At 38.7% G+C, this 254479-nt stretch overlaps 2 protein-coding genes and 1 pseudogene across 3 annotated transcripts; 2 read left to right on the forward strand and 1 right to left on the reverse strand.

Annotated features, from left to right (window-relative positions):
• Positions 1 to 12975: 12975 nt before the first annotated feature.
• On the forward strand, positions 12976 to 15639 carry LOC132427873 (structural maintenance of chromosomes protein 6 pseudogene; annotated as a pseudogene).
• A 13588-nt stretch (positions 15640 to 29227) lies between these two features.
• On the reverse strand, positions 29228 to 66770 carry DCAF17 (DDB1 and CUL4 associated factor 17). 2 transcript variants are annotated; one of them, XM_060016599.1, is made up of 14 exons: positions 66339 to 66770; positions 65797 to 65900; positions 60270 to 60360; positions 56516 to 56652; positions 55674 to 55752; positions 54580 to 54669; positions 51652 to 51756; positions 51085 to 51190; positions 45413 to 45555; positions 41307 to 41416; positions 38146 to 38236; positions 37346 to 37429; positions 35002 to 35157; positions 29229 to 34216 (listed from the first exon to the last, which is right to left on the reverse strand). In XM_060016599.1, exons 1-14 carry the CDS (start codon positions 66462 to 66464, stop codon positions 34049 to 34051), a joined length of 1590 nt encoding a protein of 529 aa, XP_059872582.1. In that variant the 5' UTR covers positions 66465 to 66770; the 3' UTR covers positions 29229 to 34048. The 2 variants fall into 2 exon arrangements, with proteins under 2 accessions (XP_059872583.1, XP_059872582.1); XM_060016600.1 differs by lacking the exons at positions 65797 to 65900; positions 66339 to 66770 and adding an exon at positions 60681 to 61131 and having other exon boundaries at positions 29228 to 34216.
• Positions 66771 to 66981: 211 nt separating this feature from the next.
• Positions 66982 to 219377, forward strand: METTL8 (methyltransferase 8, tRNA N3-cytidine). Its single transcript, XM_060016601.1, has 14 exons — positions 66982 to 67200; positions 86756 to 87128; positions 98146 to 98324; positions 102057 to 102211; positions 119878 to 119969; positions 129897 to 130267; positions 131645 to 131694; positions 136685 to 136748; positions 137947 to 138086; positions 142766 to 142872; positions 143023 to 143088; positions 143830 to 143993; positions 159421 to 159540; positions 219288 to 219377. The coding sequence occupies exons 3-14, from the start codon at positions 98313 to 98315 to the stop codon at positions 219330 to 219332; spliced, it is 1386 nt and encodes a 461-aa protein (XP_059872584.1). The 5' UTR covers positions 66982 to 67200; positions 86756 to 87128; positions 98146 to 98312; the 3' UTR covers positions 219333 to 219377.
• Positions 219378 to 254479: the final 35102 nt, after the last annotated feature.

Consider the following 254479-nt stretch of genomic DNA (forward strand, 5'->3'; position numbering starts at 1 on the left):
GGAGATTGGCCCCCCGCTCTGGCGGTGGAACCCGCCTCTACCACTTCCCTCACCTGAAGGTCCCAGAGTCCAGCCGCCCTAAGAGGGCAGCAAGGAAAGATTTCATCTGTATTTGGCACAGCCTGAGGAGCCCCAGTGTGAGAAGAGGCAGGAAGTAACTCTCTTCCAGACTTTACCAGACTAGGGACACCATCCCCTGCCCCATCACTACAGGGCCAGGTGCCAGCCAACTGAGGACACCCCTACAAGCAGAGCCCGCCGACATTATTCAAACTATCCAACGGTAAGTTTGTTCCACCTGCTTGTCTTGCTTCGCCCATTCTTTCCCTTGAAAACCACAACAAAAACTGACCGCAGTTCCCTTCTCTGCCTGCTCATCTTGCTGTGGTGCTTCCCTGTGTGGCCCTGTGTGGCCCTGTATGGCGCGCTGTGCCTCTTGCTCCTAGGGCACTGTGAATACAAGAAAATAACTTCTTCCTTCGTGGCAGTCATTTTTGTGTCTGTGTGTCCTACTACACCTGCTCAAAACAAATCCCAGCACATTTTTAGAACACAGACCTTGGAAGAACAGCAACAAATAAGACCAAATCCTCACCCTGAAGGAGTTTATGTTCTAACCTTGGCTTTATAAATTTGCATGGGGAGGAGTGCTCTAGAATAAAGAGAACCTAGGTGGGATCAAGCCCCTTTCCTTTCTTCTTCACCTGGTTATTTCCTGCTAACCTATGGAATAAAGGTGGTAGATGAAAATTGGGGAATTGAGGAATTTATCCTATTTCTCTTCTGTCTGGATGAATGCCTGAGCTAAATGCCACTCCTAATGTCTGGGCTGAGGAGATAGGGCCATTGTAATTTTATCTTGCCAGATGATTAGAGAGATGCAAGGTGATTAGGAAGAGATACGAATCTCTTTCCTAAGTGCTTCCTGTTTCTCCAAACTCAAATGGGATGATGATGGAAGCGATTTCAAAAATTAAGTGGGGGGCTTCCCTGGTGGCGCAGTGGTTGAGAGTCTGCCTGCCGATGCAGGGGACACGGGTTCGTGCCCCGGTCTGGGAAGATCCCACATGCCGCGGAGCGGCTGGGCCCATGAGCCATGGGCGCTGAGCCTGCGCGTCCGGAGCCTGTGCTCCGCAACTGGAGAGGCCACAACAGTGAGAGGCCCGCGTACCAAAAACAAAAACAAAAACAAAACACACTCCTGGACTGACTGACAGACTGACAAGGTTAGAATAGAGAGCCTAAAATCAAGTCAGAGAATTAGCAAAGGAAAGAATGCTCTGGAACACTTTTCTTGTAACCAAGCTTTCTTCCACATAAATCAAATTTTACAAGCATATTGGACTATTTGGATGGGACTTTATAGTACGTGAAGAACTGGGTTATACTATTATTAACGAGTAGCCAAAAACATTGTTTACTTTTGGAGAACTTTTATGGGATGCTTCCTTGTTTGGCTGTGTAATAATAGGAATAAGTGCTCTAATTACAGTCTTCTCTGTCACTGATGCATTTTTTTTAAAGGGTGTTCACAGACGGAGTGTCTCAGAAATATATTTCCAGAATTTTGGCTCACAGATGTCAGGATTTTATTAAAGTATGAAGGGATCGTGTCCAAAAAAGAACTCTGAAAGCAGACCAGAGAGGCTTTCTTAATTGGCCAAATATTTCACTAAACAAATTTTATCTGCAAACAGCTTAGACAGACCTCAAACATTCTTAGACCTCAAAAATCTTGCGAAACCTTGATTATAATTTCTGGTAGCAGGTAAAGCTCTTTTTTAAAGAGAAAACCCAAATGATATAAGTCCAAATTTTACTTTTGTACCAAAATAAATTTAGCATGGCTTCTGTCATTTATATGTTGCTCCAAGCCTAGAGCCTTGAGATTCCAGTCAACACGAAGCAGTTTGGAATAAGTGAACATACATTGTTCCAGGATTTCAATCTGCTGTGTAATCAGACAATTTACATGGGCCCAAAACTGGGAGGCAGTTTGCTGATCTGTGACAGGACGGCTTCAGACTAGTCTGGGGTTCTTAACCGGATGTCTATGGATAAAACCTGAATGGGAGAAAAACTGCACCTCTATTTTCATTAACTTTGTAACTGAAATTTAGCAATTTCTATAATTATGAATGCAGACAAGCTCCACTACTATTCGCAGTGGCTGTGATTTTGTCACCAATAAAATCACTGATATTCTCATGTCCCATGGAGAGCTGTTGCAGGTATCTCAACTTTCCATTTGTGCTCAGCACCTCTTCAGAGTAACAACAGTTATTAAGCCTGCAGCTAGATCTTGTAATGCAACAAGAATGAAGCACATATACCATTGTACCACAAATTGTTCTTTTTTAAAATTTTGATAACTCTTCAGTATAGCTGGTTTCTTTGTAATCCCATGTTTTAAAGAAGATTGAGAAGGCCAGTAGTGACAATGGATACTGTAAGGAAGAATCTTCAAATTATTTACTATAAACCTAATACTTTTTTATTTTTCAGTATTTCCCCATTATTTTGAACACATAGAACTAGAACTCCTGATAAAGATAAAATGATGTGCAAATGACTTTTTAAAAACTGAAGTATAGTTGATTTACATTGTTGTATTAATTTCTGCTGTATAGCAGAGTGATTCAGTTATAAATACGTATACATTCTGTTTCATATTCTTTTCCATTATGGTTTATCTCAGGATATTGAATATAGTTCTCTGTGCTATACGGTAGGAACTTGTTGTTTATCCATTCTATATATAATAGTTTGCATCTGCTAATCCCAAACTCCCAGTCAATCCCTCCCCCACCTCCCCTCCTGCTTGGCAACCACAGGTCTGTTCTCTATGTCTGTGAGTCTGTTTCTGTTTCATAGATAGATTCATTTGTGTCATATTTTAGATTTCCACATATGTGATATCATATGGTATTGCAAATGACTTTTTTTTCAGCTTTGTTATATTTATCCAAAGGGTGAATCAACTACAGAATAAAGCATTTTTAGCATTAAGAAATCCAATGTTTTAAAATCTTTTTTCCTTGCAATTCTGTTTATTACAATTTTGTAATCCTGAAGAGATTCTCTTATCTGAAGTTTTTCAGGAATTCACATATTTTGCATGATATCTGATGTGACTGGTAATAAAGTAGTAGCTATGCAATGAAGCTACTTTGCAATGAAGTAGTAGCTATGATCATAACCCTCTTGCAATCTGAAAACAACAGGGATTTTCTTTTCTGTACAGGCAGCTATGAAGTTTTCAGGTAGTAACTGTCCATCTGAAAGGAACTGGTCATCTTTTCCTTGATCAATTAGTATATCCAGCTGATCACGTGGATAGGACTTCACAAGATGGGTAGCATCATTAGCCTTCCAGCAAATGACTTTTGAATCCCATTTTTTAAACTTTTCTGTTCTATATTTTATTTATTTATTTATAGTTTATTTTTTATTCATTTACTATTGATATGTAACATTGTATTAGTTTAAGTATATAATAGAATGATTTGATATATGTATATAATTACAAAATGATTACCACAAGTTTAGTTAATATCCATCACCACACATAGTTGCAAATTTCTGTTGTTTTTAGATGTGTCTTTTGTAAGCAGCATATAACTGGATTTTTTTTAAAAAGTCAGTTTGTGGAGAGACAAGTGATGAAGCAATTACAGCAAATATTAATTGCAGAATCTAGGTGCTGGGTCTATGGGTGTATACTGTAAAAGTCTTTCAACTTTTCTGCACGTTTGAAAATTTTCATAATAAAATGTTAGGGAAAAAGTCACTCTGCTAGCCTTTATCTCTTAATAGGTGAGTTAATCTATTTATATTTATTGTGATTATTGATATATTAGACTGATTCCTACCGTTTCCTTTTGTGATTTCTGTTTACCACATAGGGTGGAGAAAAGTACCTTATGTAGATAAGCTATTGAGACATTTGGAAGACTCATTTCCTCCTGAAGAAAAGGATTTTACCTGTAATATTATTTTTATCAAAAAAATGATTAAACAGAGGCACAGAATGTTTAAATAGTTTACCATTTTCAAAAATTACTTTTTCTCCACTATCATGGGACAAAAGCACCTCCTGCATGTGGAAAGAAGAGAGGTCAGTGTTCTAGGTCCTTGCTACTTAAAATGTGGTCTTTGGACCAGCTTGTTAGAAATGCAGAACTTCAGACTCTACTGCAGTCTTCCTGAATCATAATCTGCGTATTAATAAGCTTCTTAGGTGGTTAGTAAGAAATTTAAGTTTGAGAAGCATTATCCTAGGACAAAAGCACTACCTCAAGATGCTTAACACCTGACAATCACAACCTAATGACCACAGCCTGGCCAGCTGTGACTCTCCCAGATGCTTATCTAATGCCAGGGACAGGGGTCTGTGTTTCTCTAAGGATCTGTGTCTCAAATCAGTGAGATTTTAGGAAGGCTAGCAGCTATCCTGATAGGCTTCCTTTAAGAAGTCTGACTATATTTCTTGTATAAATGCTATGGCTTTTTTAAAAAAATTGACTCATGTTGGAAAACAGGGTGAGATTTGGGGTTCTTAAATGGTTTTATCATCACTGGAGAACCTGGTAAAACTTTAAGGTTCTTAGTGAAAATGTATGCACAGGACGATGACCAACACATAGAAGGTAAAATGGCGTTTTACAATAAGCTAATTATGACCCAACACCTCAAAGTAGAAATCTGGTATGCTGAGCTAGAATCATGTGAAAGTCTCCTTTTTCCTAAAGTATGCTTTGAGCTCTTTCCACATTCATTCAATCAAAATAACCTCTCTCTATAGAAAGATTTAGAGATTCTCTCTCTGTATATCTGTCTATACCTACCTATCTACATCGATCTGTCTCTATCATCTATTTATTATCTACCTATCTATCTATCTATCTATCTAAGAGAGAGATGCCAGACACTATGGTAGGTGCTGAGAATATAACTGAGCAAAAATTGACAAAGGTCTCTGTCCTCATGGAACTCACAGTCCTCTCCAAATACTAAACTTGAATTCTGGACCTGAAATCATCTCAGCTGTGAGGAAAAGTAGATCCAGTGCCTGCTTCTAGCAGCAGGGGAATGGAGCCACAGGGTGAGAGAGAATGTGGAAGGGAGATATTCGGGCAAGGGTCATTCCTCAAGAACTGACCTTTTACTGAGCTTTAAACACATGAAACCTCTATCCCTAGAAAACTCAGCCCAGTCATTGTCCAGGTTTCTGACTAACCAATCAGCAACTCCTAGGGGATGAGATAAAGATGGAGATTGAGGGAGAAAGCATAGGAGACGTCCTTGTCTAGAATTTAAAAATAAGAGATTGCTGTATTGTCTATAAAAGTCTAAGACAGGGCTTCCCTGGTGGCGCAGTGGTTGGGAGTCCGCCTGCCGATGCAGGGACCCTGGGTTTGTACCCCGGTCCGGGAGGATCCCGCATGCCGCGGAGCGGCTGGGCCCGTGGGCCGTGGCCGCTGGGCCTGCGCGTCCGGAGCCTGTGCTCCGCAACGGGAGAGGCCACAGGAGTGAGAGGCCCGCATGACGCAAAAAAAAAATAAAAATAAAAAAATAAATAAAAGACTAAGCCATTTGCTATACAGAAAAAAATTAGTTCAATGTTCTAAGAGTCTATTATGTGCCAGGACCTTGGGACCACATCTGTGAACCAAAAAAACAAAGCAAAACAAAACCAAAACCAGTCCAGTGCCCTTTTAAAGTTTACATCCTAGCTTACATCCTAGTGACTAGGATTGAGGGAGTGCAGGTTTCCCCTAAAGAGTGAAATATGTTATGTTAATCTCCAGGTTCCTGCCAAATACCTCGAGAGAGGTCAGTCTCTTGGATGAAAGCCAGGGTTAGTGCTGTAAGGCAGTCCCAAGCAGACAATGTCATATTCAAAGATATAGATTCTTGAGTTTTATATTGGAGTCCAGCTCCCATCTGGCAGGTCACAAGACAGCACCCTCCATGTGGGTACAGAGTAGAGACCAGAGAGTGAGGAATCTGGGCCAGGTCGCTAGCAAGTTATACCCATCCTTTTGGGCTCAGGCCTTCTCACAGAATGTGATAGGGACGAGGCTTGTGAACTCAGAAGGTAGGTAGGATCATTATTGTATAAACTCAGGTGATTTCTTTTTCTTGCTTTCTTTCCACAGTTTTAATTTAATTAATTTATTTATTTGTTGGCTGCATTGGGTCTTCATTGCTGTGCACGGGCTTTCTCTAGTTGCGGCGAGTGGGGGCTACTCTTTGTTGTGGTGTGCGGGCTTCTCATTGTGGTGGCTTCTCTTGTTGCAGAGCATGGGCTCTAGGTGCACAGGCTTCAGTAGTTGTGGCACTCGGGCTCACTAGTTGTGGCATGCAGGCTCAGTAGTTGTGGCACACGGGCTTCGTTGCTCTGTGGCATGTGGGATCTTCCCGGACCGGGGCACGAACCCGCGTCCCCTGCATCGGCAGGTGGACTCTTAACCACTGTGCCACCATGGAAGCCCCCACCATAGTGTTTTAATCAAAACTTTGTATTTATACAACCGGGTACAATGATAATTGTGTTGTGAACATAGGTTTATGGACATAAATATTCTTTTACATCCTTTGTAATATATTCTAATGTGTAGATATACCATAAAATTTTAACCATTTCTGTACTGTTAGACAGTTAGGTCATAGTCTATTCTTTATCGTTATAAATAACACTGCAGTGAAAATCTATGTAGTTAATTTTTGGCACATATTCTATGATGACTTTGTACTGTGTCAAGTAATCTGGACTTACATTTCCCAGAACCCCCTGCCCTGCATGGTTCTGAGTTAATGAGAGCCATAAATTTTTTTTGCATGAGATTTAGATGGTGGAAATGAAGCAGCTGTCATACTTACACCTGGAAGACTGGTGTAGGGTCAGGCACTGTCAGAGCTCATGTACATCATCGTGGATCATCTTGTTAGAGGGGCCAGCAGCCAGGCCTGTGGCAACTCCAGCTAGTTCTTCATGGGATAGTACCTGGGCCTCACAGATCCAGCTCCCACCAGATCTCCTCTTTCAACCTCTCCAAATCTTGGCCCAGGCACATGTGCAGCCCTGTGGTGAAGTGCACTCAATCTTCTAGAAGTCTTCCACATCACTGAAGTTGGATGTTTGGAAGCAGTGAGAGGCAGGTGCAAGTTCTGGTTCCAGCCTTTTGATTTTAGCTCATCCTGTGGCTTCCAGTTTGTCCCCACTCTCTCCTACTTTACATGCATCTTCCTGTCCTAATTGCTGCCCTGCCGACTTCAGGCTTGGCACCAGGTGAAGAGCCGCAGTCTTGCACAGACTGCACAACCAGCTTCCACAACTGTATAAGGTCTAATCTCTATACAGATCTCACTATGTCACTCATAAGTGGTTCTGCTTCTCTGATCAAACCCTAATTGACACTCATTCATAACTATTTCTTTTGGATAAATTCCTAGAAGTGCAAAAGCCGGGTGGAGATAGTTCTTTTTATGTTCCTTAAATATTTTTTTGGTTCATGTTTTTTATTTAGTGAAATCTTTTTTGGAAAAATTCTAGCTTGTTTCTACTTTATTGGGAAGACTCAAAATAAGGTATTTTTGTCCACACTTGCACCAGAACTTTAATGGCAGAGCACTGGACCAGTGGGCTACAGTGCCCATGGCAGTAGCAAGAATCCAGAGGAGGTGAAATTCAGAAGGAGGTGGCCAGACCCACTTGCTGAATCACCTCCTGATGACACCCCAAGGTGACAAAACCTTTAAGATTCCCTTTTTCGTTAAAGACATGACAATTTCCTTTATGGTTTATCTTCTTAGGCTGGAGTCCTGTCTCTGAATCCTTAACCATTGGTAGACTTTGCCTGTTCCAACTGTCTCCATATACCTATTTGGACAACCATTTATTTATTTTTCCTGCATTACCAATATCTATGTTTGGTCCACCTGCTGGGACATACTATCGATGCAAATGGTATCATCTAGGTTTATACAGTGCATGATCTGAACAGCTATATTCATGAGTTTTACGTTACCCCAGGTTGCATCTGCCTGTTGCTGACTTGATCTTTCTGTAGTTTGTGGCCATAGCTTTTGGATAACATGTTCTGTCTGCTGGCTGGACATCCACCCATAGCCATCATCAGGTCAGTTCCCTCAGTGTTTCCCCAGCTAGAAAGGCAGATTAACTCTAGGAATCAGCAACTATAAAAATCAGTGCATCCCAGACCATTGTGGACCAGGCCACTCCAGGTCCAGCTGTGTTCCAAGCTGCAACAAACTTAGCTTCTAGAAGCTCCTCCAAACCCATCTCTTAGGTAATAAATTTGCATTTGAGGTACATCAAGACGATTACTTAAGTCTAAAGTGCTAAAACAAGATTCTAGTAATTTCCTGGCTCCCCTCCTGTGACATCATAAAGGCTTTCCTTGCTTATGTACAGAGTCATAAAAGCCACTGGGTTTGAGGACTTTGATTTGGGCAATCTCCACTATAACAGCAATTTCTGGCAAAGACAGTACCTGCCAACGATGAAATGAGTATGGTATTTCTTTTTCATGTTTCTCATGTTTGCTCTGACTCAAATTTTGCCCATATCTGTCTGTGTGGGAACAGTCTTTATTAGGGGGGGCAATTAGGTACTAATAATTTTCTTTTAATTTGCATGATTCACCCAGGCTAAACTCATGGGAAGGTGTTTTATGGAAATATATAAGGATCTGGAAGTCCAGCCTTAGCTCTCTAGTTTGACATAGACATTAAAACTGAGAAGAATAACTCCATTTACTCTGTCCCTCAGTAGTTTTCCAAGATTAAACTTAGAACAGTATACATTGATTCTAGAGTGGTATGGTTTGGAGGGCAAGGATATTTGCCATCAAACTTAAATTTTTGGTGGGAACCTTTTAAGTGATGCTTCCCTGTAAGCACTAGAATGACTATTATAGTTATTCGGAATGTCCTCTTTATTACTAAAATCTAGCTCCAAAGAATGAGGGGCTAGTTTCTTTGGATGGTCTCCATCACTTGCATCTTTCATACATCAAAAGTGAAACTTAGAACAGAATGATAATTCTACTAATATCCGGGAAGCAGACTTAATCAGAAAGTTTTGTACATTTGAGCTGCTTTTATCTGTTGGGCAAGCCACAGTCTTTCTGTGCCTCACTTTTTATCTAGGATGAAGTAGGGGAATAAACCAGGTATTCTTTGCAATTCCTCCAATCTTAAAATAACTTCATCTTTAAAAAATGGTATTTACCTGTGGCCCAAATGTTTAAAATGTCTGTTAGTGTTTTCCAAGGGCAAGTGCTAAGGAGTACATATATTGCAAAGTCAATAATTTTAGATTAACTGTCAGATTTTTTAACCATAGTGTTAAGGCTATATGCTTAGTTTGGATATACTCTACAGGAGAATTGTTAAATGCTTGTGCAGTTTAATTAAATATAATTTAATCAGTGGCTCAAAAATAGGAAGTGTAAGAATATATTCTACTGGTCAAATACACATAAATTATCAAGTTGCCAAAGACACCAAAAGTCTTTGAAGTAATGTGAGAGTGTGAACTTGCTTTACTTTGAAGATACTTTGCATTAGATATGCTAGCGTCCTAAATCAGAAAAACTGGATGACATGAAAATCCTTTTCCCTTGTTTGCTTCCAAAGGAATTTACTACTATTATTCGAAAACAAGAACAGAGTTCAGTTTCAATTAACAGTGTACTAAGTTAATGATTAGTGTTTATATTTTTAAGTTTCAGCTATATTAAAGTTTATGAATGCTGAAGAAGCTGGGCTAATATTATATCATAAAAATGTCATTGAAAGTGCAATTAGCTTTACGTGCAGAGGAAATAAGATAATGGAATCTGTTGCCCATTTTAGCTGTGGACCTTCAATTCCGTGACATCTAATCTATTAAAGGACTTCAGATTTGCATACTTATTTAAATTAATTTACAAATTCACAAATTAATTAAGTAGATTAAAATTTCAGCAGTAATAAATCTTTGTAAAGCTTGGTTCTTCATAGAGAAAGAAAAACAAGATAATCTTTCATATGTAAAGAATAACGCTTGGGGCAGTTCAGACTTGCTTTATGGTACAGCACTGAACAGTTTTGCTTAATATTCCCCGTGTACTTACAAAGTTCTACTTTTTCTCCAAACCCCATAAAATCTTCTTTTTAATGAGTTCAGTAAAATATCTAAATTGCAACACTGCATCTATATACTTTGTCAAAGAACATTGTGGTATATTTCCTTAAAGTTGCATAAAGCAAATATTCTATGTACATTTCAGTACAAGACCTTGCAAACTTTTGGATTCTTAAAAACTACCTGGAAAACGCAACAGAAAAAAAAAAGGCAAAGACTAGGAACATTATAGTTCCAAGAAAAGGAAACACAAATTTCTCTTAGCTGTATAAAAAGGCACTCAATCTCACCAACAGTAAAAGATACAAATTGAAATTATGAGATATTATTTTCAACTATCAGATGGATAAGTATAAAAGGTTTACAATGCATTTGATGAGAATGTGGAAATATAGGCATGCTCCTACATTTCTGGAGTTTAAATTGATACAAACTCTATGCTGGGGGTTGAGGGAGGGTACAGGATCTAGTAGGTCTATCTCTAGGAATTTATAATACAGATATACTCAGGTGTGAAATGACACTGCAGTATTGTAAAAATAAATAATTGGATAGAATATAAAGGTCCACCATTGGGGACTGGTTAAATAAATTTCATACAATAGATCATTATGCAGCCTTTTAAAAGAATGAAAATGCTCTGTATGTACTGACCTGGACCAATATGCAAAATATATTGTGAAGGATTTCCAAATGGTGTGGTGACTGATTAGGTTCACAGAGGCGCCCTTCTGCTAAGGAACAACTAGACCTTGGATAGGACCTGTCTCTTTGAGGCATTGTTGGTCTCTCAAGAGATAGGGGAGGTCTCTGAAGGCCCTCTCACTCCAAAAATCAAAATAAAACCAGAGTTGTTCTGAGGTAAATGAGGATAGTGGTAACACTGCTATCAGGATACTGAGGCTTTGGCCAACACAAGGTTGGGAAGGATGAACTGAGCCAAGACCCTGAAGTGATCCCAGAATGATGGCTTCTTTGGCTACACAAAAATCAGTTACAGATAGATTAAAGCCTAGATAAGAAAGGCAAAACTATAATGCTCTTAGAAAAGAATCGAGGAGAGTATCTTCATAGCCCCAGGACAGTAAAGAATTTATAAAAGAAGATGCAAACAGTAACAACTATAAAATAAAGATTGATAAATTTAACCACATTAAAATTAAGAACTTCTGTTCCTCAAAAGACTCCATTATTATTAGGTATTAGAGGAAAAAGAAAAAGAAAATATAGGAGAAGGTATTTGCAATACATATAAGCAGCAAAGCCTAGTAAGCATTACTATTACAAACTGATAGCACAAATCAAACAGAAAAATGGGTAAGACTTTAACAGGTACTATACAAAAGGTGATATCCAAATGATCAATAAACAGACATCCTCCTTAGTAATTAGGGAAGTACACATTAAAACTAAAATGGGATACACACCTATCAGATTGGGAAGAAAGTTAAAAGTCTGACAACATTAAGTGTTGGAGAGAAAAACAGAACAACAGGAACATCCAAACAATGCTGGTGAGATTGTTAACTGGTATACTCTTCCTGAAAATATCATGTGGCATCCAATAAAGCTGAACATATATGTACCCCCGACCCAACAATTTAAATCCAAGATCTATACCTTAGAGAAATACATGCAGATGTGCATCTGGATGTATGTACAAGAATGTTCGCAGCAGTATTGTTATTAATTGGCCTAAACTGGAAATCACCCCAAAGCCCATCAACAGTAGAATGGGTAAGTAAATTTTGACACACCTGAACGTTATACAGTAATAAAAATCAACTGAAATGCAACAAAAGGAACAAGCTGGAGATACATAAATGAATCTTATATACCTAGTGTTGAGTAAAAAAGCAGAACACAGAAGAGTATATATGATGTGATTATATACTTAAAGTTCAACAAGAGGCAAAAGTAAGCCCTTTTGTTTCGAAATGCACACAGAGGTAGTACATTTATAAAGAAAAGCAAGGAAATTAATCAGGATAATGGTTACATCCTGGGGAGAGATACAATTGTGAGCAGAAAGGCACACACATGTGGTTTCTCGAGTGCTAATAATATTCTATATCTTGACCTGGAGGATGGGTTTTGTTGTTTTGTGGTTATTTTTTGAATTATGTTTTTTTCCACGATGCATGTTATACTTCACAGTTTAACCTTTCAAAAAAGGAAGTAAAGGAAATCACTACTAAGATAAACAAGCCACAAGAGAGTGCCAGGAATGAACAGGCAAATTCTAGGGGAAAGTAGAACTTTTCAAGTGTAAATGGAAAATTAAGCAAAACTGACCAAATGCTGAACCACAAAGCAAGTCTCAACAAGTTTCAAAGAACTGAAATGATACTGAGCATATTCTCTGACCACCGTGGAATTAAGCTAGAAATAAATAAAATTTTAAGTAGAAAATTCACACATTTGTAAATTAAGAAATACATTTCTACATAGTGCATTGTTCAAACATTGAAATCATTAAGGATATTAGAAAATATTTTAAGCAGATTAACACTTGAAAGTACAACCTGTCACAAGTTGGGAGATGCAGTAAAAGCCATGCTGAGAAGGAAATTTACAGCATATAAAATGCACATATTAGGAAAGAAGGAAGACGGAAAAACTTATGATCTAAAAACATGTCTCATGAAATTAGAAAAACAGCAGAGGCAGGTGCAGAGCACCGGGCAGCACGCGGTTCCAGGGGGCCAATGGCGGCCAGGCGAGGCCAGGACGCTCCCAGAGTAGCCTTAGCATAGGGTTGCACCGCGACAGTCCCACTGATTGGTTCCTTGAGGAGACTTCGTCTTGTTTGAGACCTGATGGCCAAAAGAGAGGAAGAAAACTTCTCTCCTAAAAATGCCAAAAGACTGAGACAAGAGCTGGAGGATTCTGATAAAGTGAGGAAGATGAATGTACAGTTTCTTTCACTAATGATACTTCTACTTTGCAGGAGAAGTTGGGATAATTGAGAGTATTCAGCTAAGAAACTTCATTCCATGCTTACACCCTTTAAATTTGGTTCTAATATCAACTTTGTTGCTGGCAACAATGGAACTCAGCAGCTGTCTCAATAACATCAAGGAACAGTGGAGATGATGCCTATAAAACAAATGCGTATGGTGACTCTACAGCTGTGCGAGGTCTCATCAGCATGGACGGAAGTTGATCTTATAAACTAAAAAGTGAAATGGAAACGTGGTTTCTACTAGGAAAGAAGAGCTAATTGCAGTTAATCCTAGCTTACATCCTAGTGATTAGGACTGTTAATCCAGTTTCTGTTTTAACACAAGAGATGAGCAACCAGTTATAGCTGTCTAAAATTGAGGGAGACAAATACAAATTCTTCATGAAAGCAACCCCACTTGAACAGATGAAGGAAGATTATGTATACATTATGGAAACAAAGAACAAAGGAGTAGATAAATCAAGGAAGAGTAATTTACTGAACTAAAGTGCCAGTGTTTAGAGAGAGAAGACGTGTACAAAGTATTGCTAGTGTAAGTACAATGAAGGCTAATTTAACGTACTTGAAATGTGAAATGCCTTGGGCAGTGGTCAATGAAACTGAAAAGCAAGTGAGTGCTATCAGAGATAATATAAAAATTGGAGAAGATCGTGCTGCTAGACTTGACAGGAAAATGGAAAAACAGCAGGTCAGACTTAATGAAGCAGAAAAAATACAAGGATATTCAAGATAAAATAGAAAAGATTAGTCAAGAGACAACTGCCTGAACACCAAAACGTATGGTATTGAAAAGAGATGTTACTCCTAAGAAAAGGGCCTATAATGAAGCTGAAGTTTTATATAACCATTCCCTAAATGCATGTTGAACATTAAAGAAAGATGATGAGTAGCTTTGCAAAAGAATTGAAGAACTAAAAAAAGTACTAATCAACCTTTGGAACTGGAGCAGCTGAAAAGGCAAAAAAATTATCTTAGTTAAAAGAGAGTGTAGGGCTTCCCTGGTGGCGCAGTGGTTGAGAGTCAGCCTGCCGATGCAGGGGACGCGGGTTCGTGCCGCGGCCCGGGAAGATCCCACATGCCGCGGAGCAGCTGGGCCCGTGAGCCATGGCCGCTGGGCCTGCGCGTCCGGAGCCTGTGCTCCACAACAGGAGAGGCCACAACAGTGAGAGGCCCGCGTACCGCAAAAAAAAAAAAAAAAAAGAGAGAGTGTAACCTAGTGTAACCTAGAGATTGTCATACTGAGTGTAGTAAGTCAGACAAAGACAAATATCATATGCTATCACTTATATGTGAAATCTAAAAAAATGGTACAAGTGAACTTATTTGCGAAACAGAAATAGTCACAGGTGTAGAAAACAAACTTATGCTTACTGGGGGGAAGAGGGGGAGGGATAAATTGGGAGATTGGGATTGATATATAAAATAGATAACTAATAAGGACCTACTATATAGCACAGAGAACACTTCTCAATACTCTGTAATGATCTATATGGGAAAAGAATCTAAAAAAGAGTGGATATATGTATAACTGATTCACTTTGCTGTACAGCAGAAACACAACTTTTTAAATCAACTATAATCAAATAAAAATTATATATATTAAAAAGGAGAGAGTGTAAAGGCCTTACAGGATCAAGTAAGTTCAATCAAGAGATTGAACAGTTTTAGCCATAGAAAAGAACAAAGAGGAACATACCAGAATTGAGAGAAGAATTAGATGTGAAGTATATGCTGAACTATAATCAGCAACAACTGAAAGAACTGAAAGTAATACTGATCGACTAAAAGGATTTGACCCTCATGGTCCAACTCTTCTCAAAGCCAGAGATGATGCTTATAGATGTGGACATTTTACCTATAAACCCATAGGCTCTTCAGGAGCTTGCATTCATCTTTGGGACCCTGAGCTTGCTCTGGCTACTGAACCTTGCTTAAAAGGACTTCTGCAAAGCTATTGTTGCCATAATCATGCTGATGAAAGAATGCTTCAGGCACTGATGAAAAGGTTTTATTCACCAAGCCACAGATAATATTTTCTGAGTTTTGGAATAAGACGTATGATGTTAGACACAGAGCTGCTTATCATCCAGTTTCCAACAGTTCTGACAGATTTAGAAATAGAAAATGCAGTTGTTGCAAACAGCCTGACATGAGAGGCATAGAGACAGTGCTACTAGTCAAAAATAATTGTGTAGCTTGTGCAGTAATGCAGTCCCAAAGCTAGCCAAGAACTGTAGCTTTTACTGCTGATGGTGATCAGGTTTTTGTGGGACATTATTATTTATCTGAAAATATAAGACCTAAGTTTCTAAGCAGAGATGTGGATTTATTTCAAACTGACTTGGAGGAGGATGAAAATAAGTAAGCCCAGATATTAAATCTTCAGCAAGATTTGTCTATCCTTGGAAAGGATATTAAACACAATGAAAATTTTCTTAGAAGGTGCCAACTACATTATAAAGAGTTAAGATAAAAATAAGAAAAAGTATTTCTAAAATGTGGGAACTTGAGAATATAGAAGAACTCCAGTCTACAGATGTTGCAACTTTGGAAGATGAGCCTCAAGAAAATAAAATGAAAATGAAAATAGTTGAGAAAAATATGGAACAACAAAAAGAAAACATGGAGCATCTTAAAATCTGAAAATAGAAGCAGAAAACAAGTATGATGATGCAATTAAACTGAAAATTAATCAGCTAGCAGATCCATTTAAGGATGAATCAAACCCTGATGATTCTGAAGTGGATAACCAAAAACAAGAGAAATGGCATTTTGAAGAAAAACAAAAAGAACACTTGGATACTTTAACTAAAAAGAAATAAGAGCTAGATATGAAAGAAAAAGAACTAGAAGAGAAAATGTCACAAAAAAGGAAGATAAATCTGCCCAGAGCAGATAGAAGAAAAAAAATTCTGCATCGATTCTAGATAAAGAAATTAATAGATTAAGACAAAAGATATAGGCAGAACATGCTAGTCATGGAGATCAAGAGGAAATAATGAGGCAGTACTAAGAAGCAAGAGAAAGGTGTCTTGATCTGGATAATAAAGTAAGGACTTTTGAAAGGTTTATTAAATTACTGGAGAAAATAAGAACCCATAGATATGAAACATATTAACAATTTAGAAGGTCTTTGACTTTACAATGCAAATTGTACTTTGACAACTTATTATCTCAGCCAGCCTATATGTGGAAAAATGAATTTTGACCACAAGAATGAAACTGTTACTATATCAGTTCAGCCTGGAGAGGGAAACAAAGCTCCTTTCAATAACATGAGGGCCTTCTCCAGAGGCGAATGTTGTTGTTGGTGGTGGTGTTTTGTTTTTTCCATGGCTTGCTTCATTCTTTCCCTGTGGTCCACTACTGAATCTCCTCTCAGATGCCTGGATGAGTTTGATGTCTACATGATATGGTTAACCAAAGAACTGCAATGAACATGAGACTCAAGACAGCAGACTCCCAATGTTTCAGTCAATTTATCTTGCTTACCCCTCAAAGCACGAGCTCACTTCTGTCAAGTAAACTGATTAGAATTCTTTGAATGTCTGATCCTGAAAGAGGACAAATCACATTGCCCTTTAACCTGTGACTCAATAGCAAGAAGACCAAAGTTGATTTGTACCTTAAATGCTATGTCCTCATGTTGAAAGATTTGCAAAGGGAAAAAATTCAGGATTATTTGATGAAATAAAATGAAACCAAAGATATTCTTAAAAAAAAAAGCTCCTTTATACATCTGACCACAATAAATTATGTAAATAAGCCTAGAAAACCAACTACAATCAGCCATTTAAAATTATTTTTACTTTACTTTGAGAAAATCAATTTCATAGTACTGGTTTTAAATCTTTTTGGTTTTTTTAACTGTCTACTTTTATAGTGTTTTTTCAGAAGTAAAATTTTGTAATTACTTACATATCTGTTTAGTTTGGGTTCATTTCTATAATATTTTGTAAGAATTAAAAGTTTGAGCATCTGGGGAAAAAAAAGAAAGAAAAAGAGCAGAAATAAAACCCAAAGAAAGTGGAAGAAAGGAAAAAATAAAGATAAACGTAGAAATTCATGCAATAAAAACATACATATAATGGAGAAAATCAACACAGCTAAAAGATAGTTCTTTGAAAAAAGCTAAGGAACATAATAAACTTCTTGTGAGACTGATCAGGAAAAAAGAGAAAATATCTTACCTTACCTCAGCCTGGATCAGCTGTGAACTGAACTTTCTGGCGTTTTACATGTGCTTACCATTATTACAAATCGTTTAGATATTAAAAGATCACAAAAGGATATTATAAACAAACTTTATAATTTTGAAAAATTAGATGAAAGAGATTTCTAGCAAGACCCAATTCTCCAAAATTGACACAAGAAGAAAGAGAAAACCAGATAATTCAGTAACTCTTAACTAAATTGAATCTGTAATTTAAAGCCTTCTCAATGAAAGGAAGGGTTTGCTTCTATTATTAGTATTTTGTCTTTGTCATTGGTCACCTTTTCCTTCTTTACACGTCTAATAATCTTTTATTATATGACAGACTTTATGTGTAAAAGAAGAAGGCTCCAGCTGATATCTTCCATTAGTGGAGGGTCCCCCTTTCCTCAGTTAGACAGATAGACTGAAGGACAGATCACCTCAATCCAATCAGTGATTGAGTTGGGTCAGGGCTTTTAATTGAGAGTTTATAGTCTCTGATTCTTTAGCCCTGTAGTTCTGTCCTTCAGAGGTTTGAGCTTAGCTCTTTGCATACAACCCCATTGTTACGGGCTAAATTGTGTCCCCCATCCCCTCTCAGCTCCAAATTCACATGTTGAAGTCCTAACCCCCAGTAATCAGCATGTAACTGTATTTGGAGATAGGGTCTTTAAAGAGGTAATTCAGTTAAAATGAGTTCATTAGGGAGGGCCCTAATCCAATATGATGGATGTCCTTATAAGAAGAATTAGGACACAGACACATATATAGAAAGAAGACCATGTGAAGACACAGGGAGACCACCATAACCCAAAAGCCAAGGAAATAGGCCTCAGAAAAAACCAACCCTGCTGACACTTTGATCTTGGACATATAGCTTCAGGAATTGTGAGAAAATAAACTTTTCTAGGCTACCCAGTCTGTGGTACTCTGTTATGGCAGCCCTAGCAAGCTTATTCACCCATGTATGTATACCTGAGGGAGAGACTAGTTGTGAATTTGTGAAAGCCTCCTTTCCCTAGAAGGATTTTTTTTCCCCAAGCACCACAAGACAATGGGAGATCACAATCTGCCTTTCTGGCCAGCACCCAGCCTCACATCACCCTCAGGAAATGTCTCATGGGGAAAACCAGCCTTGCATTTGGGCTCTTCCAGTTTCTAATAGGTCACAACAGCTCTGTGTGATTGTCAAAAATTCTTCTGGCTTCTTTTTCTTCTAGTACAGTCTCCCTGTTTAAGTCAAGCCCACCAGGGAAGAAAACAATCATTAGCTTACCTAGGATGGGTTCTTACTGTTCTGGAATTTTAGTTCACCCATTCCTCTTTGTTCCATGACTCTCTGATATCTTTACAAATATAAATTTGCAATTTATCCATGTTATTTTCTAGTTGTTGCAACAAAAACATTGGAATACTGCAAATTAATATATCCTACCGAGAAGTTAAGGTTTTCATTAAACAAACGAATCCAGCAAAATATAAAAGGATACATCACAACCAAGTTGAGTTTATTTCAGGAATATGATTGTTTCAACATATAAAAATTAATCAGTGCAATTCACTACAGTAACAGAAGAAATGAGGAAAAATCATGATTATCTTAATGATGTAAGTATTGATAAAATTCTACATGTAGTCATGAAAAAAACCTCTTAGCAAACTATAGATAGAAGGAAACATCTATAAATTGTTATAGGGTATCTACGGAAAACAAAACTACAGGAAACATGGTACTTAATGGTGAAATGTTAAAACTGTTCACTCTGAAATCAGGAACACACTGGAGATCCTAGCCAATACAATAAGGCAAGAAAAATAGAAAACAGTGTTAAAGATAGAGGAAATAAAATTGAATTCTTGGGACTTCTCTGGTGGCTCAGTGGTTAAGAATCTGCCTGCCAACACAGGGGACACAGGTTTGAGCCCTGGTCCAGGAAGATCCCACATGCCATGGAGCAACTAAGCCCATGCACCACAACTACTGAGCCTGCACTCTAGAGCCCACCTGCTGCAAACTACAGAGTCCATGCGCCTAGAGCCCATGCTCTGCAACAAGAGAAGCCACCGCGATGAGAAGCCTGCACACCACCACAAAGAGCAGCCCCTGCTTGACGCAACTAGAGAAAGCCCGCCCGCAGCAACGAAGACCCAGTATAGCCAAAATATAAATAAATAAATTTAAAAGAATAAAAGGGGACAATTATATTAAAAAAATTGAATTCTTTGCATTCTTAGAAAATAAAATCCACAGATTGATATTAGAATTATTAGATGAGTTTAACAAGTTTACAGGATACAGATTAGTATGCAAAAATCAATGGAACTTCCCTTGTTGAGCATCAAACCATTAAAAAATGAAATTTAAAGATACTGTTTACAATAGCATCAAAACATACCAAACACCTAGTAATAAATCTAAAGAAAGATGTGCAATATCTCTATACAGAAAACCTAAAAACATTTCTAGAGAAATTGAAAATGACGTAAATAAATGGAGGGATATACTATGTCAATGTATTAGAGGACTCAAAATAGTAAAGATGTCATTACTCTCTGGGTTTATCTATAGAGTCAACGTAATCCCAATCAAAATTGCAGTGAGTTAATTTTTGTGGAATTGACAGATGGATTCTTTTATTTATTTATTTATTTATTTATTTTTGGCTGCGTTGGGTCTTTGTTGCTGTGCACGGGCTTTCTCTAGTTGCGGCAAGCAGGGGCTACTCTTCGTTGCGGTTTGCAAGCTTCTCGCTGCAGTGGCTTCTCATTGCAAAGCACGGGCTCTAGGTGCGTGGGCTTCAGTAGTTGTGGCACATGGGCTCAGTAGTTGTGGCTCGCTGCCTCTAAAGCACAGGCTCAGTAGTTGAGGTGCACGGGTTTAGTTGCTACACGGCATGTGGGATCTTCCCGGACCAGGGATCGAACCCATGCCCCCTGCGTTGGCAGGCAGATTCTTAACCACGGCGCCGCCAGGGAAGTCCCTGACAGGTAGATTCTAAAGTGGAAGAGTAAAGAATATGTCAAGGGTCAAGAATAACCATGACACTCCTGAGAAAGAAAAATATGTGAGGACATACTCTACTAAATATTAAGATATAAATCTACAGTAATTAATACAGTATGATATTGGTGAAAATATTGACAAATAGACCAATGGAATGGAGTAGAGTCCTTATATAGACATCTGGTTTATGATAAAGGTGTCATTACAAAAGTGGTGCTGGATCAATTAGATTTTTCTATGAAAAGGGAAAGAAAAGAGACACCCCGCCATCTCACACTATAAGCAAAAATCAATTCCATATGGATTTTAGCTCCAAACGTAAAAGAGAAGTATGAGAGACAGCCCAGACACAGACTCAGAGAGTGCATGAGAGAGAGATTTACTTCTCACTTTTGAACATTTTAAAATTCATACCTGCAATGGAACAGTAAGGTGCCCTGTTACAAAATATCTGAGTGACACTGAGATATAGAGGCTGACAGTAACTGGTTCTTTGAAGAGATCTAGACCCCTTTCTTGAAATACAGACCCAGATTTAGGAGAGACACCATCAGAAACCACTTCAAACTAAGTTCCTTCCCTTGTGATAAGGAGCTTGAGGCCAAGGAGCTTCAGTGAGCTGTGATTCCCAGGTTTCCTGTTCTCAGTCATATACTGACACAGACCAATCCCAAACGGGGCATTTTCAGCTGCTTCCAACACCTTGGATCCTACTTCACTAAGGACATTCCCTACTCCTCATAGTCTTTCATGAGTCTGTACTATTTTGCTGCTAAAAAAAAGAACTCAGCAAATTCCCCTCCCTCCTGATTAATCTGTTGATTTTACTTGGAACACCAATATATTTTTCAAAACTTCAAAGACGAGTAAATGTTCTAGGTATTAACTCCAGTACTATACCCCAAATGATATTGTTTATTAGAATGACTGTCAGTGACTATGCACTTTTGAACTCACCTAAATATAGCATTTTCCATCATCAGAATTTTAGATTAACATCAGAAGATACAAAGTCTTATTTCATTAATCTGTATGCAATTTTAGTATTCATTGACACGGACATTTTATTATTACCTGCACTTCCTTGCCTAACATACGTTTCTTCTAGCAGGTATCAATAGCTGTTAAAATGCATCTTGTTTTATTCCTATGTCATTAAAAGCACAATTAACAACGCTGTTCTTTGAAGATAGAGCACCTAATGAGTTCAATGATCAAACTCATGAGATAGCCACAGAAGCTGCTGTGTCTCAATGTTTTAGTCCTTATTAGCAGTCACGTCCCTGCGATGACTCAAAAGCATTCTTAGACACTTCTGTGTAGTCTACTAAGTTTAAAATGGGTAACAGGGGGACTTCCCTGGTAGCACAGTGGTTAAGAATCCGCCTGCCAATGTAGGGGACACAGGTTCAAGCCCTGGTTGGGGAAGATCCCACATGCCGCGGAGCAACTAAGCCCGTGTGCCACAACTACTGAGCCTGTGCTCTAGAGCCCGCAAGCCACAACTACTGAAGTCCATGCACCTAGAACCTGTGCTCCGCAACAAGAGAAGCCACTGCAATGAAAAGCCCATGCACCGCAGCAAAGAGTAGCCCCTGCTCACTGCAACTAGAGAAAGTCCACACACAGCAACAAAGACCCAACGCAGCCAAAAATAAATTAATTAAAATAAATAAATAAATAAATAAAATGGGTAACAGATATTTATCATAATACATTATCAAAATTCTAAGATAGATTCTGAGACAGAAAAAGTTGATAATTGATCAGAAAGTCATACAAGCTTATATCACAGACACTATTTTGTTGTCACCTATTAGAGTCAATATTTATAAAATAACAGGTATTAATCTCACTGATCATAGAATGTGTATTCACTCACTGTAGGACCATGTGAAAACCACAACCACCTCAACTTTGGGGAAGTAAAAATATTTAAGATAACCCACCAGTGGGCCTGAACTGATATGCTGGCAGTACCTTGTTTCCCCCGCGCTTCCTTTTAGGAGTAGATGAAATCTTATTCCTCTAGCTCTAAGTGAAGCCAGTGGCTGGGGCCTGTTTCTCTCATCAACTCTTACTGGGAATGAACTCCCAGCAACATCCCTCCTAGCCCTCATGCTCACCCCTCCCAGGGCAGTCCCCAGCCTCGAGTTTGTGAATAAACTTAGAATCAAACTGCCATTTGTTTTCCAGGTAATAGATGGAGGAATAAAAAAGTAAGTAGTGTTAACATTAAATTCCATTCATCCAAATATTATAGATTAAACAGTCAACTTAAATGATGAAAAACTCTTGGAAAAAAATAGGAGTAGGACTTCCCTGGTGGTCCAGTGGTTAAGAATCTGCCTTCCAATGCAGGAGAGCCGGGTTCGATCCCTGCTCAGGGAACTAAGATCCCACATGTCTCAGGGCAACTAAGCCCGAGCCCACAAGACACAACTAGAGAGCCCACATGCTGCAACGAAGATCCGGCGTGTCTCAACTAGGATCCGACGCAGCCAAATAAATAAATATTAAAAAAAAATAGGAATAAATTTTCATGACCTTAGATTAGGCAATTGTTTCTTATGACATCAAGAGCAAAAGCAACAAAAGAAAAAACAGATAAATTGGACTTCATCAAAATTAAAAACTTTTATGCTTCAAAGGACACCATCAAGAAAGAGAAAAAACCACCTACAGAATGAGAGAAAATATTTGCAATTCACACATCTGATAAGGGACTTATATCCAGAATATATAAAGAACTCTTACAACTCAACTATAAAAAGACAATCCCAAAAAAAATAATAAAAAAAAAGACAATCCCATTAAAATGGGTAAAGGATTTGAGTAGATATGTCTCCAAAGAAGATATAAATGGCCAGTAAGCACATGAAAAGATGCTCAACATCATTAGTCATTAGGGAAATAAAAATCAAAGCCACAATGAAACACCACTTTACACTCACTAGTATTGCTATAATAAAAAATGGAAAATAACAATTGTTGGTAAGGAGGTGGAGGAATTGGACCTCTTGCATACTGCTGTTGAGAATGTAAAATGGTTCAGCTGCTGTGGCAAATAGTTTGGCAGTTCCTCAAAAAATTAAACATAGAGCTACCATATGACCCAGTAATTCTACTCCTAGGTATGTATCAGGAGAATTGAAAACATGTAGCTGTACAAAAACGTGTACATAAATGTGTATAGCAGCATTATTGAAAATAGCTAAAAATTGGAATCAACTCATCCATCAAGAGATGAAATGATAAACAAAATATATTACATTTATACAGTGAAATGTTATTTGGCCAAAAACAGGGATGGAGTACTGATACATGATACAACATGGATGAAATTTTGAAAACATTACGCTGAGTGAAAGAAGTCATATACAAAAGTCCACATTTTGCATGATTTCATTTATATAAAATGTCCAGAAGAGGCAAATCCATAGAGACAGAAAGTAGAGTAGCAGTTGCCAGGGACTGAGGGAAAGGAAGAATGGGAATCACTGCAAATGTGTATAGGGTTTCTCTTTGGGGTGATGAAAAGTTCTAGAACTACATAGTGATGATGGTTGCACAACTTTGTAAATATACTAAAAATCACTGAATTGTACACTTTCAAAGAGTGAATTTTATGGTATGTGAATTATAGCACAATAAAGCAGTTATTAAAGATCAATATCTTACTGTACAGCAAAGGGAACTATATTCAATATTTATAATAACCTATAATGGAAAAGAATCTGAAAAATAATATATATGTGTGTAACTGAACCACTTGCTATACACCTGAAACAAACACAACAATGTTAATCAACTATACTTCAATTAAAAAAAAATCAGTATCTCCCAACTATTAAAATCAAACTATCAAAATAAATCAATAAGGCTTAAATTTTTTAGAAAGAATAAACAAGTTCTATTATCTGACATTATTGAGGAAGGCTGGCTGGTCAGTTAACTTAAAAAGTTAATTAAAAAGGAAATCATTGTATAAAGATATACATAACTTGCAAAGATTTTATTCCAACTTAAAATATAAAAGGGTACATTCATTTAACTATCTTTGATATAAGGCCAAGAAGTTTTCTTTAGGTTTGATTTTGCTGATTGGTGTTCTCTCCCATCTTTCTGGCATAAACCACACTCACTGGATATCATTTCCAGAACTGGTATTTTTAAAGCAGACCAGAACCCAGAGATACAAGTGAAGAAATCTGAGTCCAGAATCCTTCCATTTTTTTTCAGTTCCCCCTTTTATCAGACACCTTGTACAAAATCAAATTCTGTTGGCCTCACCCCTCTCTTCTTCCAGCCACTGCTACCAACACCATTCTGTGTGGACTCTGCAAACTTCATGCTGGCACAACCTGCCTAACGACCTCACTCATCACTTTTCTCTGAGTTCCCCTTGGTTTCTGTCCATTGATGTCAAGGTGAACTCAGCCTTGTGCAGTCTGGACATTCAGGGGAATGATGTTCTGGGGATGAGCTTTGAAGAGTGGCAGATGATAAAAACTGGGGGATAGATTATTCTCCATTTTTCCCCATCTTGTCCCTCACATACTGCCCAGGGGCAGTTCATGTGCCTTCTCAGAGGTTGATTCATGAGATTAAGCATTTAGTTGCACTTAGCCAGCTTGATACTGGATTTCCTTCTTTTTTTTTTTTTTTGCGATACGCGGGCCTCTCACTGTTGGGGCCCCTCCCGTTGCGGAGCACAGGCTCTGGACGCGCAGGCCCAGCGGCCATGGCTCACGGGCCCAGCCGCTCCACGGCATGTGGGATCTTCCCGAACCGGGGCACGAAACCGTGTCCCCTGCATCGGCAGACGGACTCTCAACCACTGCGCCACCAGGGAAGCCCTGGATTTCCTTCTGTATCTGCTTCATTCCTCTTGCTCTTCATTCCTGCAGGGATTTCACTCCTTATCAAAGAAGTAGCACATAGGCTTTGCTTCAGGCTCTGTTTTTGAGGGAACCCAAGGCTAAGACATCTCTCAATCTTTCACAGCTACTTTGTCCACTCCTTATTTGACAGAAATTTTTAGTGACCTGATTATAACAAGTCTTTCTAAAGCATTTAACTTTTTAATAGTAAAAGCAAATTTTTCTTTTTAATACTCACATTTCATGGATTAATGTAATAAATTATATAATGACAGTAAAACACATAACTGGCAAAAGAGGTTCTTTAGAAACACAGTTGGCCCTTGGTATGCTGGAAAGCAGTCATGAGTTTGCAGATTAATTTCTTTGGGTCTTTGTCCATAGCAATTTACATTAAAAAAATAGAAATATAGTTGATTTACAATATTGTGTTAGTTTCAGGTATACAGCAACATGAGTCAGTTATATATATGTACCTTTTTCATATTTTTTTCCATTATAGGTTATTACAAGATTTTTTGTTTAATTTTATTTTTCTGGCTGTGTTGGGTCTTTGTTGCTGCATGCAGGCTTTCTCTAGTTGAGGCGAGCGGGGACTACTCCTCGTTGTGGTGCGCAGGCTTCTCATTGCAGTGGCTTCTCTTGTTGCGGAGAACAGCTCTAGGCGCGTGGGCTTCAGTAGTTGTGGCACGTGGGCCCTAGAGTGCAGGCTCAGTAGTTGTGGCGCACAGGCCCAGTTGCTCCACGGCATGTGGGATCTTCCCAGGCCAGGGACTGAACCCGTGTCCCCTGCACTGGCAGGCGGATTCCTAACCACTGCACCACCAAGGAAGTCCTATTACAAGATTTTGTGTTATACAATAAATCCTTGCTGTTTACTTTATTTACAGTAGTTTGTATCTGTTAATCCCATACTCCTAATACCTCCCCCCATTTCCCCTTTGATAACCATAAGTTTGTTTGTGAATCTGTCTGTTTTGTACATAGATTCATTTGTATTATTTTTTAGATATTCCACATATTAGTGATATCACACAATACTTGCCTCTGTCGGACTTACTTCACTTAGTATGATATACTCTAGGTCCATCCATGCTGCTACAAAAGGCAGTGTTTCATTCTTTTTTTATAGCTGAGTAATATTCTATTGTATATATACTACATTTTCTTAAACCAATTGTCTGTTGATGGGCACTTAGGTTGCTTCCTTGTCTTGGTTATTGTGAATAGTGCTGCTATGAACACTGGGATACATGTATCTTCTTGAATTAAGAAGATTAAATTAATTTCGTCTTTTCCGGATATATGCCCAGGAGTGGGATTGCTGATCATATGATAGTTCTATTTTTAGTTTTTAAGGAACCTCCACACTGTTTTCCATAGTGGCTGCACCAATTTATATTCTCACCAACAGTGTAGAAGCTTTCACTTTTCTTCACACCCTCTCCAGCATTTATTACTTGTAGACTTTTTGATGATAGCCATTCTGACTGGTGTGAGGTGATACCTCATTGTGGTTTTGATTTGCATTTCTCTAAAATTAGCAATGTTGAGCATCTTCTCATGTGCCTATTGGCCATCTGGATGTCTTCTTTGGAGAAATGTCTACTTAGGTCTTTTGGCCTTTTTTTTGAGTTGTATGAGCTGTTTATGTATTTTGGAAATTAACACCTTGTCAGTTGTATTGTTTGCAAATATTTTCTCCATTCTGTAGGTTGTCTTGTCATTTTATTGATGGTTTCCTTTGCTGTGTAAAAACTTTTAAGTCTGATTAGGTCCCATTTGTTTATTTTTGCATTTATTTCTACTGCCTTGGGAGACTGACCTAAGAAAATATTGCTACGATTTATGTCCCAGAATGTTTTGCCTGTGTTCTTTTCTAGGAATTTTATGGTGTCATGTCTTGTATTTAGGTCTTAAAACCATTTTATTTTTGTATATGGTGTGAGGGAGTTTTCTAATTTCACTGATTTATGTGTAGCTGTCCAGCTTTCCCAACACCACTTGCTAAAGAGACTGTTTTCTCTCCATTGTATATTCTTGCCTCCTTTGTTGTAGATTAATTGGCCATAGGTGTGTGAGTTTATTTCTGGGCTCTTATTCTGTTCCATTGACCCATGTGTCTGTTTTTGTGCCAATACCATGCTGTTTTGATTACTGTAGCTTTGTAGTATAGTCTGAAGTCTGGGAGAACTATGCCTCCAGCTTTGTTCTTTTTGCTCAGGATTGCTTTGGCAATTCTGGGTCTTCCTTGTTTCCACATAAATTTTACGATTATTGGTTCTATGTGAAACATGTCCTGGGTATTTTGATAGGGATCACATTAAATCTAGAGTGCTTTGGGTAGTATGGCCATTTTAACAATATTAATTCTCCCAATCAAAGAGCATGGGATATCCTTCCATTTCTTTGAATCATCTTAAATTTCTTTTATCAATGTTTTATAGTTTTCAGTGTATAGGTCTTTCACCTCCTTGGTTAAGTTTATTCCTAAGTATTTTTTTGATGTAATTTTAAACAGGATTTTTTTTTAAACTTTCTCTTTCTGATATTTCATTGGTAGTACAAAGAAATGCAACAGACTTCTGTATATTAATCATGTATCCTGCTACCTTCCTGAATTCATTTATTAGTTCTACTAGTTTTTATGTGGAGTTTTTAGGGTTCTCTATATAGAGTATCACATCATGCAGATTAATTTTGTTTGGCCATTTTGGGAAAACAGTTTGGAAGCTTCTTAAAAAGTTAAGCATATACCTAAACCTATGGCTCAGTCATTCCCTCCTTGGTATTTACCAAACAGAAATAACATATATGTCTGTCCATAAAAATTTGTATGCAACTGTTCATAGTAGCTTTGGTTGTAGTAGCCAAAAAAGGAAAATAACCCAAATGTACATTAACAGGTAAATGTATTAACAAATTGTGATTATATACATATAATAGAGTGCTACTCATCAATAAAAAGAAATGAACTATTGATACATGCAATGCAGATGGATCTCAAAGTAACAAAACTGAGTGAAAGAAGCCAGAAAAAAAAGTACTTACTATGTGACTTCATGTATATAAAATTCTAGAAAATTCAAACTAATCTAAAGTGACAGTAACAGATTAGTGGTTGCCTTGGGAAGGGGGAAGGGAACAGAGAGGCAAGAGGGAGGGATTACAAAGGAGCAAGAGGAAACTTCTTGGGGTGATGGATGTATTCACTATCTTGATTGTGGCAATGGTTTCATGGATGCATACATGTCAAAACGATCAAACTGTATTATTTAAATATGCATAGTTTACTGTATGTACATTATACCTCAATAAATTTGTTAAGAAAACTAAAAATTTACACATGGCAAACAAACACATAATGTGCTTACTATCATTAGTTAATAAGGAAATATAAATTAAAACCACACAGAGATCTAATATAGTTACTGGGGAAAGCATAAAGGTTGTTTAATATGCTTTCCTATTAGCATCAAAAATTCACCTGATTTAGAAATAACATGAACTCATAATTATTATAGGAAAAGGTCATATTCTGTTTTATTACAATGTTTTGGTGCCATCCTGTCCAGCTCCAGCAGTCATGTGGAAACAGTCTGACATGTCCCTTTAGCAACCTAGGTTTTTCCTAGGTTGGTCTCCATTAAGGCAAAAGTAACTGGTGAGCAATGTATTCCATGTTTGAGAAAGAATAACTCAACCTGAGTTTTAGGTTACCTTAACTATTATCACAAAGAATGTTTTCAGCCGTTCCTTGTAGGGGGTGGTGTTAAAAAAGATGAAGGGATAGATCTGACAAGAGGGCTACTCTAGGCACAAGTATTATAGAAACAATCTAAGTATCAACTGGAAATGATTACACACCCACCAAAAATACTAAGATAAAAACGACAAACACAAATGTTGGAGAAAATGTGGAGTAACGGTAAGTCCCCATTGTTGAAGGCACGTAAAATGGTACAATCCTTTGGAAGAAAGGTCTGGCAGTTTTTTATGAAACTAAACATACACCTACCTTAGGACCCAATGATTCCACCCTTAGACGTTTACTCAAGAGGAATAAAGACATGTGTTCATAAAAAAAATTGTATAAGAATGTTCATAGCAGCTTTATTCATAACAGCAAAAAAAAAAAAGAAAGAAAAGTGGAAACAGCCCAGGTGTCCATCAACAGGAAAATGGAAAAAAACAAACTGACATATTCATACAAGAGAATATTCAGCAATAAAAAGGAATGAACCACTGATACAGGCAACATGAATTAATCTCAAAAACATGCTGAGTGAAAGAGGCATTATGCTTTGCATGATTTCATTTATATGAAGTTTTAGAATAGAAAAATTTAATCTGTGAGGCAAAATAATCAGAACAGTAGTTACATCTGAGAGTTGGGGTAGGGAATGACTGGGAAGGGGCATGAGGAAATTTTCTGGCATAATTGCAATGTTCTAAATTTTGAAAAGGGTTTGGGTTACACAGGTGTATGGATTTGGGAAAAATTAGCAAATTTATACTTAACATTTGTGCATTACACTGCATGTGAATGTACCTTAAAAATGAAAAAAATGAAACCATACTAAACCCTACTTAATGATATGCCTTTTGAAGTATTAGGGGGATATATACTGATGTCTGCAATTTATTTTGAAAAGCATCATAAAAATAACATGGATGGATAAGTAATAAAACATGTAGAATAAAATGTAGAATCCATGTGGTTGGTATTTGGGTATTTACTGTAAAATTCTCTCAATTCTGCTGTATGTTTGAAAATTTTTATAATAAAACGATTAGGAAAAGCCAGTTGGTCTTATATTTCTATTATCTATCCTTGGCCTGAAATAAATTATCCTTTCTATAGGATAGAGACTCTATAGAAACACAGGGACCGGAAATTAGCCCTGCATAATCCCTGGGATTCTAAAAGGTAAGTCATACATGTAAACATTGTAAGAAAGGTAAGAAAACATATTAATTATTGAAAAGAAAATCAAGTTACATTAAGAGTAATTACTAATACTGGTGTTTATTATCACCACAAACAAGATGAGAGTACCATTTTTTTGTATCTTTTTAAAAACTGACTTTTTTCAGCCATTGCATGAAGAGCCATCTTTTTCTTTTTTTTTTTTTGCGGTACGCGGGCCTCTCCCTGCTGTGGCCTCTCCCGCCGCGGAGCACAGGCTCTGGACGCGCAGGCTCAGCGCCCATGGCCCACGGGCCCAGCCACTCCGCGGCACGTGGGATCCTCCCGGACCGGGGCACGAACCCGTGTCCCCTGCACTGGCAGGCGGACTCTCAACCACTGCGCCACCAGGGAAGCCCAAGAGCCATCTTTTATGTCAAGTTATATACATGAATAGGCCAATTGTGTCTCATCCAAAATCTGTCCAAAATTCGGATATCTAATCATTTTTTAAAAAGACTTTTAAGCATTTTCGTATATACCCAATGTTATCATTGTTAACATGCTACATATGGAATAAAATAACATCCTTTGCCTTTTGAGAGCTTTAGAGGAAATCTGGCATAAGTTTGTGTCAAACAAATCTGAATGTGTTTCCCATCTCTGCACTTACTAGTTGTAGGCCCTTGGGCAAATTAACTTCTGTAAGCCTCACTTTCCTCATTTTACAAATGAGGAAGAAAAATGGTAGTTCATACCTCATACGGTTATTTTGAATGTTAAGTGAGACAATTCATTTTACATGTATCACAGTGATTGGCAGATAGAAAGCACTCAATAAATATGCTATCATTAAGAAAAAAGTGTGTACAAGAAACAAAACATTTAATTGATGGAAAAATGTGGAACAAAACCTTAGTTTATTTAAATAGAACAGTATCATCTCCTCACAAGGTAGTTCAAATAGCAACTACAATAGGATTTGTTTTGTTTTCTCTCTGAGTTGCGAGAAATGTTTTAGAAAGTCAAAGAACAATAATCTTGCTGCACTGATACTGTGAGAATTCAGACCCTTAGATCAAAGAGAGAAATGCAGAAATATACCTCTCATCAGCTTAATATCTGGACCATCTAAAAGAAGCTACCCTGTTTCACCCAATCTTGCATTAAACATTCAGAAATGTCACCCATATTGTTTTATGCCTGTCACTAGCACCTGTTAAGTAGGCTGGCACATAGTTAAAGCCTCTAAAATAGTCAGATAGAGAGGAGGGTTAAGGAGGGGCAGGAGGATATTAACTACCACTTCCCTCTGCCCTCAGGAGAACAGCAGTCTCATGTCTGGCAGGCGGCGGAATGAGCAGCTGCTGCCACTGTAGGGAGCTGGGAAGCCAATAATTTTGGGGGAATCATGCTCTATTGTTTCCTGCTATGTCTGTTACCTGTGCATTTACCACATTCTTTGTTATCTTCTTTATCTTTTGGCACCCTTTTTATTAACCTTCTTGTTAACAATCACGCAGTCCACATTCCCACATGGTGTTACAACTGGCTGAAACTAAGCAGTAGCAGCTTAATTAACTAAGCAGTAGCAGCTTGTCCCTTTAGTTGGGGCATAGCTCTCCTATTTGTTACACTGTCCACAACTCCCTATTGTCTTTCACACTAGGTGCATTTCCTGCCTGGCCCATATGGCATGTGGATCCAGGTCTAGTTTGATTTGGGCAGCAGTGAGACAATAGGCGTTTCTTAGTGCTCAGTTCCTATCTTGACTGGAAGTATTCCACCCAACCCTGCCCCCACCAAAAAAGCAGCCAAGAATCTCAGATAGTTCTCAGATGCCTTTCTGAACAGATGAGTTCCTTCATAAAAAGAAGGCAATGACTTAGAGAAAGGTAAACTCAACAAGCCTGCTTTTTAAAAAAAAATCTGACAGAATTGAAGTCTTAAGACATCCTTTTCTGAAACACTTTTGGAAATGGAGAGCAGGCTTTCTGCCTTTACATAGCACTGCATTTGCTTTGAAACCCACCATACTGGTTTCTTTTCTTTTCTCTGATATTTATCTATTTCCTCTTATCGAACCTGTTTCAAGGTATAAATTCACTGGGCAGGACTATTTAGATATAGCTCATGTCTAGTTGGAAGTCTGGGGCAATATCTAGCACATCATAACTATTCAGCTATACATAACTGTGCTTTGTAATCACAATCATGTCTCCGAAATACTCTGACTTCAAATATTATATTACATAGTACTATTAAATATGCATAAAACAAGAATGGATTTTTCAACTTGTAGATATAAAAGTATTAGAATTTAATATATGAAGATAGTTTTATCATCTTCCTCATGAGGTAATCAATCACTTTTACTTTCCCAAGTGGTTATTATACATAAGTGCAGATTCAGAAAGATTTATTTTTAGCCAACATATAAATATTTTCCCTTATTCTAAAATGTTAGCAATCTTCTTTTCTATTGCACAAAAGACAGTTTTAGGCTTTATTTTTTTTTAATTTATGGACTCTGCTACTAATTTCTAGACTTTTGGAATAGCTAACGCCTTTCTCTCACCAGCCCTGTTGATCATAATTAGCCTGAAATTTATCTGCAAACTTCAAGGGCAGAACAGGGCAGAATTCACATTGTTCTTAACGTGGCATAAGGCCAAAACTGAAGGAAAAACTGGAGGATTTTGATGTAAATCATCCAAGCTAATATCCCATATTTTAATTTTAAATTTGAATCAGCAATGATTTTTACTGCTGTCTCCTCCCCTTCTATTTTTACTAGTTATTCTTTTGAGCCTGAATCAGAGAAATGTGCTAAACATATGTATTGCAAGCAACTGGATTTTTCAAACAGGAACCACAAAGAAACATTTTCCTCCCTTTACTTGGGTTGCTTTTATTTAACATTCTGAAGAATGATTATCTGAGTTCAAGGATCATATTTTGATCAGTTCTAACAAAGAAGAAAAAATACTCATCTCACAGCTAAGATAGAGCCGAAACCTTTTTCTAGTTGCCAGTCAGTTTCCAAGCTAGTAAGAACTCCTGGGACTTTATCTACTCTTCTACAGGGAGCAGAGCTGGTACAACCCAGGATACCTTTATCTTATTGCCTAGGTATGAAAATATTGCCTAAGCAGAACTGGAAGACTCACCAAATAAATAGAAGAGTGAAATGAATACAACATTCTTAGATGTATTAACAGCTAAACAGCCTACATATGAGAAAAAAAATTTCACTTACAGTTTGCTTGAAATCTTTTACATTAGCCTAATAGAAACACAAAAAACCAATGGGAACATCAAACCAAGAGAATAAAACCATGGAAGAAAAGATATTGGGGAACTACAGCCAATTCCTGATACTATATACAAACACAAAACATATATACATATACATTTTTTTTTAACTGTGATGACACATTTTTGGCTCAAAGTATTATTTCATATTATAGATCTCACTTTCCATCCTTAAACAAAGTTTGGGTGAGAGGATACAGGATTTCTTGATTTCTTTCTGTATCTTTTGTATCTTTCTTTTTATCTCTCACCCTTAGTTTTACTAATCAAAATCCCAGGCCATCCTTTAACAACCACGTTAAACACCTACTCATCAATGACCCTCTCCCAATAATTAGAATTAACCTTTTGCTCTGCTCTTCAATGTTTTATATTTGCATCACCACCCGCCTAAAAACTGCAAAATGTTAGACTTCTTGGGATGTCACTGTAAAAAATCTCTACATAAAATGAAGTACTCACCACCTTGTATGGCAAGAGTTTAAAAAAGAAGTCACAGTCATCTGAAGTCAACACAAGACCTTTTCTGGAAAATACTGGAGAATATGCTATGCAGATAATAAAAAGGAGGACTGGACGTGGCTGCTGGGGTGTTTGGCTAGAAGTCTCAGAAGTTACATCTCAAAATTTAAAATTATTGCAATCTTTTTTACAACTTCTGTTTGTGGTTTCTTCTTCTTCCCCAGGGTCACATACCATCTGGTAAACATAGCAGCTGAAGACCCTGCTGGGTTTCTGTTCTATGTGTAGTACCAAGTCTCTGTCAAAGTAAACTTCGTGGCTATATGTCTGTAACGAAAACAAAGGCAAATGGAATCTCCTCTTCACATAATCATATTCACTGCTGAGTCATTAAAATGTCACAGCGTCTATGCTAGGGATGTTCAAATATATACTTGGAGGCAAAATAGCTGCCAGAAATAGTTTATTTTTCATTATTTGTGGATATGCAGATGACTTATGAGAAAAGCATTACACAAAATGTTGAGAATGAAAAGAACCCTGGACTTAGGAGTCTGAACACCCAGATTCTATTGCCAACATTGCCACTATTTCACTTGTGACCGTGGGCAAGTTGCTAAATCTTTCAGGTTCTCCATTGATAAAACAATAATTGGGTAAAGTAACATCTACTGTTCTTTATAACTTTTATATTCTATAATACTTAGAAGAGCAGACAAACGCTTCTAAGAGTGCTTGAAAACCCTACACGCTTAGATTTGTCTCTATTAAATAACTGTGGGGATTTGATACAGTATATTTTTATTTTTTAAAACATTACCAAACTTATAAAATAGGAGAAAACTAGACTATGGTAAGGAAATAGACAGCATGTCTCATGAAAAAAGCATAAAACTTTATCTTTAAAGCCATTGGTAAGGAGAAATTCTCATCCCTAGAGGAGAAAGTCTAAAGAAGTACTCATTTTGTCCTGCATGTAGGATGATAACCTCTTCCATGTGGTCACTGGTATAGGTGAACCTGGACTGACGTGAACACAGTAACATCTGTTCCAATAAATGTCACCTATAAAGGAAACTCTTACAACTTTGTATTCCATGGACTCTACTCACCACATCCCATGACTCCACGAGTGGAATGCTTTTAAGTAAAGTTCCATATTCATTACAGTGGAAATCCAGGTGAGCTTTTCCTTCAGCATCTATTTGAGTAACAGCTACCACAGAAAGCAAATCTAACTCATCTTCATAGTCCACAATTTTGAAAGTCTTGGGGAATAGATAAGGCAAAAGAAAAGAGGGGCAAAATCCAGTTAGGATTATTTCTACGTTTGTGGCTTAACTACTATTTATAAAAATATGTAGAAAGAAAAATGAATGGGTAGGAGCATAGATAGAAATGTGTTTCCACTTATCTGCCTAGTAAAATAACAGTCTCAAGATTTTTAGGACTCAAGAAGTATCCTACAGATTTTGATGAACACAACCAAGTCTATGTAGATCTCAGCCAAAGTATAACTGAAATCCTCTATTATGACAGCAAGCCAGAGTGTCTCCAAATTTGAAAGAGGTATTCAACTGCTGACACTGACAGGTGTGTTCACTGGTTTCCACATAGGACTAAATATATAAAACTCAGTTCTAAAACTTGAAGACTTCCCACTGTGCTCGGAAGGTTCTCATACCAGAAAAACACAAGTCATTTCAAGAAGAACTGATAGCCCATCATATACTATTTATGACCCTATTTGCCATCCTTTTTAAAAAAAACCCTTTCTTAGGGAATTCCCTGGTGTTCCAGTGGTTAGGACTACATGCTTTCCATCCCTGGTCGGGGAATTAAGATCCTGCAAGCAAAAATGGCTGCTAATACTTGAGGGAGAATATTAGGAACAGAAATCCAACCCACAGAACAGGACTGGGATAAGAGACGTTAGTTAGAAATGATTAATGATGGTAAAGACATTAAGAGAGAAAAATCTAACCCCAGAACTCTGTCTCAAGGACGAAAACCTGGGATTCCAACAGTCTCATGGGGAAGCAGATCTATGCTCACCCATCCAGGGATGGCACATCTTGACAGGCACAGCAAGTTTCTCTTAATCACCAAATACTAAACCTTCACTCACATTTGGTCAAATTGCTTTTTAACCCATTTACATTTTCTGCCTTTACCACCTATGACATAAAAATTTACGTAGATTTATTACCAGTGATTCCTTTTAATTTACTTTTTGCCGTAATCTTACCTTGGGCAAACTTCAAAAGGTGACTTCTTGCCTGAGTGTCAGTAATTTTATAGATTTTAGTCACAACCCCTTTCAACTTTTCCTTTACAGGTGAAAAGTTTTTGTTTTCTAATCTCACAATGCAGAGTATCTTTCTCTTTGCTACTACCTTCTCCCTTCTTAAGTATTCTTGCCACTTTTTGGTAACTTTGGCATTTTTTTTTTGGTATTTTTTTTTTGAATACAGTTTTACCTACAGGGTAGGAAGCTTTCTGCTTTGTTCTCGATGGTTCAAAAGAATAAATATATATTTGGTTCAAAAGAATATATATTTTTTCTTTTTTGAGAGTAGCCACATACTGTGCCACCTCCAACCTATTTTAAAAGATTTTCAAAAACTATCCTTAGGGCTTCCCTGGTGGCGCAGTGGTTGAGAGTCCGCCTGCCGATGCAGGGGACACGGGTTTGTGCCCCGGTCCAGGAAGATCCCACATGCTGCAGAGCGGCTAGGCCTGTGAGCCATAGCCACTGAGCCTGCACGTCCGGAGCCTGTGCTCCACAACGGGAGAAGCCACAACAGTGAGAAGCCCGCGTATTGCCAAAAAAAAAAAAAAAACAAACTATCCTTAGAGATCTACTCAATATTTCTACTTAGAAATGGTCATATGAACTATATAGTTATAGAGTCTAAAGGGATTCAGTATTTACGCAAAGGCTATATATTTGAAGTATGAACACTTTGAGTTGATTTCATAAGTAATTCCAGTGCTTTTTCTTTTTTAAGAAAAGGATAAAAATGTATTAGCTTAGTGACTGGCAATGTCAAGTTGAGGCCAAAGGCTGAACTGATTTACCACACCCTTACACCCTCCTCCTCTGGCTCATGAACATTAACAAATACATCTATGTCTAGTAAGTGAAAAACAAGGCAAAAGCCATAGTCATCAAGATGTAACTCAATAATTTTCTATTAAGAGATTTCCCTAGGAAGTGTGCATATCAACAAAACAATAAGCTAATAATAGTGTTTTCAAATTATTTCGGTCCTATGAAATCTTCTGCAAACAAAATCTTAAGAATAATTCCAATATTAAAAGAGAGGAGACAGAGACACATCGGTTCAAATAGCACACACAATCCTGCAGACTAAGGTTGCATGGAGCTCCCCAACCTCTACCCCAGGGCAAGTTCATACAAGCTTAGTTTATTATTTCTGGCTAAAGTAATACCTCTTGTTCTGGGTCATCATCCAGAAGGTTAAAGCTTTTTTTTACCACCCGTCCAGAAGCTGTAACAGTGGGTAAGTTTTCATTCTATCATATGGAGAGAAATAAAAATATATGACAAGTCCTATTATGTAGTCAATGGCAAAACTGTATTAACGAATTTGTTAACTAACCAACCCTTCTCTAACATCCACAATTCTTTCCTCAACTGAGAAAATTCTGAACCAGATTTTGGATCCTCCAATTAATAAAAATACTTTATTAAAGTTTTTAATGGATAAAATACCAAACTAGAAATACAAAGGTTACAGATTTGTTACTTCACCTGCCCTTCTGATTTCTGCCTTAGTATAGTACAGCAAATAAAGAGTCGATCTGCTTTTGGAAATTTCCCTCTGCATGATTTTCTTCAGGCTCTTAATTTGTATGCTAAAGACAAAGAACCATTTGGAGTCAAAGAATGGTGTGTAATTTTTTAAAGTTTATATCTAACCTTTCTTACCCTAAGTGTGCACAATTAATTAAACCCAAAGGTTGATAATTCATCAATAAAAACTTAAAGAGAAACCCAGAAAGGAAACAGAAATAAGCAAAAGATAAAGTCAATATAATCAGCTCTCTTCAAATCTCATAGATATTATACATGGGGCTAAGACTAGCTACCCATGTAGACAAAATGAACAGACTTTTATAGAACTGTGCTTTTCTTTTCTGCCACACTAAAAGAGAAATACATTTGCATATTATATTCTTATATAGAAAGACAGTGATATACAAAGGATTTTAAAGTACTCCTGACTTACTTTGTTCTTCTCCCTGTTGGCCAAAATGACAAAATCTTCAGAGATCTGATGCTGGGCACTATTATTTTCTACTTCACTTAGCTTTAAAACTCTGAAAAGGTAAAAAGGATTCTAAGAACCTAAGATCTTAACACACCATCAAAATGTCAAAGTTGAACTAATGAAAAGAAACTTAACAAATGAAAATTATGGTAACAACACTGAGTTAGTTCTCTTCTCCTCCTGATTAGTCCAAAATATTAATGTCTGATAACTTAAGTGTCCATAAATTTCTTCAAATTTAGAGATTCTGTTAAACAGAAAAACAGGATATGTGACAACAGGTGCTACTGAAGTAGGTAATGCAGCAGCTTGCTGAGGCTTACACTATCTTCCAAACTGGCTTAATGAAAGTTACTCTAAAGAACCTCCTCTCTACCATCCTGCAACAGGTCTTCAACATTTCAGCTTTAACAATGGCATTATAGTAGATATTTACATTTTTATTTCTGAAGATAGAATGAGGTATCAATGAACAACACTCAGAGTTAAATATAATATAGACTGGACTGGCAACTAAGTTCTAAACCGAGAGTTTTCATAGTAGAGTAGTATTTTAAAACTGCAAATGACTTAATTCTTTTCTTTTTTCTTAAGGTTATATTTAAAGATTTGAGTTTTCTGAGTGCAAATGACCTCACGGATCGAGCTTATTAAGCAAGTGAAAGTAAAAGAATATTCTCACCACCTACACAAATCTGTTCACAGCATTAACAAGCATCAAAAGCACAATGTCCTCAAAGCTTAAAGTCTCAAATGCAGGCAAAGAGAACAGCAGGGAGAAGCAGCCACTGTGGCCAGAGAGAGCTGGAGGCCTTAGAGTTTGCCAGAGACAAAGAAATCAGATTACATTTTAAATTCCTTAATTAGTTATCTTAATTAGTGCCAATATTTAAGAGTGCCTATCTTTTAAAACCTAGCAAAAGGGCACACACTCTTTGTGGACCTTATTTTCTTAAACTCAAACTAATATAAAAGATGTGTGGTAACAAACATTAAGAGTAAGGTTTATTGGGCTTCCCTGGTGGCGCAGTGGTTGAGAGTCTGCCTGACGATGCAGGGGACACGGGTTCATGCCCCGATCCGGGAGGATCCTACATGCCGCGGAGTGGCTGGGCCCGTGAGCCATGGTCGCTGAGCCTGCGCGTCCGGAGCCTGTGCTCCGCAACGGGAGAGGCCCGCGTACCGCAAAAAAAAAAAAAAAGAGTAAGGTTTATTAAAGCTGACCATACTTTTTATGACTTTTTATAAAAGTTCATAATCTTTTTTCATTAAGTCCCTTCATCCTCCTTATAACTGATTCAGAGTAGACGAATTATCATGAAGCATACAAAATAAAGAATGCAGACACTACTCCTCTTATTCAACAAATACTTACTGAGCACCTACTCTGTATTAAGACCTATGCTCAGTGCCAGGGTTACAGGTGTCAACAAGATAGACTCTCTCCCTATCATGGAGCTCATGATTCCCAACCTAGATATTCAAACAGATAATCATACAAATAATTAATTTAAATTGCTGTAGGTGCTACAGAAGATTATATAGTGGGTAGAGTGAAAATATGATGGGGCAGCTAATCTAATGAAGGGTGCCAGGGAAGCACTCTTTGAAAAAGGGACATTTAAGGGGGCATAAAATATGAATAGAAATTAGGCAAAACAGGTAGGGGAAACAGACTTCAAATAGAGGGAACAGGTCCTTAGCTTTGTGAAAAGACAGCATGACTGAAGTAAACTGAGTGGGAAGAATCTTTTAGACCAGCTAAGTATGTTGGTCTTTATCTTAAGCGCAATAGGAGGTCATAAAAAGGTTAAAACAGAATTCACTTGGTTAGGTTTTTGTGTTTGTTAATGTTTCTAAAAATCACTCTAGCTGCTGAGAAGAAAACAGACTTAAAGAGTAAAAAGTAGATCCTTGGGAGTCCGGTAAGAAGGCAAATATTATAGTCTAGGCTAGTGATGACAATGATCTGACCAAGGTGGTGACAGTGGCCAAGGGCAGAAAGAGGCAGATTTAAGAAATGTTTAGTAGCAAAATAAACTGGATTGATGGGATATATGGTGCGTGTGTGTGTGTGTGTGTGTGTGTGTGTGAAAGAGAGAGACAGAGAGAGAGAGGGAGAGAGAAAATGCAAGTGAGTGTTTAAGTACACGTATACTGATGAAAGACAAGAAGGTAAGAAAGTGTCAACAATGATTCCAGACTTATGACATAAACTTAGATGAGAGGTTTGTGCTAAGAGAAATTTTGGAGTTTTGGTGTATACAGGATCTTTAAAGCCAAGGGAATAAACAGGAGAATCAAGCAGAAAGGGAACGAAGAGTGAGAAAAGAGGGTCTAAGTCCTGAGGACTTAAAGTCTGAGTAGAAGATAAAGAACGTGGGCTTCCCTGGTGGCACAGTGGTTGAGAGTCCGCCTGCCGATGCAGGGGACGCGGGTTCGTGCCCCGGTCCGGGAAGATCCCACATGCCGCAGAGCGGCTGGGCCCGTGAGCCATGGCCGCTGAGCCTGTGCGTCCGGAGTCTGTGCTCCACAACGGGAGAGGCCACAACAGTGAGAGGCCCGCGTACAGCAAAAAAAAAAAAAAAAAAAAAAAGAAGATAAAGAACGTGAATGGATACTAAGACAGACAGATCAGAGAGGGAAGAAAATATTCAGGAGCACTGTGGTGTCAGGGAAGCCAAATGAAGAGTGTTTCAGGGAAGGAGAGGTCAACTGTGTGGAAGATGTGGGTAAACTAAATACAACAAGATTTACTTCAAACAACCTGCTGCTTCTCCAGCAGTAAGGCTGTCTTTTAGAACAAAGATAAATCATCTCTCTCATTAATCCTGGAGAATGAATTAAGACCTGATGAGGATGAACCAATATGTAATCTTTTCCTCACACGTCATCTATCATCCAACAAAGAACTTACTCAAATGTAATATTTACAAACAGTAATGATGAGGTTGAAAGAATAAAGTCAGGTTTTCTAGATGCCATTCTCTGAGGAAGCACCCTACAAAAAGTTAATTATTTCCACAATTTGCTCAGTAGTTAGCTGGCAAAAATAAAGATGCCAATAAATACTACCAAAGGCTACTTTTAACTTTAAAGTAACTAAGGAAAATACTCACTTGACCTGATTTGGGCCAACATGTATTATTCTACCAGAAGCATCAGGATGGAAATAGATCCAGTCAGATTCTAGAGAACAACACTCCATTTCTTGGACCCCGTTTTTTGCCTGAAATTGGAATAAAATATTGAAAATAAAAATTAAGGAAAAATAAAATAATTTTTCCAATCCAGCATCAGTGATAGATCAGTAAGTCAAAAGTAAAGGAAGAGAAAACATTAACCAGCTGAACTGGGATGTGTATTAGGGCTGAATTAGGACACTCAAACTTGAGAAATCCAGAACATTTAAATTCAGAAATTTCATAGATGCACCATGCACTATATATTATAGCTCACAAATAATAAGTTACCATATCTCAAGCACCTAATGTATGTCTGGCACTGCATTAGATGTTTTATACTCATTATTTCTTTTGATCTCAGCAATACTTGAAGCATATATTGCTATCCCCATCTTATGGATGAGGAGACTGATGCACAAAGAGGATAAATCATTTGCTTAGTATTCAGCACCTACTAAACAGCAGATTAGACTCCAAAGTCCATGCATTTTCCATTATTTAACTCTGCCATAATTATGTACATGCAGTCCCCCACAACATCCTTCTCCCTTCCCTATCCTTAACAAACTGTCAATCAGAAGAGTAGATAGCACAAAAATAAACATGCAACCAAACAGGTCATACAATCTCCTTGCAAAAGTCAGATGTTAAACTCTAATGCTGAGGAAACGGTCTAATACTGCTTAGCACTTAAGGTAAGTAGAGAGATTGATTTCATAGTAGTATATTTATACATTAAAATAAAGAAAAAGATACCTCCATATGTGATCACATATGTAATAAATGTTTTACCTTATACACAGGAGCACTGGGGACTAATACCAGCATGGATATATCAACTTCACTGGCTTTATCCAAGTCACTTAACTTAATTTTTCCAATGTAAAATGAAATGATGTCATCTTTCCTATTAGATACTCATAAAAGTTTCTGATATATAAAATTATTAATTCCATTAGCATATACTGACAGGACACAATGTTTAAGGTATCACACTAGGCACTAAACATAATCCTTGTCATCAAGAAGCTCATATTCAAGAAGGGAGATAGGGGCTTCCCTGGTGGCGCAGTGGTTGAGAGTCCGCCTGCAGATGCAGGGGACACGGGTTCGTGCCCCGGTCCGGGAAGATCCCACATGCCGCGGAGCGGCTGCGTCCGTGAGCCATGGCCGCTGAGCCTGCGCGTCCGGAGCCTGTGCTCCTCAACGGGAGAGGCCACAGCAGGGAGAGGCCCACGTACCGCAAAAAAAAAAAAAAAAAAAAAAAAAAGAAGGGAGATAGAAACAGAAATAGAATAAGGCAGTGTAGAAAACAAAGTGGTCAAGCTATGCACAGGATATTATCAAGCATCCAACCCAAGTAAGCAGAATTTCAGGAGCCCGAACTCTGCCTTGAAATGAGAATAAAGTGGCTAGAAAGAAGAGACAGCAAAATCAAAAGCACAGAAGTGTTGATCCATTTAGCATGTATATGCACAAACACGAGTAGCAGATAAAATTAAATTGAGAAGTAGAGTGTCCAGCCATGAGACTGGAGAGGTAGGCTGAGGTTACATCACAAGTGCTTTGTATGCCATGCTTTTTTAAAAACTGGAATTTAACACATTTTAGGTATCAAATTAGCACATGCATTTTAATTTTTTAAGAATTTTTATAAGTATCCTAACAATTTCTAATAGAAATGGTGGTATTACTGCATTTTACATATAAGAAAATCAATACAATTAAACATCTTTGTTGCAACCACTAAAACAATGTACATTTTGGCATCAGCTCCAAATGCTCCTTTGTTTAATATAAAACTTTTTTTTTTTTTGCAGTATGTGGGCCTCTCACTGTTGTGGCCTCTCCTGTTGCGGAGCACAGGCTCCGGACGCGCAGGCCCAGCGGCCATGGCTCACGGGCCTAGCCGCTCCGTAGCATGTGGAATCTTCCCAGACTGGGGCATGAACCCGTGTCCCCTGCATTGGCAGGCAGACTCTCAACTACTGCGCCACCAGGGAAGCCCACTATAAAACTTTTTTATGCTGTGTGTGTATGTATGTGTGTGTATATATATATATATATATATATATATATATATACATACACACACAAAAAAAAACCCCATATCTTTCTTTCTTTAGGAGACTATTCTCTTTATTATAATATCTAAATACAACATGCAAAAGAAACATTATCTCTCTTTGTGTTAAATACTAGGCAGCATTATTATCAGCTTCTGTAGTTTTTATTATTTGCTCAAATGCTAGTTTAAAGCTCAGTTTAATAGAAAGCTATGAATCATTTTCTGAATTCTTCAGTTTGCCTACATGTATGTTTTTGGGTTATGTATTTTTCTGACTGACAGGTGGGGAGGTAATGCACATATGCATCATTAAGGTAATATCACCTCAACAAAGTTGTTGAGCAAAAGGACTGAAAACTCCCCTGGATTTAGCAATTATTTATGAATATGTTGAAATAAGATCTGACTAAATGTTATAATCAGTAATCATACAAGGAGAATACTTGACAGGCATGCTTGATGTAGATGTTGAAGGCCATTTTGTACACACACATAAAAGAATATGTATTATCAGTTCTTGTATAAGAAGAATATGTACTAAATGTCTAGAATGTGAACTGTGCAGGGTTTGACTAGATAGAAAAGTTCAGCAAAAAAGAGATGTGGGGCTTCCCTGGCGGCGCAGTGGTTGAGAGTCCGCCTGCCGATGCAGGGGACGCGGGTTCGTGCCCCAGTCCGGGAAGATCCCACATGTGGTGGAGCGGCTGGGCCCGTGAGTCATGGGAGGCCCGCATACCGCAAAAAAAAAAAAAAAAAAAAAAAGAGATGTGACAGGTCCTGGTGGCTGAAGGATGTCCACTGCTGGGAGGTGAATAATCAAACCACAGACTTGTGGGAAACAGTCCGCATTTGTAAAAGAGGATGTCACTGGGCTGGGCCAAACAGGAGCTCCCACATGTGATAGGTTAATGAGAAAATGGAAGGGAAGAATGCTCCTGCAAAAAGACAAACAAACAAACAAAAAATGAGAACACACTATACACCATGTTCCCTGGTGGCCATGACACCAAAGGAAATAGATAAATGGACCCAAGACTGTGTACGTCTTCGGTGTGGTGAAAGGTGACCTGTGACTCTCAAAGCCACTGGGTCCAACAGTGACTGATGGAAAAAGATTCTGGAAGAGAAGCATGTGGAATAAGCTGAGTCTGCCTCATAAAAAGTTCATTTGATGTATCAAGAGGCTCCAGAAATAAACTAAACTAAATCAGCAATATAAAACAAAGATAGAACCCCCCTCCTCTGCGCACTCACTCTTGTACTTATCTCAATCACTGTACTTAACGGACTGCATCTTATTTCCCTACACATTTGCTTTCTTTTGAGAGTGTAAGCAACTTGTGGGAAGAGAATGTGTCCCCAGCCAAGTCTGGCACACAGTAGGCCCTCAATAATGTTTATTAAATGATAAATCAATGCCTAAGTCATTTTTAAAAAGAAAAATTAACTCAAGGGGTAATTTTTTGTCTTGTCTTGCCATATACCCTTTCTTTCTATTCTGCCATATATAACTTTAAAATATCCTTGAAAACTCAAAGTGTTTCAGTGTTTATACCATGACCAACAGAGTTCAATCTGGTTCTGCTCTAGAGAGCCAAGAGCAACAAACCATGAAGAAGCAGAACCAACTACACACTCCACCAGTAATTTCAGAGGCAGCCTGAATACATTCCATCAACGATTCCCACTATGCAGCTTCAGAGATGTTTAAATGGGATCAAGGAGATGGTAAGGACAAAAAACCTAATAAATCTTTGGTGTCCTGAGAATTTTCAAATGTTAATGTTTCAAATTCTGGGTAGCACATACAAGTGTTTGCTATATTCTTTGTACTCTCCTGTACTTTACGTTGTTTACAAATTATTAATACAAACAAAAAAGTAATTCTTAGGATTGTGGACCTATTAGAGAAGTAGAGAATAAAGAATTTCTGATATAAATTTACTACTGAAGTCTGACCACCTTGATTTACCAAGGAATTGTCCTTTAGGGCACAAATATGGAAAACTCCTTTTTGTTTCTTCTTATTAGGTGTGATAATGTAGTGCCAAGGATGGCCTCCAATCTGAAAAGCATTCTCCAGGGAGGACACCTCAAAGAGCAGTGGTGGTGTATCTGCAGAGATAGACAAAAGGAATGTATTAGCTCCTTTATTCTGGTAGCCTTGGATCATTCATTAACTGAACCTCAACCTTTGCACGCATCATCTATGAACTTCCACTAATGAAAAATTACTATGTTCAAGGAAAGAAAATACAATCAGGAAAGATGCTTATTGCTTATTTCCATAGTCTTAAGAAAAGAAAAATCTGATAGGAAACAACTGTTAGGTTATGAGTCAACTTCCCAGACATCCGTTTTCAGGATATGTGTGACATGCAGCTGGATGGAGATAAAAAATGGGCTGAAGGTGCTTATGATGGCAAAAATGACAAAGTATACCTAACAAAAGCAGCTGCCATTTAATAAGCACCGGCTATCTACAAGGCTTGGTTAGATACTATTTCCATCTCTCGTAACAATCCAACAAGGTATTAGGTCTAATACTTCCTTCAAATGTGAGGAAGAGAACCTTCATATTCTAGACTAACCGGTTATATTTAGCAAACTTTACAAAAGAAGTGTTGCTTAAGATTTCCACTTCTGAAATAATGAAAAGTAACCACTTAGGATGGGTCCTGTTACCGTGGAAGCTTTATCAAAGGATAGCCACTACTACTAGTATAATCATTAGACAAGTTAATTTTAAGGTAGTTTAGATACATCCAGTCAGTCACTGTCTGTTGGAGACTGACAACACAAAAGAACTATCTGTTAGTGCTTCCTAGTCTTCTTCTTTGATGACAGTTAATTTTATATAGAGCATAACAGACTTACTTTTGGAGACATGTATAAATGGAAGGTAGTGCTGCTTATGAAGACCAGAATTCCTTTGGGGCAGCCCTACTGAAATACCACATGGTCTGTTTGTGAAGGTGACTAATCAGAGTCCTTTGTTTATGCCTCTAACTTGAGAGTTTAATCTTTGGCTTATGAGGCCACCACTGTCGGTAAAGGGACTTGTCTTAGGGAGACCATTCACTCAAAAAATCACATGTTACATATAGAAGTGTGTGCCTTATTAGGTTTCTTCATAAGGGCAATTTACTACTTAAAGCTATACAAAGAGAACAACAAATAATGAAAAGTGAGTTTACAAACTGACAATCTTAAGGAGAAAGAAGAGATAAGTATAAACATATCAACTATATTTAAAGTACCTTTTTTTTAAAACCTTTTAAGAGAAGGGTAATATTCTTAATATATAAAGAAATCCTTTTTAAGTAATAAGAAAATGATGGACACCCCAATAGAAAAATGGGCAAAGGACATCAGTTGGTAAATTGTGAAAGGTACATAAACATCATGTGTGATAATATGGTGGCTACCAAATGATGGTGGATGAGGAAAAGAAGAATTATAAAGAGAAAAAAATACAATTAGAGTTTGAATTTGGGGTTAAAAATTTAAGTAGGTATGTTGTAGAGAATATAAGGTAGGAATTCAAAATAGGAAAAAAAAATCAATGCAAAAAGATGTATTTAAAAAGAAATACTTTTCCCAGCAGTTGCTAAAAATAGCCCAAAAGCACAGCATGACTCTGCTCACCACAACCCTGGTGGGTCCCCATTAGCCCCAAGAGCCCAAATTTTGATCTCTAATACTATTCTCAATTGAAAGGGCCTAGGAGTTCTCAGAGAATGGCTGATTCCATGTCTTGTGATGAGGAAATTTTAGGATCATTAATAATTACAGGAACATTCTTATATTATTTATAATCACAGAAAATTAAAAACAACCTAAATGTCCATTGTAAACTGGTTAAATAAATTTACAGTTCATGCGTTTAATGGTACATAAGTTGAGATTTTAAAACCTTGAGGAGCTTAGCGTGTGCACATATATACACAGGACCACTCTTTGGCAAAGGTAATATAAGTACTGCATTCAAAAAGCATCAGAAGAAATATAATGAAAACTAAGTTTTCCTTCCATCTGTATCCCTCAAAGATAACTACTATTTATCAGTTTTCTGTGTGCCCTTCCAGATATTTCAAGCAATCCTAAAGGCATATACTCATATATCTATACTTTTAATATATGCATATGAATACTTAACACAAATGAGGTTTTTTATATACATAGTTTTGCACTCCTTTTTTTACTTACTAATATATATTGGAAACTTCTCTATACCAGTGCAAAAAGAATTCCTGTTTCTTTTTAACAATTAAGTTTATGACATAGCCAAACAATCATAGAATACTAATGTCACCTATCAATGTATCAATATACATTGTTTCCAATCTTTTGCTGTTAGAAACAATGTTGTAACTGTACATTTGTCATTTTGTACACATGTGAATGTATCTGGGATAAATTCCTAAAAATGGAATTGCTCAAAGAATATATGCATGTAAAATTTTGAAACATACTGACCAATTGTCCTCCCCAAGGGACTCCAATAATAAATGAAAGTGCCTTTTCTATACTCTCACCAACCCTGTTACCTAACTTTTTGATATTTGAGAATCTGAAAAGAAGTATCTTATGATAGTGTTAACTTGCGCTTCTCTTATCAGTGACGTTGGGCTTTGTCCTCCCCAAATTAAAAGTCATTTATATTTACTCTTCTTCTGAACAATATCCTTTGCTCATTTTGTTGTTGTTTTTGTAGTCACTTCTTCTTACTGGTCTGTAGAACTCATATATAAGGAGGAAATTACCCCTTTACAGTGTATGTTGCAAATATATCCTGTTCGTTGTTTGATTTTTGAGTTGGTTTATGTGTGTGCTTTTGTTTTTTACCTTGCAGCACTTTATTTTTATGTAGCCAAATTTGTCAATCCCTTCTTTAATGGCTCTGCATTTGTGTCAGAAAGCTCTTCTCAACTCTGAGATAAAAAGATTCTCTAAGTTTTCTTATAGAACTTTAAATCTTTGATCCATCTATTATTTCTTTTGAAGTAAAGAGATAGAACTCTGACTTTGTTTTCATAAGACCATCTATTAAATAATCTAGATGGAAATTAATATTTGTAATATATTAACATTTAAAAGTGGGTTAGGCTACAGATATATGCAATAATATGCAATGAATCTCAAAAATAATATGGTGAGTGAAAGAAGCCAGATAAAAAAGTACATATCATATGCTTCCATTTATATGAAACTCCAGAAAACTAGAGTGAAAGAAAGCAGGTTCATTGGTTGCCTAAGGCGGGGGATGGGGAGGGAATTGACTGGAAAGGGCACAGGGGAACATTTTGGAGTGATGAAAAGATTTTAAATCTTGATTGTAGTAGTGGTTTCATGGATATAAACATTTGGCAAAACTCAAATTGTACAGTTAAAATGAGGGCATTTAAGTGCATGTAAATTATACTTTGAGTTGTTTTTTTAAATTATTTTATTTTATTTTAATCATTTTATTATTTCTTTTCTTTTCTCTGTTTTTGGCTGCACCGTGTGGCTTGTGGGATTTTAGTTCCCTGACCAGGGATAGAACCTGGGAGCCCAGCAGTGGAAGCACGGAGTCCTAACCACTGGACCACCAGGGAATTGCCATTATTTAATTCATTCATTCATTCATTCATTCATTCATTATTTTTTTAAAAAGCAAGTTATGAAAGAGTATTCACAGTATGATTCTTTTTTGGTTTCAGACATATATACATTACAAGATTACCAAAAAAACACACTGAGGTGATAACAGTTAATTCTATGCAGGAGGACTATGAGTATTTTAAACTTTCTCTGTTTATCATTATTTCCTAATTCTTCTGTAATGAAAATGAATTGCTTTGCATTTTTTAAAAAAAGTTATTTACAGTTAAAAGGAATAATTTTGTACAGAGCTTAATGATCCTGAAAAACAAATCTGTAGAAATGAATAGGATTTCAGTCAATATAGTCTGAAAAAATACTCAAAGTTTCCAACATAGTATGCTACTTTTCTAAGCTAAATGTCCAACAATTGCTGTATTGTTTTACAATGGCATGTGATATCACAGATATTTTCAAATGTTATTATTTTAAAGTTGATAAAAGTGAGGCCCAGAGAGGTTAAGTAATTTGCTCACTATCATAACCACCAGTTAGTAGTGGAATTTCACTCTTACTAGTAGCAGAACAAGATTGTGATCCCAAATATAGTCTTCTCTCTACAGACAGGGACCAAAATCACAGCACAATCAAAGGCTCTATGAGCTTTCTTTATCACCCTGTTCTTTGCTTTATTTGCTTACTATCTGCATTTCAATGAGAACAATGTACCATTTGGGGAAACTCTCTTCAAAATAATACATTGTAGTTACTACTGGAGCCTGTAGTTTTAAAATTCTTAATAGATTCCTGCTAGCATATTTGTATCAAATATAGGAGGTATTGCTGAGGCTGAGTTATCACAGAACTGCCTAATTCAGCTTGTCCAAGACATCTAAAACCCCGAGTAATTTTTAGAATATTTATTTTGAGTTTCTTGAATAATGGCTATACTGGACTGTTTTTATAGTCTGTCATTTACTAATAAAAAGAACATCTCCTTTCTCACAATTAAATCTTTCATTTGTTTCTTGATCTGTTGATGATGTAATGTTAAATAGTAATAATAGAAAAAAATTACTGTCTTATTTTGACCCACGTTAGAAAAACCTTTGGAGTTTCACCTAAATATGTGATGTTTATTGGTTAGAAGTAAAAGGAAATATCCTCAATATGACAAAGAATGATTCTTTTTTAAAAAAATATTTATTTATTTAAATTTATTTGGTTGCCCCAGGTCTTAATTGCGGCAGGCGGGCTCCTTAGTTGTGGCATGTGGGCTCCTTAGTTGTGGCATGCAAACTCTTAGTTACAGCATGCATGTGGGATCTAGTTCCCTGACCAGGGATCAAACCTGGGCCCCCTGCATTGGGAGCCTGGAGTCTTAACCACTGTGCCACCAGGGAAGTCCCAAGAATGATTCTTAATGAACCAAGACTAAAGATAAACAAATATTAGGATAACAAAATATATTATCTTTTTAAATTTATTCATATCAGTTTTACATCTGTCTGCATTAAATAATTCTTGTATTGCTGAGATGAACTCTGGTCAGTCATGGTTTATCTAACACACATTGCTCAATTTGAGTAGCAGTTCATTTCCTTTTAATAAACTGCTGAATTTGATAAGCTAATTAAATATAGAACATTTTTATTATATTTATAAAATTATGTATAATTTTTTTGTGCTTTGTTGATCTTTAAGTTGGGTAAATTTCACAGAATTGTAAAATTTTAAGTTATAAAGGAACTAAGATGGTATCATTTGCTGCAACTTATTATTCTGCAGATAAGGAAATCACGACCAGAAAGGTAAAAGTAACTTGCCAAAGGCAACAGATCTCTGGCTAAGCAAGGTCCAGCATCCCCAGGCCTTTATCTAAATGAATAACAGATTTTTGTGAATGCCTATTCAAAAGCAAAGAATACTCTGCATAGGAATAAAATGAATTAATTTATAATTAAATCATGCAAAAAACATTTGGATGATTACAATTAATAACTATTAATATGACCACTTAATTTTTAAGGTGAAGAAAGTACTATATAGTAGCCATACCTGTGATTTTAATATTACAAGGAATGCCAAAAGGAGCCTCTCCTACAGTTCCAGTAGTCCCACCCCATCTGCATGCACACCCTAAGTCAAGTTTCTGTTGCATGAACTAAAAACAAAACAAAACAAAAATGGTGGCTTTAGCACCTACTTATTTGCTGTCTGGAGAGAGAAAAAAATCAAATTCACATGTATATGACAGAGGAAATGTCTTTATTTATTCAAGGGCCTTTCTGTTTATTTTCCCACCCCTCTTTTAAAGGTTACTTTGTCTTTCTGCATTTGTACAGTTTTGTAGAGTTGAAATCTACACAGTGCCTTACTTTAAAAACATCTCATTAAAAAATTCATACCTCAGTCCTATCAAGGGGGGAAAGTGGCGAGGGGGGTGGTGGTGGTGGTGTGATGAACTGGGAGATTGGGATTGACATGAATACACTAATATGTATTAAATGGATAACTAATAAGAACCTGCTGTATAAGAAAAATAAATAAAAATTCAAAAAAAAATTCATACCTCAGTCCAAATCTCAAGTTAATTTCAATATGGCAAATTTCAGTTTTCTCTACCTGTTCAGTGATGGCTTGGAAGCTATAAAGTCTGACCAGTCCCGAGCTGTACATCACAATCAGTATTCCATGAGACAAGGTGGCATCTGTTACGCTCCCGAAAATCTGAGGGGAAAGGTAGATATCACCTGAGAAAAGACCAGAAGGCCAATCCTCTGAGTTTCAGAGTGGTTTGTCCATCTGTTTAATATTCAGGCCACCACTACAACACTGCTGCCTAGCATTATAACTTAATTATAATTTAGAAACTGGAAGCTAAGGTGTTATTAGGGCAGAGTGGTAAGCCACTGGGGTCTCAAACTGAAGCACTAATGGGAGTGTAAGACATACCCCTCAAAATGATGCAGCAGCATACATTTGCTTCACAGTCTTGTCAATATCTTTTAATAACAAATCCTCTTCCTCATGGACATAGGTGTAAACTGAGTCCATTTAATTCTACCACGCAGAATATGCACGGCAGAATAAATACAGGGACCTATTCTTCATAAAATGTTATTTATAAAGGGACATTTTTTTAGCTGGAGGTGAAAAGATTGGGTCTAAGAAAGTAATTCTAGTAAAAAATAGCCTACTCGAGAATTTTATCATTACCTTGTTCTTTAAATATCTAATACTGTTAAAACCGAACATGTTAAAAACCAAATACATCCAGAAACATTTAGCCTAGCTAACCTTGAGGAGCTTTGGCTCATTGTTCCCTTTCTGTCTCTGTTCTATGTACTGGATCCTGTCATGATGCTCCATAGAGCTCTAAAAAGAACTTGATTCTGTGCCTATTTTAATATTTAACAAAAGCCAACTAACATAAACAAATATTCATAGCAATGAAAGAACAAGTACCCCCGCTCGCCACAACTAGAGAAAGCCTGCATGCAGCAACGAAGACTCAATGCAGCCAAAAATAAATAAATAAAAAAGAAAGAACAAGTAGAAATTCAGTGAAAATCTGTTTCTGTTTCTACTCAAGACAAATCATTTAGTAAAGATTTACTACCCCAACAAACAGCTTAAAGTACATTCTGAGCCTGGCCCGTAGGTAGTCTTATTATGCATGGTAAGTGAAAGATAAACGTCAATTTCAAATAACTGTAATCAAAATCAAATCCCTCAAATGATTATCTCGAACATGTAAGAATAAGTAGAAACAATTTATGACTTTGCTAAGTGTTCACTCCTATTGTAGACTGTAATAAGTATACACACTTAATCCACAAGCACAAAGAGAACAATTACACTTATGAGCTGTGTTTTCTGTCATCTCTTAAAAGGATAATCATGGTTTGCCTTGCTCTTGACTAGCCTATGACTTTTTATTCCCTGATCCTCATTCCCCAATTTGAAAGGAGGATTTGTTTAATTCAAATGTATTTTCAGATGATGAGTGCTATAATAAAGTAGCCACTCTTATTTTAAAATTTGGTTTAAACTCTGGAGTCAAATCTAAGTTCAAATTCCAGCTTCTCCATTTACTACCTTTAGGATTTTGGTAGCTGCTTAACCTCCTAGTTAAATACTTTATATGTTACACTATTATTATATGTCGTAAAATATTCAAAGTGCCTGATACAAAATGAACAATTAATAAATAATTAGTTCTTTAGTCTTTATGCAGTTTAGTATATTATGCTTATATAAAACTTTTAAAATACATTCATCTTGTTTGCTTATAAGTATTAGTGGACCCTCAAGACCTGGCCTCAATAATGCTTCAGGTGCTTAATTAAAGACTAGTAGAATAGACCAATAAATAACTATTCACCCAAACTAAGTAACAATTTTTTTAAAGGAAACTAGCAAACTATTGATTCTTTTACTCAGAGGAAATATGTCCTTTCTTTCTTCCCAAATAACCACCCCACAAATCAAGAACAATGGCAACAACAATAAAACCCAACACTGGGCTTCCCTGGTGGCGCAGTGGTTGAGAGTCTGCCTGCCGATGCAGGGGACACGGGTTCGTGCCCCGGTCTGCGAAGATCCCACATACCACGGAGCGGCTAGGCCTGTGAGCCGTGGCCGCTGAGCCTGCGCCTCTGGAGCCTGTGCTCCGCAATGGGAGAGGCCACAACAGTGAGAGGCCCGTGTACCGCAAAAAATAAAAACAAAACCCAACACTGAATGAGTTGAAGAACTTACATATTTAATTATAAGACTTGTTTATATACCATAAAACAAGTTTTAGATCTATACTTTGCAATTAAAATGAGGCACTTTGTTGCAGCTTTTTACCTTTATGATCATTTTTAACAAGCTTTGGAATATTCCCAATGAAAAAAATATTTTACTCATTTCATAATTTTATAGAACAGTGGTTTGTTAATGACTGGTACTCAACACTATCCACCTGAAAAGCATAAAAACATGCAGAAAGGGACTTCCTTGGTGGCGCAGTGGTTAAGAATCCTCCTGCCAATGCAGTGGACACAGGTTCTATCCTTGGTCCGGGAAGATCCCACGTGCCGTGAAGCAACTAAGCCCGTGCGCCACAGCTACGGAGCCTATGCTCTAGAGCCTGCGCGCCAAAACAACTGAGCCCATGTGCCACAACTACTGAAGCCCACATGCCTAGGCCCATGCTCCACAACAAGAGAAGCCACCACAATGAGAAGCCCACACACTGCAATGAAGAGTAGCCCCCAACACAACTAGAGAAAGCCCATGCGCAGCGACGAAGACCCAAAGCAGCCAAGAATAACTAACTAACTAACTAACTAAACATGTAGAAAGATGAAGGGACTATTAGACTCTCGTCCCACATCAAATGTTCTCATGTATTTTGATATGAAATAAACTAAATCAGCAAGCTTTGTACAGTCAAGGGAACATTTCCAATCCAAACACCTAATAAACAAATAATTAAACAATGATATTACACCTTATTGTCAAAAAATTAGTATTACAATTAAATCAGAAATGAGTTCCTACCTTTTTGTTGATCTCCAGAATCCCTATGAGTGAAAAAGGTAGCACATGGAACACTGCAAGGTACAGCAAAACAGGTTGTTGAATGCCTGCCTAAAAGGAAAGACTAAAATCATAGGCAGCTCTCAAGAGTATTTTAAAACTGCTGTTTTCCTAGTGGTTACCAGTGGGGAAAGGGAAGTGGGGGAGGGGCAATATAGGGGTAGGGGATTACGAGGTACAAACTATTATGTATAAGACAAACTACAAGGATATATTGTACAACATGGGGAATAAAGCCAATATGTTATAAGAACTATAAATGGAGTATAACCTTTACAAATCATGAACCACTATATTGTACATCTATAACATATATCATACATCAACTATACTTCTATAAAAAGTTTTTTTAATTAAAAAAATAAAAACACTGTTTTCATGAATTAAAAACACTCCTCTATCTATATTGCAAAGTTACTTAAACAGGAAGGGCTGCATGTTCAAAATATGTCCACTAAGCCTTTAGTCCTTCAGATACTACAAACTGCATATACACACAAAAATCTATAGAAGTAAGTATAACAGTAAACGTTTCTTAACAACAAAATATATTTTCCAAAAACATACTTTATATACTGTATAACAAAATATATTTATATACTATATAATAGATTATAATATAAATTAATATATTGTATTATATTATTATACAACATGATTTATACTGTGAATTGGAATTCTAATAATCAAGGGCCTAATCAAGACACAGAGTTATCATGGTCATATCATTTAGCATTACAAACAGTATTACACTAACATGAGAAAATAGAAATAGAAAAAAGTATCAACAATTAAAACTCGAGTGATTTCTCTGCTTGAAGAAGATATCTCCTTTACTCTGAAGAACAAGGTTCAAATTTCTTTCCGTTATGGAATATAAAATAATCTGTGGTATTTCCCCAGAGTGGCTTGAAGGGAATTGCCTAAATTTGTGGTAAACAACTTTTATAGCATGCTTCAGAAATCAAAGATAATTAGTTCTTTCATAACAAATTTTCAGACAAATTCCTCTGGAAACAAATTCTTTATTTTATTGAATGTTTAAAGATGTCTACCTGCTGGGCCAATGCTGAGCCTTTGCTCTGAGCTGACTTGACTGCAATGACTTCTTGAGGAGTGTCCCAGCTCAAGTATCTTTTAAAAGAATAAAAAGAAATTTATTCATTTGGGTCAATTTCCTTATACTTAAAATAAAAATATAATAGATATTTTAAAAGTGAACAGTTTTTCAGTTACTTAAATTATAAAAGCAAAGCAGTTTATTTTAAAAACAAGTAACTAACTAAAAGAATTCCCTTGGATCCTTATACGTATTTATTCCTATTTTTAAATATATATATAATTTTAATCCTTCTAGAGTCTCAGTGAATAAAAATTATATTTGATCTGTCAGTATTCAAAACTTAGAAAACAAAAAACCATTCCTGATTTAAAATGGAAGTTACAAAAAGCATTGAAAATGTTACATTCACATTTTGCATGCACATATTCATTCCAAAAATTTATATCTAATTTATAAAATTGCTAGTTAAAAATTAACAGTTCTTAGATTATATTACGTAGGTAATTTAACTCAACAGACCAGCCTTCAGAAAAATCTACCATAAAATACATCCTACATATAAAATACTATTTGTAAAAAGTAAATTTTTTAAGAAAGGGTATCTGCCAACTACTAGAGGTTAGTTACTTATGAGGAATACAAAGATAAATGATAAAAGGTCTCCATCCTCAAATCTTCAAAAGTAGTCATGAGGAGAGAAAAATAGAATAGGTTTTTAAACTGAGATCTATGTATACAATGGAAAACTTAAAAAAAAAAAATCTTGAAATATCCCAGGCCACAAGTCTCAATTTTTCATAATAAAATTTTAAATAACAAAGTCACACTTAATACCTGAATTTGCAATATGAAGCAAGATATATTTTCTCAAGGACTTTTCCTGTAGTTGCTGATATACGAAGTAGCCAATTATGAGCAGTCAGTGCTATGAGTGAGGATTTATAATCTGATGTATTGGGAAGCATTTCTCCCTTAAAAAAAATGAGGTATAAAACTGAAACTCCACAGTCATAAACAATCTGCAGTAATCCATATCCAAAGAAAACAGCTAAACACTTAAAGAAGTAGTCAAATAAGTAAATTAAAAAAGAACTATTAATGCACAAATAAAGAATTAAGACAAGGAAAGATTAAAATCATGAATAATTATTTTCATCATTAATTTATTAAGTGAGTTTGTTCACATGGAGTGCTTCAACAGTACCTGAAATAACTGATTACTTATTAAGTATTAATCATTAAGTATTCAACAAATGTTAGCCACTCAGTATCATAATAACAACAGTAACAGGAGTACTACTGATGCTGCTGTGATAACAATAGCAACAATAACAGTTCTTTTTTTTTTTTTTTTTTTTTTTTTTGCGGTACGCAAGCCTCTCACTGTTGTGGCCTCTCCCGTTGCGGAGCACAGGCTCCGGACGCGCAGGCTCAGTGGCCATGGCTCACGGGCCTAGCCACTCCGCAGCATGTGGGATCTTCCCGGACCGGGGCACGAACCCATGTCCCCTGCATTGGCAGGCGGACTCTCAACCACTGTGCCACCAGGGAAGCCCCAATAACAGTTCTTAAAACTATGTATAATACCATAAGCAATTAAGAGTCATCTGCTAGAATAGATGTTTCTTTATTCTTGTTTTCCTTTTGATAAAAGTTAAAATGGCAAAAGAGCAAATTATCCCATTAGTCACTGTGGCTCTACTCTAACCTCAAATGAAAAGCTAAAATCCAGAATCAAGGCAGCCAAAGAAGAAAAGAATCAGACCTAATTTTAAAGAGAACCTCTGTCTCCAATGGATTACCCCCAACAAAGGGAGAGGACAGCTGCTTGGGCGTACCTGCCACTGAGGGGTTGCCATAAGGTGGAAGACTAAGGCAGAAAGAGAAAGAGAAGCCAAGGGTTCTACTTTGATTTATAGAATAAAAAAGATGTTCTAAGGGGAAAGTTAAGAATAAGGAAGTTGAAATTACTCTTATATTGCTTGGGCTGAAGAGTGAATAGAAAAGAATGTAAGTGTAGTTATTTTATTTATACTCCTAAGGTTTGTCTCCCCTTTCAAATGTCAGGGAAAGAAACAAGGTTTTTTTGTTTGTTTCTTGGGGGGGTGTGTGTGTGTTTAAGCTTATTAGCTACTGAAGTCTTACACTAAAATCACAGGCAATGATGTAAATATTTTTATTCTTTGGTGTCTTACATAAGTATCACCTCATGGAGTTTTTAAAAATGTACCATTTATACCTTGCCTACTTAAAAAAACAAGGATTAAGTAGCATACATAATAGGTTCAAGCTATTTTCCTAAACTAAAAGTTGTATTTCACACATTATCTCAGAGAAGAAGGGTGCTAGTTTAAATGTAGTTTCACATCAGTATGTTAATACAATATGCTTTGTAGTTTTTCTTAGTGGAAAATCTTGCTCCACTTCAAATAAGAATGAAATGTTTAAAGAGAATTGAGATTAGGAATTTGGTTACTAGAAACTTTATTTTTGCAGGATTGCTCTAAATTTTTGGTGTTCTGCACTGGTGTCTTCAAAATGTTTCTCAGTTAGGAAATCTGTCATCCTCTTCCCCTCACCAATGAGACTGGATTAAAAGGCTTTAGATGTGGGGACACAAAAGTTATTTTTAACTTTCAATAAGGAGTTGGGGAAGAGAACGTAGATTTAAAGCTTCCTGATTTTTAAAAAGGAGACTTCTATGAAAAGAAAGCAACTGTCCAGGGAAAAAGAAAGCAGCAGCTCTGGAAAACTACAATTTTATGTAAAAACAACTGTTTAAAAAAAAAAAGGAATTTTAATAATAAATGCAAAGCATAGTCTCTTAACCTTTAAACATTATTTTTGGTCACATATTCTATTTTTCCTAAAAAATAAACAGCCAGATTCACAGACCTGATTAGTTTGTTGTAGTACTTTTTTTCTTTCTTCTTTTTTTTTTTTTTGGCCACACCAGACATCATGTGGTATTTAGTTCCCTGACCAGGGGTCGAACCCGTGCCCCCTGCAGTAGAAGCGAGGAGTCTTAACCACTGGACCACCAGGGGAGCCCCTGTTGCAGTACTTTTTTTTTTTTAAACATCTTTATTGCAGTATAATTGCTTTACAATGGTGTGTTAGTTGCTGCTGTATAACCAAGTGAATCAGCTATATGTATACATATATCCCCATATCTCCTCCCTCTTGCGTCTCCCTCCCCACCCCTCTAGGTGGACACAAAGCACCGAGTTGGTCTCCCTGTGCTATGCAGCTGCTTCCCACTAGCTAGCTATTTTACATTTGGTAGTGTATATATGTCCATGCCACTCTCTCACTTCGTCCAGCTTACCCTTCCCCCTCCCCGTGTCCTCAAGTCCATTCTCTATGTCTGTGTCTTTATTCCTGTCCTGCCCCTAGGTTCATGAGAACCTTTTTTTTTTTTTAAGATTCCATATATATGTGTTAGCATACGGTATTTGTTTTTCTCTTTCTGATTTACTTCACCCTGTATGACAGTCTCTAGGTCCATCTACCTCACTACAAATAACTCAGTTTCGTTTCTTTTTATGGCTGAGTAATATTCCATTGTATATATGTGTTGCAGCGCTTCTTAAGTGTTTCTTAGAACACTGATCCTATGGAAAATTAATATTTAAAAATATATCTCAAAATAGGAAGTTCTATGATCAAAAAAGCTGGGAAAACGGTTTGACAATCACCATGAACAGTAGTATTATTGTAAGTATTAATAGTATTAAAGGCTCTGAGAAGTAATTCTATAAATAAACTTGTTTAACCCTTTAAACAACCTAATTCTCCCAACTCCTCTAGCAATTATAAGATGTTAACATCTTATGAAAACGGTGTTCTGAAAAAATATACACTGGGACAATGCTGATCTGATGGAATGAGCTTATCTATTATTTTATTATTTTTATTTTTATCTTATTATTTTCCTAAAAAGATTCATAGAGGAAACCCGTAAGAATCCACTTTCAAAGAGTCACATGGGCTTCCCTGGTGGCGCAGTGATTGAGGGTCCGCCTGCCGATGTAAGGGACACGGGTTCGTGCCCCGGTCCGGGAAGATCCCACATGCCGCGGAGCGGCTGGGCCCGTGAGCCATGGCCGCTGAGCCTGCACGTCCGGAGCCTGTGCTCCGCAATGGGAGAGGCCACAACAGTGAGAGGCCCGCATACCGCAAAAAAAAAAAAAAGAGTCACGTAACATAACTGTTGCCCTAAATAAATATTTTATTGTCTCAATATATTAAGTAGAATAATCTCTTAAACGCTAAGAATAACTATAAACTAGCTTATATTGCTTATGAAACTTTTAATCAGTTCATAACTTTTTCTAGTTTTCAAGATTTACAAATGGTATTAAAAGTTAAAAATATATTCATAGTATTAATATATAATTTTTTAGGACAGGAATTACTTGGTGAGGAAAAATGATAATCAAAAGATATGCTCTCTTCTTGATTCCTTTCAAAGTTTAAGAATCACTATGATGCCTAAGTTTTATTTCTTTATGCAGTACATTAACAATAATCTGTTCTTCTAGGCTAAAAATGCTTTAGAAATAAGTGCTCTAAAAACAAATCTTACCACTGGGCATTCCCATAATAAAGCATCCTCTATTTTTTCTGATTTGGAACATTTTGGCATTTCATAAAGTTTTCTTGGCTCTGATGCAACGCTGGGGAAAAAAAAAAAGATTATTCTTCTTCATAAATGAGGTAGTGTTTGCTCAGATTTGACGGTTTTGTTTTTTTTTAATTCAGAGATTTGGAATACCAAAAATACAACTTGCTACTTTGTTTTCCTCTTCTTGATTAAATGTTAACATTTTTTTTTCTGATCACAAAATTCATAATACACATTCATAGAAAAAAATCTAAAATACATAATAAATTAAAATAAATTATAATAGTACAAAACTACCCAATTAACATTTTGGCTCAGTATTAATATCTTGGTTCATTTCCCTCTAGCTTTTCTTTATATACACATACCCACCTGCTGATCACTTTCCAAAATTGGAGCATACTGAATTCTTTCTTTATTCTTTAACATTTAATACGAATATCTCTGTTGAATTCCACATTCATAAACTGTTATTCCAACATCATAAAATGAAAATTAATTAGATAAAGAGTTCCTTTATTTGCGATGCAAATTAGTAGATAATAAAGGAAATACCCTTTAAGGCTTTTTTTTTTACTCCCAAGTTGTGTTTCAGAAAGGTTGAATAAGCTTATACTTCTGTCAATATTGAACACTATATTTTTGATATGAAAAATAGTCTCTTACCTTTAATATATACTTCCCTGATTACTACTAAGAGGTGTACATAGATGTTTTCATTTTTTTAAACTCATGAACTTTAAAATTAAACTACTATTTAGAAACAATTTTTAGGGTGACAATTTTATTCAACTTTGATGTACTCTCACTGACTCAAAGGTTTAAACCAAACAGAATTTCACAGGAATGAAAGCAACCTCATATATGATTCTAACCTATGGGTAAAACACCCCTGAATGGAATATTAAAGAACTCCAATGGTATTTACCATTGGATCACCAATCAATGCCACTTACCCTGATTTTTTAAAAATTTTCAATTAAAGCAGCTATCTCTAAATTGGAAAAGTTACAATACGGGCATTAAATGATACCAAAGAATTACTGTTAATTTTGCTGGGCATGATAATGACATTATGATGATATAAGAAGATGTCCAGATTTCCACTTCTAGCATGAGAGTATGAGGAGCTCTATGGACATGCTCCCCAGTAAAATGGTGAGAATTATAAAAGGACAACTAATTAAAGTCTCTGGAAGTGGTCCTAGAGGCATATAACAAATGAAAAAACATTTACTCAAAAAAATCTACTAGAACTCAGTAAGAACAGTAAGAGTCTATGGTGTTTGAAATAATATGTGCTCCCTCTCCACCATTCTTAGCTCAGCAAGATGAAAACTCTACTCCAGACTGGTACAGCCAAGAGCACAGGGCTCCCTCAACCCCCGGCTCCTAGAGGGTTACCTTCCCTCGAAGGGTAGAATGACAGCATTTTCCATCCAGCCTCCACCTCCTCGTTGCTGGGCCTGGGTTCTAGGTTAGTGCAGTCAAGAGGTGGGACTCCCTTCTGCCTAGCCCCTACTCATGGGACGGAGGCTCTATCTTGGGCCTGCCATGCCTAAGAATACTGGAGCTCTGATTACCCTTATCCCACCTCATAAAGCAGTGGTTCCACATTGAGAGTGGCAAGAAAATCCGAGGCTAATGTCTGCCCCAACCCCATGTGCTCAGCTAGAGTAAGGGAGTCATTCAGAGGCAAAAGTGCCACTGACCCTCTCCCCCCACCAGCTTGAGAGCCTTGGCTTGAAGATTTTGCCTGGCGGAGAAGCAGGCCATAAAGCAGATAGCTCCAAGTCTCTTCCCAGAGAAACTGACTTCATTTGTAACAGAGTGAGAAGTTCTAGCCTAAGAGCACTCTCACAACCAGTGGAGGCTGTGATGAAAGGCAAATGAGTAGAGATCTGTAGATTCACTGGCCATACAGGCTAAACTGTAGGCTGGTTAATTTGCTGGAGAGAACCAGAAAAAGATTGCTAGGACGAGCCCTCCAGGGTCAGAACAAATCTCAAACACTACTTAAAAAACCATTGTCTCTAACTTCTGGTTTCTGGTCCATCAGTCATGTCCTCACAACAAGAAAATAGCTAAGCAAACTGAAAATCAACAACTCTTATTAGTTACATCAGATAATTGAGGTCAGAGGGCAAATTGCTGCCCCCAAAACTGGAGAGAGAGGTGGATACCAAGAATCACAGCTTACTAGAAGCAAAAACCCAGGAGCAAGCCGCTGGAGTCAGTACTGGGGAGACAAAAACAAGAACACCAGAGAAAATTTTAGGCTCTGACACCTACAGCGACAGCAAACAACAAACACAGCCTAACTCCTAGCCAGATAAATATTAATCTCACTCTAAAGACCTATTTACTACAATTCCTTTTACCCAATACATCATGAACTTTCAACAAAAAATTGCAAGGCATGCTAAAATGCAAAATACGAAGTTTAAAGAGACAAAGCAAGTGTGAGGACCAGACAAGTTATGGTGGAGGTTTCGGAATTATCAGATTGGGAACTTAAAATAAATATGATTAATATGCTAAGGACTCTAATGGAAAAAGTGGAGACATGGAGGAACAGATGGGTAATTAATCACAGAGAAAAAATCCTAAGAAAAAATCAAAAGGAAATGCTAGAAATCAAAAACACCATAATACAAATGAAGAATGTCTTTGATGGGCTTATCAGGAGACTGGACACAGTTGAGGAAAGAATCAGTGATCTTGAACATACGTCAACAGAAACTTCCCAAACTAGAAAGAAAAAAGAATGAAAAAAGCAGAACAGAACATCTAAGAACTGTGGGAAATTGGAAAATGTGTAATGTACACAAAATGGGAATACCAGAAGGAGAAGAAAGAGAACAAAACAGAAGAAATACTGAAATAATAATGGCTGAAAATTTTCCAAAATTAATGACAGACACCAAACCACATACATAGGAAGCTTACAGAACACCAAGCATGATAAATACCAAAAAATCTATACCTAAGCATACCATATTCCAACTGCAGAAAATCAAAAACAAAGAGAACATCTTGAAAGACGGTAGAGGGAAAAAAATCACCTTACCTACAGATGAACAGGTTAAGAATTACACTGGACTTCTCTTCAGAAACCATGCAAGCAAGTAGAGAGTGGAGTGAAATATTTAAAGTGATGAAACAAAACAAACTCCCACCAACCTAGAATTCTGTATCCTGAGAGGTTATCCTTCAAAAGTTGAGGAGAAATAAGACTTTTTCAGACAAACAAAAATTGAGGGAATGTGTTGTCAGTGAACCTGCCTTATAAGAAAGTTCTGCCTTAAGAACTCAAAGAAGTTCTCCAGAGAGAAGAAAAATGATATAGGTCAGAAACTCAGATTTACATAAAGAAAAGAAGAATGTTAAAGAAGGAATAAATAAAGATAAAATAAAATCCATTGTTTTTCTTATACTTAATTGATTTAACTGATAAAAAGGTGTTTATAATAATGTATTCAGCAACAAGGTATTCAATGATTATAGCTTATGGATAAGTAAAATGTATGACAGCAATATTATAAAAGACAGGAGGGAGGAATTAGAAACACTCTGTTATAAGGTAGCTGCACTACTCATGAAGAGAGTAGGAGAAAGTGACTTGAAAGTGACTTAGATTAGTTGTAAATGTATACTGCAAGTTCCAAGGCAACCACTAAAAAGTTTAAAAAAGAAATATAACTGATATGTTAAAGTGGAGAGAAAATGTAATCATATAGGATGCTCAGTTAAAACCAGAGAAGGCAGAAACAGAATAAAAGACAAAGAAACAAAGAAAGCTGGAGTAGCCATATTAATTTCAGACACAGCAGACTTTGACAAGGAAAATTATCAGGGATAAAGAGTGGCATTAATGTGTATGCATCTAACAACAGAATGTCAAAATATGTGAGACGAAAACTTACAGAACACAAGGAAAAATAGACAAATCCACTAATATAGTTAGAGACTTCGAAACAACCTCTATCAGTAACTGACAGATCCAACAAGCAGAGTCCATAAGGATATAGTTGAACTGAACAGTACCATCAATCAGCTGGGTCCAACTGACATCTTTAGAGTACTTCATCCAACAACAAGGGAATACACATTCTTCTCAAGCCCACGTGAAACATTCACCAAGATAGACCACACTCTGGGCCATAAAGTATACTTCAACAAATTAAAACAACTAGAAATAATACAAAATATGCTCTCAGAACACAGTGGAATTAGATTAGAGATCAATAACAGAAAGATAGCTGGAAAATCTCAAAATATTTGGAGATTAAATGACACATTTATAATTAACACAAGGATCAAAGAAGCTCTCAAATTTTAAAATGAATATACAGTGTATCAACATTTGTGGGATGCAGCAAAAACAGTCCTTAGAGGGAAATGTATGGCATTAAATATATATATTAGAAAAGGAGAGGTGTTTTTGGGTTGGTGAACACATGGAGATTCAGGAAGAGTGGCAGGCTCAGAGAGCATAGAAGCTCTGCGCTCCTTCCCATATACACTGCCCTATGCATCTCTTCCATCTGGTTGTTCCTGAGTTATAAACTTTTATAATAAACTGGTAATCTACTAAGAAGCCAGTCACACACAAAAACCCATATTATGTGATTCAATTTTTTGAAATGTCCAAAACAGATGAATCTATAGAGACAGAAAGTAGACTAGCAGGTGCATAGGGCTGAGGGTGATGAAGGTATCCTGGTGATAGCTAAAGGGTACAGTGTTTCTTTTTGAGGTAATGAAAATGTTCTAAAATTAACTGTAGTGATGTCTATATGAACCATCAGTGGTTCATCAAATTCATTTTCATTCAATTTCAAGGAAGTAAAAATCATTGCATCGTACACTTTAAAATGGTGAATTCTTTCTTAAAAAAGAAAAAGAAAATGGCCATATTTTTTTAGAGAAGCAAACTTAAGTACGGCATGATGTTTGGAATATGCTTTAAAATATTTAGCAAAGGAATAAAGGAAAAGGGGGTGGGAAAAGATAAGCAAATGGCAAAATCTTGATCCTTTTTGAATCTAGGTAATGAATATATGGGGTTCACTATGCTATTCCCTACTTGAGCAAGTTTGAAAATTTCCTTCTAAAACAAAGGCAAGTAGTTTCAAAACAAAACACAGAAAGTCTTCTCTAAAACATCATCTAATTAGTAGGTACCTGGATCTCTTGGCTCTGGTATCTTTTAAGCAGAATAAAATACTACATTGTACTCAGCAAACTGTCATTTTGCCTGCAATATAAATTTGCTTTAAGTTGGTGTTTACAAGAATAAAACCTCAAACTTTAGATTTAACAAGATTTTAAAATTACATGTATTTTACCCCCTACCCTTATTTTGGACCGATTTCTCCATTCTCCTATTTCACTAAGCACTAATGTAGGCATGTGTTTCTATAAAAATTAGAGTTAAGATCAACAGTCAAATGAATTACAGCAAAAACTTTCACCAAAAAGATACCTGCTGACACAGCACCGATAGTTGTCAAAATATATTCTTCCTCTCTCATAGGCTATAGGTGACTTGGAATGAGTTGTCCAAACATTCTTAAACTTAGTACTTTCCTGAAAGACACAAGGAATTTCGATTTAGCAAATAACTCCTAAGTTTCTACTGTGCACCAATTTTAAGTTGGATAGTTACATTTACAGTTTTCAAAGTAATTTCATGTACGTTCTTAAAAAAACATTATGTTCAATTCTTCCTCACTCTGCCTTCACGTTTTGGCTTAAGTGGGGTGACCAATTTTTAGAAAAAAAAACTGTCTGCAATAAGACATAAGAAAGTTAAAAGTAAAAGCATGTGCCGGTTCTATTAAAGGCTATTTACTAATCCTCCAGGTTCAAGGCCTGGATCACCTTGCCCATCAAGGGTGATCTTAAAACGGGGCTGTATTGCGTGAAAACTGCACCCCTGCCGGAAGCTTGACTCCCACCCCTAGCCCCACCCTCCGCCAATCGCCCCGCTGCCCTTGGTTCGGCTCCCGGCCGGCGGGCGGTCACCTGGCACACCAGCGCCCGCAGGATACCCAGGTTCGTCCTCTGCACCACGCCCGCGTCCCGAGAGAAGAAGCCCAGCGCCCGGCGACTCAGCCTGCGGCACACGTTGGGCTTCTGGCTTGGGCCCATGGAGGTGCGGGCCGGTGGCGGAGTTGGCAGGGCCCAAGAGGGGTGCGCCCCTCACTCCGACGCTGGGCAGGAGCCGCTACCTCCGAACCTCCAGGCCCCAGCTCCCCGAGGGGCCCAGGAAAAGCTGACACCCGGAGCCGGGCCGGGGGCGCACGGCAGTGACGCGAGGTTAGGCAGAGCCGGCGCCGCCCGAGACCGGGCAATTGGGAAGGAAAAGAAACTTCCTTCCTGGCTGGCCCCTCAAACGCTCTCCGGCTCCGGACCCGGCGGCCGGCACTGCGACGACCGTAACGCGCGGTCCGCCGGAGCCGTTCCCTCACTGGGAAATGTAGTTCCCAGTGCCCTCGGAGGCATCTTGACTTCTGTCCAGAACTACAACCCCCACAAGGCAGCGGGGAGCGAGCGCTTGCCCCGGCCCCGCCTCCAACCGGCCGCGGCCCCGCCCGGCCTTGCCTCCTCTGGCCCCGGCGGAGGCTGCGCCGTAGGGCTGGCGCGCCTTTCCGGCTCAGCACGCGGCGCCAAGGGAGAACCCTGGGGGCGCTGTGCTGCAGCCTCTTGGTCCCCGTTACCTGTTCAAGCCCTGCGTTCAGGGGTGCGTCCCTTGCCGCCCCGGTACCCTTACGTCTCTCAGCCCCCGACTTTTGCTCTGAGAGGCCCTGACCGGGCGCCGAGAGGGTGGCGGTGTCGTGTGCTACCGCCCCTCTCCCTCGAAGGCAGCGTCCAGTGCTAAAGAAAGGTACGCCCTCGGCTTTCCCTTCAGTCACGCGTTGGACGTTGTGGATGAGGTGTACGGTTAAACCTTTTGGGTCCGTAAACACTATGCTTTTGTTATTATGAGTTAGTGGTGAAGGTGCTGGCATTCCCACCAAACTAGAGTTGAATTATTTTCCCGGAGGCCCGCCCTTTTGTGGTCCGCAGAGACGCAGGCTGGTTTTGCGATAATTGCTGCATTGTCCTTACTCGCCTTTTTTTCCCCTCCTTATCGGGAATGAAATATGAAATATTTACATTGTTATTGAACTGCCTAGGGTACTCCACGTTGATTCCTCTAAGTAAAAGATAACTTTGTGACTAGCCCTGCCTGTAGGGTCAAGGTTCCTGTCATATCCTCAAGGGCTGGGTCATTGAGGATATGACATTCCTACCACACTAAGGTTTCAGTAATCATGCACCAGACGAGGGCCCTTGCTTTGCTTTTAAGTGCCTTGAGGGTGGTGTCTTTGCATCTCCCACGTGGCCTCTTGTTCAGACGTGGGCTAGGGAGTGATTGCATTTGACTGACAGAGCAAAAAGTACAATACTGGGTGAGTGCATTGGTTTTAAGTGTTTAGGAAAAATTTGTCATATCTCTTTTTAACTCTGCTGAATTTCCTTTAGGGCCTGGGCTTTTGCTGATTTTTTCATGACTTATTTACAGCATACTGTGGAGTGCTTTGTATATTTTTAGAGAGCGCTATAATAGTTAATTTGGTAATTCATGAATGCAGCTGTCACTGAGAAAACGAACCCAGAAAAGATAACTGGGTTTTCTTTGGCGAAAATGAAATTCAAATCATTGCTGAATTGAATTGATCACCTCTTTTTTTCTCCTTCCCCTTCACCCCAACTTGTTTGTCTCCCCGTGGTCTGTATCTCACCACCAAGTCACCCAAGGGACAGTCATCCTAGATGCCCTCTTTTCTGTCACCCTCAACCAAGTGCTTTTGATTCTGTTATCCATCTCCTCTTCATATCCCCCCCGGAGTAATTTAGGGCCTCACCATTTTATCACATTATTATGTTAAGTAGCCTCCTTTCTGCCTTACTTAAATACTTTCAATTCCAATCCTCCTCACTGCTGCCAGAGTGATTTTTCTAAAGCACAAATCTGTCATTTCCCTATTTAATCTTTCAGTAGCTCCCCGTCACCCAGAGCAGAATTTCTCAAACCTAAGTAGATACCTAGGATTCTCTATGGTGAGCTTAAAATATGTTCGGTATAAATGGTTGTACATTAAATGAAGCAAAACTATAAAACAAATAAATTCTGATGAATGCTTATTTATTGTTAACAATGAGACTGTTTTTGCTGGACCTATCATGCTCTAAAAAGTAAACCTTCACTGTCCTCCAGGGCATAAATTCCTTACAGAAAGGCCTGTCCGCATTGTCCTTGTGTTGAGAGATTACTCAGTGACTTCACCTCTTTTCTTTATTTAAACCAGTGTAAAAATCTTCCTTTGTTCATTGTGTCATGATTTCATTTGACCTTCACTTGACAAATATCATTTACGTAAAAGTCTCCATGTCTCTCATTAAACCTGTGCCGATGATAAACCACTTGTTTGCCAGTGCAGTCCTAAACACAAACATGTGAACTGAAATCTTGTGACAGCACTGTAATCAATTAAAAGGTAGTCATCCAGGTGATCCAGAGTATCCTTTTGTTCAAAAAAATTTTTTTATTTAGATTCTTAACAAATTAAAAATAAAACGTTTCTCTAGAGAAATCTCATAACCTCGAGGCTACATAATACGAATTTCTCGAGGTCAGTATAGGTGCCTTATAGGACAAAATCTGAATGCCTTAGTATAGTATACAGGGCACTTTACTATCTGCATCTTGCCCACATTTTCAGCTTCACCTTTGCCCGTCCTTCACATTTGCTGCTTTTTTTTTTTTAGAGTCTGTACTTCTTAAAAAAATTTATTAACTTATTTATTATTTTTGGCTGCATTGGGTCTTCATTGCTGCCTGCGGGATTTCTCTAGTTGTGGTGAGCGGGGACTTCTCTTCGTTGTGGTGCGTGGACTTCTCATTGTGATGTCTTCTCTTGTTGTGGAGCACGGGCTCTAGGTGTGTGGGCTTCATTAGTTGCAGCATGCAGGCTCAGTAGTTGTAGCGCACGGGCTTATTGCTCTGTGGCATGTGGGATCTTCCCGGACCAGGGCTCCAACCCGTGTCCCCTGCAATGGCAGATGGATTCTTAACCACTGCGCCACCAGGGAAGCCCCACATTTGTTCTTGTGCTTCTGACATGTTGCCTACTTGCTCAAGCCAGGGTGCCTTTACATTTAAAATTTTCTTTGTCTGGAGCACACTTCCTTTCCTCTTATCTGTTTATCTCAAGACTCATCCCAGGTATCACAGCTCCACTCACACACTTTTCCCGACCCCTCCATCTTCTAACATATTAGAAGAGACAAGGCAAGTTATAGCCTTGCCTCTTCTAACACGTTACTCTGCATACACTGGTTGTGGCACTATATTAGAATTGTTGTTTGCCTGTCTTCCCAACGTTTGTGTTTAGAGAGGTCCATTCATTCATTCAACATACATATGCAGTAACCACATTTTAGGCAGTGTGCTAAGGATGCATATGTATGTTGAATGAATGGGCTATTCTAAAAACAATGTTGTACAGATTCTGTTGTCAGCAACTAAGTACTTTTAACATAGAATCAGATTTAGTCTTTATTCTTTAAATAAGTAGGAAACCACAATATTCATAAAAAGAAATAACTTTTTAAAAACTTTAATCCCTTGTTATAAAGCAGAAACTAACCATTGTAAAGCAATTATACTCCAATAAAGATGTTAAAAAATAAAATAAAAAATAAACCTATGGGAATCAATCAATAAATAAAGATTCTTTTATTCACAAACAAACAACAAAAACTTTAATCCCTAACAGTTCTACCTATAAAGTAGATATTTTCTTGTTGAAGGTAAAATGTCATGAATCGATATCCCTAGGTTAAGATTTGGAAATGACTTCTCTTAATTTGGGGCATAAAACAAACATTAGTTCTTTTTTTTTTTTTTCATTCTGTGTCTGTGTGATGTTTAGAGAATACTTAACCATCCTTGCCATGATACTTTAAAGACAGAAAAGAGGACACGTGAGTTCAGAAGTTAATAAAATGCTTTTTGTTCACATACGTCATTTAAAGAGGCATAACAGAATAAATGTATAAAACACTCTGGTTATTAAACCTGAACATTTGTTCAGAGACAAAGAAATTTGAACCAAGGCCACAAGAGGTCATTCATTCAACATGTAATTATTTTCATCTACAATGTGCTGGCAGCTATTTCGGCATAGGGTATAACAATGAACAGGGAACAAGGTCCTCACGTGTTGGGAGAGATAGACAATACATAGATTTTAAAAATAAGATTTTCAGGTAGTGATAAAGTGCTGAGAAGAAGAGAAAACAGAGTGATGTGCTCGACAGTGAGTGGTTGAGAGCCCTACTGTACCCAGATGGTCAGGAAAGGCCTCTCTGAAGAGTGGAGTTTGAACTGAGCCCTGAATGATGAGGATGAGCCAATCTGCATGAACTAAGATTAGAGTAGTCTAGGCAGAGGGATGCTCCAATTCAGGGTCCCTAAGGCAATCACAACGTTGGATTATTCTAAAATTATGAGAAGGCTAGTGTGATTCTTTAGTGTGCATGAGGGAAGTGAACTTGCCAAGGTAGGCTGGGACCAAGTCACATCGGGTATAAGGAATTTTGGATTTTATTCTGTTGTGATGGGAAGCCATAGGACACTTTGAAGAAGGAGTGTAATGTGATCTAATTTGTTATAATAAGGTCATTGTGGCTATAGTGTACTGTAGTGGCACAAGGAGATGGTGGCTGTTGCATTGGTCCAGATAAGAGATGATAGATGGGGGCTTCCCTAGTGACGCAGTGGTTGAGAGTCCGCCTGCCAATGCAGGGGACGCGGATTTGTGCCCCAGTCCGTTAGGATCCCACATGCCGCGGAGCGTCTGGGCCCGTGAGCCATGGCCGCTGAGCCTGCGCGTCTGGAGCCTGTGCTCCGCAACGGGAGAGGCCACAACAGTAAGAGGCCCGCGTACCGCAAAAAAAAAAAAAAAAAAAGAGATGATAGATGGACTAGAGTGGTGGCAGCAGAGATGGAAAGAAGGGAACAGATTCAGGATATATTTATTTTGAAAGTAGAACTGACAGGATTTCTGATGTAGTAGATATTAAAGATGAAGGAAAGAGTCAAGTGAAATCATGATAAAGCAGAACCACAAATCAACATCCCCAAATTCCCCAGAACAAATGGAAAGCTGGGAAATACTCACGATGTGCTGTCAATGAAAGATGCCAAGATTTCATTAAATGTACACATTAGCATTATAGACATTAATGCTGGAGAATGTTAGGATTTGTTCTATGGCTGGGGCATGTGGGAAGAGAGGAATAAAATCAGGTCCCAGAAGTAGGCAGGGGTCAGAGCATGTGAGCCCATGGCAATGTGATGGGAAAAATCTCTGGAGTGATATTACATTCCCTTAAAGAGATAGTTAGGTACAGCATCAGGACAAGAGTGAAGTAGAGAGACCAGTTAGCAGGTAATTGTAGTAGTTCAGGTGAGAGTGAGTCACTTTTGGAAATTTATTTTGAAATTATTGAGGCTTTTAACCATAAATTTGGTTCTTTTATTTTTTCTCTGTATATTTTGATGATATATATCTGAACATGTAGTAGATTCATTCATATACAAAGTCCAGAAAGATTTAGGTTTAAAGGATTGATAGTAAAGTTTACAAACTATTCCTCTTATTTAAAAAAATATTTTATTTATTCAAAAGAATATGTATAGGTAACATAGCATAATATGTAAATAATAATTATAAAATGAATACCCAGATAGCTATCATCAACTTTAAAAAAACAGAACATTACCTAAAACTTTGACATCTCCTATGTGTCCATCGTTGTTCCTGGATCCCTCTTTCTTCTTTATATAAATAAAACATTAAGTTTTGAATGTTTTTGAACATCATATAAATTGAATCATACTGCATATATGTACTCGTCTACAAGTTGTCTATTTTTGCTTCAGCATTACACTTGACAGAGTACCTGTAGTTCATTTCATTTATTTTTACCAATATATAGTATTTCATTGTGTGAATTTACTACAATTTATTTATCCATTTTCTACTGGCTGGGCTTTTGTTTCTTTTGGGCTTTTTATTCCTAGAAAAGTGCTTCTATAGACCTTAAACCTGTGTTTTGGTACACACATTAAAAAAGGTGTTCTTTTTCTATTGCTGTGTAACAAATTACCCCAAACTAAGCACCTTAAACTAACACCCATTTATTGTCTCTCTTTTTTTTGTACACCGATGACTACTTGTCCCAGAGCCATTTATTGGAGGGGCCCTCATTTCTCCACAGATCTGTAGTGCTAACTCTGTTATATATCGAGTTTACATTCATAGTGTATTTCTAGGCTCTGTTTTCTGGTCTATTCTATTTTTCTCTCCCTGGGTTAATGAATACCTGACCACTTTTATAATAAGCCTTTCCAGCTGGTACAGCAAGTCCTCTACCTTATTCCTTTTCTTCAGGAGGATCTTATTTCTTTTTTGCAATTGCACTTTCATATACATTTTTAAATCTGCTTAAGTTCTACAAAAACCTTACTGGAATTTTGATTGGGATGACATTAAATCTACCTATCAATTTGAAGAGAACTGACATCTTTACCATATCAAATTATCCTATCTCTGAAGACAGTATGTCTCTCCATTTATTTAGATCTTTTTAGTGTCTTTTAATGAAATTTTATAATCTTTTTATTAATGGATTGCATATTTTGCAACTTTCTAAGTACATTATATTTTTGGTCAGTGTTGTACATGGTGTATGTATTTTTTTAATTAATTTTTTTGTGGGGGCTGCATTGGGTCTTCGTTGTGTGAATGGTATATTTTCAAATTAGGTCTTCTCACTATATTTTTGCTAGTATGCAAACATGCAGTTGTCTTTTTGTATATTGATCTTATGTTTAGCAACATTGTTTTTGTATATTGATCTTTTGTTTGCCAACATTTATCTTTAATAGCAATAATTGTCATTTGTAAGGTTTGGGGGATTTTTCTACATGGATAATCATGTCCTCTGGAAACTGTGACAGTTTTGTTACTTCCCTCTCAATTCTTTTACTTTTTTTCCTCTTTCTTTTCTTACTATGTTGGCCAGGATCAGTGCAGTGTTGAATAGAACCAGTGATAATGGACATCCTTGTCTTATTCATGTTTATAAATGGAATACTTCTAATATTTCACCATTAAGGATGACATTGTAGGTTTTTGGTAGCTACCTTTTATCAGGTTAATGAACTTCTCATCCATTCCATATTTGCTAAAAGTCTTGTTCATTTTATTTTTAGTCATGAATGGGTGTTGAATTTTATCAAAGACTTTGTCTGTAACTGCTGAGGTGATAATATAATTTTTTTCCTGTAATCTGATAATGTGGTAATTACATAAATATATTTTCTAATGTTAAACCAAACTTGAGTTTAGATAAGTTTTGGTGATGTGTTTTGTTTTTTAAACACTGTGGAATTTGGGCAACTGCTGGCTTCATTGCTCTCGCAGCTCTTTGGATCTTTGCTAGCTTTTGGTCTCTGAGGGTTTCTCTTTCTTTCTTGCTGGCTCACTGATGTATCGATATTTAACAAGATATATTTTTTAATGTATTTGTCCAGGCTTTTGGGAATATTTTATAGCAGAAAGGTTTTGGGGGTATCAGGCTCACCAAATTACCAGAACAAGAATTCTACTTTCTCATATTTTTAGTGTAAAAGCTTCCATTAATGTAAGATACGATCACTTAGCACCATTTCTGTCTTCTCTTCTTCTTGTCTGTGTGCACAACCATGCCTCTCCCTGCTGAAATCAAGGAAGTGGAGTTGTATGGTAGAAAGAGCATCACATCAGGAGTCACAAGGCACAAGTTGTAGCAGCATCACATAGTGAAATTTTGACTAAGCCATTTACTCTGTTTCCTTCAATCATCTGCTAAGTGGAAACGGGATTGAAGTGAATCACATGAATTTATAAACATGAACACACTGTTGTAGAGAGTTTGGGGAAGAGAGAAGGTTGATTAAGTAGCACAGAGCATTGTTCTTTTTTTAGGGTAGAGAAATTTTGTATGATACTGTAATGGATACATAACACTGTGCATTTCTTTTTTTTTTTTTTTTTTTCTTTTCCTGTAGTGCCATGCACGGCATGCAGGATCTTAGATCCCCAACCAGGGATCAAACCCATGCCCCCTGCATTGGAAGCGTGGAGTCTTAATCATTGGAGTGCCAGGAAAGTCCCAGACTATGCATTTATTAAAACCCATATAGCTTTACAGCACAAAGAGTAAAACTTAATGTATGCAAAATTTAAAAAAGAAGGGGAAGGGGGGTTCCAGGATATAATGCAGACGGTGACAAAAGAATCTAACTGTATTACAAATGTATGCGGTGATCTCACTGAAAGGGGCAAGAGAAAAGGTGCTGACCTAAGTAACTTTGAAAATGAGACTATAAGACTAAAAGCAGTAGGAACTATACATAAGCGCTGTCCTCTAGTTGATAAAAGTTTCCCACAGAGGTATGGGTTAATAATTCTGAAACTACTACACATGAGTACTGGAATTAAACAATTAATAGCTGCATGGTGGATGATGGCAACCAGATTTCTTACTGTTGGAGTGGGAGGTTATAGACAACCAAGTGGGGAAGGCTAGAATGATCCATGTGGTAATGGATTAGAGTTGGAGACATTAGTATAAACTCTAGTTAGCGTACTATAGATACAGATGGATACATATGAAACATTTATAGATAAAGATATGTGTATATGCATGGTTTAGTATACACACATATGTTTCCTTGCTTTGTCAGTTGAGAGGGCCTAGAAGCAAGGACAGCGTAGTAGCAAAGAGCACACCCAGCACCCAGACCATTCTCCAATAAAAGGAACACACACTCTATTTATTTAATAAATTATTTTATTTTATTTATTTTTGGCTGTGTTGGGTCTTCATTGCTGCACACAGGCTTTCTCTAGTTGCGGTGAGCGGGGGCTACTCTTCGTTGTGGTGCACGGCCTTCTCATTGCAGTGGCTTCTCTTTGTTGCAGAGCATGGGCTCTAGGTGTGCAGGCTTCCATAGTTGTAGCACGCAGGCTCAGTGGTTGTGGCTCGCGGGCTCTAGAGCGCAGGCTCAGTAGTTGTGGCGCACAGGTTTAGTTGCCCCGCAGCATGTGGGATCTTCCCAGACCAGGGATTGAACCCATGTCCACTGCATTGGCAGGCAGATTCTTAACCACTGCGCCACCAGGGAAGTCCCAACACTCTTTAGAGGAAATGGCTGATTCTAGGACTGGATCAAGGAATATACAAGAGTCTGCAAAGTCTTGTAGTGCCAGAAAGTAAAGAAGTGCTCAAAAATACAATGATGGGAATGTGTCAAAAGGATATAGGAAACAACAGAAAGAGCTCTTTTTTTTTTGCGGTACGCGGGCCTCTCACTGCTGTGGCCTCTCCCGTTGCGGAGCGCAGGCTCTGGACGCGCAGGCCCAGTGGCCATGGCTCACGGGACCAGCCGCTCTGCGGCATGTGGGATCTTCCCAAACCAGGGCACGAACCCGTGTCCCCTGCATCGGCAGGCGGACTCTCAACCACTGCGCCACCAGGGAAGCCCCAGAAAGAGCTCTTAATTGGCAAAGCAGGAATAGTTTGAACAACAAAATAAAGTAGTATTGGGTTATAACCCAAAGTTTAAAATAAATATCTATGAGACTGTACTGATATAAACAAGTGATTGAACAAATAAATGGGGGAGAAGAAACAAATCTCCCTTGCAAAAACATTCCAAATAATTTATGTAGACACTTCACCCTTAAAAAGGTGGAGCATAACTCCCCTCTCCTTAAGTGTTGCTGTGCATAGTGACTTCCTGCCAAAGCATATGGTATGGAAAAGAGGGGGGTTGGTAACTTTACAGTAGAAACCTGTCAGTCACTACCTCAGCCAATTTATCAAGGTTAACATCAACAGTGGTGAGTCATGTTCATACCACGTACCCTTGATATGATGTGATAAGAATGGCACTTTACCTCTGTGGTTTTCCTCCCTAAAGCCCATAACCCCAGTCTAATCATGAGAAAAACATCTGATGAATATTTACTGAGAGGTATTCTAAAGATAACTGATCAGTACTCCTCAAAACTGTCAAGGTCTTCAAAAACAAAGAAAGTTTGAGAAACTGTTAGAGCCAAAGAAGAGCCTAGGGAGACTTGATGGCGAAATGTAATGTGGTGTCCTGGAAGGAAGATGAGCTCAGGTACCAGCCTGCCTGGGTTCAGATCTCAGCCTCACTACTTATTAGTGTGTGAACTTGGTTACCCTAACTAGAATTACTTAACCTCTATGTGCCTCAATTTACTTATCTGTTAAATGGGTTCTTGGGGGGACTAAATGACTTAATATATGTAAAGCACTTAGAGTAATGCCTGGCACATAGCCAGCACTGTATAATTGTTTGAGTCTATTATTACTACTTTGCTTTGCTCTTTAGCTTTGGGGATCTCTGTGATTATAGCTGAATTTCAATGACTCTCCTTCAGCATACTGAGTTTTAGCTTGGCACTCTGACAAAACAGTATTCATAATGTTTTGCTTATAAGGGAAAAATTATCAAGATGGTAAACATTCAAGAGAAAGTAGGACCAGAATTTGAGGATTCCCAACCCCAGTTTCCTGCTACATATATATAGTATTGACTGAGTGAATGCAGAAGCCATGAAACCTGACAGGATACTTTTTATGGGCCTAGACATGCCAACATAGAGATTCTGAAGTTAACTTTGGTTTTCAGTAGATTCCTTATTAAAATATCCACTTCCCTTGTTAAACTGATGTTCTTTTAGGACAAAGCACTACCTGCAGTGCAAACCCCTCAGATTTAGGGTTTAGTACCTAAAATTTTGGTGATATTTGAAACAAAATGGAATGAATGTATTATAGAAACATATGTTTTAGGCCTTTTACTTCTCTGCGTAGAATACATACCAACTCTTCAGAAAACCCCTTATAGATCAGCAGCTCAGGTAGAATAGAGCTCTGAGAAGAACGTAGAATTTGGAGTCAGGAGACCTGCTTGGAGTGTGGGTTCTTGTAGCTGTGTGATCAAGGCCACTCATTAACCCCTTTGAGCCTCAGCTCCCATCTGTAAAATGGTGATAACAGAAATGCTTGCCCTGCCTTCCTCCCTTGCTTATAGAGTTGTTGTAAGGATTAGGTGTGAAAATGAATGTGAGAGCTCTTTGTAAGTTGTAAAACCTGTACAAGTATTATTTGTTATGATAATCTCAGGTTTTCAACCAGAGTAAAATTCTCATGGAGCTTTATAGTCATATTAAGTGTTGCAGTCATCTGCCCACCTTTACTTACTTATTATGTAATAAAATGAAGTCATTCGAATTTAAGATGCTTTAGATGGTATATTTTCTCATAGGACTTTAGTTGTTACGATGTTTTTCTTTGGTGTAACAAAGGAAGGCATTGTTTTAATCTGGAATTGTCTCTTTGAGGCGGCAGTTTCAGGAAATGTTTTCCAAACTCTTCACTGAAATTGGCTGTATAGAGACCACAAAAGTGTCTTCCTGTCATTTAGAAGTTGTCTCCTACAGACACAGACCCTCTTGTCCTGGTGTGGAGCTGACCAGCAGAGGGTGCACAAGCTTTCCCAGCAGCTAGGCTGGGCAGACCTGACTGGTGCCATCTGTGTGTGCTGCCTGATGATTAACAAGTACTATAAATGAAAAGGTTCTAGCACATCGGAAACACAGTTACCAAATGGAAAGAGACAGCAGCCATAATGTCACACAGCAGTGTAGGAAGCACCTCCCTAGTTGGTGAATAGGAAGTTTCTGGATAACTGGAATTTGATATTCTAATGTGGTTTTATTTGTCTGTTTTACACCTTCTCCTGCTACTCTTTGCTTTTTCCAATTTCTTTCTCTTTCCAGCTTTTTTACCCCACCTTCTCAGCATCTGCAATTGTCTGCCTCACCTGGTCTAACAAATTGGGGTCTTTTAAAAGTAGCCTTTCTTTGGACTTCTTTGACCCTAAGGTATTTGGGTCCTGAATCCAGCCAACTACAGCATTCTGTCTGGGTCCCACTAACCAAACTCTTACAAACTCCATGGCATCTTTTCCTCCATGGAAATGGGTGACCATCAGAAAATTTTGTAACCTTTTAGTGTTACTGTCACTACTGCCCGTATCTTCTTTTTTTCCCCCTTCCTTCCCAAGCGTGGATAGTATATAGTTACTGGTTTTTAAAATATTTTTATATTTTCTGATTATAAAAGTAATTTGAGTTTTCTCGAAAGGAACATTTTGAGACACATTAAGAAGAAAATATAAGGATCTCCTTGAGCCTTTCAGTCAAAGGGAACTACCATAAACTCTTCCAGACTTTCTCTATGCATACACATAGGTGTTGGTATGTGTATTAATTTTTTAAAATGAGATCATACCATAGGTACTCTTTTGTACCTTTTTTACTCTACCTAATAAATCATGGACTTCTTTCCATATCAACAACTTTAGGTTTTTAGCAACATTCTAAGTAACTACATAATTTTCCTTTATATAGGTGTACAATAATTGAGTCCTCTAAAGATGAATATTTGGATTGTTTGCAGTTTTTCAGTATAATGCTGTGACAAATCCTTAATATATTCTTCTGATTATATTCTTAGGATATATTTCTAGAAATGGAAATTTCCATCAGATTTCTTCTTTAAAAATGTTCATGTGTATTGCCAAAGTTCCCTCAGGAAAGGTCTCTTGGTACAATCTCCCTGGCAATGCGTGAGGATGCTTGTTCTTGCACACCACTGATCACAACATTTCACCTTTGCCAAAATGATGGTCAGTAACCCATTGCACCAAATTTTTTTTTAATTGGTGGACTCTCTGCTCTCCATGTCACCCCAGAAAATTAATCTATGGCAGCAGTTCTCAAGTTTTTTGGTCTCAGGACCACTTGACACTCTGAAAAATTATAGAGGCCCCCCCAAGAGCTTTTGTTTATATGGATCATAGTTATCATTATTTGCTGTATTAGAAATTAAACCTAAGAAAAAATTTAAATATTTATTTAAGTCCTTTTAAAACAATAATAAACCTATTGCATATTAGTATGAATACCCTTTTTATTAAAAGTATTTTCCAAAAGAAAAAAATTAGAAGAGTAGGATGGTTTTACATTTTTGCGTATCTCCTTAATGTATGGCCTAAAAGAAGATGGCTAGATTCTTATATTTGCTTTTGCACTGTCTATTATGATATGTTGTTCCAGTTGATATATATGAAGAAAATCTGATCTCACACAGATATATAAGTAGTTAGAAAGGGGCGGAGTACTTTAAAAGTCTATTCAGATGAGTGTGAAGAATCTCCTTTAATACTACACTAAATCCCAGTAAGTGGTAGCTTCTTTTTTTAATTAATTAATTAATTTATTTATTTATTTATTTTTGGTCGCGTTGGGTCTTCGTTGCTGCGCGCGAGCTTCCTCTAGTTGCAGCGAGCTGGGGCTTCTCATTGTGGTGGCTTCTCCTGTCGTGGCTCGCGGGCTCTAGGCTCACGGGCTTCAGTAGTTGTGGCACACAGGCTTAGTTGCTCCGCAGCACGTGGGATCTTCCTGGACCAGGGCTCGAACCTGTGTCCCCTGCGTGGGCAGGCAGATTCTTAACCACTGCACCACCAGGGAAGTCCATGTGTTAGTTTCTTAAAGGTTAATTGCAATATAATATTTGAAATCAAACCTGTGAACTTTTTCTACTCTGTTACATTAAAATCCATTGGTCTGTCTTGCACTTTGAGTGGATCTTTTACCCATGCATGATTTTGTGATATCATATGTTGGCCATCTGGAAAATATTGGTTCACTGAGTTGTGCACGTCTTCCAAATGTTGACACATTTCATTGTACAATATCAAAAATACTTTATTCTCATCAGAACAGTGTTTAAGTGTCAGCAAGCTGTTAAGCTCACAGTGGTGGACACAGGGTTTCCAAAATTCTAATTTTTGCTTGAAAGCTTGAATTTTATCAATGGCAACAAATGCTGTCAGTTGTTTTCTTGACAGGCTTACTTTGTTTTTGAGAAAATGCCAAAGTAAAAATGGGGTTCCATGAAAACAGTCTTCATTGCTTCATCAAGGATATGCTTAAGTGAAACTGGTTTTTTCTTTTTTTTCTTCAAATGCATGGTTGGTAAAGAAGGCATGACCTCTAGTATAGTTTGGTGCCACTGCCTTGATTCAGACCAAGGTCCCAGCAGTTTTATCCACCACTGCCTGTACACCATCAGCGCAAATGTCACCACAGTAAAAAGGCAAATAACATGTTGATGGTATTGTGAAAATAATTCTGACCTTTTGCAGACCCACTTAAAGTGTCTTGGGGGCCCCTAGGGATCTGTAGACCACACTTAGAGAACCTCAAAAGGTCTAAGGTAATCATAGGAACTCATTCTCTTACCAGAGACTGGTTTAGGAATAGTTTGTGACCCAGTTCTGGCCAGTGAAATCTGCGAGCAAGTCTGTTGAAGAACTTGTGAAAAAGTTTCCTCATCACTAAAAAGAGGCATAAGAAAGAGATGATCCTTTTCCTGCTCTGGATATTGCCATGCCAGTGTGATGCCTGGAACTGCTGCAGCTGTTTTGTAGTTAACAAAGCGAACCAGCCTTAGAATGAAGGTGATGCTATTTAGAGCAAGATGGAGAAATGGCATGAACCTGGGTCCTTGATGACATTATAGAACTGAAACCATACCTGGAACTTGCCCAACCTCTGGACTTAGTTCTGAGAGATAACATGCTCTATTTATTTGAGCCAGTTTGAATAGTGTCTTCTGTTACTTGCAGTCATAAGCATCCCCCAAAGTTATTTATTATTAGTGTGATGAACATTTTTAAGTGTTTAGTGGCCATTTGCATTTCTTTTGTGAATGCTTATTGATGTATTAGCACATTTTCTACTGAGGTCATTTCTAATTATTTTCTAAACATTCCTTATATATGAATCATATTAACACATTCTAATATTTTGCATTTATTTCCGTGAGTGTCTTTTATAGTATATCATCCTGTACATTCCTATAGCAATCAATTAGTCTTTTTCTTTTATATTTTATGGCTTTGGTATAATGTTTAAAAGAGTCTTTTCTACCCCACTTTTTAGTAAGTATTCACCTATATTTTTTCTAAGCCTATAAAAAGTATTTTTACATTAAAAACTTTAATTCATCTGGAATTTATTTGGTGTTAGATAGAATAGGGATATAACTATTTTTTCTGAATAGGTAGCCCCTTCTTAATACGCTTCTTTGAATAGGCCAGTCTTAACCTACTGATTTGAAATACTAGCTTTATTACAAATGGAATTCTTATATATAATTTGACTAGTTTCTGGACTTTTTATTCTGTTCTAGTGCTTTGACTGTATATCCTGGCACTATAGACATGGCCAGGATATATTTGCTTTCTAGAGTATGGTAATGTATGGAAGGGCAAGGACTACCCCAACCCTCCTTAATCCTACGCCACCACAATCAACAGCACACATTTCCCCTGCAGTATTTTCTTGGTACTTTCTGCATGTTTATTATTCCAGATGAACTTTAAAATTATTTGTGCAAGTTCCCCAAAGACATTTTTGGAACTTTGATTGGAATTACTTTAATTTTGGCGAGAATTTACATTTTTTGTTTGTTTGTTTTTTGCGATACGAGGGCCTCTCACTGTTGTGGCCTCTCCCGTTGCGGGGCACAGGCTCCGGATGCGCAGGCGCAGCGGCCATGGCTCACAGGCCCAGCCGCTCCGCGGCATGTGGGATCCTCCTGGACCGGGGCACGAACCTGTGTCCCCTGCATCGGCAGGTGGACTCTCAACCACTGCGCCACCAGGGAAGCCCTACATTTTTTTTACAATATTGAATCTTCAGCTCCAGAAACCCATGTACTGTCTTCCTATTTATTAAATTATCTTCCATGCTCCTCTGTAGAGTTGTATAGCTTTCTTAATATCAGTCCTGTACATTTCTGGCTAAATTTATTCCTAGGTATTTCATATAATTTTTTTGTTGTAATTGTAAGAGGGCTCTTTCCCCCTGTATATTTTCTATTTTTATCAATATTAAAAAAAAAAACTTTAAAAAATCTAGCTCATATTTCCAGATAGTTTTGGCTTCTCAAAACAGAATAAGCACAATGGATACTATCATTTGTGGCAGTACAGTGTGTACTATGTGCACTTGATTTATGAGGTATGACTGTTTGAGACTGTTTAAGGAAACAGAACATACCAGAAGCTATATCTTAATGAATATGATCTTTCCAAGCTGGTTATGTTGAGAATATGTACATTTATGGCAACAAGAACAACTTAGTCTAAAAACAACAAAAGGTATATATCCTAAAGCAAAAATATTGCCACCACTGAGGATATGAAAAAGAATCAATTAGCTTGCTATGAGGACATTATCTGAAAATAATGTTTTCAAAGATGTTTTACTGTTATTGGAATAAATAGTAATCTCTTAAGGTGATTTATTTGAAAGGACAACATTTATTTTGATGTAAAGTTGTAATTTTTAGTTAAACAACATACCTTTATAGGCACACCTTATGTTATCAGGTGGCAACGAGATGGCCGACAGGTTTTTGTGTTTGCTATTGTTGTTTTAAAAGAATCATTTAATCAGATTGTTTTTTGTATTAAATAAAATTCCAGTTGCCCCAGGCATTATGGATTGGCAGTGTTTCAGCTGTTTGGGAAAATGGAATTTGCCAGTTTTCTAAGATCATCTAAAATAAAGAAACAAATTTCTTTTCATCCACATTATGGATTTTGAAAGCATGTGTAGTCTAGGCTGGTATCTTAATCACCAATTAAAATGCTCCTGTGGAAAATGTGGTTCTGAGCTCTTAACAGCTGACTTACAAATGGTCTTAGAAATCAGACCTTTTATAGATTGAAGATTACTATGGTTTCTTTACATATTGTGGTCCTTGGAAGTTAAAACTATAATTAACATTCTCAATTATTCTCAAGCAACTTGCTGTGGCATTATTATTCACGGGCTATTTGTTTTAATCATTCTTAAATGTATTGGTATTTTAGTTTATGTAATTTCTGAATGAGTTTATTATATGTTAAGTAAAGAGTGCTTGAGTTTTTTTTTCTTTGGGTGAGGAGTCTGACTCTAGGTCAGAATCATATGTGTGATCTTTCAGGCCTGGCAGTTAGCAATTAAGACTTTTCCTGCAAGGCCTCATCGGGAGAAGCTGCCATCCGCACACCAGAATTGGTATACAGCCAGTGCACTGCAGTTTTCTGTAGGGATTCCAGTCAAGCCTTCCCCCACCCACCCCCCGCCCTGCCTCTCCCCACTCTGTGTGGCCATGCTTTTATGTATATCTGCATTCTGATAAAGTGAATGCATATGTGGGGACCCACAAAATGGATGTCACGCCAGTGGCCTAGTCAAGGTCACATTTCTAAACCTTAGTCAGCCTGCCCTTATGGGAAACACCTGTCAAGGAAACCTAACATACTACAATCACAATCCTCCAACCTCATTTTAGCTAGCTCACCTTACCCTAGAAAACAGGACCTGCTAGCCTTATAAGGAGATCCCTGACCTTCTAGGCAATCATGCTGTTTCCACATTGCCTCTTCTAATGTACTATAAAGCTTGCTCTTGCCCAAAATCCCCTGGGAAGAGTGTTCCACTGCTAGTTTTTTCATTTGACAATTCCTAGACCAGATGCCTGCATTCAGAGGACTCCTTATTGGGGGCCTCTGCGGAGACCCTTTCTCCACTTTGGCTCAGTACCATTCCTCTCTTAGCTCTTCCCTTCCTCCTAAACCCCCCACTCTGCGCCGGTCCGTGCGCCCACAAAAAGGCATTAGCCTCTTTTTCAGGGGTCTGAGGCAGTGAGACAGTTTCCCCCATCTTTGTTGCATCCACTCGATCCTTGCCTGGTGTCATTCCACAGGGGAAAATGGAACACTGGGGAGCCGGTGCCTCTTTTTGCCTCTTGTTTACACTGTTATGGTAAGTAAAAGCTTGATTGCTACTTTCACAGTTTGCCTTTTTGTCAAATGGGCCACCTCAATACTTGATTGCTCAATACAGGGAAGTGGGAATGGGGTTCCTAATTATTTGTGATTTTCTTTTTCTTTTTCAAGCTTTAAGGGGTGTCTTTTAGAAATGTTTCTGGAATTCACTGAATAATAGTTTGACTTTACATTTGTGAAACACTATGTCGTTTATAATGTTCTTTGTAAAAACTTTGTGACTTAGGAATTATCTCCATTTAAGAAATGAGCCTTAGGCAGAGTAAGTGACTTTCTCAAAAATCATGATTAATGGATCGGCTGTACCATGACTTAAACTTGAGGCTTATTCTGTTCTCAGTTCAGCACTTTCTTGGGAAGTTGGGACTACTTTAGGGCTGAATAATAAGCATAGCACATCAAGTAGGAAGCTTGATCCTGTGGTATTAATGAAGCCCTAGGGAAATTGTAAGGAGAGCCAGACTAACGGTAACAACAGTAATATCAACTAAAGTTTATTGAGCACTTACCATGCACCTAGCACTATGCTACATTATGCTAGATAGATCACCTTCTATAACCCTCCCATATTTTGCAATAATCTTATTAGTCACATTTTATTGAGGAAATTGAGGTTAACAAAGTTAAGTATCATGTTAGAGGTTATATGGTAGTAAGTGGCAGATCCTGGATTCAACTTAATCCAAACCCTTTGCCTCTTCACCTGAAATTGTTTTCCAAGGAGAATTGAGGTGATTCTGCCCTACTTGGAGTATTTCTGCTGTTAAGGAAGAGTGGGAGAAGAATTCTCTGGAACAGAATCTTCTAATGCTGTATTTCTCAATGTTGAAAAATATATAAACCTTCATTTAAAGGAAAAGAATTCTCAGACCCCTGAGTTGATATTTTACTATATTATTAACACAAATCTGGTTATAAGCTCCTTGTACATAGAGCTATTATTCAACTATAAAATCAAAATAAGCACAAATACAACCACAAAGCCAATAAAATTCAAATTAACAACATTATAACGTGACTGCCGATGTTTTACCAAAACTAAATTGCAGCTCTCATTATAAACAAGGTACTGACCACCACCACACAGGTTCTTTGGACTTCATCCCATCTGTACTGTGTGTGCTATGTGTCTTCTCAATTCCCTCACCACTTTTCTCAACTCAAAATACTGCAGAATCGGGCTTCCCTGGTGGCGCAGTGGTTGAGAGTCCGCCTGCCGATGCAGGGGACACGGGTTCGTGCCCCGGTCCGGGAGGATCCCACATGCCGCGGAGCGGCTGGGCCCGTGAGCCATGGCCGCTGAGCCTGCGTGTCCGGAGCCTGTGCTCCGCAACGGGAGAGGCCACAACAGTGAGAGGCCCGCATACCGCCAAAAAAAAAAAAAAAAAAAAAATACTGCAGAATCTTTTTACAGTGTGCTGTGTACTCAGATGCATCATTTCTATCTTATATCTGTGCTACTTGTTGCAACAAGATCATAAATGCACCTATAGGCACTGAAATCAAGTAGCAGTTATACATTTGCTCCTACTGATTTTATTTTTTAGATTATCATAATAAATATACAATTAAAAAAGTTGTCATAGGATCTTAGATGTGTCCAGTGGGGGATTGATCCTGAGGAGCAAAGGATGGAGATTTATTATAATGACCTGCTGAATATTAAAATGAGGTGGTAGTTGGGGGTCCATATTTCAGCTTTTTGTCCATGCTAAAATGTTTCGTTTTCCTAGGTGTTCATGGCCTTGTGGTTCTCCCACACTGTAAGCATCTCTCATTCAAATAGGATTTCCTTCTCCTTGTTACAGCATTACTGGTTTTTGTTACTAGGTGACATAGGTTAAACTCAGAAGGCCTAATTACTAACCAGTACCTTCTGTCTGTCTTTTCTTCCCCTTGTTTCTGTTAAACCCAGACTTCAACCACATCAAGTTCATCAACCTTCCCCAATCCCTCCTTCTCCTCTCTCCTCTTTATTTTTAAATTTCTAGTCATTTTGGGATTTTATGGTCATTTGTTATATTCTCCCTCAATTCCACATCCTAAATCACCATTACTTTCTGTACCACAAGCCTAGACAGGCCTAATCTAGGTAAAACCACATATTTTCCCCTCAGACTGCCTGGTGGTAGAGGAAATCACATAACTGCTATATTATTTAGGTTACTTTTGGTTGGAGATAACAGAAAACTCAGACTGGCTTAAACAATTAAGGGAATATATTGGCTCAATAACTGAAAAAGCCAGATGTGGGACTGGCTTCAAATGAAACTTAATCTAACTAATTAACAATGGGACCTAACTTCTTTTTATTTTCCCAATTTTCCTTCTTCAGAGTTGGCTTCATCCTAAATGTGTACCGTGCCATCATCCTTAGGCCAGGTAGCTTCAAGATAGCTTTTGTCATGGACTGAATTGTGTCCCCTTCCCCCAAATTCATACGTTGAAGCCCCAACCCCCACCATGTGACTATATTTGGATAAGGCCTTTGTGGAGGAAATAAAAGTTAAGTGAGGTGATAAGGATGGAGCCCTAATGCAATAGAAATGTGTCCTCATAAGAAGAGAAAGAGATACCCAAGATCTCTCTTTCCACAAGCATGCAAGGTGGAAGGCCATGTGAGGACACAGCAAGAAAGTAGCAAGAAGGACCTCACCAGAAACCAACCCTGATGCCACCTTGATCTTGGACTTCTAGCTTCCAGAACTGTGAGAAAATAAATTTCTACTGTTTAAGCCACCCAGGCTGTGGTATTTTGTTAAGGCAGCCTGAGCTGACTAATACAGCTTTCAGTAGCTCCAGGGCTTCATGCTTCCTCTTTCACGTGTAACAGGTATGAAAAATCATCTTTGTCCCAAAATCTCTAGCACTAGACCTAAGAGGTGCACTCTGTTGGCCAGATTTAGTCTGATGCTCACCTCTGAACCAGTCACGATGCCCACAGATTTGGAATGTACTGATTGGCTCAGTGTAGGTTATGCAGTCCATCTCTGGCTTCAGCCAGGTCCACTGTGGCTTCTCTGCAAACTCATAGATCCCAGGTCCATGAGCTACTAGAAGTGGGGAGTGAGTACTCAGGAGGCAGCTAATAAATGATCACTAATTTGAGTTGCAACTTCACGTGGGCCAATTATGTTGTTCACATTACTTTACTCAAATGTTGTTAGTTTCCTTTCTCATTTTTTTTCCTGTTCGTTTTCTCAGGTTCCCTACCTTGCAGCCTCTTACTTCACAGAGAGCATTGGGAAAGGGTTCTCTTAACAATCTTCCCTTCCACTACAAACACACCTGTTCTCACTCATCAGAGGATGAGATTGTTCTTGATGCCTTACATGGATAACATGTTTTCTGTGTACTTATTCCCCCTCCCTACCTCCCACTTCTGGAAACTTGTTTGTCAACAATCCATCTCTTTCCGCTATCTTCAGTCTATTTTGTTTCCGACACTGGGTTTTCTCTCATCCTACAAAGATACTTAGGATTCTTTGCATCTAAACAAATACTTCTTTGACCTAGGGAATCCCTTAAGATAAGGCCCAAGTTCTGTTTTTTCTTCGCTACTGCCTATCAGAGTCCTCTACATTTACTACCTCCCCTACCCCAGTGACCTACTTATTCCTAAAGCCTGCATTCTGCCAGCACAGCCAGGATTCAAATCACTTTGATAAAGGTCATAATTGATCTGTGCCTTCAAAACCAATTATTTATTTTTAGCTTCTCCTTTTTTAATGTTCTTTAGTATTTGATCACATAAACTGGTTCCTCTTCCTCTACCTGACTCCTAAGTTTTGTATTCCCTTGAGTTCTATCTATCTCCTTTTTTTCTTGATCAATTCATCATGACTTCACCCACCAACCTGTAGACCAGGGACTTGTCTCTGAAATCTATATCTCTAATGCCTACTAATTACCTGAACTCATTTCCAACTATCTTTTGGGGATATTCATTTGAATGTATTGTGGGATCCTTAAAATTTGTCATGTGCAAAGTGACCTTATTCTCTTCCCTTCCCTACCCACATCCCACCATTATCCACCTTTTTTTTTTTTTTTGCGGTACGCGGGCCTCTCAGTGTCGTGGCCTCTCCCGTTGCGGAGCACAGGCTCCGGACGCGCAGGCTCAGTGGCCATGGCTCACGGGCCCAGCCGCTCCGCGGCATGTGGGATCTTCCCAGACCAGGGCACAAACCCGTGTCCCCTGCATCGGCAGGCGGACTCTCAACCACTGCGCCACCAGGGGAGCTCATGCCACTATCTTTGGCTCTCATGATCTGTGACAAATTCTTCTTGAGTGTAGCCCTCATCTAATCAATTCTGTATAGGAGTGGTTTTAAGTCATTGATGTGCACCAGGATCATAAGTGAAGATTTAAGAAGCTGTAGATGCCCCAGTCCCAGAGCTTTGATTTTTACTGCTCTCGTTTAGGGTGCAGTAATTGGCAGGATAAGACCATCATAACAATCTTTATAAAATACAATCTGATCATGTTGTTTACCTGTTTAGAACTTATCAGTTGTTGACAGTGTCTATAAGAAAATATTCAGGCTGCTTAATTTGGTATACATAAAGATTCCTCATTATCTGGCCCCTGCCTAATTTTCCGGCCTTATAATCACTTCTCCACTCCAACCTCCATCTGTCCCTCACATCGTAGGCTCTAAGCATATAAAATTACTTTTAAAAAATAAACGTTTAATTTTAGAACAGTTTTAGATTTACAGAGAAATTGTGAGAATAGTATAGATAGTTACCATATACTCCATACCAGATTCACCTATTATTAACATCTTACATTAGTATCTATATTTGTCACAATTAATGAACCAATATTGATACATTATTGTTAACTAAAGTCCATAGTTTATTCAGATTAAAAAATTTTTTTTCACCTAATATCCTTTTTCTGTTACAGGGTCGCATCCAAGATACACTACATTTAGTTGTCATGTCTCTTTAGGCTCGTCTTGGCTCTGACAGTTTCTCGGATTTAACTTGTTTTCGATGACCTTGACAGTTTGGGGGAATACTGGTCAGGTATTTTGAAGAATGTTTCTCAGTTGGGGTTTGTCTGATGTTCTTCTCATGATTAGACTGGAGTTATGGGTTTGGGGGAGGAAGAAGAATACAGAGGCAAAGTGCCATTCTCATCATATCATATAAAGAATATATACTATCAACCTGACTTATCGTTGTTGATGTTAACCTTGATCACCTGACTGAGGTAGTGTTTCTCAAGTTTCTCCACTGCAGAGTCACTCCCCCACATCCCACCCATACTGTACTCTTTAGAAGGAAGTAACTATGCGCAGCCCACATTTAAGGAATGAGGAGTTATGTTCCACCTCCTTGAGGGTGGAGTGTCTACATAAATTATTTGGAAGTCTTCTGCATGAGAGATTTGTCCCTTCTCACCCATTTATTTATTTGTTTATTCAATCAACCATTTCTATCAATATGAACACATGGATATTTATTTTATATTTTGGGTTATAAGCCAAAATTATTTTGTGGTTCAGAGTATCAGTATTTCAGCTTTGGCCATTGGGAGTGCTTTCAGTTGGCTTATGTGTCCCTTTGACATATCCTTATCATTGTGGGTTGTTTTTTTGTTTTTGTTTGAGCAGTTCCTTACTTTCTGGCACCATGCTACAGGCTCATTTTATATATTCCCTGCCCCAATCCTAGCATCAGCTATTTTTCCAAGGAGCTCTGATTCCTTTTATTAGAGAATAGTATTAGAAACCAAGATGGTCCCTGTTGTGCTTGTTGCTACAGGGGTATGTTTGCCTCTCAACTAACAGAATAAGGAAATATATGTGTGTATGCTAACCCATGTATATACACACATCTATAATTAGTTCTGTATGTAACATCTGTATTTATAAGCTAAATATGAGTTCGTACTGATGACTCCAATTCTAATTCATTACCATATGAATTATTCTAGCCTTCTCCCCTCACTTATCCATAACCTTCCACTCCTGTTGAGAAACCTGATTCCCACCATCTGCTTCTTAATTGTTCAATTCCAGTGTATTTGTATAGTGACTTCAGAATGGTTAACCCTTTATCAACTAAAGCACAGTGCTTATTACAATTCTTACTGCCCTTAGTCTTACAGACTCTACTCATTTCCAAAGTTACTTAGCATCTTTCTTCAAATTACTTTTGCTTCCCTGAATATACCATATGTTTTCACACTTCTTTGTCTTTATTTGTGCTAGTCCCTCTGTCTGGGGTACCCTGGTTTTTACCCTTATCTCCTTGGAATATTGCCACTCACTCTTCTAGACCCAGCACAGATGTTGCCTTCACCAGGAAGCTTTCCCTAGCCACAACCAAGAGACTTAATCACTAATGCCTCTGTACTTTAATAGCACTTTATTCCCACCTCTATTACACATTTATCAGGACTCTGTTTGCATCTCATTCTTCTTCACTTGGTGGTAAGTTTCTTTTTTTTTTTTTTTTAATTTATTTCTTTTTGGCTGCATTGGGTCTTTGTTGCTGCATGTGGGCTTTCTCTAGTTGCGGTGAGCAGGGGCTACTCTTTGTTGCAGTGCGCGGGCTTCTCGTTGCAGTGGCTTCTCTTACTGCAGAGCATGGGCTTTAGGTGCGCGGGCTTCAGTAGCTGTGGCTCGCAGGCTCTAGAGCGCAGGCTCAGTAGTTGTGGCTCACAGGCTTAGTTGCTCCACAGCATGTGGGATCTTCGTGGACCAGCGCTTGAACGGGTGTCCCCTGCATTGGCAGGCGGATTCTTAACCACTGCGTCACCAGGGAAGCCCTGGTGATAAGGTTCTTGAGGGCAGGAACCAAATAGATTTGTCCCTGGATTCCTAGGATTCAATAGTAATGGATGTTATGTTAGAATCCTCTTGGGTGAAAATTACAGAAAACCTAATAGTGGCTAAAATATATAAGGATTTATTTTTCTCATCTAGCAGGAAATCCAGAGGAAAGTGGTAACTATCATTGGTTTACCTGTTCAATGATACTGTCAAGAACCAGGCCCTTTCCCTCCCCTGTACACAGCATCACTTTCCTTTATTCAGGAAAAAGGCAGAGTGAGGGTGTCAGCAAGCCATCCTCCAGCCCCTTTCCCTTCTGTAGGGAGGCAAAGACTTTTGCCCGTTAACAGACTTCTGTCATCTAGAACATGGTCACATGGCTCCTCCAACTGCAAGAGAAGATGGGAAGGTATATTTTTAGGAAGGCTAATCTTTTCAATAAGGCCAAGATGTTGGAATTAAGCTCCAAGTAATCACAAGGCCACAGGGAGGTCAGGAATCTGTTTCCTGTTGGATAAAAGGCCTGAGGGTAGACAGAAGACCAGGCCAAGAAGACTCTTTAAGACAAGAGGAGAAAAGGCTTGATCTCAGTGGGAGCAACATCTGTTATTAGTAGAAAGCACAAATGTACCTAATGAGAAATCTAACATACTCTGACTACCCACTCTATATTCCTAGCATTCTGTATTGCTCCCTGGAAACTTTCGACTTGTCTGTTTTCATGTGGAAATTGTATCATTCTTGTGAATTTTACTTTCCATTCCCTGGTGCCTTTTCTGTGTCATACCTTCTGTGATGTGACAGTCAGATTTTTACCTGATAGACCATGGTGCAGTTTGCCTTGATTTTTTGCAAGTTATAACTAATTGTAGTTCTTTAAAATAGAATTTACACAGTTCTATAATTTCTGCCTACCTAAATCCCACATTCTTTTGAATTTATGGAAATACATTCATTTGGATGCTTTTATTCATTAATGTTCTGTTTCGAGTTTTTTTTAAAAAATTATTTTTATTTTTGGCTGCATTGGGTCTTCATTGCTGTGTGCGGGCTTTCTCTAGTTGCGGCGAGAGGGGGCTACTCTTCATTGCGGTGCATGGACTTCTCATGTGGTGGCTTCTCTTGTTGTGGAGCACAGGCTCTAGGTGCGCAGGCTTCAGTAGTTGTGGCATGTGGGCTCAGTAGTTGTGGCTCGTAGGCTCTAGAGCACAGGCTCAGTACTTGTGGTGCATGGGCTTAGTTGCTCCACGGCTTGTGGGATCTTCCCAGACCAGGGCTCAAACCTGTGTCCCCTGCATTGGCAGGCGGATTCCTTTTTTTTTTTTTTTAATAAATTTGTTTATTTATTTACTTATTTATTTATGGCTGTGTTGGGTCTTTGTTGCTGCTCACAGGCTTTCTCTAGTTGCAGAGAGCGGGGGCTACTCTTCATTGCAGTGTGCGGGCTTCTCATTGCAATGGCTTTTCTTGTTGCAGAGCACAGGCTCTAGACACGCAGGCTTAAGTATCTATGGCATGTGGGCTCAGTAGCTGTGGCACGCGGGCTCTAGAGCGCAGGCTCAGTAGTTGTGGCTCACGGGCTTAGTTGCTCCGTGGTGTGTGGGATCTTCCTGGACAGGGATCGAACCCGTGTCCCCTGCATAGGCAGGCGTATTCTTAACCACTGTGCCACCAGGGAAGTCCCCAAGTTTTTTTTTTCCCTAAGATTTTTTTATAATTTATTTATTTTATTTATTTATTTTTGGCTGTGTTGGGTTTTTGTTGCTGCGCGTGGGCTTTCTCTAGTTGTGGCGAGAGGGGGATACTCTTCGTTGAGGTGCACAAGCTTCTCTTTGCAGTAGCTTCTCGTTGCAGAGCATGGGCTCTAGGCGTGCGCGGGCTTCAGTAGTTATGGCACATGGGCTCAGTAGTTGTGGCTCGCGGGCTCTAGAGTGCAGGCTCAGTAGTTGTGGCGCACGGGCTTAGTTGCTCCGCGGCATGTGGGATCTTCCCAGACCAGGACCCGAACCTGTGTCCCCTGCATTGGCAGGTAGATTCTTAACCACTGCGCCACCAGGGAAGCCCCCCCCAAGGTTTTTATATATAACATTCATTTATAACTTGAATTCTTTATAATATTCCATTTTGTGCCAGGACAGCCTTATTGATACATTAGTCCAAACATGACTGGGTAAATCCTGCATACAGGTGCAAGCATCTCCTGCCATCTAGAGTACCTAGGGTTAAGGCCATTTGCAATGAATCAGGAAGCAGAAGTCTCATTAAGTGTAGAACTCCATTAACTTCATTCATGAGAGTTTTTTACTAGAATTTGTAAGGACTGGTAACTCATAAAGCATGCATGTAACTTAATACCTTTTCTCAGCCCACCAAATCTGATTACTACTTCCAGAAGTTACTGTAGTGCGCACAAATGTGAAATGGCAGGTGAATGAGTTAAAACAGATTTCATTCTGGTCCAGCATGTTTTTGGAGACAACTTCCAGAGCAATTAGAATACCCTTCAGATATTCAGGTTTAAGGCAGCTTTGAGATGGGTTTACATGAAATCCTTCATATAACGTGTGAGTCCCAGTAACTTCTTGTGTGTGTGAGTGCATGGTGACACCTTTAAGGGGTGGTCTTAGAGAGCAAACACAGCATGAGATTCCCATTTTGAAGCTGCAGAGTGACTGACATGATAGTGTGATCAAAGTGCTCTGCAAATACTTACTGTAATTATTGTTGTTGTTCTGTTCTTGCTAATAACCTTATTTATTCTCTGAAATTATAATCATCCAAAGAAAGATTAAAACAAGATGTACGAGTTGCCTGAGCTCTTTGCCTCACAGATGGTCACCCTTAGAGTTCTGTGAAATTGACAGAGTTAATTGAAGCTTCAGTTTTCACGCCTGTAGTTGATACTTAAGTGTTTCTTACCTGTGGCTTTCACTATTCAAAACAGTACAACAATAGCACTTTAATTTGCTCTCATTAATGGTAGCCTCTCGGGTAATGTTAGTGCAGCTTTATCTAGATGTTGTTTGTTCCTCTGAATGAAACCTTTGTACCAGCTTCCCAGCCAGAGAAGGAAAGCTAAACAGTTACAAAGGTAAAAGCATGAATGTCTCACTAATTTACTCATTTAAAGGATGCTCAGAACCCAGGAAACATCCAAGGGAAGTTAACTTTTAAGCAAAGGGCAGGCATTTAGTGTATGATTAACGGCAGTTTCTTTCTCTGAGATTTCAGTGAGCTGAGACAACTGGGAATCATTCTTAGGGAGGCAGCTCAGAGCCAGCGAAGTGCTCCAAGGATAATCATTACAGATTCACACAAACAACAGTACTATTTGCTCTAGTTCTTTGGTGCCCTTCCAATAGTATTGAGATGTGAGGAAGCAGTCTTAGGCTCAAGCTTAAATAGTAAGGGAAAGAAGTCCTTCTTTGCCTCTACTCCTCAACTGAGTAAAAGTAAAAGACCAGTGAAAAGAACAGGGTGTTAAAATGTTATGTTATTTAGGTTATGCGAGAGCACTTTGCCTGTACCTTGAGATTTGAGTACTGAAAAAGAGAATGACTGTGCTGCCCTACATCTGGGGACTGGTGTCTCCCAGTGGCATTGCTTGCTGTTTGATTAAGGCCCAAGAGAAAAAAAACAGAATTGAGAAAGATGAAGGGAGGGAAGAAATTCTGGGCTTCCTTAAATCAAATACAACAAATTAGCAACCCCAGTAAAGACTGGGGAGTCAATACTGTGATCTTTCTTGTATGTGTGGTGTACAAAGGTAGGGCGCAAATTGTATATATGTGCATAACAAAGATGTTTTTAAAAAAAGGTAGAGCATAGGCTCTCCCGTTCAACTGCTTTGGGTCAAATTGAAGCCCCATTAGTTATTGGTCGGGTAACTTTAAGCATGTTACTTTACTTCATTCTCTGTGAGGTTTTCCTATGTAATATGGGTATAAAAATAGGACCCCTTGGTAGGGAAATAGAGGTTAAATAAGATAATACATGTAAAGTGCTTACAACAGGGCCTCAAACATGGTAAATACTTAACTTTTTAAAATATTAATATTTATATGAAAAATAAATTGGGATTGGTGATTTACTTCCTCAAAGACTTTTTCAAATTGCAATGTATGGCATGCAGTATTTCCTTTTACTAAAATTATCCCTTTTATTTAAGAAGTTGTTAAAACAATTACTCTACAAAAATAACATTTGCAGTTACTTAAAACATGAAATATCCTATATACATCTTACCTGTTTCAGAAGAATATGATATAGTTTTGTTGGTATGGTATGGTAAGGGCTGTGAGTCATTGTGAAAAGGGCCACATTTTAGTGGAAAGCAAAACATTTAGCCAAAATTTGGAGGTAGGGCAGAGATCTCTTCCCTACAAGTCATCCTTCTACACCAAGGCTACTGCTTTTGCTACAAGCATAATGTGGTGTTAGTGGTAAGCTCAGAAAACTTGTGAGTGTTAAAACCACCTTCTCCTTGGCTTGTCATACGATATATATGTGGAACCCAAGTCATTTTATACATTTGTTTGTTTCCTTGTATTCTAAAATGGGCACACACTTACCTACATCTGAGAGCTGGCAGGAAGTCTGTCAGCTCTTCATGGCATACCAATGTAGTTATAGCATAATAAATGCTATTGATAATGAAATTCTCTCACTCTGATACCCATATGAGCTTCAGTTCCTTTCTGGATCTGTTCCTCAGTGATTGCTTTAGCCAACTGACTATTCATGACTGAGTCTTGGTGTTGAGATATCAGAGGACCATGGCCCTAAAGCCATGCTCCTTCTGTTTCATTTTGACCTTGATAGGACTTGAGAGGAAGAACCACCGTAGGATGGTGAGCTGAAAGTGAGAACCTATAGGCAAAGTAAGTAAAAGAAATACCACTTGATTATATGGACTAGAATTTGATATGGCAGAATCAGTTTGAGCTAAGTTAAGTGAAGCATCAGGACCACAAACCTTTTAAGGTGCTTCCAACAGTAAATTAAAACTCAGACACCTAACAAGGATTTGTGGAAGTTCTTGTTGCCTTCGTATTTCTCTGCTCTGGACTGTTGTAACTCAAACTGCCTTAGCAATTAAAGCACACCAAGACATGCCTAGAAAACTCTTACCAGGCTTCCCTCTTTTGGATATCTGCAAGTTTTATTCCTGACAAACACCTGATAACTAGGAACTATAATGAGAAGCCCTAAGTCTGTGGGAAAACTGCATTGTAATAATGTGGCCAATATTCAGACCTTTATTTCATACAGTTGTACTACTTTTCCACGTTATGCTGGCCTCATAAAACAAATTGAGAAGTGTTCTCTCCCCTATTTTCTGAAAGAGTCTGTGTAAGATTGGTGTTATTTCCTCCTTAAACACTTGATAGTCACTAGTGAAGTCATCAGGGCCTCCAGTTTTCTTTGTAGGAAGGTTTTTTGGTTTGTTTTTTTATTGTGGTAAAATATACATAAAATTTACTTCCAAAAAATGACTATTACTAGAAATAAGGAGGGGCATTTATTAATGAGTCAATTCATCAAAAATATTAACATTTAATATTGCTATTGTGGTCAGAAAACATACTCTGTATGATTTGAATACTTTGGAATTTATTAAGACTTGTCTTATAGCTCAGCATATGTGGTCTGCCTTGGCAAATGGTTCATGATCAGTTGAAGAAATGTGTATTCTGCTGTTATTAGGTATATTGCTCTTTCTATAAATGTCATTCAGGTCAAGTTGATAATGTTCAAAACTCCTGTGTCCTTATTGATTTTTTGATAGTTCATTTCTGAGTGTTGTTCTGTTTATTACTGAGAGAGGGCTATTAAAATCTCCAAGTATTGCTGTGAATTTGTTAATTTTTCCTTTTAAAAGATTCTATTTTTGCTTCGTGTATTTTGAAGCTCTGGTATTAGGTACATGTACATTTAGGATTTTTATGTCTTGATGAATTGGCTCATCATTATTAAATGTAATAGTCTTTTTAAAAGTCTATTTTGTCTATTATTATACCTCCATTAGTTTTTTTCATGCAGTGTTTGCATGGTATCTCTTTTTGTTTTCTTTTTTTTCAATGTACTACAGAGCCCAAGAAGACCCAGAAGATATATAGTAGGATCGCCATTTATATAAGGTTCAAAAATAGGCAAAATTAAACAGTGTTGTTTAGGAATGCATCAGTAGATGGCAAAACTGGGGACACACAAGGAAGGAAATGAGCACCAGGCAGGGCGGGGGCTTTTGTCTGAGGTGGGAGCAGGGGCTGCTGAGCACAAGTACGCTGAAGGGCTGCTTCTTTTACGACTGTTTATTAAACATCTGTGTTTTATGCACTTGTCTGTATGTATGTCAGATTTCACAACTGAATATGTGAATTATGAAAGACAAAAAAGTGGAGCTACTAAGTTGCTTCATTAAATAAGTGTAATTTCTGATTCCTGACCCTTTAACTCACTCCTATACCCTCAAACGCCAGCAGGTGTAAAGGGCAGCTTCCCAAGTTTATTGCTCCGTTGTATCTCCAGAGCAATTAAAACACTGGAGGTGAACTGGAAAGATCTGGAAAGACCTAGATCCCACCACCTCAGATAAGAAGAAATGTCAGCAGCAACCCCTGCTCACCGGAAGGAATCAAGAAAGGACTGCTCTCCTGCTCAAATATTTGTCCTGCTCTTTTACCATCCCAGTCATCATTGCGCAGAGTTTATGTTTAACACCAAATGCTTGTAGGGCTACCAGGTCCCATCTCTTTTTTAATTGTAATCTATTTGTATCTTTAAAGTGCTTCTCTTATAGACAATACAGTTATGCCCTGCTTTTTGAAAGTTTGCTTTACCTCCTTCACTTTGATGAAAGACCTACATTGGTCTAAATGAAAGAAATCTGAAGAGGATTTTCACTTCTACGAAAAAAGGTGAAAACCGAAAATAGCTTTCAGTGTTTGTTTTGCAGTGAGCTGTTATAGAGGCGGTGCAAACCCTGAGCATCAAGAGCGGCACCTCCAAGCTCCTTCCCTGGGAACTACACTCAGCATCCCAGCATTAAGCCGCCATAGCTTTGAGCATCTGTGCTTTATCTTGATTTATTTTGTTAACAAGATGTGTCCTAAGGTAATTGCTTTTTTGCTTTACGCCATTTTGGCTTACAAAAGGTTTCACAGGAATCCTCTACTTTCGGATAGTGGGGGAGACCTGTATATGGTTGAGTATTGCTTTTTCATACAAATTAGCAACCTGTGTCTTTTAACTGGAATCCATTTACACTTAATGTAATTACTGATATGGTTGGATTTAAATATGTCATCTTGGTATTTGTTTTCTAATGGTTCCATCTGATCTTTGGTTTCTCCTCCTTCCTTTCCTGCCTTCTTTTGGGTGAATAGAATATTTTTAGCTATGCTTCTTTGTGTTATTTCAAATAAAAGTACTAATCCGTACAATTTCATTATGCAAATAATATCTTAATTAAACTTGTATTCAAATTAGGGTATGCCAAAGACCTAAATAGACATTTCTCCAAAGAAGATATACAGATTGCCAACAAACACATGAAAGAATGCTCAACATCACTAATCATTAGAGAAATGCAAATCAAAACTACAGTGAGGTATCACCTCACACTGGTCAGAATGGCCATCGTCAAAAAATCTAGAAACAATAAATGCTGGAGAGGGTGTGGAGGAAAGGGAACCCTCTTGCACTGTTGGTGGGAATGTAAACTGATACAGCCACTATGGAGAACAGCATGGAGGTTCCTTAAAAAACTAAAACTAGAACTACCATACGACCCAGCAATCCCACTACTGGGCATATACCCTGAGAAAACCATAATTCAAAAAGAGTCATGTACCACAATGTTCATTGCAGCTCTGTTTACAATAGCCAGGACATGGAAGCAACCTAAGTGTCCATCGACAGATGAATGGATAAAGAAGATGTGGCACATATATACAATGGAATATTACTCAGCCATAAAAAGAAACGAAATTGAGTTATTTGTAGTGAGGTGGATGGACCTAGAGTCTGTCACACAGAGTGAAGTAAGTCAGAAAGAGAAAAACAAATACCGTATGCTAACACGTATATATGGTATCTAAAAAAAAAAGGTTCTGATGAACCTAGCGGCAGGACAGGAATAAAGACGCAGATGTAGAGAATGGACTTGACATGGAGAGGGTGAAGGGTAAGCTGGGATGAAGTGAGAGAGTGGCATGGACATATATACACTACCAAATGTAAAATAGATAGCTAGTGGGAAGCAGCCACATAGCACAGGGAGATCAGCTCGATGCTTTGTGACCACCTAGAGGGGTGGTATAGAGAGGGTGGGAGGGAGATGCAAGAGGGAGGAGATATGGGGATATATGTATATGTATAGCTGATTCACTTGGTTATAAAGCAGAAACCAACACACCATTGTAAAGCAGTTATACTCCAATAAAGATGTTTTAAATAAACTTTGCATTCCAAAAAAAAAACAAACAAACAAATTAGGGTATGCCAAAAGAGAGTTAATAGAGGGTACCTAAAGAGAGTGGGACTCTCTGGTGGCAGAAACCAATTTTCTCTACCAGAATTCTTTTGGGAGCTGACCCTGCCCTTCTCTTTTTTTCTCATCACAAAATGGAAACATGACCTAGTAACCATTAAGCTAACATGATAGTCATAACATAAAGCACATATTTATTAATCGTTGCAGTGACTATAACTGGATAGCTGCCTGTATAGTGTCAACTCTTCGGTCACTTCCTTCTTCCACACTGCAGGGATCTAAGGAGCCACCTTGGGAAATATGAAGTAACTTCCTTCCAATTAAATTTGTGTCAGACAAGTACCATTTTTGTGTAGTCAGTCAAACAATTAATTCACAAGCAGCTTGGTGCTGCCCTTAGAAGTTTGCATAATACAACTACTTAGAAGTAGTTGTATTATGTATCTGTATTATGTTTATTATACAGTTTACTATATATTTATATAATATAAAAGATAAAGAGCATTGCAAGGCTGTTGTAGATAATACATAAATGAAATAAAGATGTTTGTGTGGTTAATTAGAAAAAGCTGCCTAAGCTGGACAAATTGCCACATGTTTAGGCCCTGGCTATACCGTGTTTTTCTATGGGCTATCGGTCTGCAAGGCACACACTTCTCTGACATTTTCCTGAATTGCCTAATATCCAATCTGGTTATGCCTTTTTGTCTCCAGCTGTCTGTAGATGTTCTTGGGCATTTATAGTGAGAGAAACATCTTTTTTTCCCTTCTCTTCCTCTTCTATATATAGATAGATATAGATAAGTATCACGTGATTATTTGAAGGATTGAAATTTCATTTTGATTTGGCTTTCCTGGGTGGAAAACATTTACATAATTTCATACTTTTGAGCATGAATTGCCTCTTTTTCTAGGTGTAATCCATTTCTACTCTTCAGCATACGGAAGATTTTATGAATAATGTTCAGTGCAGAAAGAGAGCTCTAAAAATAATTGTGCTAGTAGGGTTTTGTTAGTCTTATGTGGAACAGTGACAGGAGAAAAGAACAAAGGCACATCAGAGGAAAGGTAGTGGTAGGCAGAGCATTTGATTTCATTTGCCTCCACCAAAGAGCTTGCATTTAGTGGAGAAGGAAAAACAAATAAGAAACAGGAGATCTGCACTAGCTATTGAATGTTTCATTTCTCATCACTGTTAGTCACATTTGAATGGAATCATTGCAGTCTTTTTGGTGTGTGTAACTAAGCCTTTTTTTCCCAAAAGGAAAATCTTGAATTTTATGTTTAAAAGCACAATGAGATGTTTTTGACATTCTGCAGTTTGTTTTGGAATTCATAGTCTTAAAACCCATTGACTTTCAGTAAGGTGGTAAAGGGTGTACAATACATGTCATTTTTATGCCTGATAGCACCTGGGATAGTCTCTAATGCATATTATATATACACACCTTTCATCATCCGTTTCTACCTGACAGCTTACAGCGTTAGGCTGAATGTTGCGATTAACAACTGAATGGGGGTGAAATGCCAAGCGGTATTACAATGGATTCTTATTGGAAAACATAAGCTCTTTAGAGCTTATTTTTTATACTTTTCCATGAAGATTTTAAGCCGACATATATGCCAGTACATAATTAAAATAACATACTCTTTAAATGTTTAAGTTATTCTCCAGAAATGGAGATAGATTTGGCTAATCAAATGATGATTCTCCTCTTGAGCTGGGATTTAAGCATGCGTTTTGTACAAGGAAATCGGTTTTGCAAATGCATTACTGATTATTCTTTAAAATGTATGTATACAGGGTTGTTAGAATTAAGAACTGTTGGGATCATATCTTAATATAGTTATTTTACCAAGATTCATATTATTCAGCCCAGCCTAGGGAATGAGATTTTTAAAATTTGTTTTCTTATTCTGCTCCTATACTTGAGTTTTTGGTCTAGTGGTCATCAAATATTCCCTAGAAATACATTTGCATAGAATTCCCAAAACAAAATAATAAAATCACTTAAAAAAACTTTTTAGTATGCAAAATCCAGATTCTGGGCTTACATGCTTTAGCCATGTGCTAAAAATTATATAAGCAAATACCAAAGAAAGCCAAGTTGGTCAAGGCTGTGACTTATAAAGAATGCCAGGCAATGTTGGACACTCCAGATATTCTTTTTCCTTCTCTTGGCCTGAAAAATACTTCAGGAAAGAAGCTACCATGCCCATCTTTCATTTCAAATTTTTTAGTTTTGATGTCCTTTCTCAGCTTGTAAACCTTTTAGGCCAGTTATTGGCTCTTAGATAAATAATATGTCGTTTAATCCATATTGACTAATTAACTGTTTGTAACTTTCCAGGTACTGATGAGGATGAATGTGATTTGGAGAAATTATTTTTCTCGTCTAAGGATAAGAAAGATGCCTCACAGATACCGAAGTAGTTATCACCCAGTGGCCCCTCTGGGATCAAGGATTTTAACTGATCCAGCCAAAGTTTTTGAACACAACATGTGGTAAGTTATCTTTTTTTTTTTTTGTGGTACACGGGCCTCTTACTGTTGTGGCCTCTCCCGTTGCGGAGCGCAGGCTCAGCGGCCATGGCTCACGGGCCCAGCCACTCCGCGGCATGTGGGATCTTCCCGGACCAGGGCACGAACCCGTGTCCCCTGCATCGACAGGTGGACTCTCAACCACTGCGCCACCAGGGAAGCCCGGTAAGTTATCTTTTTAGGTGTGATATAATGTATGTACGTTAAGCATCACCAGTGTTATTTTCATTTAGTGCCAGAAAAGGATTTTTTAAATTGAGCACTTATGTTGTTGAAGTTAAAAGCAAGGGTAACTGATCCCAACTTAAATGTTGCCAATTCTGAATTTCTTTGCAAAGAGAATTAGAAAAGTGAAGTTTCCCAAGTGCTTTCCTCAGCTTTGGGTTCTTGCAGGCCCTCCCTGCTCACCTCTGATCCTGATTTGGCAGCATATCACTGAGGGGGCTTCTTTTCTAGGTAGAGCCCTCCATTTGCCTCTTTTACAAGTACTTATCAATCAGCAAATGTGAACTCAGTACCTGCTGCTTACTGAGCACCAGGGAGAACACATTGGTTTGACCTTAATTCATGCTTTTAAGAAATCCACCCTTTATTTGTGAAGATAGATGGGTATTTATAGGGAAAACTGATAATTAGGAATACAAGGCAGCAAATTGTAAGGGCCCAGAGTGTTCTTATAAGGCATAGGTCTGTATAAGAACAACTCAAGGGCTTCCCTGGTGGCGCAGTGGTTGAGAGCCCACCTGCCGATGCAGGGGACACGGGTTCGTGCCCCGGTCTGGGAGAATCCCACATGCCGCGGAGCGACTGGGCCCGAGAACCATATAAAGGAAGGTTTAAGTGGAGAAACTGAGATATTTATTCTTTCTCCAGTACCCAGTATGGTGCCTGACACATAAATATTTGTGGAATAATAGATAGGTAAAGCTGGAGTAAGGGCATTCTAGGTGGGTAGACAGTCATATCCACCTAGATGAGGAAGTATAAGGCATATTCAGGAGAACAGGATAGTTTGCCGAAAATAAAGGCTCTTCTAGGAGATTGGTAAATGATAAGGTTGGAATGGTAATAGACCAGGTGTGGGGTAGGAGCAAGATTGTGTGTGGTCTTAAATTCACACCTGAAGTGAAAGGTTTTACAGAGCCACTAAAGAGAAATGGCATTCATTATACATGGTATATTAAGTATAAGTATTTGTATAACAGTATAAGGATAGATCAGCAGGTAGAACTAGAAGCAGAAAAGGGAAAATGAGAGAGAGATTGTAAGGGAAGAAAAAATAGAACTTGGTGCTTTTGTAGAATAAAGGAAAAGGAAACATTTGACTTGGAAGGTTTGATCCTAGATGACTAATAGAAATAGGAAAATCAAGAGGTAAATTGATTTTTTTTAAATATAATAGAAGAAAAACAGGTGGTTTATCTTCTTGTTTTGTTTGTTTGTTTTTTGTTTTTTGTTTTTTTTTGCATTATGCGGGCCTCTCACTGTTGTGGCCTTTCCCGTTGCGGAGCACAGGCTCCGGACGTGCAGGCCCAGCAGCCATGGCTCACGGGCCCAGCCGCTCCGCGGCATGTGGGATCTTCCCAGACCGGGGCACGAACCCATGTCCCCTGCATTGGCAGGCGGACTCTCAACCACTGCGCCACCAGGGAAGCCCTTTTTTTTGTTTGTTTGTTTTGTTTTTATCTTCTTTTTTTAAATTGAAGTATAGTTGATGTACAATATTATATAAGTTACAGGTATAAAGTATAGTGATTCACAATTTTTAAAGGTTATACTCCATTTATAGTTACAAAATATTGGCTATATTCTCATCCTTGTAGCTTATTTTATACATAATAGTTTGTAACTCTTAATTCCCTACCCCTATATTGCCCCTCCCTCTTCTCTCTCCCCCTGGTAACCACTGGTTTGTTCTCTATGTCAAACAGGTGGTTTCTTATAAAGTTAAATATACACTTATCATATGACACAGCAATTCCACCCACTCCTAGGTATTTACCAGAATAAATGAAAATATATGTCCACATAAAGACTTGTATATGAGTGCTCATAACAGATATAGGTATTAGACAAAATAAGAGGTAAATTGATTTTTTATTTTGGAATAAAGATGGTGCATTTAATTTTAGATATTTTGAATAGGTTTTCAGAGAGGGACATCCTGAGAAAAATGTCCAAAACATAGACTCCACTGCTAGGAAGAGAGAGCAGTCAGGGCTGAAGATGTGAGGTTGGGTATAATATCTGCAGACAAGATTGTTATCTGACTAGCCTTGGGAGCAGGACCTCTAGGGCTGGGAAAGTAATTCATGGACTTTCTATGTTTATATTGCAACAGAATATCAATTTTAAAAGTAAATAGATTGACTTTATTAATTAGTCCTTCACTATACAATATGGTGGCCCCTACCCACATATGGTTTTTGAGCACTTGAAACCTGGTTAGTCTGAATTCAGATGTGCTATAACATTTTGAAGATTTAATACAAGTAAAAGGTAAAGTATATCATTAATAATTTTTGTACTTAATTATTCAGTAAATGTTAAAATTATATTATTTTGGATATGTTGAATTACAGTATTTTATTAAAATTAATTTCCTTTTCACTTTTTTATCATGGCTACGAGAAAATTTTAAATTACATGTGTGGCCGACATTATACTTTCTTGGACAGTTACTAAGTTAAACCATTTTGACTATCATCACCAATTTGGACAGTTATAATAGGCTGTGAGATAATTGTCAAACAGTTAAACCTCCAGAGGAACTTCTGGTCCTAGGCAAGCTCCTCATTTGCCAGGTTTTTTGTTTTGTTTTTTGTCAGTAGACTCTAGTGATTTAGTTGTCTACATTTCTTTTTCCATTTGCTATCACTAGCTTTTTTGCCCAAGATTCCTGCCTGCCCATTTAAGTTCTGTTTTGTCATAGGCTCTCAGGGAAGCAAGGGTCATCTGGTTCAGTGCCTCTCAAACACTGTGGGCTAGCTTAGGGCTGCTGCACAAGAATCCCTTGAGGTATGGCCCAGGAATTTGTAATTTGAAAAAGTTCTTTTAGTAATTCTGTTGAGCTACCAGGTTTAGGAATCCTTGATGCAGTCCAATGGTTTCAAACTTTAGTAGAATTTTTTTTCCAAGTGAAGGCTTAACATAGAATCCCAATATTTAAAAGGTAAAAACAAACCTACTCTGAGTGAACTGAAGTGGTCATAGAGGCTTGGGGCATTGACAGCTCCACTTCCCTTTTCCTCTCCCACCCCTCCCTCCCTCTAGCAGCCTAGAGGACCTTTAGGGTTCAGCTGACCAGAGTTTGAAAAACCTTGATCTGATCTCTACAGCCATCCTTCTCCATAGCAGACCCCCAAAGAAGTTACCCTGCCTGTGCAGGATACCTCTAGTGAACTCTCTCCAAAACAGATACATACTGTAATAATAAAAAAATAATAATTTTCTCCAAGGGAAGAGGAAAGTAGTTGCTTCACATCACCTTCCCATGTCCCCCACCCCAGTTCCCCCCATTTTTTTGCTTGAAGAGAAGATAAGTAAATTAAACTGAAAACCAGAAGACTGGTTTACTTTCTCCTTACTTCAAGTCCAAAGTTCTGTCTAAAAGTTCTCACTTCCTTCCTTATTTCCTCCTTTATATTTAAGAATAATGTCTCCTCATGCTGAATTTTGATTTTTAAGAAGTCTCTTAACAAGTACATGTCAGTTTTCTCTCAGAGATGTTGATCAGAATTGTGTACAGTTCATTTTTCCCTTTAGCCTCTAGTTTAGTTAATAAGAACTATTTACTCTATACATGAACCTCTTGTTAAAAATTTTTTGAGAAAAAATAAAAATACCGTTTTTCTTCAGTTTCTATATCCTGAGTAATATTTGCCCTCCAGATTCTGGATATTACTAGTATTTACATCTGCCTATAGGCTCTTAATTCTTAATAGTTTAGTTAAGTGAATTTCACATAACATAAAATTAACCATTTTAGGTGAACAGTTCAGTGGCATTAATTACATTCACGATTTTGTGCAACCAGCATCGTTCCAAAACATTTCCATAACTCTAAAGTAAAATCCCTTATCCATTAGGCCTCTTACACTCATGCTACAGTTCCCAGCCCCTGGCAACCACCAATCTGTGTTCGTCTCTAGAGAATTACCTCTTCTGCATATTTCGTATAAATGAGATTATACAATATGTGATCTTCTGTGTCTGGCTTCTTTCCCTTAGCATAAAGTCTTGGAGGTCCATCCATATTGTAGCATGTATCGGTACTTGATTCATTTTTATGACAGAATGGTATTCCATTGTATGTATATACCACAGTTGGTTTATCCACTCATTCACTGATGGACATTTAAGCTATTTCCACCTTTTGGCTCTTGTGAACAGAGCTGCTGTGAACATGTGTGTACATGTACTTGTTTGAGTCACCTAGGGATGGAACTGTGGGGTCATGTGGTAATTCTACATTTAACTTTTTGCAGAACCGCCAAACTTTTCCACAGTGACTAAATCATTTTGTATTCCACTTATAGTCTTTTAGTTATACTTAGTACATTTATCAATTTGGGGGGTACTGACATGAAACTATATTCAGAGTGCTTGTGAGACATGGCCCAGACATCTGTCTGTATTGAGCAAATTACACGGTTACTTGGAAGAATCATTCCTTATTCCACGCTGCTCCTGGTTTAAGTGTATAGGAACTTTTCAGGGGACCCCCGAAATTTATAAGGAAGCAGTAAGCACTTGTATTATCATATAACTAAATCAGCTAGGCCAGCAGCTTTCAAGCTTTTTGGCATGACCCACAGTAAGGAGAACAGTTTACATCATGGAACAGTACCTGTACGTATAACACATGCACATATATGAAACAGGAACAGAAGTTTCCTATGCAGTTTTACCATGTAAGACATGCACTCAGAGTTTCCATTTGTTCTTTTCTGCTCCATTTTTGTTTTTTTCTCTTTTTAAATGTAGATGGACTAACTAAATTGATTTCATGACTCACTGAAAGGGTCATGACCTTTAGTTTAAAAGCACTGAGCTAAGTGATTCTCTGTAGATCCAAGGCAAGACCTATATCCTGTAACATGACTTTCTATTACATAACCCATTTAAATAACTGACTGTTTCCAGCATCCCAATAGAGTTCAGGTATCAAGAATTCTTTCTTACTATATAGTCTGAATTTTCTTTATACAGTAATTTGTCATGAGAGGCAATCTAGATGTTAAAAGGGGCAGTCTACATGTCTAACTTTAGGAAGTTACTTAATCTCTTTGTGCCTCAGTTTCCTCATCTCTCAAATGGGATAATAATAGTAATATTAACCTCATAGAGTTCTTGTAAGGGTTGAATTAGTATATATATATTATAATATAAATTGTATATACATGATAAATAAGCAACACATAAGAATTAGCTGTATTATTATTATTACCATTTCCTAACATGTACTTTAGTTACTTATGTGTCTGTTTTATCTTCATTATTAGATTGTATGACTCTTCAGAGAAGAACTTAGCTTATATCTGTTTCATTGCTATATTCTCTATATTATAGGCACCCAATAAGTTTGTTTGAATAAGTGAATCAATGTAGAGAAATAGGAGATCCAATTCATGTCTACTTGAAATTTACAGCTAGACTGAGAGTTACTATCATAGCTATAAAAAATAAATAAATAAAAAATAAATTTAAAAAATATCATAGCTAAACATGGGCTTCAGAACCCAAAAAATCTGAATTTAAGCCCTGACTCTACCCCTTTCCAGGGTTAGAATTTGAGGAATTTGAGCAAGTTTTTTTCATGAGGTGTTGTGAGTATTAAAGGAAATAAATATGTAAAACACTTAGTAGTAGTAAGCTCCCTAAAAGGCATCATTCTTGTTATTATTATAAGATGGAGAGTTGAGATATATACCAATGAATAAATAAACAGTATAGAGGACTATGCAGGGTCATACAGTGACGACAGTGAAGACCATAGGAATAGTCTTCAGAATAGGAAGAGATTTTTGAGATGGGGATGTAAGAAAGTCAATAAGATTTCATAAGGCAGGTAGGATTTAACCTGGGCTCTAAGGATGAGGAGGATTTAAATAGTGAAAACCCTTTTGTTCTAGACATGAGCAAAGATCTGCATTGTACACGAGGTATATTTCGTGTACAAAAGCAAGCAAATAGACCAGCCCACTTGGAAGAGAGGTTTCACATTTTGAAACTGGGTAAATGGTGTGACAAAAGAAGTATTTTAGGAGAATTAATCAGGCTCTGTTGTCAGGACACGTAGAGTTAACCATTATAGAACATGAAATGATATCTTTTTTCCTTAGCATTTTTGTTATATTGACATGTACCCATCACTGGGCTAGGTTCAGAGCAGTACTCAAGAGAGGAACAGCAGATGATCACTGCTCTAAAGGAGCTCTAGTCTGTTTCACTAATAAGCTTGAGTCCTCCGGGTAAAGAAGATGGAATGAATCTGAAAAACAAAGTATTCCTCCTCCAACAAAATGAATAAGAAGTAGTAAAAGCAAGCAAAAACTATGCCAACAGCAACTACAAGAGTTCATACTGTTCATACATAGACAATTAGTGACCAAGGAAAGAAACTATAGATTCATGTGTGGCCCAGAGTGGCTCCTAACCCTATCTTTATCCCTCAGAAGCAGTATTAGGGAAAGGTCAGCTGACAAATCATTACTAATACTCATTAGGCAGCCCTGGCAAATGTTGAGAAAGAGCCCTTGAAAATAAATGTTCTTACCTATCACAGAAAAATTTGAGGTCTTAGTGAGCAGGGAAAATCATGGGGCTCACCATTTTCCAGAGTTCCATGCTGAATTGAAACTATCCAAAGCCCAAGGGAAACCCCCTTAGGAATAGGACACATCCTAACTAGATAAGTGAAACCTAGCATAGATAGGACTTAATAAATCTCAAAAAAAAAAAAAAAAAAAAAGCAGACCCAGACCCTCATAGAATAAAGGCTGCCAACTACCCAGTGGAGTTCCCCCTTCTCCCCCACCTCTGACACCCTCAGATTACAGAAAAGTGCAGAGGATACATAATACCCAACCTTCAAACTAAGCTTGCAGAGAAAGATAAACCTGAGTAAGGTTTGGTGTCAAGAGAATTTGTCTGCCAACAAACCAGAGAGGAAAGAAGGAAGGAGGGGAGAAAGAACATAGCATGCACTATGGATTAGTTTGCATTTTCCAATATTTTATGTAAAGGGAATCACAATATATACTCTTTTTTTTCTGGCCTCTTTTACTAAGGATCATTATTTTTAGGTTTATGCATGTTGTTGCATATATCAATATTTTGCTTATTTTTATGACTGATAAAAGAATAAAATCAGAATATATAAAAAGCTCTCAAAATTCGATAAACAACCCAATAAAAATGGGCAAAATATTGAACAGACACTTCACCTAAGAAGATACACTGATAACAAGCATATGAAAAGATGCTCAAACATCAGTAGTCATTAGGGAAGTGCAAATTAAAGTCACAGTGAAATACTACCAAACATTTATTAGAACAGCTAAAATTCAAAATACTGTACCAATACTGTTGGTGAAGATGTAGAGGAACTGGAATTTTCATACACTGCTGGTGGGAATATAAAATGGTGCAACCACTTTGGAAAACAGCTTGGCAGTTTCTTAAAAAATTAAACATACAACCTCTATATGATTCAGCCATTCCATTCCTAGATATTTATCCAAGAGAAAAGAAAGCATACAAAGACTTTTGCATGATTGTTCATAGCTTTATGTGTAATAGTCAAATTTGGCAACAACCCAAATGTCCATCAACAAGTAAATGGATAAACAAATTGTGGTATATCTATATAATGAACACTACTAATAAAAAAGGAATGAAACTATTGATACACACAACGACATGAATGAATTTCAAAATAATTATGCTGAGTGAAAGAAGCTAGAAATAAAGAGTATGTACTTTACTTTTACTGTACTGGAAAATGCAAACTAATCTATAGAGGCCGACAACAGATCAGTGGTTGTTAGTGAAGCAGGAGGCGGGTGTGGCGAGAAGGGGAGGGGTGGAAGGGAGGGATTACAAAGGTGCACCAGAAAACTTGAGAGTAATGGATATATTCATTAACTTGGTTGTGGTGACGTTTTCACGCATATTACATTTGTCAAAATGTATCAGATCATATACTTTAAGTATGTGCGGTATGTCAGTTATACCTCAATAAAGCCATTAAAAAATATGGTTACATCCATACATCGGGAAACAATGTAGCAGTTAATAAAAATAAGAGAGATCCATGTGTATTGATATCAAGAGATGGCTATGGTATGTCATTAAACAGAAAGAGCAAGTTGCAGAAAAGTATCTCTAGTATGGCCTCATTTTTATTAAGGAATTTCTATACATGTGCTACAGTATATACATATCTTTGTTTTTATATACACAGAGAAATGTCTGGAAAGGTCCACATCATACTGATAACACTGTTTATCTCAGGGATGGACATGGGGATAAGAAGTAGGGTAGAGATGAAACTTCGTATTTTATAAGCATTAGTATTATTTGAATTTTGAGTTTTTTAAAAGAATGCCCCCCATGTACATATTCTCATCTTACTGTCTATCTGATAAAATCTTTGTTCTTTAATAATCAATTACAACTCCTCGTCTTCCTAACAGTTTTGAGTTCTACCAAATCTTCTTCATTTTCGTGTCCCCAGTTCACAGCCCGGTGCCTAATAGTTATAGGTTGTCAATAAATGTCTAATGAGAGAAGTAAATATTGTTTTTTTTCCAGCAGCTGTGACCTCTATCTCTTGTATGCAGAAGTGGGAAGGCATTGGTTCTTTCTGTGTGTCTTTTGTATGTCATTCATTCCTAAGTAAGAAACTGAATTACTAATAAAAATAATCAACTGAAATATTTATTATGGCCAAAAAAGATAAGTGGAAAGCCAGGACTCAGAAATATAAATTAGTGTCAATAGTAGAAAAGATTTAATTGAAGTTACTTCAATTATTCTCTGATTTACCTATAACAACTATATTTTATCCGAGACCTTTTTTTTACCGATTAACATCTCTGTGAAGTCATGGCATTTCTTAAAATTGATGGCATCTTACAATTGTAATTGGAAGTGTTTTTTTCTTTCTTACAGAAAGAAGAAAGGTACAGAAAATAATGGTATCCTAGATTTGATGAAATAGGATAATTATAATTTCAAAGTACATAGTCTTAATTGTACACTGTTTTGAGAACTATTACATTTATTTTACTAATACAAAAACTAAGAGACATAGAAAATATAAATTACTTTCCACTGCCATACATCAAGATTAACATTTGAATATTTGTTATATTGTTAGAAAAGCATGAAAACCTTTTGTTATATGGATAAATTGGCAACAGACATAAAAGATTGACCCAGAAGGAAGTACATGTGAACATATGGGAAAATATACAACAGTAAAAGAAATACAAATCAAAACAATTTGGTACCTTTTTAGAGCTACTAAAATAACACCAAAAAAGAAAGAAAAAGAGAGAGAGAAATTTAAGATAACACCGTATCCTGGTAGCAGTGTAAGTTAATACAATCTGGTTATATTTCTGTTTATTTTTTGTCTCATCTGTTCTCTTATTTTTCTCTACTGGCTTTTTGGCTATACATCTTTTGATTATTTTTTGTATGTTATTTTAGAGCAATAGTTTCAAACATTTTGGTCTTAGAACCCCTGTACACTGTTAAATCATTGAGGACCCCAAAGACCTTTTATTTATGTGGATTATATCTATTGATATATTCAATATTAGAGATTGAAACTGAACAGTAAAATATTAATTAATTTTAAAACAATAATAAACATTACATGTTAACATAAATTCATATTTTCATGAAAATATCTATTTGCTCCCCAAAAATATAGTGCAAGGAGTGCATTGTTTTAAATGTTTGTAAGTCTCTCTAATGTCTGGCTTAATGGAAAAAGCTGGATTCTCACGTGTGCTTCTTCATTTAATCTTTTGTGTAATGTTGTTTAGGTTGAATTATATGAAGGAAACTTGGCCTCACACAGATATGTACTTGTAAAAGAGAGGAGTGTTATAATAGCATCTTAAGATAATTATAGATATTTTTCTTTTTTTTTTTAGTTGTGCCCCACATCTTGTGGGATCTTAGTTCCCTGACCTGGGATTGAACCCTGGCCCTCGGCAGTGAAAGCGCAGGAGTCCTAACCACTGGACCACCTGGGAATTCCCCATATTTTTCTTTCCTTTTTAAAAAATATTTATTTCTTTATTTTTGGCTGTGTTGGGTCTTCGTTGCTGCACGCGGGCTTTCTCTAATTGCGGCAAGCAGGGGCTATTCTTCATTGTGGTGCATGGGGGTCTAATTGTGGTGGCTTCCCTTGTTGCAGAGCACGGGCTCTAGGTGCGCGGGCTTGCTTCACTAGTTGTGGCTCACAGGCTCTAGAGCGCAGTCTAAGTAGTTGTGGCACATGGACTTAGTTGCACCGCAGCATGTGGGATCTTCCCGGACCAGGGCCCGAACCTGTGTCCCCTGCACTGGCAGGTGGATTCTTAACCACTGTGCCACCAGGGAAGCCCCCCCATATTTTTCTTGATACTACATTAAATCTCAGCAGCAGCAGTTTCTTAGTTGCAATATGGAATATGAAACCATATCAATGAACTTTTGGTATTGTGCTATATTATAATCCATTGTTACACCTTATACTTTTTTTTAAAATAAATTTATTTATTTTATTTATTTATTTTTGGCTGCGTTGGGTCTTTGTTGCTGTGCCCCGTTTTTCTCTAGTTGCGGTGAGTAGGGGCTACTCTTCGTTGCGTTGTGCGGGCTTCTCATTGCGGTGGCTTCTCTTGTTGCGGAGCACAGGCTCTAGGCGTGCAGGCTGCAGTAGTTGTGGCTCATGGGCTCTAGAGCGCAGGCTCAGTAGTTGTGGTGTACAGACTTAGTTGCTCCGTGGCATGTGGGATCTTCCCAGACCAGGGCTCAAACCCGTGCCCCCTGAATTGACAGGCAGATTCTTAACCACCGCGCCACCAGGGAAGCCCGCACCTTATATTTTGAATTTTTTTTTTACCTATGCATCATTTTATGACATCATGTATGGATAATTTGGAAAGTTTAGTTCCCTGTTTTATGTAGATTCAGATGACACATTTCATTATACAATATTCAAAAATCACATTTGTTAATACACCATTATTCCCATCAGGAAAAATCTCTTAAGTATTGGGAGCTATCAAACTCGTGGTGGAAACAACCTTTCCAAAATCCTAATTTTTGCTTGAAAGCACAAAATTTATCTTTGACAGCAAATACTTTTTCTTTTCTTAAAGTGATAGGCTGATTTTGTTTACTTTTAAGATGCCGAATACTCAAGTCTGAATAGCTATAGTTTGTCTACAGTTGCTCTTTCAAGTAAAAATAGCATTCCATGAGAAAAGCATGTAATTTAGTTCACAATGCAAACAATCATACAAGTACTTTTCTACAAGTCATTCATCAGACTTCAGTGTGCAGCTTTTTGCATGCCTCCCATTTTGTCACATAAAATATTAAAAATATATTTACCGAAGGGTAATATATTATCCTCCTCCTTCACATGCTAAAAGTTTTGATTATCTGGTGGACATTATGGATGATATCTTATGTGGAATTTGGATTATGTTGTCTTCCTTTAAAGGTATTGAGGTTTTTTTCCTGGCAAGTGGTTAAATTATTGCCAAATCTTCTTGGTCAAGTCAGATTTAATTTTAGGTTCTGTTCAGGTGAAATTATTTTGATATTTTTCTGAATCTAGCGTGATTCTTATTCCTATAGCATGGCATTTCTGGGGTCTTAACTGAATGCCTGAAGTGTTCAGAGAGGTCTCTCCACTCTGGCTTAGCCAGAACTCCAGTATCTCCAAGCACTGCACTGCACTGCCTATGCAGACTTCAGGGACCCTCCCCTTTGTCCAACCCCCTCTTGTTCAGTATTCTGCTGCACAAAGTCTCACCATCTCAGCAGCTCTGAACCTTGATTTCTGCCTTCTCAGCTCACAAAACTACCACTCAGTGAGTCAGCCAGGCTCTGCTTGGGCTCTACCTCTGCACCACAGTCTAGAACATGTCCCAGACAGAAAGCCCAGCGTAAATGTGGGAGTTGACCTTTTGTGTTTCTCTTCTTTTAGGGATCACAGTCCTGTGCTGTCTGAAGTGTAGTCCAGTGCCTAAAAGCAATTGCTTTATATACTATTTTATCCAGTTTTATTATTGTTTATAGCAGAAGGATAAGCCTATTTCTAGGTACTCTGTCATGGCGCAAATCACAAATCCTATACAGCAGTTTTACGCCATAATTATGAATATTTTGTAGCTATGTAGAAGAGTGTGTGTGTGTGTGTGTGTGTGTGTGTGTATGTATCCACAAATACAGGAAGGGAACTTGAAAAAATAAGAACTGTTAATTGATTAGGATATTTAAATGAAAGGTAAGACTTTTTCCTCTTTAAATTTTTCTATTAATATAATTGTAACTATGTAATAAAATGACTTTGTTATGGAATTAAAGATTACTGAAATAGTTTTAAGGTGAAACTAATAAACTTTATTTTTACCTAACAATATTTTATTTTTAATTCACTAGGCACCTGATACATTTGTTAAATTTGTCTTTAAATTTTCTTCTATAATGACACTTTTTCATACACAGTAAATGACCAAGACAGAAAAACATTTTATCTGCGTAGCTTACACTGGGTACTTTGGTTTATATCTGATTGTTAAAAATTATAATAGGAAGTGACACCACATTCAGCAGTTTTCTATAAGTAGGAACCTCAGAAACATTAGTACCCAAGCTAAATGATTGGGGAGAGAGTGTGTGTGTTTTAACTTTTCAAAACCAAACCAAATGCATGATTATTTAGACTGTTATTGCCATCAACTTAAAGCTAAAGCAAGGAACCATCATTCAATTGCACTATACATATAGAAGGAATATGAAATCACACACACACGCACACATATGAACTGAAGTCATAGGACTCATGGCCACTCCAAAATTACGAATTAATTCTACTAGCCTTGGTGTGAAAATTTCTTTTTTTTTTTTTTTAACATCTTTATTGGAGTATAATTGCTTTACAATGGTGTGTTAGTTTCTGCTTTATAACAAAGTGAATCAGTTATACATATACATATGTTCCCATATCTCTTCCCTCTTGCGTCTCCCTCCCTCCCACCCTCCCTATCCCACCCCTTTAGGTGGTCACAGAGCACCGAGTTGATCTCCCTGTGCTATGCGGCTGCTTCCCGCTAGCTATCTATTTTATGTTTGGTAGTGTATATATGTCCATGCCACTCTCTCACTTTGTCACAGCTTACCCTTCCCCCTCCCCATATCCTCAAGTCCATTCTCTAGTAGGTCTGTGTCTTTATTACCGTCTTGCCCCTAGGTTCTTCATGACCTTTTTTTTTTTTTCTTAGATTCCATATATATGTGTTAGCATACAGTATCTGTTTTTCTCTTTCTGACTTACTTCACTCTGTATGACAGACTCTAGGTCCATCCACCTCACTACAAATAACTCAATTTCGTTTCTTTTTATGGCTGAGTAATATTCCATTGTATATATGTGCCACATCTTCTTTATTGATTCATCTGTCGATGGACACTTAGGTTGCTTCCATGTCCTGGCTATTGTAAATAGAGCTGCAATGAACATTTTGGTACATGACTCTTTTTGAATTATGGTTTTCTCAGGGTATATGCCCAGTAGTGGGATTGCTGTGTCGTATGGTAGTTCTATTTTTAGTTTTTTAAGGAAGCTCCATACTGTTCTCCATAGTGGCTGTATCAGTTTACATTCCCACCAACAATGCAAGAGGATTCCCTTTCCTCCACACCCTCTCCAGCATTTATTGTTTCTAGATTTTTTGATGATGGCCATTCTGACTGGTGTGAGATGATATCTCATTGTAGTTTTGATTTGCATTTCTCTAATGATTAATGATGTTGAGCATTCTTTCATGTGTTTGTTGGCAATCTGTGTATCTTCTTTGGAGAAATGTCTATTTAGGTCTTCTGCCCATTTTTGGATTCGGTTGTTTGTTTTTTTGATATTGAGCTGCATGAGCTGCTTGTAAATTTTGGAGATTAATCCTTTGTCAGTTGCTTCATTTGCAAATATTTTCTCCCATTCTGAGGGTTGTCTTTTGGTCTCGTTTATGGTTTCCTTTGCTGTGCAAAAGCTTTTAAGTTTCATTAGGTCCCATTTATTTATTTTTGTTTTTATTTCCATTTCTCTAGGAGGTGGGTCAAAAAGGATCTTGCTGTGATTTATGTCATAGAGTGTTCTTCCTATGTTTTCCTTTAAGAGTTTGATAGTGTCTGGCCTTACATTTAGATCTTTAATCCATTTTGAGTTTATTTTTGTGTATGGTGTTAGAGAGTGTTCTAATTTCATACTTTTACATGTACCTGTCCAGTTTTACCAGCACCACTTATTGAAGAGGCTGTCTTTTCTCCAGTGTATATTCTTGCCTCCTTTATCAAAGATAAGGTGACCATATGTGCGTGGGTTTATCTCTGTACTTTCTATCCTGTTCCATTGATCTATATTTCTGTTTTTATGCTTGTACCATACTGTCTTGATTACTGTAGCTTTGTAGTATACTAAAAATCCTATCTTTTATTTTTAAGATTTCTTTTTCTCAAATTCAAGTTTTCAGGAAAAATATTCAGCATATTTTATATTTTCTTCTCAATTCTCTTTTTTTTTTTTTTTTTTTTCTGTGGTACGCGGGCCTCTCACTGTTGTGGCCTCTCCTGTTGCAGAGCACAGGCTCCAGACACGCAGGCTCAGTGGCCATGGCTCCACAGCATGTGGGATCTTCCCGGACCGGGGCACGAACCTGCGTCCCCTGCATCGGCAGGTGGACTCTCAACCACTGCACCAGCAGGGAAGCCCTCAATTCTCTTTTTTTAAGAAAACATATATTCTTTTTTATTACAAAGATTGCTGGGTTTTCCCCCAAGAAGGATAGCATAAAGTTTTAATGACCATTGTTATACGTCTTAAACATGCAGTATAGTTTTTTTATAAATATGGTTTTTAAAAGGATTATCTCTAGTTGAAGCAGCTTTACAATATTAAGGAAATTTTAAGGCAGTTACTCTTTATTCCACTATTCTACTATAATTGTTTTTATTTCACCCAGTGTGTATATTATTTTATATAGTTGTGATTATAATACATATACAGTTTGGGGATCTGTTGTTTTAACCTCATGCTTTTTCATATATACTTTTCCATGTTGTTGCATAAACTTCATATCTATCATTTTAAATGTCTGTATAATATTCCTTTGAGTTACCATACTTTTTCTATTATCCTGTAAGTGAGGTTGTTTCCAGTTTTATGCTATTATATTTGGTATTCCAGTAAATACTGTTGTACAGATACTTCTCTGTACAGAACTTCTCTGGGTTTTTTTTAGTGGCTTCGTTACAATAAATTCCCAGAGTATAATTTGCAAGTCAAACAGTATGAACCATTTTCTTCCTTCAGTAGTGGTGGTGGTGGTGGTGGTGGTGGTGGTGGTGGTTGTGGTGGTTGTTAAATACCTGATTATTTTCAGTTTGTTTGTTAGTTGTCTCTATACTTAAATTCTATTGTAATTGTATTTGTTACTTATAAACCTTAATGATTCTTATTGCTGTCTGTTGGGTTTGGATGTACATGAATCAGACTCTTCTAATATAAGAACCTCCATAAAGCAGCTGGTCTGGAGGAAGTCCCCATAAATACAGTAGAAACATTTTATAGGTTTCTATGGGGATTCTATAACTATATAGTGGAAAATCTGTTCTCTTGGGGCTAAGGGTATAATATCCCCCTCACCTAGCAGTTAGGAAAATGAAGCAACGTAAAAAACAGTATAAGGAAGTTAGAGCAATTTAAGAAATAACTAAATCTATTAAATACTCAGGAAGAAGCAAGTTAAACTAACAGTTTAAAACAAATGCGTACGGGTGAAAACCATATACGCTCTCATCTCAGAGCTTGATTTTTTTACAGGGAAACGGACTGTTCTATTTTCCTTATTATATTTTTTAGAAATTCATAGATGAGAAACTTGTCCCCAGCCTTAGTAATACTATTTTTTCAATAAGTGATTTATTGCCTTTATCCATTTATTGCATTTAACATCATAACTGTCATATAATAATATTCTCTATATATTTATAGGTACAGAATATAAAATGTAGTTACCAGCTCCAAGTTATATATGCGATTGCTCACATATATTAAAATAAGTCAAAGCAAAAATTCGTTCTGATCTCATTCATTAAAGCAAGTGATAAAGCTGTTTAGTGATTATTTGGGTTGTAAATGATTGGGTTTTATTTGAAATAACAGTGGTTAAATTTTCATCTGTGAAACTCTGATTTTTACATTATCATATACTTTTTCTGGGAACTTCAGTATACCAGTTTTGATCCTTCTTAAATGTAATTTCTCACCTTTCAGTGGTGTATTTATAGCCAGGTCACTGGAATATACCCTCTCATATCTGATTGCATAAACATGACTTAAAATAGTACTGAGCTTATCATCATTCCACCCAAAGCAACTCCTTATTCTGTCACTGTTGCCCCCACTTTCATCAGTACTCAGTTTTAATACCTTGGAATCATTCCTGACTCTCATTCTTCTCCCTTCATTATCTAGTTAATCTCCAGATCATAACTATAGTTTTCTTTCATAGTGTCTCCCCCTCTACTCTGCCTTTCTGTTTCCCATTGCCACCACCTTAGTGCTGGATCTCATTACTCCTAGACTACTGCAACAGACTTGAATTTTGGGTATGTGATTTCTTTATTGTTAAGAAAAATGGTTTATTCCAGGAAACTACATCACCTACTTACAGTTTTACCTATTGCAAAAAAAGAAACATAGACTTTGTAAGAACAAAACAAAACAAAAATCACCTTTTTTTCTATAAAGATGTTGCTTCTATTCCAAGAAAGATATTTTGGTGGCAGGAAATAATATTCTCTCATATGGAGTAAATTCTGAAACTGAAAATACTTATAGAAAGTGCCAGGTCTTAGAAAGACGACCTTCTTATATGCTATATCAAGTAGTCTATCATTTAAACATAAATGAATCCATATACAGAAATTAAGGCAGCTAATAAGAATAGTGCAAAAGGAGTATGAAAAAACTATTAAAGAATTCCCTGTTCATAAATTAACAGAAAAGCAAATAAATTTAGCCTTAGAATGAAACACAGCAAACCATACCAGCGCCCAGATAAACATGCGCCATGGTGCTCCTGGGACACCACTTCAGCAGTTATCTCCAGAAGGTGGCTGGGGCTTGCAACACACCCAGAGTTAGAAGAACTGGAGGCGCTCCAGGGTTGCACCGGCGCTGTCACAAGGAACATCTGACACAATGTATTCATTTGCCTTGGAATTTGTTTGTGTCATTTGCCTTTGACTAACCTAGAATGAAAGAGGTATCCCTTGTCACTCTTTCTGCCTTCTTCAATTATAAAGCATGTTTTATAATCTTCATTTTTTGAAAGGGATCACATGCAGTGGTCAAAAGAAGAAGAAGAAGCAGCCAGAAAAAAAGTAGAAGAAAACTCAGCTGTGCGAGTCCTTCTGGAAGAGCAAGGTAAAGCAACTACGTGTTGTGTCTCCTGGAGCCTGGCTTTCCTGTGTGCCCTTCCACTGATTCAGTTCACACCTCAGTCTCTTTTCCTCCTAATTGTGCCACTACTTTAGAGAGTTCTTAGCTTCTACCTTTGCTAATCTACTTGTTCCTTTGGGAGAATTCCCAGTTATTCCAGTGTAGCGGAACCAAAGTTAAAGAAATAAATTATGTATTCACCCTATAAGTATAATCTCTTTCTATAGTCATATTATTGCTTTCTCTGGGAGATACATAAGGGTGGCATTTCAAACAGGATATGAGAACATAATTTAAATTTTTTCCTTTAGTTATGCATCTTTTAGTATGCTGTTGTGCACTTGACCTGCTAGGAATATTCAACAGATTCAAAAACTTTGAGCGAAGAAGGTAGAGTCATATCAAAATGTTTCTGGTCTTTTATTGAACATAAAGTTTCAGTAAGGATTTGAGGTACTTTTCTTGGAGGCCTTTGATATTTAGAGTTTAATTTAGGTAAGGCCTTGCCAACCTTAAAAATGGCTTCTAAAGTATTGGCCTATGCTACAATCACAAAACCAGAAAATAACAAGTGTGGGTGAAGATGCATAGAAATGAAGCCCTTATATGCCCTGTTAGAGTAATTATAAAATGGTACAACCTCTACTGAAAACAGTATGGAAGTTCCTCCAAAAATTAAAAATGGAACTACCATATCATCTAGCAGTCCCACCTCTGGATATATAGCCAGAAGAATTGAAAGGGTCTTGAAGAAATATTTTCACACCCATTTTCATAGCAACACAATTCACCATAGCAAAAGGTAGAAGCAACCCAAATGTCCAACAGATAAATTGATAAACAAAATGTGGTCTCTTCATATGGAATATTATTCAGCCATAAAAAGAAATGGAATCCCTGTCACATGCTATCATCTGGATGAACCTTGAGGACATTATGTTAAATGAAATAAGCCAGTCACAAAAAGACAAATACTATATGATTCCACTTATATGAGGTACCTAAAGTAGTCAGATTCATAGAAACAGAAATTAGAATGGTGGTTAGCAAGGGCTTAGGGGAGGGGGTGAAACACAGAGTTGTTGTTTAATGGGTATAGGGTTCCAGATTTGCAGGATGAAAAAGTTCTGGACATCTGTTTCACAACAATGTAAATATACTTAACACTACCGGGCTCTTCACTTAAAAATGGTTAAGATGGTAAATGTTACGTGTTTTTTACCACAAACTTTTGTTTAAAAAGCACACTAAAAAAAATTTGGCCTCTGTCCTTCTCAGTGCATAGCTGGGAACCGACAGGCAGTTGGCCCAACACTTACACTCTCTAGAGAGAATTTTCCTACCTTTTTTTTCTTAAATGATTTCTCCTTTAAAACAGGTTGATTTTTTTTCTTTAAAAAAAACAAAAACAGCTTATTGAAGTACCAGATACCCATAGAAATTAACACAATTCATAAATTTTCATAAAGTTTTCATAAAACTCAGTGAATTTTCCCAACACCCACTTTAAGAAACAGAATATTACCAGTAACCCAGAAACTTCCTCATGCCCTGTCCCAATTACTTTCCCAAACCCCTAAGACTCTACAAACAGCAACCACTATTCTGGCTTCTAATACCATAGGTTAGTTTTGCCAGAACAACTTGGTTCTGGTCATCATCATTTCTCAATCACTCATGTAGCACTGTCAGTGTACCTGTTAGATAGAATGAGAGGCAGTAAACTATGGCCAGGGGCCAAATCCAGCCCACTGTCTATTTTTATAAAGAAAGATTTATTGGAACTCATTTGTTAACATTGTCCATGGCTACTTTTGAGCTACATCTACAGAGTTGAGTAGTTGCAACAGGGACCTTATGTAGTCCACACAGACTACGTACCGTCTGGCCGTTTACAGAAGAAGTTTGCCAACCCCTGAGATAGAATTTTGTTTCCAGATTGATCAGCTGTCCTGAAACTCCCCAGAGAAAGATGTTTGCATTCCTCTGTGCAAGCCAAGCGTAGTGAAAAGCACTAATCCCACTGGTAGTTAGCTATTGTTGTGACTTTAGTCTACACTTGAGGCTAAAGTTTGAAGCAAAGGTAGCTGTTGAAACTTAAGCTAATGCGACAGCCCTCATGAGCTGCCCTTTGCCAGTGAAGGGGGCAGTGTGGCCCTGTCTTATCCTCTGGCATCATTTGTTATCCCTCAGAGCTAGTTTTCCTTCCTTACTGTAAGCATGAATATGTCCTGGAGGATAGACAAGAAAGAAGAGCACCTGATCCACAGTAGAACCATTCTATTTTTATGAACTCCAGCCATGCAGTCCCAGAGTGGGATGTGGCCAGGGAGTGTTGGGGCTGGATTTTAGAGTGCATACTGGTGGCAGTTCTGCTCACAGATCAGCCCGTACTGCATTCCTTTGCAGGAACTCTGTCACACTGTTTCTGAGGAAGTATAATTTTGCTTCTTTGCCAGCAGCTGCACAGGCATATTTTCCACATTACTCAAGCTTCTGCTAGTGGCCACCTGGATGTGACAGAGAGAGTCAAGCCTAAACAGAATTAAAAGATATCAGTCATCTTAATTCTTTTCCAGGAAGTTAAAAATTATCCACAGTATATTTCCTGAGAATACGAAAAACCAAGGATTTTTTTTTTCATGCTCTTTTGAGTATTTCTGTTTAGAACATAAATAGATGAGCAGTGCTGATAATGTTCCCTTAAAGGGCTCTGTACGTGGCTGCCTATTTTGGCCTATTTATGTTAACAATGAACTTGAGTGAAGCTAATGAGAAGGTTATTTTCAGGCCTTGGAAACCACAGTAAAGGAAAATGACAGTTCCCACAGAACCATAATGTGACTGAAATAGAAAGGTGGTGACTGGCCTTCCTCTATAGAAGCAGGAAAAGCAGACTGGAGAGGGCTGATGATACTGCTTTGAAGCATTTGGTTTGCTTATTAGCATGTGCAGTCTGTTTCTGAGCAAGTTTTCTGGCCGCCGTGGAGACACAAAAGAGTTCATTTTAAAATGACTCAAAGTGATCAAGGCTTCTGCTGGGTCCCCTCTGCGTCCTCCCTTCCTACCTCCCCCCACCCCCCCATAACACCACTCAGTGCAATGGACTTCACACATGTCAGAGAACTGCTACAAGGAGAGGAACACACACATTGAGGGTGACCCTTACATCACACTTAAGCAAGGTTGCACAGAGCAGCAGTTGAGGGTGGCAAAGAAAGAAAACTTCTGTCCTGAGGAACTATATTGAGTGATGGGACATTACAGTGAGAGTAAATACCTACCCAGCCACCCAGTCCAGTCTCCACCAGGAATCATCGACCTGCTAGTCTGCAGCAGCCTAGGTGAGGCTTCTAATTGGATATCTAATGTCTCTGATGAATGTGGGTCAAGGTGAATAGATCCGTTTAAAAGCTCTATTCCCAAATGTTGTGAAAACCCAAAGGAAGCTGTGACCCGGTTCTTCTCCCACTGCCCCTGTTAATCACCACCTCTTCTTATCCAGGAGGGTCCTAAGTCTTTGAAAGAGCCAGTTTTCTCCCATCATAAAGTATTCCATTTGCAGAATAGTATATGGCATGAGCACTGTCTACTGATTTTATCTTACTTATTTTAATGCCACTGGGAGGAAATACTGGTTGTTCTCCCATGCTGGCCAACTCTCTGGCAAGTTTCTTTTGGTCTCTGTGTGTCAGTCTCTCCTGTCACTCCCATTTCCCATTTGTCACCTATTGTCTCAGCCTTTGGTGAGAACTGAAGTCCGGAAACACCCCCACAATTCTGAAAATAAGAATTTATACATCACAAATAAGACAGTCTTTTGCTGTACAGTGGTTGACATATTCATTCCTGTGATTAAAATGTAAAGCATCCGGCCTCTCATTAGCATTATTTCTTTCAATTAGATGCCCAGATTAATGATTTTTTTTTTTTTTTGCGGTACGCGGGCCTCTCACTGTTGTGGCGTCTCCCGTTGCGGAGCGCAGGCTCCGGACGCGCAGGCTCAGCGGCCATGGCTCACGGGCCCAGCCGCTCCGCGGCATGTGGGATCTTCCCGGACCGGGGCACGAACCTGTGTCCCCTGCATCGGCAGGCAGACTCTCAACCACTGCGCCACCAGGGAAGCCCAGATTAATGATTTTTAATTCCACATTTCCTTTTGGTAATTTATTTATTTATTTTTTGCGGTACCGGGCCTCTCACCGCTGCGGCCCCTCCCGCCTCAGAGCACAGGCTCTGGACGCGCAGGCTCAGCGGCCATGGCTCACGGGCCCAGCCGCTCCGTGGCACGTGGGATCCTCCTGGACCGGGGCACGAACCCGTGTACCCTGCATTGGCAGGCAGACTCTCAACCACTGCACCACCAGGGAAGCCCTGGTAATTTATTTTAAATTTTATAATAGCTCAGATTTCTTTTTAAAGCAGGTTAATTCAGAGAAATGAGAAAGATACATTTGGCAGTTTTTGAGTTAACATGATTATAATTTCCTGAAAACATCTGTAGTGTGTTATATCTCAGCTGGTAATTTAGCAAATGTAATGGGTTTTTAAAAGTTAATAACAAATGCAGCTGCTATTTTTACTTTAAAATACCATTGTAAATAACTGTCTACCTAGGATGAGTTATCTATGTCGAGGAAAATAGTAAGAGAATTCCACTATACCTTCCTTTGTGAATACCTTACCACTTGAGAGTGTCCTATGTGAGAAAAAAAAATAGAGTAGCTAAAAGTTTTGTGTGCTGATAAATTTAGGATACTTGTTTGTAGGTCAGCTTTGGTTGTTAATTTCATACAGTGCTCTTAGAAGTATACTTTAAATTTCATAACTTTAAGAGTTTTCCTTTATTAGACAATTAACTTTATCAGTGACATGTGGAAATTTCCAACTTCGAGAGCTCAGGTGTTCGTGTAATTGCTGTGCAAAAATAGCTTTAAATTGCCTTTTGTATAGGGAGGGTGGGAGGGAGGGAGACGCAAGAGGGAAGAGATATGGGAACATATGTGTATGTATAACTGATTCACTTTGTTATAAAGCAGAAACTAACACACCATTGTAAAGCAATTATACTCCAATAAAGATGTTAAAAAATAAAATAAATAAAATTAAAAAAAAATAAATTGCCTTTTGTTACATTGCAACTTAGAATAAATTTTCATAATACATATTAATCATATCGTATATGTCAGATACATATAAATGGTTTAATTCAATTTCTTAGTTGTTATATTCAGTGTGATTCAGGGTGAATTCTGAATATTTAAGTATGGTTAGTGTGTCATAGTCCTTCTTCCCCTCAGCAGTATTGAATTTAATAAATGAATAATTGAGAAGTTGCTTCATCTGGCTGTGGTTAAACAGATCACTACATCCCTTTTACGGCCGTTGGCAGAGAGCAATTAACTCTGAATTGGCAGCCTTGGAGAGTAAAGGGAAAATTTTCTCCTCCAAGAAAAATTGATCATTAATATACCTGTTTAGAAAATCAGTTGGACAAGATGAAGACAGGGCAGATTTCTCTACACTATATTCTTTTATCATTATTGGCCTGAACTTGAGTTGAGTGAACAGCAGGATTAAGCTAAATTTTTCACTCATGGTCAGAAAAGTTGCTCTTCCAATTCCCCTGTTATCACAGATACTCTTGCAGTTCAGGAAATTAAATTCTATGCTGGAGGTGTTTCCTTGTCTCATAGCCATAATTATGAGTTTGACTGAGCTTCCGTGGGGTCTCAGAGGCTGTTATACATTACTGGGAACTGTGGAGTTGCCAGCATTGATTGAAGGTACTGCTAAAAGCACAACTTTAAAAAGCAAAAAAAAAGTTCCAGCTCATTAGCCTTTATCCCAGACTATCCTGTTTTGTTTCTGTTCTGTTGCTGTCCCACAAACCCATCTATTCTCATAGAGCATTTTATGTTCCTGTTGCTCATCATAATTTCATCATACAACCTTGCATAGTTTATTTTTTATATAATTCAAATGGGGTTTAATTAAGTCTGTTTTTCTGATCTGTCTTTATGTAGGTTCACTTCAATCAGCATTATTTTTACTATTTGGTTATACTGATTATAAGTCATACTGAGGTTTTAATTTCAGCTTGATGCTTCATAATGAGAGGAAAGTACAAAATCAGAAAAACAGATTATTTTCAGAGATATTTTGGAGGGGGTTAATCTTGATTTTGTGTTAGGAAGGCAGTATGTATAATGATTGAGCATAAAGTCTGATAGAATTGGTTCAGGTCCTGGCTCTGCTGGGTGACTCTGGGCAAATTTTTTTATCCCCTCTGACCTTGAACTTCTTTGTCTGTAAATTGGAATAACATGTCTATCTGAGAGGTATTATTAGGATTAAATGGGAAAAAAATCCAAGTAACATTTCACATAGTGCCTGGCACAAAATAAACACTTAGTATGTACTATTGTGCTGCTGTTATTGGTACAATGATTTATGTGATGTTTGTTTTTTTCCTCCTAATTCCTGAGTGGGAAATACTTGAAAAAGGCTTGAAAGCGTATATATCAGCAGACCTTGACCATCATCTTTTAATAGTAATCAGATCCTTTTTAAAGATTGGATAAGCTAGGGTTGAATTTAGGTGCTTGATATATTTGGTACCTGCACCAGATTCTAGTCACCTCACTGCAAATTCATTTTCTTTATAAACTGTAGAAATTAAACAGTAGTACAGGCTCATATTTCTGACAGCAATCTGATCCAAGATTTTGCAGTTTGTAGAACTGAATGTTTAATGTTCTCCATAAATTCATGGGATTTAATAGGAAAGTACATAGACTTTTTAGAGCTTAACCATAGAGATACTGTAATTCAGGGGTCCGGCCAGTGGCCTGTTAGGAACCAGGCCGCACAGCAGGAGGTGAGCAGCAGGTGAGTGAGTGAAGCTTCATCTGCCGCTCCCCATCGCTCCCCATCGCTCGCATTACCTCCTGAACCATCACCCCCCCACCCCCCACCTCCGTGGAAAAATTGTCTTCCACGAAACTGGTCCCTGGTGCCAAAAAGGTTGGGGGCTACTGCTCTAATTCAACCCCTCATCAAATGAGGAAACTCTTTGGGCAAGTAGAATGAAGAATTCAACCAAGATTCCTTATCTTCATGTAAGATGTAGATAAAACTTTGCAAAAGAAAGAACTACCTAATAATCGTTAAATTGTTACCAGCACTCCAAATTTCCATCTGATGGTTATAAATGAATATAAAATAAATTTTAGGGTTGCAGTCAGTGTACAGACCATTCTGTGTGAATATTTTCTCTTAATATTATTATCCTTTAAATTTTAATTGCTACATAAGTTTACTCTGTTTTGACATGCATGGTTTGCTTGGTCATTCCTATGTTGCTGGCTGTTTGAGTTATTTCCACTTTTTCTTATTATAAATAGCACTGCTATGAACATCTTTTCTTTCAAGTTACTCCACTGCTGTCTATCTCTTCCCCTGCCAATTAATTCCGAGGGGGATATTCCCACAAATTAATCACTTATATTACATTCTAGTTACTTATAGTTAGGTTCAAACTCACTTCACAAGTAACTTGGTATTGGAAACTCAAATGCTAGAGATTTGACTAAATATAGGTCTTCTTAGGTGGGTCACCTTTTATTAAGCAGAAAAATCTTTTACCAGCATAGAGTGAGTTACAAAGAGAGTTCTTAAGGTAAAAGGAAGAAGAGAAGGTGCGAGAAGACCCTGGGGAAATTTGACGGTTTCCTAATTCCTCCTGAGTCTGATTTTCGGAATGTTGTTTTGTTTTCTTACACAGTATATCAGGTACACTCCAATTTCTAAAAGTAGAGATAGAACTATTTTAAAGATATACAGCATTTTTAGATTAGTGATAAATAGGCTTCCTCCCATTAGTGCAGATGAGAGCATGTTTTGGACTTCAACATCACATAATTCTTTTGTTACAGAGATCTACTTTCATTTCTCAGACCTTAAATACATATGGGAGTTTCTGTCTTTCTAGCAGTCCTGCTGCCAGATACAATTCAGCCCTGATGGGAAGGAAGTCTTGTGGCCAGATGGGTGGGGATCCATGGTACAAGGCCATAAAGATAAAAGTGGAAAGAAAAGAAAAAATATAAGGGCTTCAGGACAGGGTTCTGTAACAGAGACAAACCTGACTATAGGCAACTGCTTGTTCTGAGGGTAAGGGCTTCTTTAAAATTTTCAAAGAAATGAGTCTGTTGTTTTTAGTTTTAGTTTATTTTTGGAATAGATTATAATTTCACATGGATCAAAATTCAAATGAGAATTCTTCCTCAAACCCTGGTCCCCAGCCACTCAGTTCCACTCTTTAGAGGCAACCAGTACTACTAATTATGTGATTATCCTTCCAGAAGTATTCTGCCCATATAGCAGTAAATATGTGTATATACATACATGACTGTTTTTCTGTGTATGTACACACATGTATTTTTTTCTTCTTTTGTTTCTAATAAATAGTTGCATCCTATACTTATTGTTCTACATTTTGCTTTCTCACCTAACATTAAGTCTTGAAAATTATTCTATATTAATGGAAGGTTTTTTTAATTTTTTGAAGGCACTTTAGAAATGTCACGTGTCTACACTGGGCGAAAGTAGTTCCTAACCCAGGGATTAGGTCTGGTATGTAATAGTATCCAAGAAATGTTTCTTGAGTGAGTGATTGAGAAAGTGAGTGAATTAATGATTATACTAATTTAAGCTGCAGATAGAAAGAGGCAGAAAGCTAAGAATTGCCTGAAGGTCTGAGACTGTTGACCTAACCCTGATGCTGAGACCCAGGGTAATCGAAGGGATGACATCACAAAATGCGTATCTCTTTTTAAATTGTATCAGAAATTCTCTTTAAGGCTTCATATTAGGAGATGTCAATAAGAAGAGGTGCCTCTGGAGGTGGGTGAAGAATGGAGTTATGGGATGGCCCCTATACCCCAGGAGTCAGATCATACGGTCCTGCTTCTGCTGTGACCGGGCTCCAGGACCCATACAAGTGGGTTCATTTCTCTGTGTGTCCTTTCTTCAAACGTGAAACAAGGGGGTTGGAGTAGATTATTGCAATGGACCGTTCTAGCCCTAAGATTATGTCATTTATTTTTCCACAATTTCCTGTTTGATTACCAGTTTGCACAGACATTTGTCGTGTAGAAGCTGCATTTACAGAGACATAAAAAATGAGGTATCATTTCTCTAAGATAATAAAGAGCCTTACAGGTTATTGGTAAAAATGTGATCATTAAGATTTCAAGATTAGACTGTAGAAAGCAGTATGCAATGATTATATTCCTCACAAAAATTTATTGGCTAAACTATTGAGACAGAAGCAGACTTACCAGGGTAAGCCCAAATAACCCACACATTGACACATTTTGTGAGGATTAATACTCTGTAGTTTTAACCTTTAAAAGGTTAAAAAAGGGCTTCCCTTATAGCAGAAACTAACACACCGTTGTAAAGCAATTATACTCCAATAAAGATGTTAAAAAAAAAAAAAAGGGCTTCCCTGGTGGCTTAGTGGTTGAGAGTCCGCCTGCCGATGCAGGGGACACGGGTTCGTGCCCCAGTCCGGGAGGATCCCACATGCCACGGAGCGGCTGGGCCCATGAGCCATGGCCGCTGAGCCTGCGCGTCTGGAGCCTGTGCTCCGCAACGGGAGAGGCCACAGAAGTGAGAGGCCCGCCTACCGAAAAAAAAAAAAAAAAAAGTTAAAAAAAAATCAGATAAATAAAAATTATTATAATATTAAAGTTATTCAATAGTAAATATAATTGTTATAAGTGAATAGTATATGTAATATATTTAACAGTATTTAATTATTAAATATATTTAGTTATTAAAATAGTAACTAATGATAAATATAATTCATAGTAAAATAAATCCTTTTTCTTCTCTTTATTTTAGTGAAGTATGAGAGTGAAGCTAGTAAATATTGGGACACATTTTATAAGATACATAAGAATAAGTTTTTCAAAGATCGTAATTGGCTGTTGAGGGAATTTCCTGAAATTCTTCCAGTTGGTCAAAAAACTGAAGAGAAGGTAAAAGAATTATCATGGAATCATGTAAAATTTCATGCTGCAAACTGTTTCTCAAGAATGCACTGCCCTACTATGCCTGAAGAAAAAAATCATGATAGAGAAATTTCTGGCTCATCAGATGGTCAAAACAAAGCAGGATCTGATTTTTCCAACCTAGACTCCAAAGAACACAGAAAAGGACCTCTGAAGACTGAATTGTTTCCTGGTAGCAACGCCACTTTCAGAATCCTAGAGGTATGGTACTGCAGGGGCAAAAATTTTTCAATGTACATTCCATATTACTTTAATAACGATCCAGATTTTTTAGGGGGGAAATGATCAAATCTAACTATTAAATAAGTGTTCATATACTTTTGTGCATAAAAATTATTTAAGGGACTCATATCTTTAATTAGTCAGGTTTTAAGTTTGTGATTTAAATTTTTTTTAATTTGTCTACTTTAATTTCTAACTTGAAGGAAGTTTTAAATACCAATAAAGTTTTGGCCTTAATTTCTATCTTTCTGTTATTACCCACTTTTAGGTGAAATAGAAATAAGTGAAGTATGTAATTTGCTATAATCTGGTGTAGACCTTGATTTTCTGTTTTAAAAAATAAACCTTTTCCTTCTGATTGTAAAGATAATATATACTGCTTACAGAGAATTTGCTAAAGAGAAAGAATAAAATAATCTACAGTCCCATAAACAAGGGATTTAATTTAACCACTATTAACATTTAACTGACTTTTTTCTCCTTTCGTTTATACTGTTTTGTATAGTTGAGCTATACTCTACCTGCATTTTGGGGTTTTGCTTTGTTTGTATTGAACATTATAACATAAACAGTTTTCCCTATCTTTAAAAATTCTCTATAAACATTTTCATGGCTGCAAAATACTTTACTATGTGGAATACTATGATTCTACTTACCTGTTTTCACTTGACTGGGCATTTAAATTGTTTTCAGGTTTTCAACAGCAAACATCTTTGGGTATAGACTTTTCTGCATTTTCTTTTATTATTTGGGTTCAATTTACTAGTTCATATTTTATTTAAAAATTTTAGTACTGTTAAAATACATTGCCAAATTGCTTTCTAAGAAGTTGTACTAATACCAATTCACTGCAGTGTAGGTCTGTTTCATCACACCCTTACTGATTGGAATATTCTTATTTTAGTGCTTTCTGCTTTGTTAGACAAAAATTATACCTTATTTTAATTTGCATTCCTTTGATTGTTAAATAGGTCATATAGTTCTTTAAACGTTTAGAAGTCATTTGTACTTCTTTTGTGTTCTGTTTATTTCCTTTATTTATCAGATGCTTTTTAAAAAATGAGCTCTGCCCTTTATCATATTTAATGCAAATGTTTTTTTCACAGTATGTTTGTCACCTTTTAATTTGGTTTATTTTGGGTTTTGGTATGTAAAAATTTTAGATGTTTCCATAAGTCAGATTTCTCAGTGCATATTATTCTTGTGATTTACTTCATTGCTTTTGAGTTTAGAAAACTCTCCTATACCCAGAGATCCAGTAAATTTCTTTTAGTTTTTTTTTTAATAAAAAAATCTGACATTGGTGAGGAAAATTTAACTTTATTTTCATAATATTTGTTTATTCTTTGATTTTAGGTTGGCTGTGGTGCTGGGAATAGTGTTTTTCCAATTCTGAACACTTTGCAGTGAGTTTTAGAGTTTTCTCCTACAAAATTCTACATACATATGGGAGGTTGAGAAATTCTGGGAAAAAGTTGTCATGTATATGCCAGTAGTGTTCTTGTTCCTGTATAAACAATGACTAAAGGAAATTTCAAAAGAAGTGTCTTGGCTGAGTGTCTAATTTCATGTGAACTGAGAATTACTCTGAAAATAATGTTTCACAGGCATGGGTTGTCCACCATGAGTTGAAGTAATTTTTTAAGCTTGTGTTTATGTGGATGAGGGAATAAGAAGAGAGTAAGAGGTTGGATCCTTCTGCTAAGCTGGGAATTGCTGAACTTTAGAGATTTATTTACCCCTCCAGGTTATTTAGGTGTCATTTTACACATAGAGAATAGAGTTTAAAGCTTACACAAAATAAAGTGTAAGCTTTAAACTCATTTTTTTGTCATCACTTCTGGAGCCACACCCAGTATAAAACCTTCTCAAATGACTGTACCTAGACTTGAAATTGTTTGGAGTTATAGCACCTAACCCTAAGATTCAAAAAGGCAGAAGTAGGGGATAGGAGCAAAGATGTTCTCCTGAGTTGCCCTTCCCGTTCACCACCTCACCTATGTGTTTTAGTAGGTGATGAAGAAGATACACCTTACAAAACTTTAACACCTTTTACCTATGGCTGGTCTGTCAAGTCCCTATTTTTTTTTAAGTTTACATGATAGCTTTCCCATTATTTTTCCATTATAAAATCAACATAAGCACATTTGTAGAACGTTCCCATTAGAGGAAAATGGGTTGGGGGGAATCACCCATTATTCCCACCACCATTAGCATAGCTGCTGACAGAATTTTTGTTATAATTCCTTTCAGTCTTTTCACTATGCCTATTTTTAAATTTAAGAAAGTCTTTTTTTTTTAACTTTCCATTGTGAAAATGTAAAAGCATTCAGAAAAACTGAGTAATACAGTGTATTCTCATACACCCACCACCTTGTTTCAACAGTTATTAACATAAGGCCAACATCATGACACTTTAAGTACTTATGATGGATCTCCAAAAAGCAGGACATACTTCATTACTATTATAAACCTAACATAATAAAAATTAAGTAATTCCCTAATATCATCAAATTACCAGTTAAAGTGTCCAGCCAGAAGTGGTGCTGGCCAATTTGCAGTTCTGAATGGTCTTCCTCTTTCGGGACTTATTTTCTTTGTTTTCCCTTTTCCAATTTCTGGGCCAAAATTTCCTGTACTTTTATACCACGTAGCCAGATTCCTTCACCCCCGTGATCTCTGAACTTGTAATACACATAAATCTACTACACTGGCAGTTGATTGTGTGTTACTTTATGACTTACCTCAAGTTATTATTTAGCATATCGTTTCTCTATGTCTTATTTCTTCAACTACTATTCATATATTCCTTGAGGTAAAGAGCATATTTTACTCTAATCTGATTTTTCAGGTAGCCTAACAATACAATATAGATAGAGCTTGGTACACACTGACTGATTAATACCTCTGGCTCCCCACTTGTTAGTTGTATTTTTCCCTCTTCTACTTCTCCCTCCAACTAATAATTGCAAGCTCTTGCCTCTCACCCCCTGACCCTTTCTTTGTGGATATGTCTTTTTGGTTTTTTTTTTTTTTGCCTCATATTCATATTTTAGAAATCACTGTAGCTCAATAACCTGAGATAATTAATTCATCTTTAAAAGGCAACCAGTGATTAGCCTTCCAAAGGGAGGATTAGACTTTTTTTTTCCCACCACAGAAATTGTGTTTTATTACTTTTGGAGAGTATAAGATTAATGTTTTACATTTTTAGAATATTTTACCATAATTAGACCTCTGGAATTGAGAGGTCATATCATTCTCCAAGGATCATTTAATTCTTAAACCCCTTGCCAAGAGAGTGCTTGGTGGTGTGGTGGTAGTGGTGATATTTACACCTGTTTGCTGGGAGAAGGGCCAAGGCAGTCAGCCGATTTTACTGAAAAGCTCTGGAAAGTCATTGGGTGATCACAAGACCAACTTGGGTTCCTGATGCAGTGGGAATTCAGTTTCAGAGGTCAAGCTGCCGTCTGGTAGGACACGTGGCAAATGGCACAGGCCTTCCTTTAGCTTACTAGACTGTTCTGTATCTTGTGAGTGTTTAGTAACTACTACCCAAAGATAGACTGCATACCTTTCATAAAAGCTAGATGTGCCAGTGTCCAGAGAAGCATTTTGAGCTATATGGAAGTATTTATAGAACCATGTTAATTTCTTAAGTTTTAAGTTCCTGGAAGGCAGAGGCAGATCTTCCTTTAATGATGATAACAATGATGGTAATGATGATGGTGATGATGATAGCAACAATAATAAGAATGACTAACATTTATTAGGTGCTTACTCTTGAGTCAGGCACCTTTCTAGAAACTCTACATATATGAGTCCATTCAATCCTTACAACCAACTTAGATGCCATATTTATCTCTTAGGAGTTTGGGATTGACATATACACACTACTACTATATTTAAAATAGATAACTAACAAGGACCTACTGTATAGCACAAGGAACTCTGCTCAATATTCTGTAATAACCTAAATGGGAAAAGAATTTGAAAAAGAATAGATACATGTATATGTGTAACTGAATCACCTTGCTGTACACCTGAAACTAACACAACATTGTTAATCAACTATACTCCAATATAAAAGAATTAATTTTAAAAAATAAAGATGAAGAAACCAATTACAGAGAGATTAGATGACTCTTCCATGGTCACCCAACTAAGTGGTAGAGCCAGGATTCAACCCTTGGCAGTCTTGTTTCAGAGCCCTTGCCCTTAGCCATCATACCACATAGTACTATATGTATCTGAGTGTTTTTTGAGACATTTCAAACATGTGTGACCAACCAACAATTACAAGTCACAAATATATGGATTTCATAGGAAACAATAAGGGTATATATGCTGCAATAAAGCACAATTTTTATATGGGATGGATGAGAAAATATAAGCAGCACAAGTTTTAACTTTGATTCAGTACTGGTTAACTTTTCATAACCATATCCTATTCATGATACATTAATTTATTTGGACAGATCTTAATTTGAATACAAACCCCTAGTGCCACAGAATGGCACTATATATGAATACTATACTATATATGAATATTATACATGAATGTAGTATTCATCAATGAGTAGCATTTGAGAGTAATGCAAGCCTGGGTGAGATTTTGCTAAATGCATATTTGTGCTTATATTCCGTGTTTATTTAGAAGTCCTCCTTGCTTAAAATGCCTCCTGAATCAAATTGGAAGTTCTAATTATGTGCTTCAAAGCCCATATATCCCGTCACACACTGGGCTCTCAGAATCCACTCTGCTTCTCATCCCTAGCATGTGACTCCCACTTCTAAACCCTTTCCCCTTCTTCCCACTTAGTAATGCCATCCCCCTCCTTCAAAATTCTTAAGACTTTCACCTGAGGGTGCCTGCCTTATGCACACTTCTATAGAAATTGTATATGTCCCCAACTAGGCTATAAAATCCACAAGAGCCAGGACCATACCTATAATTACTGTTTAGGACATACTGATCTCTTTCTGTGATTCAGACACACTACTAAGCAAGATGATGCAAGGATCCTTTGCTAATAGCATACAAGGTATGATTAGGAAGGGTACTGACCCACAAAATTCAAAGTACAGTTGACCCTTGAACAATGTGGGGGGTTAGTCCACGAATAATTTACAGTCGACCCTTCGTATTTGTGGTTCCTTCTGTATCCACAGATTCCATCAACCACGGACCATATAGCACTTAGTATTTACTATTGAAAAATATCCATGTGTAAGTGGACCTGCGAAGTTCAAACCTGTATTGTTCAAGGGACAGCTGTATGTGCCTGCCCATTAGTAACCATGGCTCTGCCATTGTTACTGAATTTCAGGTAAAGACCAAATAGAACTTGTCTAAGTTCAGTGGAGGCCAATTAAAATTAGTCAGGATTTTCATATGGGTAAACATCACCCCCCCAAAAAAAAACCCCTGAATTTGCTTACTTTATTTACGTATTGTAGGTAAAGCAACTGAGTCTCGGAGAAGTTAAGTCAAATTCAGTGTTAATAACTGGCAAATCCAGGATTTAAACACAGGTGTAATTGGCTCCCAAATCCCATACTCTTACTAGACAGTTTTATTAGACAGTTTCATTTACTACTTTGTATTCTAATGCTTGGTCCATGTATAAGGCTCAATAAAAGTTTGAAAATCGGGCTTCCCTGGTGGCGCAGTGGTTGAGAGTCTGCCTGCCGATGCAGGAGACACGGGTTCGTGCCCCAGTCTGGGAAGATCCCACATGCCGCGGAGCGGCTGGGGCCGTGAGCCATGGCCGCTGAGCCTGCGCGTCCGGAGCCTGTGCTCCGCAAAGGCAGAGGAAAGAAAAGTTTGACAATCACTTGAAACGATAAGAATATATTAGTGTTTTATTATTTTTAGAAGTTGTATTTACATGCTATTAATATAAACATATTAATATTATATTTAACAGCACGTAAATGCAACTGGGGGTTGAGGGTCCTTGGAGAGGATAGAACTTGGCTAAGCTAAGAGGAGTTACAGGCCACGCTGGCTGGAGGCAGACAAGAAAGAGTGCCTGTGAGGGGTAGGAGGAAGATTGAGCAATGCTGATGGATGGCTTTGGAGGTTTCCCTTGGGAGAGTATGATGGGATATAGAGCAAGTAGGCCCACATAATGGAGGGCCTTAAAATCAGGGCAGGAATTTGAAAGTCACCCTGTAATTGATAAGTGTTTGAGATAATGTTGGTTCAGAAACAACATGAAGGCATCCACACACCACTGCAGAGAACAGTGTCTAAAAAGAAGAAACAACAAGCCAAGTGTCATCCAAAATTCTGTTAAAGGAATACTAACAAATTCAAACCTACACTTTCCTTTCTTCTGTAGCTTCAGCATATCTGGGCTCTAGATTTAAATATTTCTTTCATTTTCATAGGAATGCTCCAGAGTTCTTTCTTTATTGTTGTGATTTTGCTTCTGGAGCTGTGGAGCTGGTAAAGGTATGCCTTATATTTTCTTTAAAGAGAGCTATATTAAAAATCTAATTTTTTGCTGTTGAAGTGATTTTTTTTTTAATGTAACTGCATCAGATGTAATCTGTGACCATTTTTAACTGAGCTTTTACAGTTTTGCAAATCATATCATCAACTGATGCCTAAGATGTTACCCTAAAACAATAGAAGTTGTTTGGGATTTAATATAGAGTTCAAGAGAGTGGTTCCTACAAAGTGGTATTTATATTTATGTCCCTAGAGCTTTACACACAGTTTGGCACATAGTAGGCACTCATTAAATTAAAAATTTTGAAAAAAAAAAAGGTCTGAAAAGGCATATATTACAAATCTAAAATGTCTCAACTGTAAGGAAAACAGTGGTGGGAACCGGGCCTTATTTGACCAATTCCCAAATGCTAGTAAGCATTATCATAGCAAAAAGAGGTAATTTTAGGAAATGGAAAAGGAATGGAAATTCTAACAAAAATGTATAGTAAACACATGGAACATAATTTCTGGTAATAAGAGTTAATAGTTTTTCATTGTAGACATTTTCTAAAATACTGAAAAGCCTAAAGGGGAAGATAAAATTTACCTATAATATGCTTTTTTAGAGTCCTAGAGTGAATCACTGTTAGTATTTTGCTATATATCCTTCTAGCGTTGTTTTTATAGGCAAATTGTGTGTGGATGTGGTTTTTTAAAATAGCATCTTTATTGAGGTATAGTTCACATACCATAAATTTCACCATTTTAAAGTATACAAACCTGTGATTTTTAGTATATTTAGAGTTGTACAGCCATCACCATTACCTAATGTTGATTATGTACTATAGGATATTTATATATTAATGCCAAAGGAGGCATGGAATAAGCAGTGAGAGAGAGAACCGAGGACCATCTCAGTGCCTCTGAAGTAACACAGGGTGGGCTTCCAGCAACACTGCCTACTGACTCAGAAAGACTGCCCTACTCCACTTTTCAAGCTAAAGAGGGATTGCAAAAGAATATTTGTTATCAAGTCCAAGTGCTAGACTTAATTTTTAATGACAGCTTGAAATAACCTAACAGAATACCTAATCCAAAAATCAAATTTATAGAAGAAAGGCACTTGAGAGAAGTTAAATTGATGTTTTTAATTTGAGAAAAATACTAGAAGTCTGCTAACAACTGTTTTTGTCTTTTCATTCCTTTATCATGACAGTCGCACGCGTCATACAGAGCAGCCCAGTGCTGTGCCTTTGTTCATGACGTTTGTGACGATGGCCTACCCTACCCTTTTCCAGATGGGATCCTGGATGTCATTCTCCTCGTCTTTGTGCTCTCTTCCATTCATCCTGACAGGTAAATGAAGACTAAAGGGCAGAGCAAATGTGTACAGCCCCTTTATCAGGAGTGGCTTTCAAAACTATCAAAGCAAAAATGACAATTCTTGAATTTATTATTTAATGAACTACATTATGTATAATATGCAGCCTTTTAAATGTAGTTTTTCCTTTCTTCAGACTTTCAGAAAGAAACTGGTGACACTACTTCTTTAGTGAGCTTTCTGTCACTGTCAGAATGAAGTAAGCATCTTCTGGCAAGACACATACCTATTAAAAGTGACAGAGCTTCAAGGAAATTACAAATTCAGAACAGCCTAATAGACTCCCGAGAGGGAAATTGTACATTGGTGATCAGAAACAAACATCTTTGATTTAGCATCTTGCTGAATGTTCATGAAGAGGTGGGCTGTAAATCTGTTTGGCTTCACACTGGTCTATCGATGGGCTTTAAAATATTTGTTTTAAAGAAGCCCACTAGGGAATTAGGGGTTATCAAAATTTGCCAGATTAACCTTGGACCTTTATAATCTAAGATTGGCCTAGTGCCATCATTTAAATACTCATGACTTAAATATTTTTGTTCACATAAGGTTTTGAAATAATAAATACAGCTTTTCTCTAAAGAGGAAGCACAAAGAGATATTACCAGCAATTAAAATGATCACTTTTCTTAAAATTTTGCCACCTTGTATGTATTAAGACACATGTGGTAAGTGTCAGGGGTTGTGCCTTCATAATGTTTCTTAAAATTGGGTTTTCGTGATCTTCTGGTAATAGATACGGACTTGGCATCAACCGCTTTTTGTTTGGTGAGTGTGACTCTTTCCCAAAGAAATCGAGTATTGTGTCCTTCCTTCTTTGCTATTATAAGGTCACTAGGACCCTTTACAGTCCTTTCACTTCTCATTCAGAGATGTGCACTTTGATTACTTGTGGAAAAGCAAATTAGATTTCCAAATAACGAATGAAATATATAATTGCACCTGGTGAGATATATCAAGTTCCATGAAGTTACTTCTTCCCAGTTTCTATAACCTATTTCTTTCTGCTAATCTGTTTATACTGTTGGCATTATTCAGGTACTGGTAGAAGGATGTCACCTATGTATTTTGTTTCACAGTTAAAAGGATGAATAGTAAAAAGGATAGAGTAGGTGGATAGTGAACAAGATTTTCTGACACCTATAACAGGAAATGTTTAAATTCAAAATGAGACCTCAAAAAGTCTACTTCAATTAGTTTAGATAATGTATTTTTGTCGTGAGTTGAATTGAATGTTAAAGAGAAGGGGAAGCAGATATCTTGGAAAGATTGTTTTTATAGTACATATATTCATTCTATTTATTTATTATAAAATAAGTTCAGATGTATCATGTCAGTAGCTACTTTCTTACCTACATGGAAATGATCTAAAAATGAGGTGAATGAGTAGAAGTTGGGTAATAGTAAGTGAAAAGTAAGGCAGTATCTTTAGGGTCATCTAGCACTGTGGTAGTAGATTCAGCCCCAGGAAGATTCTAGAAAAATGGCTTATTGCCAGCTTGGAAGTTCAGCTAGACCTTGAGTCTTGGGGTCCCAGCTTAAATGGGAGTCAACCATAGAAGGCTACAAAAAAAATAGGTAGCTGTCCTTCCTGTTATTGAAATAAAAGTATAATATGTTTTCTAAAGATCTAAGCATCGAATAGTCAATAAACACTCTTTTTTTTTTAATCCCTTTTTTTCCTTCTCCTCTCCCTCCATCCAGCGATAGGTGAGGATAGCAGAGTTGGCCCAAGTCAGATGAAAAAAGAAAAGGGGCTTTCCCCCATTCTTGTCCATCTCACCTGCAGGCCACTCCCACCTGCATTTCTCAGGAACTGGCTCTGGAATTGCATTATGACCCAAGATGGGCTGATAAGAGAAGCAGCTCCCCACCTCTTGCCTTCACCTGCAACGCAGACTTTAAAGGATAGTTGGAAGGAGAGGATTTGCAGAAGGAGGCTACATTTTGAACTATTTGGCTGTTTGTTTTTTTGTGTTTTCGTTTCATGCTTGTTTTGCTAATAATTGCAGAAAGAGATTTTTTTTCTCTGTACGTAAAACATTTATCCGGAAAGTGAATATTTTAAGGTTTAGATATGGTTTTCTTTAATTGTCAAATTCTAAGGATATAAGCACAGTGTGAAAATAACCTGTAATAAAATAAACAAGGAAAAATACTATTCTTTTTCTCTTTCATGTACTTAGGTTCCAGGTTTTTTAAAGAGCTTTTTTTCTAATCATGGCACCTTTTTCTGTCATTTCTCTCTTGTTTTCATAGTTACTTTCATTTTCTTACTACTTATTTCTTTCATAACCTGACATACTGTTTCACCCCGTTATTCCACTTAACAGTGTTTTAAATTTTTATTTTTTTTTAATTTTTAAAAATTTTTGGCTGCATTGGGTCTTCATTGCTGCGTGCCGGCTTTGTCTAGTTGCGGGGAGCAGGGTCTACTCTTCGTCGCGGTGCGTGGGCTTCTCGTTGTGGTGGCTTCTCTTGTTTCGGAGCACAGGTTCTAAGGCACGGGCTTCAGTAGTTGTGGCACACAGGCTCAGTAGTTTTGGCACATGGGCTTAGTTGCTCCGCGGCATGTGGGATCTTCCCAGACCAGGGCTCGAACCTGTGTCCCCTGCATTGGCAGGCGGATTCTTAACCACTGTGCCACCAGGGAAGTCCCTGAACAGTGTTTTAATTGGAAGGAATTTACAGATTATCTGATCAAAACCCCTAATTTTTAAAATAAGGTATGCTCAGAAGCTTTAAGAAGTTTGGATAAAGCAGAGACAGCAAGGACTTAGTACACAGGCTGCCATTTACCATTCTCTGCCCAGGGCAGACATTGATAATTGATTTTGTAGATTGTCATTCCCTGTGAGTCTTAAGAGTCCTTTGCAGTAGAGCTCCGTCGGCAGCCAATGTCAGTCACTTGGCTTGATATGAGATCTGAAATCTTTGTCATCTCTGTACCATAATCACATATAAGGCCTTGAACACTTAACCAAAAACATTAAATCAAAAGCAGTCACAGGCTTCCCTGGTGGCACATTGGTCGAGAATCCGCCTGCCAATGCTGGGGACACGGGTTCGATCCCTGGTCTAGGAAGATCCCACATGCCTCGCAGCAACTAAGCCCGTGAGCCACAACTACTGAGCCTGCATGCCACAACTACTGAAGCCCACGCGCCTAGAGCCTGTGCTCCACAATGAGAAGCCACCGCAGTGAGAAGCCCGCACACTGCAACAAAGAGTGGCCCCTGCTTGCCACAACTAGAGAAAGCCCACACGCAGCAGCGAAGACCCAACACAGCCAAAAATAAATTAAAAAAAAAAAAAAAACCAGTCACAAGGGGTCATGTTTGGGAACCAGATGGGTAGAATAAGCAGTAAAAGAAAGAAAGTAATAAGAGCTTCCCAGTATTGAGCTGGGGCTTAGAGTGTGAATAGAATTTAAATAGGCAAAGAGTAAGGAGGAGAGAATTCTTTGAGGGGAAACCACATGAGCAAAGGCATGGACTGCTCAGAGCCAAGCATGTAACAGTTTGGCTAAAGATGCTTCAGATTAGGAAGTAGTGGGAAAGATGTTGGAAAGATTGAGGTCAGTTGTAGGTGATCTTAAGGGCTCAAATAAGAAACTAAGATTTTATCCTGTGGATTAATAAAATCATGAAAATTTGAGCAAAGGGATGATTTGACAAAACCATCATTTTAAGCATACTAATTCATCAATAATATGCAGGAAGGATTGGCAGGGATAATAATAACACCTGTTAAGAAGCAATTCTGTTTCCAGCCTGAGGATGTTGGAGTTTGTATACTAAGGGAGTACCAGTGGGATACGACAGCGAGAAACGATCAAATATGTAGTTTTTTGTTTTTTTTTTTTACTGTACGCGGGCCTCTCACTGTTGGGGCCTCTCCCGTTGCAGAGCACAGGCTCCGGACGCGCAGGCTCAGCGGCCATGGCTCACGGGCCCAGCCGCTCCGCGGCACGTGGGATCCTCCAGGACCGGGACACGAACCCATATCCCCTGCATCGGCAGGCGGACTCTCAACCAGTGCGCCACCAGGGAAGCCCAAATATGTAGTTTTTTTAAAAAGACATACAATTTGATGACCAAATGGTTGTGCTGAGGATAGTGGAAGAAGAGAAAAATAAAAGGAGTCAAAGATTTCTCTGAGGTGTTACACTTCGGTGAATTTAGTACCTTTGAACTAAATAAAGAAGTCAGGAGGAAAAGCAGCTAGTTTTGGAGGAAAGGTGATCCCCGTTTAGGTATGTCTGATTGGGACAGTTCTGGCATATTTTTTATCTTGCAAGGAAAATGAAACGACTTCATTTTTTTCTGCCTTGGAACTACCTTAATTTGCTGTTAATATCAGGAATGTCTATGTGGTTTTGCAGTTCAGCATTGACATTACACATCAAGCTCTGTGAAGTTACTGCTCTGGTCATTTGGGTGATTTCTTGATATTCTAGGCTTTTTGAATCTGATTATTTAGCAAGTTGGTGTCCTTTTTTCTTTCTATACAAAATATTTTTGGTTTTGTTCCCCTTATATTTGTGGCTTACATTTCTTTGGCCTCATTGAGCTGTGCTTATTTTATCATTAAGGAGGTTAAATGTGACGTATAAAACAAGACTTCCACAGAGTCTCTTGCTTTGTTTTCAAAGGATGCAAGGTGTTGTAAACCGACTGTCCAAGTTACTGAAACCTGGGGGAATGCTGTTATTTCGGGACTATGGAAGATACGATAAGACTCAGCTTCGTTTTAAAAGGGGTAATGGTATATTCAGTTTGGAGTTATTTTCTTGTGTTTTAAAGAATGCTGTGTTTACATTTCATGTCAATTTTGTTGTTAGTGGTGGTGGTGGTTTTCTTAAGGAATACTAAGTTTCTCTTGTCACACTTCTTTCTTTTTTTTTTTTAGGGCATTGTTTATCTGAAAACTTTTATGTTCGAGGCGATGGTACCAGAGCATATTTCTTTACAAAAGGTATGTTTATCTATAAGAGGAAATAATTAGCTGTAAAAACTTTCCTTGGGTATTATTTGCAGGGAGAAACTTAAAAGCTCTAAAAATGAGGCTTCAAGAGTTGAATAAACATTAGATGTCTTTACACCTTAGTGATTATAACTGTTCTATGTAAAAGCTTGGAAGTGGCCTTTTTGCCTGTTAATCTTTTTCCAATTTAAAGAATCACTTGTTTCATCCTCATACCCTAACGAAGTTTCCATTTCAGAGGTACTGTTAGCCCAGATATGAAAAAATTGATGACGTGCCACAGCCAAAAGAGGGAATGTGATTTTAAGAGTCCATAGAAAATTACTTATCTCTTGTCAATTTCTCATTTTAAAAAAGCATTTAAAATGAATCCTTCATTCAAGGACTTTGCCCAAACTTATGTGAGTACTTTTACAATGTGCCATTTGGGGTCTCTGCAAACCAACAAAAACTCAGATCTGGCACCTTTCAAAATATTGAAAGCTGCAACCTATAGTGTTGTATATCTGTTAACACCTGCTGTGTTCAACTGTTTATACTTGGTATGTTTGTGTGAAATAGAAGAAAACCACTTGGTGTCATGGGTTTCCTTCACCAATTTGTACTAGAGAATGTTTCTTGGTATAAATGAAAATTCAGATGGTCATTCATTCCATTAATGTTCCATTGTTCCTGACTGCCCCTTCCCCCAAGTCACATATCATACATTTGACTGCCATTCTTGTCTCACAGGGGAAGTCCACGATATGTTCTGCAAGGCTGGGTTAAATGAGAAGCAAAATCTGGTCGATCGTCGCTTACAAGTTAATAGGAAAAAAAAAGTGAAAATGCACCGAGTTTGGGTTCAAGGAAAATTCCAGAAACCATTACCCTTCACTCAAAAAAGCTCCAAATTGGTATTTTCACTCTTTTCTCATGGCTGAACTACGTATCATGTTAAGGTACAAACCAGAGGATTACACTATTCAAAGTCTTCTGTAAATCTTTCATTTTTGAAAAGACAGAAGAAGAGAATTTGTATATCCTGCTGTTTACCATGGGTGGGCTCTTTTGTGCATTTTAAGCACACGTAAGTGATTTGGAAGAGAGCACAGTATTCTGTGTTTTCAAAACGTAATATGCTAAAGCTTGTTTGGATTTATTACATCTTAACCATTTTGTTTGTTGTTTGAGTTTTATAAGCATTCAGTTAAATTACCGATATAAGTCAGATGATTCTGAGAAGCGGAAACCTGCCATTTTTTAGAAGTGAAAAAAACCCATCTACTTTATTTATACATTAGTTGAACACAGTTGAACTCTCCTCCACTGTTAACTGATAGCAGAGAGGCAGCTCACCTTGTTTCCAAGGAAAGTCACAAGACCAAGACAAAAGTATATATTTTTTTGTTTTGTCGTTGTTCGTCCCAAAACTTTCTTTTTCTTTAATTCACAGACTAATGTCTGAAACAGAATTTTAGTTTCTCTTTCCTTTCCTAAAATTGGGGAAGTATGACCAATGCTAATATTATTTTCAGGCTATTCTTAGGTGTACAAGTTGGAAGCCTTCTTTAAGACAACTGTCACACCCAAGAAAATTCTTAAATCGTAGCAATTAAAAATTTATTTACCACCTTGCCTCAAAAAAGACATAAATTGGCTTGCAAATTGTACTTGGTAAAAATGGAGTTTCTAAAACTGGTCTGTCATTCATTGTACAACGTATACTGAGTACTTACATTGTGCTGAATTATATGGAATAATACAATAAAGACCCAGCTCTGTCTTCTGAGAGCATAAATAGGCTCTAGCTGGCAAAGCAAACTGTGCATCCCAAGCCTCTAAATCATGATCTAAGATAACATGTGAGCAAGTACTCAAATACGGAGCTTATCAGCTAGCTGGTATGCTTGACTGATTATGAGCCACAGAAACCTGGAAGACATGGACAATCTCCTGAAAGGACCACCATCAGAATGATCAGTTCCAACTATTTTTCCTTTTTGAACTCACTTAAAATTCAACTTCCTGGAAGCATATGATTGGTCCAATGTGGATCATGGATTCATCTTTTTTTTTTTTTTTTTTTTGCGGTACGTGGGCCTCTCACTGTTGTGGCCTCTCCCGTTGCGGAGCACAGCCTCCGGATGCACAGGCTCAGCGGCCACGGCTCACGGGCCCAGCCGCTCCGCGGCACATGGGATCTTCCCGGGCCGGGGCACGAACCCGTGTCCCCTGCATCGGCAGGCAGACTCTCAACCAGTGCGCCACCAGGGAAGCCCCATGGATTCATCTTTTGACAGACTGGGGCAGGACAGGTTATTTGATGGCACCACCAGACTATATGGAATGGAGGCAAGTTCCTCGAAGGAAAATCAAGACACTGTTATCAAAAAGAGGGGAGGGTTGCTGCCCAGTCACAGACATCGTGTGGTGGTAGCAGTAGTAATAATGGTTCTGAAGAGAGAGAAAGATCAGCTGTGGGATGGAAGGGAAAGAATCAGGGTTCTGGGAGGAGGTAGGTCTCAGGCTAGTCCTAGAACATATGCTCTCAGAAGATGGTGAGAAGACAGGTATGTTTGGTGGGGATATGGATATTCATGATTCGGAATAGTGGAGAAAAGATGGGGAGGGCATCTATAGACAGCCTTGAATAGAGGGTGCATTGGGTTCTGGTCTCTGGACTAGAGCCATCCGAGGTTGGTTTATTTCTGTTTTATCCTAGCCATGGTGTGTTATAAATATATTTAGAGAGATTGATTGAGGAGTCGTCAACAGAATGGAATGCAGTGAGGTCAGAGATCAGGGCAAGGAGAACCACGGAAGGTTTTTGCATACATTTTCCTTGATAACAAGTCCTCAGAAGTACAATATCAAGGTTTCTGTTTAAACATGCAGTAAATGTAAAAGTCAAAATTTGCCTGGGACTCTTAACTCAGTTGTTTTCCTAATTAAAGTGTATATTTAAAAGCCAAACTAGTAACGAAGGTATTACGTACAGCAAGGGCAGTTAGATAAGTTAATGTTGCTATGGGAACCCCAGCAGATCTTCTTGTGTCTCAATTTAAAACTCATGGCCCAAGGTGGTTTTAAAAACAACAGAAGGTAAAATTATTCCCACATTCTCATACATGTAAATTGTACTGTCTCTCTCTGTCCTAAATAGCAGATTCAAGCCAGCTTCTTGACTGGCACAGTAAAATGCTGCTCCGTGTCTTTCTATAATGTATTACAGCATGTAGTTAACCTTTAGAAACTTCAAAAATACATCCACCAAATTTGGACTGTGAGACACAAACTGGGCTCTTTTGGGCTCTGTCTAGCATAGACCTCCTATTCCACATGGCTGCTCAATGGGCCATTTCTATCAGTGTCTTCTGCTTGTCTGGTCAGTCTTTCTCTCCCTTAGCCTACCTGAATCAACCCCCTACTTAGAGTTTGCTGCCAGACAAAATGTAGATGTTTTTTGGCAGAGGAAAAATAAGAGAAAGACCTGATTTGGAATATTGCCTATAGATATTAAGAAATCATGAAATGTTGCAAATGTATCTGCTTGGGTATTAGTTTAAAATATTTGATAACTTCATGAAATTCTCATCTTTTCCCTCACATCTATGGAGATAGGACTAGTCAGTTAGGCAGAGTTTGATATTTAAAACTTCATCTGCTGAGGGAGCTGAATTTCAAAAGGACTATTTTCTTTCTAACAGAAAAAGATGTGTTCCTTCATTTTATAATACAGAAACAATGAAAGATGCTATATTAAAAATGCACCCTCTGTTTTCCTCCATTTATAAAAATTCACTTTTGAGCATTTTCCAAATGTAAAAATTCTCACACACATGAAGTACTGTTTCATAAGGTTGTGAGAAAGCCAAGGTAGCGGTTTCTATTATTAAAAGTTTTGCATTTCGGTATGACACATTTGTCGTATTGAAACACCCAGTTAATGTTGACTTCTGAGAACTTATTTGCTTTGCTTGTCTCAGTTCCATATGCGTTGTCTCTAAATTTTGAATACATCGAGGTTTCTACCATCATGCAGTCTAAATCGTTGCTATACATATTTGTACGTGAAAATTATTCACCCGTATGCGAAGAGCTGCCCTCCGGGGCATCAGGACCATGTAAACCGTTCAACATCAGGTGACTTAAATTCTTGCCCCCAGACTCCTAGGCTGTATTCCTCTGGTTTTCCAACTCATCAAAGCCAATTTCTGAAGCCAGAATATATCACGCATTATTACTTCTAATTGGTTTTAATGTTTGTTATGCTCCTCACAAGTGCAGATAACTTCACATTTGCATCATTAATAGGCCTTTTTCTGAGCCTCTGCTTCTTCTGCTTTCTGCCTCTGTTAGTCATCAGTAGACGTGTTGGTGTGGGTATTCACCTCCCTTCCTTGTGAAAAGTGCCTTGTAAAATCTAAAGCACTGAATATATGTGAGGTATTGTTATTAATAACAGTATTTACAGTCTACAAGGCAGCATACAGAGTACTCCAGCAACAGAAACTTTTTCAGTGGTTTTATGAGACCTTGTGAGAAAGACAGTAAAATGCATGGAAAAATATTGCCTGCAAGTCAGACAGGAAGCATGGGTCCTAGTTCCTGTTGAATCGCTTAGCTGCTCTTAATTTACCTCTGAGTGCTAAGTCTTTTATACACTACACTTTTATATACCACATTATTCCGTCATTTAATCCTCAAACTCCTATGAATTAGTTTTTACTGTAACCATTTAACAGATAAGACTGGAGCTCTGAGGTATTGGGTAATTTGCCTAGGATATCACCGCAAGTCAGTGGCAGAAACACAATTTGGGCCCAAAAGTGTCTGATTCCAAAACCTCTAGTCTCATCAGTACACTTTTAATTGATAGACTCAAATGCTGTTTGGGAAAGCTGCTGGAGAAGAAAAAGAGCTCCTGAATCAAGCAGAGAATTATAGCAATGGGTGGGAGTTTGGATCAGACGATCTTCAAGGAGACAGCTCATTCTAGATCCAGTGATTCTATGAAATAGGTAGGTAGTACTTATCCACAGTTACAAACTGGGAAGGAAGAGAAGGAAAGGAACGAAGAGGAATGACAAAGCAAAAGCTTGCAGTCAACTCTTTTCAGCGTTCTGCATATGTTTACTTCTGCTCTCGCCCCACCCCCCTTCGGGCTTCAGCCTTCCACTTGGCTCCCCTGCGAGCACACAGAGCACCCATCACTTGCATACTCCTCACTTAAAGAAAATAAATCAGTCTGTACTGCAAGGGGGTAGGGGGAACCCTCAAAGGGATCAGCTCCTGCATAATCTAAAATATGTGATCAGGGAGTGTCAATAATAAAATGAGTGAAAACATCTTTGTTTAAAACATTGTATGTACAATAATGCCAATTCAAGCCTGACATGTTGAGCATTCCGTGGAATATGGCTTGGGATTTGAGAGGCCCAAAGTTACCTGCAGGTTGGCTTTGGTGTAGTTATAAATATAAATAGAAGTAAAATAACAGTTGCATCTTCATTTATAATGAATATATACTGTGGCCTCAAAGCTGCAGAGGAGAGTGGATGCCAAAATCTATCTTTCATTAACATATGCCTTAAATGACAGGGAAGAGGTGTTAAGACAAAATTACTTTTTCCTCTGCGTATGAGTCAGCAACATGCAAGTAATAATAGTTCTGCGTGTGAGTCCCTACGGAGGGTAAGAAAAACAGCATCAAATTGAAAATGCAAGTCCACCTGCCGGAGGGGCCCAGGTGGCGGTAGAGCACAGCTCCCTTGAGCACCATCTTGAAGTGTCTCAGGGCACAGTGACCCCAACTCTGGCAAGCCAGGTTGGCATGATCTGCATGGAGGGCATTAAAACCTCCAGGTAGTCAAAGACAGCTCACCCTCAGCTGCTCCTGGACCTCATCAAAAGCAAGCTACAAGGCACCACCACTGTCCAAGAGTTTAAAACAGCTGCTTTGGATTCTACGGTGCATGTGGTTTCACAACCACTTAACCTTTAGTCAGGAACAGCTAGAGGCAGGTGAATGGATAAATACATGTTAACATTACATAAGGAGAAAAAAATAATATTTAGGAGCACATGGACTTCAAGTAGTCACAAATAGCATTTAGTTAGCTGTGTCCTTGGCATCCCAGTGATTTATGTCTTTATCTTTGATTTTCTCCAGCAGATAGGCACTAAGTAGAGCCTGGACTCCAGAAAAGATATGCTTTTCTATCAGGTGTTAGCTGCTAAATTAGGTGAGCTGTTCATTGCTTCCTAAAAAGCCCCAAACATCTCTCCTACTTGGGCTGGTGTCCAGGAAAACTATGAGTTTTGTTATCCTTACACAAATTTTTTGGCAGTGTTTTCAACCCATTGCTCCTTTATGTGACACTTCCTAGTTCATTGCAGAAAAAGAAATTAGTTTTTTTCGTACTTAATCTTTATATATCAGTTGTTGGTTGTTTCAAAAAACTTTGGGGAAGGGCAGTCACCCTTCAAGTCTAAGCCTTTCTCATTGAGAAAAAGCTCTAAAACTGTGTAACTTCCTAAAATTAATGATGAGATGCTGTTGAGTCTCTTGCATTAGTTTGTTGATGGTTTTGTTTTTTTTTTTAATGCTGTGTACTTAACACAAGGAACACTATGCAGTTGCTGCCTCATTTCTCTCACCTCCTGCCTTTTGAGAGTAACGTCTTTCTCCTGAGGCTGTCCTGCTGAACAGACGTGATAGCTGTCCATACATTTTTAGTTACGCCGCACTCCCTCAGGTGAGCTGGAACAGCGTCCCCTTAAGCAGCATTTGGAACTTGCACTGAAAGAGAATGGCTGAAATTGCCCGTGTCACATGCCGCATTGAAGCAAGGAAATTTCTGCCGCTAAGGATAATAGCTTTTCTCCTTGCTCATACATCTTCCTTCACAGCCCTCATTTATTTTAATGTATATATTCCACTTTGACTCTCTGGAAGATATTTTTAAAGGTTTTTTTAAAAAATCCAAATGAAAGATGAAATTCAGGATCCAGAAAAGCATTTACTCTGTTTATCCTCTCCATGAATGTATTCTTAATCAACCAGTCTTTCTGAGCATCTCTTCATTTGCTGCTTTGTTTCGTAATAGAATACTTGGGCTCTGGAGATTAGTGAGACAAAGACAAAGCTTCATTATAACCATCCTTGTTTTACTCCCTTGTCTTATAGGCTTTCTCTTCCTAACTCACTCTCCAGGTGCTTCTTTCTCTTGCCAAATAGCGCAAGGAAATACTTTTGCAGATCTTTTGTTTACTTTAGAAAAAACACTGATCCAGCCTTTCCCATTCGGGAGTGCTGCTCATTTCCTGACTGGCCTTTAAAGTTTGGCTCGGTAGCAACTTGGGGATTTGTTTTCTACCCAGAGTGAAAGGAGCTGGGTGCCTAGCAGCCCCATGCTGGAATGAGAATTAAATTCTGCTCATTCCCTGGACAAGCAAGCTGATGCTTTCCTTGTAAGTCCCCCCCCCCCCCATTCCTCAAAGCTTTAATGTTTAGTCATTTAGCTTTAGCTTTTTAAAAGACATTTTAATAGGGTTGTCTCTCCTCCAAGTGCATGCAGGAGCTGATCATGGGCACAGGGAAACTCTTAAGAATAAAGAATTCCCTGTTTGCTGGTTTTTACCTACAATGAAAACGATGTACAACACATGCAGTGCTTACCCCTACTGCAGTTCCATTGCCAGTTGCCTGGCCTGGGACAGGAGGAACTGTAACACCCAAGGAATTTGGCTTGAGCTACCTCACTTTCTAAGTCCCCAAGACTGCCAAGTTAATGAAGCTTTGGTTATTACTCAGTTGAACATTTTCTGACTGCATGTAAGCTTTATAAATCTCGTGCTTTCTTCTCTTTGGCACGTTTACATTAAATTTTATTCTAGTTATGTAACTTTGTACTATAGTTATGTTTATATATGAATGTAAGTTACTCTTGATTCATCCTGCCTTGGGGTATTTATTATAGTTTGTTATGAAGTGTCAGTAACTTTCCAAAGAGAGTGGCTTTCTAAACCTGGAGCCTATATTTTTATATATTAATGCATTCTTTACATGAAAAGATTTTTATTTATTTATTTATTTTTGCGGTACGTGGGCCTCTCACTGTTGTGGCCTCTCCCGTTGCGGAGCACAGATTCTGGACGCACAGGCTCAGCGGCCATGGCTCACAGGCCCAGCCGCTCCGCGGCATGTGGGATCTTCCCGGACCAGGGCATGAACCCACGTCCCCTGCATCGGCAGGCGGACTCTCAACCGCTGCGCCACCAGGGAAGCCCTAAAAGATGTTTAATGTAAAAGGTTAGTTAAATGATAAAATAGAAAACCTTGACTGATAAATGTCTTAACTACATCGGGGTGGGCGTTGTCTTTAAGGACTTAATCTATAATATAAAATAATATGGCAAATAAAATACCATATGGGGGGGAGTTACAGACAAAGTTATTGGCATAGACAAGGTCCGTTTGAGGAAGCGTACCATGTCAATATGATGACAGCGGAATCTAGGGTCAGTCATTCCTCTAAAGCTCAGCCAGACACATAGAAACAGTCACCATTAGGAAAGGCTACCAGCAGAAGCGTCTGGCACACTGGCCTAGAGAAAGTGGGCAGTGTTCACAGGCAGAATAGCCAAATACTGTTCCAGTGACCCAAAGAAAAATGCGAGGTCAGAGAAGTTTGTAGCAAGAGTGACTTGAAACTGAACCCCAGAGAACTAGACTGTAAACTTAAATGCCTCCTAGCCTGGCTCAGGAAGAACCAAAGAAAGACTTCACTGAGCCTTGGGAATAGGAAGGCTGCAGAGGCCATGAGCTCTTTTTCTGTTTACCTGAATTATATCACAGAAATAGCCATTAAGACATTTTGTTCTTGATACTTTTTTTTTGGTACTTTTTATTTTATTTTATTTTTTTATCTTTGGCTGTGTTGGGTCTTCGTTGCTGCACACAGGCTTTGTCTGGTTGCGGCGAACGGGAGCTACTCTTGGTTGCAGACACGGGCTTCTCATTGCGGTGGCTTCTCTTGTTGTGGAGCACAGGCTCTAGGTGTGCAGACTTCAGTAGTTGTGGCACACAAGCTCAGTAGTTGTGGCGCACGGGCTCTAGAGCACAGACTCAGTAGTTATGGCACACGGGCTTAGTTGCTCTGCGGCATGTGGGATCTTCCCGGACCAGGGCTCGAACCCGTGTCCCCTGCATTGGCAGGCGGATTATTAACCACTGCCCCACCAGGGAAGCCCCTTTGATACTTTTTAGAAGAGCAAAGACTTGCCTTTATCTGATTCTTACTTTTGATTCCAGAGCCCTTGTGCTTGTTTTCCATCACGGCATGTCACAAAGTATGAGTTTATTGATGTTCATAAACCTGGAAAGATGGGGTACAGCTTTAGGATAAACACGCCCAGAGAGGTGCAGGCAGCAGGGGACACTGGCCAAGCCAGAAGATCGTCCTCATTCCCCAGTGTGACAGAGAAAGGTCTAGCTCCTACTTTGCACAAGGGAACAGATTAGGTATCAATGTAATAGAGTCACCAAGTGATTAAGATCTGCTGACCCTCTGCAAGGAAGTAAGTGGAGGGCAAGTAAAGAATACAGGCCAGAATAGCCTATGAGACAATACCATGATATGCAGTCACCACCACCTGGTGAGGTTTGAGAAGCCCCCCAAAGCACTATTCCTGTGTTCCCTGCCCACATTTTAAACCAACTGAGAGACTGAGGTGCCAACAGATGAAGATTAAAACATGAGCTTAATTACTGATGTAGCTGGTACAGTAGAGAATGGCTCAGGGTGCATGGAACCAGTTGCCCCCCAGTACTGAACCCCAGAATCAAGACCCACAGCTGGACAGCCACGAGACTCTACCCATGGGGGGTCTGCCCCTGTAGAGCCTTTTACAGAGCAGCTGGCTTCCAAGAGAGAGTGAAAAAGGACTAGTTTAAACATGCCTAATTCATTTCCCAAATTCACTTTTTAGCCAAGTCACTTCACCTCTCCCAGGAATGAGGAAGACAGGACTGAAGAGACCAGTTGCTGTCCCTCCACATGGTGAGAAACAACAGGAGTGGGAATTACTTAAACGTTTTGTAAGTGCTGGGTAAAGCATACCCCACATCTACCGAGACTCGAGCAATGTGGAGTGGACTCTATTTTGTCCTTTTGTCACTTGCTGAGTCATCTGCTCAGCATTTACCTGTAAGCCTGTGGCAGCTTACCTGGTCTGTAAGCATCTGCCTTAGTGATGGGTGGAATCCGCAGGGTAGGCACTGACACTTGTATGTGGTTAGAATACCGGGGACTGCAAACAGAATGAATTTCCAAAGTTATAACCAGTGACTTATTCTAGGAACCCTACTACACTTAAACCTTTACTAGATTGCTAAATAAATGGCCAGGAGGTCTAGCAACTTTGCCAAGCACCGCTTCTACATTGACTCACTGTACACCAGCACTTCTCAAACTATCCGAGGCAAAGGACCAGTAGTTGCTTTTTGTTTTGTTTTGCCCGTTTCCAACCTGTCACAGACCAGTACTTTTGTAAAACACGATAAAGATGAATTAGTAGGAAAAAAAAAAAGATATACTCCAGTTTCTGGCATTGTTTCCTGGTCTCTGCCCTCTCCCCACAATCTCTCCATATTACTGCGCTGTCAGCCAGTGCTTACCAGCTACATGTCAGGCATTGCTCTAGGTTTTGGGAATGAAGGGTTGAACAGGAAAAAGGAAAGAGACAAGCCCAAGATTTTTACTAGATTCATCAGTTATAACCTTACTCGGTCTCTCTGCTCACCCTGTCACAGACTGGGAATGAAACAGTTCCCAGACCAGCACCCAGTCACAACCCATCCCTTGAGCTGCACTGCTCTAAACCACAGGGAGACTAAAAATCCATGTCACAGTATTTGTTCAGCTTTGCCTCCTGAGCCCTGTTGTCTCTCTTCACCTCAGAGTGTACAATGCCAGGGCCTGGGCTCTTGCACCTAGAAATGCTTGGTCCAGGTGCTCAGTGCTTTTCGCTGCTATCCTTTTCACATAGTTGTCTGTGTTAAGTACACAAAACCACACCTCACCACCCAGCTGTCACCAGGATTCCTGGTGGTTATTGTTCCTTTTATCTGTTCACTTTTTAAAATTTTGACTTTTTGTGAATATGTGAATCAGTGCAAAATAGTTTCTATGCCAATGTAAAATGGAAAGGGAGATGATTCAGTTCTTTTGTTGAAGTCAAAACTTGTAATTTTTTCCCCCACTCAGTAGTGTTTAAATGCTAGATTGATGCCAAACTCAAAGAACATGGAGAACTTGGGGAAAGGCCAGAGACAGATAAACGATTAGTAATAGTTTGTTACAAGGGCCATGATTAGAGGCTGAAGAAAATGTGTTTATTAACCCTAGAAGAAGAGCATGCTACAGGATGAGAATGATAGCTCCCAGGTAGAAACAGGTAAAAAGGGTTCTCAGAGAAGAGAAGAAACATGGGGCCCATTTGGTTATAAATCCTAGCTTCGCTCCTGCTGGCTGTGTAACCTTAAACAAGACACGTAACATCTCTGAGCCTCAGTAATTGGAGATGATATTGCTTACCTGAAGATTGTTGTAAGGACTAAATATAATGCACATCAAGTGCAAGACATGATGCCTGGAGATAACTGGTGCTTAATAAGTGGTAATTAATAGTTTTTTTTAAACAAAGGATGGTGATCAAGTCATCTTTTTTTAAGGGAGGAGAAATGCACTCTTCCTATAATATACATATTTTAAATTAGCCATAAGAAATTTTCCTAACTATGAAGAGTTAAGTTTCCTTACTTCAAATTATTGCTGTTTTCTTGACTTACATCCAATTCAGTTCAAACATATATTAAGCATCCATCCACTGTGTGCCAGATATTGCCAGACACAATGCTGGAATGAATAAGACTCGGCCCTTGCTCTTCGGATGCCCACAACTTAGGATGGATGACCATTTGTCTGAGATATGGTATCTCCTACTTAAATCTCTTGGCTTCAGCTGGCCACTGCCATTCGACCCCCATAGTCTACCTAACCCCAGCATATTAATTTGCATCCTAGTTTTTGAGACCCTTTTCAAAGCCCCCCGTGAATAAATCTAGTCACGTACTACCCAGCAAAAGCCAAACAAATCGTGTGAAACAAGGTGTAGCCCCTGTGTCACAGACCCTCTTGTGTGTAAGTTCCCTTTTAATAATTCTGCCCATACTTCTACATAGATCACCTCCTGCCACAGCATTTAGGGCTTCCACTTATAATACCACTCAGCACCATTCTGCATTACCACAACCCATCCAACCTGTCACAATTGGGATGAGGTCTGAGCTGCCTTCAAGAGAGCTGCAAACTCCTGCTATCAGTGCTACAAAGCCCCACCCCACACACTGTTCACCTGATCTGGTCATACAAGCAAGAAACCTGGCTCCTGTCTTGCCACGGTCATCACCTGATCACATAAATTCAAAAACTAGCCCCTGTGGAGCCCAGAAATAAACCTCTGCATACGTCCTCAAATGATTTTTGCAAAGGGTGGCAAGACCATTCAATGAGGCAAGGACAGTCTTTCCAACAAATTACATTGGGAAAACTGAATTTCCACATGCAAAAGAATTAAGTTGCGGACTTCCCTGGTGGCACAGTGGTTGAGAATCCGCCTGCCAATGCAGGGGACACGGGTTCGAACCCTGGTCCGGGAAGATCCCGCGTGCCGCAGAGCAGCTAAGCCCATGAGCCACAACTACTGAGCCTGTGCTCTAGAGCCCGTGCTCCGCAGCAAGAGAAGCCACCACAATGAGAAGCTGGCGTAGCACAACGAAGAGTAGCCCCTGCTCACCACAACCAGAGAAAGCCGGCACGCAGCAACGAAGACCCAACGCAGCCAAAAATATATGTATTAATTAATTCATTAATTAATTTAAAAGAATTAAGTTGGACCCTAACTTTATACCACATAGAAAAATTAATTCAAAATGGATACAAACCCAAATGTAAGACCTAAAACTAAAATTCTTAGAGGAAAACATAAGGGAAAAGCTTCATGACATTGGATTTAGCAATGATTTCTTGGAATAAGAAAGCACAGGCAGCAACACAGGCAGCACAGGCAACAACAACAAAAAGGTAAATTGGAATACATTAAAATGTAAAACTTTTGTACATCAAAAGATAATCAGCAGGGGCTTCCCTGGTGGCGCAGTGGTTGAGAATCTGCCTGCTAATGCAGGGGACACGGGTTCAAGCCCTGGTCTGGGAGGATCCCACATGCCACGGAGCAACTAGGCCCTTGAGCCACAACTACTGAGCCTGCGCGTCTGGAGCCTGTGCTCTGCAACAGGAGAGGCGGCGATAGTGAGAGGCCCGTGCACTGCGATGAAGAGTGGCCCCCGCTTGCCACAACTAGAGAGAGCCCTCACACAGAAACGAAGAACCAACACAGCAAAAATAAATAAATAAATAAATGAACTCCTACCCCCCCCCCAAAATAAAAAGAATCAGCAGAGTGAAAAGGCAACCCACAGAACAGGAGAAAATATATGCAAATCATATATTTGATAAGGGGTTAATGGCCAGAATATATGAAGAACTCCTACAGCTCAACAACAAAAAAATCGATTAAAAAATGAGCCAAGGGTATTCCCTGGTGGTGCAGTGGTTGAGAGTCCGCCTACTGATGCAGGGGACACGGGTTCGTGCCCCGATCCGGGAAGATCTCACATGCCATGGAGCGGCTGGGCCCGTGAGCCATGGCCGCTGGGCCTGCGCGTCCAGAACCTGTGCTCCGCAACGGGAGAGGCCACAGCAGTGAGAGGCACGCGTACCGAAAAAAAAAAAAAAAAAAGAGCCAAGGACTTAAACAGATGTTTCTCTAAAGAAGATATTACAAATGGCCAGTAAGCACATGAAAAGATGTTCAGCATCACTAATCGAAACCACAGTTGCAAAGCACCTCACACCTATTAGGATGGCACTATCAAAACACAGAAAATAACTGTTGGCAAGAATGTGGAGAAATTGGAACCCTTGTGCCCTGTTGGTAGGAATGTAAAATGGTGCAGTGCCTATGGGAAACAGTATGGTGGTTCCTCAAAAAATTAAAAGTAGAATTACCATGTAACCCAACAATCCCACTTCTATATATATATATCCAAAAGAGTTAAAAAGTGGGGACCCAAAGAGATATTTGTACATATACGTTTATAGCAGCATTCATAATAACCAAAAGGTAGAAGCAACCCAAGTGTTCATCAGCACACGAATGGGTAAGCAAAACATGGTATATACATACAAAGTGATATTATTCAGTCTTTAAAAGGAAGGAAATTCTGACACATGCTATAACAACATAGATGAACCTTGAGGACATTATGGTAGTCGAAATAAGCTAGTCACAAAAGGACAAGGTATGATTCCACTTACAGGTACATGTAATTCATAGAGACAGAAAAGCTTCATGACATTGAATTTAGCAATGATTTCTTGGAATATGACAACGTATTCAGATTCATAGAGACAGAAAGTAGACTGGGGTTGCCAGGGTTTTAGTTTTACAAGATGAAAAGAGTTGTGTGGATGGATGGTGGTGATGGTAACACAGTGTGAATGTATTTAGTGCCACTGAGCTGTACACTAAAAAAGGTTAAGATGGTAAGTTTTGTGTTATGTGTATTTTTACCACAGTTAAAAAACAAAAACTAGCCCTGGTGTTCAGCCTGGCCTTCCCAAATCATGAACTTGCTGCCTTCTGTCTCTAGCTCTCAGCCCTTCCCGTCTACGTTCCATACACACCACCCTTCCTTCCACCAGTCTTCACTATGCCCAGCCCACTTGGCCTCAGCCTGGCATTTTGCATACACTCTCATTGCCCACTCCCAGGAGAGAGGGCTTAAGTACAAGAGATCCTGGGCTCCCACCACCATAGTACCTTCTCATAACACCCACCACTAAGAATGTACCATCAAACCCTTCACCAAGCAGACGTGGAAAAGTTTCAGACCTTCCACCAACCCTTGTGCGTGGGAGTGATGGGTAAATGGAGAGGACCTAAAGCAAATGTGTTACATTTGACTCCCCCCACACAGTGTGCTGGCGCAACAGAAAAAAACCACCCCAGCATTTGTTGAGGGTCTTAGTTGGAATTCTAGGCACTGCATTTACTCCAGCTCTCTGCCTCCTGCCTTTGGACAAAAAAGTTCATTTCCCTTTTTCTGATTCTTACATCTCCCTTCAGAGTTCATGCTCATCTTCTTACCTATTACCTTGGCTTCCCTGCTATTTCAATCCAAATATCCCTTCCAACTGTGGTCCCTAAGGCTTGGTCTTAAGGGGTGTCACAAATATGACACACATGGCAAACCTGGGAGGTAGGAGGCAATATAGGAAGGTCCGTGCTACCAATTTCAATATTTCCTTGACTTTAGAGACTATCTAGATTCTTTAGAATCTGTGACCAAGTTAAAAGTTTCGGTCATATAAAATGAGGCTATACACACTTTCTGTTTTGCTCTTTTTTATTTAAAAAGTTTATTATTTTGTTAGTTGCTTATCTCTGCCCACTCTATTCTGGACCTAATTATCCTAGATCCTTTCTGTACTCAAAGGTGGTTTGCAGCATCAGCATCACCAGGGAGGTTGTTAGAAATTCAGCTCAGTCCCCATCCCAGACGTTTTAAATCAGGATCTGCATTTTAACAAGATCCCCCGGTAATTCATATGCATATTGAAACTAGAATTGTTCTAGAAAGCTTCTAACTCCTGTTGGAGCAATGGATCTCACGACCTTGGCTGTTCATTAGAAGCACCTGGAAGCTCTTAACACGTTTTGATGCTTCAGGTCCCACCACCTGATTCTGATTTTATCCATCCACGGGGGCCCTGGGAATTGGTGTTTGTTTGTGATTCTCTCAGAGACTTTGATACTTAGCCAGGGTGGAGGACCATTGAGGGTATGACTTAAAGGAAACTATCACATAGAATTCCATGGATTTTGAACTGATTTGGAGTTGTAAAAAAGTAGAGTCAGATAGTTAAATCTGAATAGGTTTTGAACCTACATATATGAATATTAACTTGAAACTACAGATTATATACTCAGGAAAGGTCTTCTTAGTATATCAAATCTCTTAACTTCCTGGGACAAAAAAAGAAATATAGTGAGGGGAGAGAGAGGCACGGAGGAGGAGAGAGAGAGAACGAGAGATTAATAAAATACATATCAGAAAACAAAAAAAACCTATCGATTGTATGTATAAGCAATTTCTACTTAAAAGTCTTCCTCTCTTATTCCTTATCTGTGTCTTATTATCTTTTTCCTCAGTCCTTAGAGTGTCTCAACAGCTCTCTTCTATCAAATGGCGTCCAGGGCTTTCCACCCAGCCCATGCTCCTGTCCCAGCGCCCAAAGCTGGTGCTGCTTCCTGCTGCTGCCGAGGGCTCAGGTACAGGGTACTGGTGGGAGCAGCTGTTACTATCACTTTGGCTGGGCTTCCCTGGTGGCGCAGTGGTTGAGAGTTCGCCTGCCGATGCAGGGGACGCGGGTTTCTGCCCCGGTCCGGGAAGATCCCACATGCCGCGGAGCGGCTGGGCCCGTGAGCCATGGCCGCTGAGCCTGCGCGTCCGGAGCCTGTGCTCCACAACGGGAGAGGCCACAACAGTGAGAGGCCCGCGTACCGCAAAACAAAAACAAAAACTATCACTTTGGCTGCTGGTGCTATTTGGTTGATGCCCCAGGAAACTCACTGTACTAGTGCACTCTGCCCAGGCATGCTAGAATCCCAGCAGTGAGGACCTCAAGTTGTCCTTATACACACTTCTTGCAAATCAGCCATGGGGGCATGACGTAACGGCCCCAACACACATGCACTAGAACAACTTTAGTATCACCACACCAATCTGCAACTTCCAAAATTTCTTTAGCCTCTTCCCGTGTTTTTTCTTTTTCATTTGTCCTTTCAGAGGAGCCCAGCCAGAATTGATCATAATCTAAATGGGTTTACGAGTAGAGAACTTCACCTGCCAAGTGGGTCTTACTTTTCCTGAAGACATGTTTTTTCTTTTGTGATCATGCGTGAGTAGATGGGAGCCTCTTTACAAGGCCTGTGTAAACATTTATATAGTCACCTATATTCTTCATTTTTATCCCAGAAATTAGTGGGGTTTTTTTTTTTTTTCTGGCTACGTTGGGTGTTCATTGCTGCATGTGGGCTTTCTCTAGTTGCGGCGAGCAGGGGCTACTCTTCGTTGCGGTGCGCGGGTTTCCCATTGTGGTGGCTTCTCTTCGTTGTGGAGCACAGGCTCTAGGCGCGCGGGTTTCAGTAGTTGTGGCACGCGGGCTCAGTAGTTGTGGCTCGTGGGCTCTAGAGCACAGCCTCAGTACTTGGGGCGCGTGGGCTTAGTTGCTCTGCGGCATGTGGGATCTTCCAAGACCAGGGCTTGAACCTGTGTCCCCTGCATTGGCAGGTGGATTCTTAACCACTGTGCCACCAGGGAAGCCCCTATCCCAAAAATTAGTTTTTAAGAGGTTTAAATAGATTTTTAGTCAGTGTTAGAAAACATTTTTTAAAATACTTTAAAGTGAAATTCAATTTGTTTTATCAAATCTTAATTGAATTCCTGCTGTTACCATCAGAGGAAAATGACTAGCAGCTTCCGTATTGTTATTGAAATACTCATCTTCTTGATAAATATTTTGACATTCTTTGAAATGCCAAAAATATGCATGATGTGTACCATACAGTCAAGAATTAGAGCTCTTGCTTTGGCATAAAGCTTATTTCAGGTGCGAAAGGAGGCAGTTGATAATGCAGATAAGAAAGTAGAATTAGTAAAATAGTCATTTTTATGGATATAATATATTTCAAGATAGGGTCCTAATAACTTAATTTCTCTGCAACAAATGTACCCTAAATGATTGTGAGTCATTTTGGGTTTGTAATTTCTAGCTCCTAATTAAATATGAGCAATTGAGCAAGTCAATCTTTTTCTGCCTCAGAGTATTTATTTGTAAAATCAGGGAGTTGAACAAAGAGTCCGATAAGGTCCCTTTCAGCTCTAAAAAGTCAATGATTCTATAAATTCTCAGCTAAATTATATATTATCAAAAGGCAAAGACAGCATCTTCTATTCTGTCCCAACTCCTGGTTTTGCCATCATATGGGAAATAACAGAAATAAAGGCAATTAAAAATAGGAAAAAAAATTTTTGCCATCCTAACATTTGCAAGTGTTTTCATTTTATGCTCCATTCTGGTTCTTGAGCATATGTATACATAATTTTATATAATTACAAATAGGTCAAATTTTATATTTGACTTACCTTACTTAACATTATCTAACGTTTTTATATTATCATTATCACTCATAATTATAGTTTAAATGGCTACATAATATTCCATTTCATTGATGTACCATAGCTTACTTAAGTATTTCTGTATTTATAAATTTAGATTGCTTTTAATATTTGATAATATAAAAATGCTGCAGCAAACTTTATTCATATGAGTCTTCTTTTGAATAACTTTCAAAGAATAAATTCTAGGGATGTGATTACTGAGTTCAAGAGAGTCTCTTTACAGTTGTTTATAAGTACTGACAAACGGATTTCCTAAAAACTTACAATGATTTACATTGTTTTCACTATATCTGAGAGTGACAGTTTAACCACAGCCTCATCAAAGGTGTAGTATGAAAGGATACTTACTGTCAATGTACATTTCTTTGATTACTGGCAATCTTGAACACTTTTCCATTTGTGATTGCATTTTATCTTCTGTGAATTTTCTCATTGTCCCTTTTTCCATTTATCTGGCTGTGCAACCGTGGATGAGTCACCTAACCTCTCTGTGACTCTCTGTTTTCTCATTTGTAAACAGACTAATAATAGTGCCTATCTATAGAGTTATTGTTGGATTAAATGGATTTCTAAATGTAAAGCATATAGAAGAGTACCTGACACATGGAGGGCCTTCAAAAAAAAGTTAGAATTAGAGCTAGTAGTAGCACTGGTATTAGTTACCTAATAATATATTAGTGATTTTCTTTATAATTTATATGATTTTTTCTAGTTCTTGTATAAATGCATACCTATCTTTGATTAACTTATAGAAGACCTTTTTATATAATATAGATGTAAGTCCTTCAGTCTACTGGGTTTGGTAAGGTAGCTTCCCATTTCTTGTTTTAATTTCTGTATTTTGCATGTGTATGTGTACACACACACAAGCATATGAGTCCATACTTTCTCACAAATCCAGAAACACAGTGTCTATGCAAAAGGGGTAGCTCATAAAAATGTTTATTGCAGACAGTGCCTAGAATGGCACGCCCAGCTCACTTGAAGAACTGTTCAACCAAGTCATTTAGAAAAATAACAAATAAACAAAACCAGAAGCAAAACCAAACCACATACATACACTCACTTATAAAACCAAAACCAAAAACAAACCATGTAAATACATGCACATTGCAAATAAACAAAACTGTGGAGGTTTTAAGCCAGAGAGATGAAAGATAGCCAGATGTAAGCCATGGAAATTTCTCTTTAAGAGTAATTGACTCTTTGTGTGCAATCGTTGCCTGATTTCTGGCACACTGAGATCTGACTTAGACCACTCAGGAAAAACAAAAAGGTGGCATCGATAAATAAATTGCCTTTGGGAGTAAGAGAACTCAGAGTCCACATCAGCATGGATGGAAGAAATCCTTAGGGGGGGAATTCAGAAGGGATATAGGGAGCTCAGAAGAGCAAAGTTAGCCATGTTCAAGACCCAAGTTAATCGTCTATACAGTGAATGAATTGAAAGAAAAGGATAAAGAGAAATTTAAAAATAGTAATATGAGTAGTGGGAGGAACTGAAAAAGCCCGCTGCCCAGATGAGGATTGGAAACTATTTAAACTGGATAATACAGTATGTGTTTTGGCTCTGAGAAAACAGAAGTTGAACTTTTGAGTAGTAATCAGGACTTGGTCTCAAAGTATTTGCAAATAGTGCTGATATGAAGAACAGATGCTGACATTATTGCCAGTGGAAATCGCAACGTGATAGTTGGAGTGTGAGACCGAAAGAAACCACAGGGAATTTTTGTGGAAAGCTCGGCATTGAAAATGATTTATGGTTGACTTAAGAAGGAGACAAGGAAAATAAGGCTGCAGTGTATATACCATCTGACGGCTGCAGACAAAGGATGTAAACAGCCATAGCTCTCCAACCTCTTGGAAATCAGAGCTCTGCTCATACAGAAAGGCTCCAGAATGTTTGTCTGAGTTAAGCACATACTTCTTTTTTAGTATCTAAGAATAGTTATCCTCCTTTCCTCTCTCATTACTGTTTGGGTATCCTTAAAAATCCTCACCAGCCATTAAGCACTGTGAAATTACCCAAAGAGATCTGCAGCGTACTTTATGACCTTCTAAACAGGATCAGAGGAACCTCGCACAAGGCCCTAGGCTTGAAAGGTGAGCAGCTCTATTTTGTTATTGTTATATGTGTGAAGTACTTTTTTTTTTTTTAAAGAAGATGTTGGGGGTAGGAGTTTATTAATTAATTAATTTATTTTTGCTGTGTCGGGTCTTCGTTTCTATGCGAGGGCTTTCTCTAGTTGTGGCAAGCGGGGGCCACTCGTCATCGCTGTGCGTGGGCCTCTCACTATCGCGGCCTCTCTTGTTGCGGAACACAGGCTCCAGACGCGCAGGCTCAGCGGCCATGGCTCATGGGCCTCGCTGCTCCGCGGCATGTGGGATCCTCCCAGACCAGGGCACAAACCCGTGTCCCCTGCATTAGCAGGCAGATTCTCAACCACTGCGCCACCAGGGAAGCCCTGTGTGAAGTACTTTTATTCTAGAAAACAAGTTGGGGGATTCAGGAGAGTCAGGTGAGTCTTCCAGAAACATCTGATGAAGTATGCTGCGAAGGTGAATTGAGGCAGAAAAGATGTGACCATTCCTTATTGTCACTTAAGTTATATCCTCTCTTCAAAGGGCAGAGAACCAGCAGCGCCTCTCAGATAGGAAGTAGGAACTTTTTGAGCTGCCCTAAAGGGAGTCTGCATTTGAAATGGGAAAAGACAGATATATTTGGCTAAAGGCAGTAGGGTTTTCATATGAGACACAGACTTTGGGGATGTTGATGTTGAGCCTTAAGTCCTCAGAACCGCTGAAGAAATGAGGCTCATATAAGGAGAATAAATGAACAACAAACAACAACAAAGAAGCATCTCCAAAAGATAGGAACAGTGAGTTTTAATATCTGTCCAGTGACAACACTTATAGAATAGCAAGGGCAACAGATGAGATAAGGAAAATAAAACTGGGCTCTGTGCCCAGGAACCTGAACCAACTAAGCCAATCAGTGGCCAGATTTTCGTTACCTTGGAAAATGGATCCAGGTTCTCTCAATGTGTCTGTTTATAGGCATTCTCACACACATATCTCACCAGCACCCTCCCCATTATCGCCTAGTTGAGTTTCCTTTGAAAACTTTTCATCCCAAAGCCTAAGACTACAGAGATCTATCCAAATTTGTACCAGAATAACTAGGAAGATTCAACTGTACTCTAAGTGGTCAGGATGTCCATTTCAGGTGTAGTCCAAAAGGCCTGACGTAGCTAGGGCAGATGGAAAGGTGAGGACTCTCTATCCGCTTGCATTGCTCTCTCCACTCTCCTTTCCTTGGCGGAATCCTAATCAGTGTTCAGGACCCACTCAGGTGTTCCCTATTATCTTCTCTCCCTAAACCCCACAGGTAGAGAGAGCTCTGCTTCCATAGCATCTTACGCATGGCACTGATTATGCATTTACTACATTATTTTGTAATGGGCTGCTTGTCCATATTTTTTACTGGAGCATCCACTCCATGATGGGAGAGATAAGATCTTTCCTCTCTGTATCTCCAGCCCCAACACAGTATCTAGAACTGCACTATCCTGTATGGTAGCCACCAGCCACATGTGGCTATTGAGCATTTGAAATGTGGCTAGTTCAAATTGAGACATGTAAAATACACATCGGGTTTTGTCATATGAATAAGAGAATGTAAAATATCTCCTAAGTTTTTATATTGATTACACAGTAAAATGATAATGTTTTGAATATGAATTAAAATATATTATTAAAATTAATTGTATCTGTTTCTTTTTACTAGTAAAAAGCTTAAAATTATATTTCAATTGGACAGGACTGGTCTAGAACATAGCAGAGGCTTGTTCAAGTCAGAGTCTTAGCAGGAAAAAGAAGATATACTCAGTTTAGATTTTGAAGAGATGTTAATGAAGGGACAATTCACAGAAGTGTGGTTAAAGAAATCCACAAAGGAAGCTGAAGCACCAAGACACTAGCAACAGAGGGGAGCAGTTAACAGTCTAAAAAAGAAGGGGAGGAAATGATGTTACTAGAGTTGATGAGCACTGGAGGTGCCGTAGAGGATCACCTAGCAGCAGTTCTAGTTACAGAGGGACCCAGTCACTGCCAGAACCAGGAACCAAGCAGGGAGAGAACTCACCTTTGATCTCTGCTCTGCTCCCACCAGCTGTAGGGAACCAAAAGTCTAAGGGCAAGGGACCCTGATTGATGTGCCTCCCAGGGCCCTAAGCAGTGCAGAGTAAAGTGGAGAATAAATAGATTAGAGCAGGAGGGGGCAGAAGTTGAAGAATAACTAGCACAGAGCTCAATAAATATGTTAAATGAATGAATGAAATAAAAGTAGCCAATGGGGAGAGAATGGAGGACAGTGATAAATTAATTTTTTCCCACCTGGGATATTTTTGCAACAGTATTTTTCAAACTGTCTGTGACACTGAGTTTAGTGAAATTAGGTGTTCCATAGACATTTCTTCCTTTGTCTTAAATATATATATTTCCTAACTATTTAAAAGACTCTGCTAAAACACAACATGCACACACACCCACACACACACACACACGTGTTCTATATCAAAATTGTGACCACACTGGAAACAAGTCATCATCAACTTGTGCTTCCAGGTGAATTTGTTTTTGTGCAAGCCTAAAAATAAGAATCCTCCTGCCTCTTCTGTACTTTTATTTGAATGTCTTAAATGATCATGAATTAAGAAGGCTTAGGTCTGCATTAATCTCTTATAAAAATTCGGATCTACGTGCATAGCTCAAGGAAGTAACACACGTGCATAGCTCAAGGAAGTGCCCAGCAAGGATCAGGCATGTGAATTTGGCACATGTCCTCATGTCTCATCATGTTACATCATTTTACAGCATGCTTCTGATATAAACAAGATACATAGACATGATATGTTAAGGAATGTGACGATTGCCGATATTGTTAGGAATTCAATTTGAAATACACTTCTGGCCTTTGCTTCTTCTGTTCCCTATGCCTAAGAGGCTTTTCCTTCAGTTCTTGGCAAGGTTGAGATTAGAATGTTCCTCAGTCCTTTCCTCCTTTAACTGTCAACTCAAATGTTTACTCCTCAGGAAGGGCTTCCCTGACCATTTGATAGCTTAATTAGGTGTCCCTCCGCATTCTCTATTTCAGCCTTATTTTACTGCCTTCATAGCACTTACCACAATTTGTAACTTTTAATTGTCTCTTTATTGGTTTTTGTCTGTTGCCTTAATAAAAATTTAAGTCTCATCATTGCAGGGACTGGCTACTTAGCATGGGAAGGGCACTACTGTAAGAGCTTTGCCTATATTAATTCATCTACTCAGAATAACCTTGTGCAGGTCTTTTTGACCCCGCTTTTAGAAATGAGGACACTGAGGCACAGAAAGGTTAAGTAATCTGATAAAGGTCAAATAGCTATTATGTGGGAGAGCAGGGATTCAAACTCAGGAAGGATGGCTCCAGTTCCTTTATTCAGGGGGGCACACATACAGCAGCATATTTGATATTGAAAGCTTCAGACTCCAGGCCCCAAAGTGCTAACAGTAATACCTGCTAACATTTATTGAAAGCTTCCTATGGTGCTGTGTTTTATGTGATTATTATTATTACTACAATAACCTTATGGGATAGGTACTATTATTATCCCCATTTTACAAAGGAGGAAATTGAAACCTAGAGAAATTAACACCTTTCCCAAGATCATACAGCCAAAAACATGGCAGAATAGGAATTTGAACCTAAGCTCCTAACCATGATGCTCTATGGCCTGCCTGGAATCCTGATTGTGCTATGTGCCACGCCTTTCCGTGTCTGGGATCATGTGTGATTGGACATATATTTCATCTATATTTTGGAAGAATATTCACTTGCTGAACACATCTGTGTTCTCTGGGTGGAGAGCTGAAGGGCAGGTTTATATCGATAAGTTCATCCTGAGCAGAGGTTACCAGGAAATCTCGTGCTTTTTCTAATCTGTACACTCATGTCCTCTCCAAATGGTGTTCTTCTTGGGCCTCCCAGACTAGGGCAGTTTACAGTATCATTTTCCTATGGAAAAATCTGGGAAACTCACACGTATGTGGAAATTAAACAGTATGCACCTACATAATCAGTGGGTCAAAGAAGGAATCAGAAACTATTTTGAGATGGATGAAAATGAAGATACAACTTACCAAAACTTATAGGATGCAGCTAAAGCCTCCTGTGCACAGAATACGTATGCATGTTGAACTTATTTCTGTCCTCTCCTTCACTTGATTCATTTTCTTATCTACTTAACCAGCACTTACTGAAGGCCAACTCTGGGCCAGGCACCCTGCTGAGATTTAGAGATACGGATGACCAGAACGTAGTCACAGCCCCCTAGGGATTAGCTAGGCAGATGGAGCACATAAACTGATTACTTGGTTAAGTGCTTACACCAGGATTCTAGTCAGCAAGGCTGGAAGAAGAGTGCTGTTCTTTTGGTCTGTTACTATCTGACTTTGTCTTTTATTTTACTCTCCTCCAGCTTGCCTTTTCTCTTAAGGACTTCCTTTCCTGGCTACCTCGTGTCCCCTTTCTTTCCCTACCATCCGCAATTCCAGATGATCTCTTTTGTGAGTTTTGTACAATTAAAGTTTGAAACCCGAGTACTGGAATCTGGATTTAATCTTTGACACCAACCTCCCATCCCCACCCTGTCCCCAGCTGATGAATGCTCAGGGAACAGAGATTAGTGATAACATGAGCCTAAGGAAAATTGAATTAGACAGTCATTAGTTCGTCACCACTTCCTATTTCCCTGCTTTCCACAAAAGTTAGGATCTCTTCCAAAGCCACATAGGAATGATTTTTTTTTTTAATTTTCTGAATTCTCTTCTCCACCTCCACTGGCACAATATTACAAATAGATGTCTTCTGACTTCTCATCTGCTGTCCCTAGAATTGTGGAATGTTGTTTTGAAATTCTTCTTTCGATTTTTGTATCCAAATTTATATCCCCAATTCCTAGCATACTGCCTGCCACATAATAGATGTCCAATAAATACATGTGAAAATAAATCCAAAGTAAAAAGAGGGGAAAAAAATCAGTAGATCATTTTTGCATGAACGAATTTGCTATATTTAAATTTAGGAGGTTATGTGGCAGTTTCATCCCTGAATTATGTGGTCCTCAAGGCCAGGAACTAGTCTTCATTCTTCTATGTATCCTCCCCTACCCTGTACCTAACACAATACCTGGTGCAGAACAGAATCTTAATCCATACTTGTTGAATAAAGAATGAATAATTATCATTAAATAAATATCAGTAAATATCTGTGTTTGATGTGGATTTATATCAATAACGTTACCGTAAATATTTTCTGGAATAAGGTATAAATAACTTAGGTACATAAACTATAAATAGTATTAGAAGAATGTCTGTGGAGAAGAAGGGACTACACTGGTGTCCTGCTCTGGGAACCCACCGTTTAAAATGGGTGTGTCTACTTCTGTCTTATTCTCCTCCAGAAAAACTGGAGGCAAACTTTGGAGATGGCTTTGCACATGAAATGGGAGTACAAGCGTGTGAACATGTGGCTGTGGGATTTTTGTCAATGTAGTCATTTCTTTCCAAACACTTGAAAAATATTTTTCTTTTATATTTTCCATTCTATTGCCATTGCCTCTCTGCTTTCTCCTCATTTCACATTTAAATTCTATAAATCGTCCAGTTAATGTGGACATGCATAATAAGTGGGCCCAGATCTTATTCTAAATGGAAGCCAGAGCCAGTGTCCAGCCACTAGGATTGCATAATTACCCGGAGAACAGAGTTGTGTTTTCTGTAAGGGCTTTTATCAGCATCTGTGAAGCCCCAGATGTATGTTTCGGCATTAGACAAGGAAAAAGATTTATGAAACACATATCTCCTCTTTCCTGGGGAAAAAAGAAAATCTTTTCTTTTGCAAGAAGACTTAGTGTGTGAGTACATCCCAGCCCTTAAGGGAAAGAAAGAAAATTATATCAGAAATCTATGCATACTAAAATAATATTCGCTCAAAATGGGGAATGATTGATTCTTTCCATATGTTCTTATCCTATTTCAATTTAAATTAATTTTGCAGGAGTCATTAGCCATCTCCACAAAATTTGCTGGGTTTGCTCCTAACGCTGGCTTTGGCACACCTGCAGCCAATGCATGTCTTTATGGTTAATCTGTAGGAACCAAAATTAATTTCAGTAAAACAAGCAAATGGTCCTCAGGAGCCCTTACTCATATGTCTGGTTAGCATTCACCAGGGGCAGAAAACAGCCTGACAAGGGTGATAGAAACATTGCAAGGGATCTTTTCTAAGTTCTCTCACTTATCTTTTTTTTTTTTTAATTTGCAGGTACAAAAATTCCATTTGTAATTCTTTAATTCCAAGGGCAATGGGTGTCTTGGGGTCTCAGAATTCAGAACAGGTGGCCAGCGGGGACATGATATTATGCTTGCGAGTCATGGCAGGTGCAGAAGGAGGGCAAGCAGTTAAAAGTTTGGCCAGCTCTCCTTTTCTCGCTTTCTATGCTTCCTTTTGCTCTTCTAGATGAGTATACAGTTACACGAGCTGAATTCGTTATCTCCCAAAGCTGTGCGGTTGTACATCCAGGAAAAAGACTTGATTACTCAACCCATGTTTCCAGGAGCCTTATTTGGGTTCTTTTGTGCAGCAGAAGCAAAAGTGCTGAGTGTACCCTCTATTTGTTTTGCGATTTGCCGACACATTACTTGCTATCACTCTGGTTTCAATAGACGATCTTTCCACTGAGGTTTTAGCAAGTCTATATTTAGAAAACAATAAAAGATGTATACGATAGAAAAACTAAGGGGGAGCAAAAGTGCACTGAGGAGGAGAGAGAAGGGCAAGAGACAGTCACGAATCCCTTCCAGTGACAGCAGCTGTCCCTGGCTTCCAGGCTTGATTTCTTTCTTACCCTGCCAAGGATTTCACTGTACAATGTGGAGTTATTAAATGTGGAGATGAGGGAAGGAACTATTGTTCCTTTCCTGCAGGAAAACATAGCTCCAGTTCTCCACGGTGTCCTCAGAGTGAGCTTTGCCAGGGCATACAGCAGACACAGTGTGAGAATCCGGGGACTGATGTGTCAGCTGCAAAAGGCATATCCATGTGGCTGTTATGACCACGTATAATCTCCTTTGTCGGGGCTTTGTCAGCACAGGAGCTGCTAGTAGGTCGATGACTTCTTTCCCCACCAGGAGTAGTTTGTATGGCTCTTCTGCAAGCTGTTGCCAGATACTTAGGTTTGGGGATTTCTGAGGTGGATGTAACCAGAATAGGCTCTGGTTTGTCTCCACTGATTTTGATGCTTTGAAAAGAAAAACAGAGAAAATACTCAGAAGTTTTTTTGTTGTTGATTTTTAATAAAAAAGAAGGAGGAAGGATAGCCTGAAAGTAAAAAAGGAATGGCAGTTGAGATGGGCTAGTTCCTTGACCTATATAGCTATAAATATTTCATTGTCCATTATATCAGATAATAATAGGTTTATTTGATTGTCTGTGGGTTTGGTATAAGTTTATCTACCTTTACATGGCCTCTTTAATGCTGTATGGAATATTGTAAACTTTTAACTTATGTACACATATATTTACTTACTTGTCTTACACTATACCTAGCATAGGGACACTGTGTTAAGTTGGGTACTTAACAAATCGATATAGGAGTTGCCATAGCTACTAACTTATAATAACTGTAGGATATACATAGACATTTTCTTTGGTATTAAAAATAAAATGAAAAAAGAGAAGAAAAAAGTCTTTGGCAAAAAAAATGTATATATATATGATGTCTGTATAACCTTAAGACGTTTAATTGAATACATATCTCTTCCTTGAAAAATTAAAGGCCCATGCCCATTTGAAGTAATATGATTAGGAGAAAAAAACAATTGTGTGATGAAGTAGCTTCTGTCAGGTAGCTGCTGCCTGGTTAGACATCACCACATGACTAGCCCTATCTCAAAACATCAAATTCTGGTGTAATAAGAAGGTAACCCTAAATGTCCACTCATCTATTGGGGGACATAATTTTCTTCCAGCATCAGGTTGCCTTTTGCTTTCTGGGCAGAAAGTCTTGGATATAACTTTTTTTTTTAATTGAAGTATAGTGTTATACAAGATTGTGTTAGTTTCAGGTGTATAGCAAAGTGATTCAGTTTTATATATTTTTTCCAATTCTTTTCCATTATAGATTGTTACAAGACATTGAATATAGTTCCCTGTGCTATACAGTAAATCCTTGTTGTTTATCTATTTTATATATGTTAGTGTGTATCTGTTAATCCCATACTCCTAATTTATCCCTCCCTCGTCCAAACTCTTTGTTAACTGTTTCTCTTCAGGCCAGACTCCGTGGATTTTCTCGGAGAAAGAAAGTGGGCTATAGCTTGTGTCTGCGTCGTGGCCTCCGTGCAGACTAGCCAACAAAAAATACTGCTAGGAGTCTGGAACCTTGAGTTCCAGTCCTGGCCCAGCTATCCTTGTTAGCTCTAGGCAAATTAACTTCATCTCCTAGAACCTCAGTTTCTCATGGGTGTAAAGAGGGTACTACTTCTGGATGCTTCAAAAGACCATTTGACAAAGTAGCAGGTGACATTACAGTAAGAGCTAAGGCTTTGGAGTCAGCCAACAAGGTTAATTCTTCAGCAAATATTTATTTAGCATCTGCTATACGCCAGGTACTGTTCTAGGTGCTAGAGATGCTGCCCTCATGAACCTCACATTTTAATGGTGGGGAAGGTAATCAATATTGGTCTGTGACCTTGGGCAAATCATCTAGCCTGTCTAAGCTTGTTTTTTCCAACTATAAAATGAGCACTGTCATAACGTTTCAAGATTTGTTGTCAGGATTAGACACAATGGTATTTAAATCACCTATTATACAGTAAGGGTTCAATTAATGCTATGTAACTAATACTATACAACATGTGGGGGAAATGCTTTTACAATTGTGTAATGCTATCCAGATATGTGAATTATTAGTTTTTCATCTCTCCTCTGTACTGTTTGCCTTTAAAGCCACAGACTGTCACAAAATTACACTGTAGAGTTCATCACTTTCCTTCTCTTTATCTCCTTAAAAGGGATTTTATTTAGTAAAGAAACACTTTTTTTGAGTACCTATGAGGCTGGCATGGGGATATGGAAATAAATGAGATTTTAGGATCAAAACAGTTAACACTTGGATTTCATCAGGGTTCTCACTTTGGAGGGCTTATCCTTCTTTAGTTTATATTTGTTCTTAACTGTTTAGAAAGAAAGAAAGGAAAACAGCCCTCTCCTTGGCAAGTGAGTTAAATTGAGTTTTGCTAGCAAGATTGAAAGCTTTGTCTATAAGACCCCAGGCAATCTCACTTACTCAAGATGAAACAGATGATAGAAAATATATTTCCTGTAGCTGTCCTAGAGGTAAATGTTCAATCTATCAATACCCTTTGCAAGAAGAGAAAGTCCGTCATGTACTGTGCCCAGTCATGTGATCACTATTGTTACAGATGTTTCAGAGGATGTACATAAAAGGAAGAAGATATTCCAGGAGATATAGATCAGTATAAGATGTGACGCCTGCCCTGGGGGCAGGAGGTGGAATGCACTTGTTAATTTACTCATTCATTTATTCTAGAAAAATGTGTTTAGTAACCGTGGCCTTGAAGGAATTGCTCTGGGTACTGGGTCTACAAGTGAGAGAACCAACAAAGTGGGAGAACATTTACTGAATACCTATTGTGTACCAGGCACTGTCTATCACTTTACTTACATCATCTCAACTTATTCTCCCATCAACCTTAAAAAAAAGTTGTAGTCTTTGACCTCAGAGAGTTAACTGGGGTTGTGACAGGACAGAGAACAATACACAGTGGGAGAAGCACTGCTGTGAAGGAACAGGCCCAGAGCTGATGAGCTCAGTAGGGAGGAAATAATTCGCTGCCCCCAGAGAGTAGGGGCAGCCTTCACAGAGGTGGTGGTATTCTAGTTTTTAAGCAGGAACGAGACATGTGAAAGAGATCACTACTAGTTAGGCAGAGATACAGACAACAGACAGGGATTGATGGCACAGACTGTAAGTGCTGCAGGAGCCAGGGAAACTCTAGGCTCTCAGAGCACCAAGCTGCCCCTCCCTTCCTAAGCAGTCACCTAGAGTTGTTGCCTCAACTGAGATTGATTTCCCTGAGATAATGACACTGGGACACAGATTTCTAGCCCAATTCATGGTGCACATGGGGCCTCTTTTATAACTCTTTCTCTGTTTTATGAAGAAAGTAGGTCCCTTCTGCCCTATGCTCTATGTTAGAGTCAGGAGCTGATCTTTGTATGAATGCCATGCTAGATCTTGATTTGTTTTATGTTGATGACATTTAGGAATGAGAAGTGGGAAACAAATTGATCCTCTCTATGTCCCACTGTTGGGTCTTGGATGAAGTGGCCTTCTTGAAGCTTTTCGTCTTGCAGTTGGAAGGTATTATATAAATTAAACACTTACCCGTGGAGCCAGATAGACATGAGTTCAAGTTCCACATCTGCCCCTTATTAGCTGGGTAATCTTGGGCAGGGAATCTCTTCACCCAAATTTGGTTCATGGGATTGAACCAAACTCTGAGAGGTGGAGATACAGCTCTAAATTTAGAGCCCACCAAAGAAAAATTCGGAGAGGGCTCCTTTATCCTTCTACTCTTTGAATAAACAGGTATAACGCAGTGACCCCACCTGGAGCATTAAAGCCATAGAGAAAGAGGAAAAGCAGCCACAGCTACTCTCTAGCTAGTTTGCTCTCCATTGCCTAATTCAACAGCTAAATATACCCAATCCTCAAGGAAATCATTACAGTTTTTTGCAATAAATATTGTATGCAGTCCCCTTGGTTTTGGAGGTCTGTGATTATATTCAGAAAATAGCCTTTATTTGAAATAGTTAAACTTGTAATAGGTAAGACGCTGGAATCTTTCAATCTACAATAATAGTAGTAGTAATAATAGATTAATTGGGGGGTGCTTACTGCCAGGCATTATGTTAAGTAATTTATCATGAATTAACTCATTTAATCTTACAGTCACCCTATTATGTAGGTGCTATCATTATGTCTGTTTTAAGATAAGGAAATTAAGACACAGAAAGGGACAGTGGCTTGCTGGACTGGCCGAACTGGAATTTAAACCCAGGCTGTCTGCTTCAGTGCCACAAACCACTCTCCAGTTCTACAAGCCAACTTCTTTAAAAATAATTGTAATAATAATATTGTGTGTCTTCTAATTATAAAAGTAAGTCATGGTAGGAATTTTTGAAAATAGCAAAAGGGGTAAGGAAGCCCAAATTATTCATATTTTTATTACCCAAGGATAATGTTTATTAATATTTGAGTCTATTTCCTTTTGGAAATTAAACTATACATATAATTCTCTTTTGAAATAGCGTAACCCTGCATGTAACTTTTTAGACTTAATGTTAAAATTTGAGCATTTTCCCGTGTTATTAAATATTCTTATAAACCACAGATTTTAATGGCTGCAAATATTCTAGTTACCAGGAGGTACCATAATTTACTTTTATTTATTTATTTATTTTTACATTTTTATTTATTTACTTTTGGCTGCGTTGGGTCTTCGTTGCTGCACACGGGCTTTCTCTAGTTGCGGTGAGTGGGGGCTACTCTTCGTTGTGCTGCACAGGCTTCTCATTGCGGTGCTTCTCTTGCTGTGGAATGCGGGCTCTAGGTGTGCGGGCTTCAGTAGTTGTGGCTCACGGGCTCTAGAGTGCAGGCTCAGTAGTTGCGGCGCACAGGCTTAGTTGCTCTGTGGCATGTGGGATCTTCCTGGACCAGGGCTCGAACCCATGTCCCCTGCATTGGCAGGTGGATTCTTAACCACTGTGCCACCAGGGAAGCCCCATAATTTACATTTTTTAAAAAAATTATTTATTTATTTTTGGCTGCATTGGGTTTTTGTTGTTGCACACGGGCTTTCTCTAGTTGTGGTGAGCGGGGGCTACTCTTTGTTGCGGTGAGCAGGCTTCTCACTGTGGTGGCTTCTCTTGTTGCAGAGCACGGGTTCTAGGTGCACGGGCTTCAGTAGTTGTGGCATGTGGGCTCAGTAATTGTGGCTTGTGGGCTCTAGAGCACAGGCTCAGTAGTTGTGGCGCATAGGCTTAGTTGCTCCGCGGCATGTGGGATCTTCCTGGACCAGGGCTCGAACCTGTGTCCCCTGCGTTGGCAGGTGGATTCTTAACCACTGTGCCACCAAGGAAGTCCCATAATTTACTTTTTAAATCCCATAATGTTGGACCATTAGGTTGTTTCCAATATCCCTGAGGCTTCTGTGTCAGTTTCTTGAGCCCTGTTCTTTTAAGACTTGCCTGGGCTGTTGGAAGAGCGGTTTATCGTCCATTGAAGGAAATGCGCCCACATCCCTCTCCCCAGGTAAGAACACCTCTGAGCCACTGAAGACAAGTGAGAATTTTGAAAAGTCTCCTGAGTGTCCAAATTCTTAATGAGAATCCAGAATTTCATTCAATTTAAAACATACTTGTATAATTTTTTCCTACTTAAAATATGCCCCTTGTAAAGAAAGTAGAACATACAGATGAGCAAACAAGAAAAAAAGAAGTAAGCTCACACCACTCAGCTTGATAAATATCTATCTTGCCACACACTATACACTATCTTATTACCTACTTGTTTCACTCAATGTCCTTTCACAATGCACACATATTTCAAATCATCACAATGTACATTTTAAATATCTTACCATTTTATTTGTCAATTATACCTGAACAAAGCTGAAAAAAGTCCAAACAGGTACCAAACGGTAACTGACTTCTTCTCAACCCCTCTCCAACTTGCAGGCATGATCCCTACAATTTTTTTTTTTGATCACACCTCAGAGCTTGCAGGATCTTAGTTCCCCAACCAGGGATCGATTGAACCCGGGTCCCAGAAGTGAAAGCGGCAAGTCCTAACCACTGGACCACCAGAGAATTCCCTGCAATCACTTTTTAACTCACTTGTGTTTACATAAATATAAAACATTTTTCCTCCTTATTAATTTTGCCACAACTACCATGGACTAGTTGCTGTACTTTCAGAGAGGCCAAAGTGCGGTCCCTACCATCAAGCATTCTGCTCTCTACGTGGGGAAGCAAGACCCATATTCTTGGGAAAAATGACAAATGACATAAGGCTATAAAACAGTGACCCAACATGGTGCTTCTAATAAGGGCATATGTGAGAATAAGGAAATATCCAGACCATTTTACTAACCCAAATCCTCTTTTCCATCTTTAGCCCAGCCTGTTGTGTCAATTTTTTTCCTCTGTGTGGTTGAGAAAGGGCACAGAGTTAGCTATGCCATGTATGATCTCCTTCATCAAATGTCTGCCTCTAACTTTTAAGCAGATACTTCTACCTCACCAAAAGGAGCATCCCATCAAATTGTAGCAGAAGCTAAGCCTAAGTTTATTTTAAAGGATTATGTTTGAAATCAGTAAAGACAGGACTCTGAGCCCCTTATTCCTCCAGCCAGACTTTATTAAAAAATGGAGTCTTACTCCCAGAGGAATGGTGAACCTAGGTATCACTATACTAAGGTTACAACAGGTGGTAAGAAGATCGGATGAAACATAATCATCTTTTTTTTTTTAATTTTCATTTATTTATTATTTGGCTGCATTGGGTCTTCATTGCTGCATGCAGGTTTTCCCTAGTTGCGGCGAGTGGGGGCTACTCTGTTGTGGTGCATGAGCTTCTCGTTGTGGTGGCTTCTCTTGTTGTGGAGCACGGGCTTTAGACACGCGGGCTTCAGTAGTTGTGGTGAGTGGGCTCAGTAGTCGTGGCTCACGGGCTCTAGAGCGCAGGCTCAGTAGTTGTGGCGCAAGGGCTTAGTTGCTCCGTGGCATGTGGGATCTTCCCAGACCAGGGATCGAACCCATGTCCCCTGCATTGGCAGGTGGATTCTTAACCACTGCACCACCAGGGAAGTCCCATAATCATCTTGCTTTATGATCAAACTAATGCTAAAGGAGTGAAACAAAAATGGTTTATTTTGTAAGCTCTCTGAGGAATTACACAGTTTTAGTTAAAACTCTTACAGCTCTCCCTATTTTATAGCTGCAGGTTATTCCCATAACATCGCTTTAAACTTACTTTTATTATAATTACTATAATTCCATAATATATTATTATTTTTACTTTAAAAATCAATTATATTTTATTGAAGTATAGTTGATTTACAATATATATTAGTTTCAGGTATAGAACATAAAGATCCAGTATTTTTATAGATTATACTCCATTTAAAGTTATTACAAAACAATGGCTGTATTTCCCTGTGCTGTACAATGTATCCTTGTTGCTTATCTATTTTATGCATAGCAATTTGTATCTCTTAGTCCCAACAATCAATTATATTTTAAAGAGATGTTTAAAAATAACAATGGAAAAAAAGTCTTTTATCTACCCTCAGTTACCATTTCTGGTGCTCTTCTTTCCTTTGTGTAATCCAGATTTCCATCTGGTATAATTTTCCTGTGCCTGAAGGATTTTTTAAAACATTTCTTGTAGTGCAGATCTGTTGGCGAAAAGCTTTGCAATGTTTCTGTGTCTGAAGAAGTCTTTATTTGGCCTTTCACTTTGAAAGATGCTTTTGCTGGGTATAAAATTCTAGGATGACAGGGTTTTTTGTTTTTGTGTCATCACATTAAAGATGTTCCTTCACTGGCATCTGGCTTGCATTTTTTCTGACAAGTTTGCTGGTTTACTGTCATTCTTATTTTCGTTTACTCTGTACATATCTTTTTTGTGTGTGACTGCTTCTAAGATTTTTCTCTTTTCACTGGTTTTGAACAATTTGATTATGATGTGTTTTGGTGTAGTTCTCTTCTTGTTTCCTGTGCTTGGGTTTGTTGAGCGTCTTGGAGCTTCCTGTGTAGGTTTAGAGTTTTCATCAAGTTTGGAAATTTTTCAGCCATTATTTCTACAAAAATATTTTTTTGGTCCTCCCATCTCTTTCTTCTCTTTTGTGGGCTGAATTGTGTCTCCCTCCTCCCCCAAAATTTATATGTTGAAGCTCTAACCCCCTAAGTGACTGTATTTGGAGGTAGGGTCTTTAGGATGGTTATTAAGGTTAAATGAGGTCATATGGGTGGGACTCTAATCCAACCGCATGGTGTCCTTATAAGAAGAGCAAGAGACACCAGAGATCAATCTCTTTCCACACATGTGCACAGAGGAAAGGCTAAGTGAGGACACAGAGAGAAGGCAGCTGTCTACAAGCCAGGAAGAGAGATCTCACCAGAAACCAGCCCCCCTGAAGGCCCTTGATCTTGGACTTCTTACCTCCAGAACTGTGAGAAAATTAATTTCCATGGTTTAAGCCACCAGACCTGTGATATTTTGCTAGGGCAGCTGTAGAAGAGTAATACGGTAGTACAGAGAGTTTCCTTATTACCCACCCCACGCACCCACTACCCCACATCCAGTTTCCCCTACTACAAACATCTTACATTAATGTGGTATATTTATTACAATTAATGAACCAATATTGGTATGTTATTATTAGCTAAAATTTTTCATTTATTCAGATTTCTTTAGTTTTTCCCTAGTATCACTTTTCTGTTTCAGAATCACATCCAGTAGACGTCACCCTCCTCTTGGCTCTGACAGTCTCTCAGATTTTCCTTATTTTTGATGATCTTGAAAGTTTTCAGGAGTATTGATTAGGTATATTGTAGGATGCCACTCTATTGGATTTTATCTGATATTTTTTCATGATTAGACGAGGGTTATGGGTTTGGCCATACCAAAACAATACGTTTCTGAGCACTCTTCCTTTAGATTTTTTTTTTTTTTTTTGATGTGGACCAGTTTTAAAGCCTTTATTAAATTTGTTACAATATTTCTTCTGTTTTATGTTTTGGTTTTTTTTGGCTGCGAGGCATGTGGGATCCTAGCTGTCTGACCAGGGATCGAACCCACACCCCCTGCATTGGAAGGCAAAGTCTTAACCACTGGACCTCCAGGGAGTTCCCATGGGCACTCTTCCTGATGATCAGTGTAGCACAGAATTTTTCCACTGTGGCTGCTGAGAACGTGAATTATTCCTGGCCCTGTGTAAAGTCTGAAGATTGTATGTCTGCTTCTTTCCAATGGGTCTTTTCCTCTACTTGGATGGGTTCCTCACTCACATATCTGGTTAGTTCCTAACTGAAGACTCAGAAAGAGCCCTCACTTTGTCTCCGTGCAGCTCTCTCCTCTCTGACGCTCTGCCCTGTGAATTCTCTCCACCTTATATCCTCCAGATTTTCAACTCTGGCTACGTAACTCAGGAAAACTGCTAGGCTCTGATTGGGTTTTTCCTCCCTGTGCTGTAGCCTGGAACTCTCTAGGCAATAAACTAGGGCAGTCATAAGGCTCACCTCATTTATTTCTTTTCTCTGAGGAATTACTGTCCTAGGTGTTGTGTTTTCAATGTTTGAAAACCATTACTTCATATTTTGTCTTGTTTTTCAATTTAAAATGGGCAGGGGAGGGGGGGTAATAACACTTTCTCAGTATCATAGCTGCATACTGAAGCCAAAATTACTTTTTTGTTTTATTGTGATAAAATAAAGATAACATAAAACTTACTTTTAATCATTTTAAGTGTACAGTTCAGTGACATTAAGCACATTCATATTGTTGTACCACCATCGCCACCATCTATCTCCACAACTTTTTCATCATCTCAAACTGAAACCCTTAACCCATTAAATAATAACGTTTCTCCTTCTTCCCAGCCTCTGAAAACCACTATTCTACTTTCTGTCTCCATGAATTTGACTACTCTAGATACCTTAAATGAGGGGAATTGTATACAGTCTGCCCTTCTGTATCTGGCTCATTTCATTTCATTTAGCATAATATCCTCAAAGCTCAATTATGTTGTAGCATGGTTCACAATTTCCTTTCTTTTTAAGGCTAATATTCCATTGTAGGTATATACCACATTTTGATTTTCCATTCATCTGTTGATGGACATTAAGGTTGTTTCCATCTTTTGGCTATTGTGACTAATGCAGCTATGAATATCGGTGTATGTTATGGACTGAATTGTGCCCCCCTCAAATTCATATGTTAAAGTCCTAGCCCCCAGGATTTCCCTGGCAGTCCAGTGGTTGAGACTCCCGTGCTTCCGCTGCAGGGGGCATGGGTTCAATCCTGCATGCTGCGCAGTGCAGCCAAAAAAAAAAATCCTAGCCCCCAATGTGACTATATTTGGAGATAGGGCCTTTAGGGAGATAATTAAGATTAAATGAAGTCACAGGGTGGGACCCTAATCCAATAAGACTGGTGTCATTAGAAGAAGAGGAAGAGACACGAGAGATTTCTCTGCACACACAGAAAAGAGTCCATTTGAGGACATAGCAAGAAGGGTATATTGTAGGATGCCCCTCTATTAGATTTTATCTGATGTTTTTTCATGATTAGACTATGGTTATGGGTTTGGCCATACCAGAACAATACCTCTCTGAATACTCTTCCTGATGATCAATGTACAAGCCAGGAAGAGAGATCTCACTAACCCAACTGGTGCCTTGATCTTGGACTTCTGACCCCTAGAACTGTGAGAAAAAAAATTTCTGTTTAAGCCATCCAGTCTGTGGCATTTTGTCATGGTAGCCAAAGCTGACAGATACAGTGTACAAGTATCTGTTCCTGCTTCCAATCCAAGAAATGGAATTGCTGGTGGTTCTATGTTAAATTTTTTGAGGAACCACAATACTGTTATCCACCATGCATAATTACTTTTTAATCATCTGTTTATCTGCCAAAAAGTAAGCTCTGGGGGAGAAATTAAGTCTCTTGTACACCTCGTGCATAGTGCCTCATAAATGCACAATAAATATATGTTAACTCCATGGAAAAGTACATGAACTTTTACAACTGAGAATTAATTAGTAGTAGTAATAAAATTTGAGGCAGCAGTATATTGTAGGAAAAAAGCATGAAACTAGAATTTTAGTCATACCTTTGCTACCAACTCACTGTGTGACCTTGGACAAAATATTATATCTCTTGGGGCCTCAGTGTCCTCATCTGAAGATGAAAGAGTTGTACTGAATGATCTCAAGGTCGTTTCAGCACTAATATGTCTTGGTTCTCTGACTGTAGGTGTTGGGATACCTGGTATCACTAGCTATGCAGACTTGTAAATACTACTGCTTGTCAAGTTGCCTGCTGATAAAACTGAGGCAAAGCAGAGTGCCAAGTTCAGATCCCTTACCTTGTTTCACAGAGTAACCAAACGTAGAGGACACATCAAAGATCAGGATAATAAGAGCAATATCAGTTGTCAAAACAAAGAGTCAGGTGCAAGCACTTTAGATATGAGCCAAGGATACCAGGAGGAGGTAAGGAAATGGACTGTAAAGCTGAATGGTGATTGGCTTCTTTTTGGTGGCTACAGGCAGTACCGGGTCCCCAGAGTCCTGCGGTAGGATTCTCTGTGTGTCAAGTCTTCCAGGCTGTAAAATGGGAGTGTTGATTGCTACTTTTTCTGCCACTTAGGCTGGAGATAAGTGGGAATAAAAACTTCAAAAAGAACCAGACCTTAGTTGTTTTTTCTGAAACAAAAAAATTAAATGTAAAATTTATTTAAGTTGGGGCAAAATGAAAAATTGGTGAGCTTGGGTAAGGGCATATGGGAGTTCTTTGTGTTATTCTTGCAACTTTTCTTTGTAAGTTTGAAATTATATCGGGATAAAAAGTTACCAAGGAGAGGAAAAACTTATTTTAAGGAGAATAAGACAGAAACCAGTAGAGGACACACAGGACCTTGCCCACCTAAATGTCCCTTATCTACTCCTCTTCCTAGAAAACACCCTACTCCTCTAAGCCTTAGAATTGCCATAATTTAAGTTCATCCCCATTGTGGGGGCGAGGGATATTTACTTCACTTTGGAAACAGTTTATATGAGAAATTTACCCACAGCTCCTTTAGAATAGATTTTGTATGCATAGATGAACTGCTCCTAGGGCAAAACATCCAAATCATCTTATTATAGAGGTCTTTTGACATTGTCCTTGAGGCTGCATCACAGCATCAGTGTATTAATAGCAATAACTCTAATTTGACATTAGAAATTCAAGCAACCACACTTTTGGATTTGTCAGCTCATCAGAAGTCCTCTGATTTTTAGCTAAATTAAGTCATTGTTTTGAAAGAAAATATTTTATATATATATATCTGATAAAGGGCTTATATTCAGAATAAAGAACTCTTAAGCCTCAGTAATAAGAAGATAACCTAACTTTTTTCAGTCTAACGCACTCCCAACTGAGCTATTTCTATAGCCTATAACCTGATTTTTAAAAATAGGCAAGAGGGCTTCCCTGGGGGCGCAGTGGTTGAGAATCTGCCTGCCAATGCAGGGGACATGGGTTCGAGCCCTGGTCTGGGAAGATCCCACATGCCATGGAGCAACTAGGCCCGTGAGCCACAACTACTGAGCCTGCACGTCTGGAGCCTGTGCTCTGCAACAAGAGAGGCCGCGATAGTGAGAGGCCTGCACACCGTGATGAAGGGTGGCCCCACTTGCCGCAACTAGAGAAAGCCCTCGCACAGAAACGAAGACCCAACACAGCCAAAAATAAATAAATAAATAAAAAGCTGAGCTGATGTCCTTCTTCACTTAAAAAAAAAAAAAAAAATAGACAAGAGATTTGAATAGACATCTCACCAAAGAAGAGTGTAGTAAATAAGTACAGGAAAAAATGTTCAATACCATTAGTCATTAGGGAAATGCAAATTAAAATGACAATGAAATACCACCACACCAGCGCTACAATGGCTAAAATTAAAACGACAGACAATACCAAGTGCTGATATGGATGTGGAACAACCACAATGTTTGTACACTGCTGGTGGGAATGCAAAATGGTACATCTACTTTGGAAAACTCGCCATCCTTTATGAAATTAAACATACACTTACCATCAGACCCAGCAATCCCACTCCTAGATATTCACCCAAGAGAAATGAAAACATATTTCACCCAAAGACTTGTACTTGAATATTCCTAACAACTTTATTCATAATCAAAAACTGGAAACACCCAAACGTTCATCAACTCGTGAATGGGTTGACAATGTGTGCTGTATCTAAATGATGGAATACTACTCAGCAATAAAAAGCAACGTACTGCTGATAAACACAACAACATGGATGAGTCCCAAAAGCATTATGCTAAGCAAAAGAAGGCAGGCATGAAAGACCACACATTGTGTGATTCCGTTTATGTAATATTCTAGAAAAGTCAAAACTAGAGTCACTGAAAGTAGATCACTGGTTGCCAAAGATAGGAAAAGAATTACAAAGAGACAAGAGGTAACCCTTTGGGTTGATGGACATGTTCTATGCCATAATTGTGAGGGCAGTTAAACAAATATATGCACTTCAGAGAATTTATTGATTGTACACTTAAATTTTGTGAATTTTATTGATGTCAATTACACCTCAGTAATATCATTTTTTTTAACTTTAAAATTAAGTCATTCTTTTTTATTGCCTCAATATGTTTCTCTCAGTGGAGAAAAATCTGGTGTTAGAACCACAGTAACTGCTATTGGAAATTAATAATAAATAGCATCAATTGATAAATGTTTAACATGGGACACTTAGAATGACCTAAACTGCCAACTTCACTTTTTTCAGCATAAATTAAAAATAAGAGGGGTTCCCTGGTGGCGCAGTGGTTGAGATTCCCCCTGCCGATGCAGGGAACACGGGTTCTTGCCCCGGTCCGGGAAGATACCGCGTGCCGCGGAGTGGCTGGGCCCGTGAGACATGGCTGCTGAGCCTGTGCGTCCGGAGCTGTGCTCCGCAACGGGAGAGGCCACAACAGTGAGAGGCCCGTGTACCGCAAAAATAAAAAAATAAGAGAGGGGGTGGTTGACATAATGGATTTTGCTTCGAGAGAAGGCTGCTTTGGTGTTTCATTTGATCTGAAATGGAAAGGTAACAAATATGGGGATCATTTTAGTTCAGATGTATCAAATCTCCTTATTATTCTAGAGCAAATATTAGTGGGTTGAAAGAATCTCAAGCTGTAGACATTTCTCAGGTCTATTTTTAAACTCAAACTGGCTCTTTCCCAGAAAGAAGAGGAACAAAAATTTACTGGCAGTAAAGCCTTTACCTTTTTTTCATTGAATTTTCTGAGGAGATTAAAAAAAAAAAAAGCCTCTGAAAAATCAGAACAGATGGGACATTATGAAAAGCATTGCAGAACAGAATACTTTTCCGAGTACTTAGAAGAAAATAAAGTGCTCAAAGAGACCTTGTCTTTTTAAAACATCAGTTGACTAGAGACAAAGTATCCGATATAGTAAATATTTACTTTTCTTTGAAGGAACTGAAAACAATAAAAGACCAGTCACATTAAATTGTTCTCAGGGTTGGTCTATAAGGCACCAGTCCAAAGGATTTCCATCTGAAAAGAGTTTGTAGAATCCTCCTTAGCAATAAGATAGTCGAGGGGTTTGGGTAAAGCTTGAGAGAATTAATTAAAATGTTGCTCATTAGCATTCACTCTTTCTTTTTCCTAACCAGAAAACTATCCTTTAGATATCAGTATAGGTAAATTTTAAACAGTGCAAACTCTCCACTGGGAAATGGGTAGCTGAGAAAATCCCAGATTTGTACTCACTAAAGTTTCACAGTCTCTCAGTGAGGTCTCTACAATCTCATCTTGTGGACGGATGAATTGGTATTAGAGTAAATTACCTGGCTCTTTGCAACAGGGAAAGGATGTGAGGTGGCCTCTACAGGGTTGAGGGAGAGTGTGGAGGGCTCCACGTGTTAACTCTGGTTTCCAGTTCGCCATGACTCTTTCATCACACAGACTTGCTACCAAACCATTGGGGATGAGACCGTGTAAGGGAACACATTACAGCAGCTAGTGAAATAGACCAAAAAACTGTCAGTCCCAGGAAAAGTACTGGAGAAAAGCATCACAAATGCAGCAGTGAATCTTTGCCAAACCAATACAGTTGGTTTGTTGGTTTTTTTTTTTTAAAAAAACATCACACTTGACAAATCCTTCCTGAGTTTCAAAGGGAAGAGACAAATAAGCTTCCATTTTGTTATCAATAAAGGTAGCAGGTATCAAGGGCTTAAATATCATCTTAAGAATAAAATATAGAGAGAATATGGCAAGTTATCATAAGAAAAAAATAAAGAAAAATAAGTGCAGTAAAAACAATAAAAGCAAAATCTTCCTGAAAGGGAAGCTGGGAGTACATTTTCTTGGCTGAAGCTCTAGTGTGAGTAAAAGGGAAAAAAATAACATCTTGAAAAGGCCAAATGAAATGGTAAACCAACCTTCAGTACTAATGACATTGTCAAGAGGCCTTTAGATGGGTGATTTGGAGTGTTGGTCTTTTGACACCTGAGGCTGTTTACCAAGCTTAAAGAAATTGGCAAAAGTTTCAAAAATGCTTTCAAAATCTCTTCATTGTAATTCTTTTTAGTTCAAGAAAATCAAATAGATGCCTATAGCTCTTAGGTGAGTGGGGACTGAAAAGCATAAATGTAGTGTTGTAACAAATCCAGAGTGTTTGGAAACCGTTGTGTCTGTGTCTTTGAATGTTTGGAATTGTACAATATTTACAGAGATGATCTAAAAGTGGATGGTCAGGCCTAGCTGCAGATGGTTGCCTGGATAAAAATGGGGATCCTAGGAAACCCAACACAGACCTCTCTCAGCTCCAGAAACAAGTGTAGTTTAATGAGGTCACCTCCTATAAGAGATATAGGTGATATATTGCTTTGATCATTTGACAAGCATGACTTCAGGGACAGAGCGTGATCCAAGAAGCCAGGTCCATTCCAGGACCTGGATCTAATATCTGGAATCTCAAGAAGTCTGGACCTGGGCTCTCATGTGGGAGGACTTCTTAAGGGAATTATTTTTTCTTCCTGGCTAAAGAGGCACTGACGAAGAAATATCTCTTCTTTTGCTGCCATTGGATGACTACATCTAGCTAGCTAGCTAGCTATCATGTATCAAATTCCTGACCTATTAAGATTTGAAGTGAGCCGTAGAAAAGAATGAAATAATGCCATTTGCAGCAACATGATGGACCTAGAGATTATCATACTAAGTAAAGTAAGTCAGACAAAGACAAATATGATATCACTTATATGAGGAATCTAAAAAAAAATGATACAAGTGAACTTATTTACAAAACAGAAATAGACTCACAGACATTGAAAACAAACTTACGGTTACCAAACAGGAAGTTTTATATATATATAAAACTGAATCACTTTGCTGTACACCTGAAACTAACAACATTGTAAATCAACTATACTTCAATTAAAAAAAAGATTTGAAGTGGTTTGTCACATAGCTATAGTAACTGGAACACTGGGAGACTGGAGAAATTAAGAGATGCCAATGAAAATTGAGGACATTCCAGTGAAACAATCAAGTAGAGATATCAAGTAGTTAGTTGGGTATATGAACGTAAGCAGACAACTGGGCTGGAGATATGCCATTGGCAAACAGCATGTGGATCCTATTGAATTTCATGGGACCAGGTGAACTCACCTGGGGCAGGAGGTTGGGTAGAGAAGAGGAGCTAGTTCAAGATCTCACTCTGAGGAAATCCAGTGTTTAGAGGTAGGAATGAGGAGGAAGAGCCAGAAAGGGGAACTGAGACAGAGTGCCCAGTGAGGCCATGAAGAATCTGAGAATGGTTTGTCACAAAAGCTGAGAGAGACAATTATTCCCAGAACAACGGTAGTGATCAACTTTGTAGAAAACTATCCAGAGTCAAAAAAAGATAAGAGAAAAATGGTCGTTGGATTCAGCAGCAGAGAGATCACATGTGACCTTGAAAAAGAGCAATTTCAGTGGGAGTGGTTGGGACAGAAACATATGGGGGTTTTGATCTCTGAGAGATGGAAAAACAGTATGTTATTTCAGAAAAAGGTGGATCAGCCATGCCGTATGCAGCTAGCTTAAGTGCTACTGAAACAGCACAGTTTACCTGCTTTGAGGAACAGCATAAATTTTTGGCATCAGAACTGGGTGGAAAGAGCTATGTGCAAACTAAACGCACTGAACTTCAGTTTCTTCATCTGTAAAATAAGGATGACACTACTTCTTCATAGGGTTGTTATAAGCACAAATGAGATAACATTTTAGTACGATGCTAGGCATATAGAAGTCTGCTCAATGCTCGTTCATTGAAAACACACTTATTGAGTGCCTACTGTGTGCCAGGCCCTGTGCTGGGTGCCTAGGATCCAAGAATGGGAAGTTTCAGTCTGTGATCTCCAGAAAGTTACAGGCTAGTGAGGAGATAAGCCTACAAACAAGTTGCATTAGTGTGAGATCATTGCATCAGTGGGACTGTGACAAAGGAGAAGAAAACCTGAAGTGTGTCTGAGGGAGTGAAAGAAAGCTTTGTAGGAGGACCAGCATTTCATCTGTGACTTGAAGGCACGGGGTGGGTTTGCCAGGTGCACAAGCTGCGGAGGGTATTCCAAGCAGAGAGAACATCACGTGGAAAGCCTCAGGAATGGGACTGAGCACAGGATGTTCTGGAACTGTAGGTAGCTGAGTATTCCTGGAGTATAAACTGTACAGAACAGGTAGAGGTAATTGAAGGAAGGTGCTACTATGAGGCCAGGCCGGTGAGAAGGAAGAGGAGGATGAAGAGCCTCATTTGTCATGCAGGGAAGTTGAGACTTTGTCCCGAAGGGATAAGGAACCATGGAAGTGCTTGGCATAGGCAGTGACAAAACCATTCTTAGGCATGGAAGATGGACTGAGAGTTTCCTTAGCTTTGTAAAATGCCCTGACCTTTACTCTTAAAAAATGGTACCTCTGACCAGCGCTCAGCAGGACAAGTGCTAGCATTTGTTTTTCTAACTGTGACACTGGACTATTCTCATTCTTTTGTAGGGAGGAACTCATGGGCCAATAGAACAGAATAGGGAACCCAGAAAGAGACTATGCCAGGGGAAAGTCTGAATTAGCTTTCTATTCTTTCTGTGGAGGATGATGTCAGTGTCATGTGAAGATCAAAGAGCACATAGCAAAAATAAGTCGGGAAAAGTATTAAAGAGATATAATAAATTTAATAGTGATATGATGAGATATTTGTGATTTTGTGATATTTGTGGTATTTGCAGTTTTATCAATTTGTGATTTGATGTTTTCTTTCTCATTCTAAATTCATTTCTGTACATACTTTTATATCAATGATTTTGCATTCTTTTTCTTAAAGAAGGTTTTAAAAATTGAATATGCTTTAGAACTCCACAGAATCTGGATAAACCATTGAGTACTGCATTATCTTTATTGTTCCCGTAAACCTGCCTGCAACTTTGAAAATATTTTATTCAACTCTCCTCAGTTTCCCAGTTTGAGCCTGCCATCTGTTTCTAGGACCATGACTGATACAGTAGTGTTCATGTTAGTCATAATCTTTGTCCTTCACTTATACATTATAATCTTTTGTATATATGGAGAAATTCACAATCTAAAAAAGAATACATGAGATATCTATATCTATCTACTTATCAATCCATCTATTCTCTGTATGTGTCTGAATATATATAATGTATACATATATGTCAATGCCATATATAGATTAAGTAATTATTAACAGTGCTCCTTGGAGGAGAACAAGGGGCAGAGGTTAGATGAGGAATTACTTTCATTGTATTCCCCTTTTTTATTGTTGAATGTTTCTCGTGTTTATGTATTTATTTTTCAAATTAAATTTTGGTTTCATTTCTGTTCAGACTAATTCACTAGGCACTTTTTGAGGGAGGACAAAGCACAGAGTTGGGTTTCACTCAAGTTTAGTCAATATGGTTTATCTTAATGTTCTCTGTCCACACAAAATTTTCCTATACTCAGAAGGTTTCTGGGACTGGTGACGGGTCCCTAAAGAATAGAGTAGCCTAACATTGTCCAACAAGTAATGGGGATAAAAGTAACGCTTTTCATTTTATTCAGATCTTACCTTTGTTAGAAAATATTCTCTGAGGTCTTATGAGGAGAGATTACATTACTAGAGGACAATTTTTATTTTTATGCACTTTCGAGGCTCTCCCTAGAGTTTCATAGTAGTTTTCAGGCATAATGTGAAATGCCCACACTATTTTTCACACATCTCCCCAGCCATACAGCTGACCCCCAGTTTCACACTCTCTTGAAGCAGGAACACATATCCTGGGAACCCGGATATGCAAAATACATTCCGGCCCCATCCAGCTGATTGAGGCCAAAGCCGCATTCCTTGGCAGGGAAACTTGCCCGGAGTAGGCAAGTGTTGACCTTAAAACTAAAATAGCCAGTTATTTTACCAGCAGAATGGGTTCATTCAGGAATAGCAGAAAACTGCACTTCAGGTAAGCACGCTGTAGCAAAAACTATGGGCAAGTCTGGAGAAACAACGGAGAGGAACATTCTTTTATAGGAGAAAGGGGAAGTTGGGCTGTTATAAAGAAAGAGTCCGTTGGAGGAAACTGGGAGTTCAAAGTGTAGTGACTTTTCATTGGCTGAGTTGTGATGATGGTCTCTCATTGGCTGAGCCGTTGCCAGGCGAGGAAAAAAATCTTCCTTCCTCCTGCTGGGGTAGTAAAGGAGTAACCTTTTTCCTGTTGGAGATGCAAGGTAGTCTAGTCCTATTTGGGGTCTGCAGATATCACGGAGTTGTAGAGTGTGGGAGCTCCCACTTCTGGCCTTCCTGACTCCAATTTTATTTTTTTTTTAAATAAATTATGAGGGTTTTAAAATATTTATTTATTTTTGGCTGCGTTGGGTCTGCATTGCTGTGTGCGGGCTTTCTCTAGTTGTGGCGAGCGGGGTCTACTCTTCGTTGCAGTGTGCAGGCTTCTCATTGCGGTGGCTTCTCTTGTGGAACACGGGCTCTAGGCGTGCGGGCTTCAGTAGTGTGGCACGCAAGCTCAGTAGTTGTGGCTTGTGGGCTCTAGAGCACAGGCTCAGTAGTTGCTGTGCACAGGCTTAGTTGCTCTGCAGCATGTGGGATCTTCCTGGATCAGGGATCAAACCCGTGTGCCCTGCATTCACAGGCGGATTCCTAACCACTGCGCCACCAGGGAAGTCCCCTGACTCCAATTTGAATGAAGTTTCCTTTTTTTTCATTTTCACATGAGTAACTCCCCTGTGAGGATTCCCCTCACACACTCCGGGTATGCAGAAGACTGGAAAGATGGCTAGAATCATTGTAAAAGAAAGGAAGTTTGTTGGATGGAAGCCCTTTGGATGCCCATGCATCACATTGCAGAGCAGCCTGCCTCTTGGCCTGCTGGGATAGAAGCCCTGGAGCCAGGGAGGCAGCTGAGGTCTGGGAAGTTCTGCTAGGGAAGGGAGGAAAAGGGGCACCTCTTGCTATGCAAACATATCCCCACAAACCCAGAAAAGAAAGAATGGAGAAATATGGACTTCAAAGTTGAGTTTGTTTGCTTTTTATTTTGGTCCTTACTTGTCTTTTGCCAGCAAGTTATCCGCTCCAATCACTGAATGCCTTGGGAAAGCGACCAATTTCTGGAATATATCTGACAGTACTTTACTTTGGATGTTTCTTCCCTACATAAATGATTTCATCAAGGCCAGAGAAGTATGCAGCCATGTGACTTCACCCCCACCAACCAAATACTTTCCATCCTCCTCATGCCTCAAATTCTTTTAATAAAACAAAGCCTTATATTCCACAATTAGAGATAAGGCGTACTACCCTAGGAGATGGAGCATGTTGGCTTAAATACACGGGAAGGTTGTTAAGGGATCCCCTCAGGAAAATCCCCTCCATGGGGCCTGAAGATCCTCTGACACCTCATTGTAAAAAATTTTTCTTGCTATGGGAAGCAGATGGAATTAACAGGCTGCGACCTTAGTCTGTTCTTCTTAAGCAAGGCACATATGAATCTCTTTGTCCTTTCTCAGAAGATAGGCTTTATTTATTTCTTCATTTTTAATTTGGCCAGCCGGGTCTTAGTTTCAGCACGCGGGATCTTCGGTGCGGCATGCGGGATCTAGTTCCCTGACCAGGGATCAAACCGGGCCCCCTGCATTGGGAGCACAGAGTCACAGAGTCTTAACCACTGGACCACCAGCCTCAGAAGATAGGCTTTATATCTGCGTCAAAGGACAAGAACATCTGCAAATACCCTACTTTGTTTAGGAATCATGCTCACTCTTTGTGTTTCTGTAAAATAGAACAAAGAAACCTACCCATCAGTGACTCAAATGAGATAAAAGAATTGTGATTGGAAGACCCCAAAGACCTTTGATTTCTACCTTGAAGAAAGAAATACAGAAGCTCAACACTGTGGCTCCCTCCCCTTCCTATCAAAGACTTGGATGGCTTGCAAAGACTTGGCTGTAAGAGAACACCCCAAACCCCACGAAAGAACTACCAGTTTCTGGGCCTGAACCATTACGATGGCTGAAGAAACACAGTATGCGTAATGCCCAATCTTGATTTTTTTTTATTAACTGACTTTTTCTTGAGGTATATAACATATAACAAGTAACATATGGTTGAAATGTACAGTTTGATAAGTTTTGATGTATGTATCCACCCATGAAATCATCACCACCATCAAGATAGTGAAAATATCCATCACTCCTGAAAGTTTCCTTGTGCCCTTTATGATCCCTTCCTCTGTACCTCTCCATCTCCTCATCCACCAGGAAACTACTAACCTGTTTTCTGTCACTATACATTAGTTTGAATTTTCTAGAATGTTATATTAATAAACTCATACAACACATACTCTTTTTTGTCTGGCTTCTTTTGCTCAGTGTAATGATTTGGAGATTCATCCATGTTGTTGAATGTGTCAATAGTTTATTCCTTTTTATTGCCGGGTAGTATTCCATTGGGTGCATATACCAGTATTTGCTACCCATTCACCCATAGATGGCCGTCTGGGTTGTTTCCAATTTGGGGCTATTATAAATGAAGCTGCTATGAACATTCAAGTACAAGACTGTGTAGATGTATGCTTTCTTTTCTCTTGGGTAAATACCTAAGAATGAATGTCTGGATCATATGGTAGGTGTATGTTTAACTTTCTAAGAAACTGACAAACTGTCTTCAAAAGTGGTTGTGCCATTTTATATTCCCACAGCAGTATATATGGGTTCAAATTCCTCTGCCTTCTTGCCAACACATGATATGGCCAGTTATTTTAATTTTAGCCCTCAGTAGGTATATAGTGGTACTACATTGTAGGGTTTTTTTGTTTGTTTTTTACATTGTAGTTTTACTTTGCATTTCCTAATGACTAGTGATGCTGAGCATCTTTTCATATGCTTCATATGTGTACTTGCCATCCATGTCTGTTTAATTCTCTTGCCTATTTTTTTTTAATTGTGTGGCTTGTTTCCTTATTATTGAGTTTTGAGTTTTTTTTATATATTCTGGATGCAAGTCCTTTATCAGATATAAGCTTTGCAAATCCCATTTGCAGGTAAGGATAATCAACTAGCTTTTGGTCTCATCAATTTCTTCTATTGATTTTGTTTTCTATTTCGTTGATTTGCGCTCTGATTTTTATTTCTTTTTTTTCTGCCTACTTTGAGTTTCATTGCTCTTCTTTTCCTAGTTTCTTAAGGTGGAAAATATAGTCATTAATTTGGGTCCTTTCTTTTCTTTTATATAGGCATTTAGAGCCATAAATGATCTTCTAAGTACTTCTTTAGCAGCATTGTACAAATTTTGATGTGTTGTATTTTTTTTAATGAATTTATTTATTCATTATTTTTATTTTTGGCTGCGTTGGGTCTTCGTTGCTGCGCGTGGACTTTCTCTAGTTGCGGCAAGTGGGGGCTACTCTTCATTGTGGTGCACAGGCTTCTCATTGCGGTGCTTCTCTCGTTGTGGAGCATGGGCTCTAGGTGCATGGGCTTCAGTAGTTGTGGCACAGGGGCTCAGTAGTTGTGCCTCGTGGGTTCTAGAGTGCAAGCTCAGCAGTCGTGGCACACAGGCTTAGTTGCTCTGCAGCATGTGGGATCTTCCCGGACCAGGGCTTGAACCCATGTCCCCTTCATTGGCAGGCGGATTCTTAACCACTGTGCCACCAGGGAAGTCCCTCAGCTTATATATTCTTGATTATCCTATTCTTTTCTGGTCTTCTTTTGGATTGAGTATTTTTTATGATTCCATTTTATCTCCTTTGTTGATTTATTAGCTATAACTTTTCATTTTGTTATTTTAGTGGCTGTTTTAAGGTTGTTACTATATGTTTAATTTATTACATTATTTAGTATAATGTTCACATGATATTATACCACTTTACATATACTATATGAATTTTATAATGGTATACTTCTATGTCTCCCTCCCAACACTTATGCTATTGTTTTCCTGTGTTTTACTTATGCATATGTTATAATCCCCACAATGTATTGTTATTATTCTTGTTTAAACCATCAATTATCTTTTAAAAGATATTCAAATTATAAGAAAAATAAATTTAACATATTTGGTTATGTAGTTACCATCTTTGTTGCTCTCTATTCTGTGTGTGTCCATAAAGGTATATCACCCTTTATTGTGCTTCACTTTATTGTGCTTTGCAGATATTTCAAGTTTTTTTTACAAATTGAAGGTTTGTGGCTACCCTGCATCTAGCAAGTCTAGCAGCACTATTTTTCCAAAAACATTGGCTCACTTCATGTGTTTGTGTCACATTTTGGTAAATCTCACAGTATTTCACACCTTTCCTTTTTTTTTTTTTTTTTTTTTTGCCGTACGCGGGCCTCTCACTCTTGTGGCCTCTCCCGTTGCGGAGCACAGGCTCCAGACGCGCAGGCTCAGCGGCCATGGCTCACAGGCCCAGCTGCTCCGCGGCATGTGGGATCTTCCCGGACCAGGGCAGGAACCCATGTCTCCTGCATCGGCAGGCGGGCTCTCAACCACTGCGCCACCAGGGAAGCCCCACACCTTTTCTTTATTATTATATTTATTACAGTGATCTGTGATTAGTGATCTTTGATGTTACTACTACAACTCACTGAAGTCTCAGATGACGGTTATTATTTTTTAGCTTTATTGACTTTGTTGTATTCATTAATTAAGGCATGTACATTGTTTTTAGACATAATGCTGTCACACACTTAATAGACTACATTATAGTGTAAACATAACTTTTATATGCACTGGGAAGTCAAAAAATTTGTGTGATTCACTTTATTGTGATATTCACTTTATTGCAGTGCTCTGGAACCGGACCCACAATATCTTTGAGATATGCCTGGTGTTAGGCATTTTTATCTGGTGTTATTTTCCTTCTGCCTGAAAGATTTCCTTTAACATTTCTTATAGTGCAGGTCTGTTAGTTATGAATTCTTTCAGCTTTTGTATGTCTGACATAGCCTTTGTTCTAACCTCTTTGAAAGATATTTCGCTGGGTATAAATTTCTAGGTGATGCTTTTTTTTCTTTCATTTATTTAAAGATGTTGCTCCACTGTATTATCCTTGCATTGTTTCCTATGAAGAATTTTCTGTCATTCCTATCTTTGATTTTCTGTACATAATGTGTCTTTTTTCTGTGGCTACTTTTAAGAATTTCTCTTCATCATTGATTTTGAGCAATTTGGTTCTGATGTGCTTTAGTGTAGTTTAGTTTTCTTCATGTTTCTTATGCTTGGAATTCATTGAGCTTCTTGGATCTGTGAGTTTATAGTTTTCATCAAAACTGGAATATTTTCAGCTATCATTTCTTCAAATAGTTTTTCTGTTCCTACCCCAGCTTGGATATACAGTTACATGTAATTTAGGCTGCTTGAAGTTGTCCTACAGCTCACTGATGGTCTTTCCCTTTTTTTTAAATCTTTTTTTCTCTCTGTTTTATTTTTGGATAATTTCTATTGCTATGTATTCAAGTTTATTAATCTTTTCTTCTGCCATTGACTTCATCAGTGAAATTTTCATCTCAGATGTTAGTTTTTATCTTTAGAAATTTGATTTTTCTCTGTTTCTGATAATTTTTTTGAATATCTAGAATACAATAATAACAACTGTTTTAATGTCCTTGCCACTAATTCCTGTATCTGCGTCAGTTTCCTATCAGTTTCAGTTGGTTAATTTTTCTCCTCATTTCCTGCTTCTTTGCATACCTGATAAGTTTTTGCTGTATGCAAATATTGTGAATTTTACTCTGTTGGGAGATGGATATTTTTGTTTGCTTATAAACATTCTTGGGTTTTGTTCTGGGGTGTAATTAAATTATTTGGAAGCAGATTGAACATTTTGCAGCTTGTTTTTGAGATTTGTCAGGTGAGACCAATTCCCCACTAAGGTCTTACTTAGTACTTTCCTAAATGCCTTGCGAATTTTGAGGTTTATCAGATTAGCTGGTGGGAACAGTCAGTATTTCTTGTCCTGTGTTACTAATGAACACTGTTCTTTCAAGCCCTAAGATTGCTTTTTCTCCAGCCTGGGTGTTTCCTTGTTCACATGGGTTGGTGTGTACTCTACTGAATGCTCAAGTGGGAATCTCTGCAGATTTCCAAAGTTCTCTCTCTGTGGAACAATTTCCTCCCTCAAACTCCAGCCTTCTTGATCACCCAGGACTCTCAGCTTGTTCTTCTCAACTCAAAGAGTCTGCCATACTCCTTCTGGGTTCCTCCTCCCTGCACTATTATCTAGAATCTCTCTCAAGGTCAATCATAGGGCTCATCTTGTATCTTTCAATGCCTGATGTCCAGCGCTTAGAAAACCATTGTTTTATATATTTTGGGTTCTTTTTTTTTTTCAGGTTTGGGGTGGGGGTGTTGGTGGAAAGGGGAAAATCTGGTTGTTCTGGAATGGAAGCCAAATCTGGTCCCTGTTACCCCATCTTGGCTAAAAGTGGAGGTTCTCCTCACATGGTATTTTAAAAAGAATAAGGGGAATGTGAAACCCTTTGAGTTTTTTCTTTCTAGTTCTCCCAGAGTTCCCATGTTGCTGTAATAAGAAAGAATTAAAGTAAATTCTGACCCAGATAGAGGAGGCAGATCCTAATTCCAAAGTGGGAAACACTGATAGCAACTCATCTCTGGTACAGAGAATTTAATAAGGGAAGGAGGGAGAGACACAGCGTATCATGCCATTGCAGAGAGGTTCCTCATCACTGAGCCCCACTTTTTCCCAAAATGGGAATTTTGTTAGAAACAATCTCTGGATTCAGGAAGTCAGATATTGGGATGCCACATGGGGATATTTCCCATGGAGAAGAGGGGTTTATTCCAGAGGTAACAATTCTCAGGGGAAGTGGTGGAGGACAAACAATGTAGGAAGAAGTCATTTTAACATTGTGACTTGCTGTTAGATAGTACCTTTAGAGAATTTGCCACATCATGGGTTTCCCACCCACTTCCCTGCAGAAACTCATTGTCTCAGCATCCCTTGCAGCTGTAGGTAACACAGGCATATGATCTGGGATCCACCAATCAGCTTCACCCACACCAGACTTTGAATCAAAAGCTTGTGTGCAAGTAGCAGACACTGGCTGAATGCATTCTGGTAGGGTGCAAAGAGCAACACCCCAGTTTACAGAGGCAGCAATGCCAAGGCCTCTAGCAGTCCTGTCCAGTGCCTGGTGCTGGGAGTATTAGCAGCACCTTGGGGTGGTAGAGTCTCCCTAAACCAATTTGCTGTGTGTTTTGTGAATTTCCCAGCTGTGTTGCCTCCAACACAGTTTGTAGCATGGTTTTCTGGCACTCTTGGGAGAGTCTGTGTGTGTCCTAATATCCTTTAGTACAGAGATTAGCAAACCTTTTCTGTAAAGGAATTGTTAGCTATACAGATTGAATTGTGCCCTCCCAAAATTCGTATGTTGAAGTCCTAACCCACGATATGATGCTATTTGAATATAGGGCTTTGGGAAATAATTAGGCTTAGGTGAGGTCATGAGAATAGGGATGCCTTATGATGGGTGTAGTGTCCTATAAAAAGAGACACCAGAGAGCTTGCTGTCTGTCTGTCTCTCTCTCTCTCTCCTCCATGGGAGGACACAGCAGGAAGGCAGCCGTCTGCAGCCCAAGGAGAGAGCCAGCTCTCCCCAGAAATCAACCAATGCTGGCAGCTTGATCTTGGATTTCTAGTCTCCAGGACTGTGAGAAAATAAATTTCTGTTGTTTAAGATACTCAGTCTATGGTATTTTATTGTGGCAGCCTGAGCTAAGACATTAGTAAATATTTCAGGCTTTGTGGGTCACACAGTCTTTGTCACTATTCAATTCCGCCGCTGTAGCATGAAAGCAGCTATAAGACAATATGTAAACAAATGAGTGTGACTGGGCTCCAATGACATTTTATTTATGGATACTGAAGTTTGAATTTCATATAATTTTTATGGGTCAGGAAATATCATTCTTTTTAAAAAAATTTTATCCAATATTTTAAAATGTAACAATTTTCCTTGACTTTCAGGCCATACAAAAGTAAGTGGCAGGTCAATTTGCTGAGCTCTGCAAAAACATTCCTTTTGTGCTTAAAGGACCTACTGTTGGTGTCTGATTTGCAGCTAGGAGCCTGGACTAATACATGTAGCCTATGCCTGTTTCAGAGAAGTTTATTCTTAAGCCACTGAGATAGACAAACATCCACTCTGCTTTTCTTCAACTGCCAGAGAAGAATTTTCTACATAAACCCATGGGTCACCTGCTGCAATTTTTAGCAATCCGTAGACTCCTTGCACTGTCTAATATATTCCCAGCATCTCTTCACGAGGAAGGATTTTAAATAGATTTTTGTTTCCCCTCTCCTACAGATCACCCTGCTCTGGAGAGCCCTTGCTCATCTGAGTGAGCTATTTGTTTTGTTGTCATCTGAACCACATGACTGTGGAGAGACACAGCTCAGCAGCCATAGCTGTAGCTCAGCCTCTCTATAGCTGACAGGAAAGATATGTGAAATAAGACACACAGAGATGGCAATAAAATCAAGGAGGCTGCAAGATGAGTCACTCCCCGGACTCATTTGTAAGGTAGGTTTAGGGAACTGTACCACACTCATCTGGAAGCTCAAACATACGAAAGTCATTGACATTTAGAGTCTGCCCCTTTTTTTCCAGGCTCTTCACTACAAGACTCAGACTCCGTTTGCGTTTTCAAATAGAGTACCTCGCCTAATAAAAATATGATGCTTAGCAACAGAAATGGATTACAACTATATTTAGCCAAACGAAAGCTGTATAAAAATATACTGGACAGTATGATTGACACAACTGGCAATTCCTCTTGTCCTTTACTGACAGTATCACCTGGTTTATATGCTGACGTGGAAGAGCCTCCTCAGTCTGAGGTGATTTGATTTGTCAGGGGAACAATAGGAAGGCAGAGGCTTAGACGAGAAGGCTTCTCTTTCTGCCACCTCCTATGTTACAGGTTTGGAATTTATAGAATTCCTGCCTACCTTAGGTACTCTCTCTACCTTTGAATACTGGATCTTCAATTTTACTTTTGAAATTATAGTAATTCAGTAATTGGAAAAGAAAGCAAGTGAGTGTTATTGGGGGACCTGGAAGAAGGTACCTAAGAATGAGAGAAAAAGTGGACTCTCCAAACTTCAACAGTGACAGGTTGTGTTGATTGTAGGATGCAGTGAGAATGGGACTTGACCTCTGTGGTTTTCCTCCCCAAAACCCATAACCCCAGTGTAAACATGAGAAAAACATTGGGCGAATCTCATTTGAGGAACGTTCTACAAAATGCCTGACGAGTCCTCCTCAGAAGGTCTTTAAAACTAGGAAAGACTGAGAAACTGTCAGAGCCAAGAAGAGCCTAAGGAGACATAACAACTAAATATAATGTGGTGTCCTGGATGGGATCCTGGAACAGAAAAAGGACATTAGAGGAAAACTGAGGAAAGCAGAATAAACTATGGACTTTGGTTTGTAACAATATATCAATTTTGATTTATTGATTGTAACAAATGTACTATACTAATGTAGGATGCTAACAATAGGGGAACTTGGGTGTGGGGTATATGGGAACTCTGTACTATCATCACAATAATTCTGTAAATCTAATACTGTTTTAAAATAAAAGCTTTATTAAAAAGAAAAAATTAGACTTTCCCTTTTGCTAGACTTATTCCCCAGCCTTCCACAGACGACCAGAGACAGCAGTTGCTCTCTACATTGCGCTCAATTTGCAGTTTATTATCTGCGGCTGGGTGATAGAAGAAATAAAGGATCAGCTACACATTTTTAAACTAATTTAGACAAAAACCGGAATTAAAGCAGTGCACAAAAAAATAACTTCCCAAAGCATTTTGTTTTTTGTCAGTGTGAATAGAACATAATCTGTGAGAAACTCCAAGATGGAATCCGACCGTTTGTTTTTAACACAACAGCTGAACTCTCAGTGGTTTCCTGCAATAACTACAATCGTTGCCTATAGACAGCACCTCTTCCAAATTAAGGAACGTTCCTTGAAGTTCTCATTAAACGCATACGACTGTTTGGGAGTTGATATCCTGGGAGCTCTGATTGTTCAAGTTACTCTTTACAGAGTTGAGTTTTATATAAAGCAGAAGCATTAGGAGGAAACTGAAATGTACTCTGCAAAGTAGGTTTGTTTTAAGTATGTTATTCAGTACAAATATCTCCTTTGGTCGTTTTATTAGAGAAAGCCTTTCTGATTACTACTCCATGACTGTGTTTTTAGCAGTAATTGCTCCCCTTAAGATAACCTCACAGAGGTCATTCTTAAACACAGAAAATTGATGATTGATTATCTTGTCACTGCCCTTCCCAATCGGCCACAGTCTAAGCTGGCCATAGGAAAAGGAGAACTCTCTTGAGGTGTCTTTTTAGCAGCAGAAGACAGTGAGGGACCTGAAAGCTCCTTCTGCTGCCTTCACGTCCTATTTTGAGTTGAGGGGCTGCCTTGACAGAAGCAGCTGCCTCAAGTCATTTTGATGCTGGTCTTTACCTTTCTGCTCTTTATATGAATTGAGTTCTGGTGCTGGACCTTTCTCTCTGCTTTTCTTTTGCTTTCACAATAAAGATTTAGTAAAGAAAAAAGAGAAAGATCTGGGACTGGGTTTCAACATTCTCAGCTTTGCCATTAAGTGGATTTGTTACTTGGGCCGAGCACTCTGGTTCTCTGTGCCTCAGTTTCCTAAGCTGTAAAATTGGATTCATAATATGTGCACCAATTATTTAAGTGTTACAGTGAGGGTCAATGATCATAATAGATGTCAACATTCTTTTTAAGGTTTAAAATTTAGGATAGAGTCATATTTAAATACTTAAGAGAACTAATGAAAATTTCAAAGTGCCCTTCAAACCCCCTAAAATAGCTGTTTACCTGTGTCCGAGGTGTCTGAGCTACAATTTGGTCACAAGTTTCACACAACAAAAACTAATTCTGGTTGATTTAAGAGAAAAAAAAAAAAATTTTTAAGGGAGTGTGTGAGAAAGAAAATTTTTGAAACGATATTGAGCAACTCCCACAAATGAAAAATGGGTAAGAAGAAGGAGGGCAGGAAGCAGCCAGGACCATTGCTAAAACCATGTCACCCAAGGCTGCCCCCCCAACTGATGTTGCTGCTGATGCCACCGTCCCCTGCAAAAAAAAACGTGGGGAGGGACTCTCACTTTTGGGTCAGTGAGGCAGGTATTTCTCATTGGCATTACCCATGCTGTGGCACAACCTTCCAATATGGAAGCTGGGAAATAAGCATTTGGCATTTTCTGCCTCTACAGTGAGAAGTAGGCACTGTTTCCCATTGAGACTCATAACATAACATTCATTCCCCAAACGGAGGAGAGAGTTTCAGATGCTGAGTATAAACATCGATGACAATAAATATCTCTTATGTGGGATTTTTAAGGGGAGATGTTTGACTACCTGATGTTGGAGAAACTACAAATACGCATCCAGCAGAACTGGCCTATAGCCTGGGTATGTTCCCAGTGTTCCTGTCTGTGGCCTCTTATCCTTTAAATAGCCTATTCTATTATTTTTTTTTATTGAAGTATAGTTAATTTACAATGTTGTGTTAGTTTCTGGTGTACAGCAAGCTAACAGATTCTGTTATACATATATATATACATATTCTTTTTCATATTCTTTTCCATTATAGTTTATTACAAGATATTGAATATAGTTTCCTGTGCTATACAATAGGACCTTGTTGTTTATTTATTTTATACACGATAGCTTGCATCTGCCAATCCCAAACTCCTAATTTATCCCTCCCACTGCCCCCAAATTTCCCCTGTGGTAACTGTAAGTTTGTTTTCTATGTCTGTGAGTCTGTTTCTATTTTGTAAATAAGTTCATTTGTATCATATTTTAGATTCCACATATGAGTGATATCATATCACTTAGTATGATAGTCTCTAGATCCATCCATGTTGCTGCAAATGGCATTATTTCATCCTTTTTTATGGCCGAGTAATATTCCTGTGTCTGTGTGTGTGTGTGTGTGTGTGTGTGTGTGCACGCGCGTGTGCGTGTGTGTGGAGAGAGAGAGAGAGAGAGAGAATGGATAAAGATGGATATATATATATATATATCTGTATATCACATCTTTATCCATTCATCTGTTGGTGGACATTTAGGTGGCTTCCATGTCTTGGCTATTGTAAATAGTGCTGCAGTGAACATTGGGGTGCATGTATCTTTTTGAATTAGCATTTTCTCCTGATATATGCCCAGGAGTGGGATTGCTGGATCATATAGCAACTCTATTTTTAGTTTTTGAGGAACCTCCATACTGCTTTCCATAGTGGCTGCACCAATTTACATTCTCCCCAACAGTGTAGGAGGGTTCCCTTTTCTCCACACCCTCTTCAGCATTTATTATTTGTAGACTTTTTAATGATGGCCATTCTGACCAGCGTGAGGTGATACCTCACTGTAGTTTTGATTTGCATTTCTCCAATAATTAGTGAAGTTGAGCATATTTTCATGTGCTTATTGGCCATCTAGTCTATTTTTATTAGCTTTAGTTTCTCAAACTTTGGACTTGTTCTTGCTAACACCCAAAACCCACTTCTGACTTCCAACGAGGTCATAGCCACTTGCCCCCCTAAGTCATAACTTGGGGCACAACCCAGAACTGAGGCTGTAAGAGGAAAAAGTAAACCACACAACAATATATACCTCTACCATACTCCATAACATTAGCAAAGAGCTGATTTTTCAGCTAGGATGTAAGTGGCCCAAATTATTAGGATGGGGTCGGCTTTTATATGAGCTCTTTTTTTTAAAACAAATTTATTTATTTATTTATGGCTGCATTGTGTCTTCATTGCTGCGCGCAGGCTTTTCTCTAGTTGCGGCAGGCGGGGGCTACTCTCTGTTTCGGGGTGCAGGCTTCTCACTGTGGTGGCTTCTCTTGTTGCAGAGCACGGGCTCTAGGCGCGTGGACTTCAGCAGTTGTGGCACATGGGCTTAGTTGCTCCACGGCATGTGGGATCTTCCCGGGCCAGGGCTCAAACCCATGTCCCCTGCGTTAGCAGGCAGATTCTTAACCACTGGGCAACCAGGGAAGTCCTATATGAACTCTTAAAGTTATCCTTTCAAGCTTTGGAAATGTTGGTTATTTTCATGATCAGAAATGTTCCCTAAACAGTTTGTGAAGGCATTCTCCTGATAGTGCCTATGAGTGCCAATTAAAATTTTAAAAGCTTCTTTTCACATTTTAATTTGATGAATATAAAACTTAAACCCTGATCTGAAAATGAGAAAGACCTTATCGTATCAAAGTTTTTAAAGAATGCCCCAAATTGTCGAGATACTCACTGAGGTGATAAGGCTAAGTGACTAGTGGGATATTCAGAATCAAGACAGCAGGGAATTGGAAGGCCTCCTGATCTTCCAGTGGATTTGCCAGCCCTCTCTTTGCTTTTACGCAGCAAGAAGAGACTATGAGGTATGTGCTGCAAAAGTTATTTTCAGAGCTGTTAGGATTTAATCACTTCACTGTTTTTAACCGGAAGAACCTTTTATTTCTTTTACTACATTGGAACAAATGTTTAAAAGGAAAGATCAGACAATCCCTGACTTCTTAGAATAATTAACTCAAAGCACTTACTCTTACTCCTTCCCTTCCTATGTTATCATTACTGCCCTTACTCCTTCCCTTCCTATGTTATCATTACTGCCCTTCAACAGGCTGCACAGAGATGAACTCTCTCATTCACTGTGCACTCTTTGGGTACTTGTTAGGTACCTATTTTGTGCCTGGCACCATGCCAGGGAGTGGAAAATTTGATATGAAGCCAAAAAAGCTTGATCTTCAGGGACACAATTTCATGGACCTCTTCCAGGGGTACACCTAGCAATATATATTCACTGGTTATGTATTTTTGCAAAATTTGGAAAAGTAAAATATTTTAACCACAATCGGTTAAGACTATTATCTCTTTCCAATCTGACATCCCTTCTATCATAAGTTTTCCTTGTGTCTGATGACCTTGGAGAGTCTGTGGTCATTTCAGGGATTCAACTAAGGGAAGTTAAGTTAGGAACACATTTTGAGTTTAGTGGTAAAAATTCATGTAGTTGGCAGTCATTTCTGTGAATACTTAAAAGTTATTGCTGGCCGTGCCAGCATGGGAATGGCTGGTAGGTATATTCCTACCCTTCCTTGTGCCAAGTCACCTTCTGCTGTGACCTGAAGGTGCAGAGCCATCGATGATACACTGATTAATATGAGGATGGTCAATTCAAAGAATAACATGTTGATCAACCACACTAGGGAAAAGCATGAACTGTCTTTCTAATCACTATAGAAAATGAACTTATAAATTGTTGTCTCAAGAAAGAGGTAATCAAAGAGTACAAGTCAAAAAAGTAGGAAAAATTGTATCGTAGAGATGTGTCAAGCAGTTAATAAACAAAAATATTTTATTTTTATAAAGTTGATGGTATTTATCAGCTTTTTATATTTGTAATTTGTTGTGATTTCTTCTCACCTAATTTTGTGTTCCTTTGAAGAATCTTCTCTTCCCCAAATTGTATAAGTTTTATGCCCATAGAATTTAGATTTGCCTAAGATATGTAGCTTTGGGAATGCAGATGCATTAAAGCCCAATTCAGTCTTCCAGTTGCTCACAGTCTAGTGGGTCAGACGGACAGGTAAACAAGCATAATGATACAAATGTATCATAATGATACAAATGCTGCAAGGTGGCATCATCTGATCAGTTGGGAGAAAATGGATCCTGTCTTAGTTCTATAACAAAGTACCGTAAACTTTATAAACAACAGACATTTATTTCTCACAATTCTGGTATCTGGAAGTCTAAGATCAGGGTGCCAACATGGTCAGGTCCTGGTAAGAACCCTTTCCTGGGTTGCACACTGGCGACTTCTCATTGTGATCTCACATGGTGGAAAGAGAAAGCTCTGGTCCTTTCATCTTCTTATAAGGTCACTAATCCTATTCATAAGGGCAGCACTCTCATGACCTAATTACTTCTGGAAGACCTCATCTCCAAATGCCATTACATTGGGGGGGTTACAGTTTCAACATTTGAATTTTGAGGGGACACAAACCTTGCATACATTCATGCATGTTTTTTTCTGACAACAAATGGGTGCTTTCTTTCCAACAACAAATATGTCATTCCAACACCAATTCTCCAATTCTCCCACACCAACTGAGTATCCTGCAATTTCACTCAGTTCTGACACTATCCAGAGATAGTGCAGACCCAAGTTAAGGGCTTAGTACCTCAAACCATCCCCACTTCAAATGCCAGTCCCAAGTCCCTGGTCCCCAGACTACCTGCACTTACGTCTGACTTGGCTACAAACTCAGGGGTTCCCGTTACCCTCTCTTGGGTATGATAATTTGCTAGAGCAATTCATAGAACTTAGGAAAAAGCTTTACTTTTGTTTATTGCTTTATTGTAAAGGATGCATCTCAGGAACAGCCACATGTAAGTGATCCGTAGGGGAAGGTATTGGAAGTAGGGTTGGGGTTGGTGCAGAGTTTTCATGCCTTCCTTCTCAGCACATCTGAGTCACCAACCCGGAATTTCTGAATCTCAATGTTCAAGAGTTTTTATTGAAGTTTCATTAAGTAGGCAAGATTAATTAAATCATTGGCCATTGGTGATTGAACTCAATCTCCAGCCCCCATCCCCTCCCTGGAGGGGAGGGTTTGCTGAAAGTTGCAACCCACTAATACTTGTTTGGGCTTTCTGAAACTATCTAGGGGCCCCACCTTAAGTCATCTCATTAGTACAGACTCTGATATGTGTGAAAGGGGTGCCTTAGGAACAACAAAAGACTCCTATCACTCAGGAAATTTCCCAGCGTTTTAGGAGCTCTGTGCCAGAAACTGGGGACAAAGTCCGAACATATATTTTTATTATACCACAATCCAACACAATTAATTTGATTTATAAAGCTAGGAAGTTAGACAATGAAACAAACTTTCCTGAGCCCAGGTACCCAAAACTCTCCTGAAATATCCCGTAAAGTTGCTTTCCCAAAAAGCTTTCTCAGAATCTCCTTTAGAAATTATTCATTTGCCTCAAAGGTGTAATGATCCTTCAATTTTTGCTTTGCTACAGCAAAAATAGGGAACAAATTATGAAGAATATTAAAAAAGACTATTTCTAGTGTGTTTATATGTTATTATCATGAAAATTCAAGTTGGATGTGATGAATTCCTATTTGGATTACATATATTTTTGAAAACTATACACTCTTCAGCATTAAATATATAAGCTATTGACTGTGAAGTGTGAGCTTGCTATCCCATATTTGTAAGATAGAAGAAATGGAGTCTCTGGTTGATTTTTAAGTTTTCTACTAGTTTCTCACTTGTTACATTTTAATGAATTCCTAATGAAACAGGAGGAAAGGGAGCAGGGCACAACCTTTAAAAGAATGACACTGCCCTTGAGGATACGACATAACTAGTTAGAATTGATTAGGCCCAAGATAGCAGAATATTCGACTTCCAGTGGACCTTAAGCTTCGTTATAAGCTCATTGTAATGCCTTAGCGTATGCTAAATGACACACCCACAGGCACCATGACAGTCCCGAGGCTGAATATAAAAGGCCAAAAATTGGGAGGTGGCTCAATTCCTGGAAATCCCTGCCCCTCCCCTGAAGTAGTTGGAATATTTCTCCCACTCATTAACCTATGAAATTACCCAGCCCATAAAAAGTAACCAACCCATATTTTGAGGCCTCTTGCCTTCTGAGATGGCCCACACTCTGTCTGTGAAGTGTGTTTCTCCCAGGGCCATTCTCACCTTCGAGACAGACCGTATCCTGTCTATTGAATGTATATCTCTCTACGTAAATCCAATTCTTACCTATCACTTTATCTCTCACTGAGTTCTTTCTGCAACCAGACATAAAGAACCTGAGCTTCATTAAGTCCTGAAACCAGGTGTGTGATATCAATTAAAAGATAGTGGGTTCAAGTCCCCATCTGAGTTGTACAGTTTCACTACCATTCATTAAATCATGGGCTTCAGGTCCTTAGTCAGATGCTTCATCGCCTTCCTATGGGGAAAGGAGAAAATCAGATTCAACTTACATCAGTTTTATTAATAGCACCATTTTTGAGAAGATAAATCAAGTGAGGTGTATGGACTAGCTATGCCTATGCCTTCATCATAGATAACTTAATTTTTAAATGGTTCTATCCTGTTAAGAAGTGTTTAAAATTTTGATTAAACTAAAAACTCTCTTTGAAGATGCAGGTTGGCCAGAGCAGATTGTAAAACTGCAGGGCTTAGCAAAGAAGTCACTTAAACCAACTGAGAAGTAATGAAGGAGGAAGTTAATTGAGTGAATTAGTAATTTGGTTACTAGGGAAAATGTTTCCTGTTAAAAGGAAACAAAGTGGTTAGACACAGACTTTGGACAGCCCAGGAGAGTAAAGGGGTTCAAAACATGCCACCCCAAAATATGCCACTTTGGCATGGGGATTTTTAGCTGAAGGCCCAGCAACCTCAGGAAAGCTTTTTAAATGCCCACCCCCCTCCATTAACTACCTAAAAGTAAGTGTAAATTTCTCCATTTGTAGGAGGAAAATCTACATTTATAAAGGAAATTTTCATTAGAAAGGGTAACCGGACCAGGAAGAGAATTACTACCAGAAATAACTTTTTCCCCTGAGTGGCTTATTTGCATAACAAGGCATTCATTATTTACCAAGTATTTCCTCCTCTCACCTTCCCAGAAATTGCCTCACCCCCTCCACCACCTAGAAGCCCCAGACACCTGTCTCTTTCCTCAGCTCAGGAAGGTATGTGTCTTAATTGTCTGGCTGCTTTTTTTAATTGAAGCATTGTTGATTTACAATGTTGTGTTAGTTTCAGGTGTACAGCAAAGTGACTCAGTTATATATGCATGTATATGTATATATATATATATATATATATACACACACACACACACACACATAGGTATATATTCTTCTTCAGATGCTTTTGAAAGAAACTGCCTTTTCAGCCTCACTCATACTTTTGTGAAGCTCCTTTGCCCATAATTTAAAAAATGTCTTCTTCCTGTTAATCTGTCTTATGTCAATTTAATTCTTAGGCCAGCCACAGAACCTAGAAGGGTAGAAACGAAATTTTTTCCTCCCCTATAAGAACATGATTTTTTTTCTGAGCAGAAAGAAGAAAGAGCAAGGAAAGGAGATACTAGAGAAAGATTGATGCAATTTAAAGACATGGAAGTCATACTATTCAAAATTCTGAATTAGCTTATGCAAAAGGAGAAACACCGTGATGTCTATTATGATTTTTAAAGAGTGATTTTTTTCATAGCATGCCGTGGGCCTGAAAGCTTTAAAACTGAGGGGGGGGGGTGGTGGGGAGTGGGGAAGGTTTTTCTGAAAAGCAAATGAGAAAAATCAAGATTTTGTTAAGGAATGGCTGTTAATGACATAGTAACAAAATTTTGTATCTGAATTTATTTGACTACTTTTAAAGTTTGCTTAATTTTGTATAGTATCTAAAATATGTTTACATATTTGTAACCAGTGTTTCTGTTTAGTAAAGTGTTTAAGAATGCTATCTTCAAAGACAGCTGAGACTGGATTTTAATTAAGGCGGGCAACCTAAATTCTCTGAGCCTCAGTTTCTTTTTTTGTAAAAGTGGAATAATAATTGATAGTGGCTTGCTGAGAGGATTAAGTAATGAAAGGCTTGACAATGTCTGGTCAGTCAGAATACCCAAATAAGAATTGGTTTATGCCCAAGCCTTTGAACAAGTAACCATTATCCAGTAGCTCTCTATAAGACTGATTGTCAGAGCACAGCTATCCCTTTGTCCCATCAAGTGTCATGGAATCATAGAAAGTCTAGAGGTCACCTCATCGATTCTCCCCACCAAGGCAGGAATCTGCTCTGCAATGTCCATCACTTGCACCTGAACACGTCTCCTCTGGAGAAGTCACTACTTAGTACAGTGGCCCATCTTGTTTTAGAGTGACTCTATCAGGAAATGTTACCTAACAGTCAGCCAAAATCTGCCCCTCACTTCTACTCTTGGGTCTTTGTTCTGCCACCTGGAATTCGCACAGTCAGCCACTTCCTTATTTCAAGTCAGCAAATTACCCTGCCCCCGCTGCCATAGGCCTTCCCTTTCCCAGGCTCTTTTCCCCCCAGTCCCACTGCTGCAGTTTGGGGTCCATGAATAGACGGAAAAGCTTCATGGGGAGGGTACTTCTGAGCACAGCAATTTGAAGAGAGGATCTTTTGCAATTTTTTGTTTAGGGTCAAGATAGAAAGCATAATTTAAACTGACACAATGGCTATTCACTTTATCAATCATCTGTTACACAATAAAATCAGAACAGAGCTGCTCTTTTCTGTGAGAAAGTGTCAGCTGAGGAGGATAGAGACTCCTCTTGCCACTGACCTAGACTTCACTATAGAAATCAAAGAATGTTGGGTTCTTCAGTCAAGTATATCCTAATCGGGAGCATGGGAAAATAGAGCAGAAGCTGGTCACTTCGTTACTGAGGGACCAAGAAAACAGTGGATGAATGGGGCCCATAGTGTGTGTGTGTGTGTGTGTGTGTGTGTGTGTGTGTGTGTCCTCTCTCCTCTCCTCTCTCTTTGTCTTACCCACTTAGAAGAGGTCTTTTGGTAGAGAAAAGCATCAAGATTTAAAGCACAAGAGAGTTTGGGTTTGCAAATGATTTAACCTTGTCTTCTTTTATAGCCCTCTCTGGTGGTTGTATTTTCCAGGGTCTGATTTTAATAATAATAGCTACCATTTACCAACCACTTACTATGAGGTAAGGAATTGTTCTAAGCAACTGAGCATATGAACTCATTCAATCCTCAAAGCAACCACTGGGGGAGAGACTATTATTATAATCAGTTTATAAATGAAAGAAATAGAAGAAGGAATGGTTGAGTATCCTGCACAAGATTGAATAGCTAGTAAAGGGCCAAATGAAGCTTCAACTCTAGAACCTGCCTGCTGTCCATGATGTAGTATCCTCTTCCCTGTAAAAGAGAATGTTTTTCTCTAAGCCCTAGACTAACAAAATTACCAAATGATTTTGACAAGCTGTACTGCCTTTCATGGCAGGGGATAAGCTATCCAACAAAATCTATGCTATGTCAGAATCTTCTGTTGGTGTTCAGTTTGCTTATGAAACAACCATAAAGTGAGCTGAATGGCCTTGAGTCTCATTTTTACTTTGCTGAAAGAAATTGCTTAAGGAACAGTTACCCTGAAACACTCTTAAAATTGCGTGTCTCTTCAAGGTCAAGTAAGGCAATCTTTATTCTTGGACCCCGGACTCAGCACATTATGGGGTTCTCAAGACATTCCAGTAAGATACCTTTGCCACTTCTTAATTTATTGCCTCTCAGCTCCAAATTCACTGTTCATTGCCTGCTCTACAAAAATGAAGCTGAGCCCTTTAAATATGTTTCCTTTGCCAGTTGACATAATCTTAAGCTTTGTCATTCGGGGCTGCTGGAGAGACATTTCAGGAAGATGTTTTTCTTGCTGGCTCCTGTGTGCCTTGCAGCAGGCTCCTACAGTGTAGGTGGTTTCTCTGGCAACCAGCGATAGGTGAGTTTTCTCCAGAACTGGGCTACTGCGGTGGGCGGTGGTCAGCAGTACCCAGTAGCCAGCAGTCTACCTTGGCACTCCACTCGGAATGTTTTGTAGTGGACTGCCTCCAGCAAGATACCTCTCCTTTAAAAACTTTTCTGAGGAAGGTGTATTTCCAGCAAGTTGCCCTAACATGGCACCACAGGGACTTCTCTGCCATTCAGTGAGTCATACACCCCGCCCCCTTGAACAAGGTCTGACTCTCAGCCTAGAGGGGCTGGCAGACTCTTCCATGATTACTCTAACTCAGCCCTAGGGGTAGTGGCTGCTCCATTACATCTGCTATTCCTATATTATTTAAAATTCTCCTTACCTCTTACTACCCATTCCCTCATTACTCTGATCCTCTATTATGGTTAATAATTCTTTATATTAAGCTTCCTCTGCTCAAATTACTGTATGGTTTCTGCCTCTTGATTGGACCTTGACTGATACAGTGCCTCCATTGTACAATTTGAATGTTGATCCTCCTCAACTATATAGTTTAGATAACTAAAAGGCTCTGTTTAGTCAGGATTCTTCTTGTTGCAATTAAGAGTAATCTAATTCAAATTAGCTTAAATACAAAAGAGTTTAGGGCTTCCCTGGTGGCGCAGTGATTGAGAGTCCGCCTGCCGATGCAGGGGACACGGGTTCGTGCCCCAGTCCGGGAAGAGATCCCACATGCCGCGGAGCGGCTGGGCCCGTGAGCCATGGCCGCTGAGCCTGCGCGTCTGGAGCCTGTGCTCCACAACGGGAGAGGCCACAACAGTAAGAGGCCCGCGTACCGCAAAAAAAAAAAAAAAAAAAAAAAAAAAAGAGTTTATTGGTCCAAAACACCAAACCTCAAAAAACGGCAGAAATGAGGGGTTCAGTGAATCAAACACTACCATGTCTCTGTCTCTGTCCTTCTTTCTTTCTTCCTTTTCTGCTTCTTTCTTTCTTCATTCCTTCCTTCCTTTATTTTTAATTGAAGTATAGTTAATTTATAATGTTGTGTTAGTTTCAACTGTACAGCAAAGTGATTCAGTTATATATATATATATATATATATATATATATATATATATATTCTTTTTTAGATTCTTTTCCATTATAGGTTATTACAAGATATTGAGTATAGTTCCCTGTGCTATACAGTAGGTCCTTGTTGTTTATCTATTTTATATAGTAGTGTGTATATGTTAATCCCAAACTCCTAATTTATCTCCCCAAACCCCCAGCTCTCCCCTTTGGTAACCATAAGTTTGTCTTCTGTGTCTGTAAGTCCATTTCTGTTTTGTAAATAAGTTCATTTGTATCATTTTTTTAGATTCCACACATATGACATCATATGATATTTGTCTTTGTCTGACTTACTTCACTTAATATGATAATATCTAGGTCCATCAGTGTTGCTGCAAATGGCATTATTTCACTCTTTTTTATGGCTGAATAATATTCCATTGTGTATATATACCACATCTTCTTATCTATTCATCTGTCGGTGGACATTTAGGTTGCTTCCATGTCTTGGCTATTGTAAATAGCACTTCTATGAACACTGGGGTGCTTGTACCATTTCGAATTAGAGTTTTCTCCAGATACATGCCCAGGAGTGGGATTGCAGTATCATATGGTAACTCTATTTTTAACTCTTTTTTTTTTTTTTTTTGGTACGCGGGCCCCCCACCGCTGCGGCCCCTCCCGTTGCGGAGCACAGGCTCCGGACGTGCAGGCTCACCGGCCATGGCTCAGGGGACCAGCTGCTCCGCGGCATGTGGGATCCTGCCGGACCGGGGCACGAACCCGTGTCCCCCGCATCGGCAGGCGGACTCTCAACCACTGCGCCACCAGGAAAGCCCCTATTTTTAACTTTTTAAGGCACCTCCATACTGTTCTCCATAGTGGCTGCACCAATTTACATTCTCACCAACAGTGCAGGAGGGTTCCTTTTTCTGTCCTTCTTTCTTTCTCTTTCCCTCTTTCCACCCCAAACCTTGCTTCTATTTTTATCTGCATGTGATCTCATCGTTTCAGGACAGGTATAACTATTTCTGTAAGATGATACGGAAAAACCCGAACGAAAATTTTGGCCAACCTAATATCATCTAGAATCATGGCTGCATTTGTGTCTAGGCTTTATAATTCTGTATGTGACTCCCACCCTAACCCTCAAAAAAATGATTATTTTCTTACATCTCCAGTTAGAAGAATCTTGAGGAAGACACTTGACCTAACCTAGCCTGAGCCGTGTGCCCGTCATAGACCAATCACTATGGCCATCCTGAGTCACATGCTCAGCTCTGTGGCCAGAGAAGTAGGTACAGTGATTAACAATGGACAAAAGATTCACTTGTTTGGAGTGGTGAAAATTTTGATTTTTTTTTTTTTTTTTTTTTTTTTAAGAAAAGGGGGGACTTCCCTGGTGGTCCAGTGGTAAAGAATCTGCCTTCCAATGCAGGGGACGTGGGTTCGATCCCTGGTTGGGGAACTAAGATCCCACATGCCACAGGGCACCTTATCCCACACGCGCCACAACTACAGCTTGCGCGCCTCAACGAGAGAGCCCTGCCGCAAACTACAGAGCCCACGTGCTCTGGAGCCCCCGCACCACAACTAGAGAGAGAAAACCTGTACACCATAACTGGAGAGAAGCCCGCATGCTGCAAGTAGGAGCCCACACGCCACAACGAAAAAGATCCCACACGCCTCAGTGAAGATCCTGCGTGCCACAACTAAGACCCAACGCATTCAAAAAAAAAAAGAAGAAAAAGAAAATAATAAAAAAAAGGATGATGTTTTGAGCAGAAAGAACTGTAATTTTTTTTTTTTTTTTTTTTTTTTTTTTTGCGGTACGCGGGCCTCTCACTGTTGTGGCCTCTCCTGTTGCAGAGCACAGGCTCCGGACGCGCAGGCTCAGCGGCCATGGCTCACCGGCCTAGCCATTCCGCAGCATGTGGGATCTTCTCGGACCGGGGCACGAACCCGTGTCCCCTGCATCGGCAGGCGGACTCTCAACCACTGCGCCACCAGGGAAGCCCCAGAACTGTAGTTTTTTGAGATATAGGTGCAAGCTTCATGAACTGAAAAAGAGAAAGTATTTCTGGTTAAAAACAAAATGTCATTCATAGTTCTTTGGTGATTAAGTAATAATAGTCACTTTTTAAACCAATCGACCAAGGTAACAATTGTTAGCACATTTCCCCAGTCCAACAAGACTTAAGTGTGGCAAGTATTATTGGTTACCTATGGACAGCCAGTCCCTCCCATATTGCTTACCAGTAGAACCCTGATTTGGTTCAGCCTTACCATGACCATGTACTCAGTGAAGGAGGCCCTCTCCAGCCCCAAAGAATGAGCCTCTGTTAGCAAACATTGTGGAAACTCCGTTTTCCTTGCCATTGATTGTTTAGGAATGGGTGTGTGAGGCACTTCTGGCAAATGAGGTGTGAAAGAAACTTTTCTGGGGTGAGTGGTAGCTTCTGGGAGGGAGGAAAAACTGCCCTTTTTTGATGTCTCTCCTTTGCTGTATGAGGGGAAGGTTTCTGAAGGTGAGGCAACCATCTCAGAACTATGATGAGACAAGCAAGGGGACAAAACCCAACACGCTGGGGATGGAGCAAGAACACAGGGAAAGAGCCAGTCTTTAATGACACTCCTGAGCTCTTAAATTAACCAACCTGTAAATCACTCTATCTCCAGAATTCCTATGTGGAAAAATTAATTCCTTATTGTCTAGCCACTTTTAGTTGGGTTTTCTGTTATATACAACAAAAAAGCATTAGAATGAAAACCTGAGACATCTCTTACCATCAGCTTTATATCAGGAAATATCATATTTGATTGGGAAGTCAGATCCCTTTATCTTATGAAGAAGTAAGAATTGAAGTATTAAGAGTAAAAAAATCAGCTAGAGTACCTCTAACCTCAGAATCACCCAATATCATTGGGTCAACTCCCACACACAGTCTGATGTCCACACAGATTTAGATCCAATCCATATAAGGCAAATGTGCCTCTCTTTACAAGTGGATACAGCCTTTAAAAGACAAAGAAAAAAAAAATCGCCCTTTCCAAAGCAATGTCATTTACCAGAGAGACAGACACAGACATTTGAAATCCCTTATAGCCTTCACAGCCCATGTGGGCATCTCTCATTTGGAATGCCATCTGCTGAGCTCTTCCAAAACTGTTCTCAACAGGTAATTCTATCTGTGAGGAATACATTCAACTGACATGCAGCTACTTGGTTTCTCTCAACAGGAATGAAGGATATATATATATATATATATATGTACTCCACATTGATATCTTCCTTTTATAGTTTTTTCTGTACTACACAGTTTAGCCCGTAAATGTATTCTGATTCTTTAATTCTTACCTTTTTAAAATGTCTCTTCTTGTTATAAAGATTACAATTTCCTAGGAGGCAACATAGTAGAGGAAATGTGTGCTTTGGTCTCAGAATCATAGCTTAAAATCTTGGTTCTCCTACTTACTGTCTTTGGGAAGTTATTTAGCTTCTGAGCCTCAGTTTCTCCCCTATAAAATGTGAATAATAATATGTCCTTTCATAATGGCATCACTCACTTCTACAAAACATTTTATTCTGTAAGTCATCACATTTTTTAAGTATACTGATCTTAAGTCAGACAGGGATTTTAGATGGAAGAGAATATTATTCCTTGATTCTCAATGTTGGGCTCTTAGTGGAAAGCAGTTGACTCTGTATTTTCTTCTCACGATCTCACAGAAGAATAAAGAGGACTTCAGAACTTTTCTGCTGGCACAGTGGTTAAGAATCCACCTGCCAGTGCAGGGGACATGGGTTCGATCCCTGGTCCGGGAAGATCCCACATGCCGCGGAGCAACTAAGCCCATGTGCCACAACTGTTGAGCCTGCGCTCTAGAGCCCGCATGCTGCAACTACTGAAGCCCACGTGCTGCAACTACTGAAGCCTGTGCACCTAGAGCCCATGCTGCGCAACAAGAGAAGCCACCTGAATGAGAAGCCTGCGCACTGCAACAGAGAGTAGCCCCTGCTCGCTGCAACTAGAGAAAGCCCGTGCACAGCAATGAAGACCCAATGCAGCCAAAAAAAAGCTTAAAAAAAAAAGGGATTTCAGACCCTTCTGATTCATCAGTATGGACAGCAGAGCTGACAAAGAACTTCTTCCTACTATAATCACATAAAAATGCTGGATACAATATTACTTAATCATTTTTTAATGTGAAAAAATTAAAGAAAAAAGCAAGAGAAATAAAACAATGAAAAAAAAAAGGAGAAAACAATGAATTATGGAAATAAAGCTAAAACTCAAAACCAGAGTAATAAGAGCCAGAAGTTGCCAATAGCTCAGGGTAAGACCAAACCAGGATATTGGCCATAGGGAATGGGTGCTGAGTGGCAGCACCAGTAGTGTGAGGACTCTGTAAGATTTCCAAGTAGGGTAATCTACCTAGAAGCATCATAATGGAATAGCAGGACATTAAAGACAAAGGAAAAATCTTAAAAAACTAACAGCAGGGAAAGACAAATTGCCTACACTGGATCAACAGCTGGATAGACAACAAAATAGAAGTCAGAGCCAAATGGAATTAATGTCTTAAAAGTGCTAAGAGAAAATAACTGTCATCTTTGTATATGCCTAATAGACCTCAAAATATAAAAAGGAAAAATGAACAGGATCAGTTTACAAATCTAGAATCATAGTAGATTTTAATACATCCATCCAAAACTGATAGATCAAAGACTCAAAAAAACCCAGTAAGCTTCTAGAAGACTAGAACTACATAATTATCAGCTTCACATAAAAACAGTACTTCACCATAAAAATTATAAAATAGCCATTCTTATTTATACTTTTTGCTGCGTTGGGTCTTCGTTGCTGCTCTGTGTCTTTGTTGCTACGCTTGGGCTTTCTCTAGTTGTGGCAAGTGGGGGCTACTCTTTGTTGCGGTGCACAGGCTTATTGCGGTGGCTTCTCTTGTTGTGGAGCACGGGCTCTAGGCACACAGGCTTCAGTAGTTGTGTACGGGCTCAGTAGTTGTGGCTCGCAGGCTCTAGAGCACAGGCTCAGTAGTTGTGGCACATGGGCTTAGTTGCTCTGTGGCATGTGGGATCTTCCCGGACCAGGGATCAAACCCGTGACCCTTGCATTGGCAGGCGGATTCTTAACCACTGCGCCACCAGGGAAGTCCCCAAATACCCATTCTTTTCAAGCACACATAAACTCTTTAAAAAATAAATCATACATTAGGGCATAAAAAAGAGAGAAATACCAAAAAATTGATATATTTTCTCTAAATAAAATTTTAAATGAATTATTAAAAAGATGGTAAATAAATGAACAAAACCCTCATGTATTTTAGACACTAAAAAATATACTTTTAAATAATTTACTTTTCAAAGAAAAAATTAAGAGAGAAATAAAAAATATGTAGAACCAAATGACAATGAAAATGCCTCGGTAAAATTTGGATACATCTAGGAGAGTATAGCCTTAAATGCATGTGTATCAGATAATAGAAGTGTTAAAAAGCCATGAGCTCAATCTTGAAGAATCTAGAAAAAGAGCAACGGAGTAAATTCAAAGGTCACAAGGTGGCAGCAAGAGAAGAAATAAAAACAAGACTAGAAATTCATGAAATAAAAAATGAAGAAACAAGGGCTTCCCTGGTGGCGCAGTGGTTGAGAGTCCGCCTGCCGATGCAGGGGACACGGGTTCGTGCCCCGGTCCGGGAAGAGATCCCACATGCCGCGGAGCGGCTGGGCCCGTAAGCCATGGCCGTTGAGCCTGCGCGTCCGGAGCCTGTGCTCCGCAACGGGAGAGGCCACAACAGTGAGAGGCCCGCGTACCGCAAAAAAGAAGAAACAGCAGAGATAATCTTATATTTTGAAAGACTAGTAAAATAAATGTTTGGTGATAAACCAAAAATATGCAGGAGGTACAAATAATGATATCAGTAATGAAAGGGGTTCATAATTACAAAGGAAGGAAGAACATTTAAAGCCACAAGAAATTATTATATCGTCACATGAAATTGCCAATATTCAACCTTTTGACCTTATATAATAAAACCACAATTCCAAGTCATTATGAACAACCATAAACACAAACATTTGAAAACATAAAGTGGCAAATTTTCCAGACAAATATAAAAAACCAGAATTAACTAAAAAGGGAATTTTAAAGCTTTAATATACTTACAGCATTAAAGAAATTAAATTAGAGTGAAAAAAAAAAATCCATCTCCCAAACAGAATAAGGCCCAGACAGTTTATAGCCTGGTGTTAGCAAACCTTCAAGAAACAACAGTTAACATCTACATATTCTCTTCAAGAGAATAGAAAAATAGAGGGGAAAAAAGAAAACAAAATACTATTGGACTTTCCTGGTGGCACAGTGGTTAAGAATCCGCCTGCCAAAAAAAAAAAAAAAAAAGAATCCGCCTGCCATTGCCGGGGACGCGGGTTCAAGCCCTGGTCCGGGAAGATCCCACATGCCACAGAGCAACTAAGCCCATGCACCACAACTACTGAGCCTGTGCTCTAGAGCCCGAGAGCCACAACTACTGAGGCCACGTGCCACAACTACTGAAGCCTGCGTGCCACAACTACTGAAGCCTGCGTGCCTAGAGCCTGTGTTCCGCAACAAAGAGAAGCCACCACAGTGAGAAGCCCGCCCACCACAACAAAGCGTAGCTCCCACTCGCTGCAACTAGAGAAAGCCCACCTTCTGCTACGAAGACCCAACACAGCCAAAAATAAAATAAATTAAATTAAAAAACAACAACAACTATTAGTTCCACTTCAAGGTATCCATCTTAGAGAAATTCTCACATGTGTGTATATATAAGGATAGGGAGATACATCCTGGGTTGATCCTGACCACAAAGTTTATAATACCCCAAATCATAAAAGAGTAAATCTCTTTCAACAGAGGAATGGATAAATAAATTGTGAATATTCATGCCATAGTCAAAATAAGTAAATCAGAGCTATATGTATCTGCATAGGGAAATCTTAAAATATTAATATTCAGTGAAAAAGCAAGTTGCAAAAGTAAATGTACAGGGTGATATCATTTACAGAAATCTTTTAGTCTTACAAAGATAGTGTCTGTACATAAACAACTGCAAATTCTTTGCAGATACGAAGGTAGTAAAAGTATTAAAACCTACAGAGCAGCAACACTTAGGATTGTTGTTACAACTGCAGATGAAGTGAAATAGAAGAAGGTTGAGGAAGTTATTTTAATGATATCTGTGCCATTTTATTTGTAAGAGTTGAAGTAAATAGTTGTAGTGGATTGAATAGTGGCCCCCCCAAAAATATGTTCCACAAACAGCCTGTGAATATGACCCTATTTGGAAAAAAGGTCTTTGCAGATGAAATTAATTTACGGATCTTGAGATGAGAACATCCTGAATTAGGGTGGGCCTTGAATCTAATGACAAGTGTAGTCATCCTTTGGTGTCCACAGATGACTGGTTCTAGGACCTACTGCGGATACCCAAATTCAGGGATGCTTAAGTCCCTTATATAAAATGGTGTGGTATTTGCATGTAACCTACACATATCCTCCTGTATACTTTAAATCATCTCTAGATTACTTATAATATCTAATACAATGTAAATTATATGTAAATAGTTGTAAATACAATGTAAATGTTATGTATATAGTTGCAGGAGTATGGCAAATTAAGTTTTCCTTTTTGAAACTTTCTAGACATTTTTTTCTGAATATTTTCCATCTGCAGTTGGTTAAATCTGTGGATGCGGAACCCGTGGATACGAAGGGCTGACTGTACCCTTAGAAGAGGAGAGAAGGGGAGAAGACACACAGAGGAACACCAAGGATTGCTGGCAGCCACTAGTGATGGGATGGAAAAGATTCTCCCCCTGAACCTCCAGAAGGAACCAACCCTGCTGACATCTTGATTTTGGACTTCTGGAATCCAGAACTGTGAGAGAATAAATTTTTATTCTTTTAAGCCATGAAGTTTGTGGTAACCTGTTATGGCAGCCCTAGGAAACTGATACAATGGTGCAAAAAGTAAAAATATGTCAAATCTGGGAGGTTTATGGGTACTATTCTCTGCATTTTCTATATATTTCAAACAACTCATAATTTTAAAGCATATATATATATTATATATATTTCATGAAACCTATGAAAAAATGCGTCTTCGTGTCTCCCAACTGCTTTTGGCTCCCGAGATACCTGCAGGCTCGACAGTGGAGGATAGTGACAGAACTCTTCCCCATTTCTCCTTTACATAACTCTGGCCATTTCACCAAAAAAATTTTATAGTTCTTGCTTTTGGTGTTCTCCATAGAACATTCAGAAATTCTTTTTTTTTTTTTAATTAATTATTGGCTGTATTGGGTCTTCGTTGCTGCATGCGGGCTTTCTCTAGTTGCAGCGAGAGGGGGCTACTCTTCATTGCAGGGCACGGGCTTCTCATTGTGGTGGCTTCTCTTGTTGTGGAGCATGGGCTCGCGTGGGCTTCAGGAGTTGTGGCATGTGGGCTCAGTAGTTGTGGCTCTTGGGCTCTAGAGCAGAGCTCAGTAGTTGTGGCGCATGGGCTTTGTTGCTCCGCGGCATGTGGGATCTACCTGGACCAAGGATCGAACCTGTGTCCCCTGTTTTGGGAAAATTGGCAGGCGGATTCTTAACCACTGTGCCACCCGGGAAGTCCCCAGAAATTCTAGCATCAAGCCCAACATTAGCATTTTCAAGAATGGTTACACAAAGTTTTTTTAATTTCTTTATTATTTATTCAAGACCATGTAGTATAATTTAAAGTGTTTGTGGCAGTTAATGGATGATGAATTGGAAGGTGGGATTCTGGAAATGTATATTAATTTTTCATACTAATCATTATGGAAATAATTACCTTTTATTAGTCTTTTGTACTGTTAAATTTCCTTCTCCTGGAATATAACCTTGACCTGCAATATGAACTCCTAAACAGAGGTGGCCACTTACTAACATGGGTGGAACTTAAGAAGGGCGAGAAGAACAGCAAGGTCTTATGCACTGGAACTAGAGCTTTATGCAAACTCAGAAAGTCTCTCTCTCTCTCTCATCAGTCAGCTTCCTCTACTAATTAACTCGTCATGCCTCTGACTCAAGATGGCACAGGATGTATGGTGAGGTACAAGTTAGAAATTGTTTTAGCAGGTGTCTGTGTTCTTAGGTGGAAACAATAACTAAACCAGGAACCAAGTTTCATTGTTAATGAAGGAATCCTTTGAATGCCCCCTCCTTAATCATGTAAATATAAGGGCCATTAGCACCTTTCTCTTGAGGAAAGGACTTCTTGGGACAGAAGAACAGAGACCCTCTACCCATTTTTTCTTAGAAATGAAGTCCAGTAGCCTATCAGGGTCAACCAAGGTGGGCCTGTCCTCTGGTGGAAGAGGACAATACAGTTTCCAAAAAGATGGCACCTTCCAAAGGGGAGGGTGAGTTTAAACTGGCGACCTGAACTAAACATAAAATTCTGATAGCTGGATTCTCTGTGAGACCCAGCTCTCCTGGCACTGTGTTGAATAAGTGAATGCAAGTCAACAAAGGTCTGATCTTAGAGGCCAAGTACGAGACTCTGGGCTAACGAAGACAGGCAGTCATCCACCAGTAGGCACAAGACCAGCACTGAAGCATGATGCTGTGTGGCAGGGACAAGACTAATACTGCTAGTAAACTAATCACCTTTCTAGTTCTTTCTTTTTGAGGTTTGACAGGGTGGATCCTTTTGCACTAAGAAAGCCCCTGAGAGCCTTGCACAATTCAGGGGGAAGTCCTCACAGAGGAGACCCTGGAAAAGTACATGTGAGAACTTGAGTAAATTATTGGAAAAATGAAAGACGTAGGACCATATTGTTCCTTAAGCTGAAAAAGTACATCTTACAGGTGACACATAAGCCTTTTCAGCTCGAGAATCTACCACTGAGCGAACATCCTTCTGGGTCTCACATTTAAATTCCCAAGTGAATGGATCTAATTACCTTGCCCAGGTAAGGTGTCCATTTCTGGTCCATGCAGCTAGGACCTCAGGAGGAGGAAGGCCAGTTGTCAGCATTGAGTAGGCAATTATTGACAGAAAGGTCAATATTGACATAATATTGACATAAGAAAAGAGATGAGCCATGTTGCTTAGAAGAGCACAGTCTTTGGGACTTTCCTTATGGTCCAGTGGTTAAGAATCTGCCTTCCAGTGCAGGGGACGCAGGTTGGATCCCTGGTCTGGGAACTAAGATCCCACATGCCATGGGACAACTAAGCCTGTGCGCTCTAGAGCCCACGCACCACAGCTAGAGAGAAGCCCCACACACTGCAACTAAGACCTGACGCAGCCAAATAAATAAATAATAAATAAATAGAAGAGCACAGACTTTGAGCCAGAAGGACATGAATTTAAATGCTGGAGAGTTCATTTATGAGCTGAATCACCTCAGGAAAATTAATCTCTCTGGGCCTCAACTTCCTTATCTGTAAAGTAGGCATAATAATACCAACCTAATAAAATAGTTGTGAATATTAAATACAGTAAAACTATAAAATGCCTTGTACAGTTCTTGGCACATAGCCTATTCTCAGGAAAGAGCAATGTTATTTTCAACTCTACAAACAAGAGTTAGGTGTCCTTTCAAGGTGACTCTTATATTTCAGGGTATGGTTTTCTGAGATTGTAAATGCTTTGAGATTCTTTGGGAAAATGTACTATATTGTGAAGAAATTTTATTTGTGTTGTGTTTCTGGTTCAATGACTTGTCATAGAGATAATACCAGAGAGGACTATAATATTTTTCTGGCTGTATGTCCTATAATTGTGAGTGCATTAGAATTCTTATGGTTGCAAATGAAAGAAATCCAACTGGTTTAAATGGAAAAAGAGTATTTACTGACTCATGTAAATGAAAAGAGCGCAAGGTTGGTGGCTTTGAGATTATTTGGATCCAGGTACACAAAAGATAAAGCCAGGAATCTCTTAGTTCTGCTTTCCTCTGTATGGCTGCACTGTCTGACAGGCTCTCCTGAAGTGGTAGCAAAGATTCCAGAAGCAACTCCAGGCTTACATTCTATCCATTGGAAAGAGAGTATCTCTTTCTTAATAGTTTCAGCACAAGACCGGAGGGAGACTCTCATTGGCCCAAACTGGGTCACATGCCCATCTCTGAACCAGTCATGAGGGCAAGACATACTGATATACTCATTGGCCGGGTCTGGATCCTGTATTCATCACTAGAGCCTGAGGATGGGGGAGGAGGTCAGCTCTACCTGGCGACGGGTGGTAGGGAGCCTCAAAGTATTACTGGGGCATTTTTACTAAAAGAAAGAGGATGGGGATGGTACACTGGAGAGGAAAACAAACAAAACAATGCCTACAGAAGGAACTGCGGCTGTGGGAGGGAAATTAAAACAAAGCAACTACACCCTGTTCTTTTGTTGCTACAAAATAAAATCTATATCTACCTCATGGTGGCTACAGAAATATATTTTCTAATCCTATTTGAAAGAAATTATGTAAATCAGACCAATAATGTATTCTTGGGTGACAAAAATGAGGCCAATGACATGAAGACTGACTTACCAGAAGCTGCAAATAGATTTCATAAGAGTGGTTTTCACGCTTATCTGGAAGATTTTTTGTGTGCATGACCACTACCCTAACCAGCTAATCCTGTAACAAAGGAAATTGCCTTCTGTCACTTTGCTTGTATGAAATATTTCTGGAGGTGGCTTGCCAACTTCAGCCAGAATTATAGAACTAATGAGTTTTTAGCTACCATATGCACAGAGTGTAATAATAGCAGGTTCTAGGCAAATGTTGTCTACTTGCTTCTGGGAGTGCTTTCCCTTCATGATATGAGCAGATGCCCGAGGCTCTATTAAGAATTCTGTTTTCTTCATAAATCTGTACAGTGACATGGAGTCCTCATATTCTAGTGAAGTCATTTTTATATGGAAAACATGGCCCTTGTTACCCTGTTTCTCCTGGGGTTTTAACCTCTGTTATATAGAGACTGGCCTTTATTATGTCAGAATTGAGTACCAGATGCTTTTTAGGAAATTTGGCAAGTTAGAAATTTCTGATAGGTCTTCTGCTCTGTTGATGCCTTACGTATTTATGTGAAAGCAAGCAAGATTTTAACTTCCTAATACTTCTTGCTACTTATATTAAAATGATATTTGTATCTAGTCCAGTGCTTTGTGCTAATTACTGTAACAGTCAGATTAGGCTAGATTAGGCTGATTGTAACAAATGACCCCAAATTTCAAGGGTTTACAGTAACAAAAGCTTATTTCTCATTCTCACTACATGTTCCAGCATTTTCCATGGATTACCATAGTTTGTTTCCTTGGGGCTCTGGTATGTGGGACTCCATCAAGGGAAATCCATAAATACTCACAGAAGACTATAAGGGGCGGGTGGAAATCCTATAAATTTATAAATTAGGATGCTTTATTTTTAAAACTAATACCAGAAGGGCTTCCCTGGTGGAGCAGTGGTTGAGAGTCCACCTGCCGATGCAGGGGACACGGGTTCGTGCCCCGGTCCGGGAAGATCCCACATGCCGCAGAGCGGCTGGGCCCGTGAGCCATGGCCGGTGAGCCTGCACGTCCGGAGCCTGTGCTCCGCGACGGGAGAGGCCACAACAGTGAGAGGCCCGCGTACCGCACACACAAAAAAACCTAATACCAGAAAACCCAGCTCTGTCCATTGATAGTGCCTAGAAGCAACTAGCCCAATAGCAATGAGTATACTTAGTGCCCAGATCTTTGGTTCTAAATTCCATTCACTAATGATGAAAGAAACCAGGACTCCTTGGAGAAATGGCTGACTCTAGGTTTGGGTCAGGTAAAGATTATTCCAGAAATTAAGGAGGCATTAAGAACACATATGTAGGGACTTCCCTGGTGGTGCAGGGGTTAAGAATCTGCCTGCCAATGCAAGGGTCATGGGTTCGATCCCTGGTCTGGGAAGATCCCATATGCCGCGGAGCAATTAAGCCCGTGCACCACAACTACTGAGCTTATGCTCTAGAGCCCATGAGCCACAGCTACTGAAGCCCATGCGCCTAGAGCCTGTGCTCCACAACAAGGGATGCCACCGCAGTGAGAAGCCCATGACCATGGGCTTAGTCCATAGTCATTTCAAGACCCATGACCGCAACAGAGTAGGCCCTGGCTGGCTGCAACTAGAGAAAGCCCGTGCACAGCAACGAAGACCCAGTGCAGCCAAAAAACAAACAAACAAACAAATAAATAAATTTATTCAAAAAAAAGAACACGTAGGTATCCACTCAACAATTGATGGACATTTGGATTGTTTCCACTTTGGGGCTATTATCAATAATAGTGTATGAACATCCATTTATGAGTTTTTTTGTTAATATATGTTTTCACTTCTCTTGGGTATAAACCAAGGAGTGGAAAGTCTGGGTCATAGTAGCTCTATGTTTAACTATTTAAGAAAATAACAAACCATTTTTCAAAGCAGCTATACCATTTTATATTCCCGCTAGCAAGGTATAAAGATTATAATTTCCCCACATCCTCTCCAAAATTTTTTTCCTTTTTTTCTTGTAGCCAACATAGTGGGTGTGAAGTAGTAACTCATTGTGGTTTTCATTTGCATTTCCCTGATGACTAATGATGTTAAGCATCTTTAATGTGCTAACTGGCCATTTTTATTTTTTCTTTGGCGAAATGTCTGTTCAGATCCTTTGCCCACTTTTTTTTTGTAAAGATGTTGCTCTACTGTTTTCTTTCTGTTTTTAAATTTTATTTATTTATTTTTAATGTGGAGTTTTATTTTATTTTATTTTTTGGCTGCGTTGGGTCTTTGTTGCTGCACGCGGGCTTTCTCTAGTTGCAGTAAGTGTGGGCTTCTCTTGTTGCAGAGCATGGGCTCTAGGTGCGCGGGCTTTCAGTACTTGCAGCATGCGGGCTCAGTAATTTCAGCACATGGGCCCTAGAGCGTGTGGGTTTCAGTAGTTGTGGAACGTGGGCTCAGTGGTTGTGGCTCATGGGCTCTAGGGCACAGGCTCAGTAGTTGTGGCACACGGGCTTAGTTGCTCCACAGCATGTGGGGTCGAACCCATGTCCGCTGCATGGACAGGCAGATTCTTAACCACTGAGCCACCAGGGAAGTCCTGCCCACTTTTAAATCAATTATTTTCTTTTCATTGTTGAGTTGTAAGAGTTCTTTATATATTCTGCATACAAGACCCTTATTACATATATGATTTGTAAATAATTTCTCCCAATCTGTGAGTTGCTTCTCACTTTCTTAATGATGTTCTTTGAAGCACAAAAATTTTTAATTTTGATGATGTCAAATATATCTATTTTTTTCTTTTGTTGTTTATGCTTCTGCTGTCATATTTACCCCTTACATTTAGGCCTTGGATTCATTTTGAGTGACTTTTGTATGTTGTGTGTTTTAGGGGTCCAAATTCATTCTTTTGCATGTGAATATTTAGTTGTCCCAGAATCATCTGTTGAAAAGACTATTCTTTCCTTACTTAGTTGTTTGGAAACCTTGTTGAAAAATCAGTTGATTGTAAATGTTTATTTCTGGATTCTCAATTCTATTCCATTTATATATACGTCTGTCCTTATGCCAGTACCACACTGACTTGATTAATGTAGCTTTGTAGTAAGTTTTAAAATTGAGAAATGTGATTCCTCCAATTTTGTTCTTTTTTCAAGATTGTTTTGGCTATTTTGGGTCCCTTGCATTTCCATATGAATTTTAGGATTAGCTTGTCAAATTCAGTTAAAAAAAAAGTGAGATTTTAATATGGATTGTGTTGAATATGTAGATCAATTTGGGGAGTATTGCCATTTTAACAATAATAAGACTTCAGATCCATGAACATGGACCATCTTTCCATTTATTTAGTAGTTCGAAGGATAGGGTTTAAGAATTAGTCAGGATATGCAAGGTTTTGCTTAATTACAAATTTACCCTGAAATCACAAAAGCTTAACACCACAAAGATTTACTTCTAATTCATGACACATGCCCATTGCAAGCTGACAGGGGGTTTTGCCCCAGCATAGTCATTTCAAGACCCAGGCTAATGGAGGCCATGTCATCTTATACCTGCACCATCTGGAATATATGGCTTCTAGGTCATTAAGAGGAAAGTAGAACTGAAGGTCATGCACCAAGCTTTTAAAATCTTCAATCAGAAATGTCTTTTGCTGCAGCCAACTGGCCACCACTAGTCACATGACCCTGACTGACTGTAAGGAGCCTGGGAAATGTTAGGGAGCACATGGATATTTGGTGAGCAGTCAATATCTGTTATGGACTGAATTGTGTTCTCCCCCCAGTATTCGTATGTTGAAGCCCTGACCCCCAATGTGACTGTATTTGGAGACAGCGCTTTCAAGGAGGTAATTAAGGTTAAATGAGGTCATAAAGGTGGGGCCCTAACCCAATAGGACTGGTATCCTTATAAGAAGAGGAAGAGACGCCAGATCTCTCTCTCTCTCTCTACATGTGCTCAGAGAAGAGGCCATGTGAGGATATGGTGAGAAGGTAGTTGTCTACAAGCCAGCAAGAGAGGTCTCACCAGATACCAACACTGCTGGCACCCAGATCTTGGACTTTCATCTTCTAGACTGAAAAAATAAATGTCTACTGTTTCAGCCACCCAGTCTATGGCATCTTGCTACAGCAGCTCTGAGCTCTGAGTTTACGTTTTAGCCACATAGAGAGAGGGAAGACTAGAAAAATAGGTTGGATCATATTGTAGAATGCTTTAAACTAATTTATACTTAATTGTGAAGCAGTGGAAAGCTTTGAATTTTTTAACAGCTTGTACAACAATACATCATCTTTTTTTATCCAAGGAGTTTATGAGGTTTAGAAGAGGAGTGCATTGGCATCACACACACATAACTAGGTACACCTTTAAATATATGACCTACACAGATTATTGAAGTTATAAGCAGAGCATCCAGAGGCTTCCTTTGTTTATTTATTTTTCAATCAATTCTGCCTTCAAATAGGCTCTTTTTTCGTTCTCTTGCTCCTTTATGTTCTTCCAGAGTAGTTCCCCAGAGGAAAAGTGGAGCCCTATTGCTAGAAAGAAGGAGAATGGATACAGGGTAAGCAATAACAACAGATACTAATTATACTCCTCAGTATAGAAGATGCAGAGTAACTACAACAAAACTTCACACTCTTTCCCCTCTGCTCCTGAGAATGTAAAATGCTGTATGTCACTCAAATCCATTTCTTATTCTCAGAGATGAATATCGTATGAGCCCAAAATATTCTCTGTGGAATTTTTTTAATATATAATTTTACTTAAATGCAGGGGTAGAAAGAGGGATTTCTTTCAGTATAGTTTATTTACTTGGTTTTTTGGCTTGGTTTCTCCTTTTCCCATAGGGACTATCTATTGCTACAAATTACCCCACAATTAAAACAGCAATAAGCATTATTATCTCTCATACCTTTTTGTGGGTCAGGAAAACTTGGCTGGGTAGTTGGGCAGTTCTGAGAATGCCGTCATTATTCAAGACTTGTCTGGGGCTCAAGGATCTACTTCCAAGGTGGCACACTCGTATAGTTGGCAACATGGTGCTCGTTGTTGATGGGAGGCCTCAGTTCCTCTGCATATGGGCCTCTCCACAGCACTGCTTGGGTGTCCTCACATGCTGGCTGGTCTCCCTCAGAGCAGTCTATCCAAGAGAGCAAAGCAGAAACTACAATGCCCTTTGTGACTTAGCCTGGAAATCGTACACTGTCAATTCTCCACCTCATGTTGGACCCATAGACTGCCCTCATTCAGTGTGGGAAGAGACTACAAAAAGGCACAAATATCAAAAGGAAAGGATCACTGGGGCTCATCTTGAAGACTGGCTACCATTCTGCTCCTCCCCTTGTATCTGTGGTGGGCTGAAGAATGGTTCTCAAAAGATAGCAGATTCTAATTCCTGGAACCTGTGTCATCTTATATGGAAAAGGGATCTTTGTGGATGTGATTAAATTAAGAATATTGAAATAGAAGATTATCCTGGATTATCCAGGAGTGCCCTAAATACAATCACAAGGATCTTATAAGAGAGAAGCAGAGGGAGATTTGACACACAGGAGAGGAGAAGACAATATGACCACAGAGGCAGAAATTGGAGTGATGCAGCCATAAGTCAGGGAACACCAGCAACAAGCAGGACCTGGAAGAGGTAAGGAATAGATTCTCCCCTAGAGATTCCAGAGGGAGTGCAGCCCACCCAGTACCTTAATTTTGGCCCAGAGAAGCTGATGGCAGACTTCTGACCTTCAGAACCATAAGAGAATGACTTTGTTTTTTTTTGGGGGGGGGAGTGTCTTTTTTCTTTTTATTTAAAAAAAATTTTTTTTATTAATTTGTATTGGAGTGTGGTTGTTTAACAATGCTGTGTTAGCCTCCACTGCACAACAAAATGAATCAGCCATACACATACGGATATCCCCTCCCTTTTGGACTTCCCTCCCATTTAGGTTATCTTTGATACATCATAGTGTTTAGGAGGAAGGTCTTTAGAGTCATATTGTCCTGGATTTGAATCCCAGCTCTACCATTTACTATGATTGTGATCTTGGGCAAGTTCCAGTGCCTCATTTCCTCCAAAATAGGGTTAAAAATAATACTTATCTGAAGAGTGTAAAGCTTTTTTAAAAACTGTGGTAAGATATACAGAATGTAAAATTTATCATCTTAACTATTTTTAAATGTACGTTTAATGTTAAGTGTGTTTACACTGTTGTGCAGCTAATTCCCAGAACTATTTTCATCCTGCAAAACTGAAGGTCTTTACCCATTCAGTAACAACTCCCCCTCCCCCTTTCTCGCCAGTAACTGAAAACCACCATTCTACTTTCCATCTGTGTGAATTTAACTACTCTCTGTTGTTTCAGGGCACCAAGTTTGTGGCAGTTTGTTATAGCAACCATAGGAAACTAATACAGTATACTTTCACCTCTTTCTCCATGTTCATACAATCTCAGATATACATAACTGTACATAAACAGTTTTGCACACACATATGTACACAGGAATTTTTATCATTGTTTTATAAAAATGAGACTATATGACATATACTTTTCTTTGCTCTTTTCACTCAACATGTTCAATAAATTTACTCTCAGAATAATCGTTTCATTCGTTGTCTTTGGGCAAACCTTTTTTAAAGTACCTTGATAAGCCTTCATTAGATACTAATGTCTGAAATGTGTTCAGAGTGCTTTTTCTACAGTTTGATAGTGGTGTGTAGGCTCTCATGATCAGCTTTGGGAGTTGTGCTTCTCCCTCCTGCCGTCTGCTTTTCATACCTTTCTACATTCTTTAGCACCTCCACCAGAGGCGGGCAAGGAACTGGAAAAGAGGTGAAGCATTACTGGAAAATAGATTAATGGAACAGGAGGGCCCAGAAAGTAACTCTTAACACAGTCATGTTTGTGTTAGGGATTCTGGAAGACACCTTGGTGGCTAATATTTATCAAGTCATCTGTAAATTTGAGGGGGGGGAATGTTATTCACTGTCTACTCTTGATTTTTAAGACTTGTTGCCCCATTTTTAGATAGTCTTGGCAAAGAGTAGTCCCTTAGTAAATGCTGGAAGAATTCATTCAGTCCACAACATTTATTAACATAAGAAAATGCCACAAAGTGGGAGCTTAAAATAGCAAACGTTTATCATCTCCATAGTCCTGGGGTTTAGATGTCTGAAATCAAGGTGTTGGTTGGCAGAGCCACATTTTCTCTGAAACCTTCCTTGGAGGGCTAGAGGGGCACTCCTTCCTTGCCTCTTCCTAGCTTCGGATGGTTTGCTGGCAATCTATGGTGCTGCTTGGCTCGCAGCTGCCTAACTCCAACATGGTGTTAGCTCTGTGGGTCTCTGTCTTCAAATGGCCATCTTCTTTTTTTTTTATTTTTCTTTTTTTTTAATTGAAGTAGAGTTGATTTACAATGTTGTGGCACTCTCTGCTGTACAGCAAAGTGACTCCGTTATACGAACATAGACATTCTTTTTTAATATTCTTTTCCATTATGGTTTATCACAGGATATTGAATATAGTTCCCTGTGCTATACAGTAGGACCTTGTTGTTTATCCATTCTATATGTAATACTTTGCATCTGCTAACCCTAAACTCCCACTCCATCCCTCCCCCATTCCTCCTCCCCCTTGGCAGCCACAAGTCTGTTCTTTGTCTATGAGTCTGTTTCTGTTTTGTAGATAGGTTCATTTGTACCATATTTTAGACTCCACATATAAGTGATATTATATGTTATTTGTCTTTCTCTTTCTTACTCATTTCACTTAGTATGATAATCTCTAGTTGCATCCATGTTGCTGCAAATGACATTATTTTATTCTTTTTTATGGCTGAGTAGTAGTCCATTGTATATATGTACCATATCTTCTTTATCTGTTCATCCATTGATGGACATTTAGGTTGTTTCCGTGTTCTGGCTATTGTGAACAGTGCTGCTATGACCATTGGGGTGCGTGTATCTTTTTGAATTATAGTTTTGTCTGGGTATATGCCCAGTAGTGGGATGGCTGGGTCATATGGTCATTCTGTTTTTCGTTTTTTAAGGAACCTCCATACTGTTCTACATAGTGGCTGTATCAATTTTCACTCCCACCAACAGTGCAAGAGGGTTCCCTTTTCTCCACACCCTCTCCAGCATTTGTTGTTTGTAGATTTTCTGATGATGCCCATTCTAACTGGTGTGAGGTGATACCTCATTGTAGTTTTGATTTGCATTTATTTAATAATTAGTGATGTTGAGCATCTTTTCATGTGCCTACTGGACATCTGTATGTTTTCTTTAGAGAGATGTCTATTAAGGTCTTCTACAAATGGCCATCTTCTTATAAGCACACCAGTCATATTGGATTAGTCATATTGGATCCACCCTACTGCAGTGTGACCTCATTGTAACTAATTACATCTGCAACTACCCTATTTCTAAAGGTCACATTCCGGAGTACGGTAGGTTAGGACTTGGAGATCTTCACAGCAGGGAGGAGGGAGGTTGGACACGATTTAACCCAGTACAATTTCTGATGGTTGAGTGGTTCAATAAAACATTGAATCATGGATTTGATTAATCTGCAAGGTTGTTGTCCTCTATTTTTTTTTCAGTACGCGGGCCTCTCACTGTTGTGGCCTCTCCTGTCATGGAGCACAGGCTCCAGACGTGCAGGCTCAGCGGCCATGGCTCACAGGCCTAGCCGCTCCGCAGCATGTGGGATCTTCCCGGACCAGGGCACGAACCCACGTCCCTTGCATCGGCAGGCGGACTCTCAACCACTGCACCACCAGGGAAGCCCTGTTGTCCTCTATTAAAAAAAAAAAAAAAAAAGGCAGCATAAAATGCGACTCCGGGGCCAGAGTTGGTTTGAATCCTACCTTTACCTCTTAATAAGTGGTGTGACCTTGGGCAACTTAATTCTTTGTGCCTCGGTTTCCTTGTCTATAACATGGTGATAATAATAGTACTTATGGGATTGTTGTAAAGACTAAAGGAATTAATACCAAGAAAGTCCTTGTAATAATGCCTGCCACATAGAGAACCGTGACACATGTTAGCTTTTTTAATTAAAAATGAACTACCATGAGTTGACTACTCTTATAATTAATTCTCATTAGAAAGGCATGGTGGTGGTTTGTTGTAAAAAAGCCTGAGGGGATAAAGCGTTCCATTGTGTGAATGCACCTACCAGAGCCTCCTTCTAAAAGACACTGGACCTGGAGTGAAGGGTCAGCTGCCCAGTGTACTTCTCACTCCCTGTAATGCTAAGCTGTCTTCCCTGGCTTCTGGCAGACTTCCAGTAGACTTCCAAAATTCCCAGAGAAATATTTCTTCTTTCTTTTAGACCACCAACCTCTGAGGAACAATTCATTAAAATATTTCACGGACAACATGTCACTATTAGGAAAACATACATATATATATACACACACACACGTGTGCGTGTGTGTGTGTGTGTGTGTGTGTGTGTGTATTTTCTTTGGTTCCTTTTGGATTTCAACTTAAAATGACCTGTAGGCTATATCAGAGAAAAAGCAATATATCACCGTGGTGCCTGTCTTGGACATTCTTAAAAGCAAATTGCAGCATTTACTGGGCCTGGAATGACCTCCCTCCACCCTCAGGAGAGCCAGAATGTAGATTTGATCCCCTTAGTTAGATCCCGGAGGAAAACAGAAGATTCTCCTTACAGCTGACAAGACCTGGAGAAGAGCACTCCATTTTTATGCAGGAAACCAAGACACGGTGTGCCCTCCTTGGTCCCTACAACACTGAGTGTTAGAATCTTTAGGTAGGTGGGGTGGGTGGGGTACTGGAAAGAGTTGAAAGAGGATATGATTGCAGAGGGAGTCAGGCTTCAACTGAATCAAGACCCATTGTCTTGCCTCAAACAGCAAAGAATTGTTTAGATGGACGGTCCTTGGAGGTCGCTAATTCAGCAGATAAACCAAAGTATAGAAAGTAATTTATTACAAATAATAAGAGTACAGTTTGTGAATGATTTGTTGATCACTAAATTCTATTGGATTCAAAGTTCTTACCCTACAATGGTTTTCAGAGTGTGGTTCCAGGACCACCAGCAAGAGTAGCAGCATCACTTGGGAATTCAACAGAAATGCAAATTTTCAAGTCCTACCCCAGACCTGCTGAATCAGCAACTCTAGGGTGGGGCAACCTGTGATAAACCAGTGCTAGAGGTTATTCTGACGCACACTCCAGTTTGAGAACCACTGTTAAAATGGAATTAATTTAACTCACTTGGCATCCAGGTGTGCTTTATCAAGGGAGAGTGAGAGGGGTGAAGGTGTATACAATTAGTGCCCAGGGAATGGGGCCCAGAGAGCTATGCAAATACACATGTCATTCTCAGGTGTCCTATGTTAAAGAAAAAGTTATTTGTGATACTTGTTAAAAGGAAGACTTTATTCAAGGGGACTACCACAATGGGGTGTGTTGGAGGGGAGAGAGATCTGGCTCAACTCCTAACACAGCAAGGACAAGTGGAGATTTATAGCCAAAGAGCAGGATGGGGATCAGTGTATGGAAAATTACTAAGATAAAATATCAAAGCCAGTGGGATTGTTGCTAGACTGACTCAACAGGATTCTTGCTGAAGGCAAGCCAGGGTGATAAGATATTAAGAGTGGGGGATGAGGAATTTGATCAGATATCAAGGGTGCGGGATTTTCCACTAAACTGACCCAGCAGGATTCTTGCTAAAACTGGACTAATGTCTCAAGGACAGAGCCTGAGGTCAGGGCCTTGAGAGTTTAGAGGAACCAGACTAGAGTTAGGTCAAGAAGAGAGTCTTTGTCACCCATTAGGATAAAAGGTGACCTCTCTCAACCCCATTTTACAGATGAGAAGCTTAAGGTGCAGAGGGACTAAAGGGCTTACCCACACCACACAGGCAGTAGGGGCACTAGGTTCCCACTTGCCCAGACACTACCAACTCAGGATGTTCTAGAACTACACACCACAGAGTCTCCAAGTGGAAGATGGCTTCTAGAGGTGGGATGAAAACCCTTTCTCAAGGGATATATGGCCCAGCCAGATCTCAGATTTGAAATTCCCCCATTAGTAAAAACTTTTGGAGATAAAATATTTTAAAAAGCAAAATTTTTTATTTTGGTGAGAACAGTTTTAGAAGGTAACATTTACCATGACCATAATTTCATAAAAGAGATGACGTGTTTCATAAAAGAGATGACTTTTTATACCAAAAATATATTAGATTTAATCTTTAGATAAAAGACAGATTTTTAAAAATATTAAATACATTTACCTTAAAAACTTTTTTTTTTCTACTGTGTGTTTTCCTCTTATTTCTCCAAAGAGCAGTAAAATTTTGTGATCAAATGCTCCTATGAGGCTCAGTCTCTGCTTTAGACCTCTGAATACCAGGGGCACTGACTGCCTGCCTGCCTCACCCTGCAAGGTGCCATCACCAAGTAGGCATTTGATAAATGTTCTTTGATGATAAAAATGATGAGGACAGAATGGATTTATAATATTTATTACAGTTGGGAAACCACATGCTAGAAGCACGGAGGACTTAAATTGCTTTTCCAAGGTCACATAACCAGTTATAAAAAGAGCTGGTGCTGAAACTGAAATCTTCTGTCCCCTGGTTCAGAATCCTTCTCCCTTAGACCACACTGACGTTGATAAAGGAAGTGTAATAGGATGTCTCTTATATGCTTGAGGGAACCATATTAACTTACCCAGGCAAGAAAGATACGATGGAATCAAACATCAGGACTTATTATAAGATATAAAGATAATATCAACCCAAGAGATCTCAGGAAATTTGGAGATGTTTGGTTCAAGTGGCAAAAAGTCAGCCTAAGGAGGAGTGGATGGGGGGGAGGGAATCTGGAATGTTTTTCTATGATAAAACACGACTGTTGGACTGGCCAGGCTGCACTTATGCAGATGCTAATCAATTTCTGGAGTTCCAAACTGGCAAGGCTTGTTAGTCAGGCTTTAAACTGAGAGGAAAGGGAGAAGGAGTGTCCATTTAACTCAGATATCACCAAACATATTTATGGTGTAGAATATTAGACTGAGAGTTGTCAGTAGAAAATAGCATTGAAAAATTAAACTTTGGTGTGCACATCAATGAAGTATTATAGTTATATTTCTGGTGTATTTGAATGTGGGGTAACCACACTGTGGCACCTTAGGTAAGTTTATGCAAGAAAAGGAAGAGGAAGTGAATTTACCATGGCAAACGGTTTGAAATAACTCGTGGTGAAAACCAAAAGACTTCCTACCACCAAAATCTGTTATAGAAAGTAAGCCAGGTAAGTAACAAAATGATATTTTAAAATTTTATTGCATGAAGTTTCTACAGCAATATGTACCATGTTATGGACAGTGACAGTCGTGTAAGATTCGAGTTCTCTGAGTTGTCGAGCATCTGTCTTCAGAGCACTTTTCAGTTTCTAAGAATGTAACATGGGGCAGGAAGTAGAGAAATCAACCAGAAGGAAGGTTTTCATGTGCCCAAAGGAGGTCGCCGCAGACATCTTATGAGATAAGTAGACGTATCTTTAGAACTACCTTCTGGGCTGCCGGCTCATAACTGCTCTCCCTGGTCCACCCAGCTGTACACACCTGCTGGGTGAAGTTACTCTCAGCCTCTGGGATGTATTCAGGTTCAAATGCAGCTTCCATTCTCCTGCTGGTAACAGTCAGAGAAGCCTATTTCCTTCACATTTCATGGCATTCTCTATGAATTAACCTTGCCCTAATTTAATTAGCTAGCAAGTTTTCCCTTGTAAAGCATCCTAGTTTAGTCACTAGGTGGTTCAGATATAAGGATGTTGCAATACAAGGCAAATAACTTCAGGGTCCAAAGTATCCCTGAGCTTTAAGACTGGGTTTTGGGGGGGTTTTGTTTGTTTTGTTTTACTTAGGTTTTGCACAGGGAAATTGTCTTTGTTTACTGTGGTGCTCAGCCCATTAGATGTGCTCACTATGGAGATTTTTCTGATTATTTCTGGGATTGAAATACTTGCCTGTCCCACATACTTGCCTGGGTGTGGTTTCTGGGAGAACTGGTGTTAAAACTGGAAAAACAGTAGTCATGGTGAGGCCTGAAGGGGTGGTAAGAGGAGGAATGGTGGGGAACAGCCCTATAGCCAGGGCTGTCACACACACAGGGGGTGCGATATTGACGGTGAAAGTGTGGGTGACTTGATAACTGATTCCCCCTTCAGAGGGGCCCAGTGAATACACACCTTGGTCGCCGGCTCAGCTTTATTCATCTAAGAGTAATCAATTGCTTCACCGATCATGGCAGTATAATGACATCCAAATTCAGAAGAGTCATACAACTTTTTAACATAAGGAAAATGCAAAGAAATGCAAACTAGGATATGATACTATAGTTTGGCTGACTAATTGACTAGTAGAAGGTATGAAACAGGTATTCTCATACATCACTCGTGGTACAAGCTCCTGAAAAATTTGAGAAGGTGGATCAATAGTATATTCATTTGCTAGGGCTGCCACAACAAACCACAGATTGGGTAGCTTAAACAACAGAAATTTATTTTCTTACAATTCTGGAAGCTAGAAGTCCAAGATCAAGGTATAGGCAGGGTTGGTTTCTTCTGAGGCCTCGCTCCTTGATGATAAAAATGATGAGGACAGAATGGATTTATAATGTTTATTACAGTTGGGAAGCTACATGCTAGAAGTACAGAGGACTTAAATTGCAGATGACCATCTTTTTGTGTCTTCACATGATCTTCCTTTTGTATGTATCTGTGTCCAAATTTCCTCTTCTTACAAGGACAGGTCATATTGGATTAGGGCCCACTTTAATGACCTCATTTTAACTTAACTTTACCTCTTTAAAGTCCCTTCAAATATAGTAATACTCTGAGATTACTGCAGATTACGACTTAAACAAATAGACTTTGAAAAAGGACACTTTACTGAGTTATTCTACCTTTAGGAAGCTATACAAAAGAAGTGAATATAATTCTTCAAATTATAGGATCCTACATTATTACCTTTTCAAAACCTGCTTTTCTTACCCATTATATATATTTTTAACATTTCTCCATGAATTTATATACCTACAACATCATTTTTAATCACTATATAGTATTCTGTCATAGACACATCATAATTTATTTTACAATTCTCCTATTTTTTAAAAATACATTTATTTATGTAATTTATTTATTTTTGACTGTGTTCCGTCTTCGTTGCTATGTGCGGGCTTTCTCTAGCTGTGGTGAGCAGGGGCTACCCTTCGTCGTGGAGCATGGGCTCTAGGCGCACAGGCTTCAGTAGTTATGGCACGGGGGCTCAGTAGCTGTGGCTCACGGGCTCTAGAACACAGGCTCAGTAGTTGTGGAGCACAGGTTAATTGCTCCACGGCATGTGCGATCTTCCCAGACCAGGGCTCGAGCCCATATCCCCTGCATTGGCAGGCGGATTCTTAACCACTGAGCCACCAGGGAAGCCCCCACCTGCCTCTTTGGAACATGTGTCTGATCCACCATCTTTCCACCCTCTCTTGGACTCTCTTTCCTCGTTCTTCCTATCCTTGTAGAGTTCCTCCTTTTTTCCATTATTATTTGGCTATCTAAGAGTTCCATAACTTTTTCTTTCCCTTCTTAATCAAATAGAGAAAAAAATGCACACCATACTTTATCAAGCATAAGATGCTACTGTCAGCTGCTCCATTATTTTATATTCCTTTATATACCTTCCTTTATATAAGAAGGAAAAACCTAATTAAACTATGACACAATGCCTTAACAATAGTCTTGCATGACTTTAGTAATCAGTTAAACTAGCCTCTCATTGTTCTGAAATTATTACAAGGGATTTGGCAATTTTTCCTGCCTTCAGTTGTACTTTTTGTTGAGTAATAAGAATCTTTTTGTATGTATCCTAATGACAAGGTATAACATAGCTTCATCTACTTGTGGGTATCTCTCTTTCTCAGTTTCCATAAAGCACATAGTTGTTGCATTGAAAGAAAATATGGAAAATATGTTGACATTCCTCAGAAGATGAAGCCTTCACTAATATCAAAGGCACATTCCATTGCTCTGTTTCACTGCCTCTCTGTGTACACAATACTTCATTTCAATGCCAAAATTACAGTAGAAACATTTTAAAAGACATTTCAAATGGTGGTTAAATTCAACCTGTAAAATACCAACAATGCACATTACTCAACTGAAGTGAAAACATTATAAACAGCTCTGACCAAGTATGAACATACAGCTCTTCACCAACAGCAACTGAAAAGGCCATCCACTGTAGAAGCACAATTTCAGACATATTAAAATGCAAAAAAAAAAAAACACTATCTTAGAATCATAAATATGTATCTATAATTTATTAATTGTGATATATTTAACAGAAAAAATAAGACATCCACAAATGTCATTTCCCTATTTATTAAAAATACATTTACATACACTTACTTAATTACTTACAATTAATTAAATACATTTTAAAAATTAAGCATATTCTATTTTATTTGCCATACTTAGGTCACTGTTTCCTTTTATACAATATATGTAGATTTTTCTTTTTTGAGCACCATTACAGACTCATGGATTTTCACAGATGCAACTCATTTCAATTAGCCATAATTATCTTGTTTTTTTTTTTTGAAATTTCAAATTGAGGTAAGTTAACCAGGACTAACTTTAAGTTGCCTCCGTTGTCCTTTCAACATTGCAGTGACTATTAAAAAACATCCTTGCTTTCCTTTTTTTTTTAAATTTTATTTATTTATTTTTGGCGGTGTTGGGTCTTCGTTTCTGTGTGTGGGCTTTCTCTGGTTGCAGCGAGTGGGGGCCACTCTTCATCGCGGTGCGCGGGCCTCTCACTGTCGCGGCCTCTCTTGTTGTGGAGCACAAGCTCCAGACGCGCAGGCTCAGTAGTTGTGGCTCACGGGCCTAGTTGCTCTGCGACATGTGGGATCTTTCCAGACCAGGGCTCGAACCCGTGTCCCCTGCATTGGCAGGCAGATTCTCAACCATTGTGCCACCAGGGAAGCCCAACATCCTTGATTTCTGAAAACATTAAGATATATTAAGCCTATGTTGATTTTTCTCCCTGTTGTAGGACATGAAATTAGCTACTTGTAACGGCTGCTAGCATTAAAGACCAAAATCTGGGTACATGCTCAGGTTACAAATTATATCATTTCATGTTGTCCTGGTGTAGCCGGGATGATAACACTGCTAGGCCACCTTAATGCAGAGCTGGAAAAGGTATTTCTCTAGAAAATCTCGAGTTTACATTAATTTATCTACTTTAACAGTAATATTCCAATCTAACCCTAAATCCTTCAAAATTCTGATCCAATACACAAATTTTTAATTTGTTTTCTATACAACATACCTACTTAAACGTTTAACCCCTCACTTAACCATAATTTTATCATCCTCTCTTTTAACTATTCTTTTTTTTTTTTTTTTTTTTTTTGGTACACGGGCCTCTCACTGTTGTGGCCTCTCCTGTTGCGGAGCACAGGCTCTGGATGCGCAGGCTCAGCGGCCATGGCTCACGGGCCCAGCCGCTCTGCGGCATGTGGGATCTTCCCGGACCGGGGCACGAACCCGTGTCCCCTGCAACGGCAGGCGGACTCTCAACCACTGCGCCACCAGGGAAGCCCCTCATCCTTTCTTTTATAATCCTTATTTAGGTCATCAATCACCAATCCACAGTAACTTTATTGACATGGCTAAATTTCCTCCAAGAAATTTTGTGTAAGCTTTCACTCTCCACACTCATGCTCATAGCAGCATTATTCACAATGGCCAAAAGGAGGAAGCAACCCCAGTGTCCACTGACAGATGAATGGATAAACAAAATGTGATATATACATTAAAATGGTATATTATTCAGCCTCTAAAAGAAGGAAATTCTGACACATGTTACAACATGGATGAATCTTGAGGACATTATGCTAAGTGACATAAGCTAGCCTCAAAAAGACAAGTATTGTATGAATCCACTTATATGAGTTACCTAAATTAGTCAAATTCATAGAGCTAGACAGTAGAATGGTGGTTGCCAGGGGTTGGGGATGGGGGAATGAAGAGTTGTTCAATGGGTATAGAGTTTTATTTTTGCAAGATAAAAAGTATTCTGGAGATTGGTTACATAACAATGTGAATGTGTTTAACACTACTGAAACTTACACTTAAAAATAGTTAAGATAGTAAGTTTTATGTTAAGTGTATCTTACCACAATTAAGATGTTTTTAAAATTTACACTTTCAACAGTAGGGTATGAGAGGACCTATTTCTCCTAAAATTACTTTTACAATGGAAAAAGCACTAGCTTTATTCCTCAAAGTTTAGTGAAGTTAATTGGAAGATTAACAATATTAACACTACATCAAATAGCTGTTTTAGTAAATTTTGCAATGGAGAGTTAAAAAAACCCTCTAAGAATGGGTTCTTAACCTGGAGGTCCATGGATTTTTAGAACTAGCAATCAGCCTACCTTTATGGATCCCAATACATCACACCAAGATTGTAAAATGTGGGCTATGTAAGTCATCCCAATGGTATGCAGAGAAAAGAACCATTTCCTGATAGTCATATGATAAAGGTAAACCTAAATCATTATTGCTACACAGACCAAAATTTAAAACTCCTGTGTGCAAAGGTATCACTTACCTGAAATTTAACAGCCCAGGATATGGGATAGCAAAAGAAACACCTGAAGGATACACTGAAATACACTTAAAATAATGTAATATAACTGTGGAATGCTGAGAAATAGCATTTTGATGGGAGGGGAAAATGAAAAACCCACAATTTCTATTTCTATCATGTTTTTCAAGGAAGCAATACGCTTATTTGTATATTTCAATGGGGCTTTATTTTCTACTAGTATTGGTTCTGATTGAATTAAGGGAAAAATCTTTTGCCATGTTGGCCTCTTTACAGTCTCCCACCTTAATACTAGTGGTTCCCCCGTTTTCAAGGAAAAGGGAGTTCATGAGCCATTATTGTAAGCTGTGTCAAAGGTGTACCATCTACTTGGCGATTGCTAATTACCCTTTGTGGGATAGCTTTTTTTTCCCCGTTAGACTTGTTCTGTCTGAAATATCAACAAAATCTCAGGTTACTTGTTCACTGGTATTCTGTCTGATGAAGACATGAAAATACCAAACCTCATATTCCATGACTTCTGCCTTTTAGAACCTTTCCAATAGATCAGGCTCTGAAACCTCCAAATTTTGAATTTACAAGATGAACCTTCCCACGACAGGGAAGTTTTTCCCCAACAAAGAGGACCGCTGGATCTACCGCTTTGACTGTGCCACACCCCAACACACACCTCCCGGAAGACCCACTGGCGAGGGATCCTTCCAACTTCAGAGTGACTCTGGGTTTCAGATCTCAAGGCTCAGGAAGACTCACTACTTCTGGGACTTCGGAGTTCAGAGTGACCCTGGCATGATTTTGTGGGCTAGCGTAGAAAACTAATCTAAAAGGGACACATGACTAACATAACACTACTTCTAAGAGAAATAGTTCCAAGTAGCAAATAACTTAGTTACAGATAACCTTTTAAAAAAAAAGCAGTCCTTCCATTGTTTTGAAAAATGGGTACATGACCCTTTCATTGGAACCTTACTGGATGGACAGGACTTGATTTTTATTTTTTAATAATGCACATTACATATTACCAAAAAAGGTTGATTCTGGTGCTATCAGAGCCATGCTTTGTTCATTTTAATCTTTTAAATAAATTCTGTAACTGCAGAAGTGTGCTATAAATTTATTTTAAAATTGATCAGTAGGTAAATAGGAAAGACTTTAAGTTGTAATCAGAAAAGAGCTAAAATAGGCAAATGTTTTCTTTTGTAGATGGGAGGATAAGTATATTAGGCTCACGTTTTTCTGATCATGCAGGTTTTAAGGGCATTTGCAATAATTTCTCATTTCCATCCTTCAGTTAATCAGACCTACTTCTGGTACATGTTTGGATACTGGTCTAACTTCCCATTCTCATTACCGCCAACCCAACCACCAACTCTATCCTGCCCAGCTGTCTCACAACCTGCTAATTGAATCGTTTTAATGGCCCTTTTATATATCCTATCCAAAGCCATTCCAATCCTCGACTTTGGCACACTCATTCCGGGATCTTTCCATTGCAGTTTTAAATGTGTTAATTTTTATATTGAAAATTATCCTACTCATCATAAGAGGCAGATATTTTACATATTTTTTGCAATTGAGATGTTGGGCTATGTTGATCCATTGCTATTTCTTTTTTTTTTTATAAACAGTTTTTTTAAAAAATAAATTTATATTTATTTATTTATTTATTTATTTTTGGCTGCGTTGGGTCTTCATTGCCGCACGCGGGCTTTCTCTAGTTGCGGTGAGGGCTACCCTTGGTTGTGGCGTGCGGGCTTCTCATTTCAGTGGCTTCTCTTGTTGTGGAGCACAGGCTCTAGGCTTGCGGGCTCCAGAGCGCAGGCTCAGTAGTTGTGGCACATGGGCTTAGTTGCTCTGCGGTATGTGGAATCTTCCCGGACCAGAGTTCGAACCTGTGTCCCCTGCATTGGCAGGCGGATTCTTAACCACTGTGTCACCAGGGAAGCCCCCATTGCTATTTCTTTTTTTTTTTTTTTTTGCGGTACGCGGGCCTCTCACTGTTGTGGCCTCTCCTGTTGCAGAGCAACAGGCTCCGGATGCACAGGCTCAGCGGCCATGGCTCACGGGCCTAGCCGCTCCGCGGCATGTGGGATCTTCCCGGACCGGGACACGAACCCGTATCCCCTGCATCAGCAGGCGGACTCTCAACCATTGCGCCACCAGGGAAGCCCTGTTTCTTAAATGGTGCCTCTGAGCAGAAAAGTTTCATGCTCTAATTAATTGAGCTGACACCTTTATAGCACATTAATTGAGCTTATGCATTTATATCACACATTAAATATGCATGTCAAATACATTTATAATGTATTTCCAGTTCTCCAGCCCATGTCCTTTGGGTTTCACTTTTTTCTTTTGTACTTGTTTTCTCATGGTAATTATAGGACATAGACTAATACTTTCCTTAAGTAAACACCTGGACTTATAACGCTATGATTAGAGGAGAAAGACCATCTCCCCTACACAAGTTGCTTAAGTAAACATTTACTGAACATCTGCTCTGGGCCAGGAAGGATGCTAGGTACTGAGGGTACAAAAATGGGTACATTGTATGTATTCTACCCACAAGAAACCTGGGTGCTGTGGTTCTCATAGCTTAGTGTTCTTAGGAGTCATGTGAGGGTATTAGTTGAAATTCGGATTCTGGAGTTCTCATCTCCCCCAGTTTTAAAAGTATGGGGTGGGGCCCAGGAATCTGCATTTTAGTAAACCCTCCCAGTGAGTCTGTTGCAGGTAGTCTCTTGATAAAACCTTGAAAGCACCACATTAAATCCTATTGAATGTTTAATATTTGTGCCTGTAGCTCTGAACTGTTATCATGAAGTTTTTTTTCAAAATGCTATTTAAAGGAAAATGTTATTTAACCAGTTTCCTTTTCCATAAATATTTTTTCTCTGTCACTTTTAACTAAGAAATCTTCTCATATTCAGAGATTAACTCTTAAGTATAAGAAGATTTAAAGTATGAGTTCTTTGCTAAAAACCTAGACATTTATCATATATCGTCTCGTCCACTTCCCCCCCCCCATTAAACCATACAGTTAAACACTTTATAACACTATTACAACAATGTTATCACTTTGTAGAAGTCAGATTTCAAAGTATACTACTCTGAGTCTGTTTTTTCTTCACAGATATTCTTCCTGAAAGTAGGGTCTCCCGCTTCCAGGAGGAAAGGAACATTTAGTTTTTTCTAGTCTAACTAAAGACCCAAATTATGATTTACTTGAGATGCAGTTTCTAGCCATATTTCACTACTTTGAAAGAGGCTATGAAAAGAAGTTTTAACAAAGCAAAACATTAAATAATCTCACCAAGTAAGTTTTTGGAGACCTATTCATTCATACAGGTTGAATTTGTTATTTTTTTCACTAATGCTTTAGTTTGATCAGGCAGAGTCCCACCACCCACTCCCTACCCCAATTCCAGTTTTACATTTTCTTTTTTTTTTTCAAGAACGTACGGTTGGGTGACTTTTTTAAATTAATTAATTAATTTATTTATTTATTTTTGGCTGCGTTGCTGCACGCAGCCTTTCTCTAGTTGTGGCGAGCGGGGGCTACTCTTCATTGTGGTGCGCGCCGTGGCTTCTCTCTTGTGGCGGAGCACGAACTCTAGGCGTGCGGTCTTCAGTAGTTGTGGCACACAGGCTCAGTAGTTGTGGCTCACGGACTCTAGAGCACAGGCTCAGTAGTTGTGGTTCACGTGATTAGTTGCTCTGCGGCATATGGGATCTTCCCAGACCAGGAACTTGAACCCGTGTCCCCTGCATTTGAAAGCGGATTCTTAACTACTGTGCCACCAGGGAAGTCCTTAAACTTTCTTTTTCAACTCATTGTGAAGTCTCTCTTAAAACCAGGATGATAATGACCTCCAGACTACTTCCTTCCTCGCATACCTTTTTTGTATTTCAACTGCCAGCCGCTTAGTCTCTTAGAGCCGATGAAATGGATGCCCTCACTCAACCTACAGAGAGGAAATCCATTCCCCTTGCCTTAGTTCTCTACAACCTCTGTCCATGCACCTGAGGAGATATATATATATATATATATACATATATATAAATTGACAGTTACTTGGCTGCCCTATATTATATATATATGATTATATATGTAATACTGGCATATATATGTCAATTTTTGAGATCATTAAAAAAAAATCCTCCTGGATTTGATGTTTTCTAATAAGGAAGAGACAACTGTCTGTATTACGTTTAAACAAAATGAAAAGCCCCATCACATCTCACTTAAAGCAGCTACGATGCCTTTGAGCCAGTTGGGATCTCAACAGAAAATCTTACAAGAGCAATCATTTTTAGGTTTTTATCCATACGTTCAACCAAAAAGAGATCTAAGAAGACGATAGCACACAAAATAAACAGTATTGATTATTCAGGGACTATATGTGTAATTTCAGGAGCAAAACATGAGGATATATTTAATTATTGCCCCCTGGAAAATGATAGACTATAGATCTTGTTCAGGTACTGTTTTCTTCTTAGTGCCTGATGTTATCTTGTTGGGAAAAGGGTGTTTGGGGTTGTGAAGAGTATTTCATGTCTTCAGTGGTGAGGGCTGGAAGAATTTCACTAGTTTCATCTCTACTGACAGCAAATATATAAAAATGCATCTCAGAGAAATTTTGCTGCTGACTCCACTTGCCAGACACAGGCATTCTGCATTTTGAACTGATTGAGGAAAAGGGTATGTTAGAAAAGGAGCAAAGAATGAGCAGAATAATGATTCACATAGTGGTTGCCAAGAGCCTTGCACTTCAATCTCCTCTCTTTTTTTTCTAATATTAAACAAATGGATTTTTTCCTCTCAATGGAAAATAAATACAATGGCTTTCACTTCTAATTTTATTCAAATTTTATTTCACTGAACTTTTTTCTCAACCACAAAAATTTAGTTTATTCCATAATGAAGAATGTGGAACCTATAATTACATAATGAACCATCAACTTTTGTGGACTGTTGTACAGTCCACAACCTGCACAACTATATATGGTAGCCCTAATAGAAGAGGCTCATTTTCCTACATTTCCTGAGCATTGTGTTTGCAGATTAATATGAAGAGAAATTAAAGAAATACATTTCATCAATGCAGAGCCCCAACTATATCCATGACACACTGGCATGTAAACCATTTGCTTTTGGCACAAGAGGGAAAAAAGATCCAGACATGCCGTGACCAGGGCAATTGCATTATTAAACCAATAAATAAATAATAAAACCGAACAAAAAATTAAAAGTCACCATGGAGATGTATTTTATATCATTGAAGACACAAGGGTTTTGGTTAGGTTTATGAAGTCCTAGTGGTAGTGAGTCCATTCCCCCTAAATTAGGCCTTTCATTCATTCACTCGTATTGATTTTTCTAAGCATGGCTACTGGCTTCACGTACTTGATTTATCTTAGCGCATGGCTGAGCTCACAGATTTCCTTCTTTTACCAAATGTGTGGTTACCAATACTGTACAAGTGTGTACCTGAGCAGAATGTGTTAAAGAGCAAATGTAAACAAAATTTCTCATAGCAGTTTAAATTGGCTTTATTATTAACCAAGGAAAATTAGCACGCTTTACATCTTAATCATTCTATAGATTCTGTAACTAAAAACTAACAAGTTCATGTGTTAAAGTATTATTGATCCATTAGGCAACTATTTCTAAATCTGAGTATAATAGCATGGAAACATAATCAAGTAACAACATCCTGCATCATAAATCTTCTCTTTTGTGAACAGGCTCAAGACCAGTCTTATGAATGGCTAGAACAACAACTATCAAGATGTTGGGATTTGAAACATGTCCCCTAACATTGTTTTAAACTATCTCTGATCTTGTGGCCATGACTCCTTGAAGTCCAGTGTTACAGATTGCTTTCTTTTGTTACCAAGAGCTCTTTAAAATCCAAATGCCCTTTGGAGGCTTGCCACTTATGTTATGAATATAATAATAATAGTACTACTGTTTGTACATGTATTTAGAGCAAAAATTCTCAAGGTGTATTCTGGGGTAAAAAGGATCCTATGGACAAATTAGATTAGAAAATGTGGAATCAAAGTCAACTCACTTCTGTACTTCTGAAAGCTCTGAAGATGCTAGTGTGCCCTGGGACTCTTTAGAGAAGATTCTAGTATGCAGCATTCCCCCAATTTATTTTTTATTTATTTTTAATTGAAGTAGAGTTGATTTGCAATGTCGTGTTAGTTTCAAGTGTACAGCAAAGTGATTCAGCTAGATATATATGTGAATATATACATATATATATATTCTTTTTCAGGTTCTTTTCTCTTGTAGGTTATTACAAAATATTGAGTGGAGTTCCCTGTGCTATACAGTAGGTCCTTGTTGGTCATCTATTTTATATATAATAGTGTGTATATGTTAATCCCGAACTCCTAATTTATCCCTCTCCTGCCTGCCGCCCCTCCGCCAACTTCCCCCTTTGGTTACCATAAGTTCATTTTCTATGTCTGTGGGTCTATTTCTGTTTTTTTTCTGTTTGTTAGTTTTTTTTTTTTTCAGCTGCATTGGGTCTTCATTGCTGCACGTGGGTTTTCTCTAGTTGAGGCGAGCGGTGGCTACTTTTTTTGTTGCGGTGCTCAGGCTTCTCATTGCAGTGTCTTCTGCTTGTTGCAGAGCACGGGCTCTAGGCGCGTGGGCTTCAGTAGTTGTGGTGCACGGGCTTAGTTGCTCCGTGGTATGTGGGATCTTCCCGGACCAGGGCTTGAACCTGTGTTCCCTGCACTGGCAGGCGGATTCTTAACCACTGTGCCACCAGGCAAGTCCCTATTTCTGTTTTATATTCTGTAATACGAAGGAGCAGAGATTTGTTAGACTGCTGTTTCACAAGACATCCTCAGGGAAGTGTGTTGGCCATGCTGGGTGAACCCCTTCTTACATCCAGCTAGAAAGAATGCCAATATAGGTCAATGACAAAATGGAGTCCCTAAGTGGGACCAAGGGGTTTAGTTTTCACTGGGAGGAGTAAGAGAATTTAAAACTTATTTCCCTTTTGTTTTTTCTTGTGGCCGTCTCCTGGCTGCTGTGAGATGCCTGACGGTGACCTTCATCTAAGAAGGCTAAGTGAATTCAGCGTGCAGCTCAGGGGAAAGGACACTTCAAGTAGGCACCTCTGGCCAGCTCCAGTTCTGACTTAGGAGAATGGCACCCTCCTTACACTTTCTTCCCGAAGTGGATGTGGAGGTAAATTTGGAAGGCCTTAGGGAGTGTTTCTTGTTAGGGGACTCACTGGGGTCCCAAGGCACAAGGGCAGAACCAGGTTCTATGGAGCTTGAAAATTACCCAACTTGCAGGTTGGGGGAACTTGTTAAGAGAAATAAAATACAAAATTAGGAACAAAAGTGACTATTTAAAATGAGGAAAGGAATCACAACAAATTAAAATTTTAAAACTGGCAAAAACCATGAATATCATAAAACCCAGAAAAACAACACACATTTTATTAACTGCCTAACACACCTCTATTTTTTAAAAATATTTTTTGCTGCATCCTTGTTATTTGTCTCTTCATACGAAGCTTTCAAATTTTGAAATTACATTTTATATAGAATAGAAAGGTAATCCAGGCTTTCCTCTAATAAGTTTGAATTTTGTTTTTTGCTATTGATCATTTAGAAGAGTTTCTTTCAGCATCACAACTTATTGGAAATGGCATGTAGAATTTTAGGATTATTTTCAAATTTTGGCAAACTTTTACCTAGTGTCTTTCGTATATGAGACTTAGCATTTCAAATTTTCTTGTCAGTAATTAATGTAACTCTTTGAGTTGAAGACATTTGTTGAATAGTTTGTCACCAATGTCCTCTTGTAGTGGCTTACTAATGACCTTTATGTTGAGCCCTTACCTTCCCATCATGGTGCCAGGTGAGTTAGCACAGTGGGCAGCAGGAGTATTCCTGAAAATGATTCCTACACTTTGATGGCTGGCAGTAACGCAACTATACATTGAAGCACCTGTGACCCTCTTTAATATAATCCACTAAATTCAAACTGAATGTGTCCTCAATTTAGCTTCCCCTTAGCTTGATCCTCCAAATACCCATGGCCACACCAACAACACTTACATTGTGTCCTGAGGGGTGGGAAAGTCAGAGTAGAAAAGAACAGCAGTATTAATTAATTGCAATCTTAAGTGTACAAATTTTACAAAAATTTATGACTTTGTGAACATATTTCCAGCACTTCTGCCAGGGTCTTGGAGGGATCTGTATACGTGAGGGAAGCTGAGTTTAAGCTTCATTAGCATTAGGGTAAATTTGCCTCTGAGTTTCACACCCTTTCTTACTCAGGACCCCCCAGTTGGATAGTCAATACTACATTAACTTGGAACAGCTTACTATGCATAAATCCTATAGAAATGAAGAGTGTGGCGTAATGCCAGTGAAACAGTACCTTTCACCGCTTTCCTTGCAGCTTGGAGTGGCCATGTGAGACAAGTTCTGGTCAATGAGACCTTAGCAAAAATTCACTGAATAGAGGCTTCTGATAAATCTCTTTCCAAGTTTTAGATGGCATATGCCTTTTGCCTTTGTCATTTTCTTCCTACTTGGAGCTCATGTGCAATGCTGGAGGTAGAGCAGCCATCTTGTGACCACAAAATAAAAACATGAAGGCAAAACTATATGCTAAGATGGAGGTGCAGAAAGATATAAGATATAACCTGAGGTCACTCTCTACCTTCAAGCTTGTTGGTACATGAAAAAAACTTGTCATGTTTTCTGTTACTTGCTGCTGAATGCAATCACAAATTAAATTGCTTCCCTTGGTATTGATTTTGAATTAAGGATCCAGGAGACAGAATTTCTTTTGCAACCCTCTGTGGGACTTGGAACATTTAAAAAATTGGTTGCCTATGCAATGAAAAATGCACAGTGTTTTCACAAGTCTTTCCCATGCTTCTCATTGACATTTTAAAGTCAGGAATATTTGAAGTTTTAAGATTATACTATCAATATTTGAGTTGATTTTTTTCAGTTTTATTTGAATTCCCTCAATATTATCTTGCTGCACGGAGATTTCACTTAGGATGTGGTATTGATTTAAGATGATTTTCATGGTTGACTTACATTTCATTTATCTTTATTTTGTCCTTTTGTAAAATGGAAATAATTGCTGGTTCCTACTAAACGTAGATGAGGTAAATGAGTTTGTTGTAATTTCTTTGTATGTCCTCAGTAAAGTATTAAACATTATTTCTGTGAAGTATTTTGCTTTGGTCTTAACGTGCATATTAGGATCTTGTAAAATTATATTTTAAGTGTGTCCAGAATTATTGCTTAAACTAGTGGACTTTGGGCTTTTCAGGGTAATACATTAAAATTGATCTTATTTTTGCTGAGAGCCTACCAGATATTCTTCACCTAAATTGAACATAGGGATAAATGAATTTCACTTGACCTTTGCACCATGGTTAAGTGCTCCTTATAATTCAGTGATATCTGCTTTTATATTTCATGTTATGCATATGGATGGTTCCTGCTTCTCTCCCCTCGCATGACTTTGCATTTCAGTACAGGGTTCACAATATGTCATGTAATCTCCTCTAAACGTGAAGTTTCCTTTTGTTTTAGAATATCACTGTATTCTTGTATTGGTAAATGATTAAATCTCTACTTATAGTAAATAACTTTTTCATTCAACAAATATTTAATGAGCGCCTCCATAGAATAGATATGGTTCTGGGTGCTGGGGATGCAGTACAAATAAAGCTGACAGTGTTCTTGCTCCTATGAAGCTGACATTTTAGCAGAAGCAAGCAATAAACAAGGCTGTTTTAAAAACTAGGAACGGGGACTTCCCTGGTAGTTTAGTGGTTAAGACTTAGCCTTCCAATGCAGGGGGTGTGGGTTCGATCCCTGGTCGGGAAGCTAAGATCTCACATGCCTTGCAGCCACAAAACGAAACAAAACAAAACATAAAACAGAAGCAATATTGTAACAAATGCAATAAAGACTTTAAAAATAGTCCACATTATAAAAGAAATCTTAAAAAAATAAAATAAAATAAAAACTAGGCATGGATCTAGGGAATGGTGGCAAGCTGCTTTCCTAAAAATCGTGATTAGAGGAACCCAAAATCCAGCAGTTCAAAAAATATCTCCCATTTGGCTGAAACGGTCTTGTGCTCCCTTCTCCTTTTAAAATTCTCTCTTGCACTTCAACTCATGGCACTGGCACTATTCTTGTAAAAACTGTTAACACTGATAAATAGCTTAGTGTCATGAGTAAATTTAGAAAGGACTTGTGAAAATATTGTAGATTTTTAATGGTATTGAATCATAGAATGTTAAAACCGGAAGGGAATTTCAATATAATGTAGAAACTATTATCTGAGAGCTACCTGAATTATCAGCTCAAACAATTAAGACCTTGGACCCTGAAGGAATGGTGTTATCAGGTGTACATATTCCAGGCCAAGATGTCTGTTTCCTAGATTGCTGCCAAATTGGGGAGGCTTTTGGAGGTGGATGCCAAAATATGAAGGAGACTCCTAGAGATGGGTGGATTGATGGAAGAAAGTACCGAAGATTAACTTTTTTTTTTCTTGCTATTTCGATTAGAATTAACCTTAACTGAACCAACCAAAAAAAGAAAAAAGAAATAGCTGAATTTAATGACTTTATTCTCTAATCATTCATGTTTCATCAATTATATGAGAGAAATATAGAAGTAATTATGAAAGGTGATCACAAATTAACGGACTGATTATTTAAGTCCATATAACTTACAGACTATGGCTAAGTATTCCTGCCCCCATCCCTTTGCAGTTTCAGTTCAGAGTGACTTTTATTTCTGGGCTTTCCAAGCCAATGGGACATCAAAGATTTAAAAAAAAAAAAAAGTCAGCTTCTTAATGGGTCACTATGGGCAATTTGGGGAGGATATTTTTTTCTTCCAGTTTTATTGGTATTTAACTGACATATAGCACTGTATAAGTTTAGGTGTAGAGAGGGATGATTTGACTTACATACATCATGAAATGATTACCACAGTAAGTTTAGTGAACACTTACTTGCAGGATAATTCTTTGTCATGCAGGACTGTCCTGCACATTGTAAGATATTTAGCATCTCTGGCTCCTAATCCACTAAATGACAGGGGCACCCCCCAACCCCCCCCCCCACCCCGCCTCATAATTAGGACAATCAAAAATTTCCCTAAACTCCCTACGGGGAGGAGGGAGCTGTATTATCCTCCTGATTGAAAACCACTGGTAGAAAGATATTCAAGGTTGAATCCATGAATGTGAAACTGGGGATACCAAGGGCTGACTGTCCAATGCAATTTTATATGAGACTTGAGCATCTGCACATTTTGGTATCCACAGGAGTCATGGAACCAATAGCAAGGGTACCAAGGTACCAAGGGATGACTGTACATTACTTCCATATGATATGTGCTAGGCTAGCTATTTGTGTTCATCTGTATGGGAGCACACAGGAGGGGCACCTAAATGAATCTGGTGGTTCTCACAGGTGTTTAAGTGTTATTCCTACCGAAACAATCCAGTAATACCATGCCTACTCAAAATATTTTAGAAATTCTCTTCTGGATTACTTTTAGAGCCTGAGTCATGTTCTTTTGAATTTGTTCAACAGAAGAAACTTTCTTCCTTTGGAAACAACCCAAAGTCACTTGTAGCCAAGCCTTGTGAATAAGATGAGTGAACAAGGTGGATAATATTACTTTTAGTTAAAAACAGTTCCACAAAACACAAAATTATGAGCTGACACTTCGTAGTTATTGAATTATGAAAAGCACTTAACCCAGGTTTTAATAACAGGTACCACTTATTTCATTGTTTTTCATATTCGTTATTATTACAATGTTGTTAGCACTCTGTTTTAAGTACTGTGGGTATAGAAATGAAAGGCAATTCCTGACTTTAAGGAGTTCAGTATCTAGTAAGGTAGGGAGGCAAGTGAATCAACAATTGCAGTACAAACATATAAGTGCATGCTAGAAGGGGTATACTTAGGAGGCTATGGGAATGCAGAGGAAGGGCACTAGCTCAGTCTCACAATGAGGAATGTGGCAAGTTTGCTGAGGGAATCTGATGTTTTATCTGAGTTTTGAATGTGTAGTGCTCATTGGCTTGGAGGAGGAATGGAAGATACTCTGGGCAGTTGCAGTAACATATCCAAGCTACAAAGGATTCAGTGTGGTGCATTCTGCGAGCTTCAAGTTCTTTGGTGTCTATTAGGGAAGGGCAGGAGATGACACTGGTGAGATAGGCAGCATCATTTTTCCTAACAATTCTATGTACCATACTAAGGAATTTGGACTTTGAATTGGAGATGAAGGATGGCTGTGAAGGACTTAAAAGATAGAAGTCTGAGGATACTGGCATAAAGGATAGAAGTCTGAGGATAATTGCATTTCAAATCATTCTAACAATAGAGTGGAAAATGAACTGGAGGAGGGAGAAACCAGAGACAGAGTGGTTAAGATGTCAGGAAAGAGGAGAGAAATGAAGAGGTCCTAAATAGAGAGGTAGGAGTGGGAATTGAGAGGAAGGGGCTTCCCTGGTGGCACAGTGGTTGAGAGTCCGCCTGCCGATACAGGGGACACGGGTTCGTGCCCCGGTCCAGGAAGATCCCACATGCCGTGGAGCGGCTGGGCCCATGAGCCATGGCCGCTGAGCCTGCGCGTCCGGAGCCTGTGCTCCGCAACGGGAGAGGCCGCAACAGTGAGAGGCCCGCGTACCGCAAAAAAAAGAAAAAAAAAAAGGAGAGGAAGGATTTAAGACATTAAATATAAAAAAATTATAAAGTAACAGTAATTAAGCAATATGATTATGGATCAGGAAAAGAGATCCATTCTGATCAACGGATCGGAATAGAGAGTTCAGAAACCAGCATGTGCCTGGGAATTATATAAAGATGGCATTTTAATTTACTAGGAACAAGATGGAATATTTGATAAAAAAAAAAAAAGTGTTGGTTAGAGGGGTATATTAGTTTTCCAATTAACAAATTACCAAAAACCTGGTGGCTTAAATACAAATTCATAATCTTACAGTTCCTTGGGTCAGAAGTCTGACATGGGGCTCACTAGGCTAAAATCAATGTGTCGGCAAGATTGCATTCCTTCCTGGAGGCTATAGGTGAGAATTTATTTCCTTGTCTTTTCCGTTTCTAGAAGCCATCCTCATTCTTTGGCCTCCCTTCCATCTCCAAAGCCAGCAACAATGCGGTTTTTCTAACCATTCTAACCACTCTTTTTCTTTCTTCCCCCTCCCCCCACCTGTTTTTTTTTTTTTTTTTGGCCATGCTGTGCAGCTTGCAGGATCTTAGTTCCCTGACCAGGGATTGAACCCAGGCCCTCATCAGTGAAAGCGTGAAGTCCTAACCACTGGACTGCCAGGGAATTCCCTCTAGCCATTCTTCTATGGTCACATTTCCTTCTGACCACAGCCAGGGAAGGTTCTCCAATTTTAAGGACTCATATGGTTAGATTGGGCTCACCTGGATGACACAGGATAATCTCCTCATTTCAAATTCCATAACCTCAATCACATCTGCAAAATCTCTTTTGTCATATCAGGTGACATTTACAGGTTCTGAAGTTTAAAGTATAGACCTCTCTTATGGGCCATTATTCTGCCTATCACAGGTGAAAAATGTCAATTTAGATCTCTACCTCACACCATAAACAAAGAATAAATTACTTATGGATTAAAGATCTAAACATAAAA

The sequence above is a fragment of the Delphinus delphis genome, chromosome 7 (genome assembly GCF_949987515.2).
Source record: "Delphinus delphis chromosome 7, mDelDel1.2, whole genome shotgun sequence".
Lineage (NCBI taxonomy): Eukaryota > Metazoa > Chordata > Mammalia > Artiodactyla > Delphinidae > Delphinus > Delphinus delphis.

Bases quoted from the DNA above. Each gene is read 5' to 3' on its own strand.
- DCAF17 (XM_060016599.1), bottom strand. From the start codon at position 66,464: ATGGGCCCAAGCCAGAAGCCCAACGTGTGCCGCAGGCTGAGTCGCCGG. The intron at 51,191-51,651 runs GTAGAGAAAACT...TTTTGTTTTTAG, and splicing joins TCCAAGCCATCACTGAACAG to TTCATGCAACAGAAACTTGA. The intron at 35,158-37,345 runs GTATTACTTTAG...CTATTCCCCAAG, and splicing joins ATGATGACCCAGAACAAGAG to ACTTTCAAAATTGTGGACTA.
- METTL8 (XM_060016601.1), top strand. The intron at 119,970-129,896 runs GTAAAGCAACTA...TCTTTATTTTAG, and splicing joins AGTCCTTCTGGAAGAGCAAG to TGAAGTATGAGAGTGAAGCT. The intron at 159,541-219,287 runs GTACAGGGTACT...TTCCATCTGCAG, and splicing joins TGCTGCTGCCGAGGGCTCAG to TTGGTTAAATCTGTGGATGC.